Genomic DNA, 288,358 nt, shown 5'->3' on the forward strand with positions numbered 1-288,358 from the left:
ATCTTGATGAATTCATATATTCTTGGCTGTTTATCTTCTGAAACCTCAGTTTCTGCTTCTCTATAGCACTTAAAATCATGAGGGAAAGAACTTCACTACTCTCAGCGAACCTGCCAAATTTCTGAAAGCTAGGGAGTTTTGTGAAGGCAGAATTCATCTTAGCCACAGTACCTGAAACAATGAGGTGGTGCTTAGATCTGTGAGCAGCTTTAACTGGGGAGAAAGTGAACTGCCAAAACAGCAAACATAAGAGGTGGTCCAGATGACTGAACGGTTGTCCTTCCATCTTCTACCCTCACAAGGCATAAAAACTTGCATTGCTAATGGGACTACAATTTCTCTCTGTCTAATTAAGGGATCAGTGTATCAGGAGGACCTTATTTTGAATATTCCATGCGACATTTGGTCTTTTATCACAATCTTTGATAATAAATTTATTTCTATAAAAATTCATTATCATATTTAGACTTGTTGCTACTATTTTTTTTCTGGAAAATGTTATTCAAATGCAGTTTGAATACCTATGGAACATAAAGTTCATACAAACATCCCTAATAGAATCAGATGCAAATGTGTTTCTTTGCTTACAGAATAGTCCTTAACCATGGCCTTGTTTTTCCAGCAAATGGGAGGATTTGTTTCCTTTACTGCTTCATACACTTCTTGCATCCTTTTTAGTTGTTGAATCTTGCTGTTATCCCCCTCCAAGAAGTAATCATTTGCTCTCCCCAATGTTGTACAATAGCAAACAATATATTATTTGATATAACAAACCTCTTTTGCTTGAAGTCACTCATCTCTGACTGCACTCGTGAAAAAAAAGCCTTGATAAAATCACAATTGACTAACAGTTCTTTATTTTCAGTGTTTGTTAAGTACAAATCCTTAAACATTTTGGCCAATACTTTCTATCAAATTTTCTTATTTTTCCACAACAAAGTTTAGGGACTGCAGGTAAAAAGCAATTTGCTACTAGAGTAAGTACTGAGTTGTGATACATTTCATTCAGAACAATTTGTCATAATTTTATCAACAGCCTAAGAAGGGGCCACAAGCTCTGTGGAACAACATGTACTCTTGCTTAATCCTAGAATAAAAATGGCTATTGGAGTTACATTCAAAGATGTTAATTGTGGAAAATTTTAAAGCCCCTCTGAATTGCATGAGGCATGTACTGGACTTTATGCTTAGGACTTACCTGTCTCTAGGTTGTGATTTATGTCAGGTAGCACTGGAAACTATGGCCTGTTTTTTCAATAAAAATTTACTTCTGATTTTTGGCTGTATGTAGAAAAAAAAAGTTAATAAGTTATTCTAAATGTAAGAACAAGGTTTCTTCTTAAGTGTAGGAGAGCTCAGTAGATTCCTCTGGCTGTCTGACAGTTGTTTGAAAATGACTTAAAGTGGGTTGAACAGCTGAAATGACTCCAAATGTACAGCATTTATTTAATGCCAGCAAAGGAAGTGTACAGCTTTGTTAACTTGATCTCCATTCTTTCTGCTAAGGATCCATGAACATTGCCAATGGAAAAGAAAAAAATCTTGTAATGCCGGGCAGCACAACTGAACACTGAATTCTGGGCTGTCAATCAAATCCAGCATGCTGGGTGGCTAATTCTAAATAATGCAGAAATATATGAATGGAATAGTTAAAGAAAACCTTTAAAAGAAACATAGCAAAGCAATAGCAAATGCAGTTCACTGTGGTTAAATTGCTGTATTTACAACAAATGACCTCTAGTGATTACTTTAGGGCACTGGCAAGAAGTGAAAGAAACAACACACAGATGGTTTAAAATACTAGGAAAAGCAATTATGCCAGGTGCCCTGTGAGGCCTGTTTCCAGTGCAGGGTCAGCCCTGGGAATGGGACTTTAAAGTAAATTTTGAGCTAAAGAAGCAGATGAAAGGAAGTGTGCTCTTCAAATTAAAACACACAGTAGGTATCAAGGTACCCAAGCTGATTTTTACTGACAATAGAATAAACTACTGAGTTCCTGAAAAAGGTTTCCAATGGGAGTTACAAGGACAAATAATAAAACAGAGCTTATAAACTGATTTGATTAATTTATAGAAGGAAATACATGAGGTGGTTGTCAAATAAAGCCACAGACTGGCTATTCAGAGACCATACTACTCTGATGTTCCTCTTACACTTCTTCAAATATCCCATGTCAAAGCAGAAGCAGTTCTTATATGAAGAGATGTTGTGCCCAGCCTTCTCAGTGATACAGCCAGTGTAACTTGTCCCTTTCTGGAATTCGACAGCCATAAAAAAGAAATAAAATGAGGAAATAAAAATTTTTCTGCCTTGTGTTTGCAGTGTCCCACCCTATCAAACCTTTCCTGCCTGTACAGTCCTTGCCCCTTGCCCTACACAGCCACTCCCCAAGTTCCTTTAACTGGATTTTGGTTACACAGTGAGTCAACAGGCTTAGTAAATCAGCATAAAGCATTACACACTTTTATTAGTCACATGCATTTCTGGAATTGTTTCATGTTGAGTGCCTAAATTTATGCTTACTTACATTATCTTGGCACTATCAGACTAACTCCATCAATATTTGTAAAGTGCCATGCACTTGCTGTAGAATAAGAGCCGTACACATATAAAGTAGTAAATTACTACTGTTTATCGTTAAACAAAAATTTGCGTTTAAGTTTGAATTCCTGAGTAATTTTGTGCTCAATCTAGGGTTTTACTTCAGAGCACTGGAAAGAAGAGAAAAAAATAATACTAAGGACACCAGTTTTAGTAGTGTCAAAAGTTCATAATTAGATCATATGTTAAATTAAGAAATCTCAAGCTTATCGTTGGTGGGAAACGAGGTTGTAGTCACATAGCGAAAACATGTGCAGGATGAATCAGGATGATGTGGCCAACTCGGTTCCCCCCTGTTAGTTACCGTCTCAGCCATGCCTTGGGGAAGACAGACTGCTCCACACACTCAGGAGAGTGCCTGCCTTCCTGAGATGATGCAACAGCTAAACAAGTAAAGAAAATGTGTGTCCAGTTGTGCTGTGTTTAAAATCTTGCTTATGGGCAACCCTCCCCCCCCCCCCCCCCCCCCCCCCGCCATTCCTTATGAGGAAAGATGAGAATTTATTTTTGGTATAATCCAGTCCCTGAGCACACACCAGGAACTGATGCCCAGCTGGGTTATGAGTGAGTTCCTGCTCACGCCTCTGCTCAGAGCACCCGGGAAGCATCTCCATGCTCCTATATTCGCTCTGTGTTGTAAAGGCAGCCTGACTCGGGGGGCTCAGATTTCACTCCTACACCTGCTTCAGCTGCTGCCCCATTTCATCCTGCCCTTTTGCACTGTGGCTGCAGCAGAACCACAAGCTGCTGGGAGTTAAGCCAGCACATCCTTCACTCACCAGCCCCAAATCTCCTGCTCTTTGGACAAACTTTCCCGTTTTGCTGCTTTACTGAGGCAGTATTGTACAACCCTGTTTGGCCTACAGCCTCTCATTACTGGGGGCTGCTCCAGGCTGTCAGCCCAAGTCATGCACGTCCCCGACATGCAGTCATCAGTAGGAAGAGTACAGTAAATTCCTGGTCAGATCCCGGCAGCGGCACACTGATATATATATGACTTCAGCTGATATATTAAGCTCATTGCAGCAGTGCCATTTTGAGTGAGAGTGCACACAGCAATTTGAGGGGAGCATCAGGCATATGTCTCTAACCTCCTGAAAGGCAATGGGATCTGAACAGTGCCTGGACATGCCCTGACCTCCAGTCTTTGCTAATTAGAGCCCAATAAAGTGCTTGTACTGCCTTCAGTACTGAGCTTTCTGAAATCCCTTTTTTTTTTTTTTTTTTTTTTTTAAGAAGTCACTTCTTCAAAGGCCAAAAATGACAAGAGAGTAAAAAGGCATTCCACAAATGTTGCCATTTATCCTAACACCTTCTCTGGAACAACTTCCAACAACCTAACAGTTCCCTTAAATGCCAGAAGAATTACTGAGGGACCTGATGCACTGGGAGAAATCCTTCCATGCTCTGAGCGACATTGTCAAAATATTAAGCACGGACTTTGCTATAGTTTGAGGAACATCTCTGTAAACAGGGAGGAGATTTCTGGACAGATAGTTACAATCTACAGTTAGAAATGGTAGAAACCAAGTAAGAAGTTTTAGGCTGCTGCTTGCATGAATGACTGCCAATAGGAGGGGGGTTATATACAAAAACTGAGCAATTTTATCATTTTGAATTTGCATATTGTTCGGTATTTAAAATTATGTAATAAAGTATGTCTCAGCAATTGCCACAAAAGGTTAATATATTTAAAATGCACAATTATATGTGTAAATATTAAAATTGGGAGAAATCTGTTTTTGTCATGGTTGCAGCACTTGCAGGCAAGTAGTCAGCTCACATTGGAAGTAGTTTTCAGGAGCAGCTGAGAGCTTGTGCTGCATTACTTGGTCTGAATGCTGTCTCCAACCAGGTATGGGATAGTGATCTACAAAGGAAACCATCTCATACAGCTTTTTCCCCCTAAAAGAAACTGCCTTTTATACTTGGCCAATTTCTTCAGTGAGACGTCACTGATGGGCATGCTGTTTTGAAACCCATGGTAATGGTGCAGCACCTTCCCCAACACTATCTCAGTAAGGGCTCTAGAACTGTTAAGTTAACCATCTCCTTAAACCTCTTTCTCCAAGGTTAGTTTATACTAGCAATATTGGTTTTTGTAGAAGGTTGTCCTCTAAGTGAAGATGGTTTATGGTGTGTGGTAAATTCTGCAACCTGTATCACTAATCATTGTCATCATCACCTGTGTAAGGATAGTGCTTGTGGATTAGTCTAAGGAAAAGTTTAAGCAAAGTTAAGTTTTGATTAACTTTTAAATTGAGAGGCTGCTTTAGTAGGTGACATCTGTTAACATGAAAAGGTTAACATGAACACCAGAGGTCTGTTCTACTGGTCTGTTTTAGGTGGAAACTGTTCCAGGCAGTGCAGCAGGCAATGCTTTTTGGCAAGGGGGCCTTTGAACAGTCACAGAGAAAGACTTCTCTCATGGAAGGTCCTGGTGATGAACTACATACTAATCACTTCTTCCCCTTCTGCTGTGGCAGATAAGCCACAAAAAAAGTAATTGATTCCCACATTGAAAATCCAGGTCTTAATATCTGAAAAAGAATATTGAAGAGACTGTTTTTTCCCACTGCAAATACTGTGAAAACAGAAGAGCATGAGTACATGGTCACCACAGTGTGAGGCCAGGAGAAAATGCACGCCTTACCCACATTAAGAGGCAAAAAATCACAAAAATTATTGCAGGCATGGGGGAATTGCAAACCCTGTCAAGGTTCTTGAAAAAGAAATCCTTTTGTAGACAGAGACCAGAAACACTTTGAGCATTGGCTTAGTGATGAAGCCACTTTTGCTAAGCTCTGAGGAAAAAAGTCTCCTACAGACACAGGGACATATAATCCCCATCCCACAAGTTCCCGTCCAGTTTCAGAGGCAAGCATTCCAAACTCCTCTAAACTTTGGTCTTTGCTTTTTGGAGAATGAAAAAGGCTAAGATGAGCATTTTAGGAGATGCTTGTGTGACCTCACATAGTGGCCACAGTCCATGCCAAATGAGGAAGAGATATATGGGAAACAAAACCCCTCAAATGCAGAAGAAACTTCAACTCCCTGTTCCAGTCCAAGCATTTCACAGCTTGAATTTTGGCTTGTTTGCATACAATACCACAGTTTAAAAGTACATTTTCTTAACAATCTCATGGGCCTACTTCAATATTTTCTTGTACATTTTGTGAATTAATCTACGACAAAATACTCCAGGCAGAAGAACAATAATAAAAAGTAGAAGCTTAAACAAATATAGACCACACAGCATGAAAGAAATGAGGATCACATGTTGCAAGGCATTTTTCACCTTAACAGTGTACATGGTTGCAGGCAACTACTTATTAAAATCTGTAAAAGGCAGGGAATTAAACAAGTTCAGCATTCATTTCACTAATGCCTCTTGGCCTAGGTCAACATTGCTTAGGTGACTGTTTTACGACTGTGTAACTTTGTTACCTACAAACAACTAAGAACAAAATGTTCTGCACATCCCTTATTGTGTCAGGTTGCTTTCAGGCCACGTCAGAAGATGACAGACTCAGTTCTCCCTAAACTGTGACAGAGAAGGGTATGTGTGGCCACAGGTTTTTGTTGTCCAAGGAGGTGTGAGTTCACTTGTTTCAGAACATGTTGAAACAGTGGCTTCATCCAAATGGGTGCTTGTGAATGTTCACCAACAGTCTCCTAATCTTGCAGGAGAGAGGAACACTACTACTGGAGGTTAACTTGGCTCTTCAAATACTGCAATTAAAGGAATATTTGTATCCTGTACCTAGAACATTCTAAAAACTAAAAAATATTTCAGGTGTGTTCCTAATGACATGGCTTGACAATTGAGTCTAATAATTTACTTCCAATGCCAGCTCTGGATAGACAATCTCTACCATTTCTTGACTAAGACACTAGGTATTTTAGGCAGATTTTCCTGCTCTGAAAAGCCCACAAAGTATCAAGTCTTCAAAACCTGTACTGCTTCTTTCCTTCTTGCTTTATCTCCTCCTCAGTGCTGTATTGCCTCTGTGCAGTAAGTCTGCACACTGTTCCCCAGAAAGAAAACATGACTTGCAGACAAAAAGAAGATCCATGTTTTTATTGCCTTTTTGTTTTGTTTTTAATTTACATTAGTAAGCAGGAAAGTCAGAATCTAGTTCAGTGAAGTGCAGGGTTTGGAGGACTAAAATAGACTCTAGCACTCTAGCTTTGGACTAATAAAAAAGCACAGATTGCTTTCCCAAGGGGAGATGATTATTTTATTGGGTCCTGTAGGAAACCAGAAATGCTACTCCCAGTAAAATACAGACCAAAATTCCAAGCGGCATAGCATGCACACGGCTATTACAACTTTACAAAAGTTTCAGATAGCAGATAGGAATATTAAAAAAAAAAAAAAAAAAAAAAGCTTTGGATTTTCCAATTTGCAGGACAAACCCAAGTATCTACACGAGCAAGGGGGGAAATAATGCAATTAAACAGTGTAAAATTTTCAGTGCCTTCAACACATGCCTGTCAACAGGCTTTTTCATGTCAGGTAGAAAACACATACATAGTCTTCTGTAGTGCTCCAAAATTTAAAGACAAAATTCTGCCCTTTTTTAGGATCTACAGTGGAATTATATACATATCTACTTCAAATATTGAATTTATTAATATTTTTTATGGTACATGATGCAACTTACATACCTATATGAAGCATCAGTGATTATTTTCTTGGCATTTCTCTCTTTTTACTGTAAATGTTTTGAGCAGGAACCATGCCTTTTTATTTATTTACATAGAACCATCATGCTGGAGACCCTGTTACTCCTCTTCCATAACACAGGTTAAAGAAAGAGGCTGACAAGGAAGCAGATGGTTGAGAAATAGATGTCCAGTCTTTGTCTTCTTTCCCAAACACAGCAGCAGAAACACCCATCTGTTACTGAAAAACAAGCAGGGAAAGCCTTTGCAGTTGTTCTGGACAGACTAATTGTCTGTTGGCCAGAATGAGACTATTGGAGCCTATGATGAAAGGAAAAGGAAATTGTTGAATCTTTGATAAAGTCCACATACCTGAAAATGCAAATCCATGAGAAATGTCTGAATTTTGAAAAATGGCTGTAGAATCCCTTATCCAAGGGAGAACCTGAAGCTTAGGTGTGGTGTGTCTCCAGGTGTGTGACATGCTATTCCCCATGAGGACACGGGAGGAGAAATAAAGAACATAGGGAAAAAAAAAAAAAAAAGAAAGAAAGAAAAAAGGGAAGAGAACTTAATCCAGAGTAGGTTAAATCGCAGCTAAAAATAACCTGCAGGAAAAGGAATGATTTACCTGAGTGCCACACCTGGCACTATCTAAAACCTCCCACCAGCCCAGACAACTCCAAGATCCATAAAGTATATGAGAGCTACTAAACAAAGATTCAATAAAATGATGGAGAGAAGTATCTTTATGCTGCTTTCCTTTTATTTAGTGACATTGTTGCACATATACATAAAAGCCACAACTTGCAATTTCTTGGACTTGAAAGTTGAATTGAGTCTTTCAAAAACTCATTAAAAATACAAATCTTTCCATGGTTGAATAACAGGGTTTCCCAGCAGGCTTCTTGGATTAACAGATTTCAACAGAAATTGAGAAGAACCTTAGATTACTTAGAAGAACCTTAGATTTGAATGATTATTTTCATTCAAAGGTCCCTCTACAATTAAAAATCCCAATCTGCATGACATCCATTAGCAAATTAATACAGAATGCCAAAAGGAGTGGTTTAGGTCTGCTCTGCAAGCATTTGTGTTTATATATATTTCACTCCTGATATGCACAAATCCTGTATTCTTGAAAAGAAACTCCTAGCCAACAATTGATCTTTGCTTCTTATGCTCTTATGCTCCATTTGTAAATGGCAGAACCTACCTCAAATCTTTCTGACTTACCCTAATTTGATAGACTCACCCAAGTGTAATAGTTGAATCATGAAGGGTCCTCACCAGAATGTTGAGTTCAGGCCCTATGCTGCTCAAACTTTAGTCAAGTCTGCAGGTTGCACAGGACTTTATCCAGTTGGATTTCAAGGGTCTCCAAGGTTGAAGACTCCACAACTGCTTTGGGATACCTGTTTCAGTGTCTGACCACACTCAGCGTAAAGAAGTTTTTCATATATTTAAGTGGAATTTCCTGTCTTTCAATATGTGCCTATTACCAATTGCCCTTTCTGGGCAGCAGTGAAAAGATACAACTTCTGTGGTCTTTTACCACCTTAATCCCTTCTGGTATTTACACACATTGATAAGATCTACTGAGTCTTCTTTCCTCCGGGTTAACAATTCCAACTCTCTCAGCCTCTCCTTGTATGACACATCCTCCATTCCCCTAATTATCTTTGTGACTTTTCACTGAACTTTCTCCACTATGGGCCATGTATTTCTTGTGCTGAGGAGCCCAGAATTGGTCTCAAGGTGTGGTCTCACCAGTGCCTCACTAGAGAGGAAGAATTATTTCCTTTGACCTACTGGCAATGCCTGGCTGTTGTTGGCTGCCTTTTCTGCAACTGCACATTGCTGGTTTACAGTCAACATTTTGCCCAGCAGGAGCCCTGGATCCTTTTCTGTAAAGCTGTTTCCCAGGCTCCAATGTGTACTAGTGCATACGGTTAATCCTCAGCTGCTACAGGACTTGGCATTTCCCTTTGTTGAATTTTATGAGATTCAAGAACAAGAGTTGGCCCATTTCTCAAGCCTGTTGAAGTCCTCTGAATGTCAGCACATACATCTGGTCTCAACCACTCCTCTCAACCTTCTATTGTCTGGATACTTGCTGAGGGTGCACTCTGATAGTACCCCCATTATAAGCCCCGGTATCAATCCCCTGGTACTTTATTAGTTACTAACCTCCAGCTGGACTTTGTGCCCAGCACAGCCCTTTGAGCCCCAGCAGCTCATCCAGTTTTCTGTCCATGTCACTGTTCATTTATCTAGTCTGCACTTCATGAGTTTGTCTGTATGGACATTACAGGAGACAGCATCGAAAACCTTGCTAAAGCCAAGATAAACAACATGTGCCACTCTCATCTACAAAGCCAGCTCGTCCATCACAGAAGGTCATTAGATTGGTCAGGCAAAGTTTCCTCCATTTATATCCATGTTGACAACTCCTAATCACCCTGTCCATGACTGAAAAGAATTTTCTTGAGGATTTGCTGTATTACCCTCTCCCAGGGATTTAGGTGAGACTGACAGTCTTGTAGTTCCCTGCATCTTCTTCTTGTCCCTCTGGAACACAGCATGGACATTTGCTTTCTTACAGGCCCCAGGAACCTCCTCTGATTTCCATGACCTTCCAGATACAATTGAGAGCTGCCCTGCATGCATGGTTGAATCCTACCAAATCCTACTGACTTCTGTATGCTCTATTTGTTTAATGTTTCCTAACTCATGCATCCTCTACTGAGGTTAAGTCTTCAGAGCTCCAGACTTTTCCACCGATCTCCATGGCCTCAGATCCCTGAAAGCAAATCTGACAGTAAAAATCAAGGCAAGTAATTTAGTTATGTGGTATGGATAATTCAGATTAATTTAGCTGTAATATTTTTGTATCTGTATTAGAAGTAGCAGATGAATGTAGGCAATGACTGAGAGATGCTTCTTGAGCATCCTGCACCTGAACAATATCTATTTAAAACTACTGTTCTTAGTGCTGAACATGGACCTTGAAAGATGAAAAACTCTTATAAGTAACTGAGTGCATTTTCCTGCAGAAGCATATTGTGATATTGGCAAGATAAATCTCATCTAGGGAAAGAAAGAAAGAAAGAAAGAAAGAAAGAAAGAAGAATGATAAATCTCTCACAAAACCGGAACAATATTTTAATTATCATAAAAAAAGACAAATTCATCCTTGTGAAAAGAATATGAGATAAGCATTCTTTTTTCAAATAAAATCCATAACTTTTATACCTAAATACTGCAGAGAATGCAAGAATGAAAGCAATTGTAGTCATGCCTTCCAGAACTGAATTTTGAAGTTTCTGATCGAATTCCTGTTATTGTATTGTTAAGGAAGTGGCCTTGTTCACTGAGCTGAAGCAACATTGGAAGAGCTTCCTGTTTAAAGCAGCAGGGAGTGCAGTGCTGAGAACATCAATCACACAGTTCATGATATTAACTTGACTGAAGCATTGCAGGAACAGGGCTCCAGTCAGCTTCAAGGGTCCCCTGCAGTGTTATATATGGCAAGATCCTGCAGTTAGTATTTCTTCACTGTGACACAATAACTTGGTAACAGAAATGGGAAGAGAAGGAGCAACTTTACTGCACTAGGGAACTGATCAGTGGTTTAGTATCCTCCCTCTCCTGAGCATCTTTCAAAAAGGTGCAAAAATCTGAGAAGTCAATTACATAATAACCTACACATAAGTTTCTTTGACAGAACAGTAATTCCTTAGCTTAGTGACTAAAAGTCCAAGGCTTTAACATTTATATCCTTTGTGTTTTTAAATTATCTCTACTGTTGCTTATTTTTAAAAATACATTTAAGAAAGCTTTTATGTTCTGGTAGTGATTTCCAAAGAATAAATATATACTTTTAAATTTGTTCTACATGCTTTCACAAAACTTCTAGACAACGAGATGCAGTGGTCCTATGAAATATTTAAGAATAATTCCTTATTAAAAGTAAACATAATCATAATTGGTCAATAAAAATGCCAAAACTAGGAGCAGGGTCATCAAAAAAGCAGCAATGTCGGACAGATTTGCTGTTTAGAACAAAGATCTGTGGACAAAACATAATGAAATGGACTATTCCAACTAGCACAGCAGTTGGTGTTATTAAAAGATTTTGTTATATGCAAAAATAAATCCTGATTTTCAGAGAAGTGATGAAGGTGCTCCCAACTGGAAGATAGAGATGGAATACTGCCTTTTCATTCAGGCTGTTTAATCATGCATGACCTTAAATGCTCACACATTGATTAAAATACAGTTTAGAAACATTAAATTTACTTTCATCATAAACATCCATCTCAAAAAAACATGGAGGAGATAATAGACAAACCCTGTTTTTACACACAATGTAAAGGGTGAAAAGAATGAAGCACAGCAGGATAAGTATATCCAATGATTTGATTATGATTTAATTGAACTATCAAGGAAAAAGAAAATAACATATATATGTCAATGAGTATATTCAATTTAATAAGACGCTTCTTCAGTTTCCTAGATTGGTTTTCTGAAAAATAAATTTATATCCTAGAGTGCTTGAGGTACACATAGTGCAATTTTAGGAAGAGTGCTCCTTGACTGAATGGTTGAACTTTATGCAAATGACTTCACTTATGCAAGTAACACCACTTTTAGAAATGGAACATAAATATGAGCTTGTATATGACTTGAGATAACTCTCAGAAACCTGAACACTAGCATGCATCTTTGACTACTCTTCCCAGAACATTACTCACTAAAGTGTTGGGCATATTGTTAGGAGGACTATGGTATTATGACTTAGCTCACAAATTTGTATTTCGAGAATGCACACGCTCCATATGCCCTTATGCAGGCAAATGGACACTTACCAGACAGGACATCAAGCTGGGATACAATGAAAAAAAGTAAACCTCAGTGGAGTGGTTTTATGCCCAGTAAGTGATAGTGTGAGGCTCTTGTCTATTTTCTCTCAGGTCTGTAGACCTCTGAGCTGACCAGCCTGTCCTGCTGCAGGCTCAGCCACTGGGACAGATGGCAACAGTTTCTCCTGCATGTTGTACAAAGCAGGAGAAAGGCACTGGTGAAGCAGGTGAGTACCAGAGCAACTGTAGAAACATCCAGTGACAAGTTCAATTGCACTGGGCTGTTTGTGGCTGCAGCAGACAGGTCGAACATCCCAAGTACCCACTTTCCATTCATCACGTCACTCAACCTGGTTCTGGCATGCAGCACCAGCTCTGATCACTAAAAAACCCATTGTGACCTGGTGGCTGTCACAGAGGAGGCACCTCAAGCTGTGCTGACTGATGCTGCTGGAGTCAGAAGCAGCAAGGGAGAAATTTTAAGGGCAGGAGTCCCAATAGTATGTGGAAAAGAAAATAATAGGAATGATGGGATAAGTAGGAATGAAATGTTTTATGTCCAACCTTATCCTTTCTAGTGCATATATGTGCAATTGTAATAACGAATTTAAAATGAATGGCAGACAATGAAACTAACAAGGCACTTGAACACTGAAGATTTCTTATGACAAAAACTTAAAAAATGTTTCAAAAATAGGAGGATAATTTCAACTCAAATGAACACTTAAGACTAACACCAGAAACTCCTGAAGGAAAACTTCCTCCTTCTTACTGAACAGAAATATGACAAAATTGAACATGATAATGCATAAAAACAGGGAGAAACATTCCAAACTAAGTAGCAATGATCATATGGACTGAGAAAGCTATTTAGTGCAAGCCAGTCCTGGGATACAGAAAAAGAAAATGCCATCATTCTCCCTTTCTCTCCTTTAAGTTAACTGTGAACTTGAAGTAACTGAAAGGAAAACTTACTTGGTAAGCCTAATTTTAAATTGCATTTTTTGTTATTTACTTTGCATCCCCTCCTACAGCTCAACCTTTGCACTTAGATTAAACTAATTTTATTCTGAAAGCTTATTTTGGCATTAGAAGCAACTCTAAAGCAACTTTGGGATGAATAAGACATATTATTATTTGAAAAACAATCCAAATAAAAAAGAAGTCCTATCTTGTTGCACTCTCCTACGACAAGTGAGAGGAACCTCGGGCACTGAGCTCTCTAAGCAGCAAGGATCAGTTTGAGATCTTGTAAAATCTGATATCGAGGAAAGTCAGGTCTTGCCTTTCAGACAAGGAGACATGATACACAGGCAGCCCAGAAACCTGAGAAACTTGTAAAAGCTGTTATTTCCATGCCCTGCTGTTACAGTAGGACAGGAAATAAAACTAGCTTATATATTCACTGCACAGTTATTCATGTGCTTTTCACCTGAATATGGGGGTTTTTAATAGTTAAATCAATGAAAAAGGTAGACTTGCCAGTTCTTTACTACTGTTTTATAGTAGTAGGTTTCTTGCAAAGTTTCCACCAGCCTCTCCCATCCACTGTATCTCCTACAGTCTATAATAAATATTTAATTTAGCTCAAAACATCTGTTCTTAAAATCATAATCTAGCTTTGAAGTTCATTGCTTTATTTCAGTTCCTAAACTTTTCAATTATCAGAGTGACAACAAAACCCGCACTGCCTGTGGCGGTGGTTATTAAATTTTGAAATGCTGTACTCTGTCAGTTTGGACTGTTCCTCCATAAAGAATTTTTGAGTAGAATTTGCCTTTAAAAGGCAACCCATTTATCAGAGTAACTTCTAGTTGAAGTCAGTTGGCTTGACCTTGTCATGAAAGCAGGAAGTTCCTTTAGCAAAGAAATTACAACTTCTAAGATCTGTACATAAGAGTTGATCCTTACAGCTGAACAGTAAACTTTAGTCAGCTTTCACTCATCCTTCTTTAGAAGCTCTGCCTGATTTTGTCAATAGACTTTTTGCTATAATTAAAAACCAAGATGTTCGGAGCTGAACATGACACTATGTTTTCGAGAGCAACTGATGCATTTCCCCATAAGGGAATTCCCAAGATGTAAGCACTTAGAAGAAAAAAAGTTGATCTAAGTCAATTATATGATTGAAACTGAATTCTGCCTAAATAACAGAGAAGGTTGTTCACTCTCAGAGCAACTCTAAGACTAAAATAAGTAAAAAATCGGAACCCAAAGCATTCTGCTAAAATAGACAAAGGGAGACTTTATCTATCCTGCATCTAAACTGTGGAAAGGTATTTATATTTTTCCTCATAGGTAGAGAGAGAGACAGACAAACATTACCTGAACTAGCAATCCACAGTATCATCGTGAAGAATTACAATAAATATTAAGGAATCACACAGAGCACTAAATTACTAAAATAGCTGAAATGGCTAATTAAAGATTATATCATTTCAGAAAACAGCTGATGCATGTGAGCCTTACTGTGCTGTGCAGAATATTTAAAGATATAGCAAAAGACTGCTTTGCAGGAAGGGTGAGACAAAAATACAAATACCTAAATTTTAAGAGTAGATTTTTTTAATTAGAAGTATTTCTGTTTGACTGGCATAATATTTTGCAGAAACATTCTTCTCTTTGGAATGAAGTCTCAAATATTTCAGGCTAAGCAAGCCAGATAGGAAAGTCTAAAATAAGACTTTACTGTGCAAAAGTGGTCAATGCTGTAACACTGAAACTCATTTTCCTTTTCATTTATTTTGTTAGAAGGAGTTTCAGTAATTGTTCTGATTTTCTGAATGTGTTCCTAGAATGGCCTTATCAAACAAAGAGGAACAAGAACTGTACACAATGGTGTATCTAGAAACTTTATCCCTTCCTGTCCTCTGCCACAGTGCTTCTCCTTTTGTTATTTTATTGTAGAGTCCCATATGGGAAGACTAGTATTGTTAGCACCTGAATATCTTATATTGTCATTGAAATAAAGAAAGTTTACAGGAAGCCTCTAGCGTTTGTTACTTTATTCTGACAGATTGAGGAAACTCTCTAGGGCTGAGGTGCCTTTGTAATTATTTTTGTACCAAAGAACCATTTATGGGACCATAAAAACTTAATCAGAAGTAGAACATCAGAAGTTGTTCATCGTATGCCTGGCCACTCTCCTGGAATTACTTAAACTACCACACTCTCCTGCATTCTGTCTGACAGCCTTTGGTGGAAGGAATTTCCTTGTGGAAGTATCTCTTCTTGCTCTCTTACATGAAAATATTGTAAACAGTAGGAATGTAAGCCATGTTTATTGAAAACTGTCCAATTCACATGACATTTTACAGATTCACTACTCTCAGTACATCAGCTTCTGTGTATCACTCACCAGCCTTCTTTCTCACAGCATCATTTACCTTTGATGAGAACCTGTCACCAGGCAATGCTTCACCTTCCCACACTCAGTATTCTCACACAGGTAGGAAGTTCTCTGAAAACATCAGACTAAAACCTTCTTTCATAAGGAAAAAAAAAAAAAAAAAAAAAAAAAAAAAAAAAAAAAAAAAAAGGAAAAGCAGAAGACCTAGTTTTACTGCAGTGCCAGTGCCAGTCATTACCATACATTTACACAGCAGACATCAAAGACAAGCTACATTTTCTCTGTCAGAAATCCCTTATTTTCTGTCACTTTCTTCTCCAACATGTGTACACTTTTAATTGCAAACTTAGATTTTCTGTGGAGCTGCACACCTTTTGTTCTTCCATGCAACCAATCTCCTCCAGCAAGGGAGAGTTTCAACAAAGGGACTATTATTTTTTAACTGTTTTCAAGATGCATTTCTGTGATGTTGTGCTCCCCAACACATACCTTCCTAAATAAGAGCAATAGTAAATTTTCTCAAAACACCACATTTCTCCACTGAATACTTGTGAAAGACATAATTATATAACTTAATGCCATAGGTGCAAACTTTTTATGATAATACTGTGATACACAGTATAGAAGTATCTTTGACAGATTAACTCCTAGGAGTCATATAGGAAAGAATATTTTTGCTATTTTCTGAGCATTGCAAGAATACATACACTGACAAAAGAATATAACTTGCAGAAAAATAAAACATCGTGTTTTAAATCCAACCAGCATTTATGCTGTGACATCATGAGTTTGTTTTCAGGCATTCTGTTAATTGGAAATAAGGAGTTTGTTCAACAGATCAATTCTTTGCTGTCAGTATTTCATCAAAGTGTCAGTAATGGTGCCTCCATGAATTTATACAGATGCACCAGAATAACTTCGTGTGATTTGACTGATTCAGAAGTAGGTATCAGCCTTTTCTAAAGCAGCTCTTCCGTGGCTTCATTTGAGAATGTTAAGGTTAAGATTTCCAAAGATTTCTGTGTGTAGATATATCTTAACAAAAGAAAATCAGATAAAGTGAGCTGTGTCTTCATATACATATATACATATATACAGTGCATATATACAGTGCAGACTGCAGTGAGCCTAGTGACACTGCTCTCCTATGAATATATATATATATAATTTCATAATTTCCAGGTTTAGATTTAGGAGACTCATTTGGAGTCAATTGGGAAAAGTTTGGGGTTTTTTTTCCCCCTTTCTGAAAGCAGCTCTTTCTGCTTTACTACAAGAACCCTGTGCTATTGCTCCTGCAGCTGCAGATGCTACAATTGTAATTGCCTGTCATGCAGTGAAAAAATCTAATTAAAACCACTTATTTGCACCTATTAACCAGTCTCTTCAAATTCAGACAAAAGACCATACTACAAGCTAAAACATAGGTACAGAGTGCAGTCCGTAATTCAGTAAGAGAAACAACGTGTGTTTTCAGATAATTACACTTACCTCCATTTTCCTATTACCAATTAGCATTAACCATGAACTCAAATGGCTATGTAAATCACTACAACCTGGTCACCAACCCAGACACACTCAGACTGCTAGTAGGACATTGGATCATGCATTTCATCTTTTCCATGCTTTAAAATGGTGACATTTTTTGTGTCGAGGGCAAATTTCTGATTGTATCTTGGCTTAGAGGTGCAACATACAAAAAATTTTTAAAAATGTTTGTTTAACTGCAAGGAATAACTTGCAGTTTTATCTCAAGAGCCACAGGGTTCCTAAGCAGCTTTATAGATAAGACCAGAATATTCCTTTGGAATTTCCTTCACCACATCTTTTAGAACAATTAGTATTTCAGTTATTCCATAGGAAAAAAAAAATCTACAGAAAGCTCTAATGTAACTAGGCAGCCACGGCACTAAATCAGAATTGTTTAATAAGTAACCTACTGCACAAGTTCATCTGGTAGAGTTTTCTGCACTTCCCTAATGTGATGCCTTCACTGAAGTGCTTACTCTGTTTCCCACTGGACAGTCTTGATGGGACACATGGAAGAGTTGTGCTGCGCACCAATTCAGCGCTATCGCCATCACCACAGGGCTTCTTGCTTTCTTCAAGGAAACAGCTCTGTTAGACTGAATCCACTGAAGAAGTACCAGTGCTTCTAGCATTTCACATTTCTGTATTCAAGAAATAGGCCAATAATTAACTAAAAACCGTATCTTACAGCCATGATAGACAAACTTCCTTAAGTCTACGGCTGTAAGAACAGGGTTTCTTTACCCCTTTTTTGTGCCACTTCTTCCGGGCTCCAGGCCACCCTCATGCCCAGTGTGTATCCATCACTCATCCAGCTCTGTGTATGCCCCTGCTGAGCGCCCGTCTGGGCGAAGGGGCGAGGGCTCGGAGGGACGTGGGCTTAGCTCTTCATTACCTCAACAGGTATCTGCACCCTCAGGGACAGACACCTCCTCAGGGGCCACCCGGGCCGCTGGGCACCGAGCCCGCCAGCCCTGCGCGGCCTGTCCCGTGTCCCCGCCCGCACACCCCGCGCAGCGAAGCGCCACCTCCCATCAGGTGCCCGCATCCATCACCCACCCGCGCCCTCAGCGCTCAACCCCGCGCACCTGGGCGCAGGTCAGCGCTCAGAATCACAGGATCAAGTAGGAAGAGACTCCGAGATCATCGAGTCCCGCCTATGAGCGAACACCACTATGTCAACTAGACCAGGACTGACTGGTCTTTCCTTAAACATCTCCAGGGACGGCGGCTCCACCACGGCCCTGGGCAGCCCGTTCCAATATCTAATAGCTCTTCCTACGAAGAACGCCTGTTACCAATTTATGACCAAAAGCCAATTATGGTTTCCAATTGAAATTTTATTAATTACAGCAAGCAAAGCAAAAGCAGTTTCAGCGCTGGGCGACAGGTGGGCTCTTCGTCCCACAAACCCGCCGCGCCGATCCGGGGTCTCTGGTGTCCTCTTATACAGTTCTGTTCCTTGTCGACGTGACTGTCCTCGATGTACTCTGCGCATGTCCATCCTGTGTTGCTAGGGTCTTGATTAGCCTTTCCTCAGATGCAGTTAATCATCGCAATTAGCGTGTCCCTGAAAATGTTTATCTCAACAGGAAGGGGTCAGTAAAGTTATACAATTTATCTATCTCTTGATTTAGTGAGCAGACATTCTTTATCTATCTCCCTTCATCCTTGATTTAGTGAACGGACATACCTTACTTATCTCCCTTCACTCCTTCTAGTGAACAAATGTACTTTATTACAATCTATATCCCATCACCCTTCTAGTGAACAAATGTACTTTATTACATCTATATCCAATGTACTTTATTACATCTATATCCTATTACCCTTCTAGTGAATAAAACATCTATTTCCCTTCACCCTTCTAGTGAGCAAAGCATCTATATCCCTTCACCCAGATTTAGTGAACAAACACACTTTATCACAATCCCCCCTTTTTTCTTTCAGGCTATTTTGTTTTGTTCATTAAATCGCTTTAGCTCTTGTCTGCTCCATCAAATAAACTTAACATGATAGTCATCTTAATTGTCAGCCTTAAACTAGTGGTCTCTCCTTTGTAATAACAGGTACGATTTTGGATAGGAGGGTCATTCCCACTCTTGGGGCATTTCCTGGACCATAACCTCTTGATTCCACTGATATCGGGGCGACCTCCTCCACAGTCTTTGTCTCCTCTGCCTCGCCCGTCGACTCGGTTGCTTCGAGCCACGGGGTGTACCATCTTCTCGGCAGCAAGAGTATTCTTCAGGAGGGGAGTTTTGCCCCCTTCGGGTTGTCTTTTGAATGTAAGTGTTCCAATTATGGTCTTTGACCTCTGGAACGTTACAATTGATGCTCTTTGCCCTTTTGCGGCACAGTCCTGCTATAATGTGCGCCACGAAAGGCACTGGTTCGTTTGAATGATAACAGTAAAGGTCCGGATTAACCCCTTCTGCAAAAATATTCCACCATTCATTAGATCCTAATATTAAGTTTCCAGTGGCCACCCTCTGGGCCAATGTCCAATTAGTTATTTCTCGTTGGAGAGACCAACAGGAATAACAAACTCCTTTTGGTGGGTACCCGTTATTACAATGGGTCCACCACCTGTCTTTACACACTAAGCATTGATAGCATACAAATGGATAACAGGTTCCCCTACAATATAAATCCGTACACTTTATTTGCACATCTTGTGCATATACATTCCCCTTATCATCCCTTCTAGCCCCAGGTAAATATTTTATTCTAAAGGTTCTATGCTTATGTTCCCTATCCATTAACCACTTCTCTTTTATTCCATAAGGTTAAACAATATATATGTATCCTTTGTATGTTTCCCCAATGTCTGTATTTAAAAGATGTAGAAGTCAAGAGGACCAGAATCAGTCAGATTCAATCGGTGTCTTTCTCAAGTGGGGTTCCCCCCCCTTTACGAGCCAGTTTAAGTTTCAAGTCTCCGGCTGGGCTCTTGACCTCCCACTCGTCCTTGGGTATAGGCCCTTTTATGCGGCTGGCATGAGTCCACCCTCTCTCTGCAGTTCGCACCGCTGTATTGGTGGTCAATAATACCAAGTACGGGCCATCCCACCGAGGTTGCAGAGTGGTTTCTTTCCACGTTTTTATAAGGATCCAATCTCCGGGCTTTACCTGGTGTAAGGTAATATCAAGAGGGGGACGCTGGACTAATTGTCCTTTTTTCCATAATTCTTGTCTGTATCTCATCAATTCATTAATATATGTTTGAATGATTTTGTCTGTAATTCCAGGGTGATCCTGTGGTATTCCAGCATCATAGGGCATTCCATATAACATCTCAAAAGGAGATATTCCTATATCAGCTCGAGGTTGGGCCCTAAGATTTAATAAGGCAAGGGGAATACACTTTATCCAAGAGAGCTTGGTTTCTATCGTTAACTTGGCTAATTGCTTCTTCAATTCCCCATTCATTCTTTCTACTCTTCCAGAACTTTGAGGATGCCAAGGGGTGTGTTCATCCCACCTTATTCCCAAAGCCTCAGCAAGGTTTTGACTATCTTGGAGGTAAAGTGTGGTCCCTGATCAGAATCTATAACCTCAGTTACCCCGTACCTAGGTATTATTTGTTCCAACAAAATTTTAGACACCGTTTGCGCAGTTGCTCTAGTGGTAGGGAAAGCTTCAACATAATGGGTTAGGTGGTCTACTATAACTAGTACATATTTATATCTTCCTACTTTAGGGAATTCAGTAAAGTCTATTTGAATTTTAGAAAATGGTCTGGTAGCTAAAGGTCTCCCCCCCAATGGCAATTTTCTTTGTACTGATCTGTTAACTCTCAAGCAGGTGGGGCATCCCTGGGTAATGTGCTTAGCTAAGTCGTGCAGTCCGATACACATGTATTTGGTGGCAAAATGGTCTATCAAAGCCTGGCTTCCCCAGTGTGTTTGTTTATGTAACCTGGTTAGCACTCGAGTAGCTATTGATTTAGATAACACCTCTCGCCCATCTGCTAAGTGCCACTTCCCTTCTGCGTTCTTTGAAATACCCATCCGGGTCAATTTCTGTTCTTCTTGTGTCGTAAATAATAGGGCCGAGGAATCCTGTCTGGGCTCCTCTTGTTCTTTCTGAGTTACAATTAACTCTTTAAATGCTGCCTGTTTGGCCTCTTGATCAGCAGCGTTATTCCCTCTGGTTTTAAAATCCACTCCCCTTTGATGTCCTCTGAGATGTACCACTGCTACCCTTTTTGGCTTACGTAGAGCTACTAACACCTTCTTTATTAATTCTTGATGCACCAAATCTTTCCCCTGTGAGTTTACTAGCCCTCTTTCTTCCCAGATTTTTCCAAAAGTATGTATTATTCCATAGCTATATTTGGAGTCTGTGTATATTGTTCCTTCCTTCCCTTGTAATCTGTTTAGGGCCTGCAATACAGCATATAGTTCGCAGGCTTGGGCTGACCAGGTGCCACTCAGGGGTCCTGATTCTAACACTTTAAGGGTTTTCCCGTCTATCACAGCATATCCCGACTTCCTTTTGCCTTCCACTACTCTGGAGGACCCATCTACAAAAATCCTTTCTCCCTCTTCTAATTCTTCTTCCTCTAAGTCAGGCCTAATTTTTGTTTGTTCTTCTATAGTCTGGAGACAATTATGTACTAATTTTGTGTCATCTGGTTCCCCATACAAAAATTGTGCAGGATTTTGCAAGCTGGTAGTTTCTAAAGTCAGATTGGGGGCTTCTAGTAAGATACTTTCATACTTTAAGAGCCGAGTATCCGATATCCATTTCTCAGCCTTTTGTTGGAGTACATTCCTAACATTGTGGGGAGATAGTACTTTAAGATTGCTATTGAAAGTGATTTTTTTAGCTTCCCCTACCAGGAGGGCACATCCTACTATTGCCTGTAAGCAAGTGGGCCATCCCCGGCTCACAGGATCTAATAACTTTGACAAGTATCCCACCGGCTTCTTTTTCCCTGCCCAATCTTGGGTTAGGACCCCATAAGCTGTACCATTATCTATGTTGACAAACAGATAAAAGGGTCTTTTTAAGTCTGGTAGGCTTAGGACCGGAGCGTTAACGAGATCCTCCCGTAGCCTCTGTAGTTTTCCCTTATCTTCCTCACTCCATTTTAATAACCCGTCTGTGCTAAGTTTCTGGTACAGGAACTTTACCTTGCTACTATAGTTCTCAATCCATTGCCTACAGTACCCTACTAACCCCAGCAATTGTCTGATCTGCTTCTTATTCCCCGGAGTTGGTAAGGATAATATTCCTTTTATTCTTTCCGGATCTATCTTTTTTTCCCCTTACTGATATAATGGCCCAAATATCTCACTTCTTCTTCTACAAACTGTAATTTCGTTTTTGATACTTTAAGTCCTTTCAATCCCAAAAAATTTAACAATTTAATGCTTTCTTTTCTGACTTTTTCTTCCTCTTTTCCTGCAATCAATAAATCATCCACATATTGGATTAATGTTATTTCAGGGTGGGGTTGATATTCTTGCAGGAGTTGCTCCAGGGCCTGCCCAAATAGATTGGGTGACTCCGTGAAGCCCTGGGGAAGAACTCGCCACCTTAATTGTTGTTTTCTATTGGTATCAGGATCCTCCCATTCAAAGGCAAAGTAATCTCTACATGATTCGTCCAGGGGGCAGGCCCAAAAGGCATCTTTTAGGTCAATCACACTATACCATAAATTATCAGGTCCCAGTTTGCTCAGTAGGGTATATGGATTCGCTACCACCGGGAACCGGGAAACCGTTCGATCATGGACTAGTCTGTATGTCCCATCCGGTTTTTTTACTGGTAAGATGGGAGTGTTAAATGGGGACATGCAGGGTTCTAGCAATCCCCTGTTTATTAATCTTTCTACTTCAGGCTTTAATCCTCTCCTACCTTCCAAGGATATAGGGTACTGTTTTAATTTTATCGGGATCTCAGGGTTTTTAATTTTGACCATAAAGGGAGGTATCTTTAATTGTCCTGCACTTTCAGGTGTATACCAAACTTCAGGATTTATTTCTTGTTCATCTTCTACTCTAAGAGGACAGAGTCTTATTTTCAGTTCTTTTCCCTTAACTTCCAAATTTATTCCCAATTCAATTATCAAGTCTCGTCCCAATAGATTAAATTCAGCTTCGGGTACTATCAAAAAATCCCCCACCCCCAGTTTGGATTCTGCTTCTATTAAAATGTCTTTAGCCACCCCGGCTTTGAACGGAATCCCACTCGCTCCCACAACGAGGGCTGTTTCCCGTGATGAATTACACCCGGGAGGCAGACTCTGTAAGGTGGACCTTTCAGCCCCCGAATCCACCAGAAACTCTACCTCCTTAGCTTGGGGACCTAGTTTTAATTTTATCAAGGGCTCTGGATGTTTCGGGGTCCCCAATATGTAGAGCCCCTGACTCCCCTAATCTTCTTTAAACATTTTTTCATCCTGTATCCTGACTCTGCAGTCTCTTTTAAAGTGTCCCCGTTTACCACAATAGAAGCAAGTCTTTTCTTCTTTCTTCTCTACCGGTCCCCCTTGCTTTGGGGGTGGTCTCCGGGTTCTCTCCCCCCTTACCCTGCCTATCCGATTCTCTACTTTCCCTGACTGCAGCCACCATCATTCTAACTTGTCTCTTATGACCCTCTTCTTCCCTCCTAACATATACCCTCTGTGCTTCTCTTAATAGCTCATCCAAACCTCTATCTTGCCAATCTTCCAATTTTTCAAGTTTCTTCCGAATATCCTCCCATGATTTTGCTACAAAATGTGTTTTTAGTAATGCTTGTCCTAACGGTGTTTCAGGGTCTAGGCCCGAATACAACTGCAGATTTTTTCGTAATCTCTCCAGCCATTCCGTGGGGGTTTCATCTTTCTTTTGTCTTTCATTGAATGCTTTATTAATATTTTGGCCTCTTGGAACAGCCTCTCTAATACCCTGGATGATAATAGTCCTAAGGTCTTGCATGTGTCCTCTATGGTTTTGGTCTTGATGATTCCAGAGAGGATTCTGTAAGGGCCATTTGGTATCGGCTAAGGGCCCCTGGACATGCTGGGCGTCCCAAATGCGCATCCCAGCACGTCTGATCATATTCTTTTCCTCTGCGGTAAATAATATGTTCAGAATGGACTGCAACTCCTCCCATGTGTATATGTTAGGTCCTAGGAATTGATCCACTCTTTCTGCTACCCCTAAAGGGTCTTCCAGGATGTTTCCCATCTCTCTTTTAAAATCCCGTACGTCACCTGAGTTAAGAGGTACGGATATAAATCCCATCTGTGGTTGGGGACCCCCCATCGGCATTTCCCTTAAGGGAAATAGGTTATGTTGCCGGGTTTTGCTACGTGTTTGCGGTCCCTGCCCCAGTTCCTCCTGCTCACTTTGCTCGGGGTGAGGCGGAGGGGGAGCCAGTGGTGACGGGGGTATATAAGGTGGGGGTCCCATGGGAATTTCTTCCTCTTTTCGAGCCTTATGTTCCTTAGATCTTTTTTCCTCTGAAAGTTTGAAAATAGCGACCCCTGGTGTCGTCAGCCAAACTGCCGCATAGTCACTTTCCTCCTGACTGAAAGGGGTTTTGGAGTTCACCCAAAAGTTCAATAACTGCTGTACCCAATCATCAGCTGACCCATACATCGGCCAACACACATCTTTTGATATTTTCTGCCCTCCCCAAACCTTTACACAATAATGTATCATTTTAGACTTATCTTTCTCCCTTATCCCGGGATAATGTTCCCAATTCTCCAGCATGAATCCTAGCGGGGAGTTCCTAAGTACTGGAGGGGGCTTTATGGGTGGAGGGGGCTTGCTTTTCCCCTGTCCCATCTTCCGGAGTGCCTTCTTTTCACACGTATTCACTCGCTTCCCCTGGTTCGTGGCTCACGCCCTCGCGGGCAATGAGAAACGCACTACTGAGGGTCCGCTCTCACTTGGGAAATCCGGCTGCCGGTTTCCCTCTCACGCACACATCATACGTCACACTCCGGGATTCCCGACCCCGACCGAACGGATTCCCCTGCTCAACGGGCAGTACTCACGCGCTCCTGCGTCTTCGTCCGGACTCCTGTGCACAGAATTTATAGGGTCGACCGGTCTTTTCCCTGCCTTTGCTTTGAATTTCGGATCGTCGGTGGGAGTGGGGTGAAGACCGGGAGCCAAGGCCACCTATTATTGTAGGTGGGGCGCCTCCTCAAGCCCCTCACGAGTCCACCAGCATTCCCATCCGAGTCACGGCACCAAATTGTTACCAATTTATGACCAAAAGCCAATTATGGTTTCCAATTGAAATTTTATTAATTACAGCAAGCAAAGCAAAAGCAGTTTCAGCGCTGGGCGACAGGTGGGCTCTTCGTCCCACAAACCCGCCGCGCCGATCCGGGGTCTCTGGTGTCCTCTTATACAGTTCTGTTCCTTGTCGACGTGACTGTCCTCGATGTACTCTGCGCATGTCCATCCTGTGTTGCTAGGGTCTTGATTAGCCTTTCCTCAGATGCAGTTAATCATCGCAATTAGCGTGTCCCTGAAAATGTTTATCTCAACAGGAAGGGGTCAGTAAAGTTATACAATTTATCTATCTCTTGATTTAGTGAGCAGACATTCTTTATCTATCTCCCTTCATCCTTGATTTAGTGAACGGACATACCTTACTTATCTCCCTTCACTCCTTCTAGTGAACAAATGTACTTTATTACAATCTATATCCCATCACCCTTCTAGTGAACAAATGTACTTTATTACATCTATATCCAATGTACTTTATTACATCTATATCCTATTACCCTTCTAGTGAATAAAACATCTATTTCCCTTCACCCTTCTAGTGAGCAAAGCATCTATATCCCTTCACCCAGATTTAGTGAACAAACACACTTTATCACACGCCCAACCGGCACAGGCTGGTCCCTAGCGCAGGTCGGGATCGGGTGAAGCAGCGCCGGGCCCTCCGCGGTACCTGCGCGATGCGCGCAGCTCCCGCCCACCCTCAGCGCGTAGCGGCCGCCGCGGGGCCGCCTCGTCCCGCCCAGCCCGCCGGGGGGCGGGGATTGGGCGAGCCCGCCCGTCACTCCGCGGCGGCTCTTCGCGGCGATTGGCCGTCGGCGCCGTCAGTCATCGGCGGGACCGCGCCCGCCCCTTGTTGTCACGGCGCCGTGCGGGGCTGGGGCCGCTGGCGCCGCCGTTGTTGCCGCCGCCGCGGGAGCCCGGGCGGGGAGCGGCTGCCCGGCCTCGCCATGGCCACCAGCACCACGGGCTCCACGCTGCTGCAGCCCCTCAGCAACGCCGTGCGCCTGCCCGTCGACCAGGTGAGGATGGGGAGGTGCCCGCCCCGCCGCCGCTCCCGCGGGCTCGCCGGGGAGGGACCGCACCGCGCCCCCGCTCCGCGCCGTCGTGCCCCGGCCCGTCCCCCCGCGGCCCCTCCGTCCAGCCGCGGGGCCGGGCCGGGGCGGGCAGCGCCCGCAGCCGGGGGCGGCCGCGGCTCTCTCCGCACCCGCGGGCGGGGGGGCGCCGGGGCGGCGGCCGCGCTTGGCGGGCAGGTGCGCCCGCCTCGGCTGGTCCAGCATCCCGCCCGCATCCGAGCCCGTCCTGCCCGGCCCTGCCTCGCCCCAACTTGTTGGCATCGTCAGTCGGCCAGATGTGGAGCCGCAGCTGGGAGTGGGGCCGGTATCAGCTCGAGGGATGCGAAGGTTGGGTAATAATTGCAAATGCAAAGCAGGGCGCCGCGCCTGGATGCGCCTGCCGAGGGGGTTTACACGCGGTGTTAAATAATGTGCGCCGCACACAATGCTGCTGGGAATTCGTATGTGCCTTGTAGGCAGAGCGTTTCTGTGGTATCTATTGTCCAAGTGATATAAAAATTCCTGAAGGTTGTTAATCCTAGTGTCTTCACGAAGCATGAGAAGATTACAAAATAAGATTGGGAAACTGAGGTTTGCTGAGTTCAATCACTGTAGTTGGACCAGAATGTTTGTTAATGGGGAAATGGTCTAAACCTCCTAAATCTACAGAATATTTATGTATTTAGGAATACATAAGAAAAGACATCTGAAGTAACTCCTTATAGAAATTTTGTAGTACCAAGAAATTTCATGGAGTGTTTTTTTTGTTTTTGTTTTTTTTTTCAATACTTCATTCATGTACATATGAGTGAAACACATCAGAGAAAACAGCCTGTGCTTCAACAGAGGGAGACTTTGATGGCTTGGTTTTAGAAAATGGACCTAATAAGTGAGAGAAGTAACTGAAAATTAAATACAGAGGAAGAAGCATGCCTAGTGAAAATATTTTGGAAGTGACTGAGTTACTCTTTTTTTTTTTTTCTTCCCCCATTCCCCAGCCATTTGTCTGAATGGAACCATGGTTAAGGATATACATGAAAAAATACCTTTTAGAAAACTGGTAAAAGAGGCAAGTTGAAATTGAGCTTGCTGTGATGGAATAGATACTGGGCACCCCTTGCAATGATACCTGATCGATGGCACCTCATGGCTTGGTGCCTCGTACCTGCAGGCAGGAAGCTGCTCTTGCCAGATGCCACGTGTTTATTTCCATAAAATGAGCAGTTTCTATAGGGTACTGTAAAACACATCAGAGTTGACCAACTTTTTATGGCAGGATGCTGGTAGTGTGTAATTTTCTACTCATACTGGTAGTCATAAGTCTAATTGTTTTATGACATGGTGTGGCTGTTTTTATGACCAAAATTGTTTTAATATTGTGGGTATGGCATTTTGATGATCATGAAGTTATTTTTTATCAAAGCCTGGTAAACATCCCTGTACTGAATGTTTTGCAACAGATGCTCCTGTATAGCCAAGAAGTTTTTGTAAAAGTACACTTTGAGCAGTGTTGGAGCTTTTGGGAGTAATCACATTGGGGAGTGGCTAAACATCTGGTTTAGAAGGGTTGTTCTAAGTGGTTGGAAGTCAGACATAGATTGTTTTCAGACATCAGTGGACTGTACATAATATAGGTCCAGTTGTGTATGAAGAACACTGATTGTCACTGGAGTATGAACTGAAGAGCCTGAAAATGATGCTGCACTGAGGAGAACATATTTATAAAAAACCTGATTAAAAAAAGCACAGTGTTTTTGCAACCTCAGCTCAAGATTCTATCTTGATAGTAAATTTGTAGTACAGAAAGAATGTGAATTGTGTTCAGTGTAATCAAATCAAAGGGAGTGAAGGAGATAATGAGGGCAGGGAAGAAAAAGAAAGTGCTGATACTCTTTGGTGTGTTTGTCAGAGATTATGAGTGACATTTGGTGATACTATAAGCATATTCAGAATGAAAATGTAGCAATGCTTTGAAAAAATAATAGAAGAATGAAGGTTTTTTTGTTACATTGTTTCTACTACTTGCTCCAAATCTGTACTATGACTACAGTCATACCAATGTAGCAGCTGCTTGAAATAGGCACTCTGGTATAATATCAGCACTCAGAACTGCTGGAGATCAGTAGGGTTTTTTTCCTCCACTCAGTTTCAGTTTTGACCACACGCAGATACTAATCTTTATCCAAAATGTTGCTTAAATTGTGATTTAGGTTTAAGCCATTACTATCTAATTGTCATTCTAAGGCATATAATTCTTGGAAGACAGATTGAGGTAGCATGTGTCCATGTTACCTTACTCTCTGGCATTCAAACAAATGAATGGAGAACCTTCCCTATTTGGCAGTGGACGGATGTAGAAATTAAATTCAAGGTGAGGTTGCTATCTCTGAGATGAGTCAGTCAGATCCACATCTCTGTGTGGATCAAGTGTGAGAAATCGATTGGTTTTTTATTTAATGTTTGGTAGAAGGAGAGGCAGAGGTTTGAGAATGGTATTGGTTATGTGCTGATTGGAGGTCAGTGCAGAAGATGAAGGGTGAGCTCCATCAGAGCCAAATGACACAGCAGTCTCCTCTATGTGCCCAACTGTGTTGCAGAATAAAAGCTTTGTTACTTTAACAATTTGCTATTCCTAGACATTTTTTTCTTGGAACTAGAGTACTAGGTAGCTAAAGGAATGGAGAATAACTTGTTTTCTGCTTCTGTGTGTATTTCCTTTGGCTCTTGTTTTGTCTGGCACCAAGTTAACCTAAAGGGCTACTTGGAAAAGTTAATGCGTTCTTAATAGGCTTCTTGGGCCAATTTTTTGGTTGTTATTTTGTTACTTGATGAAAGCGAAGATGCTTGGTGTTAGCAAGAACCTAGATCAAACTTACCTTTCTTCTATATTTCGTAGTAAGGAAAAAAATTCGCTGCTTGGGATTGAAGCCCCATAAAAACTGTTTCTTTTCATATCATGGAGAATGTAAGTTGGCTGCTCAGGAAAGGAGGCATTCTGTCAGTAGCTGTGGCACATTAGGTCTTAATGAATGAGTGAATAAATATCAATGTACTGCATATTCCTTGTGTCTTCTCAGGGGAAAGAAGGAATAAAAGTAGCCATGTCCTTCCCACCTGGACAACTTCTCAAGATGAGTATGGGAAGGTTTACTATAAAGACCGGGCTGCTGGAGTATCACATGTTGCATAATGCATTGAGGTTGCAACTTGAATTATTTTATTGTAGTTACATCTGTCACCTAGCTTTATGTTTTTCCTGTCTGTTCTCGTGTCATATTTATGCCACTGCTTCTTTCTTCTTTCTCTAAGGTGAAGCCTGTCAAATAATGTGTTGGATTTGGATCTGTTTCCAATTCTATCGCTACCTTGCTGGTTTTCTATTGACAAATTACTTACCTTGGTGATGTGTCAGCTTACTTGTCATTAAATTGGAATGTCATTTAAATTTGCTTTGACAGTGATTCTGGAAGAGCAACGCTTTCTTTTTGGCTTTTTGGTCTCTGTGGGGTTAGGGGAGTTCAGAGAATAAACATTGCTTTTACTGCTTCCACCAGAGGGAGCAAAATTTTTTTACTGAAAATGGACAGAAATTGTAGGGGTTATTTCTGCCCTTGATTTGTTGTAGAAATAATTTGTAGTAGAGGAATAGTTGGGCAGGCTGACCATGACAATATGTGAACATCAACTTTTTATATGAGTTGCCTGCGAGATTGATCTTGAGATCATGAAATATGGTCTGAACTGATTATGAATCTGAACTTCAGTGATTTTTTCCTAGATAAGAAAAGGAAGAATGTGGCTCCAACTGCTAGCAGTATAGCCATGTGAAGATATGTGGACAAAATAAAGTGTCATGCTTATGATTATGCACTTGGCTTAAACTCCAGGATGTAAAAATAAGTGCTGTTTTTTCAGCAGATTGAAAAAAAATTCTGTGCCATTTCCACACTTTTCTTGGTTTTTGGCTTGGGTTTTTTTTTCCAATCTAGTTTTAGCTTTTATTTGTTAAAGTTTGCTATTTGTGTAGAATAAATACAGGTTTCTATGTGAGTGCCATCAATCTTCAAGGAATCTAAACTGACTTTTTTCATTAAGAATAGACATAAAAATCCAAGTCTTCCTAAACATGAATTGCATAAACCACAGAAACTTCCCTCATTTAGTGATCATAAGCCAGTTTGCTGTATCTTTACATGATTTTCTCCATATGCTTCCTTGTACAGAGAATTGCCCTGGTTGCTTTCACCATGCCCTTAACACACTTGATTCCACATAAAAGCACTGATGTATGTTGAGCCCATGTTTCACCTTTAAGCCCTCAAGGAGAGGGGGCAGGAATTTTTTTTCATTGTATATATCTGCGAAATACTGTTTTCTTCCATGCATATGATGTAAGAAAGCAATTTAGCAATTTTTTTTTCTCCTTTATTACGATGCCTTGGAGGTGAGCTCAGATGTAGTTTGGAGAAAAGATAAGCCTTGGAGGTGGGGTAGAGAATTTTGCTGAGAAGCATTATGTGCCTGATTTGACTGCAGGGTACATCTGAGTATGTCTCCTAGTTAGATCTCTGTTATTTCACAAAATTTGGAGCATTAGTGATGCCTTATCATCCCTTGTTTTCTGCCAAGGCAACATAATGTAGCCTCTGGAGGGCTGAAATGTTGTAGTCGGATAAAAAAACCTTTTTGTCTAACCATGGAATGGATATCAAAATGTTTGCCCTGTATAACTACCCAGAATTTAGATGGCCTGACATTTGACTGAGGCATTATCCAAGTAGAAAAAAGAATAAAGTGAAGAGTGTCCCAAGTTTCCTTTTTTCATCATTGATTCTTAGACCATTGTGTATGGTAGTGGAACCCAGAGCAGCTTGTTACTGATTTTTCAGATATGATCCAGGAAATTTATAAGTAATAGATGTGAGTAAAATTAGCATTCACGGGTGTGTAAAATGCAAACACTGAAGGCAAGGGAGTGGTAGAGTAAGCAAATTGTGCCCCTGCTTTGCCCTGTGCTTTTGTTATGTGTGCTGCTAGAAGCAGTCAGGAGAATGAAGGGTGGATGGCAAAACATGGTCTTCTATGATGATAGGTAGAGACTGTAGTTGGTGGATAAAAAAAGCTGAAAATAAAGTTCAGTTCTTCATTCTGTATGTGCTGTTCTCAGTGACTGGATGTTTTGAATTGTTTGAGTGTGCTTGCCAAGTTTTTAGTGGTTTCTTAATTTCCCTTTGGACTCTTGGAAGGGAGGGAATATATCATCAGAAGGGTCCTCTGCAGTGACATCTTTTCCGGGTTTTACTATCAGTGGTTAAGTGTTGACCTAGTCAACAAACAGTAGGTAAAGAGTTAACTCTGCAATGAAAAATACATAGAGCAGCATGAAATGGTTGGGATAAGAGGAAAAATTGACAAGAGAAAGTGACTATCTTGAAGGAAGAGGTGAAATCTGCCATGAACAGAGTTGGAAAAGAAAGCAAACACTGGTTTCAGTGCTAGAAAAGACTTATTAAGTGATAGACAGATTTAGTGTAAGAAGGAAATACATCTATGTTATTCAGGTTCATTAATACTGTTATGAGGATGTAAATTACAGAGCTGCTTTAATTCTTTAATATTTACAGAAGCAGCAGTGGATTTTGTTCTCACACGCTTTCATACTGGGTATATTTTCAGTTTTTTACAAAGCAGTGGAAAAACTGGAATGTTATTACACCTAAGGTTTCTGCAGTAAACATCTAAATGAAACACTCTTTATCTGAACAGTGTGTGTACACCTGCTTCATTTTGTCACATTGTTTTTCCATCCTTGTGCAAGTCATTGAGGTGGTGTAAGTGTGAACACTCACCTGCACTCATGACAATACAACCCATTTCTGAATCCAAAACGGGGTTCAGAAATTGCTATGAAAATACTGCAGTTCTGGGATGTTGGAAAGAAATAGTGGAGTGCTCAAAGAACAGTCAAATAAAGAAAAAAGAGTAAGGCATCAGGAAGATAACAGGAGTCACTTTTACGGATTGTGTGGTTTCTGTTTCTGGGGGTTTCTGCTGTAAATCTCTTCTATCATGGCTGTGTTCTTTTTCTCTCCGGGGGCTTTTCCTTGAGTACTGTGTTGACTTTAGGCAAGAGTTCTGAAAACCAATAAAACTGAAATAGATGAGTCATCTTTATCATTCAGTACTCCTAACATTTGTTGACTTTTAACTCATGTTTACCTGTTCTGTGTTGACCTAATGAAGGTACTGTGATACATCCTTTGCAGCCTTGATTACAGAATGCTTTCTTCATATTTATTATTTTGACTGATGTACATTTTTCTTGAGTAATTTGCCCACTTTTTTTTCCTTGTTTCCCTTGAACTAGGGAGTTTAGACTGGAGTTTAATTTTCTCCTGAAAAGTAAGGACAACTATGTGTAGCCAAGTGAAAACCTGTTTGCTTGATGTCTGCATCTTCACACTATTTGTGTTACAAAGAAAGTTGATGTAGCTCTTCAGTATGGATATTTCGTTTTCATTCTTTCCTTTGGGAAGTCTTTTAAATTCAACATCCATTGAATCAACTTTGCTAGTCTTTCAGCACTTGTTTAAGTGAACAGACCTGTTTGAGAATTTCAATTTGTCTGCAAAGTTAGATGAGTGTAAGTTACGTACACCTTCTTGTTTTAAGTGATAATTGTGGTAGCTAAGCCATCTTTGGCAAAGGAAAACTTCCATATCTCTACTTTTTATTCTGGAACAATATGTCCAAAGGTGAAGAAGCTATTTTGGTTTGGCTATAGCGTCGTGATTTTCTGTAGTTGGGATTTTGTGTTTTCTTCTATTTCCAGTTAAAGTGACTAGGCTGCAGAAGATGTACTTACTGTGAAATGTGGCATTTGAGCAGACTAGTTGTATTACTTCAGTGGTATATTCTATACTTCAATGCCACCTGTTCATCATAACCTTTCTGATGTGCCTTTTGGCTGAGTAATGCTCTTGATTCTACTGCTTCCTCTCAGTCTTATGTGTATGTATAAATACACACATATATAAACCCCAGTCATTCAATTGACTAAGCATGTCATTGAAAAAGTGGACTGAAGGCCCAGACTAAAAGGAATTGGGTTTTATTCTTCATGGTGAAAAGGCTAGAAAGAATTTGAGGTCCTCACACATCTGCAGGAATTTTAGAAGTTCAGTGGTAGCTGAGATTTGTAGAAGGTCTGCCCTTAGAATACATTAGCAAATCATTTGCTGTAATGGAATTGAATGTAAGATAATATATTGAAAGTCAGATAAAATATTTTAATATAGGAGTATAATTCTAAATGTTACTAAAATATTATTAAAATGGAATTAATTTGAAAAATATGTAACATCTCAAAGTAGTGTCCATTGCTTATATGGATTGCTGCATACTGCAGATGTTTAAACTGCTGCTGTTATGGTGCTTGGAGATGAGGCTTGGCTGATCTCATGGGGATGATTCCTGAGCTGGGAAAAGCAAGAAGAGAATAGACATGGAGGAATACAGACTGTGTTGGATAGTAGTTCATTCAAGGGAGAGTGTAGTGAAGCCCTCTGCTATTTTTTTTTTCCTTCCCATGGAGAGCACTGAGAAGCTGATCATTTTAAAGATGGGGAATATTTGTTCCACTTGCTAATTAAAATTACTGTTGTTGTTACCAGATTTGTGCTTGCTGTATGGACAAGAGACTTACTTTCAGTGTCTCTTGCTTATTTTAAGATGTATTTCAGTTTCTCACATAACAGGAGAATATAACTATAGTGAAGTAGATCTTGATTGAGAAAATGTCCGTTTCTGGTTGCATTTGAGAAAGATACCTCCACAGATGTTGGCTATTTTGCTTTATTTTTAAATTCCTAGGAAAGTGAGTAGCTTGTAAAGTTTTTGCAAAATTTCAGATGCTGTAGTTGTTCTCTGGGCTTTAAAATAAAAACTTTTCATTCAAATACACATTTGAATATCCTGTATTTATAGAAGACACAGTGAATAAAAATTTTTGGTTCCCCTGGAGCTGCTAGATGGAGCTTAAAGTTTAACTAGCAAAAAAGGATAAAAGAATGTAAAAGTATGCACACAGGATGATAAACATAGCTGAAACTATTGGATAAACAGATGATGAGGAATATAGTGGTTCTTTTGGCCAAGTTCCGTCTCAAGAAGTGACAACACGTGCCCAAAAACCAGTTCAGGGAAAGGTCACATGTAATACTGAAGCACTTATACAGTCTGACCATCAGAGACCCCTTTAGACAACCCTCTAGGACCATAAAGGGGCTTCCAGTAGGAGACAGATGCAGATTAGTCCTAGGAAAAATGATGTTTATGTGTTAGTTCGGAAGTACACTAAAATGAATGTGTGTGGTCATGATGGAATAAATACCCCATTGTAAAGTTTCACACACACATTTGATTAGAGAAGATATCCTCTGAAAGTGTCCAGCACTGTAATAAAGAATGTCTGCTTTCTAATACTTCCAAGTGTGGTTTTTTTTCCAGCTGATTTTGTTATTGGTGTACTGCTGATACATGTGACAAAGTGGAGATTTTGAGTTCATCTCATTGCGTGCACATGCACTGCAAGTGTGTGATAAAAGTCCATGGTTTTAAAAGCACAGTAACTGAGTTGATCTTTGTTTGGAACTGTGTTTTGCCAACATAATGCCAGGCTGTGGTGTTCTGATGTTGTAAACTCTTTTTCCGTGGTAGTCTGAGATCTGGAATCCTTAACTGGCCAAACCAGTTTTTGCTTAACAGAAGCAAGTGGTTTAGTCCTTACTGTTTCTGAAGAGAGAAAAAACCAAAACACATAAACAGGCAAAACAAAAAACCCCAGTGTTCTTAGTGTGATTTCACCTTTGAATCAAACTTGCATCCTAGATTTTAGGTATTCCCATGGATAAATAGCTTTTTTTGACAGCTCATGATCTATAATGGTGAATTCTTAAGAGCCCGTCAGAGAGAACACCCTTCAGCCAGTATCTTCCTGTCCTTAATGAATTAGTTTTGGTTATTTTCATTATAAAATGTACATTGATGTTTTGTTTTACATCTTTAGTCATACAGTTTATTGTAGAGTAATTCTTAGTAATGATGAGATAAGCTTTCTTTGAAAAAGCTTATTGGATTTGATGCTCATTTATTGCACAAACCAGATTACTATTGCCTACATCATGTTGTTCATTATGTGCTTCGCTTTCTGCAGCATACGTAAGAATTGCAAACGGGAAGCTGGAAGTTAATAGAGGAAATAGAAATACTACTTCTAACCTATGTCATAACTGGATTTCATAGTTTGGATTGAAATCAGCTTGGAAAGAAAACATTTAGGATCTTATGTGTAAGTCCTTTCAGCTGCCAATAAACAGGAAGATGAAGTGTATGTGTCCAATATTGAAAAGCATTTTCCTGTGATGTTGGTGTTGACTAACACAGACAGAAGCAGCACTTTAAGGAAGTGGCTGCTATTAGAGGGCTGTGCTTGGAGTTTTCATCTGAAAAAGTGTCCCTTCACACTGGATACTGTATAAACACTCAGTAATACAATCAGTGCTACAAAGAACCTTGTGCCTCAATACAAACATCTCCCATACTGGTGTGATTTCAGAATTGTCACTGCTGCTTATTCTCAATTTCTTAATGTTTCACCCATGAAGCAAGGTTGAGACTTCACAGCAGGAGTGTTAGTTATATTTTCGTCATGTAAGGTGCTTAGTATTAATTGCATAAAAACTGCATTTGAAAGCATTTTTGCAAGGTTTATGATCCTTTTGATTGAAAGAGGAATCTTGTCTCTTCATATCATTCAGAGAAGAAAGGTTCTCTGAACTACTCTTAAGTATCTGTCAACTTTATCAAATACCCTTGCCATTATCTCTGAACTCTTCTTCCTGACATTTCCCAATAAATTGAAGAAAATTACCAACTGGTTTGATTTTTGAGCCTTGTAATGGAATTGCTTTTTTCAGCTTTACTGTGGAAAATGTTGCTTCCTTTTTTTTTTTTTTCCCCCTTTAATATTAGTGCAGCAATTTTCAGGCAGTAGTTGGAAAATTGACATTGGTTTCAGATAATAGTCATTGTCACTCTTCAGTTCCTAGCTGTCTGGCATTAGGCAATTATTGGATAATTGTATTTATACTTGATGTTGGTTTTTACTTGAAGGTTAGAAATTGGATGGAAGAATATCCATCAGTACTGCTATCTGGTTGCTGTGGGGCAACATTAACTCCCCTGTATCTTATAACCAACTTCTACTGAACTCTTGTAGATGTTTTTCATTCCTCAACTCATTGTTTTGGTGGGAAAGGGAAATAGTTTTGACTTACCTTGGAGCAGGAACAAGAAAATAATGATGTTTAAGGAACAAGCCACAGCTGATGCCGTATTAATTGTGATAAGGTTTGACAATTTTTGACAAATATGTGTCAACAAACATGGTGCTTGAAGAGGTTTATGTTTAAAATGCTACTGCTAAAGTGGCCCTACAGATTTAGAAAAAACATTAAAGCCTGAGCTTTAAGGTCTTTTTAGAGTGCATATACATTATTCTGTCTTGACCTCCTAGCTCTTGCAAGAACTCATTTCAAAGTGGTTTTGTAGCTCATATTCTATTTTTTTTTCCTCTAAAAATTCTTTTTTTTCTCCTCTAATAGCTGTAGAGTTTGAAAAGAAGAGCTAAAGGTTGGAGAAGAGGAATGCTGCTTAGTGCACCTTGCTCACTGGCCCTGTCAGATAAATGAGGAAGTATAGGTCCTAACTTTTTTTCTGTGCCGGAGTGGAGGGCCAAAAATTGCTATAGACGGGGGACAAATAATGCTGGTATCGTGCATAGCAGAAAAACTAAATTCCAGGGGGGAAGCATTCCCTGTAAGAATGAGAGTACTCCTAAATCTCTATCTGCTGAACTGTCATATCCGCATGTTCTTGAGTGTTGTCTGTGAAGCATCTTCCAAACTAAACTTGTTGTTTTAGACTCTGCACATGATCAGGTAGGCTTTAGTGCTTCTGCTTCTATCTGGGTGATCTTTTTTTCAAAGCCTAGTTCATCAGCAATAAGAACAGAAGTGCTGCATTTTTTTTTTTTTCCAAGAATAACTTTTAAAAAACCCACAAAAGAACAAACAGACAAAAATCCACAGAGAAACACAAGCCCCCCCAAACAAAACTGCTGCGTCAGCTTTAATTCATCCAAAGTGTTTTATTGAGGGCACAGGCATTCATTGCATTTTAGAGGCTTGAATACTTATTTTTCTTCTTATTTGAGGAAAATTTGTTAAAAATGAGAAAACAGAGAAGCTCCAAGACAAGGTAACTTCCAAAGAGTTTGAGAGGGTCATTGGCAGAAAGAGTAAAATGCAATATTCCTGGGTCATCTTTGGTGCTTTACCTGCTAAACCACTGTTTCTCTTGTGGGGTACTTTGTTGGAAATGTTCTTCTTTGGGTGTCTCTCCATACCTTGCTGTAGCTGGTAAGCAAAACTTCGTGCCATTGTGTTGTTGCTTTTCAGTGGATTATTGGTAGGCTGTGTGGGCCTCAGTTTTACTTGTGCCGTTCAGTTAGGAATTATCTGTATCAGTAAAATTCCCTCTCTACTTTGGCTGCTTTTCTGAATGAGGCAAATGCCTTCTGTGCTGTGAAGTAGCAGGATTCTGGAGGCCTTGACTGCACCAACTGGCTTTTGATATTAAAATACAGCTTATATGAAGTGGAAGCTTAGCCTAAAATCTGAATTAGTAGATGAAATTTGCATATATTAAAATTAGTTTTTTTTAGGAAATAAACTTTTCTTCTGTATTTCTTTTTAATGTGGGCTTAAATTTCTTTAATGATTTATTAAAGATGCTGTCTGTGTTAGAGTTGGAAACTTCCAGCTGTTCAAATCCAATGTTATGCTAGAATTTCCTCTTGAGGATGAAAATCCTTGTGAGTGTCGGTGACCTTTTCCTCTTTTATCTTTATGTTACGAATTGGTTCCTTAAATACTTTTTCCTTAGCAATAACTTTGTTTTCACAAAAGCATGGCATAAATTACATTTAACTCTTTTAAAATACTAAAATAAATGTCTTTAAAAGTTATATACTTTCTACTGACTTTTGCAGAGGTCATGCAAATGGAGAATTTCTTATGTAGATAGCTTAATGCAGTTAATGATATAATGGATTTGTATTTTGTGTAGCTGATCCAAATATTAAAACTGTGAATATGTGTTCATGTTTTACTATTATATTTGGCATGAGTTGTGCCTAGAAATTGCAGTGCTTGTATGACTAGTTTTGAACCAAAATAGTGGATTTAATTTTGAAATTGCTAGGCTACACACAGCAGGATCTGTAATAGCTTAGTATGTCTAATACACACTCACATCATTCATTGCTGAATAACTGGTGGTGATAATTCACATTATAGTTGTATGTTTTTTATTCTTACATGCACATAGCTTTCCATTACACATTGTTCTCTCTGTAAGATTTTGAGCTGTTATTCTCATTGGCTGAGCTGTACCTCTCCTGTACCTGAGGAGGATAAAACATTTTGTTTGTTTTCTTACACCTATGCTAAATGATAACTGGCTCAGGGTGAGACTATGGCAAGACAATTCCTGCCCCACCCCACCCCGCCCAATGAAATCTCAGCTCTAAATAGATCTTGGTTGGTTTTGGTTTGGTTTGGTGTTTGTTGTTGTGTTTGTTTGGTTTTTGGTTTTGTTTTTTTAATTTCTTTTGTAAAATTATTGGAACGAGGTTTTATGACTTCATGGAGGCACTTTACGATTTGGTTTGAAGAATGCATCATGCAGATTAAGGGAACATGATGTCTTTGTTCTTTGTGGATGTTCTGCTCACATTTGACCAAGTCATATGGTATTTAGCAAGTTGTATTTTGCCCATACTCGCAATGTTATGAGAGCTTGACCTAAGTTTTCATAAGGTACACAAGTATACCATTCCCAATTGTTGAAGTTTGTATGTTTAACTTCTGTCAACAAAATCACTGCTTGCTTGAGTGCCTGGTTTTCATGGAAGCTTTCAAGATGACGTCCAGCTCTGTCCTTGTTCCTGCTGTTTGCTGTCTGTTCCTTTTGTCTCCTAGGCGGCCAGATAATTTTTGTCACCCTTTCAAGGCAAGCTGTGTATGTGAAAGCAAGTTCTTCATCTGTCTAGTGTGGATACAATGAAGCTGTCTGTCAGTTCCACATTGGTCAGCATGGTTAAAGATTGGAGATGGAGTTGGGAAAAGGCTGAATGTTAAATTTTGGCGTTGTTTACTAAACTGAGTAGTGCAGTACAGGAAAAATATTTCTGTGGGGTAAAGTGGTTGACACTGAAGATCCAATATAGATGCTATAGTAATTTTGGGCAATACTGCTTTTGCCTAGGTTAGTCCGTGGGCTAAATGTTTACTTGCCTTTGGAGCAGGTACTCTAGTTCAGTTTAATTTCAAAGAAATCAGATTTGTGTCTCCAGACACTATTGCACAGCCCTTGCCAAAGCACATGAAGTGCAGGTAACTGGGAGGCTTCAGGAGCCCCTTCTGATCTGAACTAAAACACTGTATAGATGCATGTATTATCTCTCTGCTGGAGTTTGACGTGCATGTGATGGAATTTGGGAGCCCACAGAATCTGTTTCTCATTCTGCTTCCTATAGTATTGGCAAGGGAGGAAACTTCTTTCCATGTGGAAATGGATACAAGTGGTAGAAATGAGTGCTGTGGGCTGAAAGCCACAGGTAATGGCAAACAGGTATGTTTTGATTTTCGTTGTAGAAATTCTGTGTTTTCTTTTAAAATGTAAGTACTCAAGTATTCAAGATCTTTACCAAGTGAATATGTAATCTGTGATAGCATGCTCAAAAGTCAGAGTAAGTGTCAAGTGAAGATTACCCCTGAGCCTCTAACACTGCCCAGCAGTGCTCACAAACTCTTCCATATGAGCTCCTTTATTTGAATGCAAATCACTAATAAACCAGAGATTTTTTGTGAGCTGGAGAAACAATAGGAAAATAGATTGTAGAAATTATTTTAAATTTTGCTTGCATTTTGAGGTACTTTGGGCCTCATTTATAGGCATGCTGGATAATCAGAAGAGCAACTGGGTTTATATTTTCAAAACACAGTTCCAGTTAAAGTTCTGTTAAAAGTACTGTCTGAAAAACTAGGCACTGAGTGCCTGAAATTGAGCAATCAAAGGTAGTGGACATTTATTTTACCCTTTGGGCTTTCATAATTTTTGTGCCAGCCATTCACCTTTAGAATAGGAATATTGATCTTATGAAATTATCGCCAAGTTTACATTTATTGTATGTTGTCTTACCATGTTATGGACAGAGCTGCATAAAATATAAGGCTTTTATATTCAGTGTAGAGTGCAGATGGTGAGCATTTAATGGGTCACAGGATGAGGGCAAAAACTGGGCGGTTGTCCATTTGCTGAATGAATCAGAAATACTACTGGGGAAAATAGAATGAAGCAGCAGAAAGAATATAGTCAGAAGTAGGTATGTACATATATATATATATATAACGGCTAAACTCAAGTTGCATGGCTTTCAAGCCTTAACTGTTGCATAGCTTGATTTTACAGATGCCTATTTAAAGCTTTGGGAGCTTTACAAATTCTGCAGAGCTCTTGGTGCTTTATAATCTGCAGTTTGCACTGAGACAAGGCTAAGGATGGGATTGGTAAGAGTGGAGAAGAAATGCAGGGTGGTGTCTGATCATTGTGGTGATGCCTTAGATTTCCAAGTATTGTATGTGTTTGTGTACTTTATTGGGTAAGAGCACTTAAAAAATACCCACTGGCTGTTTTGGACTCATTTGTGAGGAAGGTTTTTGGCAAAGGTTTCTGCTGCTTGGGTCACCTAATTTTGTGTTTGAAAAACTGACATAATATATTCACCTCCCTGGAAGTTGGCTTGTGGGGTTGATCTAAAGGTGTGTTATCCTGCATTTTATTGCTGTTCTCAAAATATTTTTCTTGGGGAAGGTGTTCTGGGTTGGTTGTTGGGTTTTTTTTTGGTGGGGGTTTGTTTGTTTTTTAATTAATGGGATACTGTTTTTCATATACAGATTGGAGTAAATAGTGAAAGTGCCTGAAAAAGGCGTACCCCGTTTTTGCTCCCTATCTGCTGAATCCTTTCTCAAGTTTGCTTTTTGTGTTGCGTGTGAGGGTTTTACACATTCCTAAACCTGCAGGCTCATCCTGAATTGTGACATTCAAGTTTTGTTAGTGTCTGCTCCTATAGCATTGATACAGGTGAGAAATGCCAAGCACTTCTCTACCCTTTTTGTGGTATTAGTAGGAGCCAGATGATGACTTTACTTTTCCCTGGGTCTTGCTAGCTTGCTTTTGATGATAGTCTGAAAGAGGAGGACACCATGTGATACCAGTTGGTAAATTATCTATATTGCAGTCAAAGCACTAATGGCTGGGCATTCAGTAAAACCAGCAATGCAAGTGTGTCCATTTCAGGACAGGTATTCATGCTTATTTCTTCCCTCTGCCTCTTTACCTCAGCTTTACTATGTATCTGTGAATGTGCAACCTTCTCTGTCTCCCTTCCCCTTCTAGTCTGTCTAGAATGTGAATTCTCTGGGTCAGAAACATGCTTTGTGGGTTACATAGCATAATTTTTGTAAAAAATATTCATACAAATGTTGATATTGAATTAATAATGCATTTTTTGTTTTAATTTTTCTTTCTTGCCCTCTTTTTTTAAACTAAGTTTGTTTCCCTTCCAGTGATTCTCTTGACTGTTTTGTATGAAACTTTTTCCACTAAATCCATAGAATCATCTTGAGTAATAAACCTCGCTCTATTTCATTTGCATCATTGCTTATAAAGGAGAGAAAACAGGTCAAGTTATGCCCTGAAAGAATATCTCCTCATTTATTTAGGATGTTTCAAATACTGTTAAAAGCATAACAGCAGTGTGGGAGTAAGAGAGTTCATGACCATATAGAGAACAGTTTAATTTAGGGAACTGCTCCTATTAAAAAGTGCAGCCCTGCCTTCTGAGTCTCCTTCCCTGCTAGCACTTAATGCATTAACTTGGTGTTACAGGTTTTGGAGTGGTTCAGTTGTTACAAGAATGAGAGTTCTGCAGTTGTTTTTTAAATTGCTACTTTAAAAGTGATCATGTTTGTGTACTCTGACCCTTACCTGTTATGGCCTGAAACTTGGTTGGAAAATGATAAAAGAATGGACAAAGCTGAGTTATGGTACTGCAAATGTGGACTCTGTTGCTGCACACACCAGTTTTAGGCTTGCTGTCAGGAACATAAAAATAGTATTGTCACTGTACCCTGTGGTGTTAAGATTATGTATTTCAGCTAAGTGCCATCAAACAGTCTAAACCGCTGTCGTGCAGAGGACCAGTCAAGCATGCAGGATGTGAAAGTTTCTTGTATTGAAGTGCTTATGACCTGAAGCAGTGGTTCCCAAGCTGTTGCTTGTGATGACTTGGGATGCTGCTGTTAGACATGGGAAATTGTTAGGCAGTTTCCTGTGCGAGTAAAAAAATAAAATCTATGAAGTGAGAAATGTTATTTCCTAAATAAAGTAATTTATCCAGCTTTTTGTAGCTTAAGCTGCTTTTGGTAGTGGTTGCTGTATTTGAGGCATTTTGCTTTATTGTGCCCTTACTGTTAAGTTTTTTTCAGGCCCCAATCAGAACAATTCCTTTTACTCACTTATACAGTTTTATTCAAGTCTGCTTTTGCTTTCAGTGCCCTAATGTCTTTAAATATTTAATATACAAGAAATTTTCTATCTTCTAGAATAAATGGCCTGAGGGGAGGAAGAATTTCTGAAACTATCCTACATGAATGTAGAAGAAGAAAATGCAGTGTGCAACCAAGCTGTTTATCTGATTACATAGCACTGAAATGCACTTGATTGAGCCCTGCTTCTGCACAGGCTACTGAAGTGATCTGTCAGTGATTTTTGGAGCTGATACACAGCTTCAAGTCCTGCTCACTTAAAAAGACAAAACGGCAGCTCTGATTTTCATGTTACTGGGAGAGCGGAAGTGATTTAATGGTTGATAGAGTGGTTTGGTATTTAGAAAATGTACAGCAAAATTCTTTTCTTGGTTTATGCACATATTGCCTCGTGTGTGATACATCTTTTCCTCTGAGCTGCTCCAGGGAGCTGGTTTGTGCTGTAGCCAGGAAGGGACTCAAGGGAGAAGCTCTTGGACATGCTGTGGTAAAAGCCATGGCAAAGCTACAGGTTCTGCAAATTGCTAGAAATGTGTGGATATTTCTGTTAATTTTAAATATACACTTGTTTGAGATCTTTCTTTTCTTTATTTTTTTTTTTTCTTTTTGCAGGTCAACTTTGTAGTGTGCCAACTGTTTGCCTTGCTTGCGGCTGTTTGGTTTCGAACATACCTTCATTCAAGCAAAACTAGCCCATTTATAAGACATGTTGTTGCAACACTCTTGGGCCTTTATCTTGCACTTTTTTGTTTTGGATGGTAAGTTGCACTTAAATTCATTTTTCAGGAACTTTAAAATTTTTGTCTCTGTGTTATGAAGGATCTTATTGCCTAATTCTATGTAGTTTTTTGCTGCTGCGAATGTACAGAAATCAGCTTAAATATTCTGATGAGGTGCACAAATTCTGAAAGATCATCTGTTTGCAAACTGGTAACCATATTGGCTGCCTTTGGTTTTGGGAAGATGAAGCAGGTGCAGTTTAACTGGTGCAGCTTTTTTTTCTGTAAACTTGCTGGAGAAGTATTTTCTTGAGGCACAGCACAGATGTGGAGACTAAGATTATTCCCCATAAATACTCATGGCATGAGATAACTCAGTGTCTTTTTCTGAATATTGAATATAATGTGATCTTTTTTTAGGAAGAGTTGTTGGAACGGTAAAATATATTAAATTATACCCTTAGTAGTGTAAAACACCTGAAAAGGACCTGGCTTTGACTTCAGACCATTTCATGGTTTCATTTTTTTCTTTAATGATTTGGAGAGAAGATGTGGATGTTTTTCAAACACATATTTTGTATGACTGCTGTTTGTGCTACATCTTTTCACAGTGTAGCAAGACAGAATGTTAGGAAAGTTAGAAAAGGGTATGCATTTAGTTTGGTATATTTTTTCCTTCAAAGAAAAGCATACTAAATGGCACACATCTTCCCAAGATGGTTTAAGTGGCAGTTTCATTTTATTGCATTGTAAACAAGGTGCTTACTTAGCTTTAAGTGTATGAAAGACTTATTTATGCTGACTGTTACAGAGTATTACTGAACTAGGGGGAATTAATGAAGCTGTTGTGCAGGTGGGGAGATGCCCACAGTGTGTGTGTGCATCTGTCTCTGCACATGCAGAGTGTGTTGGCCTCTGCATTGGCATGTTGCAGAGATCTCCCAACATTGATTGTTGTATATTGTTTTTAAATTTCAGGAAAATAAATCAGTAACCTTTATTCTTTAGATTTACATGCATGATTTACTTTTTTATGAAACTCTACTACTCCAGCCTATTTCTTAAACATGTTGCCATGGTATTTTGCTTTGAGAGGATCATCTGATCTCAAAGACTTCCAGTCTTAGCATCACAGATAGAGAGGATGATATGGGAGATAGGAGCTCCTATGTCAGAATTTATTTGAGAGTTGTGTAAGCTTAGAAGCACATTCTGTATCCGTTGCTTTAGAAGCAGAAATCGTTAATTGGAACTTGTAATTAGGAAGGGTTACTATATATTCATATATGAATTTTGAGTATGGGAGATTTTGGAAGGAAACAACCTCTACTCTCAAAAGTCATAAATAAAAATTTGTGGAAACTTCTCACTGGCAATATGCCCTGGGGAAAAAAAAAGATGTTTTCTGCCGTAGTACATTATTCTAATTTGCTTTGGATCATACTTATATCTATTATATTTGCAATTAATTTCTATTTTGCGGTTATGGAGCTAAGGACTATTTTAAAATTATGAAAACATAATTTGAGATGTTGAAAGTACATGTTCTTTAAGAAATCGATACTTCTGTTATATTTCTGTCAATGCATTTTCCTTTTGCTTAAGTACATATTATACAAGCAGTTTTTTTGAGAGTTTTGGTTTTTTTGGTTCCTGTCCTCAGAGAATCAAGTATACACAAGGTTGCAAGCCCCTGATACATCTTCAGTGACTCTTGGATTGTGCTATAACATGTCTTATAAACATATTTAACAAGAGGAAAACTGTTACTGTTTTGTTATATAGTGTTACTAGTAAATGTAGTAACTTGTAGACCAGATCATGCAAACTTAAATGTGAGAGGTAGTTTGAAATCTGCACCCTTTTAAGGGCATTTAGTAGTAGTTACATTGTCACCTTCAATTTCAAGTGTCTTGGTTTTCACTCACTTTTGTAATACTTGTGATGGTGGTAGACAAAAGGAAGAGAAGCAAAAATTCCTTTGGCATAATAGTAAATAGCATAAAAGGCCCAGAATATGTACCCTTTGTATGTAGTTAAAAATTATTATTCCATGTGGCATTTCAATATATCCCTTTGAATGTTTGAATCAGATCAATCATATTGCTATTGTTAACAGCTCTGAAAGAGAAGTGTTTTCAGTGATTATAATTCTGGTGTGGTACTCCATGTCAATCCACAGTCTTTTAGGCTTTGTTATCTTAGTATCCTTTATTTGTATAAGAAGCAAACCTCTTAAGTTCTTGTCGTTTCCTAATGCCTGTCTTTGCTACACAATATTGCTAATACTTGGCTGATAAAAAAGCAAGTAAATACTTTTTAAATTGACAATTACTGTATTAAAATGCCCATTTGAATTTTAGGTAGTTCTATCCTAAATGAGGCAAACTAAAAGTGAAGCATGGGAGCATGTGCAGATTGGATCTTCCATAAAAAGTCAAGATTTTTCAAGGTTAATTCATGTCCAAGTGACTTGTTTTGCCTCAGTTCATCATGTGTAGGATGAAGGATTTTAGTTGAATAGAACTGGCTTTCTTGTTGAAAATCTTTGAAATCATTTCCTTGTGAGTAGAGGAGGAGTGAAATTAGGAAATTGCTGGCAATAAGCTGAAAGAAAACAGCATTGCTGTAACAAAATAATAGCTGCTTTTTAGGTGCTTTTTATGGGGAAAAATTTCCCAAATTAGATGAGTCGTGTCACTTGAGCATATGTAAATGTGTTACTGAGGCACTTAAGATACCAGAATGAAAAAAATCAAGTTACGAAAGATCACCTCTTTTCCCCATTCACTGGCACTGCTTTGATACTGGTGCTCTACAGCTTACTGAAGTGTGACTCCTTCAAAACAAGCCCCCAAAGCAATGGTGTTGGCATAGCTGTGGTGGTAAGCTGTGGAAAACAAACAAGAAGAGCTCACACCACCTTTGTGAAATAAATCTGTGGCTTGTTGATGTGTAGGGCTATGTTTTTTGTGACCATCACCACCATCCCTTTTAAAAGGGAGGTTTACTGACAGCCTGGGACAAAGAGACTGGCTGGACACAGATGCAATTTCTGTTGGGGGTGAAATCTTGCAATATTGTGGGTACTAAGAAATTGTTTGCCTTATCTGAAATATCTATTGCTGTAAATGGGTAGAAAGATGAGTATGGAAATTAAACCACAAAACTTTCATGTTGTTTAAGTTGTTTACTCAGGAAATAATGCTAAATGGAAGTATTATAAGACATAGTCTTTGTATTTTAAGAATTAGTAGCATTTGCAATATCCTCAATTGAGCTGGAGCATTCTAGCTAGGTGTCATTACTGCTCTCTGTGCTATACTAAAAGGAGAAGTTCTCAGCAGAAGGAAGAGTAGCAAAAACCTTAAATTGAATAGAAGGGTGTTTCTCTTTAATTTACAATAAATGCATGCAATTGATTGTTACTAAAGAAAATGGTATGAGGGTTTACTTTTTTTTTTTTCTCCTAGGTATGCCTTACATTTTGTTATACAAAGTGGAATTTCCTACTATATCATGATCATAATAGGAGTGGAAAATATGCACAAGTAAGTTTCCATTCTAAAATTTATTTTCTTTTGCTTTTACAAGAATGCTACTGTTTAGGTGGTTTTTTTTGTGTTTTTTTTTTTTTTTTTTTTTTGTGTGTGTAATGGTGCATATATATGCCATAATTCTAGTTGTATCATAACATTTCAGTATTTGAATTCTTTAATTCAAATGGTTTTATTTTCAGGAGAGAAGATGGCTTATTTGAGAATTTTTGCCAGCTTTTTAAAATATCTAAAGCTCATTAAAATGATACCCCACTGAGACATCTCTTGTGTTCTACATATTCTTATTTTTTCATCATTGCTTAATCCTAAGTATTTCTGGGTGTTGACAAAAGACAACTGTAATTTGAAAACAGCCTATGCTAGTTGGTTGAAGATGATAGAAGGAAAATGTCTGAATGGAAGACAGTTTGTATGAGAAATTTCTCTATAAGTGTTTATAATTCCCTTTTATTTTGATATGAATGCTGTCTTAGATTGAGAATACATTTATAAAACACATTTTTTTAAGTTTGAATGCTAGATTATATTAGCGGTATCCTAATCCATATAGAATAACACTTGTTTTTCTTTTTCAGTTGTTCTTAAAAACAGGGAAGAGATTTGTTTTATTACTGTATGCATATGTTTTACTATTCCACTAGCCTAGAGATCAGAAGCAAATTAGGTTCCCACTGTGTTAATTCCTGCATAAATGCTTAGTAAAATAGCAAATTCTTGCTTGAATAGTTTCCTGAAGTATGTGAGGCTGTTAGAAGAAATGCTGGTAAAAGAAACAAAGAGGAAGATTGCTTTACACAAAGCACAAAGCCAGGGCGGCCTTAGTTTGTCATCCTCCTACCTGTTAGAATATTCTGCTGAATTGTACTGATAGTGAATGTAATTTTATCTTCTTTTAAAATATCCCATATTAGGCTCTTATATTCAGGATTTGCTTCAAAGCCTCATGTATTCAAACTTCTGTGATTGTGAGAAAACCTCATTTGGTTGGATAGCTGGTTTATAGACACATATTTCTTTGATTGCAGGTTGTTGTAAAGCAGCTTGTTCATGTAAATTTCTCTTTAGCTTCCACTGTTGAATAACTATAACTTATGTTACTAAATATTCTAAAAGAAATTATTAATGTGGGAGGTACCAGTCAGGAACACTTTGGTCTTTATCATAACAAGTCATATAGGTTTCTTGAAAATGGAAATCCAGGAGTGGTTTACATTCCTAATAGTGTGAGACAGGTAGGCAGATTTCCTGCACTGTGGCAAGGCAACACTAATTCCTGATCCTCCTAATTCATACCAGCTGGTTTAACTGCATGGCCAGATCTACTGAGATGTTTCCTGTGTTATACACAGCTGTTACTGTGCAGCTGGGAGGGGAAACCTAGATTTATTACAGAGCTTATGTTGCTTTGTCACCATATGAATTACTCTGCCATTGGATAAAACTAAAACCCACTTTTTTCAGTGGAAGAAAAAAAATGTAACAGTCATTTGTTACTTTAAATTGTGAACAATGTGTGGCTGCTGTATGGGAAGCTTGAGGAGCCTCTTCTAGTAGGTGATACAGGCAAGACTACACAAGGTTTACTCCCTCCACTGCTGGAGTATCCAGAAGCAATGATGCCTGTACCTTTAACTAAGGAATGCACCAGGTACACTTAATTTTCTGTCAGGAAAATGCTGCTTACGGCTTCCTGTTTGACAGTCTGTATAGAAATTAGTGTGAATTACTCCCCTTCCCACCTCAGAGTTTGTCTTCAGGCTATAAGTGTCTCATGGAGCCCAGGGGAGATTGAAGGTCAAGTGCTGTACAGTGGAGTGCAGCTGGTACCAGCTGGCCTCAGGACTGGGGGATGTCAGTGTTTTAGTGGGGATGTGTGTCTATGTACAAGTAATCATAGTGCTTGTATATACCTGCATAGCCCCAGGTTTGGGATTTACTTTCTGTATTGTAGAGGGACCCATTGGCTGGCATTCCTAGTTATAGGTTACCTGCATTGTTCCATGGGTATCTTAACCTTAGAGTCAAACTTCAAATACCTATATGTGATGTAAATATGGATTCAAGTGGATTTTGTATTGGAAAAGCACTTGTGTATTGTAGAAAATATTTTTCTTTATTATCTAAATTCACTCACTAACCTAATTTTCCTTCTTTTCCCTGCCCTGCTGGCTGTCCTGTAGATTTCATGAGTGTACAAATAGGAAAAACACTTTTCCTTTCCTTCCTATTATCCCTACCTGCTAATATAGCTCCTCACTCTCTCCAGCCTCTCTAAAAATTGCTTAAACAGCTTTTAAATTTTTAAAAATGCTGTCAGTTCAGTTGCTGTGCACTGGTTACACAGACTTCCTTACCGTCTGAAGCAAGAAGATGTTTTGGATAAACTTTTGCATCCTCCAAAGCACTTTTTCCTTTCATGGTAGCTGTTAGGTCTGCTATTCTGTGGTTCTGTTTTGTTTTGATGGATGTACAGTTCTTTGTAGTGTTCCTATGCCCGCGTATGTGAGCTTTTTGAGCATGATAATACAAAAAGATATTTGAGTAAACAAACTTCGGTTATAACTGGTGGAGATGCTTCTTGGTTGTACCTTTCCTTGGGATTTAGGAATATTATTCCTCAATAAGTTCCCTTATGCTCCAAGATAGAGTCAGGACTGAGGGGAAGGCTCCCCTTTGCCTTCCCTCCTTCCTGTGGGGTTGACAAACAGTGAGAGATGTGGAGGAGATTTGATGGTTTTATCTTAAAAATCTCAGATTAGAGCCAAATAAGTCTTGATCATCTGAGTAATCTAATTCCCTTGGCCTGTTAATTGTGGCACGTAATTTGTCAGCCAGGTGTTTAATAATGCTGAATATCATGATTTTTCTGATGCTTACCTAGAAATCAGACTTGTATTCTCAAGATTGTGAATGGAAGCACTGACTAGCACCAGACAGTGATTCTCTGTATGCTGGAGAGTTGATGATTACAAAAAAAACCTATGTAAATGGATATCTGTCTTCAATTACTTGAAAAGTAAGCACTTGTTGAAGTTAACAGCTGTGAAGGAATTTCCTAGTAATCCTTGTGAATTTCTTCTAAAAGTATTTGCTCTAAGTAGCTATTAGAAATTTATCTACTTTGATAACTTCCTGGAACACTCCTGGCTGAGCCTGGATAGAACTCAATGCATGACTTAAAACAATGAATATATAAGTTGAAAAATAACTTGATATATTATCCTTCCTAAAATTGGAATATTTGAGTGGAAAGGCCTTTAATGAGCATGTGTTTTGTAGTTGCAGGAAAGGAGTGGAAAGAGAACTGCAATTTTCTTACCTGTAGTGCCTATCACTTTTTGCTGTACTTTTAAATAAAGAATCAATACATTTATTTAATCTTGGGGAGGTAGTGGGGATGGTGTCCCTATAGGGATATAGGGAGAAAGAAGGATAAGAGTCATCTACTGTCTGCAGATTTGTAGAGGTTGATACTGAAGTAGGGAGGCTGAAAAAGATAATGCATGGGCTTTTTTTAAGTGTTGCAGCCTTCTCAGTTGGTTTGGTACAAAAAAAGACACATGCTGCCTTAATGCAAATAGAAAAAAATCTGATTCTATGTTTTGTATTTCCAGAGAGAAGAGTCTAAATCAGTCTTTCTTAAAAGCCCACCTCCCTTTTTAAATTTTACTTTATACTTGATTGCTGATGTTACTCAAAAGAACAGAGTTTTTAAATAATGCCATTAGCATATAAACCCTCTTTTATCACACTTGAAAACTTGAGTGAAAAAAATTTGGATTCCTTTTGTAGGAAGTAGCTGTACTTCATTGAGTATTCATGTTTACCTGAAGGAGGGTTCTCTTACTTCCTAAACTGTAGGAAGCATGCATGTAGAGGACAACCCTATCCTGGAAGAAAGCAGCAGTGTAAAATTGGCCTGGATGTGTTGGAAATCTGTTGGGAGGGAGTAGCTTTTTGGCTTGCATATAGATTTTTATTTTTTTTTTCTTTTTTTAAGCTTTGTGCTCAAAGTGAAGCTGAGCACAATCAGTCAGTCAAAAAGTTGATAAAGTCATATTTTGGGGCTCTGTATTTGTTTGGTAATCTCTGTAGCATCTGTACAGATACTTCTTCAAGGTACATTACTCTGCCTGTCATGCTGCCAAGCAACTTGACTGCTAGCAAATGAGCTCTGAGTCATGCTATCATTGCTGCATGGTTTATTACCTCAACAAACTATTGATGTCAAATAAATCAGCCTCCCTACAAAATGAAGTGGCAGAATAAATTGTACCTAGGAGAGTTCAGTGAAAGCTATGTTCTTCTTCAGCTCCGGGAAAGGACAGCCGCTAATAAGAGTTGATTAAAAATTCTGGTTGCATGGCATTGACTGAATCAAGCCAGTGGTGTTTGGGTTAGAGAGATTATGTGCAAGGGTACCACAGTAAATTTTCTTCTCTAAGAGCATAATTATCCATTATTTTTATTCTTTAGTGAAATTCCTTGCATTTGAGACGAGTTTCACTTTACTAATTATGACAAGCTCAGCAAACAATAATTACATTGTTTAGTGAAACTGCTGGCTGTAAGTTAGGCAAGTCAGTTTTGCCTGCAAGTGATGGTGTATGAACTATCTGGTTTGGAGCTAAAAGATCATGAGCCTTGATACCAATGCACTGCAAACTATAAAAATTCTGTTTTCCTGTAAGGGAGGATGGATGTAAGTAAAAAGCATTGTGATTTAAAAAATACAAACATCTTAATTTTAAAATCCAGTGTCTCAATTGAAGATGTTAAGTTTCTTACAGCTTTTAAAGCTGATCAGTTTTGCAGATCAAGTGTCTTTACTGAAAGTTAAAGACAAGATCACAGAATCTTGGAATAGCTGTGGAGGGAAGTATTTCCAATTCCCACTGTGCCTGTTCAAAGCAGGATCATCTAGAGCAGGTTGCTCTGTGAAACCCAAGTCTTCCTTAGCACTGTCATGATCCTGAATAGCTCCAGTTGTCATAAGCATGCTAGCCATTTCCTTTTGGTGTTTTACTTCAAGGTCTATTACAGCTTAAAATTGCTTTAAATTTTATTTGAGGTGACTTCATGTAGCCTAATTTTCTCATCTGATCTGATCTTGCACAAAAGCTTTTTATGCTTTAATTTTCCCTCACCCCATAATAGTCCAGATTTGCTGTTAACTTAAATTGATCAGGCTCATTGCAGTTTAAAGTTAAATAAACCAGCTGTACTTGAGACAGTTAATTTGATAGGAGGAGACCATTGTTAGGCAACAAGTAGTAGCATGTCTGTCTCTTCTTTTTTGGAAGAGGTAACATCAATAATAAAAAGAGGGGTGAAGGCAGAACATATGAAATGAAGACGATGCCAAGGCAAAGTACAGAAGTCTTGTGTCTTTAAGTCAGTAGAAACAAGGTGGAAGCCAGGCTGAGTATTGAAGAGATGTTGGAGGGAGTATTTGACACTGCATGTTAGTTTTACTTTGAATTAACTTTTCAGTTATGTTTGAAGACAAATGTTCGTCCAGTTTTCAACCAAGAAATCCCTTCTTTTCTTGACAAAGATAATGAAGGATCTTGAGGAGACGCTGTTTGAGGAGTGGCTGAGGTCACTTGGTGTGTTCAGCCTGGAGGAGACTGAAGGGAGACCTCACTGCAGTTGAGAACTCTTGTAAGAGGAGGAGTCACCAATCTCTTCTCTGTGATGACCAGTGACAGGACCCGAGAGAATGGCCTGAAGTTGTGTCAGGGAGGTTTAGGTGGGATATTAGAAAAAGGTTCTTCACCCAGAGGGTGTTAGGGCACTGAACAGGCTCCCCAGGGCAGTGGTCACAGCACCAGCCTGACAGAGCTCCAGAAGCATTCGGACAATGCTCTCAGGCACATGGTGTGACCCTTGGGGATGGTGCTGTGCAGGGTCTGGAGTTGGACTCTGTGATCCTTGTGGGTCCCTTTCAACTCGCTGTATTCTGTGATGCTATGAGAAGGTATGTGATTGATTTACTTTTACTCTCTTCATTATGGGCAATTGGATTTCTTGCACATAGCCCTCCTGAAAGCAATTTTCTTATGTATTGGTTGGCATTATTTTTAGTTGAGAAGCTTAGTGTTTTAGAACAGTAAATTTCAAACTTTCTTTAAAAGTTGCATTGAATTATGTTGGAAGAGAAGTAGGAGAATAAAAGATAGAAGTCACAGTATGGTTTAAATTTCCTGTACAGTTTACAGTACCTATCTTAAATCTAAACCTTTGGTGTTCTGTTTACTGGGAAGTTTTAGATGTGTGATACTTCAACAAGTTTGTTGCATCTTTACATCCGGTAAGAAGATGCAAGTACCTTAGAAAATGTAGCATGGAGTTTATCTTCAAAACCAGATTAATACTGAAATAAAAAATACTTAGTATAACCAAGTGCTAAGCAGTTCTTGCAGTCATTACTCATCGCAGGCACAACAGGAACTGTGAAGTCAGTAGGCTTGTAAAAGGAAGCTCTTGGTAATTTGGTGTATGATTACTTAAAGTGTGAATAATCTGTTTTATTAATAGATCAGACCACATGGAAATGCACAATGCATACAAGTAATGCACCATTTTAAACAAGAGTCACATGGGTAGCTTTCTTTTTCTTGGTATTCTGTTCTTTCTAGGAGTGTCTGTTTTAAATCCTGTATCCTGGAAGATCTTTAGTAAGTGTCAGGCTTTTCAGCTCATTAGGGTTTTCTCTTTTGCTTCCCTCCACCATAGTCTCCATTTGTGATACCATGTTTAATATATGCTGTCATCATCCATGTGCCTAAACACTGTCTTCTGGCTTTGGTACTGAGTGCTGTTTTTAGTGGTAGGCATTATTGTTTCTGTAAAAAGCTTTTTGTCTTCAAATAATATTAATTTCTTTAATGCTTTAGGGATATCTTGTGAGGTATAAATGAAGTGGTATGCATACAGTGAGATTAAATAGTAAGATTTTACCATTTCCCTACATAAGATCTACAGATGTCAGCTAAAACTTGGTAAATGTATATAACAAATGTTATAACAAAAGAAAAACCTATAAAACCATCTATTTTTTTTTTCCCTACAAGATAGGAGATCTCATTGATCAGCAGTATCCATTTGTCTCCAGTTGTAATGAGACAAGAGTCCAGGCTCCTCTGGATCTTTCTCTCCATGACCATGGTGCTCTGAAAAACTGTCTGGTACATTCTTCTACAGAGAGAGGATGTTCATGTAAAACTATAGTCTTGGTGGTGTTGGTTTTCAGTTGTCCTGACTGCAGTAGGTTTGCTAAAGGTTGTCTTCAGAAATCTATGTAACCAGTGTGATTGTGATTACTTATGAGTTGTCCCCTCAGTAAGTTCTTACCATTTTATGTGATAACAAAATTAAAATTTGGTCTGTGTGGCCATGATGTGCCTGTATTCTATTACTATTCCTGAGGTACCTTTCCATAAGTGTGATGACCTTACTGCCAAGCTTCTATCAGAGCTGCAGTCAGAAGCCAGTGGCTTTATCAGTCGCTGTTGCTGGAGAACAGAATAACAACTTTTGCTGTGTTTTATATAAATGTCTGAAGTGTCAACATCTGTGTCCAGATACGGTATCTTCACACTGAAAAAGCTAAGGCTTTCAGATATGAGAACAAAACTTGATTCATGAGTGGCTTCTGAAAAGTGTCTTAACATAAAGCTTTATTCTGATGCTGGTTTGATGTAAAGTATGTGGCCTTGGAGGCTGATTATTTTATCTGGTGTTTTTCCATACATCCTGTTTGAGCAATTAGTATATGTGACAAAATTTGTATAAACAGAAGAAGGATCTAAATGAACGATCGTAAGACATTCAGAAGCAGCTTGGTTTGTTGTGCCAGCTATGTTTGGCTACTCATATGACTACTCAGTGCATTTTTGAAAGATCCTGCAAAAGTATTCCCTTTGCAGTGCAGAAGAGCAGTTACCTCAGGAGTATGAAATTATTTCTGCTCTTAAACATCATCCTCTTATGCATGAGAGTTGAAATAGAAGGTTCAACATAAACTCAAACACACAAATATCAAATGTAGTCCCTGGTAGTATGGTAGAAGAGATCCTTTTGCTCGAAGTAGTAAATCCTATATATTTTATCAGTTAATCATAATGGAATTAGGTAAGTGATGCTTTCTGAAACTGGTAAAATGGGCAATGGTAATGGTAGGAGCAGTGCCAATGTTTGCTAGTACATCAGTTCCTTACAAGCATCAAGTGTTTATGAGCAGAATCAATGAAGAAATAGAATCATTCTTAATATTTTAAATCTTCTGCTGTAGGTGTTACCTGATGTAAGAATATCCATTATGCAGTATAATTCTTGTGAACTTTCTCCTCAGGTCAGCACTGAGAGGCATTTGTTTAAAATGTATTATCAGGATGGTAATAACCTGCTGTGTGCTTGTGTTCATTGTGAAATGAAGCAGTTATTTGTCCGTAGTGTATTTTGCCAGTGTTTCATAATCACATACTGGATTTTATTTCGTTACTCTTTCATAGTGTGAAAATATGTGATCAATGAGAAAATAGCTTCTGTTTCTTCATTGTGCTTTTTCTCTATCTTCTGCAAACACATAAGGACATGGTGACACTGACCAGTTTGTTTTGGATACACTGCCTCAATTTTCATGCCACAGGGCATGAACAGTGATGACATATGTTTGAAATGGCATTTGGTCAAGTCACTGAACAGGTACCTGAGCAATCTGTATTAGGTCACTTTCCTTTCCTCTCCTTGGCTGTGAAAATTCTTGCTCTGTTTCTGTTTGCCTGTTAAGAAGTGTAGTAAGTAGCGATTATCAGGTAACTCATGCAAATTGTGGTTCGTTATGCAGTTGGGAGAAGATGGAGTGGGAAAGAGGAGACCAAACAACCCAAACAGAATCACTGGTACTTGAATTACAGACTGTGTATTTATGGTTGTCCTGACCTGTTCTCTTATACTTAAGTAATCAGACATTATCATTGGGCAACTTCAGCAGACAATCCTTGAACTATCATTGTGCCAAATTAAGGATTCTCTGTTAAAGGGAATCTTTTGCAAATGGAAATATTGGTTCATTTTTCCAGAGAAGTTCAGAATACCCTACCTCTGAGAGCCTGAGGGATTCCAGAATAGGACTCATGCCAGATGGATACTGGTTGGTGGATGCTTTAGATGCCAAGAGATCTCAGGAGGCAGAGGGAGAAAATGGATGGTAGCCTCAGTTCAGCCAGACAGTTCTCGTTAAAGGCTCAGCAGTGAGCCTTCCCCTGCAGCAACTGATTGCTTAGTCTGCTCTGTCAGCATCTTATTTTCTAGTGGCAAAGTTCTGGGCTTTGGGTTCTGGGATTGACTCATAAAGGAGCAGATCCTGGTTTTCTGATGTGCATTTTCTGAAATAATCTCTTGTATTAATTGTAACAGCCTGAAAAGTCGTTGTAGAATTTGAGATTGATTGAAGTTGGAAGGAACATCCCAGAGATCACCTTCCTGTTCAAGCAGGGCAACCTAGACCCAGTTGTCCAAAATTATGTCTGGATGGTTTTTGAATATCTCTAAGGAGGGAGAGTTCATAGTGCCCCAGGAAACTTCTGCCAGTGTTTCCTGCTGTTTGGAGAGCACCTTGTGTATTTGTGCATATTGCCTCTGGGCTCACTCCTGTCACTGGGCACCATGGAAAAGAGCCTGGCTCCATCCTCTGAGTAGCCTCCCTCCAGGTTGGTGATCAGATCTCAGATCTCCCTGAGCCTTCTCCAGGCTGAACACTCACAGCTCTCTCAGCCTTTCTATATAAGAGGAATGTTCCAGTCCCTTATCTCAGTGGCCCTTTATTGGATTCTCTCCAGTATGTCCATGCCTCCCTTGTACTGGAAAACAGAGCACTGAACCCGACATTCCTGGTGGCCTCACCCAGTGCCCAATAGAGAAGATGAGTTGCCACCCTTGACCTGCTGGCAATGCTTTGCCTACTGCAGCCTGGAATGCCATTAGTCTTTGTGCTAAGAGCATGCAGCTGGCTGCTGTATGAGATAGGCTGTTTTCGAAGGGACATTTCTTCTGGAAATCAAACATGACCGTGTTTTTCTTTAAGAAAAGCTATTTAGCTACTTAAGTCTATCAGCTTCAAAAAACTGCAATTTGCTTTTACAAAAATGCTTCTAGCCATGTTATTTCTTTGCCTGTTTTCTGTATCTGAAGCTATAATGATTTCTTTTAGTTTGTTTGATTTTGCTCTTACAATTTTAATTATAAAGCAATACCTGAAGACATCTGCAGATTTCCAAAGATCAGGTCTCTGTTTTGGTATTAATGGGGTTCAAGACTTGTGGTCAGTGGCTCAATGTCCTAGTGGAGACCTGTGGTGTGTGGTGTTCCTCAGAGGTCTGTACTTGTCGGGGGGGGGGTTTCCTCACCCGAGCTTTAGGTGGTTTAAAGTCCTTGGCCCTCTAAAAAGCCCCGAGTCGCGTCCGTGTAAAAAAGCAGAGTCCTCAAGGTCTGTTTTCAGGTTTCTTGTGTTGTTTATTATTTGGTATCTCAAAATTTTCTCTGCTCCCAGCCGAGGTCTGGACAGCAGCTGGGACACGAGGCGACTGCTCCACAGATGGGATGTCCCCTAACATTTATACAGATAATTACGTACTAGTTATTTACTATTTTGTGCCAATGCCCAGTGCCCACACCAGAAGTGCCATTCTACTTTGCTCCAATCCACTCTAACTACTTTGTGCCATCACCACCCCAAAAAATGGAGGACGAGGAAGAAGGAGAAGTACATAAGGTACCACCCAAATTCCACCATCTTGTCCCCATTTACTTCTATTCTAAAAATTCTAAAACTATTAAATTCTACATCATCTACTGTGCCAAATTACAATTTTCACATCCTGGAGGTTTGTAATTACTTCTGCAATGTTGAAAGCTTTTCCCATGGATCAAAATCAAACCCGGTGTCCTCCTGGGCTCTGTGCCAAGGTCTCCGAGCCCCCTGGACCAGCTCCACACCCCCCTGTCCAGGGCTCAAACTCCTTTCCTCAGGTCCCAGGCCATCCAAGGGGATGTCCTGGACTCCAACATGTACTGAGACCACTGCTAAGAGATTGAGTGTGCTTTCAGCAAGTTTGGCAATGACATTGAACTGTGGTGTAACCAACACTGCTGCAGGGAAGGGGAGCTGTCCAGAGGGACCTGGACAGTCTTGAGAGGTGGGCCCCTGCAAACCTCATAAGGTTTAACAAGGACAAAGACAAGGACAAGCAATGCATGTGGGTCAGGGCAATCCCAAGCAAGTACAGGCTGGGTGGAGAGTGGATGGAGAGTGGCCTTGAGGAGGATTCAGGTGTTGTGTGATAAAATGCTCAGCATGAGCTGGCAATATGCACTTTCAGCCCAGAAAACTAATTAATTGTATCACAAGAAGTGTGGCCAGCAGGTCCAGGAGCTGATTCTGCTCCTGTGGGGCCCTACCTGGAGTGCTGTGTTCAGATCTGGGGCCCTCAACAGAAGGATATCAGACTGTTGGAGTGAGTCCAGAGGAGGACCATGAAGATGATCAGAAGGCTGGAGGATTTCTCCTATGAAGACAGGCCAAGAGATGAAGCTTTTTAGCCTGGAGAAGGGAAGGCTTCAGAAAGACTTTAGAGCACCTTCTAGTACCTAAAGGGAGCCAGCAAAAGAGCAGGAGAGGGATTATTCACAAGGGCATGTAATGATAGGACAAGAAGGAATGGCTTTAAACTGAAAGAGCAGAAGTTTAGATTAGATATAAGAAAGAAATACTTCCCTGTAAGGGTGATGAGGTCCTGGAACCAGAAAAGTTGTGGATGCCTCATCCCCAAAAGTGTTCAAGCCTAGGCTGGATGGAGCCCTGAGCAGCCTGGTCTAGTGAAAAGTACCCATGGGCAGGGGGCTTGGAACTAGATGATTATTATGCTGCCTTCTAGTCTGAGCCATTCTGTCATCCTATTAATTGTTCTTCCGCAGTTCAGTCCCTTTCTGGTTTCTTTTGATTCTTAAAAATGGAAGAGCATGATGGGTTGTATGTGATTCATTTAATCTTATTTTTTTCAATCCCGTAATGAATAGAAGCTAATGCTGTGCTTGTGCATTTGAAATTGGCTGACTGGTTCAATCAGCTTGAGCATAAATTTGGCTTTTAAGATAATTTTCTTTGCATGTCATGAAGATTGGAAGCTGAGTGAAGAGGGTACTATGATTCTAAATCTCTGATGTTTTCAAAGCCTTCACCCATGTCTTGTGGACTTGCTGTGTCCTGCAGACCAAACTTTGCCGTTCTTTTGTACACTCAGGATTCCCTTTTGGTAGCTGGACCTTGTATTTCCATTCTGAGTACCCACTGACGATTGCATTCTTGTGAACTGTTGCAACTCCTTGCTGTTTTCCTTCTATCTGCTTCTCTTGCCTCTGTGGAGAACCTGTGGAGAAACATGACCTTTTGTGTGTGAACTACCATACCTTTCTGTGCTTTTCAGTTTGAAGGGTGTGTTCATTTTTTTAAAAAATTTGAACTGGTGATATTTATCTGGCTGTTTTGTACTGCATGCTCTTGTGTTTTTCTGTATCTGCTCAAGTCTGGGCAGAGGATGGCCTTTCCAGCTTCAGATAGGAAAGAATTTTCTGTTTGTCTCTTCCAGGATTCTGTGTGGGATGATATTAATTAGAGAGTCTGCTACTTCCAAATTATTTTAATGATCCTGTTCTTTTCCAAGGAATTAACTACTCTCTCAAATACAGAATGCTGTCACAGCATCTATCAGAATCTCGTTTCCTCTAGGGATCTTTTAAAAAGATCGTTCTGAGATAATCTTTCTTGCTAGGATATCTTGATTGTGGAAAAAAAAACCCAGGCAAACAAACAACTAAAACCCAATGAAAACTGAAAAACTCGAGTCAAAAAGCCTCACCCTAGAACTAAGCCCCAAGCCTCCCCAAACAAACAACATCAAACTGGGCATTTATTGTTGTTTTATAGTCTGATATAGTTCAGGATTCCAAATTCTAAGGAGAGGAAAGGATAGCATGAACAACAAGTTAGGAACAGGCCCTCTGACTTAATAGGGTACCTTTGGTAGGTATTACTGTATTTTACCAATATAGTTGGAAGGGTTTTTTTTTCATCTTTGCATCATGCTTTCTGACTAAATCTTGAGGGAAGGGATGATTTAATTTCTCAAAGGGAACTAGTAGCTTTACCCTTTAGACAACATAGATTGTTTTGGAAATAATTTGGAGATTGTTTTGGAAATAATTTGGATGTAGTAATGAAAGATGCTGTATTATTCATGAAATGTCAATCTTCTTGCTGTTTGCTCTGGAAATGTGATTTCTAGATATTGCATAAATAGAGCTCCAAATCCATAGGAAACATTTCTAGATAGTAGGAGACCATTTCTGTTCCGCTGAAACATAAAGCTGTCCAAAATACAGGATATAGGAAGTCTACTGACCAACTGCTGATGTGTAAGTCACCATTTAAATGAAACAAGTATACACCTTCCTTTTAGACAAGCTTAGACTTTTAGAAAGAGATTATATTTTTAGATTGATTCTTCAAGATCTGTTGGTATGAAAATGTTAATTGAAAATTGAAGGCTTTTTTTCCAGAGACTATCAAAAGTGTTAAAAACGGGCCAGGAGACCTGCTCCTTTGAAAAGCCTTTATTAGTCAGCTCTTTAAAGGGGGAACTCGAGGGGTCGCCTGCGCCGCCGCTGCTCCTGTCGCCGCCCTTGCTCCTGTCGCCGCTGAGGATCAGGTGTCAGTCGGACCTTCTGCTCTCGCCGCAGCAGAGTCGGGGGTTCCGGTCTCGCGGGAATTCCCGGCAACCCAACTGGGCTCGTGTGGTTTAGGGGCGTCACTTCTTTCCAGTCTCTTTGTGGTCGTGGCGAGGCGGCAGAAGCAGAATTCAGTCTTTAGGTAGCTGAGGGTCTTCTCGGTGTTGTAGTGCCTCCCTTTTTACCTGGATTTGGTGCTGGGTCGCGGCTTTTGGGTCCGTTTGCCGGCAACTGTACTTCGGTTTTGGAGCGGTGCACCATGGAAGTCCTTGGATTTTCCTATTAGGCGGGGCTGGCAGTTCGAGGAGCCGGCAGGGAACGGCGACAGCCTAGCCCGACGGAAGGGGGGGGGGGGGGGGCCCCCGGGGTTTTAGAGGGGGTATACAACTTGGAATAAGATGTTTGAGGGTACAAACTTTGGTACAAACAGCTTAACAGACCGGTTTACAACTGGCATAATATTTGAAACAGTACAACTTTTTAACAAATGACAGACTGTGTAAGAAAATGGGAATCTCTTACATTTTATTCATATCAAAAAGTATCTTCAAATTAATATGGGAGGGATTATTTGTGGTTTTGGTTTTGTTTTCTTTTCTCCTTAAAAGCATAGAAGGTTTCTGTATTTAAGTATTTTACTGTGGTTTTGATTTTTATACCCTTTGGTAGACTAGATAGACTACGAAGAAACCAGCAGAAATAAGGAGCAGACTAGAAACAGTATTCTACTTCTTTCTACACTGTCTTCTCTGAGTTGTTGGAATGAGAAAACAATAAGACTTTTGTCAACAGATTAACACTTCAGGAAGTGCCTTTCTGAAGGAAGAAGCCTTTATCTATTTTCATGCTTGTCTGTCTTCCTGTTTCTTACTTGTGCTCATCAGGGCATGTCTTGTGAGAATCAATGTGTGGGTGCAGTTCTGCTGCAGAGTCCAAGATCTCTGCTTGAGGAGGAGGGACAAAGCTTCTCATGGAATGCAACTCAGGTTCTTAATCCACAACTTCTCTACACCTGTCCCCGAGGTATATATATGCACAACTGGGTGTTTTAAATTAATATTTTAGAAATAACTTGTCTTACAGTGGATTGCTGTCTGTAGCTTTTGGCCACAAGCTTTGTATCCCCATTTGGGATGGTGCTGAATCAAATTAGACTTCTACTAGGTTTGCATCTTGCTTGTTTTTTCCCCCTTATATGGAAGTAAAGAAATCCGTAATTCTAAGCATAGTCTATGGATTTCTGCGTTTCTTCAGAGATGCTGTCCGCTTTCTTGCACTCCCTGCTTTCCCAAAATGAATTAATAAGAAGTGCTACGTGTGGCTTTTCAAGGAGACAAGCATGTAGAGTAAAGGCAATGCATACAGAAGGGAAAAAGTGTGGGTGAGAACTTCAGCTCAATTCAATTTTTTACACTGCTTTGTTGTTTTTGGTTTTTTTTTTTTAACATTCAAAGATGCGTTCTTTGACTGCAAACAAGTTTAATACACAAAATATTTGAACTATCTGTGAATTAGAAGATAGAAAAAGTTGTTGTAGGTTACCTGTCTCTTAGCAAACAAAGGTTTCTGAATTTATAGGTGCTAAAGGCTCATCCTCACTTGAAAATATTTGTTTGCATTGATCAGGAGATAAGGGAGGTGTAGACTGTCCGCCCTCACAGCATAGCTGAATTCCCAATCAAGCAAGTTTAACATATGGAATGTGTTCAAAACCAAATACACGACTATAATGTGAAATCTTTTCAGCAAATGTAACCTTGCTTTGACAAGAGTAGAAGCATTTAAAAGAAATTTGAGTAGTGCTAGAATGGTATGACATGAAAACAGCTCCCGTGGGTGTGTCTTGTTCCTGTACTTGAGTTTGTCTTGCCAGATCATCAGTAACTTGACTGGCTCCCACAGCTGTTTTTCCTGCCTATTGCATCTGATCTCTTAACAGATTTTAAGTTACAAATACTTTAAATACAAATGTCTCTTCATCTATATACTGGAAAATTTTTAGGCAGAGTCCTTTTCTTTCCTTTTGAAAAACATTTCCTTGGTAAACAAAATCCAGTATAGAATTCTGAAAGGGATTCGAGAGTTTATCTGGACCTCTGATCCGAATAATTTTGAAATCTTTAAAAATAATTAAAAATTCCTTAAATTTTCTGGTCTTGTTTGGCAATCTGTACAGGTGCTTAACTATGTTTGCAGTTAGTTTGCCCTAGAAATTAGCCCAAGTTTAGCCTAAATCATCTGTAGTTTGTGCCCCTTTCATCTGTGTAGGGAAGTGTATTTTCCCTTGTATTTGCAGGAATCTTCTATTTATATTGTCTTCTTTCAGTCAAGTAAAGCCTGAACAAGTCTATTTAAATCTCTCCTTAGGTTGTGTTTTCAAGGCCCCTTTCCTTTTTTTTCTTTTTTTTTAATTCGTGTAGCTGCTTTTGGAATTCTGCCAGTTGCTCTATGTCATTTGGAGATGTGCTTCTCAAAACAGGTTGAGGTATTTGTAATGCTAAGCAGAGTAAAAGGCTTATTCTGTCTGTTTAGCAATGCTGTTACTTTCCACAGATCCTTTCCTGCTCTAATGCTGCCTAATAGTTGGTTTCTGTTACAGGTTTTTATAGCTGATTATTTGCAGCAAAAACTGTGCTTTGCATGTAACTTAATTCAGCTCCATTTGAGGCTTTTAAACCTTTCTCAATTTTTTCCAAGATTTTTTCTGATGAACTGAGTGTTTGCAATTTTTATAATGGAATGTCTACTTGAAGATATAATTAGTGTACTTACTGATACCAAAATATTTAAGTTTTTCCTGTTGTTTTCATAGGCTTGAGTTAGTGGAGTGATACCTGATACATCCTTATGGTATGATAATATTTCATCAGTATATTTTTTGTACGATTTGGATTTGGTTTGATGCTCTCCAGCAGCCCAAATGTTAGGATTTAGACAGGCTGGCTGGCTGTAGGCATAACTTTAACCATAGCCAGCAACTAAGTACCATGCAGTATTAATAAAAAGGGAGACAAAGAAAGAAAATTGGAGAGGATCGAGTGATGCATGGTACAATTGCACATCACCCTCTGACTGATGCTCAGCCTGTCCCATAGCAGAGATTGATCGCTAGAGGTAGTTTCCCCCAGTTTCTATCTTGAGCATGATGTTCTATGGTATGGAATATCCCTTTGACCAGTTTGTCACAGGCCCAGGTGATGTTCTCTCCTGACTTCTCATGCAGCTCCTCACTGGCAGAGCATGAGACATTGCAAAGCCCTTGACTTGGAGTAAGCACTGCTCAGCAGCAACTAAAACTTCAGTGTGTTGTCAACATTATTCTCATTAAATCCAAAGCACATCACTGTGCCAGCTACTAGGAGGAAAATTAACTTTGTCCCAGTGTTCCTCACACTGGCTATGCTAAGGATAGGTTTGATCATGGGTGGCAGTCATGCTCGTGTGGCAGGGCCACATCTGTTAGTTGCAGTCATACAATCAAGTTGTACTTGTTCTGGACAAGCTTTTGATTCAGTTCTGTTGCACTGTTTACCTTCTAGGTGTTTATAAATACATACTGTGTAAAAAGCTGACAAATCCTTTATAGTATTTGATTTCAAGTTCAAGGGTCTAAGATTTTTTGAATTCCCCCTTCTATGTTTAAAGACAATGTTCTTAAGAAATGTAACCCTTTTTTTTCCAATTTCAAGGAAATCTTACCCATGCTAAATTTTTTTTCAGTGTATAATTATTAAATTACTAAGCAGCCTTTAGCTTAATATCTTTAAAGAGTTTACTTGTATTTTGATTTGTCAACTCCTACTTCTCCAGATTGTTTCTGAACCTTATCTTCGATTTGCTTTCTGAAATTGTCCATACTGCCTTTATGATTTACAGGCTATTTGATTGGTGTGTTTTTGTGAGTATTAAAAAGAAAAGATGCCTCTAAAGTAGCTTTCTGTGAATTCTTCTTAGGTTTGATCATTTGTTAGAGAGAAAGGGCTGCTGTCAATTATGTCATCTTCAGTTAGGAAGCTAGTAGAAATAAGCTGTTTCTGGGTGAAAATGTAGTAACCACACAACTCAATTATGGTTATTAGTGATCTGAAAAAGACACTAATAACCACAGAGTCATAGAATGGTTGAGGTTAGAAGTAGCCTGTGGAAGCTGCCTGGTCCAATCCCACTGCTCAAGCCATGCCACCCAGAGCACGTTGCCCAGGTCCATGCCCAGATGGCTTTTGAGTATCTCAAGGAGGGAAGACTCCACAAGCTCTCTGGACAACCTGTGACTGGGCTGAGTCACTCTAACTAACAAAATGTTTTCTGTTGTTGACACAGTGCCTTCTGTGTTTCAGTTTGTGTCCATTGCCTCTGGTTCTGTCACTTTGAACAACTGTAGATGGCCTGGCTCCATCCGCTTTATACTCTCCCTTCAGGAATTTACATACATTGATGAAGAAGGCTCCCCCTGAGCCTTCTTGTTTCCAGGCTGGGCAGTCCCAGCTCTCTGAGCTTTTCTCCACAGGAGAGAAAGTCCTGTCCCTTCATTATCCTTGTGGCCTTTGGGACTTTCTCCCCTATGTCCATGTTTCCCTCTTGCTGAGAGGCCAGAACTGCACCTGCTGCTCCAGGTGTGGCCTCATTATGCAGTGCTGCATAGGGAGGATGTGTCACCTCCCTTGAATTACTGGGAACACTTGGCAAGGTTTGGCTGAATGAGTCAGGTAATAGTGTTTTGAAGAATTTCAGAACTAACAGGAAAGAATAAATGGAGAGAAAAAAAACAGGCTTGGTTCAACACTGAAAAAGCCAACAATACATACTTCAATGGAGGCTGTTCAATTTTGCATGCAACGTGGTGGCTTAAAATTAGGAATGGGATATGTAAGTCATGGATGACCTCCAAGAGAAGTTTTGTAAAGCAAACTACGGGAAATGGAGAATAACAGGAAGAACTTTGTGGTGTTATATGGCTAGGGAATGTGCTGTAATTCTGAGCCCAGTATCAAGGACTTTTTCACATGGAGTACTGCACATTTATTGTGGATTCGGAGAAGATAAATCAAGAAGAAAACAATAGGTGTGGAAAATTTAGATGAGGCATTGTAAATGTCTGAGTTGGCTATCTTGAAGAGAATGTTAATTGAAAGGGATGTAACATTGTAACGTGCCTAAAGCTGTTTATCTGCATAGGAGAAACTAGGTGCTTTTCTCTTGTACTGCAGTGGGGAGGAGACTGGGGAGGGATCTGGGATGGAAACCTGGATTTCATCTTCCTGTCTGCTGAGAAAAGCAGGAGTTACAATTGTCTTGTTCAACAGGACTACTCATTTCTAAAAATAAGTATTGCTGTTCATGGCAGTCTCTTGCCCTAAGCATGTACCTACTTTTAAGGATATACCTAGTTCTAGCTATGAATGGGGATGCACATGAATATCATAGAAAAGTCAGGTTATTAATTTTTCCCTCAGGAAGAATGTAAATCCAAATTGCCTTTAAAATTCTCCTTTCAAAAGGAGCAGGCATTTGCTTCTATTTCAGTTCATAGTGGCAATACAGGTTTTAATTTTCTGAGATGTTCCTGGGGCTAAGACTAGAAAAATGCTAAGAAGGGCTTAGTAAAGAGAAAGCATTCTGGAAGGTTTGTAAATGCCAGGTGTCAGCATCTGAAATGGTTTCCTACGGTAAGGAACAAAGATATAGTCTTCTGGAGATATACTTTTAAAGGGAGATTTATTAGTTCATCTTTGCTTCTGATGTAGCACAGACAAAATATTTCCATGGTTAAGCCAGTAAGTTGTTTAATTAAATATATTTCAAAGTCAATATTGGGTGCTTTTGTGGAAGAGTCAGAAAATGTTTTCCATTCAACTGGATTCTGGTAATCACATTTATTGATTCTAATCTGAGTGGTTTTGAGCTGTATTCTTGGTATTATTTCTTGTTATGCCTGCCTGGTTTTTGCCTTTTTACTAAGTGTCCTAATGGAACTCTCATTCTTTCACTATGAAAGTAACATTTATCTTCTAGCCAGGTATTTTCTAGTCTGAGCTACTATGCCATGTGGTTCTCACAACTGCTTCTGGTGCATCTGTTCTGACAAGGGTACTGTGTTAAGCAAGCCATGGGTTTGATCCTTTATGTAAAACCTAAAAATTGCCTAAGAAGTATGATAATCAGTAGCAGTGAAAGTGCTGGTTATGCATTATGCCTAGTTTCTTCTTTTGAAGAGAAGTATAAGTGGAGGTAAAAATTGTTTCTTCCCATGAGAGCTTGCTTAAAGGTTAAGGATTGAGTAGCTGCTGAAATGTGGCAAAAAGAGTTGCAGAGGAAGCTGCAGATGCCCAGGGCACATTGAGGGGCTGAAAGGCTGTGATGAGGAGCTGGAAACAGGCAGCCAGTTCTCAGAGGGAACAGGGAAAGCTTCTGAGGGACTAGGGTGGTTGAGCAGAGTCTGCCACTGTTCAGAATATACTAGGCTTGGCTGGAAGTATGGGTCTGTCTGCCAAGGACACAATGAACAAAGGGAGGGATGTGCTTTTTGTTCTGGCTGCCCTACTTGCTCTCAGATTTTTCTGTTAGGAATTTGAGCTTCTAGTTCTTGTTCTAGTAAAGTGTGTTGTTTTATTGTGTGTCATGTTCCCTCTTTTTGTGTCTGTTCTTCCCCCTACCCCCCCAAAAAATTTGAAAGGCTTTAAAGCAATTCTTAAAAACTGCATGAAGAGTTTTTAAGAATTAAGAGTGTGAGAATCCAGACACACAGTTTTAAAACTGTGGCTAACTCTGGGTGCTTTGCTTAAGTCCTGTCCTTCTTTGACTAAGCAGTTTGGGTCATTCACATGTGAAGGCTTTTTCCTGAAGTTTTCCCACAGCAAATCGTAGTGACTGTTGGAGCATATGGTTATTAAAGTAAATTACTTCTTTTATACCCTTCTTCTTAGATGCTCCCCTGTCATTTTCTAGTTATTTATGTCAAATTATCTTTACAAATGTTTGGTGTCTTTAATAAAAATGCTCATTTTTTCTACAGTCTCTGCCACCTGTATTAAAAGTGAAATGACATTTGCTCTTATAGTTACAGGCCTCTGCAACTTAAAAATGTGTATTTGGGAGTATGTAGTTTTGTAGCTAGAGTGGTAAGAGAAATCTGACTTATGTGATGCTTACAGTGCAACAGAATCTGCTATTTAAATTAACATTTTGGGAATTACAAGTTTGCGTAGGAGGTACATGTTCCTACTATTAAGTTAAAATATTGGGATTTTACAGTGAGAGTACAATTTCATAAATGCAGCAATATTTTATAACTTGCTGTATGGAGATATGTAGGTACTGCACAGATGTAACTATGTGCAAAAGTATAATTATTACATTTATCCCATGTGGCAACATCTCAGTTGTGCTCCAGTATTCATTGCTGTGATGTAATTTCTTTCAGTAGGGTTTGCCTCACTCTGCATTTGTGTCATTATTCTGTGCATCTCTCTCTTCTTGCAAGTTCTAGGAAGGACTTGGATTATTTGAGGAAAATCAACTTGTTTTGGGACAAACACTATTGTTTTATATTTGTAATGCACATATATTATGATGTGATGGCAAGCTTTAATAAAAGATTAAAATAAAAGCTTATTTTCTGTTTCATTTTATCTTAAAAATTAACACATCATAAATTGTTAACAAGTAAATGAATGGAATAAATTCATAGAATGAGGGACATCGAGGTCTCTGACTCAGCCTCCTGCTCAAAGCAGGGTCAGTGATGGGGACAGATGAGGTTACTCAGGACTTTGTCCTGTTTGGTCTGGATAACCATTTCCATCTGATGCTTTCTTCTTCAAGCTGATCATCAGCTAGGCGTAGATCTATATGAAGTTGAGGTGAACCTTGAGAACAAAAACCTACCCATTGTGTCATCATTCACATTGAATTAAAATTACCTGCATTACCACTTCATAAAACTTCTCTAAGGCTAACGAGACAAAGCTGTGAGCTGCTTAACAGCAGTTCTGGTTGTCTGAGGTTTCCATCTCTGCCTTGTAAACCTGGTCTCATGATTTTGCAGTGATCCAGTGTGATTGGGCCATGATGAATAACTATGCCTTTGGATTAAAATCTTTGTCCTTTTATTCTTGCAGTTGTAGATTTTACGGGAGATAGGTGTTTTCACGTTTTTATACATCATTGCATTCACAGGCTTTATTCGTTCACTGTTGAAATAATTTGAGAAACTAATGCAGTTGTTGCAGAAGTGCAGCATGTCTGCGTCTTGTTAAAATAATCAGTTTAGGCTAGAGGTGTGCTAATATGTTCAGTCTCCTAAAATACCTTCTCAGGCAAAGGCAAAAATAACTTAGGAGTCCACTGTTGATTTTTTTGGCTCTGTGACTGATCTTAATTTACTAACAGCTGAAGGCTAACCTATGTACTGTTTTCAATTATAATCAAAATATCTGATCTGTATGGCAGAGCTTCATATAGACTGAAAATGCTTCAATAAGCCATCAACTGAAAGGTTTAAGATTACTGTGTTTAGTTATTAATTATGTAATTTGCTATGAATTGTGACAGGACTGCATCTCCCTTTTGTTGGTGTCCTTTACACTTGATGCTGCTTCAAGTTGAATGTTTTTTCTCATGATTCTGTTGTTTCTTTTTTCCCCTCATTCTTTCTCAGTCAACACTTGTTATCTTTGCGTCTCCAGAGATGAAGTATGACAAGGTTCTGGCATTCAGCTGAAATCACTAAAACAAAATACGAATCTTACAATCTGTTTGCTTGTTTTTAATTCTGTTGTCTTCTCACAAGACTGCCACAACTCTTTTTCTTCCTGTTGCCTCTTTCTAATTCAGATGTATGTGCTGGCATAAGACTGTATGTGAAATGGTGTTACAGCAAACAGTGCTTGTCCTTAACACCCAGCATAAGTTTGAAAAGCATTCCATCTTTAAAATTTTACCAGCTTATGCCTTTGTCCAGCAGAGAGCTACTAAGTTGGTCTGGAGAATCTCTCTTACGAGGAAAGGCTGAGGGAGCTGGGCCTGTTCAACCTTGAGAAGAGGCCATTGAGAGAGGGGCTCATCAATGTATATAAATGTCTGCAGGCTGGTTGTGAAGAGGATGGAGGTTCTTGGTGGGGCCAACCAATAGAACAAGAAGCAATGCACAGAAACTGATGCACAGGAAGTTCCACCTGATCATGAGGAAGAACTTCTTTACTGTGTGAGTGACCATACACAGAAACAGGTTTCCCAGAGAGGTTGTGGAGTCTCCCTCACTGGAAATATTCAAGAGCCATCTGGACACAATCCCGTGCTATGTGTTCTAGGATGACCCTGCTTGGACAAGGAGATTGGACCGAATGACCCACTGTAGTCTCTTCTAACCTGACCCATTCTGTGATTGAAATTTTCCAAGTAACAGAAAGGCCTAACTAGAATATGCTTTCAGACAAGTAATGTCTTTACAGAATCTTTTCTCAACTCTTCCAACAGCTAAAAGTGGGAGGAGAGTGATTACTAGTATCAGAAGAGCATTATAAGTTATTTAAGAGGTAGCACTCCAATAGCAATTGAAATTTAGCCCTGGCTGGATGGATACCTGGCAGTCTTAATATCAACCAATGAGATTTATTCACATTGTGAAAACATAGATTAATTAAATAGCTAGTGACAAAACATAGGCGTATAAACTCACCATGTTTTGTTTCACATAAATAGAATACATATGATCCAAGACCCTCATGGAGGAGTTCTCATTACTCTGGTCTGAGACTTGGTGGGTACCTCTGGATTTCAGTCACCAAAACAGTATGAAATTTTTTACTTAAAAGATACTGTTGATTTCCTTTCATATTCTCAAGTCACTACTAAGTGTCATAATCCCCAAACATGTTAAATTGTATTTTTTTTAAGGCATGCAGACCAGGACATGCACGTTGAGCTGAAACATTTTTTCAAATTTGGTTCATAGTGAAAATACAGAAGGAAGCTGAACTGCAGTGATACTGCCAGGCCTCACAATACTGAATAATCAGAGTGTGTTCTATGTGCTTGTGTTACAGATTAGTTTGTCTTGACTGTTATAATATATGTGATTTTTCAAAGTCTTGACATTCCTGGCAAGTGCAGCGTAGGAGCTTCTGGATGCATTCTAAATTTCTGGCTGACTGGCAATCACACTATTTTTAGACTTGAAGGCTTACAGTGTAGAGTTTCACATGCTTAGAATAAAATTAAATGTTCTGTCTGAAAATTAGTGATTTTGATTAACTTGAACATAGTTTGTAAGTATGTTACTCCCTTTCTAACAAAAACTTGTTTTGGAGAGTAGACAAGTTTAGTGTTTAGGTGTTCTTGTAATAATGACCATAAAGCAGTTCAGCATAAGCTAAAATCAGGGAAAACTATAGAGCCCTGGGAGTCCAAATGAAAAGCACTGGTGTCTTTTTCTTCCATTTTGACAGTTAGGGGAAAAGATGCAGCTAGAAATACATGTATGATGTTAGTTAACTTCTGACTTTGTGGTTGATGCCATCATGAGGATTTGGGCTTCCTCACAATGGGATGTTCTTTAATGACTGTAGTCTATTATGGAGCGGCGGGATCCACCTGTCTGGAAGAGGTGAAGGAATCCTTGACAGCAGGCTAACCAACTTGGTGAGGCTGGTTTTAAAGTGAAGAACTTGAGGGGTTGGGTCCAAAGTGGCAATGCTCTCACATCATCACACTCATCTGGAGAACATGAGGAACTGGAGGTCCTTGTGCAGCCACAAAGTACTACATCATAGAAAAAACTGAAACGTGGTGGGGCAGCTCATGTGTCTTGAGAATTGTGATGGACAGCTATAGGCTGTTTTATAAAGATAGGCAGGGAAGGAGAGGAGGATGAGTTGTGCTCTATGTTAAGGAGAACCTTGAATGTATAATAGCCATCTGTGGTGATCATGGAAGCCCTTTTGAATGCTTCTGAGTCTAGCTCAGAGGAGTTGTCTCCAAGGGAGGTCTTACCACAGACATCTGCCAGTAACCTCCAAACCAAGGTGATAGGGACTGTGAAGCAGTATTTAGGTCACTTAAGCAAACTTCAGGTCAACAGAACCCGGTTCTTATGGGTGAATTCAACTACCCAGACATTTGTTGGAAGAACCATACAGCACTTGATGTGTCATCCATCAAGTTTCTGGAATGCACAGGGAACTGCTTCCTCATACAAATGTTAGATGTGCCAACCAGGAGTGAGGCACTGCTGGGCTTGCTGCTCAAAAGTGGACAAAAGCTGTTCTGTAATATCCCAATGATAGCCTTGGTGGCAGTGATCACAATATTGTGCTGTTTGGAATCTGGCTGAGTGTGCCAAAGGCAGTACTGTGACAAAAACTGGAGTTTAGAAGAGCACACTTTCAGCTCGCTCAGAGCTCGGTTGGGAGGGATCCATGGAGGATAAAGGAGCTAGTGAGTGCTAGGAGTTTTTCAAGAACATTTTCCTGGAAGCACAAAAGCAGTTTATCCCCTCACCCTTCAAAGGTGAGGGGAATAAGCAGAGCAAAAGATCTCCTTGGCTTAACTGAGAGCTTCCGAGTGTGTTCATAGCCAAAAGAGAACTGTAACAGAAATGGGAAGTGGATGAACACCTGTTGAAAACTAAAGGACAGTGCCAGAGTGTGCAGAGATGCAGTTAGGAAAGTAAAATATCTCTTTCTGTTTAATTTTCCTGTGGATTATCACAAGCCAGATGAAGCATCTGATTGGGAAAAGCCTGCATGGATTCCCCAAGAGCAATGGTGCTTGACAAACCTGATTGCCTTCTGTGACAGAACAGCCTGCTTGGTTGATGGGGAGTGAGGAGTGGATGTTGTCTACCTGGATTTCTCCAAGGCTTTCGATACCATTTCCTGTGGCCTTTTCCTGGAGAAACTGATGTGTGATGGCCAGATAAGCAATTTGTTCAGTGGGTGGGGAAGTGGCTGAGAAACTCCACTCTCAGCCATGTGGTGATACATGTCTCCTCTTCAAACTGGCAAATTGGGTCCCCCAGGGCTTGATATTGGGCCCAGTGCACTTCAATATCTTCAAATGTAATCTGGAAGATGGGATGAAACCTAGTAGAGAAGTGGATGCTTTGGAAGAGTGTCATCCTGCAGGAAGACCTGAATAGGCTGGAAGAGTGACTGACAAGAACCTTGTAAAATTCCACAAGGACAAGTGTAAGGTCCTGGGAAAGCAAAGTCCAGGAGTGCAGCACAGGCTGGGATCTACCTGTCTGGGGAGCAACTCTGAGAAAGGGACCTTGGGCCCCTGAGGGGCAGCAGCTCAGGGTGAGCATTGTGCTGCTGCAGAAAAGAAAACCAACAGGATGCTGGTCAACAGGGGCATCACCAGCAGAGAGAAAGAAGTAATTGTTTCACTCTATTCAGTGGCTGTCAGGCCACATCTGGAACACTGTGTCCAGTTTTGGTCCCTGCTCTGCAAAAAAGGCTGTGGACAGGCTGGAGAGGATCCAGAGAAAGGCACAAATAAAGATAAAAGGATCAGGCAGCCTGCCATATGAGGCTGAGAGAACTGTGTTCGTTCAATCTTGAGAAAAGAAGGTTCAGGGGAGACCTTACCACTGTATTCCACTGTATTCTGTATTTAAAGAGTAGACAGAGCAGACAAAATGGAGACTTCATATGATTCCTTGGAAAAAAGGGAAAAAATTCCATGTAATGAGTACAAGTTACTCCTGGAAAGATTCCAATTATGCATAAGAAGAAAAATTTTCACAGTGAGAACAATCAAGTGTTCTCTCTGTGAGAGAGAATAATCTCTCCAGTGTAGTGGTGGATTCCCCAATATTAGACACTTAAAAGATTCAACTGGACAGGGTGCTGTGCCATTTGTCTAGACTACTTTTTCTAAGCAAGGAAAAAGGTTGGTTCAGGTGATTCTCTTCCCTTGCAATTTGGTATGCTGTGATCCTGTAATTCAGTTCAGTGAATTGTAATCTATAATGCATTTGTTCACAGAATGCTCTTGTGCACTGCTGTTTCTGTGTGTGTTACATAGGTGGGGCAGTCAGAGGGATTGAAATAGCTCTGTAAATTTAGCAATATCAAGGTTCTGTGGACTTATACAATGGGAATTTGAATGCCTAGAAAACAGTTGTAAAAAGAGGAGCGCTGCATTTGTGGATCTAAGTTTAAACCACCTGTTTCTAATCATATGGTGAGTCTGTGATAGGTTTCCCAGGCTGCTAGGGTCCACTTCCTTGGTTCGTCCTGTCTGCTGGCTGTTCAGTGGTGTTACAGTGAATTGTCTAATGTGCAGTGGGACCTTTGCCACTGTAATCACAGTAAACTTCTGTATCTCTGTAATGTGTATTTCTTGCCGTGAACAAAAAGGTGTGAACTATTTCTTGTAAATTACTTTGTTAACTGTTGCTCTGAATTTAATGAACTTTGAATTGATAATATTTGGCTTTTTATAAATACTGAGTTTTCCACTGTATAATGGCTTGAATTCTGATGAAAAGGGATTTTTAGCATATTTTCTAATTCACAATAGTACCAGTCATGAAAAGTACAACTCAAGATGAACTTGCTTTTAGTCTCTTTTATGTAGTCAAGGTTTAAAATGAACACGTCTCTTTAAAATTCTCTTGTGTCTTCTGTGTTACCTGTAGATAGAAGAACTCAAGTAATAAAAATTTTCACAAAGGAAGCTTTGAGCTGGCAAAATGATTGCAGATGCTTTCTTTGCATGTAACTTGCTGTCTCTAGACAGTCCTGCTAGCAGCAGAAGATTTTGTTCATTGATAAATTGGTATTGCAAAAGATTTAGGAGTGAGAAGTTCATTTGTTTGGACACCCTGTTTGTGATGAGGAAACAAAAGGTCTTAACCTGCATAAAGAATGGCTCATGGTGTTTGGTTATATCCCTACTTGTACAAAACAGAAGAAACCAGTAGTATGAGGAAATTTCTAGGTAATGAATATGAAAAATGTTTGAATGCTGGGAGACAAACTGTTGAAATAAGGTTGATGATTGATTATTTTCTTCAGAGAATCTTAAATGGCTTTTCTATATTACCTGAATTCAATGAGTTAAAAGTTGAGATCTACAGTGAGTTCTTACATTAGAAAATGTAAGAGAGAATAACTCAGGAAGGTAATGGGACACCTTGATGAGGAGTGATTGACAAATGGCAGTAATATGGGTATATACATAGGTGAATAATTCATTATTTTAATCACATATCTCAAAGGATAGTTGATGAACAACCTGAAATTCCTTATTTCTCTTAGCATTTACATGAAGACGGCATTTTTACAGAAATGTAGCCTCTTCCATTAGCATATATTGTGATTAAATCTACATGAAGTATCTATTAGTTGACTTCATACAACTTACTGTGTGAGACAAGTCATATGATTAATTTGTCTGGAATAACCTAAGCCATTCTAATTTTTAAAATTTCTCTTATTTTTAATAAATTGTGAAATAATTTGATTGCACTGGACAATTAAAGGGAAATTTTTGAAGCATATTAGAAACTGACGAACATGAATGGTTTGTACATCTCCACTGAAGAACAGGGAGGTGACAAACCAGAGTGAAAGGAGTTCACTGGCTATGGTAATGCCATAACTGCCACTAGGTTCAAATATACATGAAATAGGCTCAAGATAGTATTCCAATAAATCAAAAATTTAAAAATCTATGGGTTATATAAACATGAATATGTGTAATATGTACATACATACTTGGGCAACATAGTTACTTTCTAATTTGAAGATCATATATACATCTTGGTGCAACATTGTTTGCCTGTGGTTGAAGTAGGTCACTTCCCTAAGTGATTGTGCCATGACTAGGACTGTCATTGAGTAGGTGTTTATTTTGCTGTGGGGTTTTTTTGTGTGTGGTATATGTTTGTTTGTTGGTGGTGGGGTTTGTTTGTTTGTTTTGGTGTTTTTGCTTTCCATTGCCAACTGGAAGCATGAAAAATGTTCCAAAAATAAATGCAAGGCTTTTTCACAATGTATAGGCTTTTTCAAAGGCTTTTTCACTTGTGTATAATTGTTTTTCGTGAGTGTCATGGGTTGAAACAGTATCTCTCTGCTACAACCTTGGAATTCTATAAAAAGGACAAGGACCTATGGGGGGGCTTGTCAGCTTTTGGATTTCACATGCAGTTCTGACCATTCAGAAAACAGAAGGTGATTTTTGGTAATACCCATATAAAAGCTGAAGCTGGGTTGAAGACTTCCTCTTTCTCCCCTGTTCAATGAGCAGGTAACACGTGGGCAGCTGAGGAGATCCCAGCTTAGGCCCCGGCTGCCATCAGGGTGGCTGGGGCTGGCCGGGACTCCAGAGCCGCTGGCCCAGAGGAGGCCGGGCTGCAGTCCAGCAGGGTGTCCAGGACTCCAGAGCCATAGCCCCAGAGGAGGCCGGGCTGCAGTCCGGCAGAGTGTCCAGGACTCCAGAGGCACTGCCCCAGAGGAGACAGGGCTGCAGTCCGGCAGGGTGTCCAGGACTCCAGAGGCACTGCCCCAGAGGAGACAGGGCTGCAGTCCAGCAGGGTGTCCAGGACTCCAGAGCCGCTGGCCCAGAGGAGGCCGGGCTGCAGTCCAGCAGGGTGTCCAGGACTCCAGAGCCATAGCCCCAGAGGAGGCCGGGCTGCAGTCCGGCAGAGTGTCCAGGACTCCAGAGGCACTGCCCCAGAGGAGACAGGGCTGCAGTCCGGCAGGGTGTCCAGGACTCCAGAGGCACTGCCCCAGAGGAGACAGGGCTGCAGTCCAGCAGGGTGTCCAGGACTCCAGAGCCGCTGGCCCAGAGGAGGCCGGGCTGCAGTCCAGCAGGGTGTCCAGGACTCCAGAGCCATAGCCCCAGAGGAGGCCGGGCTGCAGTCCAGCAGGGTGTCCAGGACTCCAGAGCCATAGCCCCAGAGGAGGCCGGGCTGCAGTCCAGCAGGGTGTCCAGGACTCCAGAGCCTTAGCCCCAGAGGAGGCCGGGCTGCAGTCCAGCAGGGTGTCCAGGACTCCAGAGCCATAGCCCCAGAGGAGGCCGGGCTGCAGTCCCGCAGGGTGTCCAGGACTCCAGAGCCATAGCCCCAGAGGAGGCCGGGCTGCAGTCCGGCAGGGTGTCCAGGACTCCAGAGCCATAGCCCCAGAGGAGGCCGGGCTGCGGTCCAGCAGCGTGTCCAGGACTCCAGATCCGCTGCCCCAGAGGAGGCCGGGCTGCAGTCCAGCAGGGTGTCCAGGACTCCAGAGGCACTGCCCCAGAGGAGACAGGGCTGCAGTCCAGCAGGGTGTCCAGGACTCCAGAGCCATAGCCCCAGAGGAGGCCGGGCTGCAGTCCGGCAGGGTGTCCAGGACTCCAGAGCCATAGCCCCAGAGGAGGCCGGGCTGCAGTCCGGCAGGGTGTCCAGGACTCCAGAGCCATAGCCCCAGAGGAGGCCGGGCTGCAGTCCAGCAGGGTGTCCAGGACTCCAGAGGCACTGCCCACAGAGGAGGCAGGGCTGCAGTCCGGCAGGGTGTCCAGGACTCCAGAGGCACTGCCCACAGAGGAGGCAGGGCTGTAGTTCAGCAGGGCCGGCCACGTGTCAGGGCCGCAGCAAGGACCGAGGCCGGTCATGGCAGGACCATGCCCCGGGCTCCCCTGGCTGCCAGCACCCCTGGCCTGAGGGGTGGAAGGGATCTCTCCCTCTCCCACTCTACTCTGGGCCTTACAGAGGGCAGCTACCAGCGGCTGGCGCCATCAGATCCAGGGATGGAAGACAAGGTATCCATCAGCCTCCTCCCCACCAGCATGGCTTTGGAGCATTTGTGGCTGCCTGCACAGAGACCACCTGACCACCAAAGGCCTGGGCAGGCTTTAACTATTTCCTGACACAGATTGAGACTTTAAACCCCTACCCTTCTCAGAGGTGAAAGAAAAGGCCGACTTGGAGACGTGTAGTAACAATATAGAAATCTCAAAGTCGGTAAAGGAAGAGTGTCTTTCTTTAAGTGATAGAGATTACAAATTGTCTTGGTTCTAAGCTGAAAAAATCTCCTCTGGATTTTGGTAACAGGATAATCCTTAAAATAGGACAATATAAATTGGGGAGATGATTTGTGGATTTAAGCAAAGGTATCTGTGATGAACTGAGCAAATATTTTTGTGCCCCATAAGAGGTTGAACAAAGAGATGAGAAGAAGCCCTTCTGCCAGTGAAGTGAGAAGACCATCTCTGTTCCTTGAGTTGAAAAAAAATACTTTGTTTTTTTGAAACAGCTCATTTTTAAAAAGTACCATCCCAATTTGGGAAATCTATGGCCCATAGGTAGTCATGAGAAAGGCTACATAATATGGATAAGTTCTACAAATGCAGATTCTCTGGGCTGGCTGCTTTTGTGTGGAAGTTACCAAACCACAGGAGTGACTTCTCTTTCTCGAAGACTGAATGAAAGAGTGTTTTATATGTGGTACTGACCTAGAGTTCTGAGTTTTGCCCCTTTGCATTGTTTGTAGAAAATGAACAGTTTATAGTGAGATGGGTGGTTTTAGAAATTAATTTTTGGGTTTTTTTTCTTTTTTTTTTTTTTTCTCCTCTTATTGTATGCTAATAAAATTTATCTGGTTTTGCTTCTAAGTTGAACCTGCTTTTGCCTTTTTCTCACAAAATCCTACCTCTCAGTTAGCAAACAAATTTGGCAAATATAAAACCGTCACATAAATGGTGCCATAACTCAGATGAGCAAATCTAAACCACAACAGTGGAGTATCTCAAATTCATACCCGGAAATAGTCATTAGTGTTTCTCACATGTGGGAGAAAAATCTACGTGAAAATAGAAGTTGCCATCCTCTATTCCTTTGTCAGGCTTCACATGGAGCAAAGAAAATGGAGCTACCTACAGGTTTTCTTCTGACTGAGAGCAGGAAACAGCTGCTTTAAGTCTCTGCGTGTGTTTCTGCAGGACCATATGACAAATACTGTGACAGTGGTGACGCTGATGCGTCATGTGAATGTTATATACATCAGCATGCATTGATTAAAGGATGCAGAAGATACGACATTTTAGCAGTGCTTTAAGTTAGCTGGGGGGTGGGGATTGGACAGAAATTAAACCAGTCATCTGAAGGGATAAGACTTTCCAGGTTAAAGGAATGTTAAGCATTGAAGAAAAGCAGACATTTCATTTATGCTATGTTTTAAGCAAATAGTATTTTTCAGAAGAGGTTTTATTTGTTTTAGAAGTGTTTTATTGCAGCCACTGTGTTGTTTGAAGTGTGTGTCTGATTGCAAGATGGTGTGAATAGCTCAGCAAGGTGTGGGGCTGCAGTGTTGGTGCAGGTCTGACCAGCTGTGGGGCTTGCAGTTGATTCAGTACCCTGCTGAAAACAAATGATTGTTTGAGTCCTTCCTGGAGGCAAAGCAAAAAATAGGGTGGGAAATATAAATACCATCATCCCCTCTGATAAAATATCTCTGTAGGGCATTTTGTTTTGAAAAATAGTTTAAAAGAAAATGCAGCTGTGTTAAGTTGTTAGAACAAACTCCTGGCCTTCCTTTAGTCTTGGAATCATTAAAATACTTGTTTTTTTGTAACTAAATCTGATTCCTGTGGCCTTTTGTTTTGCATGTTGCTTGCAGGGAGTTGGGTTGTTTATTAATCTGCTGGCTGCCCTGTGTACTGATTCTGGCTGCACAACCACCTTCTCAGAAAATCCTAGCCCGTATGTTCCGCAGCTGCTGCCATCCTTAGCACATGCAGAAAATGTCTCCTGGCTGGCTGAACACAAATTCCAGCTGGCATCACCTCATGACTGAGCAAACCTCGCTTTTCTCTCCTGGCCGTGCTGCAGCCACACTGGTTCTCTGCCTCAGGTGTTGTGTCTCAAGGCAGAGATGTGGGGCTGCAGCAGAGATTGGAGGGCTGAGGCAGCTGGGAATTGCTCCTTCCCCACAGAAGGTGGGGATATGCAAGGAGGGTGAAGGGGTGTGTAGCTGGAGCAGGGTGATGAGTGGGTGAATGGCAATAACAGCTCTGTCTTATCTTCATCCAAGATGATACTTGCCAAGTACTGAGTTAACAGCAGTGATGGGTTTAATGATTGACCTTGCTATTGTTTTGCCATTGATAAGTTGTTCTGTTAAACTGTGAATTCTTGTATAAAGCGTACTGGTCCACTGAAATAGAATTATTACAAAATATTTTGTTCTTAGCAGTTCTAGTTTACCATTTCTAAACCATTGTAACTATTAAGGCTATCCTTTAAAATAGCACTTGCAGCAGTTCCATTATTGTTAATGTTCTGTAATGACACTTTTGTTTCCTTAAAAGTACTCTCGGAAGTTGTGTTGCTACTAAGCTCCTAATAGGAGACTGTTTTCTGACTCTGTGGTCTATGGGTTTCTGCTGGTTTGCAAAATGAATGATACTTGGCACAGTTCTGCAGAAAAGTACCTTACGTATTGCATAGAAGAAAGAGTAAGCATAAAATCACTTGCATGCTGTGATGCTGAAACATCCTATAGCTGCACAAATATTATGTAGAAAAATAAGTGAACAGATGAAAATTCACAGCACCAGCTTGTCAGCTATTTGTTTTCTGAGTTATGAGTACTCATTTTTTCAGAAGATCTCAAGATTCTACCTCCTTCATGAGGGCTTTATAAGGCAGATTCCAGCATCATGGAGATCTGCCTTTACAGATTTTGTTGTGAAGCTGTTAGGCTTTCTTCTTTGTGTTTTTAAGTGCTCGATACTATTGTCAACTTTTTTAAATGCAAAGGTCAAATTTGGTGCTCTTTTCTGCGTTGATTACTGTTATACTTTCAAGTGATTGCAGAAATAGGGGTTGATATGACACAATGGGATTTTTCAAGTGAGAGAGAACTTAGAACCCTCATGTCTCATCTCAGTTTAGCATTAAATTTTGGACATAGTCAACTCTCAGTTTTGAGTTTTCTGGGGGATCAATTTTTTTTTATTCCTACCTTTCCTAGTTCTGTGTTCCTTTTGGAGTCTTACAGGAAGAATGAATCACACAATATGTTTCTTCCATTCCAGGGAAGACATAAAAGCACCCTCCTTCCTGCCTATCTTGTGTTTTAGATTATGTTTCTCTCATTTATGAGAGTCTGAAGCTGATCGCCTTGTCCTTGAGATGTTCCAGAACTGAAGGGAGCAGGGGGAGAGATTGGAAAGCAAGAGAATGTAATGTTTGGGAGCACGTGGAAGATCTGGAGTGTTTTTGTATGCCTTTTTTACAAGAATATCTGCGTTGCATTTGTCATGTATTAATGTTGCATTTGGAATATGGCCTGTAGCTATAACTGGAATGATAATTTAATTTAGCTTGGTAAAGATTTACTTTACCAGCCCATTACATCGCCATTATGTAGCAAAACATCAAAATACATTAGTCGAGTGATAATGTCAGCAGCTGATCTGCAGTAAACAAACAGTCAAGCTCACCACAAATGGTTCTGGGACAATTGAGCTAATAAATCCTCACGTAGCCAGCCTTGTGTGTCTGTTTGTCTGCAGGAGACCGAGGGGCCTGGGCAGAGTTTTCTCTACTGGCTGAGCATACCCAGCAGGGCCCTTGGGCTCCACTGCTGGGACAGCCAGGTCTGCTGGAGGCTCTGCAGCCACCTGCCATGGGTTGTGTCAGGCTGCTCTTGGAGCTAAATGCTGGAGAACTCTATCCACTTGGTAAATTTGCTTTAAAATGGTTGTCAGGCCCAAAAATCTTCAGCTGAGGGTTGAAAATGGGTGGAATGTGATAGTTAGATTGCTTATTACCATAGCATGATGGTGTGAATGTTTCCTTCTCTGGAAATGGGCTCATAGACAGTCTGATTTTGTCTTTTTTATTTGTTGTTTATTTCAGTGCATTTTGGATCTCCACTTGAAGTAATCAGAAGGGACAGACTAATGTGTGAATCAGAGGCTTCTGAGTGGCCAGAAGGATTAATATTGCTTGTATTTTAGAGGCACATGCACTCTGAGGCTGTTATTATTTGTATCATAAAATGGATCCACTTCCTAAGAAATACCAATTATATATGTCAATAATGCATACATAAACAAATTGTGTAAATAGGCAACTATTTTTGGTGTAAAAACAGCAGATTGGGACAGTGTAGTTTACCTTGAGGCTCTCAGATAAGTCAAAACTAAGCTAATTCTAATCAATATTTCTGTTGGCTTGTGCTTGATGATTGCAGAATTAGATGTTTAGCTTTGACACTTTGGACTTTATTTTGAGGTACATTTTTCCCTTTGAAGTTTTGTAAGCAAATATTGCACAGAGTTAAATTTCTCTGTGAACAATGCAAAGTTATTATGATCATTATAATTAAAAAAATTAAAATAGCTGTTTTTTAATAAGAATTCAGTTCTGACCCTAGAGGCAAGAATTTATTTTTTTTAAGTTTGTTTTTTTTTAATTTGCTGTAATCTGTAGAAAAACAAACAAGCAAACCCAGGCAGCAGCTTTCAGCACAGGACTTGGCAAAACTCAGAGGCTATTCTGTCACCTTTTCTAAAAATCAATGCAATATAATGTTACATGGTGCGTAGGTCTGCCTTTTGAAATGGAATAAATACACATTTAAAGAATAGAAAATTACTTTTTCCTAACACAGTGGAAGAAGTATATCTTGACTGGACATGAGGCCTTTCTTTCAAGGCTAAATCTGTAGTATGTGCAAACTAGCTGGTAAAAAAGCACCTTATGCTTATTGGTTTATTTAACTTTCTTCCAGCAAAACAGCATATTGTGCTGTTGTCCTTCTACTTCATGAGAAGAGCCTAAAATAACAGAAGCTGTTATGACAGCTCTCAAAGACTGCCTTTGTCAAGGTCACAGTTCTATTTTTGCTTCTTTTTGTGCAAACAGAGATAGGTATGGTAGGAATATGCATTTTGTAACTAAGATGCTGAGTCCTCTGGAAGTGTAAAATAAAAATGGAACTCCCACCCCTTGTTATCCAAAACATTGGCTGATTGTTAGCCTGGATCTGTGTGCTGCTCAGCTTGCTCATCAGCAGATACAGAGCTCTAGAATTTACCTGTGGATCTTCTTTCTTGACTAGCAACCCAAAATTTCTGAGGAACACAGGTAAAAAATGGGGGTTCTGCTTTTAAACCATATATATAATCTTTATATTCTTAAATATGTGGAAGCTAATATTAGTAGGTTCTGCTGGCTCATTTAATTCTATCAGATTTGTGTATAGTTATGCTGAATATGATGACATTAACAGCTTTTACTCAAGTATGTTTGGAGCAACAGAGGGTGGTAAAGATGAGGGTGTGCTTTGAAGCCAGAAGTTGATAGAGGTGTTGTATGCTGAGAGTTATTAAACACATGGATAATGTGTTTGAATCTGGGTCTATAAAGTGCTGATTGTTTGAGTGTGGGAGAACACTGGGAAGCAGTTTCTGTTCAGCAGAAGCAGCAGCTTGTTCTGCTGATCTGCATTCCTGGGCATCTGTGTTTGAGCTCCTGCTGTGGGGAGGACACAGTTCTGGATCCTGGGCTAAATGGAAATTTTGTCTAAGCTTTTATGTTGTCCTGTTGTATGTGATGTGCAGGATGGTTGCTGTATGTCCTGTTTTTGACTGGACAAGGTTTATTTTCTTCCTAGTAGCTGGTGCATTGATGTTCTTGGGATTTTGTATGAGAATAGTGTTGATAACACACTGATATTTTGGTTGTGGCTAGGTGATGCTTTTGTGTAAGTTTGCAGATGCATGTCAGTTTCCCATGCTGTGCCAGTGAGGAGGTGCACAAGAAGCTGTGAAGAAGCATGGCCAGGACAGCTGACCTGAGCTGGCCAAAGGGACATTACATCTCATAGAGTGTCACGGTCAGTGTATGAACTGGGGGGAGTTACCTGCAAGGGGATTGAAAGGCTCCTCAGTAAGCAGGTGGTGAGCAGTTGTACCATACATTACTTTTCTCTTGGATTCTATTACTTGTTCTTCCTCTCCTTGTGATTTCAATTAGTATTATTATCAGTAGTAGCATATTTATTATTATGATATGTAGTTGCACTTAATAAATTGTGCTTATCTCACCCCATGAGGTTCTCCTTTTCTTTCCCCTTCTCCCTTTCCCCGTGGGTGGTGGGTGTATGGTGGAAGCAGTGAGAGTGGCTGCCAGCTGGAGTTAAACTATGATGTTGTGTCATGTGGAGTGAATTTTTAAGGTGACATTGGGTAAAAATGCTTTGCCTGTAGGAAAAGAAAATCAACTGTTCAAACAAAATCCAACCACTTTGCACTGAAGTGAGCAATGCTGGTGTGACTGTGTTGGCTGTGCTAAACTTGTGAGCACAATAAAAAAGAGAGGTACAGGGATGAGATTGAAGTTTTCTGCATTAGCTGAAATGGTGTTTCAGGAGTTATTCTACATAATGCTAGCAGTAGAAAGTGTAATAGGAAATGCATATCAAATTCCATCAGGATTTTTGGAGACTAGAAGAAAGCTCATGTAATAAGAAGGAACCAAACTCTGTATATGTGTGTGTGTATATACATACACATATTGATAGAATGAAGCTTTTGGTTTTATGTGTATACATGAAGGTAAAAATTCCTGACATGTATGTTGCTTAATGTTATTTGTCAAAATATGACTAGACAAAAAATAGTGAATAGTACAATGTATTTTATTTGCTAATAGGAGATTGATTTGCCTTTTTTAAAAAAATAGAATTAAATGGATGTTCCCTTGATGAACACCTGCTGCTTACTTAGTATTTTCTATATATTGTAATATTTATGTGTATAGTTTAAGGTATATTCATTTATAATATGTTAGAATATTCTTTTTAAAAACATCAAATAGTTTACTTGATATATTTCTTCTTAAAGCAAAGATAAAATTTCATCGGTAGAACATATTACGTACTGTTTTTAGTGTTCTGGGAAGTTCAAAACTGTAAGGAATTGAAATATTATATGAAATACCTAACAAGAAAAGCCCTTCTAAATAATGGCTGTCCAATATTGTTTGCTGGTTTTTTAAAATTTATTTTTAATAAAAAACTTTTAATTGGAAATTAAAAGTATCACTGTGTTCTGCTTTCTGGTATGTACTTCAGTGTCTCCCAGATATGTTTAAATTTGTTGCATCTGTTGATGGATAAAGTAAAGTTGTATTGACAAAAGGTCCTGGGAATTAGTCTCAGACATATGTTAAGTGAATGTTTTTGTGTCTTTCTGTTACATAATACAGTGTTCATTGTAGGTGAGTTTGTCTGAAAAGTTACTTGCAATAATAATAGTATTGTGTCTTACTTGTAGCTGTTCATGTTCATTTTGTCTTTCTGCTCACAAGAACATTGTACAGTGAGAATCAAGTACAGAGTAACATTGACTTTTAAGACAAATTGCTTTTCTGCTGGTGAAGAAACTTTAGCCTTGGGTTAAACTAATGCATTTGTGTGCAGCCTGTAATTAGCTTTGTAGTTGGATAAGACTTGATGTGGTTGAGCTGTGCAAAACTTAATTCAGTCTTCTGATCTAAGGGGAGTTTTTGGTGAAGGAATCGTTGAAGAGAGTAAGAAACATGCAGTAAGAGTACTTTAGAAAGTTCTCAAAACATTTTCAGATCCTATTTCAATTTTTTAATTAAAGATAGATTTATATGAGAGTTAGGATGATCAGCAAGTTGCACTACAAACCTGCAGAAAAATAACAGGAATGATGCAAGGTGTCAAACCTTTAAGTTTCTTTAGGGGAGAACATACTGCTGCACTTTGCCTGATGAAATGACATTTCTCATGAACAAGGGATATGTGATGTGGCATGACTAATATGCAGAGATGCAGTTGGAAGTTGGAAGTTCCTCTGTTTTATTCATCAATTAAAAATTTGCAGTCTTCCAGTCTGTGTGGAACTTGGAGCTGTGGCTAATGTAGTTGGAAGATAGTTAAGATTCATAGTTGTGTTTGGTGAGTGTAACACAGCAGCAAATTTCACTGCTCTGTCGGAAGACAGCTTTTATTTTAGACTGAAATTTGGAATCTAATCAAGAAGTTCAAGGTGTTTTTCTTTCTTCCATTTCTGCACTTAAACTTCAGTGTGGGTATTAACTGAATGTTGTAAGAAACCCCTATACCATGTTGGTCATGAGGACTAATATTTATTTCATGGAATTGTGGATTACTTTGAATGGAATTTTAAAGGACATCTAGCCCACCCTGCAATGAGCAGGAACATCAACTAGATCAGATTGTTCAGAGCCCTGTTCAAGCTGACTTTGAATGTTTCCAGGGGTGGGGCATCTGTCACATCTCTGGGCAGCCTGTGCCAGCATATTCTTCTGACAAGCACTTTTGTAGCATTTAGTCACCCAGTATAATACTGGTTTTGGATTATCAATGTTCATAAAAGCAGGAAATAAACTATTTATTGCTAAAACATACCCTCTAAAGTTTTTTTCACCAAAACACATGTAATTTAATGGTATATAAAGCAATCTGTAATTTCAAAGTTGGATGTTTTAAAATATTAAATGGTTTATATACAGAAAATTTTTCAGTTAAAGGTAAAACTGCAGGTGTTCTACACAGCAAGTGTCAGACTGAAGAATAATTTTTAAGACCTTAGATTTTCTTACTTAACAAACTTTTGCAGAATATTTATCTGGAAAGAAGGTCATTCAATCCAGGCTCCAAGGTTGTCTTGCAGTGTCCATCATTAGTTCACCTAAATCCAGTCCTGGCTGTGATTTTCAGTTTGTTGTACAAATATTTTCATTCTAACTGGATTTTGGTTGTGTTATACAGTCTGCTGTAGGAATTTCACATCAGTCTTGTGAACATGAAACAAAGACTGTACAGTTCATACACTAAAGTACTAAAGGATTAGTTAAGTTCCTGCTGGCATTCACTGACCTTTTGGGCTTCAAAGAATATGTTGTGCGGTGTACTGGCAAATCAGTTCTTACTAGTGTGTTGTTGAGAAAACCGTATGTAAAACTAAATTTATCATACATATAACACTTTCCTAAGGTGGTTCATGTATGTGTTTTTTCCTACTATTGCTTAGGATCACCTTAGCAGGAGACAAAAGGTGTCTTGTTCATTTTTTACTTAGCTATGTTTAAAATGTGTGTTTGAAAATTACTTGCCTTCTCCAGTTCCTTTGAAAACAGCAGCACTGTGATGTGTGGTACTGAATTTTGAATGCATAGCTGTACATGCAATGGAAATTATTTGATGTCTTATTTTTAAAACTTCTACGTTCATGCAGACAAAAATTAACTCTGGACTACAAAAGCAACAACAAAAAACCCAACCAAAAAGAAAAAAAATGAACCAAACCCACCACTGACAAAACCTTAACAGATTAATTTTCTCTTTATAGGACTTCCAGTTTTTACAGTGGCACTTAAAATTATAAATTCTAGACTTTACTTATGTGAATAAATATTTTGGCTACTGACAATAGAATTTATATGGTTGTACTGCATACTTTAAAATAAAAAAGTATGTGCTTGCATAGAATAAACATTACTAAAAAAACCTCAGGCAGAATGAAAGTGTAATTACAGATTCCTATTATGTAATATTTTGTAGAAATAATTGGAGATTAAATTGTATTGAAAAGGTACTTTATTCAGTGGAGAAATGTTTATGATCTCTAATTAAGTGGGGTTTTTTTTTTCCATTTTCTTTCCAGGTATTGCTTTGTTTTCGCTTTAGGATACCTCACTGTGTGCCAAATTACTAGGGTCTATATCTTTGATTATGGACAATATTCTGCTGATTTTTCTGGGTAAGGAGAAAGATAATCTTTCTATTTTTTCGTCCTGAGTGATACTGTGTCTGTTGTTGTGGGATTTTGTATTGTTTGTTTCCCCCCAAAATAAACTCTTTCAACCTTTAAAACTTTGGGAGAAAGCTGAGCCTGTATGTACATATTGGCACACATGCAAATATACAAGCAACTATGCTTTAATCATACAAACTGAGAATTTTTCTGAACAATTGTTCTTGTTAGAACCACCAATGTTGCCTCTTGTTCCTGTCTGAATGGCATAAAGGATGTGGTGGCTGGGAGAATTTTTTCTATTTGATTTTTCCCTTAAAGTGTCTGCTGCCATCCTTGACACCATGATGAACGTTGAATTTTGTCTGGTGTACTTACTTGTCTGGCACAGTCTGATACCACCTTTTGAGGAAAATCTGAACGTTTTATGGAATTTAGCTTTTAGCTTCTTTTTCATTTTATGTTAGGTGTTCCAGAAGGAGAAAGCTAAGGAGACAGGCACCTGGATGTTGAGGTAGTCCCAGAGACCTTGGAAACAGAAAGTTTTGTCTCTGTGTACCCTCATTTCATATCATGAACTTATACCTATATTTGACTTGAATTGTATAGGAGCAAAACAGAATTAAATGGGCAAAATAAAAACGAACCATATTGGTAATTCTTTTTTCGGCTACAGACACAGTGAAATGAAGCTCAACATTTTTTAGAAAAAGTTTGTTACTGTGATAATGCTTTTGTTGACTTAAATGAGAGTGTATATTCTGGTGGGAAAAAAAAAAAAAAAAAAAAGAGATGGGGAGTATTTGCTAATCCGCTTAAAATAATGCATTAAATACTTTCCAGGGGTAGTGTGGGTGACAGTGGTCTTTGTAGTTCAGCATAACTTGTGATAGAATTGTACTTGTTAGCCTTGTTACTTCTCAGTCTTTATTGGTAACAGTCATATAGTCCAGATAATTAACTTGTAGGCTGAAGCCAAAAGCTCTTATGGTTGAGTTCATCTTTTCTGTTATCGTTATGTTCTTACCTTCTGAAACATCTTTCTACATTTGTCTTACATCCAAGTGTCTGCCTTCAAGCCAGATATCCCAGTTCCAATTGTAGTCAGCAGAGATGTGATCGATGTGGACAGCAGAGCCTGGAGGGCGTTTCAGCTGACCCAGCACTAAGCATCTACCTGAGCGTGAACTGGGTCACTTGTCAGATGTCCCTGACTCTATTGACTACATCTCCAATGGCTGTAATGAGAGCTTGCAACACAGTCATATGCATAAAGACACCAGATTTACTGATGTTGAATTTAATTTCACCATTACTAGTGAAACTCTAATCCAGATGCTGTCCCTTCCAGTTCACTGTAGGGCCAAAGTGTACAACCTTGGCAGTGATCAAAGTTCTGAGATGACTGTGGAAACAGTGTAATTGCACTTTGTTGTTCTCATTCTCAAAACAATTAGTAAAGCTTGAGCACACCATCACTCAAATGTGACTGTACTGCTTTCAGATGTGGCTCTGATGGTTTGGTGGTAGCTCAGAGATTTCTGCTAGGTCTAAACACATCCGAAGATTCCCACATCCCATCCCTGGAGATGTTCAAGGCCGGGTTGGAAGGAGCAACCTGATTTAATTAAAGGTGTCTCTGCCCAGGGCAGGGATAATGGAGGTAGATGATCTTCAAGGTCGCTTTCAACCCAAAGTATTTCATAATTTATGAGCTCTGTGCGCTGGACAGAACTGTTCTGAGTATAGATCCAACTCTCTCTTCATATGTTTGAGATGGCAGATTTAAACCACCCTTTCATGCACCAATTTTGGAGCTTGATGTATGCATATCACATTAAATCTCTGGCATACACTGCATGTGCTCCCTTGACACAAGACAGATATTACTTCCAAAACAGGCAGAGAAAGAAAACTTTCTCTGGTTCTGGGAAAAGAAAGTAAGCTCAAGAAAATAACTGAAGTTGCCTAACCAGCTGCTGAGCTCCAGCACGAGCAAGTTCTTCTAAAGATGTTGGCATGGATTCATAATAGTGGTTAGCCCCAAAAGACCTTTGGAAGTGTGTTTACTTGGGTATTTCTCCTAGCATACAGTGCCTGTCTGAGGTGCCCAAGCTGAGAAATCTGCTCAAAATTTGAAGGCCGGTCTCAGTGCACTGACAGTGGAGAAAGCTGGGGACACTTCATGCTGGAGATGCAATTGCTTGTGCAGAGCTGTGTGGTCCTGGCTGCAGTACTAACAGATCCCAGCTGCCTCCTTTGCCTTTCTGCCAGCACCTAAAAGGGATTGTTAAAATCCTGCTTCACAGCCTCACTGTGCCAGGAAGGACTCTTCCTCTTTTAGTCTCTAGATTTTTGCTCCTCAGCCAAATATTTGATGATACTGGAATAGCCACTTCAGGAGAAAAAAAAAATTTAGAATACCAGGGTCTGCTATGATAACAATGACAGATTTATCAGCTGGAATTAGTGTAAGGGCTGACTGAGTTCCTCCTGGACTCCATCCTTCCACCAGGCAGGACCCATGCTGTCACATGTCTGCTTCCAGAAAGAAAACACATTATGTTTAGAGTCAGTTGGGGATTTCTGCCAGCACCAGGCAGGCCTGCAGATTAAATGCTAGAAAAAGGTATGAGGGATTTACCAGACTATCTGTTCCTGTTTAGTCTTCTTCCTTTATGACCCTTGTGTGTCACTCTGGTCTTGATATCAGGATTTTGGGGCACTGGTAGTTGGATAGAATTTTTTTTTCCCCTGATTGCATTTTGAGGACTGGAAATAATTGTGTATGTTGAAACCATTTTAACAGTTATGTAAAAAAAAAAAAAATCAATTTGATGACTGAACCATATGGCAAAATACTGGTGTAGCCCTGTTAATGGAGGAGGACTTGATGGCTTTTGGATTTGTGTTTCTGTGCCAACTTAATGTGTTATAAAAATGCCAAGTGCACTCAAGACATAAAGAAAATTAAGTGTCCATAGTACAGAAGGATTATTTTATTGTGTTTTTTGGGGGGCGGGTTTTGTTGTTTGGTTGTTGTTAGTTTTTTTGGTGTTTTTTTTTTTTTTTTTTTTTTTTTTTTTTTTTTTTTTTTTGTTTTTTTTTGGTCTCCAGCTCAGATACATTGAGGTAAATTCAAGCCCTAGGGTGGGTTTTGAGACCTGAATTCAAAATTAAGTTTCTAAATTCTAGTAATTTACTTCATGCATTTCCCATTGTTTCCCTACCCCAGGGAGGAGGTTTATAATGTTGAGATTCACATCAGGCAAAAGCTCTTAGATACTATGAAAATGGTATAATTTCTCCGTACAAAACTGACTTGGCTAGCCAGGGCACAGAATATTTCTTGGACAGTTTAAAGTTCACTCAAGTGTACCAAATTCAGAACAAAGTGAACTCTGTTTGAGCCAGCATAATTATGCTGGGGTTTTGTTTTGCCAGATATGTTTACTTGAAGCAAATAATAATTCTCGATGGAGGAATCAAAGATAGGATCAGGTGTTAGTAGAAACCATGGAAGTGGTCTGCATAGCTAATTATTTTAATATTCAACTTTGCTATAGTTTTCTTGTCCTTTGCTTTCTGCTGCTGTAACTTAAAATGAATATAATTTCTCTGTCCTTTCTTCTTTACTCTTCACCCTAAAAAAAAAGTAAACTGTTAGTAGAAAATACGTGTGAAACACTTCATCTGTATTTGTAGAACCTAATGCAACAATAAAAGGAAGGTGATATCAAATACTACATTTAAGGCTTAAATTCTCCTAATTGCATTGAAAACTCTGCAATGGTTTGAACTAAAAAACAAGTCACTTTGTTCTTGTGTGGAAGATGTTCTAGCTTAGAGTAGTTAACATGGTCTCCTAATTTAAACTTCTGCTGGTATTTATAAGTGAAAAGAAACCCTGGATTTGTATCTAAATTGTTCTTTCTTCCTTTTTTTTGTGATAGTCCAATGATGATAATTACACAGAAGATCACTAGTTTGGCATTTGAGATTCATGATGGTAAGATTTCTTTACTGTGTTTAATTTTTCATCCAAAATAAATTTAAGCAAAGTTCATCGTGATTCAGTGAATTACTTTAGACCTGTTTTGTGTTTCAAGGCAAAATGAATTTCTGTGTCTCAATTGTTTCATGGATGCTTATTAATGAAAGTACTGAGAAATGTTGCTCAGACTCTACAGAAGCTAGAAAATGCTGACACTGTGCAGAAGATAAGGACTTACCAGAAGACCAGTGACACTTCTGGAGTCAGTGTCTAAAGAGCACTGATATTCTGTTGGGCTGGGGTATTGACTGTGAGAGTTAACTAAAGGAGTTCTTCATTCAGAGGCCTCTGTTGCTGATGGATAGATAGAAAAAGCGCATGTAATTTCAGTTGTTGAGCATCTTTTGTTTTAAAATGCTAATTCTTGAGCACTTCCCTCGTTTGTGCCATATATGCTGATTTTTATAAAACCTTTGTGTGTTTCATTTTGTTTAGTATCATAATTAAACTCACAGCTAACAGATTGCTGTGAACAGGAAGATTATCTAATTATGTTTAGTCTTTTCTCCTGTCAGATGTATCCATCAGGTAAGTGGGCCCTATGAATCCCAATGTTGGTTTTCATGGGTTGGAAAGTTAGGTTTTTAGTTACCTTGAAATTCAAAGGAGTAATACTAATTTTAAAGTTTGAAAATGTCATCTAATGAATCTGTCCAATTAGCTGGAATCACTTGGAGCTACAGATGTCAGTTGAAGATTTGAGAGTGTAGCTCCAGACACCTGGATCAAGACACCTGCTGTTCTGATATTGCTTATTAACATTGTGCATGAAGTTTAATGTGTTGTTGTCTCATATGCATCCTAGCTTTAGTGCTGTTAGTGTTTCTTTTATTTTCATTCTTATTAAGTGGTACTGTCTAGAGAAGCTTGTAGGCAAAAACATTCAGGATTATGAAAAGTTGGGAAAAGACCTTTTCAAAGTATTTTTACTGAATGAAAATAAATAGTACTTGACATATCTAGTTGGTCAAAAACATTGATGTTTAACTTCCAGAGAAAATATATTCAGAAGTAGTAATCTTACAAGCCATAATCAACTGAAGTACAGAGTACACAAGTTAGTGGAAACAGGTTATTATAAGGAAGTAATACTTCTGATATCAAGTATGAATGCTTCCTCTTACTATTATTTTACTAGGGGAAAGAGCTATTCTGAATTTGCTGACATCATGCACAAATAGTGGAGTGGTGGTATGGAACAAGCATGTGAATGTTCCTGGCAATCTTTAAACAAATGCTTCATTTAGTTGGCTCTATTGTTAACTTTCATCACCAACTAGACTAGAGTTTTTTCCTACTTAAATTAATTCAGATAATTTGTATTTCCTTCTAGATATTTTTATAGATACCACTAAATTGTAGTATAAGTCTTGAAATTTTGTTCTTCATTGACCTTTAAATCCTTCGTCAGCGCTTGAGTAGTAGCTAACAGCGTATTAGAAAAACTTCTCTCTGGTTATGTCTGCAGTTTAGCAGATCCCTTGAGCTGGATGGTGACAGTTGCAGTGTGAACATGACTTTCAAAATTGATGTGACCAATGTGAATTCAGGAGCAGCTGGTAGTCTGGTATCAGGAAATGCTAAGAAAAGATATACAGGGAGACTAAGATTGTATTGAAGCAAAGTTTTTTAACCTTAGACAACCTAAAAGGGAGCCTTCATGAAAAATTAATGAAAACAAGCCCTGCTGTCAGTGGGCTTTTGTTCACTCTACAAAGGTCCATGCTTCTACTGGAAATTGCTTAGAGATTACTGACAGGAGAAGAGATAATGTTGCAAATCATTCTACCAAGTGATTAATGGCTCTCTGAGCCTCTAGTCACATCAGCTTGGCTATATTAATCACCAATTACCTTATTTTCTTCCCTCATTTTTTATCCAAGGAGAGTAGTGGAAATAAACAGCTGGAAAAAAAAGTGTTGGTGTGTTGGAAGTTCCTGGTAAACTCCAGTGGTAGCTGGGTTGGTTTTTGGTAATGGTCAGTCTTCTGGACTTGATCTTTCCGTGGCAGCCGGTTTATGGTGTTCAGCTGGTTTCATTTGGAGGTCCTGAAGTGAACTGAATGTACCACACAGGCCACTCACTCATGCTGCATATTCAAGTGTGTATCTAGCTAAGTGGATATACTTGATACCAAGTTGAAAACTAGTATAGAATCCCATACACAAATAACAGCTACCCCTGTAACTGTTACACCCTTGTGCTCTTATTGTGAGGGATTTTTTTAAAGCAGGGAAATTAAATGCAAGTTGTGTAGGATTTGGACTTGATGATCTTTGTGGGTGCCTTCCAACTCAGCCTATTCTGTGATTCTGTACTTCAGGCTTGCTGTATAATACAGACTTTTCAGAAGTTTGCATGGATCACAAACTTATACCAGAAGAGATTTGGATTTGGATTGCCTTTCCTGTATTCTGATTTACATTTTGAACTTCAGTCTTTTATAGTTCTTACCTTGCAGTTCCTTATTACTCAAATGAGTAATGCCAAAAACGAGTAGTCAGTGTATTAACACTTGCTTGGTATTTTTTGCTGTTGCCTCCAGGCATCTCACATGTATATTCTAAAGGCAGAAATGTTTTTACATAATTTGGAAACTGCTGGTGTCCGTATTAATTCTTTATGGCAAGATTTAGATTTATTTATGCAACACTTCAGGTGAATAACAGATTTAAGGGAGAAAAAAAATTTATTTTTTATTAGAACAAAAAATTTGCAGCTATTTAACAAAAAACCATTGCTTTCTAATATTTCTGTTAATTATATTTGTGAAACTGTCGTGGTCTGATGCTGTTTTGGGGTTTTTTTGGTAACTTGTTGCTTTCTTATTATGCTTAGGAGTTCCTTTTAATGCTCTCTCTCCAACTACCTCTTATTTTTAAAATTTATTTATTTGTTTTATTTTTTATTGTGCTCTCTCTTATGATAGTGACCGCATGGTAATTACTGTGGTCAGTATCAGTTACCAAATAATTTTTTTATTAAATGTGTCCTTAATGGTTAAAGGAATTATATTGTATCTTTTCTCTCCTAAGTTTTCAAGTATAGTTTTGTGCCTGCATTTTGCTTGTATGGCTCTCTGAATATTAAGACTTGTAAATTTTCTTGCTTTTTTTGTAGTTTTTTTCAATTTTACTCAGTCAGCATTCATACTTACTTGCCTTTGTTGCTGCCAGAGTGGTAGTAACAACTGAAACTGTTATTGTCTGTCTTTGGATCTTAAAATGTTTTAATAACAACATGCATTTGGGCTCAGCTGGTGATTCATTTCAGAACCACAAAATTTACTGTAATTGCAACAGAGCAAGCAATAGGATCTATGTTTATTATTAATATACAATCCTATGTCTAAGCATTATAAATTCCTGATTAGACAGATTTCTTTGCAAAAAAAAGTGGGTAAGTTTAACCACAAAGCTGGGGTGATGCCATGATATGTTTGTAAACACTGTTGTGGTGAGAACTCCGAAGCAGTCATAATATCCCACAATCAAGTCTGTGTGGCAGGAAAATGGTGTGTGCCTAAGGGTGTTGGGTTTCTTACCAGTAGGATATGGGTCTCCAGAAGGAGTGTAAAGATTGAACTTCCTTGTGATTTAGACCACTTGGGAAAAAAATTTTTACTGGTGATTTACAAAATTGTTTTACCAAGGAAAGAACATAGCGGTATTTCCTGCTTTACAGATGAGAAAATGGAGTTAGAGTTGCTGAGTGACTAAATTGTTTCACCTCTCTGAGAGTTATTCGATAAATTCCATTTTCTCTGCTATGTGATTTGGTAGTAAGTAAGAGCTGCAGTCGGGGTAGTCTCCTGCTTTAGGATAGAAGAAAGCAATTCTTAAAATCGCCAAAGGAATGTTACAAAACCTCATGAGGTCCCTAGTAGCAGTGTGCTTCTGAAGTGGGGGTTCTTCATCTTTGGTATGTAGCAGGTAGAGGAACAGCTATGGTTTATGACGTTTCTGTTCCTGTGGGCCTGGGAAATAGTGAATGTATATATATTAATTCATCTCATATTGAATAAGCATCAATGTAAGAGCACCTCTTCCATGTTTATTTTCTATGATTTAAAAAATCTTAATGGTAGCTTCCTGAAAACTTTCAAGAGTATGACAGAGATGATCATGTTCTTGCATGCTGTGTTAAAATGATAAATGGACCTTCAAGGCACTGAGAAAGTATTTTTAAAAAACCCTACAAAACAGGGAAAACCACTAACCTGACCTCAAAGAATCTGCTGGCTGGAGGGAAATCTTAGTGAGATAGGGAAATGAAAAAATAATGGTGGCTTGCTTGGAGGCAGTATGTTTGAGACAGCAAGTGCATTGCTTACAAAGTTATTTGGGCCTTAAATAACTTCATATGTATGTACATAACTAAAACCTGTTTTAAATAGACCATTTCTTTCCTCCTACCTCTCCAAAACCACGGATCATATTTCAGTGGTTAGATTCTTCTGTTGCAGGTTTGAGAGGTTTTTTCCTCCTCTTTCATACCACATCAATGATGTGAAATACTTCACATCATAGTGACTAAATACCTTTTTTAAATGGCTAATCTGGCTTCATGCAAGTTCATTTGGACACACTGGGTGATTGCTTCCCCTTTCTGTCTTAAGGGTAAAATACTGATATGGAATATAATGGCAAAAGAAGCTTCTGCTCCAGTCAGTTTGCATTGTGTAGGCTGTGAGAGACCGAAGGCTCTGTATGGGGCACTTCACTAGCCATGCAGTGGGATCTACATCCATCTATAGGTGTCTTTGTGTTAAATTTCTGTTTGTATTAAATTCAGAGATTCACTACCGAAGAATTGTAATATTATGGCCTTAAAGGTTGTAGAATCTTTCAGAATTCTTCTTCCACATTTTTTATTCAGTGCCTTTATTAGCATAGAAGTCTTTGCTGCAGAACCAAGGAGAAGATGTGAAAATGTAATGATGAGGAAGAGAAGGTGCTGCATGAATTTAGGGGGTGATAATTTGTTCTTCAGTTTCTTGCCTTGAGTGAGTATGAGTGGGAATGACTTTTGACTGTGAAGGATCAGGATGAAGGAAGGCATTTCCCCAGATAATAGTGAAAGGAGATGGCAAGTTGGTAACCCCTCTGTATTCTCAGCTTTGTTGAAGCACAGAAGTGTGGTTTTGAAGTCATAAGTGTGTGTAGATCATGGCCACACTGGAGTCACACTAAGATAACAGAATTATCTTCTTTGTAGATAACAAGTGTTTCCATGAGTCATAGAATTAAATTAGCTTTTACTTCCCCATAGCTCCTCAATCTTTTTTTGTCATAAGGCTGACTGATTTTGATATCGAAAAAAAATTGGCTTGAAAATAAGTTGAAATTTAACTGGATTGAGTGTAAGGGCTCCCCTCTGTGGATTTACTGGCATCAAGGACTGGGGTTGAAGGCCAGCTTTCTGTGAGAGGAGGAATGTCTTCTATAGAGACACCTATTTTCATAAAGCACATTAGGATTTCATATTTATATTTCTCTGCTCTTCTGTCAAACTTGATTAGAAATTGGCTGTTGGGTTTAAGCACTGCTGAGGAAGCTAATTGAAGTGTGATCACATAAATTTGATTTCCTTTAGGAAGCTATGTGCATAAAGTTTTTAGTACTTGGCAAAGGCAAAGCAAAAATGCAAATATGAGCAGCAGGAAATGGCTGCATGTGGAAATGTCTGAGCCACTAGAGAAGGCTGCAGGAGGAGCTGAAATGGTCATTCTGGAACGCAGTGCTAGATGGTATTAGCCAGGGCTGTCTGAGGGAGGGAGCTCTACTTTTTTTGTTTCCCTGAATTAATGCATTTCATAATAAATGAAAATATTGAGAGTCTTTAGTCGCCAGCGTTTCAGAAATAGCCGCATATGGCAAGAAGGTAAATTCAGTCTTGCTGCTGAACTTAGACTTGGACTGCCCCCTTCTGCTAGCAGGGATTAGAGCTTCTTGTTAGGGCTCAGGGAATAGACTGTGTCACCTTTGCTGCCATGCCTGCTTCACTGGACCTTGGTCACAACTTTTACTTGCAGTGCAAAGCTGTTCTTGAGGTCTGCTATAAGTTTTGAATTGCTGAAATCTCTCTTGGACTGTGTTAATTTTATGCATCAAAACTGCAGTGACTAATGGCACTGTTTGGGGGCTGTCCTGTTTCCAGAATTGGAAATAAAGGGTTTTAAAACCTGCAGACTTTGAAGTCTCAACCAGTGTAGGAGAACTGTTTTTGTTAATACTTTTTTCAAGTTGTCTTAATGCTTTCCTGAAATCCACGTGATTTCATGTTTAGGCACTGCTGGATATAACTGAAGATATCAGAGTCTGTAATTTTGTCAAGTAAGAATTGTTTGATCCAACTCCAGCAAAAATGTTATGTGACATAATAACTCTGAAATTGCTTGAGGCATTAAGAAATTACATTGTAGCATGAGGCTTGTTCTGTTCAGTAAAGAAGCTTCTAACTGATGGGGGTGGTGTTTAGCTTTTCTTTATTTTTTCTTTTTCCTGTCCTCTTACCTAGGAATGTTTCGGAAAAATGAAGACTTGACTCCATCACAGAGGTGTTTGGCTGTAAGGTAGGTTTTCAGACATTCTGCTTTGGGGATGTTTTGTGTGCTTTATTAATGCTCTGTGCAGTTTCTACAGCTCACATTCAAGACAGAGTTTACAAGCTCATGTAAAACAGATCCATGTTTTTATGTATTTGTAGTTTAATTTGTATATCTGTTCTTCTGAAAAATATCATTAGAAGCAGGTTGTATAGTTATTTAGAAATACATCCTGAGTTCTGTGCAGTCTATGCAAATGAATGCCATATCAGATAGAGTACTAGTAAACAGTACACATATGAAGTAGCTGGTAAAGAAACATTGTTAAATTCTGTTTTTCAGTATTTAACTTGCCTTTTCTCATTTCTTTATTCAGGACACTTGAAAATAGTATGTTGCTTTGGGCAAGAGAGTGTTGAGACATTTGCTTTAATTGAAATTATTGCCAGTTAACACAAACCTTTGTTAATTGATTCAATTGCTGAGGGAAAAATAGAGAGCTTAAGACAGTTGAGCAAACACTTAGGAAAACAGCCTTCCCTTTCCTTCTTCAGGCTCAGCTTCAGTCAAACACTTCTACTGAGGAAGGAGAGACTCAGTAGAGTTCAGGAGGTCTTTCTGAAAATGCTCAGTATGGGTTGGAAAGAAATGCTATGTGTAGAATGTTTCGAGCTGTGATTACTAAAGACAGACAAACTGCTCTTGTCCTTGTGGTTTTTACTGCAGTCAGAGTGAGCAATGGCATGGAGTATGACCTTTCCTACTGTGGAAATCCTGAAGGACTACACAATCCATCTCACGAGTTGCTTGTCTTTGAATTACAGACGCATGCCAAGTCTACTGGAGTATTTAAGTTACAACTGTAATTTCATGGGTATCCTGGCAGGCCCGTTATGCTCTTACAAAGACTATATTACTTTCATTGAAGGCAGATCATACCAACTGCAACAGTCTGAAGCAAATGGGAAGGAAGATACAAAGTATGAACAAACGGATCCTTCCCCAAATGTAAGATGTATGACTCTTGCAGTGCTGATGCTTACGTAATCATTGCATGGAAAGCTTGGTTTGCACTCTTCACTTACAGGCATAACTGCTGAGCTGTATCTGGAGTTCATTCATCAACAGAATTGTTCCCTGTTGAAAAAGTTGTATGCTTATTTTTTAAAGGCAGGTTTTTTCCATGGTTTCCAGTCTGGATCTTGTGGATAAAAGCAGATGAATTTGGAGCTTCCTAACAAGCTTATATGGTAAAAAGCCATCTTTAAATTAAAACTGTTCATGCATGTTCACTTCAAAGTATATACTGTGCCTGAAAACCCAGTCATATGTATCAAATTGAAAAAGTTATAGAAATAGTTTTATTTTTCATGCTTGCAGTCATATGGAGAGGTATTAAAGACAGATTTTGATCTGATAATGTAGTAAAAGATGTAGTAGCTATAACTCTATGAATAGTACTCCAAGCCATGTAAGTCTTCTTTCTCTTCAGTCTGTTGTTGGAGAAGGGACCAAAGCCATAGAGAAGATAGTCCAGTGGATCATGCCTTATAGAAGAGATTGTATGACCTGAATTTAAATCAAAAACTCGCAAAACTTGGTACTTCTAAAATTTTGTTCCAATTAGGTTAATGCACAGAGTACAGAATATTATTTTTTCACTCTTTTCATATTGTCCTAAATAGTAATGTATCTGGCATTTAAAATTGCATGTGCCTAAGATAATTCTTACCTCATGTAAGAGGCCAAATTTTCGTTGGCTCAATTGGAACACTTCACATGGATGGCTTTTGCTAATTCCAGCACTAGTTGCCTGTCTGCTTATCTTGAGACCATTTGCTTTTGGAGCAGATGAAGGCATTCCCACATGAAGCTGCTTGTCTTGTTCCACCATCTAGAGGTTATGGCCCCACAGCTGGGCCAACAGAGAGAGCTTCCCAATTGGTTGAGGCATCTCCAACCACTTCCATCCTTGGAAAGTGGGTGAGGACTCTGCATGCTCCATTCTACCCATCTTGTGTGATTGTAGTAACTTGCACTACTGGAATCTAAACTCATGGCTGGAGGATGATAACACTTGAAGGTGCTCCACAAGTTGACAGAGCACGTGAGCTCACACAAGTGAGCTGTGAAACAAGTTGGGAAGGGTGAAAGACACTGGGAGAATTCCTTGTGTAGATTGGCATCACATGGCCCATGCTCTGCTTTGATGTGTTGTATTGACAAAGTTGCAGGCACTTTTGTTTCTAAACATAGTTCTGGCCCAGTAAAGTCTTGTGTACTAAAATCCTATTTCTGCAGAAAAGTGTTATGTAGTAAAATTACTGCAAATGAGTGGAGGTAAACCAAATCTGCCTGTATCAGTACTTCTGGACACACATCTGCTGATTGCCTGATAGGACTTCCTGGCTTTTTACCACATAATCTTGCTAGTAATAGAAGTAAATATAAACTTATGATGGCTTCTTCTTTCAGGTAAGTGGTTTTCCTTAAAATTAATTGCTCTTAAGATGCTTGAAACTTTTGCAATTTATGCTGCATTAGCTTTTTACATAAAAACAAAGAGAAACTGTTTATGCTCCTTTCATCTCCCAATTGGTGTTAGAGAAATCTGGCTGCATTTTATAACACCAGTGAGTATTGTGTGCTTTTGGAGGAAGATGAATGACACAATTTTACTGCATTTGCTGTATCAATTAAAATATTCATTGTCTTGTTCTAAAGAATGTTTGAGTACCATTAACTGTACAGTAACACTTTAAATTTGTTATTATTTCAAGAAGAATAAATTTTTAGGTAACTCAAATTTGAAGTGTAGTGGGGATCAGCAAATGTCAATGTCATAAATAGAAAAGAATCCTTGAGCTGAGTTACAGTAAGTTTCATTTCTTGTTAAATATAATTACATAACCAAAGTAGTTCATGCCAGCCTCCTCCTCTATACTGTGTGTTGACTGCATGATGTTAACTTGGATTAGTACTTTTGCTGTGTTCATTGCATGTTAAATGAATCAAGTCACTATATTAAAACTTACTTCTTATATCCTTCCTATTGTGCCTTTTTGCAAGCTATCAGTTGTTGGTGCTCAAAGTGGTGTCAACTCTCAGAAATTAATATCTGTCTTTGTAAGTTTCTTTTTATTATGGCTACCCTTAAAATACAAGATTCCTGTCAGCAGATATCTGCTTTCTTGCTTATTATGCAGAATCTTCCTACAGGTTATAATGTTCTTGCTCAATTATCTATAATTTTTATCTGAGGTACCAACCTCCCCAGAATAATGTGCTCTATCTAATACCGTTCAGTATTATGTATTATGTACTGATTCTTTATCAACCTAAGAACAAGGTCATTCAAATAAAATTTTTGAAGATTCCTCTCTGCATTTTAATCTATTTTAATATATTATACATGTTTATGTAGTAATTTATTTCTAAAATTTCTGAGCTCTGGGAGTATTTTACCTTTATTTCTTCAATTAGAAAGCTGCTCCTGAGCCCCTTTCTCCAATTAGGTATCTAGCTTTCAACCTAATTATATTCCCATCTAATTTATGCACATTTAGTTTTGTCCTGGAACTGTCTTCTAGCTTAAGTACCTCCTTCCCTTCCCAGTGTTTATCATATTGGAAATTTTTATACACGTATGCCCAGTTGTTCATCAAAACTAGACTAGGTCTTTTTACCTTTTTGTTGTAAAATAATTTTTATTCTGTGCTTCTTCTGACATCAAAGTTATCCTGCATCTTACTGTTTTTTAATTCCTCAACAGAACAGTGATGTTGCTATGTTGAAAACTTTAAAGAGTAAATGAAATTAATCTTCATGTTACTTCATTCTTGTAAAAACTGACCAACCTTCCTATGTGACAGGAATTTGATGAATGCAAACTTATGCCTTGGCAAAGAAAGTTTTATTAATAACCTGGTTAATTAAGTAATAGAAAGTGAATGAAGGTGTTAGCAAATGAATTTCAATTAATAATTGAACAATAATTCTGTTGGTGTCAGTGCACAGCATTTTAGTCTGATTCAGATAATTTGAAACTAACTCGTTGTGAAAAATCAAGCAAAAACCTACCAAACCCTACCAAACCTTCAAAGACACCTTCCCACCAAAAAAAGTTCAAGCAAACAAACACCACCCCCACCTCCTGGCCCTGCAAATGCCAAAAATCTACGTTTTCATCTGATTCGTTTCTCTAATCTGACTCAACCTAACAACCTAAGGAGGATGAGCCAAACCTGCACAAAGGAGTGGAGGCAGGGCAGGACTCTGCTTTTCACTGCAGCCTGTGTTTGGCTTGGCCTTCAGAAACTCTGCTTAAACCAGTCTGGAAACTGCAGCTCCCTGTCTTTGTAGAGGTGGGAGATTTATCTTCACCACAGTTTTCTAAGGACACTATTATCCCTGATCCTGATCCCTGTAATTGGTATCAGTGTGCTGAGATTTATAATTATTGAGTGAAGTAGTGCAATTAAAAAAAAAATTAAGGCAAAGTACTGTATGTGTTCATTATTTTTTTCTTAAAATAAATTTAGTTGAAATCCTGATGCTCTTTCTTAAAAGAGATGTTTTCGCCTCCACAATTGAGTTAAGCCCCTTCAGAGAAATACAAAGCATATTTGTATGGCAGGTGAATGACCTGTTTACTAATAGAAAAGTTGGTAAATAGAGGCTATGGCACAAAGAAGATCTTTCAACAGAGATAGTGTTATATGTGTCCAAAACATTTTTTGAGATTTTGTGGTCTTCTTCAGATGGAAAGAACCTATTTTTTATGTTTTAACTTGCATGTTACTGATACCAGCTTATAAGTATTACTTCTGCAGAATTGAACATTGACTTGTAATTATAGCTTAGGCCTTAAAGTTAAATCCTTGCAAATGTCTTCAGAACTTGGGGTAATGCGTTCTGATACTTACAAATACCAGACTTTTGCATTTGTCAGATACTGCATACCAGAATTAAAGATTCATTAGTTTTAGTAGTAACTAATTTTATGAACATTAATTTTTATTAAAGATCCTGAAGATGTTAAGCCAACTGAACTTTCTCCCTGCTGTAACAAAGAGAGAGATTATTAATAGTTCTAGAATAACAAAGGAATGTTTTTAGAAAATGAATGCTCTTCAGGTTGAACTCTTGTAACAGAATGAAGTATTAAAATTAAGTTTATTAGAAAGCAAGTAGAAACAAATAATTAAGCACTAGTTTAACCCTTAATAGGTAGTTGCCTTCTGAATTATCTGGCTGATGTTTTTTTAAGTAGCTAGTATTCCTGATCCTCTCTGAAATATCTCGAGATGAGCCAAGAGCAATATCCAAAAATACCCTCATTGTTTTACAGCTTTTCCAAGCCTGCTTTTTTAATCAGGTTGTATCACTTCTTACATCTGTGCAACTAGGTGAATCTTTGATACTGTGTCTTGCCAAAGTGTGTGCTTTCAGTTGGACATTTACTGCTCCATTCTGTATCATGGAAAATAATTGAAAAGAAATCCTTTATTTTGGAACTAAAACTGTGGAGTTGAACTCTCAGTGAATATGATGTTATCTTTAAAAGTTTGGGTGGGTGTACTGGAAACAGCATAGGCAGATAGATTCTGGTTATATTTTTGTTCTGATGCCTCAAACAAAAGTAAATTGCTTTCTTGTCGAGTTTAGGTTTTGCATAATTGTAATGTAAATTAAAACTGTGATGTTTAAATATCGATATTACATAAAATAAAAACTTGAAAATTACATTTAAATTAATTAGCTCTTAAACTTCTCTTTTGTTTGTGTTTGGTTTACTGTGTCACTGGCTTTCACAAAACATGGTGTCTGCCCTTGGGATGTGGATCAGACCAGTGACTTAGAGCAGTCAGTGTCAGGTGTATATTGCCATCTGTAGTTTTATAATAAAACCTTAAAAAAGTTCTACTTTTTACTTTTTAAGTTCTAACTCTTTACTGTGGTGGTTATAGCAAAGCTGAGTCTTGAGAAAATTTTACTAGGTCCTATCTGAACAGTACGCTTCAACATATCTGTGAGTGTATTATTTGTCCCATTGTAGCTTGATCACTCTAATTGGGAAAACAGGTCTATATAGAACTGATTGCCTGAAATTTGGGCTGAAATTCATAAATAGTTTCAGTATTTTAGTTGGTTTAGAATTTAGATGCTGTGATAATCTAACAGAGATGATTGATGTTTTGAGTTGGGCAGCAATTGAACACTTGCATTATACCAAAGGGTCCTGAAAAGAAACTGAGTTTTTGCCATTGTTTTGGAATCTCTGCAGTAATAATATTACTTTGTCCTAGATTACATGTTTTATGTTATGATGTCTTAACAATTTAATTGCTTCAGTAATTTGACAAGAAAATAAGAAAACAAAATTGAGTTGCAAAAGGTGCTCTGGCTATTAGAAGGACTTTTAGAGACTCACTGTAGTCAGACTGGATTTGTTGTGTTGGCCAGAAGTGATGCTCACAACTTGATCAATACAAAAATATTCCTTGAGTCTCTATAAAATAAAGTTTTTTTATAAATTATTTTAAAGTTGCCAGTGCATGTATTACTGAAAAATTAACATATGTATATATCTGTATAGGAAAGGAAGATTATAACTTTCCTTTGTTTCCAGAGGATAAAAAAATGAAACTTACAGAATGTCCCATCTTAAATTTTCAGATAGCTGTGGCACAGAAACTCTTGATCTGTGGACTGTCCTTACTCTTCCACATGACTATTACAAAAACGTTGCCTGTGGAATACAACATTGATGATAACTTCAGAGCTACAGCATCATGGCCTGTAAGGTTTTTCTACCTATATGTGTCTCTTATGGCTGCCAGACCCAAGTATTATTTTGCATGGACTTTAGGTAAGTTTAAATATGTTTAAAAATGTAATAATAACAGAAGGAGCACATATTTAGAGTAATCTGAGATGTGGACACTAAAGTGTGAATTAAAAAGTGGCAGTGCCCTCTTGAGGCCTTAGGAAAACCTGATTGAATTAAAGTCTTTCAAAGTATTAAGTACATTGAGCAGTGTCTCTCTTTTTGAGAAACAAAAGCTCCCAGAAGTGTAAGCACAGTGTTGGGAGAGTGTTGGAAATGAGATCTCCTTTACAAGTCTGAGTGAAATATAAGGAGTTTTGGAGAGTGATAATGTTTCAATGAACAATAAAGTTTAAAAAAAGAAAAAAAAAATAGTAAATCTAGTCTGATGTACAATCCTTCATTTCGATTGTTTGTTTGTTTGATTTATTTTTATATCTTTATTTTTGGCATCTCTTCAAAGTTTAAAATTAACCTCTTTCTGTGATTAGTTATAAGTAATTTGCTTGATGTTATTCCATCATGAAGGAAAATAAATACTTTGGAATTCAAATGCATGATACTGTTGTTAATAGTAGATGGTATTTTCAGAATTTGATGTGTGACACTTCAGTTTTAGTCTTTTTTTTTACTAAAAGTTTGAATGACTGGTGGGTTAACATCCTTAGTAACTTATTTAAGATCTTGAATACATTACACAGTTTAAAGAATATTTTGCATTTCCCTTCATGTTTCTTGTAAAAAAATGACACATACTACAGGAAGATGCTTTATTTAAGTAAGCTGACATCTTGAAAGTAGCTCACACAACAGATTTCATCAGCTTCCTCCTCCTCTCCAGTTTTGCATATTTGTCTCATGGTCTTTTGAGAGAGAATCTGTGGGAACAATGCAATAAAGCAAGCTTTAGGGTAGCAGAGCAGCATGACTCATTTACAGCTGCTGGTTTCATTCCTGGTCAATGAATGAAATGCTTTCAGCTTTTCTGGATATAGTAGTTCTGGGGCTTGTTGTGGAAAGAAATTCTTTTGAATATTGTGCTCTTATACACCCATATCATCATCTCTAAATAGCAGTAGTCATCTGAAAAGTGAATAATTTTAGTTGAGCTCTTTTTTGCCTTTGGTGGTTCAGTTGGATTCCTCCTTGTGCATTTGCTATACTTGCTAGCAGTATAGAGCTAGCATTCTTATGGTAAATACCAAAGAAAATAAACTGTGCCACCTCTGTACTTCTAGTTTGTTGGCCTTCTTCCTTCCACATTGTCTCATCTAAATTTACTATGGTAGGAGTAGAATGTGAGGGGCTTTAACAGTTTTACTGGATGTTACACCTTTGAGTTGTACATTAGTATTCTTTACACTTAAAAAGAATGTGTTAATGAAATCAATTACTTAAAATTAATACTAAAATGCTAGTTAATAAAATGAATACTTAATCCAGTTACAGTCTTTGCATTCTAGCTTGTGAAAGATTATGGCGTTTGTGTCTTCAACTGTTTCTAATTGAGTGTAAAACTATTGTCCAGTGTTTGAAGTTGGCGTAGCAACATCAAATGTAAGGCAGAAAATTTTGTTGTCAAAGATGTTCTTGAAAAAAATTTCACAAGGAAGTAAAAACATTATAAATTCAAAACCACCTTATTTCCTTGTATGTGCTCATCCTAATTTGAAAAATACAATTAAGGAAATATTAATGTCTGAGCTAACAAAGCTGAGGTGAAGGTGAATGACTGAAAGTGACAGGTAGTCACTTTCTGCTTCTGAAAATCCCTTGTATTTTCCTGCATAGTCCAGATGACAGTAGCAGCTTTTTCTCCTAGGAGAAAAATATTGTTTGCTTAGAACATCTGACCTTTGACATGCACTGTACACCCTTCACATTCAAAGGTGTTGTAACAGTGGCCTTGTGCCATTAGTGGAAGTTTGAAAAGCTCTGCATTCCTTAGAAAATTACTGTTTTCTTCTGTGAGGTTTGCACTGCTCTCAGTGAGGTGCTGTGAATGTGCACCTGCCTAGAGAGCATCACACAATCTTTATGCTTTAAGCATCAGTGCTGCTGCATAATGAAGACCAAAGACATGCATCTGAGCACTGAGCAGCTGTCTCAATTCTTTACAGCCAGCCACTGTTTTGTAGTCTTGATCCATCTCATTGAGTTTTTCTGTCTGATTGCTCAAGCAAGTCTAAGTAGGTGGTATGGGAGACAGGGAACATCTGTACTGTGAGGTAGCCAGTGCTACCTCTCATTCTTACGCTTTTGTGCAATTTTTGAATTGGAAGCCAGTGTTGCTTGGATTGTTTTCTTTTGTTCAAGTGATCCTCAGTATTTGAAATAAAAAAAATAAATGCAGTCTTTAAAATGTGGCAGATGTTTTGAACAAACTACATGTTTTGTAATGCACAATTTGTAATACAGTTTATAATTAATTTGTTTCTTCTTGTCTCATTGCAGCAGATGCAATTAATAATGCAGCAGGGTTTGGTTTTAGAGGCTACGATAAAAATGGAGGTACACGTTGGGATCTAATATCAAATCTGAGAATTCAGCAAATAGAGGTTTGTTTCTGGCTCTTTCAAAAAAACCTACATGCCCATGTAGGTAGTTGCTCTTAATTTCAGTAACTTTTCCTATGCAGTCATTCCTTTAGATAGTGAATATGTTTTAAGTCAGAAATGATGTGTTCACCTCTTTAGAAAAGAGTGGAAAATAGCCTGTTTTGAACATGTTCTACTTGTCAATTGACTTCCAAAATATTTTGTGGCTGTAAGTAGTTGAGTAAATACCTTATTCAACTCATCACAAAATTGTATGAGAGGATGTATAATTTATACACAGGAATTTTGAAACACATTGTGACACTCTGCAATTACGGAAGTAATTAGTTTGTTTTACTTTACAGTTTTCCACAAGTTTCAAGATGTTTCTTGATAACTGGAATATCCAAACAGCTCTTTGGCTCAAAAGGTATTTATTTCTTAAAGGAAATGTTTCTCTACTGAAGTTTCTTAGATAAATATTTCTTTGAAGATGGTATAACATTTGAATCTAACTCTCACAAAATATCTCTTGTTTAGTGACTCTGCAGGAGATTCTTCTTGTAATACTTGAATTAAAACCTCTGAGTTTAGGACTTCTCTCTTAATGTAAACTATCAGGTTATGATAGAAACCGTTTTTCTTCACAGGCCATAGGGAACCTAAAACTATTAAGCTGTGGAGGTGTCTTTTTTCCCCTCTCTTAGCATTCAGCCAGTGCATGTTGCTGAGAGCAGCAGACAAAGTGTACATCTCAGCCTGTGAATGCTCGCATTATTTTTAGCCACAGAGCGATACAGGAGCTTCCATACGTTCTGTGAGAGAACTTTCTGTGCTCCTTCTATTAAGACTGCATGGCAGACATCAAACCCTACAACGTGCTGTCAGCAAAAATCCCAAATGAATCTCTCTTAGCTGCACTCTTTTTCCTTGCCTAGGGAACAGGTACAGTGCCTTGTGAACTACATCATTTTGCTTCTTTGTGGTAAGGAGAAAGTAGAAGTGTTTTTGAGCAGCACGTGCTTGTTGTTTCCCTTCTTCCAGTCAGACTGCTGAGTTGATCTCCTATCCACAGGTGCAAGTTTAACTGACACCCCTATCTTGGGATCTATTAGAGGACTTTGCCCCTTATTCTAGGATAGCTGGCAACAGGATGTCTCTTCCATCAGATTTCTTCATAGTATGTTCTCTTTTTTCCCCATAATTTCATCCCTAAATATTTTGCTAAATAAATATCACCCAATTTAAAAAAGAAATTGAATTTTATATGATTATTCTGGTTGTCTCAATAGTCAATGGAATCTCTTGCTGGGACAGTCAGCAAAAAATTGTATGTTTCCAAGTATTGAAATGTAGCATTTCAAAAACCAAATACGTAATTCAGCATTTTGATTTAGTTAGGGAACAGAAGTTAAAGAATATTAAAACATAATAGGAAAGTTTGTATTTCAACAAACTTTCAAATCTCCTTAGTGGAATGATTCTAAACAGCAATTATTAGTGAAGAAGCAAATATTTATAATATTTATATTTATAATATTTCTGTTTAAAATTGAAAGAAAAGAAATGCAAATCAGTTGCTTGGGTGGATAATGAAACAGGATGTGAAGAAAAATTAAAACATCTCATTTAATAAGTATTTTTAAAACAATAATAGAAGAATCCTTGGAGATAGTCTAAATTGATTCTGTCAGAGTGAAAGGGTTTGGAAAGGTGGATGTCCTATGAAAGATTTGTTGCAAGTAAAAAATTGTTTCAATTGATTATATATGAGGTCTATAAATAGTGGTAGAGAATATATATTTTGTTAGTAATCATTTGGTTTGTTGCAATGCTCCAACCATTTGTGTAGAGGACAAGCTCATGGATTACCTTAAATATCCACTTTTAAAATCTCACTTTTTTACCACTTATAGAAGTACCTAAAACCTAAACCATTTATCTCCCATGAAATACGACATTAGCATTTGTTCTGTTCTTTTCTGATAACTGCTAGAAACTGAACCATCAGTTGAACCCTGATTGTATGTAAAAACAAACTTGTAAAAAAGACAGTTAATGGAGCTACAGATCACAAAGAGGTTTAGTAAATATTTTATGTGGATCATAGTACACAGCAATTTAAAGCAATCATTGTTACAGGCAGGTAAGTTAAAACAGATATTTACATAGTAGCATATATCAACAATAAATCATTATAATGTTTCCTGGCTGGGAAAGCTGTTATGTTCCCCCTCAGCACATTCTTTCTCTTTTCCAAAGAAACCATCTCATCCCATTTGTCTCTGGTCATGTTTCCAAAACCTCTGTGGTTCTTGTTGCTCAATTCTGATGTCTCTCCAAACCTCTTGTCTTCTTAGATTAGATGTAGTACTTCTGCTAAGGCCTTCAAGGTTTTCCCCTGGCTTTTTAGAGGCAGAGTTGATTATACTGTTGATCCATATTCATACTCAGCTACACTTTTTCAGTAATGTTACAGGAATGGTACTGGTTTTTGTCTTCCACTTTTCTTATTAGATGTTTTATGCTTTGGACTTCATCTTATTGATTTCAGAACATCCTTCAAGTCTGCCAAGATCATTTTGGATTCTAGTGCTCTCTACTAAGAAAACAATCTCGTCCATCCCACCTTCCACCTCAAAAAAGGAAGGGAAGACAAGGTGGAAAAAATACTTCTCAGTCTACCACCTAAGTTAGTAAAGAAATTATAGAACCAGACTGAAAACAGTACCTTGTTGAACAGTTGATGCATCTTCCCACTTTTAGAGCATTATGGATAACCTGAACCACCTATATTTGAATAGATTTTCTCAATCTGTTGTGAAATGGGTTGACATCGTATAACTGTATGATGATCCATTTGATGATCCTAAAAACAAAACAAGGAACTATGACCATATTTTCTTGGTTTGTTTTTAAGACCATCAAATGAAGCATTTGAACATGATTTATTATTGCAAAATCCATGGAAGCATTTAAGTTTGCTTTTGATTCTTCAAAATGGAAGTCCAATGATTTTTTTTGTACTATTTTACCTCACTTGCATTGATACAGCTGAAATTTGCGTAGTTAATTTAGTGAGTTTTGTTCTCTCCTGAATGCTTTCCAGGGACAATTTCAGTACTTTAAACCAAATAAAGATTGAAGACATGGTATCACTTTATTAATAAGACATAATTAGGCACCAGTTATATACATTTTGAATTAATAACAGTATTAAAACACATAACATTTTGCATGTGTTTAGTGCTTTGGTGTAATAAACATTTTTAAATGGTCTTCTGTAACTAATCCCAAGCCAATTAAAACCCACATGTTTGTACACAATTACATGCAAACTGCACCTCATCTCCTGAGGATGTGTGGGATACAAAACCCTGCTTGCATGCACTGCCTGTGGGAGATGTGGGTGCTCCAGGTTGGTGTGAATCTACTGATTTCACATGCCCCTGAGGAAAGCCTGGCACAAATACATGTGCCTGCAGCTGACAGGAATAAGACACTGCTCCCTGGCATGGTGCACTGCACTGACAGGCCCCTATTTGGATGCAGCATCCCATATAGGGATGCTCTGTCTTGGCCAAGACAGAGGTCATGGTGTTTGTGGGGTGACTTCTGGCAGTGTCAAATGAGGTTTTGATGAAAAATATTTTGCTCTGAGATGTCTCTCTGACTCAGTGCAAATCTTCCTAATGCTTTGGTGCTTCTGAGGCTGACAGATTCTTTGTCAAAAATGTCTCTGTTTACTATTCAGCCTGGCCAGTGTTGCTATCCTCTTTAAGGTGATCTGTTTTGGGCAAATGTCTTCAGGTAGTTTTGAGTATTATGTCAGCCCCATGTTCTCATCTTAATTGCCACTATGAGTGAAGCAAGAGGAGGGTGTCGTGCACATATCCCACTGAGGACATCATAACATAAAACTTACCCCATCTATTTGACTGGAATAAACTAAATTAGCAAATTGCTTTTAATCTTCCCCTGTTCAGATCCTGTCTTTTTTACCTTCTGTTCTGCAGCATTGACTACATCAGTAGGTTTCAGTAATCTTTTCTTTATGTGGAAGTTGCGGTAAAGTAGTTAGGTTACTGGTGGATGTTGTGGCTTTCGGTATCATTAGCTTGTAATCTTTGAATAACAGATGTGTGTTCTCTTCTCTTTCTCTGTTACTTGCTGTGTGGTTATAAAATCTTTTTACATATTGGTTTCTATAGCCTTTTTAGTTAAAACTCATTTTTATATGTTTGCTGTAGATTTGTGCTCATGCATGCTTGTGGTGTTTATTTTTGCTTTTTTAGTTTGTATCTGTTTCCATATTTCCTAATGCTTTTTGGTTTTCAGATAATTAAAGGCATTAAAGAACTCTTGAGGAAGCCTTATCAGGACATTACCATGTTTCCTATCATTCTTCCACATCATGATGGTTTGTTGTTGTGTCATATAATGTTGTCTTCTAGAAACCACCTTTCTTGGATTCCTTTTCCCCTTGTTCCTTCTAGAATTCCTTATTATAGGACCTTGCCTAGTAATTCAGTCTCAACTTTAAAATAACACAGAGTTCAGCATTCTCCTTATTTGATACTGTCTCAGCACTAGAGTATTTATTACAATTTCATCATCACACTCACCGAATTGTGTCACACAGATTTTCAACTGTAGCTTCTTCATTATTCAAAGTTGAAGGTAGTTGTTAGTTTTCCCCTGCTCCTATAAGCTGCTCTTACTTTATGGAAAACATATACCTGACTTATCCCAAGAATCTGGGGGTGGTTTGTGTCTTCCAGTGCAGCTTTTCAGACACATTCTCTGATGGCTCAAGATCACTTCTTAATGCCAAAACTCATCTTTGGATGGTTGTATATCACTTCATTAGGAATAAAGAAGGACCACGTGTGATGGTACTGAGCACAATTTTAGCACTGAGGGAGCTGTGAATTGGGAGCTGTGAATAGTTTTAAGGGTTTTCTGTAATATAGTGACAACATTATTAAATAATACAAAACTGCAATTGAATTGAAACTTCTGTGTTGGAGATGAAACTGGTACCAATGATAGCTGGGAAGACTGTGGGTGATTTGTTTCATGTTACTTATCTTGAATTGTTTCTGACTTGCTAGAGTGTGCTATGAGCGAGCCACCTTCAGCCCAACGATCCAAACCTTCATTCTTTCTGCCATCTGGCATGGGGTTTATCCAGGATATTATTTAACATTTTTAACAGGAGTACTAATGACACTAGCAGCACGAGCTGTAAGTACCAACCAAGTATTTTCTTAAATAATAAGTTTTGTAAAAGCCAATTGATCATGTTTTTTTGCTCCAAAGATGCCCTTTATTGTTGATGCACAATGTCTGATAGTGGTGTTTACTTTTTCAGTTATGAGAACAATGGTAATGATTAATTAAAAGGAGGGCTTGATTTGTAGAAACAAGACAGAGCCTGTAACATCTTTGTAGTATATAATTTGTGGAAGCTCTTCTTCTCTATTAACTGATGGTGTGTTACTATAGCATGCTGAACAGGTTGATGTTATCTAAAATAATTTTGAAAAAATCAGTGATGATGAGTACCTTAAAATTCGAGTGTCAATGCTATGTATTTCTACAGTCTGCCTCATGCCTAATTTCTCTCCAGTACTATTGTAAGGATGATAATTAAAGAATGTTCCCCCACAAGCAGCACATAAAAATCTCTAGTGCAGTTACTATTTCAAGCTGGCCAGGCAGTATGCAGTCACATTTACAAGCTTTTGCAGTTGCTATTCAGAACCATATGGAAACAACAAATCTGCCAAGAAATCTCTCACAATTCTGCCTGAGAAAGCTGTGTAAGACAGGCTTATCAGTCACTTGGTGGAAAAGGGAACAAATTACACATCAGATCAGAGCAGTACAACGGAGCACTTTTTTGTTGAAAGAACCAGGAGAGTGAGAAATGAAGCAGACTGCTCTGTGGTTGCTATAATAGGTAGGGAAAAGTGGTTCTTCAGATTTAGGTTGTTACTACATCAGTAAAACAAATGCTTCTTTTTCTTCACAAGATATGGGTATAGTCCTTGTTTGACAGAACTGACTCCTTTCTTTATAATAGGTACAGCCTTCTTCTTCTTCCAGATCTATCACAGGGGACTTTTGACATTTATCAGCAGGGGGCTGGTGCAAAAGCCAAGGTTCTGGGACAGTTCACAGATAAAAGTTGTTTACCTAGTGAGATGAGTCCAGTTAATTGGAGTGCTCGCTGCCATTCCTGGGCTTCTCTAGTAGACTACATTGTATTCATGTTTCCTATGTATCAATCAATAGGCTAGGAAAAAAAATATTTTGAGTTTCTGTATCAACAGGTACTTAATATTAAATAAGATATTATTTAGAGCATATTTGTTATTTAACTCTACTAGCCTTCAACTGCAAAGTTTGGCAGCACTGATCCATGCTTCATTCTATTATGCTTAAGGATGTGTTCAAATTATTTTACTGCCTTTAATCATTACACATTTCATAACTGGGTGTTTGCTAGTGGCAGTCATAGATTTGTGTCAAAATTTGTTCTTCAAATCCTAAAGTACAAGATTACAAGAAATTTTGTGAAGCTTCGTCTGAGTTCTACAGAGCTTAGGAACAATTCTTTGCATGTGACTGTAGGAATAACTAGAGGGAGATGGCAGCATGAAGGGTATGTAGCTAGAATGACTTGTTTGACTTAGCTTAACTAAGCAAAGACTGAATGGGAATGTGGCATTTACAGGGCAGTTAAAATAAGAAGAACAAGAAGGATCAAAAAGAGTTGTTAATGTAAAGAATTAAATCAGCAGGAGCTGGCCTTGGATATGTTCTTTGGAACAAGGAGTTCTAAAGAAGCTGAGGGTTAAGGATACTGAAGTGTAGTCTGGTGTGCAGCTTTTCAGAGAGCACTGCTTCAGTGCAGGTAACTGGGAGGTGGCAACTGTGGTATCCAGTTGTGGTCAAAGGCTGAATTGAGCTTATCGTGGTTTTTCAGCACAGAAGAGTGTGAGCAAGGATAACAGTTGTCAAAGGAAGATTTAGTGATGTCTTTATAGTTATAGACTTAAATAAAACTGAACCCAATCCTCTGTGGGATTTGGATTTGAGTTTTTTAAATACTTCTGGTATTCAATTTTTGAGCAGAATTTTAGAGCAAAAGAGAATTCAGCATAGAAATTTGAGTCCTTTTAAAATAATTCCACTTGATAGAAGTTAAGATTCCTTAAACATGTAATTAGAAATGATATTTTGTATATTCTGAGATATACTCTGCTTGCCTTAAAATGTATTTTATTAACAAATGTATGAAAATGGCTTATATATAGAAGATTTTGTCAGAAACATTCTGCCCTTCACTTACTCCAACCCTCTATATTTACACAATGGCTTGATGGAATACAATGGCTGCCTCACTCAGACAAGCAGTGCAAGTTTGCATTGGATCTAGGGTAGGATTAATTTATTTAAATTCCATTTAGATTGTTAAATGCTTAATTTCCCATGCTGAATGAAGTGCAGAGAATCTGAGTCAATTCCTGTTGACATTGATGGGCATTTTGAATAGTTAAAAGATACCTGACCAAAGTGTAGCATTTAAATTCATCCTATGACTTTTGTGTCAATGCAACAAACTGAGTTCTCAAGGTTTATTCCTCAGCTAATTAGTATTACCTGCTTTTTCAGATAAGAAACAATATCAGACATTATTTTGTTGAATCTCCTGCTGTTAAACTATGTTATGATATTGTAACATGGATGGCAACTCAAGCAGCAATAAGTTACACAGTTGTGCCATTTGTACTGCTCTCTGTAAAACCCTCTTTCACCTTTTACAGGTAAGCACATTCTACCTGTTTCCTTTCCTTTAACTTGGAATAGAAGTATTTTCAGTGGCAGAAGATTTCTGAAGCTGTTTTAGTGAGATAATTCTAAGATCAATTTGTAGCTGAGTGAACTGTATTTCTACTGCTTGAACATAGTGTGTCTTGTATTGCTCACATTTTCCTGTCATAACAGACTTATTTTTCAGGGGGCAGGGAAAAAAAAAGAACAACTAAAAACAAAACCAGAGGATATCTCTGAAATTACTGTGTGCCCTTGAATTATTTTATAGCAAGACTAGATATTGACTTCCCAGAAGTAACTTGTGAAAAAAGTTGAATGCAGACTTTTGTTCACTTTATACCTTGTTACAGTCCTAAATAAGCAAGGGAAGACTTAATTTCTTATTTTCCCCTTATTTTACTTTCTTAAAGGAAATATTAATGTTTTCATATCTTACGTGCAAAGTATATCTGTAAGAGTGGTCAGAGTTTCATTGATTTACTATTTCTGTTTGTTTTTTAGCTCCTGCTATTTCTGTCTTCATATTGCCAGCATCCTGGTGTTGTTGGTATTTCCACTGAAAAGAACTCAAAAAGGAAGTAAAAAGCATGAAAGTGTCCAGCCAGTGTGGTCCAGAAAACTAGAAGAAGAAAGTCTTTTGCAAAAGAACAATTATTCTACAACAAATAATAGCTTCAGTCAGAAACAAGAAATAACCTGCAGATATCAAGCATTAAAACAGTGATTGAGGAAATACTATGATGAATATATTTTGTATGTTTTCAGAAACCCATTTTTAGCACCTTTTAAAGGGGTTTGTATTTGTTTGCAAAGATATTTAGTAAGAAAAGAATGCATTACCTAGGAAAATCACATACAATAGCAAGACTGGAAACAAAACAAATTAACCCCTCCCATGCCATGTCCCTGTGGGTCACGCCTTATATGAAGATATTACCATTATTTCAATGGGCACTCAGGACTTGCAACGTATGTCCATAGGGTCATATGTGTGCCCTTTGCTGAATGTACGTTGTGTATCCCAAGGCACTGATGGGGTGGAATAAAATTGTGTCAATCTAGGATTAGCAAATGGAAATTAATTTTTCCAACTGAATGACTTGCCTTAAACCCTCTATTTACTGAAATATTGTTTCTAAGTGGGCATTTCAAGTTTGATTTTATGTGGAAAGTATTTCAAATATCTAACACTATGTGCTATAAAGAAGATAAAAATAGGAGATGCAAAGTAACTAGAAGACTTTGGAATCTTTCGAAGGGAATTGCAATAAGCATCTCAGTATTTGGAGGGTTTTCTTAAAGTATTTCAAACTATTAGAGTACATCACAGAACTGTAAACATTGATGCCAAATTATAGTTAAGTTTCTTTGATAAAGAGTATAATTACTTTGAATTATTAAAATGGCCCTTCTGAATGGATTAAAAACACCTCAAGATTTACCTTTTCCAGAGATTGATAGCTCTAATGTAGATTTCTTTTACTTTAAAGTATCTAAACCCAATAAAACACTGCCAAGTGGGCTTTGCAGCCAGAGGGGGAAAGGCAGCCATGAGGCACAGCAGACAATGTGCAAGCACTGGGGTTTCAATGAAAGTGCAGTTTTGCCCTTAAATACCATAAATACTTGTTCTAGAATAGAACTGTTTTACAAAAAGTAATTTTTAATACTTAAAGTTATTTTGAATTTTCAGGCATCAGTTAGTTGATGATGCTTTCAGTATAAAATAGCAAAATTACCTTGAAGCTCCAGCACATAGGTAGTCAAACATGAAATGACTATCACAACAAATTCCTGTATGCTTCATAACTGATGAACCTTTATCCAAAGAAGTGTGTGAATTTGAGGAAAACCTTTTTCTTTGAATTAGAATTTTAGATGCAAATTTCATGTCATATTTCTGGGTAACAATGAAAGGAAAAAATCCTTCAGAGTATCTGACTGTCTGAATTATGGAAGTGTGTCAAGGAAACACTGCAGTGGTTATATCTATTCCCGACCATTTATTGTGATTATGGTCAGTGCTAGAGTACTACTGTTAAAGGGCTACATTTTAATTGCATATATTCTGTATTTTCATATATTTTTTTTAAGTAAATACAAACTGTTTATCCATGTGGGGTTTATTTTTAATTTTAAACCAGATACAAAATAATGCCAGAAAAAATAATGCAGCTGGTTGATTATTAACTAACAAATGATTGAGAAAGTTTTGTCATATTATTTTGAAACCTAAAGTTCTCATCAAATATCTAGTTCCAGTATTGGATGAGTATTCTTACTACCAGAAATGCAGCAATGGTCCTCAGCTTTGGGGATATTGCCAGGCAAACATCATGACAGTACTCCCTGAAGAAGCAAACCTTGAGTTGGTCAGAGTTATTTCCTTGCTGTCATAACTCTGTATCTGGCCCTTGGCTCCTTGCCTAAAACTCCAGGAGGAGGGGAACATAACTTCCCATATATGTGGGTTAGCATTAATTAATCTACTCAGAAAGGGGGAACTGAATATGAAATGAGAGTGGATGAGTCTGTTTAGATGAGCAGGGATGTTAATTGTTTCAGTGACAGCTGTATGACCTTGAGAATAAAATAATCTGACTTCTAAATCCTTACTTTGCCCAGGTAGACTTTCCCTTATATGGGGTTATGGTTGTCATATGCTTCTTTGACACCACATTATGGTTTTCTTGTTGTTAATAAGTAAGGGCATGCTAGTTTGTTTGATCATTATTGTTAGATACAGAATCAGGAAAGACATTTTTTTGCTTTCTGTACTTGGAGGGACATTTACATAAAAAAACAAATTAGATTTGCACATTTCTGGGTGGGTAAGTAGAAATAAGGTTGATTCTTTCAGCATTTGTTACTCTTGAACTTAAATTCATCTTATTGGTGTAGTCTTCAAATCTGTTCAAACAAATATTTTTGGATGCCAGTACAATGTGCTGTTTTCCTATTTATGTTCTCGTACCCGTTTTATTCTTTTGGCATGCCTGCCCATGTGTGCTATGGAGGCTTACTAACCCTTCTTAATGAAATATGGAAACAGTTATAAAGGCTCCTAGAAAATAAGCAGGTTTAGGGTAGTGCAGTCTGGTACTTCAATGTGAGTGAATTCACAGTTTTGTTTAGAACTTTTGTATAGAGGGAAGTTGAAACAACTAGGAAAATACATTCATGCTTTCATTGAGCACAGGTGGCAAAATACAAATTTCAAAATTGGACATGAGATTTTTAATTCATGATTTGAACTCATTAAGTAATTGCAACATAAGAAAATATGACAATTAATTGATTCTGGACAGATTTTAAGTAGAGTGTATTAGAATTTACCCTTTAAATGCCATTGTTAAATATAAAAGTACTTTGAACAAAAATCTGCTCTTCACAAGAATGAATTCTCTTGGGGACTATGGAAAGAACTGTTTTATTTTAATGGCAGCACTCTGATTTTAGTCAGACTGGGGTTTTGATGTTTCTTTCCCTCTGCTTTACTTGTTCTCTGCCTTGCTATCGCACTGGATCCTTTTTATCCATTCAATCAGAAAGTCAAGAGCAACCAGCTCCAATGCTTTAGATAGTTTTTAGGTTTTACACACATGATTTGAGAATACTGAATTTGAAAAGATGGCAGTGATTACTATTGCCCTTCCTGACAAAAATTGTAGAAAGTATATTTCCTTATAAATATTTTGGACATGAAAGAAACATGGTTTTAAGTATTCTTTCACTTATTAAATAATGTATATCCAAAAGGCAAAAGTGTTTCCTGTATTGCAGATCAGCACACTATGAAAAATTAATGCAACATATCATTCATAATTTTATGGTGCTTTGCAGATCTTTGCCTATTGTGAACAGCTCATTCAGGCACTTAATGAGTTAGTGTTAGTAAATGTAGTCACCCTGATAGTAACTATTTGCTTGCTTAACGTTTTTTAACTTTTATGATTCTGTGTTAATGAGAGAGATATATATTACATATTTAATAATACTTTCAGTGGTGCCCACTACTGTTGTAATCAAAAAGGCTTTGTTAGCTTTGCAGTTACAGATACACATTTCTTATTCAGGAAACTTGTTCTTCCCTGGCCATTCCTTAAGTTGACATGTAGACCAGATTTCAGTAATTGGTGACAGTTGAAAATGTATTACATGTAAAACTATTTGTATGCACTTCAATATGCTCTTGATAACAAATTACACTTTAGTGAGAAGACCATGAAGAGACCTTGGTATATTCCCTCCTCTAAATTGATATATGGTTTAAGTTTTACCAATATAGTAAATTATTTATTAGAGAAATTTTACACTTGAAGAACTTGTTCTGTTTCCCCCAGGGGAATAGGAAATATTAATATAAATGCTAGGCTTGTATGACAGGATGCACACTAGGTAGTTTTGCCTCTTTTGATGGCATTGATTTGGATAGTGGTAAAATGTCCTCTGATGCAGAGGAGATGTTTGAGATCATCACTTCCTGTCTAATTCATATCAAAGTAATTTTAACAAAATCTAGATTTTTTTTCTCAGAAGTTTTGCAAACAAATTGTTTACAATTTGTTTAAATACATGGTCAAATGTGTCTTCACATTTGCATACAGATGTGTAACTTGCTTATATGTAAACTTTCACATGTTCAACTTTGTAAGTTGGCCTTGAAAGATAAAGAAATTTAAAAGCACAAGTTACTATAATTTAGGCTTTCATTTTCCTTATCTTTAATTCTTTCACTTTGTAAATCTCATCAAATTCTGAAATCAGGCTTGAGAATTTAATTTTCATTGAAAATTTTGAAATACTACCATCTATGTAGAAATGATCAGTGTTAGAAAAACAGATGGAAATAAATCTAAGGATTTAATTATGATGCAGACTATGTATTAAAAAATACACATTAGTTCTGTGCTGATTCATCACAGCATTTCACTATGTGATTGACCTTTATGTATTTATTTGGGTCCAATAATACTCTGAACTGCACTTGGTGTACTTTTAAATTTTCTTGTTTAAAAATCAATTGACAATAAGTACTTCAATAAGTATTTAAATGCTACTCTGAATAAGTAAGCAGACACTCTAGTGAATTGAGCCTACTCTCATTAAGATTACCAGATCTGTCTGCATCTCAGCTGGTTTGTGCTGTAGGTCTTCATCTTCTCAGTCTTGGTGGAAAAGGATGGAAAAGTGGAGAAGTCTCTAGTTAGAATGTGTCCCAGCTGTGCCACAATTCCTGCAGGGGGCCAACCCTACATGCACAGCCTGGCAGAGGTTCTACTTGCTTGTAACCCAGGCTGCAGCTGCTCTATGCTACATCTGGCTGGATTTTTGACATGTTTGCATGTCAAAAATCTAGACATTTTGCAACACCATGAAATCCAGACATCAAAGTCACCCTCCAAAATTACAACTACAAATACTGCAACACTTGTTTATTATGGTCAAAGCTAAAAGAAAAAAAGGATTTCTTAAAATCTTGTTTCAGAATGTTTTGTAGGTTTTTTACAAAATTTAACCATCAAATGTATCAATTTTCATCACATTAAATATTTAAACCACAATTTTGCTCAGTTTAGGTATACAAATGTGCAAAAGTAAATGTTGCCACTTTATCATAATTTGTGCATTAGCTGTGAGTCCAGTGACTTAGACCTGGTCTTGGTTGTAGACGGTTTTAGATTTTCTGAACCCATGCGCATATCCATATAAACATGGTGTAAATTTTGAATTAAAAAACTGTGTGACTTCAGACTGAGATCTGAGGTAGAGCTACTTCTGGAGGAAAGTTTTTGTATTGCTAGTGACTTAGTCCAGCACCTTATTTCAAACAAACCTCTTGGCAAAAGAGACCTCTGCACAATCTTCTTCCCTTCTTTTGTTCTCTAAGGGGGAGGTACCCCAGGCTGGATTTTCATTTAGGTTTCACTACAATATGTCATAAGAATAGATAGCTGTGGCCCGTGCTCTAGCCAGATTAGACTTGAAAACTGGGAGAGTGTAATCTGAAACAAACAAACAAACAAATAATAGAGAAAATGGGGTGCCCAGAGACTGGTAATCAGAAAAGTGCAACACTGCTTATTAAAGGTGCAACAATTACTACAATAAGGTAAGGAGTATTTGCCTATGCATCTTTTGCCTTTCTATGTGTTTTTCAGTTCTCTTTACATCTTTTCTTTGTACCTTCTTTTGTCCAGTGGTGTTGACTATTTCTATGAAGAATCTGCTGATGTGTCTTACTGTGACAAAGGTGTCAAAATGCTACAATAGTAATTAGGTAGTTACTCTTAAATCCCAGACCTCAGATGTGTTCTAGATCAGTTAGAAGAGAACATTCAAAATGTATTGGATGAAAAATAGTGTAAGATGGGTAATATAGCATTATTCAAAGATGTTGTGATAAGTTATTCAATTTAAGAATTTAAAATATGGAACTTTATTCTTTCCTGCCTTGGTTACACATTCAAAGGAATAGTTTTACCTCAATGCAGAAGTAGTTATGCCTCCAACCACCCGTATGTTAAGGTGAGAGAACACCCCTAAAAGTGGATAGCTACAGTATTCCTAAATTTGCCTTTCCTGGTTCAGACTATAATACATTGTCAGTGAATTTCATTTTTATTATTCCAAAATATATATTTTTTAAAAAGTGTTATTTTTCAACAGATCCATAAACTAAGTGTTGGTGTATGGTAAAATTAAAATACCACTGTTAGTTACACTGTGATTGTGATATTTTAATAATTACTTATTTCTAATTTGTCTCAGCAGTGCTGCAGAAGCAGCATGCTGTTATGTTTTAAAGGTGTTTTTAACTTGCCTATAAATGTTCTTTTCTAATTTGTGTCTTTAAATCTGATTAAACTGTAGTTTAAAAAAAGTGAACTTGTTTTTCTAAATTCTTTGCTTTAATGAGTGGTGAAGTACAAAATTATTTTAATGCAGTTTCCTCTTTTTAGGTTGCTAAATATACATTGCATTTATTTACACTGTTATTTGGAATGTTCTAGTATTTACATTGTTATTTAGAATGCTCTAGTTCAAAATTGCTTTTATTTACTTTGTTTTCTAGAGCCTATATACAAGTATACGTATATTATTATTTTTCAGTAGAGCTAGTAAACAGAATTTTGAGTCTAGCCTCGTGTTATGGGAAAGGTGCTTAAGCAATTTAAACCCTCTATCTCAGGGCATATTGCTACTCGATGAGCACAACTTCTGGATATGACACCTGGGGAGTTTTTAGCTTGAGAAATGGAAACCTCATAACTGAGAAATCAAATTCAGTGCTTTGAAGAAGCTGTTGCTTCTTTGCTGGTTCCAAAGAAGCAGGGCTAAACGTCTCCCATACATGCACTTTTTTTTTTTTCTTTTTTTTTTTTTTAATTTTTGAAACTCAGCTACCAGAACTCTGATCAGGCAGTTTCTGTTAGCTGGTGACAGTATGTCAAAGCTGGCTGAGACTCCTGGACCTGCAGGTTTTTACTGTGTGAGCTTAGATTGCTGGAGAAGAGATATGTGTCACTACTAAAGATGGGCTGTTTCCATCACTTCCTGTCTCACACTGAATCATTTTCTGTCTTCTTTTTATCTGGTATTAAGTCCACTTCAGTACAAATTTTGTAAAGATGGTGTAACTTTTTAAAGACATCTTTATCCAGATCTCTTTCTGCCAGGCGTCCCACCATAGAGGAATGTGGAATGTGTGATCTTCACTTGAAAGGCCCTACTGGAGCAGTGGTATTTTTTAGCCTTGTGTTTTTGGAATTCTCTTTTAGCAAGCTCTATCACAGGAGATGAAAATACTTGCCATTCCAACACAAAGGACTACAGGTGCAATTTGAGAAAATCCGGCAAATGTCATTTTAACCAGAAGTTAGACTGCAATGAAAACTGCCTTCTCAAACACACATTCACAACATAGACAGGAGTATGAAGTGTCCTCATGAACTAAACTTTGCTGCATTTAGTGAAAAAACTCATTTGAAGAGATTAAAATAAAACAGAGCTTTACAACACTTAAGTGTTGTAAATTGTTAAGTTGCTGCACAGAAACAGTCACGATTAAGAGCATCCTGGGGCCAGCAGATATTTTCCTGTGCCTATATTTAACTTAGTTCCATCTGAGTAACTTCCTGATAACATTCAGGATGTTTCAGTATAGAAAACAGTAGTTCTAGTGGGAGATGTTTTCAGCCTATTTACTAGATGAGAGTTGGTGATCTGTCCAGAATTTGGCAGTACATCTTACAGCTCTTCCTAAGGTAGTCATACATAGTAGCAAAGGAGTTATTTCTCCATGGCGGCTGCACATGATCTTTCCAAACTGAATAAACCACAACTGTACCATGTTTCAATGTGAATTAGTCAGTGGTGGGGAAGTGTTGCTCCTAATCTAAGCATAGGGTAAAATTAGAAGAGCACAAGGATGTCAGGAGCTGGACTCACTTGCAGCAAAAGTGGGTGATAGTGAAGGACCCATACAGAAAAGTGCCTTTTCTGCCTCCATAATCACGGTGTTTTAAGTTCCTTTTTATGCAGGAGGGACTACCATTTCTGTCTAAAATTTGTAACTACATGCTGAAAACACAGCTAACACCTGACAGGTGGGAACACTGTGATACGGGATTAAGGATTTGGGTGATGGGAGATTATGAAGTGAGATACTAATATACATTTTTGTATAAAGTGTGAAAAAGTAATACCTTGGAAGTGTTTCAAAAGCTATAAACCTAAAGAGGCTAACATAGGCAGTCTTGTTAGACTGTGGTTTCTCTTAGGTACACAAGATTATATGAGTGCCCAAAGCCTCAGGACCACTCGTCCTTGAGTAGTGGCCCTTATGCATATGTTCAGGTGGTGCAGAGAACCGTTTTCAGCCCCACGTTAACTGCAGGGACTCATCCTCCATTTGTTCACATTTCATTTCTGCAAATAAGTGTAAAGGAGGAGAATGTGCTTTATGTACTTAATTTTCCCCAGTTTTTCAGCTGAACCAATGTTTTGGTGTAGGATTAAGTGGATTTAGCTTTTGAATTTCACAGTTTGTGCCTTTGCTTTGTATTAACTTTAGAGCATTGTAGGGAAGCTGTATATTTTATCAGGGTGTGAAGACTTTAAGGTCATTGGAGAATTCATGCTTTAAAAAGTGAGCAAAGCCCTTGCTGCATGGTTTCTGGTTTGCAAGTATTTGGGGTATAGAGGAAGCCCTGTTAAATGTTTCTTTAAGAAGGAAACAGTCATGGCTCTTTACTGAGATTGAAGATCTCTGTGTTGTAAAGAATTATATCAATGCTTTGACCCTTGAAACTCAGTAGCCTTAGAAATAAGCAGTACTGTGGGGACTATGCTCCCTTCCCTTGCTGGTTTGTTGCCATCTTTGGTTTAGGCAAGGTTCCTGGGGAGATGTTACTGCTGTAGTCATCAGAGATCATCTCTCATCTAGTTGTCCAGATGAATTAAACACATCCATCATCATGGATTTGGACTGTGCTGAAGATGTAAATGACATTTTACAGTCACTGGGTGTTTTTTATCATCACTGAAAGCACTGATGAAAGAACTGAAGAAAATGTTGGGAATGGCATCAGGCAGCCGCAGCCATGCACACCCTGGCATAGGCTGAGGGGAAGTTTTAAAATATCCATGAAGCTGCTAGGACATCTGGGCTGTGGGGGAGTCTGAGAGAAGCTGGTGGTCTCAAGGTATGTGGTGGGATTGCAAATTGTGCATTATGTGAAATTATCTTAGATCAGGATGTATTTGATGTTTGGTCTTTATATACTTCCAAGTCTAATCAGCAAGAAAGGAGACTTAAGTAGGATAGCAGCTAGCATCCCTTAGGATATCCTGGAGCTAACAAGCTCTAAGGATGGAGTAAATCAAGATGCTGATGTATGTCTACATTTATGTTGCCAACGTGGCAAAAGACTCAAGGTCCATGTATCCTAGATTTGGTCTATCTTCATTACTATACTAAAAATCACTTCCACAGGTCAAAAAGACCCTGCCCAGGTGAAGGCCCTTCCTGTGACCATTCATAGAAATCAGCTGAGGTTATGTAACTTCTATGGAAATTACAACCCAGCCATCAAGGAGGAGCTGCACTTGTTACTGATACAGCTTCTCTGTATAAACCACAGAAACATACAAAATTCTGAGTTGGAAGGGACCCAATAGAATCATAAAGTCTGCCTCCAACTCCTGGCCATACACAAGACAACCCCAAGGGTCACACCATGGGCCTGCCAGCATTGTCCGAATGCTTCTTGAGCTCTGACAGCTCTTGGTGCTGACAACTCCCCTGGAAAGTCCATTCCAGCGCCAACCACCCCCTGGATGAAGAACCTTTTCCTAACACTCAACCTCCGCCTCCCGCCTCAGCTTCATGCTGTTCCCTCAGGTCCTGTCCCTGGCCACCACAGAGAAGAAAGAGATCGGTGCCTGCCCCTCCTCTTTCCCACACCAGAAGTTGTAACTGCAATGAGGCCTCTACTCACTCTCTTCTCCAGATGAACAAGACAAGTGACCTTAGCCACGCCTCGTATTCCCTCGGCTCAAGGCCCTTCACGTCGTTCGTTGCCCTCCTTTGGACGCTCTCTAACAGCTTAATGTCTTTCTTATGCTGCTGTGCCCAAAACTGCCCCCAGGGCTCGAGGTGAGGTCCCTCTCCGCGGCGCTGCTTTCCAGCCTCTCGTTCCCCTTCAACCAGGCAGCAATTGTTCACTACCCTTTCCCCCCTTCTTTTCTATCAGAAAGCAGCCGGGGGGTGACTGCTGGTGGCTCTCCAGGGTGGCGCCCAGCGCTGCGCTCCGGCTCAGCCAGGCCCCCTGTGCGCCGCTCCGCTCCGTCCGCGCCGGGCCGGCGGTGCCGCGGCAGTCCCGGGCAGGGCTGCTCCCGGCCACGGCTGCTCCCCGGCCACGGCTGCTCCCGGCCCGTTGTTGCCGCCGCCCGCGGCGATGGGCGCGGCCGGAGCCGGGCGGAGCCGCCCCCGCGCGTCACGGCCCGGGCGGGCGGAGTGCAGCGGCGGAAGATGGCGGGCGCCGCTGGGCCGAGCTGAGCCGCGCTCGGGGCCGCCGCCTCTCTGTGTGTCAGGCTCCGGCTGGGCCCGGGCGGCCGTCGCAGGGGCCGAGTGCGCCGGGCCGTGGGGTGAGTAGCGGCGGAAGGCGGCGGCGCGGGCCGGCCGCGGAAGGGCAGGGGAAGGGCACGGGGCTGTGGGGGAGGCGGCGCTCCCGCTGCCAAACAAAGGGCGCCGCGGGGCCGCTCCCGGCGGGGCCCCCGGGGAGCGCTGGGCTCGGGCGATTCGTGGCCGCCGTGGCTCGGGGGCCGGGTCCCGTCACGCCCCGGCGCTCTCAGTGCAGGGCTGCGGGTCGGGAGCGGCGGCGCGCCCGCCCCGCTGTGCCTGGGCATCCCGGCGGTGCCGTGTGCGGGGCGGAGCGGGCTCGGCGTGCCGGTGTCCGGGGCAGCGCACCGTGGGTGAAGCGTCCCGCGGGCACGGCCGGGCGTCCCTGTCACCCCTGTCCCGGGGCGGGGGAGCCTCTCGTACCCTGTGTCTCTCTTGTTGACTCGGAAAGGTAGATAAGGGTTCGACCCGTCAGGGGAGTTTTTGGCATCTAATTTCCAAGGTAAAGAATAACAGAACGGTTGAGGGCGGGAGGGACCTCCGCAGGTCGTAGGGTCCAACCGCTCTCCAGTAGGGACAGCAAGAGTGGATCTCCTGGACTGTGCCCAGAGGACTTTGGTGAGTCTCCAGGAACGGAGACTGCAATTTCTCAGGGCGACCTGTGCCGCTGCTGGGTCACCCTCACAGTAAGAGTGTTTCCTCATGCTCAGAGACTCCCCTGAATGCAGAGGAGGCGGCGGAGCTGGTGGAGGCTCTGGAGCACAACTCCTGGCCGAGGGAGTGCTGGCGTGTTTAGCCTGCAAGAGAAGGAGGCTCGGGGGTGACCTTATCACTCTACAACTGCCTGAAAGAAGGTTGTAGCCAAGTGGGGATCAGCCTTTTCTCCCAGGCAACAAGCAATAGCACAAGAGAATGTAGCCTCAAGCTGTGCCGAGGGCCGTTTAGGTTGGATATTAGGAAGAATTTCTTCTCAGAAGGAGTGGTTAGACATTGCAATGGACTGCCCAGGGAGGTGCTGGAGTCACTGACCCTGGAGGTGTTTAAGGAAAGACCACTTGGTGCCTTGGTCTAGTTGACAGTGATGTTCAGTCGCAGGTTAGATTCAATGATCTCTCAAAGGTCTTTTTCAGCTTAATTGACTCTGTGTTTCAGTTTCTGCCCAGGTCCTGCCACAGGACATCACTGAAAGAGTAGCAATATGTCTTAAAGGTAGTGGGGCTTTGCCCCTTCCCGTATATGCTTAAAAATTGATTGGAAAAGTGATTTCCTCCCTATAATTTTGGATTATGGATTAATGGCAGAATAATACGGTAATATGTCTTTTGCTGGAAAAGTGTTTGAATTGTTGCCTGATTAATTACCTGACACTGCTTCCCCTGATCAAATAGTAAAGAAATGGACAGAAAAACAGAAGATCTTTTTCTGAGAAAGAAAGCCCATCTTTTTGTGTACTGGATAGGCATCTGTTCTTTGTTCTGCCACAGCATTTATTTAAAATAAATTAGTTACTAAGAAATTAGAATCTGCTTGAAATTCTGTGTGATCACAGCTTATGAAATGGTGCCATATTTTTTTACGTTCTACACCACACTATATACTCTTTTTAAGTGGAAACATTAAAAAAGTTAGATTTTTGTCATATAACTTGTGTCTGTGACTAACAAACCCTTGATATTATGATACAGAGAAATGTGTTGGTCATATGAGACTGTAAGATGACATTGCAGACTTTCTTGAGCCTTTGTGTATTTTGTACAGGTTTTGACAATTGATTTGTGTTGGTTGGTATAGTTAAAAGAAACCCCTTAATATTAATAACTGTTTTGGTTGCTTTCTTTTATCTGAGTTATTTAAAACTCAGATTTAAAAATTAGTGATTTGTAGGACTGAGCACCTTGTATTTTGTTTAGGAATTGAATTTTGTCTTAGAATTCAGATTTCTTAGCAGTATGTTTCTGTTCATTGACCATATTTAAATTTTGTCTCGAAGGTGGGCAGATTTCTCTGATAAAGTACAAATCCTGTTATCAAATACTTCACACTTTATTTTAACTCATTTCTTTAACTGATTTTTTTAACCAGAGTGGAACACAGGCGTATCTGGTAGTTGCTATCATCTGACAACTAGCTCTCCATTTTAAATATAGATTTACGTCTTTCCAGTCTTTTATATGTAACCCCAGCTTCTTTTGTTTTATTAAAACTAACAAAAAATCCATCGCTACAATATTTGGAAATGGCTGTTGCCTTGAGTGCATAGGGTAGAAAAGAAGGACTTCGGTATTTCCAATTTCCCCTTCATACTGTGTGAGTTATGATGGTTACAGTAGAGAAGTCCTTTTGTGCAAAATTTTTTCAGTTATATTGGTTTCAGGTTTCAAAAGAAGTATGTCTCTGTGTCTAGCTGTAGTTCACTTTTTGTGTCTTTTGGTATTTTAGAGTTATGCAAGTTTGTTCTTTGTGATAAAGTAACAAAAAGTAAGGTAATTAAAAAAATCTTCTCACCTGGATAACAGCAATGTGGTTAAGAGAAGTTGAATGACTGTTCCCGGCTAAATAGGGAAAAGCAGAAATGCAGCATAAGGTCATTAGTCACACTGGAATTTCAGACACTGGAGAAGAGGTGTGGGTGTAGACTACTTATGGAAACTAAGATTTGTTATTTCTCTGAATACCAGAAATTAATGTTTTTAGAGACTCATTTCAGCTGAAAATTTGTTCTTTAAACAGAATCTTGGTTGACTCAGTCCCAATAGAAAGAATATTTTAAAATATTTGCCACTTCATGTGTTGCCTGACTTGTGATCTCTTCATGTTTAGGAAGTAGATCCATTTAGGAAAAGATTACAATAAGGTGTCGAAGGCTGAGCAATGCTTGTGTTAGTGAGATTCTGTGTGGTATAAGTAAAGGCGATGTTTCAGCATGTTTTTTGTTTCTTTATGCCATCATAAAGCATAAAAATGTGTGAGAACATGAAACTGACTTTTGTTAGTTTTCTGTAATAAATTTCATGTGTGCAATTCCTGTTTCACATTTTTCAATTCTAATTTGAAAAGATGGCGTTTCCAGTTCTTAAGGGTGAAATGCTGTTCATTTACACATTTGAGTTGTATGTGCTCAGATTTCAGCGGCACAGTAATTATTTCCTTTTATAGTTAGCTGACAGATCTGCCACAGTGTTGCATCTTGGGAAGGTGGCTTTTGTGTCTGGAAAAGGAAGGAGGCATTAAAAAGTAGTCAACAGTCTTCACTGTATGATGAAAAGTATGAATTTAATGTCATTACGATCTTGACTTTCTTTTCTTTTTTTGTATTTAGTAGGTATTCTCAATAATGCTGCAGTTTTGATACTTATTCATAAAAGATCACTGTTTGCACAATCAAAAAAGCATGCGGAAGATCTATGTAAAAATTATGATAGTTGGAAAATTTAGGGGGTAAATAATATTTTTTATATAGTTAGGAACTGGTAAGAGGTTTTGAGAATACATAAAAAAACCTACAGATTTGAGCTCTGCTGTCAATACTGGTGCTGTTGAGAGAAACTTTTTTTTTTTTAATTGACCAATTTTTGCAGTCTTTCCAAAATAGGGACAATGTTTGTCTGCTTCAGGTCAGGGTGTGAGAACTTTACAAAAACAGGTTAATCCCTGTGCAAACATTGCCTTCACCTGAGCATTAGTGCCCTTTATATGTTTTCGTAGTTCTTGGTGTGTTGCTAATTTTGTAAAATACCAGGATTTGCTACCCAAGGGCATTGTGAGATTTCCAAGCTTGAAAGTTTGGATTGTGAATGAAGAGCAAGTTTTTGCACTGGAAATTAGCTCGCTCAGGTGGGAGAGAAAAATAACGGCTTTCATTCTTAATGGAAAGGGAATTGGTTTCCAAATAGAATCCTGGTTTTAATTGAATTTTTTTGTTATAGGTTGTGAAAGTACTTCTGCTGTGTCAAAGAAAATAAATGTGTTAATTGAGCAGTTAAGGACCATTTATGTATAGGATGTTTTTGAATGATACTGATTTTGCACTGTATTTATGAAATTTGGCAGGGATTAAGTTCTCATCCTTTAATTTGGGTAAGGATATGCCTTAGAGTTTTCTTTTTATTCTAGGGTTGTTTGAAAACTGTCTGAATATATATTTCAGGAGCTTTTTTCGTTAGAGGGACCAGAGTAGAATTACTTCTCTAACCAGGGACTGTTCCTCAGAGTCTTGCTTCATTTTTAATGATTATTTTTAAAAAAATCTGAAGCATTGGAAGAAACCACACTTTCATGACCAGCACCCATATGGACTTTGAGTACAGTGCCTAATTTTCATAACATAATAACATACATTTTGTTTAATAAAAAGGTGGACTATGGCTGTATTTAGCTGACGTTGAGTTGCTGGCATGACTGAAAGTATCATGAACAGACCCATTCAGGCTTATTTCAGGCATGTTCTTTGTTGGGAAGAAATAAAGCAAAGTTTCAAAAAATCTTAATACCACCATATTTATTTTTTCTTTGTTTCTGGAGTGCTGGGGAGATTTTTGTTTATTTGGTGGTTGTTGTTGTCCCTAAACTGTGCTTTCCTAAAGCCCTCCAGAGATGTTAATCTTTTGGATGCTCTAAGAAGCTTCCCTGAAAAAGGGCAAATAAAAGCATGAGAATAAAAACTGCATAATTATAGTATTTTGATTTTGTGATTCTTGTTTTTATAAAATAGGCTGTTATTAGTTCTAAGAAGGGGATATCATGTGACAGTGAAGCATAGGGGACAAAAATATTAATATTCTTGGAGATGTTTTAGCGGTACAAATCTTTTATCATTTTATAAAAGTAATTTTTGCATGGAGTTTATAAACACACCTCTGGATGTGTTCATTGGCATCAGGTGTTTTACTGTTAGTCAGAGGTTTGAGCTGTCCCTAAGGATTCAGCTCTGCGTGAAAGCAGAAGCTGTGCCGTTGCCAACTGGGATTTCTGAAGCAGGATGCTTATCTCCAGTGCAGCAGGACTGCCTCTGCCTTTTGGAAATCTGCCCATAGGGAACATCAAGGGAAAAATCTCACTTTGAGGAAAAATGCAATGCTGAATACTTTCTTTCTTTTCACACTAGCTAAGAATTAATTGGGGAAATTTTGATAGCAACTGCAGAGTATAAATCATTTGGTGAGACATATTTAGTCATGTTTTGGGGATGTTCTTAATACAGTTTTCAATTTAGTATTTGGTATGGAAAGTGGCATGGGGATTGAAGGTACAGCTACAGGAGAGAAGCTGGGAGATGGCACAGGAAAAGCAGAAAATGCCTGTGATGGCAGTGGAGCTAGCAGCAAATCACGCTTCATGGATTCCTGTTATCATATGTAAAAAATAATGAGAGGAATACGGGTATATGTGAATATCTAATGTCATTTTAAGTGCCTGAAAATATCTGAGATTCCTGCATAGGGTTGTAAGATGCTGCTGTAGGCTGTAAGGGAGGTGAGCTGTTCTGGAATGGCAACTGGATGCCAGGCAAGATGGTACTTTCCTAGTATTTTTTGTGTCTGAAATGGCAGTAGAAGCCAGTAAAATTGCCATTTCTTTTCAAACATTTTGTATTTTTTGTGGTTTAGTGGATTTTTTGTTTTTAAGTTTGCAACCTCTCAATTGGCTCATACTCCTACTGAAAAAAAAAATGGAGACAAATATATACCACCACTGTTGTGCTGCTCACCCCTTTGATGGTAATTTAACTGTACAATAAACGTGACAGGCGTTTTGTGTTCTTAGTTTATTTATAGCTTCTTGTGGGGCAGACTGGCTGCTTGGGCAGTGCCTAGGAAAACTGCTACTGGGTTTTATGTGTCAAGTCTAGACTTCTATTTTTGTTTACTGTTTTTAGGTGTGGTTTTTAACAAAATGTCTCTAGTTTCTTTTGCCACTAGCCGTTCACCTGAATTTCATTTGCGTGTACTCAGAGCTGCTGTCATCTTAACTGAGGTGTTAACAGACCTTGTTTTGAATGAGGCATTTCTGTATGTGGGTCATCTGATGGCTGCATTGCTGTAGGTGAGCTCAGGTAGTGTCTAACATATCTTGACAACAGTGTGTATGAGTAAATGTACTTGGTAAAGGGAAAAGGGTGGTCTTACAGACTATGTAAGCAATTTAAAGTGGAGCTGGATTATTTAATTTAAATCTCCAAATCCAAGCTAATTTGTCTGTGCTAAGCACAATGAAGTTCTTGCTGGCTTCCTCTCGTCTCTTTTGTTCCACTTCAGTTGGAAGCACAGAAAAATTCATTATCTGCTTTGATTTGAGAGTAAAAGTAAGAATATTTGCATGGGAAAGCTGCTTGTCTGGCTTCTCCCTGGGGGACAATAGCCTAAGCAGTAGGGTTTAGCTAACACTAAACTGGAGGTTTTCCTCTGCTGTTAGACGAAAAAGCCAGAGCATGATCATGTCAGCCACTGGTGAGGAGAAAGGTGTGAAGGGCTGCTGGAGTCTTGTGTTTAGCCCCATGACCTGTTCTGCATCCAGTGAAACCTAATTTAGGTGCAGTAAGTGACTCAGCTTCTGTCGCTGTGTGTATATAAATTTAACAGAGTTGTACTACTGGTGCTCTGAACTTTTTACTGGGCACAGCTTTTCAGGAAGTCTGAAATGGTTCTTAGTGATCTGCCTTAAAAAAAGAAAAACCTTTGCTATCTTGCATATTAGAGGTTAAAAACATCATCAGTTAACAGAAGCTATGTTATGTTTGACTAGCAAGTTAACAACATGCCATCACATGCAGGCATTCTGCATAAAGTTGGTGATAACTGATTTAGTAAATCATGTTTCTGAGGGTTCCATATGGCTGCAGTTTTGCTAGAATCACTGTAGTTTGTAATGCTAATTAGTCTCAATGCTCTGCTTATACACATAAAGGATAAGGGTTATACTGTAAATATAACTAGTGTATATATAAAGTATGTAACATGTGCAGATATTCCTGGAGTGCTGCATATACATATATGCATTCCATTCAAAATATTCATTTAGAAAACACCTAACAGTTAGAATTATTTCTGTAATTTTCTAAGAACTAGAGAGAGTTAAGACTTCCATGGAAGTCTTCCAAGGAAGACTGCCTTTTAATGCACATCTCCAGAGTGTTTTGATGAGGAGAATGGCAGGTGTTTGTACCCAGCCAACAACTTATTAGCATATACAATTCATGCTTTCTAATGTCAAATGTCATAGCTGTTACTTATGCTTTGCTGTTTTGTTTTGTTTTTTTTTTTCTTTCCTGAAATGCAGGTGAGCTTTGTTATTGTGCAGCATTTTAAATAGTGTGTGAAGATGGCGAGTCTCATGAGTCAGAGTCTGTTGACCTACGTAGAAGAAGGAAATGTTCCTGCTCTGAAAGCGCTTCTTGAGAAGTGCAGGGATGTTGATGAGAGAAATGAGGTAAGATGGTTTTTGAAAAGGTCAGTTTCACATTGCAGCTTATTAGTTACAGAATGAATAATTAGTGAGATCACACTAGTTATTTAATATACAAATTTCAGTTTTGTTTTTATGTTATTGCTTACCTTTGCATAATATGAACACTGTGTGTTCAGTGTCTGACAGCACCTCAAGCATCTTTAATAGTATTTGCTTTCTAGAATGTTATTCTGAGCTGGAAAATGCAACTCTGTCTTTACTCTGTGAATGGAGTTTACACGTGTATTTCTGTGGCTAAGAATTGTTTCTTAGTTCACAGATCCAAGTGGGTGTGTTCATTTTGTGGTGAAACCCTTGCCTCACATCCTGGTTTTCAGTCAAGAGATACTTTGTTATACAATCCAAATAAGCATGTATTGCAACTGATGTGAGCATATGCTCATCTAGATGAAAAAATATCTATCCAAGAGGTATGTCAAGAGCTTACCAGGAGTACACAAAAGTCTTGATACACAGTAGGGAATTTATGTGAGAATTATTTAGAATCTGTTATGTTGATAAATTTTTTCAAATCTGCATAAGATGGAAAGAATATTTTCTTGGAAAGAAGTCCAATGGCAGGTGTTAGTCAAACCCAAAAAGCATCATGCAAATGTGGAAACAATGTACAGAATTTAGCCTTACTGTAGTTATTAGATCTGGTTTCAATTAAGACAGTTTTCTTTCATTGTTGGCACATACATTCCATGCTGTGTATGCACATATGCTGAAGTATTTCAGATGAGAGAATTTTTAAGTTTCAGAGCATACACATGAACCTCACCACCTGGCATGTAGCATATCTTAGAAGGGGAATGTTTGTTCCCTCTACTGGCAATTCCTTTTAACAACATGGCTGAAATCAGACAGATCGTGTTGATTTTATCAAATGTCACTGCCTTCACCTTCTTTTCTAATTTTTTCTTCACTTATTGGTGGGACTAAATGTAGTCCTGGGTTACATTAACTGCCTTTTTGGAGAGATCATTTCCCTGATACCTATGGTTTTCTGTCTTTTTATCTATTGCATTGGAGAAGGTAATTTCTGCACACAGATGTGTGTTTTTTGCATCAGTTATAAACCCCTTGTGGGGATGGTCTGTATGTATGATAGGAGTTTAGTTTAAATGATAGCTCTTCCTTGGAATTCAGTGGCTTTAAGCGCAGTTCAGTTTCCAGTTTGGGACCTGCCAAGACAACTTTTCCTCTTGGGTAAAAGAAAATACCAGAAGGAGAGTGCCTTTGGAGATCTAAAAAGATTGCTGGCAAGCTAAGGTTTGCTAATGCCAGGACCTCCCAGGCTGCAGTGACTTGTCCACTGGTAGGATCACCCACATCATTACCAGCCCTTTTATCTTGGCTGTGGTCAGTTGGCAGAAAAGCTGGGATGTCCCAGTCAGTTTGTGTATGGGTGGTTTTATTACATTAACTCTGTCAGTTTCAGTTAAGTGGGGCAGTCTCAGCCTCTCTGCCTTTTTTCTGCACATCCTTCCACTTGTATGATTTTTTTCTCTCTCATACCAGACACGTTTGAATTAACAGCTGATGATAGATGCTTGCTTTGTGTGATACACTTTGATCCTAACAGCCTCCACTTTCTCTTGATGTGCCTTTCTTCCTGCTCTTGGTACTGAAAGAGCTTCTGTATGTTCAATTCTGAATCTTCTGTTCTCTCATGGACTGCAAGAGCACTAACCTGTTAGGTGGCAGCACAAATTGATTTCCCTAAAATGATACAGGTGTGCTCCTTTATAATTCCGTTATTCCAACACTTAGATTGAGCTGTGGTGTATTTGATGTGTGTGTGAGAAATATGGGCATTTAGTTGTTGTGGAGTGTCTAGACTCTTGGACAACTTTGGAGAATGAGCCTGGAGGTCACAGATGTAGTAATTATCTTTTGTTTCTGTGTTGGTGAAATCCTTTTGATGGTTGCTAAAACACTGTAACATTATACTTACGTTTAAGAGTCTTCTAACAAAAAGGGAAGGATGTTTTCAGTACCCCTATAGAAAATTCTACACCGTTTCAGAAAACCAAAGCCAGTCTGTAGCTGTATGACACTTCTTATAGGAGGGAGTGATTTTACTATCCACAGTCTCTTCTTGCCCAGACATGCTTTTGTTTGGAATGTATTATCCTTTTGTGTTATCTGCTTGTGGAAGATAATCAGAGTGATAACAATAGTAACTGTTCAGAAGGAAGAATGAGAAGAATGGTAAGGCTGAAATAGGGGATTTTATGTGTTTTGCTAAAGCACTGCTTGGAAGGGATCCCTGGAGATTATCTAGTCCTGTATCCTGAGCCGGGTGGGTTGGAGCCAGCTGGAATTGCCTGTGTCTGACACAGGGCAGTCCCAGCCTCTCTTCACAAAGATTCAATGCAGTTCCCTCTGGACATCCCAACCAGACACTTGGACTCAGTACAGTGAGGTTCCTGTTGGCCCAGCCTGTCAGTGCCCTCTGGATGGCAGCACAAGCATCTGATGCATCAGCCACTCTTCCCAACTTTGTCCAGTGCACTCTGTGCCATTGCCCCAGTCCTTAATGAAAGGATTAAATGGGATCCTAATATTGATTCCCTGCACCAGTGACTGGCTCCAGCTGGACTTTGTACTGCTGATCCCAGTGCTCTGAGCCCAGCACTGCAGCCAGTTTCAGTCCACCTCAGTGCCTGTACTTCATTAGTGTCCCTGGTGGCTGTGGGAGACAGTGTTGAAGTCCTTGCTTGATATGGCATAAACAGTGTCTCAGCTCTGCATCCACTGACCAGTGGTGCCATCACAGAAGGCAGAGTGGTCAGTCAGGATTTCTGAAATCCCTTGGTGTGTATATTCCCAACTTAATAACTTGCATATCTTAAAGAGCAAAAGTTATGACTGTTTTCTCCTCCAAAGAGAGCTGTTTTTTTCTATAAAGTAGCATTTTATTTTCTTGTGATTTTTTGAGCATTTTAATTATTTTTTTTAATGACCCTACCTAAAACTACTTCTTGTTGATACAAAATAATTACCTTATGGATGTAATTACATAAGGAACAGCTGATGGGCCAGAAAGTGTTTTTGAAAGAATCCATGCATTTCTGTGATTCTGTGTGTGTAAAGAGCAGAAAGAGTCATTAAGTATCTTTATTAATTGTATCATTAATAGTTTCAGTTATGAAGATCAGTGATATTTCTGTATTGTGATTCTGCATTGATTTTAATTCTTTCCAGGGAAATTGCTGGTATACAGCTCCTAACTTGTAGCTTTTGTGTTATTTAGAGACTAGATAATTTGAATTTTCTCTATGGTGGAGAGAAAAAACAGAAGCAAGGTCAAGAAAAATTCTACTAATTTCTTATACTTTTAATTAATAAATTTACTGTAAAATTTAGCAAGTCTTACTTTTCAGCATGCAGAGCAGTTGTATCTCAGAAATTTGCTGACACAAAAGTAGGCTGATGGAAGGGTGACAGATTCTGACTTTTAAAATACTTCTGAAGGCAAGTAAATCAGGTTTTGTATCTTTCATCTTCTCTGAGATGAGACTGCTAAGAACCCACACTGCAGAGGATGAAGTGATATCTGCATTTCCTGTGCTGTGAGATAGAAGTGGGGTATATAACCTGACTATTTTTTCCAAGGCTTTAGCAAATATTCCTTTGAATCAGTGTGCATTGTGATTCCTAAGGTAGATATATTTCTTTATTAATGTTTTTATAATGTGACTGAGTTGCTCCAAGTTGTAAAGATGTAACACGTATTGGAGATGTCTGAGAGAGCAAATAATTCAGAAAGGTAGGTATTTAATAATGTAACATTTTTCTTTTAGTAGCCCTTTATAATGTCTGAAATGTTTTGGGGGTTTTGTGTTTTTTAATCTCCTATGGTACAGGGTTTAATACCATACTCTCCATTTTTATTGCAAGTATACTGTGTGGTTTCAACACCAGTCCTTCTTACTGCTTCTCAGTGGCAATTAAAAATAGAAACAATGTTACTCTGTAGTTTCTGTGTTTTTATTTTGTAGTTTCTGTGTGGGTATGTGTGTCATTTTCATCACTTCCCAATGCATCTATTTTACTGTCACTTCTATTTCAGAATGGCCAGACTCCACTTATGTTGGCTGCTGAGCAAGGCAATTTAGAAATTGTCCAGGAGCTTCTCAAGAAGGGAGCTAATTGCAACTTGGAAGATGCAGTAAGTATTAATGCTTTATGTGATGGCACCTAACAGTGGAGGAACAAGAAATTTCAAGGGGCAGGGAAAGAAAGGGAATTTAGGTTAGTGTTGAGCTCAGGGGGGAAGAAAACAGGTGGCAAATGATGACATGTAAGAGAGATTTTATACAAAATTGCTTAGCTTTTGTGTTTCTCCAAGCCCTCATGAAGAGTAGGGATATCCTCAGATGTTCAAAACATCTTGATCTCTGCTGAATTTGCTGGTGTTTCTTCTGGGAAATCAGAATAGAGAAATACAGCATCAAAGATGAGGTCCAAGGGATTTTGCTCGACTCAGTGTTGTTGAGGTATGTCAGTGGGTTGAATTTCCGTTTATTTGTTTGGGCTGAATTTTTATTTGGTTTTGGTGTTTTTCCAGTAAATATCTAGAGAGAATTTAGGTTAAAGGATTGTTTCAGATGAAAGCCTTGGCAGGGAGGAGTTTCAAATTTATGAATTATCTTCGTGCCTCAGCAGGAGATTGACTCCAGATGAAAGATACCCAAAAGGGGTGAATAAAACAGAGATATTGTTAGAAAGTTTTGAAAGGTCTGTATATTCCAGTGAAGACTGATAAACAGGAAAAGGATATCACTTGGTTTTTTTACCTCTACACTTAGTTTAAATGTAGCAGTATGGACATCTAGTCCATTCTGTGGAGGCTGTCACTCAAAAAATCCAGAACAACAAAGCCAACCAACCAAGTCTCTATTGTTTTGAGCCATTTATTACAATTGCTATAAATGCCACAATTTCTATACTTCTAGGAAGAACAGCTACCTTATAAACGGTTGCTATATTTTGTAAGTGTGTAGCATATCAAAAATCAGTCCACACCTGGATGAGCTTTGAGCAGTGGGGGGGAAATAAGCATTATGCAAGGGGAAATATATCTTCCAGAAGTGATCAGAAATGTGAAAAGCTGTGGGCCAGGTTACCTTGTATATCAGTCCCTTGAGTACTGTCACACATTGTGTGTGGAGACCCAGTGCCACTGTTTTCTGTGGTCCTGGTTAGCATCTCATTCCCTCTCAGCAGTTTTTAATGTCTTGACTTCATTTTCTAGTCCTTTGTAGGTGCTGCTTCCTCCATATATTTATTAAGATAACCTACAGTGAACTGAGGAGTGGAAAGGGCTAGATATTGGGTAGGAGAGCACATAATTAGAGGGGAGATTTGGAGTAGTTGCTCTATATTTCCATGTGTATAACTGGCATGCTGTGAATTTATTAGTACTTTTATTTTTTTTTTAAAGGACAGCTATTTTAAGGGCTTCTGTATTACCTGTTGTGGATTAAACACTTGAAACACAAGGTTACTTGTATTAAAATATTCAATATTGCTTTATAACATTTTTTCCATTTTTTCCTAGGACAACTGGACCGCTCTTATTTCAGCAGCCAAAGAAGGGCATGCAGCTATTGTAGCAGAGCTACTCAATTATAATGTTAGTTTGGAGCATCGGGATTTGGTATGTATTGTCTTAGTGTAAAAATAAAATAGAAAAACAGTTTTGTGAATTGGAGATTTTCAATTCCATAAAACTAAGGAAATCTTTCATTTTTTTTACATTATGTACCCAGGGCTGCTGAAACAAAAAAGAATATATAGTTAAATATTTCTTTTTACACCTGTAAAATGATTACTTTAGTGTTAATAATGACGGCTGGTTTATTAGGGCTGCTTTTTTCCCCTTAATTTGCTTTAGAAAAAAGCTAAATTGATGAACAGTTTGATTTTTGTGTGTGTTTTGTGTGGGTGAGTTTTTTGCAGGAGAAGGGTTGGTTTGTGGGTTTTTTTGTTGGAGTTTTTTTTGGGTGGTAGTGGTGCTTTTTTTAAGTATTCTGGTAAAATAAACATTGTCTTTCCCAGAAGATACCTGTCTGTATTTACTTTTACTCTGGGCCGCCGTGATTGTTCACATAGCAGTCCCTGTTTTCAGTCTCCCAACATTTGCTTTCATTCATCTTGCCAAATTTTGATATGGGAAAGTGGGCACTACAGTCCAGCCCACCAAAATAGTTACAAAGGCTGCTGACAGGAGTCTAAGGTTAGATGGCCCTGAAGAGCCATAAACTGTCATTTGACATTGACAGAAGATGGAATTAGGTACCTGCAAGGACTAATTTTGTTCTGCTTAAGTTAAAATATGGAAAGCTACTAGGGGTGAGTTGCTTCCTTTAATTGAAGTGCCACTCTGTCTGAAAGCTGAGGCATCTTCACTTATCAAGATTTTTTGTTTAACATTAAGCACATTCACATGGTCAAGTGCTTGGTTTCTCCAAAAGTGTATTATAAAGAAATAAATAAAAATTCTGCTTACAGTTATTGGAGGCATACTGTTATTTTGAAATGAAATTTGTTTACCGGACCTGTCAAATGCCTTAGGCAGTGAAGCCTCATTGTCTCCTAACTTACAAACTTAAATGAACACACCAGTGTAGTTTGAAATTAATTGCTCTTACTACTCCCTGCTACAGAAATCAAAAATAAACTTTCCACAATGTTAATTGATTTGGAGTCTAGATTTTGTTTTAAGATAGTGGTGTGTTTCTTAGTTTTTTTGAAATCCAGTGGTTGAATTTGTATGCATTTGAAATCTGAATTCAGTGTTCAGCAACATTAAGGACATGATTTTTTCCTGAGTTTTACATTTAACAGGAATTTAGTACTTGCATACAAGAACTTATTATTTATTCTAAATAAATAGCACTACAACACTGTGTGGTCACTCCTTACTATATTTTGAATTTGCAGAATAGTCTCAGGACAAATCCAAAATTAAATAAAAGTCATTAGTTATATTTCTAAGTATTTTTCAGTTTTTACATTTCTTTGAGTTGTCTTTGCCAGGGAGGATGGACTGCCCTGATGTGGGCATCATACAAAGGCCGTACTGAAGTGGCTAAACTGCTGCTTGAGAAAGGAGCAAATCCAAACATCACAGGCATGGTAAGTTTTAGTTTTAAACATCTCCTCCTCCCGAGTGTTTGAAGTCCTGAATTGTACACTCATCTTATTATTTTGGATAAACATTTTGCATTTTTTGCAGTATGACATTAATCACTGTACTTTATAAAGGGCTTGCTTTAATAATCTGTGTGATTGCCACTGGCTTTTTTAATAATTTTGAAATTTTTTTAATTGAAGCAAATCGTTGTATAGCTCATACTAAGATTCAAATTATCAGCAGAGGAAATAATAAAAAAGATAAGTAGTGTATCTAATGTTGCTTGTATAGTAACTGTCATTTTTCTACATCTGTAGAAGTTAACGGAGTAACTAATGTGTGCAATTTAGGAATCATAACTTGCTTTAATTGTTTCATACTAGTTTAGGTTATGTGAACATATATCATTCATGTTGGAGAATAAAAATCCCCAAGATTGTGAGATATAGTTCATTTGTAAGCATTTTCTGCAAAAGTGTAGGCACTGAACAATTTGTTTATACTGTCAGGTCTCTGCTGTGTGAGGCCATGAACAATGAAGGGAGAACCCCAGTGGCCAAAACAACCTTTGTGATGGTTGATTTTCTCTGGTTTGCATGTGCAGTGTCTGTGTGTGTGGCACAACTCCTCTGCAGTCCTGATTACTTAGGGATATTACTTAGCTGTCTGTTGCTTCCTTTTTACCTTACAAATGTTCCTATTAAGATAAGAATGTGAATTTACAGAACTTGTTTAAAGAGTTATAAATCAAAACTGATTCAAAATAGTGGACATCTTCCTAGATATCATCTAGGTAATGTACTAGATAATATTTATTGATAATGTAGTTGGATTTATGTATGTTCATTCTTCTGTGGATTTAACTTCTCTTGAGACTTGTTTTGTTGATGTAAAATAATTAAAATACTTAAGACTATAATTATTTATTTGTTTTTTAATTCTAAGCAATACAGTGTTTATCCAATTATTTGGGCAGCAGGACGTGGCCACTCGGATATAGTCCACCTCTTACTGCAGCATGGAGCTAAAGTGAACTGCTCTGACAAAGTAAGTTATACCTGTGTAACATTTAATTTCTGTAATGTGTGATAAACTTCTTGTAAAAGGAAGTCTGTGAGTTCTTGGTTAGAAAAACACTTGTTTATATTTTGCCCATGAGATTAGAATTAGTGTGCTAGTGTAAGTTGTTATGCTTGAAAGAGGTTTTTCCATAGTGTGCTCAAGACGTGAACGTATTTCTGTTTTCTGAGCTATTGTAAACCTTGCTATCCTAGGCTGTATAGAAAAATAATTATTACAGCTATATACAAAAGAAAAGTTGAAAGGGCTTTTCAGATCCTTGTGTTAATTCACAAGACCAAATTATGTTTTTGTAAAAACTCGAGTGATGAAGTATAGGATAAATACTAGATTGTATGGGATACTAAATACAGAAAGCAATATGATAAAATGTTGTGGCTGTTTTTTCAGTATGGAACCACCCCACTGGTTTGGGCAGCAAGGAAGGGTCATTTGGAGTGTGTGAAATACCTGCTGCAGATGGGAGCTGATGTTGATCAAGAAGGAGCTGTAAGCAACTGCTTTTTTCAGTGATAAGTACATCTCTGTGTCCTATTTGGGTTTTTTAATAAAACAAATACCAAGAAATACATGAAACAAGATGAAATGTTGGTGTTGGAGTCTCTTGCTTTCCAGCTATTTGCTGACTGCATGTGATAGCTACTGAAATTTCTTTGTGCCTTTTAATAAAACTATGAGGTAACTAGAGAGTTGTGATGACAGTGGACGCACTAGTATCTTAAGTGTAAATTTTAATGACCATAAATTAATTTAGGTAATTGTTATCTGAAGGTTCTTGCTATCAAAATTCATTCAGTATCCAAGCCTGATACATCAAATCTCTTTTTCCTCAGTGCCTTTTGAAAAGTAAATCAAACACAAATTATCTTTTAGAAATAATAATGGTGACTGCAGCTTCTCAGAAATTGAATTTTTTTCTGAAGTTTCAGCTGCATATTGTTTTTAAATACAACAGATTACATTTGAATTGCTTGTCAAAACAAAAAAAAAATCTATTAAAAGTTAAGTGGAAGATTAGGAAATCTTTTGGGATTTATCTGATTATTTCTAAAGTTCTTCAAAAATCCTCTTTGCGAACAGTATTGGTAGACCTGGGTTCTCTGATAATACTATATTCCCATATGACAAGAAATTATTTTATCATATGAGTGGCATTCTAGAGATTGAATAAACTGGTCTGAACTTCACTTCTTTCATTTGAAGAGTTCTGTACTGTTGCTCTCAGTTTATTTCTTCGATTTTAAAAAGCCCGGATTTTGGTGCACTTTAAAACACAAAACTGAAGTAGTGTTTGGATGATAGAGAGAGTCATGTCAGTGAGTGTTCTCTTCTTATTTGAGCTGATGATATAATGGTGATTGCTACATCCACTGTACATTAAAATCTTTTGGTTTTATTTGAAGAATTCTATGACTGCACTTATTGTAGCAGTGAAGGGTGGCTATACTGACTCAGTAAAAGAAATACTGAAAAGGAACCCAAATGTAAACCTAACAGATAAAGATGGAAATACAGCTTTGATGATTGCGTCAAAGGAGGGACATACTGAAATTGTGCAGGATCTTCTTGATGCTGGCACTTATGTGAACATTCCTGACAGGGTGAGTCAATTCTCATGATAATTGTTTTGTACATATATATATATTTAAAGTTTATGCTTAAATGCCTGTGTATGCAGATTTGTAAATATGTGATTTTTCTGGCTTTCTGATTTTTCTGCCATCTAGGGGTATTTTCGTGTATTGCTCTTTTACTAGTATGTGAAGAGGTAATTGTTGCTATGGGAAGGTAAAGGATAAGCTGCTGGAACTACTCTTTTTCTTTGAGATGCTTGAATTGAGAACTTAGGGCATATGACATATCTGTAACATAAGAATAATACTGAATTAATCTGTAGATTTGGGTGGGGTAGTGCTGCTAAAACTGTAAACCTGGATTCTGTAAAAAAGAATGTATTTAATTCAGCATGTACCTCTGTCTTTTACAATGAAACTTTTTACTAGAAAACTTGCATATATAAGAGGGAGACTTCAGCTCTGGGTCAAGAGGTGTAAATGTAATGCTGTGTGCCTGACCTATATATATACATTGCTCACTAGAGATGTGACTTGAACAGTGCCCAGAGTGTGAATCTGCTCGCTGGCAGCTCAGGATTTTATTTGGGTACTTTGGACTGTCTGCAGTGCCCTCTTGGTAGTCAGGTGCTTCTGAAGTGTCAGAGACAGGTCAAAAACTTGAGGCTGTAGTTGGTTAGATACCTAAACTTAGATGGCTCTATCAAGGTCAGTGACTTAGTTCAGAGCAGTAATACATTTTTGAGGCTGCATTCCCAATCCCTAAGTTGAATTGCTTGGGATTGCAGAGAATAGAGGAAAGCTTCCTAATATTTGCCTCATAGATTTATAAAGAATTTTGGATGCATTTTTCTGTATTTCAAGTGTCAGTGCATTGCTCAGATGGCAATGTACAGTGTTGCATATCACAACAAATTTGACCTTAGGCATATATCAAAGCAAACTTTAAAAATATTTAAGAAAATAGGTTGCAATCCTTCTTAGCACCTCTTCTGCCACAATGTTCTACAACAGTCTGCATTTCTGTGCTTTCAGGAAAGAGAAATTACAGCTTTCCGCACAGCTCATTGCATTCCAAGAATACACCTAACAATGCGTACTCTCTTAGTTTCAGATGCTAGAGTAGGTTTTGATATAGAAAATTTCTTGGTTTGCCAAGTATGTAATGACTGACTGATGGGGCATTTCCTACTGCTCAGCTGAGTTCTACACCTGTGATTTTGCCGTACTTTTATTTGGTTTTCCTGTTTCATAAAAGGAGTACAAGGCATTTTCTGGAATATAAGGGAGTTTCTGAAATTCTGGCATGTCCTTAAGTGTGTTAAAATCAGAAGCCTTAAGCACAATTGTAACTTTGTTTTATGTACATAAAACTCCATTTACCACACCAAAATATTTTTTATTTTGATTTCAGAATAAATCAGCCTTTTGCTTTTTTCTTTATAATAGCATAGTATATATAAACAAGATAGCAGTCAAATCTGCACCAAAAAAAAGCATAAATTTATTCACAATTCTTGAGGAGCTTTTGTCAGCTGTGAAACATCTCAAGGAGACAGACAATATTCTTGTCTGATTTAGTTATTACTGTGAGTGTTTGGTCTTCCTACGAACAGAAAACAACTGGCTTTTTTTGTATTTATTATTAATTTATGCTGGGTTTTTTTGGATAGTGGTTTAAGCTAGACCTATTTTTGGAATGTTTGTTTTCCTGAGCAATTGAAAAAAAAAATCAGAATTTTTTCTATTATATACCCATTTTTTCAGAGATCGTTCTATTTTTTGTATCTTCTTTCTTTTTATAAGAGTGGAGATTTCTTGATCTAAATAGGCATAGTGTGTACTTGAAAGCTATAATTCATTCTCTGTTACACTGCTTATTGGTAAATAATGTTAATTCATGTTCAATATTCTTTCACAATTTTTTAGAGTGGAGATACAGTGTTGATTGGGGCTGTCAGAGGTGGTCACGTTGAAATTGTGAGGGCCCTGCTCCATAAATACGCTGATATAGATATCAGAGGTCAGGTAAGTACAACAGTGTCAATGTCAGAGTACTTCTTAAATAGGATGTGAATTTGTATACCAAACAATTACACTGTGTTCCTGAAAACAGGGCTTTAAAGTATGCTCTGTCTACTCTGTAAGAAGCTCAAATTCCATCAAACAGTAAAATACATCACATTGCTCTTCAGGTTTTAGGATATAAGATACGTATAATTGTAATGGCTTGTTAAGCACAGTTTTTTTCAGTTAATTGTATAATGGTTGAAAAGCGAAAGATTGAACTCGACTTACTTCATTTGCACTACTGAACAGATATAAAATAATAACATACTTTAAAATACACTTAATATAATGATTTTGATCATATTTTAAATAGAATGTCAATGAAATGTGATGCACCCAAGATTATATCTGTTGTCAGAGTGGTTCTCTCACTGTGCTTGGTTGGTTCTTGTCTCCACGAGCTTTCTGTGTTGCTTTCTCTTAAACACTGTTGTCAGTGATTTCTGTGTTTTCTACTTCTTTCCTATTTGTCCTTTGATTAAGGTGTTAGTTTTACTCTTCTACTGGAAGCTTTCTCACTCAGCATGGTACTTGTTTTTGTTACATTCAACTTGCATTCTTTTGCTTGGAGCTATTCCAGTCACTCTGCTTTGTCGGCACATGTGTTCTGCCAAGTTTGAACACAAAACTAAGTAGTCACTCAGAGCTGCAAAGGTACAGTGCCTGCTGCTGCTGCTGCAGAGCCTCTGAGAAGCTAACAGGTTTTTATTTTCAAGAGAAAGTAGCATTTGGATCTCTTCCTCTAACCTGCCACTGGCAACCTGTGTATCTCAGCTTCTGGCTGTGACATGGATTTGAAAATCTGAAGCTTTTCACATCTTGCTATGACTGAAGTGATACAGAAACAGCAAGAGGACGCAACATCTTTGGTAGCAGGGAAACTTGTGACCTCTAGCAGTGTGAGGTTGCTTGAGTGGCCATTTGCAGTGGTTGATCTAGAGAATGCTTTTGTAGCCTTACAGCAGGCAAAGCAGGAGTCAGTACCACCAGAGCAATGTTCTGGCTTTGCACTTCAGGTCATAGTTTAGGACTAGCAGTATCAAAATTGGAGATGAGTGTTACTTCCTTATTGGGAGGAAATTCCCTGCTGTTCTGCATTGCAGCACCTGCCTGCTAGCCAGACCTGTTCTGGGGAAATGTGTTGGCTGCCCAAATTTGTGACATTTTGGAAATATTGCTGAGTCTTGTCCAGCCTTCCAGCAATGACGTTCCTTGCTGATCATTCATTCATATGGTCACTAGCTGGCCAATACCTTCAGCAGATAAAACATAACTAAAAGGCCCTTGAGAGTCAGTGTTGGGGCAGGTGAGGGCACAGATGGTGCTTTCCTCAGCCCTTCTGGGAGGGGGAAGGACCCAGCTGGGAGCACCTGGCAGACCTTTGCCTGGCTGTGTAGCTGATGTACAGCTCAGGCTGATGTCTTGGAAGCCAGCTCGCTGAAGGTCAGAGAAGATGAAACCCAAGTGGTTAGAGAGGAAAGAAGTCTTGGTGACTGGACTTGTTAAACTGCTGGGAAAGGCTTTAAACTCAGTTTGCTCTGAAGCCCATGAGCGGAAGAGAAAGAGCTGCAAATGAAGGAAGCAAGCAAGGTGGAAGGCTGCAAGGGGCACTTGGACATTCCTGCTTAGAAGCAGGTGTGTATTCAGAGGCTTTTCTTAAATGTCTATAAAAATATGCATCAAACACAAAGAGTCATGGTGTAGTCACTAGGCTACAGAAGGATTGCATGTGTGAAGACGTTCTGGGGTAGCACACATCCACACATCACTGGGGGGGAAAAGGTGACAGAAGCAGATTTGCAGCTATGAGCCTTCCCCAGGTTTACTGATAAAATGTCTGTCTGATCTACATTTTGGTACTTAGTGTTGACTTTCTTGTCCAGATACTTTCACAGCTTTGTAGCTAGCATGGCCTCTGAAAAAAAGTTGATTTATTTCATTAGGTAATTTCTGTATTTGAGGTAGAACTGAATGCTTACATAGTTTCAGAAATGTTTTCAAGACAGGCTGAGTCGACTTGGATTGTTAAAGCTCTTAATATATTTCATAAAGGTTTTCAAAATAGATTTATATTTCCTAGCCAAATTTGCATCCTCCCCTCTAAATTCTGCTGTTGTACCAGTTAGGTTTGTTGACCTTTCCCTTTGCCTTGAGCTGTGCATATAATTGCATTATATGCAATTTTCAATATATAGTGGTTGTACTTTACTGTTTTTGAAATTATCCAACTAAATGAAAATACTGTTAGTGTTTAATACTTTTTTTTTTTTTTTTAGGATAATAAAACTGCTTTATATTGGGCAGTTGAGAAAGGAAATGCTACAATGGTGAGGGATATCTTGCAATGCAACCCTGATACTGAGACATGTACCAAGGTAACAATTAGAATTTTAATTGCTTTTTTGAACATCTCTTCTTTTCTCAGCTCTTATGTAATGTGAAGACCATACCAAATTCAGTTTTTGTGAAGTATTGAATGCTGTTAATTTTTTTTCTGAAATAAGACTTCTCAGCAATAGTAATGTTCCCTCTGTTGATAAATATGATTTGCTGTTAAATCCTTGGTAGCAGGGAACATGTGGATTCTTTAGCTCAGCATCACTGTCATGACCAGCATTAAGGAGTAAGGACCAGGTGCTATTGGAAACTGAGGAAAGAGGTTTCTGATATTACTAGGCATGAGTTCAGGCATGTGCAGCAGTAAGGCAAAGAGCAAGATAAGTAGTTGGCACAGCACTGAAATCTTTTCAATTATCTTGTATTATGTCTGAATTTTGTCTTTTTCTATTTGACACTGTTATTGACAGAAATGTATTTTAGTCTTTGATTCTAATCAATCTAGAAAACTGGATCTGGGATACTTTTTCACAGATATAGTGCTAAAGTGTTGCTTACACAGTAGCATATTTAATTTTAAGTATCTTAAAAATAATTGTTTTAATTTGTTACCCAATCACTGTTTTTTTCTTGGTTTTGAGTATACAGAGATCTTTATATTAGTCCTACTTTTCCATTTTAGGATGGTGAAACACCGCTTATAAAGGCAACCAAGATGAGAAATATTGAAATAGTAGAGCTTCTTCTGGATAAAGGAGCTAAGGTCTCTGCTGTAGACAAGGTAAAGAATTTTTTTTTTGTTTACTTTGGTGTATTTAATAATTTTAGTTTTGCAGCAGGATTTTGGAGAGAGCTGTCGAGGCTAATACAGAAAGAGAGCTTAGCTTCTCATATACTTAATAATTAAACAGACTATAAGACTTAAATGCTTAGTCTCCCTTATGTTTAATAATTAAATAGATCAGACACTTAAGTGTAATTTTGTTTCTACCATGAGTATGTTGTTGGGTTTTGGTTTGTTTTGCACTACGGTGCTTTTAACGTGGAAAAAAAAATCCAGACAAGGAGTAGAACTTCCACAGCTAAAAGCACTAATTCTTAGTACACTTGAAGAACAGCATAGGGAGAATAGTGACAAATAACAACCAATGTTAGGTTTTGATTAATAGACATGAAACTAAAGGATGCCAAGGACAAATACAACTGGTTACTGCTGTTTTCTTATGCATTACCTACTTTGACGGCAAATCTTTTAAATATTTGGTGCTTTTTTAAAAAAATTTGGTGCTTTTTTTTAAAAAAATTTGGTGCTTTTTTAATCTCTTACTATTATATTTAGGTTGAAGAAGTAATAATACTGATTTGATGCAGTAAGAAAGCTTTTACTGGGAAGTTTTTGGGAAGTCTAAGCAGACATTGAAACAATTCTAACAAGCACTGTCTCTTGTTTGGAACAAGTCTCTGAGTTTGCCTGTAGAGAGATTACAGCTTCCATGAACTTTAGGGTGTTAATATAAGTATTTAAGAAAGAAGGCAGTGTCTGAGGTTTAGCACTCTAAGAACTGCTTTTTCGTATCTTCTCTGAAACATTCATAATGCTTTTTCAAGGGGAAAATACTTTCTGTAAGGCATTGATGCTTTTGAAAGTGCCCTAAGATTTATTTCAAGGAAATAGTGGTACTGAAACAGTGTCGAACATATGGTCTGTTCAAAATCTTAGGAATTCATGTTAGATGTTACTGGCTTTTCACTTAATTGCAGAAAGGAGATACTCCACTTCACATTGCTATTCGTGGAAGAAGCCGAAAACTTGCTGAATTACTCTTAAGAAATCCAAAAGATGGTCGATTGCTTTATAGACCCAACAAGACAGGAGAAACCCCTTACAATATTGACTGTAGCCACCAGAAGAGTATTTTAACACAGATATTTGGTGCCAGTAAGTATAAGTATTTATTTTTTTTTAATCACTTGTGTATTGACAATCCAGTTTATTCAGTTATGTATTGAAAAGTGGCTATGGATTTTTTGATGTTTTAATGTTGCACCTAATGGGAAGCCTTAAAATAATCAGTTGGCATAAAACACCATCACTCTAAAAGCCTGGAAAAGGTCAATTATACCATTTTTTTGGCTTCACATGTTGGATACTCCATGACTTCTGTTGATCACTTTGTTTTTATTTGGATCTTGCTTGTGTAGGAATTACTTTCTTTGACTTCCTGTGGTTTGGGGTCTTGAGTCCTGCAGTAGGCTTTAGTACTTGTGATAATTATGTATCATTTATGTGAATGATTCAAAATTTCTTTGAACAGGAATGTACAAATAATAACAGCTGTTATAGGCAGGAGTATATATACAAATATGGGTGAATGTGTCCTGATATTATGTATGAAAATTGTCATATTGAAGAGCTTTCTTAGAGCAGAGTTGTGTAGCACAGTGTTTGTGTTGCAGGACACTTGTCCCCCACGGAGTCTGATGGTGACATGCTGGGCTATGATCTGTACAGCAGCGCTTTGGCTGATATTCTCAGTGAACCAACCATGCAGCCACCCATCTGTGTAGGCTTGTATGCACAGTGGGGAAGTGGAAAATCTTTCCTGCTTAAGAAACTGGAAGGTAAAAACTTGATTTAGTCTTTTCAGTACTTCCAATCTATCTATGAAAAGCATCACATTGGAGTGACTAGTTTTTGTAAGGGTTGTTGGTCCATGTAATGTTGTATCTGGTCTCTGTTTCTGTTTTGAAAGGATTTAAATGTTACTGTGGTCAGTCCATCCATAGATTGTTTTGTTCATTTATACAATGTCAAGACAGCCTTTAAGTGGTTCTGTCTATTTTCCTGTGAGTTTCCTGCAGCAGTGAATCTACCCTTTAGGTACTGCAGAAAGTCTGGCTGCCAAAATATGCCTTGCTGGGCCTGTTGGTGTGTCAGATCAGGTTCAGACCTCTTTTGCTGCAGTATTTATTTATAGTACATCCAATGTGTCTTTTTAATGCTTAGGAAAAATTATCAGGCTATTAATATTTTATTCTCTGTAATGTCTATTCTTTGCATATGATTTTCTTCCCCTTTCCTGTTTCTTACTTTGAGTTTTTTGAACTTTCTGAAATTACAGGAATGCAAATGCAGTATATGAAATGAATCAATATTTTTCCTGGTCGAAATAGGCCTTGTATTTAGTGTTAGCATTTTCTTATAAAGGGTGTTTTTCTGAGATGTTTCAATATAATTCAAAATAGTTCTCCCAGTCTTGGTGTTTCTTACTTTCTGTGATTCCTCTGTTAGCCAAAATGCAATCTCTTCTTTCGTTTCTTTCACCTCCTGATCCATGTCATAAACAAAACGTGTACATATTTTTACAGTGATATTTGTTGCTGATGAGTTCTTACGTTTCTAAAACACTTTCTCAGTATTTTCTTTATGTTCCTCATTCCTGTTTTTATTCTGGATTGTGTATCTATTATTTCTTACTCAGTAGAACCTAAGTAAGTTCCTGCTGGAATTCTTGTTTTAGTAAATAAGAATCCACAAACAGAAATAATACCGCTGCCTTCAGATTCTACTCTTATATCTCACTATTTGAGGAACACAGTCCATGCTTCAATGATTGAGATTTTGAGGGTTAGGTGGGATTTTTTGGCAGGTATGGTGGCTTTATTCTTCTTAGTGTCATAAAATATGTTTTACACTTTTGAAGGAGGATAGGAAATGACATGACTTTTAATATGCTTTCAAAAGTAGAAAATCTGCAGCAAAGAATGTGAGTATTGTGTATTTAAATATTTTCATTCATTGCATGGATGAAAACTTAGGGTTTTGTGCTAATGTTTGAAGAAGAATTCAAGCATCATTGTCTTTTTTTGGATCAATAATCAGGATAAGTTATACGGTTTGCTGAAAAAGTTCTTTTCAAAAATTATCTGTTCTTGAGTGACTTCATCCGTTAACTGGTCTTTGTCTTTTTGTTTTAGATGAAATGAAGACTTTTGCAGGACAGCAGATTGAACCTCTGTTTCAGTTCTCCTGGCTTATTGTATTCCTCACACTTTTGCTGTGTGGAGGTTTGGGTTTGTTGCTTGCTTTCACAGTGGACGCAAAGCTTGGAATAGCAGTGTCACTCAGCTTATTAGCTGTTCTCTACATTTTCTTTAGTAAGTCTTATGTGGAATTCATTAAGGTTTTTACCTGTTTTTGGAATTAAATACTGCTTTGTAGATATGCTTTGCCATTCAGAAAAAATACTAAAGGGTTCTGTAGACAATAAGGACCCTTTGTTTTGTGTGTAATTTGTGAGAGGGCATTCTTGAGAACAAAGAAGGATTTTGTTAATTTATTTCATTGGGTTACTCTTACCATTCTCATGTTTAGCCTGACCGCTAAAAGTTCATAACTTTTTTACAGAACTCCATGCTTTATGTGTTCAAACATCATGATTCTTTCAACTGTCAATGTTGACTGAATTAAAACCATAACATCTTCTTTATATTTTAGCTGTAATTTACTTTGGTGGCCGGAGAGAAGGGGAGAGATGGAACTGGGCCTGGGTGTTAAGTACAAGGTTGGCAAGACATGTTGGATATTTAGAGCTGCTTCTCAAACTCATGTTTGTGAACCCACCAGAACTACCAGAGCAAACCACGAAAGCTTTACCTGTCAGGTTAGTTATTTCATTTATTTACTCTTGAATAAGTAATTCAGGCTCACTCTGATACTTCTCAAACTGTGCATGTTAATGTGTATGTTTAGCTTCATATGAAAAGTTTTTTTAAATTCCTATTTGAAAAACGTAGCCCTAGATGATCATAAACTTTTCAGTGTGAAGATAGTTTTTCTTGAAAACACTACTATCTGCCAGAGTTGGTGAAAGTTAGTGCATTTTAGAGGTGAGGGTTTTGGCTATTGTACTAATGAAGACTCGTACCAGATAAAATAAGAATTTTCTGATATAGCTTGTTGTGTATTATGTGTGTTTAGTGCTTGTTCCACTGATTACTTCTGTTAAGGTTTGGTTTTTTTTTCCTCCCTGTAAGTAGAGCATCAGACTGTTCAAAGCTTCTGAGAACAAGAAAACTTACGCTGTGTGTTTGAAAATTTCATTTACTGATACTGTTTAAAGACTTCTATTTTAGCCTCATGCTGCTTTTATATGATCTTATATTTCTTTAATTTTTTAATCCTCTATAAATATTTTAAAATTGACAAATGTTTTCAAAACTGCATTCTGATCTATGTTATGTTTTGGCATCAAGATATTTTCATGTTTTTATTGTCATCTGAGGTACTATTAGTCATGTGAGAATTTTTATCTTTTTAAAAAATCAAGTTTTAGAATAGGTAGTAGGGCAAAGAAGAGGTTGATAAATGGAGAAGTAGTTAAATTCCATGTAGATTTTTTTAAAAATCAATGTTTTTCACTTTGTACCACTTAAAAAACTTCTAACTACAGAGATGTAGCAAGACTTCTGTTTTAGTTGCCAGAAAATATTTTAAGTTTTCTGAAGTATATAAAATACATCTTTTTTTTTTTTTTCTCTTTCAGATTTTTGTTTACAGACTACAATAGACTGTCCAGTGTAGGTGGAGAGACTTCACTGGCTGAGATGATTGCTACCCTTTCTGATGCATGTGAAAGGGAATTTGGTTTCCTAGCAACAAGGCTATTTCGAGTTTTCAAGACAGAAGATACACAAGGTTGGTTTTTTTTTTTTTTTTTTTTTTTTTTTTTTTTTTTTTTTAACCTGAATGACATTTCCAATTATTCCTTTTCAGTGCACTGTTACCAGGGCTTCTGTTTTTTGCATTATAAGCTCTTTTAGAAATTGTTGTAGCATTGCAGAAATACATAGAGAAGGTGAAACTCTTTGTTTGGAAGAGAAAAAAATGCCCTGTTTTATTTACTAACCTTGATTTTGTAAATATGATAATATTGTGAAGTATAGTTTTCAGAAATGTCAATGGAAGTGTATATTTACATTACATCTTTATAGATGCAGCATATTTCCATAGCAAGTAAATCATTGTGTCTGAGTAAGATAAAGGGAAATGTATGTTTCTGTGTCTTGCTAAGAGAGATCTGTTTAGTTTATTAGATTTTAATTTAGAGCTTATATGAGTGACCCTACTTATTCTTGGAAATAATAAATATGTAGAACATGTTGGTCCAATCCTATAAATTGCTGTGATTAGTACTAGTAAGGTGGGATGAAATGTACCTACTTGATCCAAATAGAACAAGGTTTTTTGTTCTGTTTCATCCTTAGATTTCTAGAAAAGAAATATGCAGAATAGAGTATATCGTGAAGGAGTTCTTGATCTTAACTTTCAATTAATTGAGTACTTATACTTTAAGTTTAGTATGTATCAGTTACTTCGCATTTCTCTTTGTCCACAAATTGAGGAATCTGTCACCTCTCACAAAGTGAAATGTTTAGACTCTTCTGTCCTGCAGAGGCTGGAAAAAACATGCTGTGTTTGCTATGTTCAGCTGTGTGCTGAACACAACTTACTCCTGGTTCTTTTTCAAATTCACTAAGCGTTCTCTATGAAAGGGATGTGTGGATTTTTTCACACTTTTTTCCATGTTAGGTTCTGCAGTTCCTTTCCTTAATCTCAGTGAAACAGCTTTCATGATGCTGTAATTTCTCCTGAAGCTGTCTTGGGAATAGCAGTGTAATGCTGGCTTCTTGTGATTGTTTGCAGTTATCATCTTTTCTCTTTCATTTGTAATCTTACACTGACTTGTATTCTTTGCTCTGTTGCCTTCCTATGCTCTGCCTAATTATCTAATTGATTTTTAAATTTTATTTGATCTATTTGATGATTTTGCACCTTCTCTCCTTTTCTCCTGTTGTTTATAGGTCCAGGATCATAGGCTTATTACCTCTAGATGTTCACAGAAATTCCATAGAGGTTTATTTTTAGCCTTTGGTATATTGATTTCTTTAATGTCTGTCAACTTGCAGACACACCTCTTTCAACTGTCATTTCATTATTCATGATATTTAAATGTCTCTCTAATCCCCTTCTGTCTCTTTTTAGTAAGGGGATGCTTAAATTTCTGCTTATGTCTTGAACTGAATCTAATTATATCTCAGTTGTTCCCCTTTGTTTCTTGCCCCTGACTTCTGTCATTATGCATTTCTGTTGCTTTGTCTTGAAGCACAGTCATATGAGTCAGTTATGTCAGCAATGTGAAAAACCTTTGCAGCTCATACTTTGGTGCAGAGAATACTATGGGTCACATATAAACCTTGGGTATTCTTTCTACTTAGCATGTTAGAAATTTGATTTTTCCCCCTGCAGTGCAAATACTGATTTTTAGCTGTCATAATTTTGCTTCAGTTCATTGCTGTTCTGTTAACAACAAATGCATCCAAAAGATAGCAATCTTCTAGATGTACCACTAGATCTGTACAGGTCCCAAAGACAGAGACCACTGCTTAGGAAAATGCTGTTTCTTTGGTCACTGATATAGCTGTGCTAAGATCCAACTGCAGTATTTGCTTCTTTATTATCCGTCCACTTGAAGTCAGGAGCTCTGTACTCTCCTCTGGTGTTCTTGTGAACTGTCCAAACCATATTTGCTGCCGTTTTCCTGTTCCTGTGTGTTTCAGCATGCAGGAAAGGATGGCCTCAGGTTGCAGCTTGCAATTTTGTTTTAGTTCTTCAATGGTACCATTACTATTAGATTACGTAAGTACCAGATTCCAGTTTAAAACTTGAGTAGTTCCTGTACAGTTGTCCTACAGTTTATTTACATAAATACACTTTGCAAAGAGATGTCACAAAAGGGGTGATAGCACTGATACAAAATTGTAATTTCCATTCTGGTGTGGATTTCTTGAAATGATGGAAATAAATTGAAGATTAAAGGAATATCTCTGCTTCATAATTTCCAAGAATTTTGGCAAATAGTAGATTTTTTTTTTACACTGGTTTGTGACTGGGTGGTAACACTGCAGTAAATTTTTGTACCAGTTACTGTTTTATGAGAAGTATGCAAGTTAATAGATTTTGCACTCACCTGTCATTACATTGTACATTAATACTAACAGCAATACTTGTTTCCTAGGTAAAAAGAAATGGAAGAAAACTTGCTGCCTCCCATCCTTTGTGATTTTCCTGTTCATCTTGTCTTGCGTTGTTTCTGCGATCGCCTTGTTGGCAATTTTTAACGTGGAGTCAACCAACATGACAGTGAATGTCATTCTCATAACTGTGACCTGTATTGTTGGTTTGGCCTTTTTCTTGAATTGCCGCACATGGTGGCAGGTGATGGATTCAGTTTTGAATTCTCAGAGAAAACGCCTTCACAGTGCTGCCTCCAAGCTTCACAAGTTGAAAAGCGAGGGGTTCATGAAGGTGAGCGTTTATATGAATTGGCCCTTAAAATGAATGAAACAAACCCCCAGACATGGAGCATTATTAAGTTAGGGCACTGTTAATTTAATCAGGCCAAGTCTCACAACAGAAGAATGAGACTTGGTGAGTTTTTACTGAATGGAACACTTCTGTGCCAGTGGTAATTGTGTTTAGCATATGAGATTTATCTGCTTAATCATGAAGGCTAAATTTGGGGATTCAGTTTTCTGATTTTATTTTTGCTGGGAAGAAAGTACTTGGAAAACAATTCCCAATTACCATTATTTAGTAAAAGCTTATTTTAGACCATAAGATTAGAAAGAATGACTTTGAGAATCTTCTGAGTGTGTAAAAACAAGTCTAACTTTGTGTGCAAGATGTCTTTGCTAAGAAAGGAATTGTAGCACTGAAAGAACATTCCAAAATGCTCCACATATTTAATGAAAAATGGTAAAAAATACTATTGTTTTGCTGGCCTGTATCTATAAACTGATAAATATACTCTCAGGCTGTCATAAGATATGCTGTATGCTCTTAATTGAAAGTAAAATGTGGCATCGTGATTGTTCCCTTTGTAGATGACAGCCATTGTATTGTATAAAAGTCTGTTCTACAAATATTTTTCATGCAGTCATAGAGTAGTTTGAGTTGAGAGGGAGCTTTTAAAGGTCAGCTAGTCCAATCTCCCTGCAAAAGTTTTTAAAACCATTCCACCTTGTCCTTTCATAGGACCCTGCTAAAAATTTGTCCTCATGTTACTTACAGGCCTCTTTAGGTACTAGAAAGCTACAATAAACTAGAAAGCTACAATAAAGAATCTTCTTCAGGCTGAATAATCCCAGTTCTCTCAGCCTTTCATCACAGCAGATGTACTCCATCCCTCTAATCATTTTTGTGGCCTCTTCTGGACTTGCTCCAATGCATTGGTGTCATTTCTCAGCTGACAAGTGCAGACCTGAATGCAGTCCTGCAGGTGGGGTCTCACCTGAGTGGAGCAGAGGGGCAGAATCCCCTCCCTCACCTGCTGCCCATAGAGCTTTGGACACGTTTGGCTTTCTGTGCTGTACGGGCACATGGCTGGGTCATGTCCAGTCTCTCACCCACAGCACCCCAAGTCCTTCTTGGCAGGGCTGCTCTGCATCTGTTCATCCCCCAGCCTGGATCGATACCAGGGATTCAGTACACGGTGCAGGGCCTTGCATTTGGCCTTGTTGAACCTCATGAACCCAAGTCTTGAGCTTGTTCAGGTCCCTCTTGGTGGTATCCTGTCCCTCAGGTGTGTCAACTGTACCCCTTATCTTGGTGTCGTCTGCAAACTTGCTGGGGATGGACTCGATCCCGTCATTGATATTATTAATGTAAATATTAAATAACACTGGCTCCAGTGTGGACCTCTGAGGGACAGCACTTGCCACTGGTGTCCATTGGGACACTGAGCCATTGACCCTTTTTTATTTTTTGCATTTCTTGACAAGTTCAGCTCCAACTGTGCCTTGGCCTTCCTCACCACATCTCCTCACAACAGACTATCTCCCTATATTCTTCCTAGCACACCTGTGCTTGCTTCCACTGCCTGTGCATTTACTTCTTGGTCTTTGGTTTGAGCAGCAGGTCTCTACTCAGGACAGTCAGCTTTTAGTCTTCCTTGCCAGTTTTCTTGTACCTGGGGATTATCGGCTTTTGTGTTCCATGGGAAACATCCTTAAAAGATCTGCCAGCTGTGTTGTCCCTTTGTGCAGTTTTCCAGGTGTCTGTTGGCCTAAAAGTTCACTTTCCTAAAACGTGGTGTGCTGACTTTACACCTTACCTGACCCATATCCCTCAGGACTGCAAACTCCACTAGTGTGTGATCACTGCAGGCTAGATTGCCTCCGAGCTTGACATCCTCAATCAGCTCACTTACACTAGTGACCACCAGGTCCAGTGTTGTTCCCTTTCTGATAGGGCTTGTCTATTACCTAGCTGAAGAAGTTACCCTCCATGTATTCCAGCAATGTCGTGGATTACTGACAGCTATGATGAGACTGTATTTCCAGATGTTAGGGTCATCTAAGTTCCCCAGGAGGGTGCAAGCCCATGAGCATGATGCCTTCTGTAGCTGGGACATGAAGACTTCATCAGTAGGCTCTCCTTGATCAGGCCAGTTAAAAACATAAACCCCAAGGTGTCATTTATTGGTCTGGTCCTTGCAAATTTTTATGCACTGACTCCACCAGTTTGTGGCAGCTTCTCAGAGGCATCTCTTTGTGATCTATTCATCTCTTGATGTAGAGGGCAACTTCTCTTCCCATCCTTCCTCTCCTGTCCCTTTTCAACAGCCTGCAGCCATTAACAGTTGCATTCCTGTCATGGGATTCCTCCACCAAGTTTCTGGAATGGCAGCCAGGTCATAGCTTTCTGGCAGCACGATGGCTTCCAGCTCCTCCTGCTAGTTGCCCACTCTGTGTACACTGGGTAGAGGCACCTCAGTGGGCTGTCAGCTGTGTCACCTTCTTAGAGGAACACCTTTTAATTCCTTTGAAGTATTTCAGTGGTGTTTTCCTGTTGGCTTCTGTTACCTCAGGAGCCTCTGTCTCATATTCATAAGACTTCCAAGCATGCTCCAGTGTAGCCAGCACACCTCGGATGAGAATCCTCATGGCACTGCATCCCTCTAACCTTGGTGTGTCCTGCCATGGTTTGTTATAGGCAAGCCTGGTATTACCCCCTCCCCTGTCATGTCTTATTGAAAGCTCTGTCACTTAAACCTGCTGGCTCCTGGTCAAAGGGTCTGTTTGCCCTTTGAGAAAGGTGAATCCCTTCTGATGCCACTATGCTTGGTGCCATGTTTTTGCAGCACAGAAGACCTCATTAGGTCTTGGTACTGTTTCTTGACAATTGTTTGTTGAGTGGTATTTATCTGACATAACTTCAGCCTTATAGGAGTTAGGTTCACCCTTTTGCCATCAAAGGAGAGAAATAGGTATTTCAGGAGAGTTGTTTATTATTATGTTTTTTTATTATTATGGTTTATGTCATCTAATTGTGCACATTCTAATGAATCTGCTGGTTAAGAGATGAGATTTTAATATCTGTTAGCTGCTGAAGTTAGGACAGGCAAATTCCACCTTTGTTTCTCTGTTACAGAGTGGTTGTTACATGTGTAACAATGTTGAAAAATGTAACAAATCTTCAGACTGTATCTTGAATAGCAATGACTGAGGATCAGAGTAATAGCATAATGTGCTTGGCTGAAAGGCAGATAAAATGTAGAGCAAAATTTTCTATGCAAGGCAATTTTTGAAGACTAGCTGAAGCTGCAAATGCTCTTTTATTTGCTTCTGAAATAATGTTTTACTGTGCATAAATACTATTTTCTTAAATAACATTGTAATGGATTTTAAATAAGGATGGTTTGTTATATCAAAGTGGGATATATGTTTCTGCTGTATATTTTTGTTCAAATGGGAAATTAATATATTGGAGGTGACATTTTAGGACTTTTCACTTTGAGTATTTGTAAATTTATCCTTGTAATCTTACTGAAGTATTTTTGGGACAAATAGCAATCTGCAAAAGGAAAGATATGTATTTTTATCAGTTTTAAGTATATAAGAGGTAATACTTTTTTCCTTCTTTATTTTTTGTTTTTATAGGTTTTGAAATGTGAAGTGGAACTGATGGCCAAAATGGCAAAAACCATTGACAGCTTCACTCAGAATCAGACAAGGCTTGTTGTAATTATTGATGGATTGGATGCTTGTGAACAGGACAAGGTTTTACAGATGCTTGATACTGTGAGTTGGATAATTTTGTAAAGATAACCTCTGGATTATGTGCATGATCTCTTCCACAGATACATACAGTTATCATGTGTTTTCTGTAAAAACACATGTTTCTGTGTTGTAGTAATTAATATTTGTGTACAGTGGCATAATGATAATGCTAAGAGTGATGCGTTTTAAAAGTTGAAAATTAAATTGCATCTTAGTACTTCTGAAAAGGTTTGAAATAATCAAATATAAACTATGGAAAATAATTATTCTGGTGAAACAAACTTAAAATGTTCGGAGAGTTTTTCATATTTACCCTTGAAGTAGTTTTGAGGAAAAATACCTGAATTCTGAATATTTGTGGAGGGCTGGAACATTACTGCATCATACATTTTTGCTGACGACTTCCTCTGTAAATTCTGCTGTTAAATTGTCAAGTGTGCTTATTTCAATCTCTGGATAAGTTCCTAATGTTAGATGTCTCATAATAGAAGAAGCTGACATCTCTGTACATCTCTTGGCCTGCTAGGTTTATTCCTTGAACAGAATGAATATAAAATGTTGAGCCAAATGATCTGCAGCTACATTTAGTTGTTACTAACAGGGTGTACTGTTTTTTTCCAGGTACGAGTCTTGTTTTCAAAAGGCCCATTCATTGCAATTTTTGCAAGTGACCCACACATTATTATAAAGGCAATTAACCAGAATCTCAACAGTGTTCTACGTGATTCAAACATCAATGGCCATGATTACATGCGAAATATTGTCCATTTGCCTGTTTTTCTGAACAGCCGAGGGCTTAGTAATGCAAAAAAACTGATGGTAGCTTCAACAACCAATGGGGATATTCCATATGCAGATAATGCAGGTAAGGTTATGCAGGAGGGTGATAAGAGCATTACAAAACAGGTGATCCAAAATCTGGGTTTTGGAAGAAACTGTTTAAATAATTGGCAGATTATTAATGTTATTTTTATAGGTCAGGCAAATATATATGACTGGAGAAAATGCCTGTCTTTCTTTTCCTTTCCATAGGATTGCATGAAGAGGTTGACAGGAGAGTTTCTCAGAACAGTCTTGGAGACATGACCAAACTTGGTAGCAAAACTGCTCTCAACAGGCGGGTGAGAAGGATTTTTAGTCTAAATAGAGATACTGGTAAAATCTTTTTTGCTTTGTTCTTTTTTTTTTTTCTTTGACATTTTCAATAATAGAGCAACTTGGAAGACTTATCAAACCATTCTTATGAAATTCTTATAAATGATCTATGTAGGAAAATTCCATTTTTAAATCAGTATACTGATGCTCCATCAGAGAGGAAGGAGTTTGCTTGCTCACTGAAGTATTCCTTTCCATAAAAATTAAATAGAACTCTCTATGACTGGTAGGAGCTATGGTGTGTATATATGGGGGGGCGGGGTTTGCATTTTTTTGTGTAAGCATGGTGCCAGGTTGTTGCAGGATGTTGCAGCAAGGGGCAGTAATTGAGTAAATCAAAGAATTTCAAATAATAAGTACTAGACTTGTACTGCAATGTCTACCACATTTTTTTCCTGCTTTCTCTTCTTTCATCTTTACATAACATCATAAATTGGTTGAATGGAAGGTATCTAGAAAATTGTGAAAAGCGGCACAGTCTGAGGATTCTGAGGTTTTTGAGCTGCCATTGATAGAGAATTTGGGAGTTTTGTAGCAGAGGAACCTGATGGTCACTTTAATTTTTACAAGTAGTTGGATGGTATTTTACAAGTAAATGGATGGTATCAACCCTTTGATAGAGACAGTAGGAAGCAGTGATGGAAATGCTGAAAGTAGTAATCTTTTTACAAAATACTTTGTTATATCACTCTATTTTGCCCTGTCAGAATTTTTGTGGAAAGAAAATATGTCACTTTTACCACTTCTTAGCTTCTATGGAAATAATGTTCAGCTTTTACACAACTAAATCAGAATTAAATTCTTGTATGTTTGATGTCACCTGTCAGCCTCACAGACTTACAAAGGCTCTAAGCTAATTATCAAGTAAACCTGAAAACACATAAAAGCTTTTGATACTCATCAGTATTCGCTGGGTTTTTGTTTCATTTTCAGGACACTTACCGAAGACGCCAGATGCAGAGGACCATTACCCGCCAAATGTCTTTTGATTTGACCAAGCTGTTGGTTACAGAGGATTGGTTCAGTGATATCAGCCCTCAGACCATGAGGAGGTTGCTCAATATTGTTTCAGTGACAGGTAAGAGTGTCGTGCTTGTGTGCAGTAAACAGGATTGTGTTTTGGCTGCTTGTAGTTACACTCAGACTTTTTAGTCTGACTAAATCAAGCTAGTCAGTCTGTGTGTTGCTTTTGAAAATCCTTCTGAAGCAAACTCTCCCAGAATGTAAGAAAAATTTATAGGCCATTCTACATAGGTAGAATTTGAAAGATACATAATATTTGTTGTTTCATTGACTTTAGTTGGAGGCAAATTATTCTAGTCTACATTTCTAGGAAGTTTTGTATGTTTTGATTTTGAAACAGGATAAGAAAATTCATTTTCTTGTAGCGTGAACAAAGATTACAATGGTGATATCAAAAAAGGTAAGCTGTGAGGGGAAAACCAGGTATATATTCTGTTCATTTTTGCTATGAGTATTTGGAGTCCTTTTTCCCAAAATGATTGTGTGAGGCTGATAAACGTATTTTCTCAGTTGTTTTTCTTCAGCAAAACACAGTAAAGATGTTGGTATCTCTGAAGTTTAAAAACTGGAAATAACTGGAAAAGGGCTTATGGAGGTTTAATAAAACCATGTTTCATGTAGTAAGTGATTATTTCATGTAGAGAGTGATTATTTACTGACTTTCCTATTACAGACGCTAGAAGGCACTAGGTAGCCCTACAGCTACTCAGAACAAAGAAATTGAGGTACTTTTCACACTGAGTATAGTTAAGAGCATAAATCTGCAACAGACCTCAAGTTCTGGGCTAGTGTTTTAAATAAGTGTGCTGTCTCTAAGGTTGTCACTGCAATTTGTAGCATGTAGCCATCTTGTTTTGGCAAATTATAGTACGGTTTTGAAAGTATAACAAAATCATAAAATGTTGGTTGTAAAATGAAACTAAAAAAAGGACCTTGCAAGAACACTTTTAGTGTAGTATAATCTGTGGTTAGACACGATTTCATGAACAGCTTTATGAACAGAGCCTTCAGGCTGTATGTTACATGTCATTACAGATATTAATAAAAGAATTACAGAAAATTTGCTGAAACTTCAAATGCATAAATTGTAGCATTAACTTTTTCTGGTTTTTAAAGTAACTTTATTTTTAATTTGTACCTTGCTTTACTAACTTAAAACAGTCCTTTTATAGCTTGAATTTTACTATATTGTCTATTGAAGTTGGCAGTTGTATGCTCAACTTGTTTTGACTGCATTTCTTATGCCAATGTATAGGAAATCTATCAAAGTATTAGCATGAAAGTCTGTCTTTAGATGGAGAAATTAATGCTGTGTGAATTTTTTGTTTAAGTAAGTTAAGATTTACCAGTAGCAGAATGATAGTAATTAGTGTTCAACCTGTGGCTGAAGTTGACAGTTTTGGAGAGTTTCATATTTTGACCAGGATTTGCGAATTTTTAGATAGATTTTATAGATTGTAAGACGAATATATTTTTATTAGATGGTAAAATGATGCTTTCAGATGCAACTTGTGATGATTTTGAATTTACTGAGCTAAAAATATATTAGCAGGAAGTTCACAGATCACATAATAACAAAGTAACATAGCTATTACTTTGAGGGGAAAAAGGTATCTTTCAGAAGGGAGAAAAAAAATCCTCTGTGTTTTCTTTTCTCTTTCCTTATTCCCTTAGGTCGTTTATTGCGAGCTAATCAGATCTCATTCAATTGGGACAGACTGGCAAGTTGGATCAATCTCACAGAGCAGTGGCCATATAGAACATCATGGCTTATCCTGCATCTTGAAGAGACTGAGGGTGTTCCAGATCACCTGACTTTAAAAACCATCTATGAGAGGTAGTCATTATTCTGGTAATAGTGTGTACTTTCAGTGGTTAAAATAATGATCATTATTAATGACCAGTAGAATAACACGGCTTTCAAACATTTATCAGATTGTAATCTAAAATTCCCACCGCCTTACCCTCTTCTGCTAACTTTTGAAAACTTCTAAGTGAGTTTCATTGCTATTTGATGCACCACATATGAATGAATGCTTTGTATTTAAACCAAAGAGAACTGTACAGGAATTCTTTCACAGGCAGCTAGCTGTACTTTTATCTCTTGATATCCTTTTCATCTTTATCTTGGCCAAGCTACAAGTTGGGTATTTTTCCACTTCTTTGTTAATTCGAAATAAGCCCAGCACAAGTTTGCCTTATTGATAAAAATCTCTGAAGGTTTTGTGCTTAGCAGGTGTGCTATGGTAATGCCATGTGCTGCAGTTAAGTGATGTGAAAAAGAGGCATGACTTTATCCATTTCTGCTACAAGTTGCTGTCCAGTGGAGCTGTCTGGGTATTGCTACTGAGAGCCAATTGCCCCGTGTTGCCAGTAAATGTCTCTCTCCAGAACCCTCTGCTTGAAAGAAGGGATTTGTGGGTTCTACCTGATGACAATGGGAGGAGTGGAAGAGAGAGAATGGGACCTATAGAAGAGAAGCAGAATCTGAGAATCAGTCAGAGAAGAAAGAAAGGTTTGACTTGGATAAAATATAGTTTTGATCAGATGAAAAGAACAGCTGAGGTAAAGAGAGAAGATAGTGACTGACTGAACAAGTTATCAGAAAATCTAGAGATTTTACAGGGTCCAGGGGAGTGAACTTGGAGAGAAAACAGTGGAAGTGTGCCGTGCACTGAAAGTCAAGGAATAGGAGAACTGTGCAAGGGTCTGGGGTGGTCTGAGAATGGAATTAGGGTTGTTTGGGAAAAATTGACTAAGTTTTATTAGGAAAGAAAAGTTGAAGTGCAGTTAAGACCTGAACATAGAAATGCCAGAAGGTAAAGGGACAAGGGTAGATTTGGCATGATGAAGCTGAGAATTGAAGACAGATGAAGAAGACACATTGTAGACTAAAGTGGCTTTGAGCTGGAAAATGGTTTGGGAAATTCTAGACTTCACAGGTAAATTAAGTGCATGATTAGAAAACACTCTCCTCTAGAGTACGGACCCAGTTTTTGGGTTTTGCATTTCCTCTGTGAAATCAAAGGTAAAGCACTGGGAACCCATCTTTCCATTGTGCAATCACACAACTAAGTGTCACGAATGTTTATGTGATCAGCTAAGTGTAGTAATTGAGACTCATCACAGGAATTCCCTTTCCTGTCATGCTTTTCATTCAAATATTTAGATTTTTGTGTGGCATGTTTCACAACTTTATATTTTCAGTATTTGTCCAACAAACTCATTACAGTTTTCTGATTATTGGTATCCACAGGAATAAATCACTTTGGGCTGATTTATTACTGTAGATGCCAATAATCCAAAGCTGTCTTTGAGACAAAACGATGTTTGTCTTTTGATAAACTAGAGGAGGTATTGGAGACCTGATTTATTCTCATAAATGGGTGCTAGCAATTCCAATATCAGCGGATGTTATATCATAGTAAACCAGCATGAATAAAAGAAAAGTACATTCACAATTGAATGTGAATAACTTATTTGGGTTCTGGGTTGTTTGTTGTTAGCACAAACACTTGAGCTGTTGATGCTGAGTGCCAGCTGGAGCCATGTCATGGTTTATTAGTTAAGGTGTGGAGGAGATTGATGACTGTTGCTATGTTCTACCTCTTGCTATGCAGGTTGTTTGGAAGTAATACAGCCACTTGAGTAAACTGTTGGTTCATAACTGAGAATTACAAATGTATAGGTAATTTTTTTGTGTTTAAAACCAGAGTACATAAGGGAAGAAACAGTGAAGAACCTTGTACAAAGTATTGGAAAAGGGAAGGCCATCATAATCTTTTAAGGAAAGCTGTTTGTATTCTACCTGCAATACCAGAAAAACAAGGAAAAGGAAAACAAGACCAATATTCAGGATTTTCTCTTTAGCAAAAATTATGAACAGGGTTATTCGATATGAAAATGATAAAGCTAAAAGACCTTAACAATTAAAAAGGTTTTCTAACAATAATGTTGCTGCATGCTCAGGAAGAGAAATGATGTGTCTCAGCCCCTTCTGTTGAACCTATGTAAGGAATTAAATATATAACTCTTGTGAAGTATTGACAAAGCTGAGGTCTCATCTGTCTGGCGATTTGGGTGATAATTACCATATGCTGAATTTGAAAAGGTCTGTGAACTCTTCTCTGAGATTAGCTTGAGCTCTAAAGATTCTGTTTTATCCAAAGTAGTCCTTTCTGTGTCATTGCTATTCTTTTCATCTGCAACTGTTTATCAGTTTAAAGTAACTTGGCTCAAATAACTGTTTCTGTATCATTTCAAAGTTTGTTCCTCTTTTAAAACTTTTAGTTTTGTAAGTTTCATTAGTTTATAGAGCAGGTTTCCCATTTGGAGTCTCATCAATAGATACCATATTTTGATAGTTGTGTAGCTTGTTCCTGTACTGAGTTTGTTACTTGTTCTCTGCTTTTTATTCTTCAAGTTTTTTTTGTTTTTGTTTTTTTTTTAATATCTTGATATTTTAGATAAGAATCAAGAATATAGTTTTCCTGGTATTGAACACTTTGTGTCAAACTACTTTTTATTGTGACACTGCAGTCTTTGGGTTGCCGCAAGAGCTTCAAACTTGATTGCATTCTCTGTGCAAGGAGAATGCTTTGATATTACAGTTACTTTTCCAAATTTTAAAATATCATGTGTTAAAAAGCTTTTGTATCGCCAAGATTCGCTTGCGGTGAGAACTCTCCATTGCCTTCCCCTCCGCTGCAGACTGTGGGGAGCAGAGGATGCCCCCCTGAACTGACCATTGCAGCTCCCTTCAGCGGGGGAGTTGTGGGAAGTGGTCGGTGTGTGCGCTGAGGGTGTGACCGGAGCAGTTAAATCGACCCCGTGTTGCGCTACAGCCGTGTCCCCGAGGCAGGCTGTCCCCGAGGTGGCTGTCCCCGGCCGTGTCCCCGAGGCGGGCTGTCCCCGGCCGTGTCCCCGAGGTGGCTGTCCCCGGCCGTGTCCCCGAGGTGGCTGTCTCCGAGGCGGGCTGTTCCCGAGGTGGCTGTCCCGGCCGTGTCCCCTCCGGCAGCGCGGGTGGCGCAGGGATTGTGCAGCGCGGCGCGCTGCCGGCAGGTGGCGCTCCCTGCTCGGCCCAGCCGGGACTTTGCTTTTCGGTGTTTGCAGGAGAAAGCGACACTTTCACAACATACAAAAAAATACATGAAAATGAACAGAATCGGGTAGTCAAGCACTAAGAGGCAAAAGAATAAATACAGTCTTTAGTTAATTCCCCTCTCTGCAGGCACAATCATATATGATTTCCCTGATTATATGCTATTTTGTCTCCATGAGATTCCCATCTTGTAATGTCCAGAATTTAATTTTGCAAACTGTAATAAAGAAAAGGGCCATTTTCTGTCACATTGCAGTGCTATCTGTTGGAGTTGAAAAGACTGCAATAACTACAGTAGGACAACTAAAAGCTGTTCCACAACTATTAGTCAGAGTTTGTGTGATGGACTAGTCACCTCTGTAATACCTTTCACTTGGATAGTACTCATGCCCCTTTGGGGAGGTGATGTGCAGCTTATGGTTCTGTAGGCTGATATTGCTAAGTACTCAGTGTTCAGAGCTATATCTGGAGCTACTGGGAGCTCTGCTTTTGGTTGGTGGAGTATTCTGAAAAAAATGGATACCTCAATTTGGTAACTAAATAAGTATATTTATATCTCTGTGCTTCAATTTGTCATTAAAAATAAAGCTAACTAATATATTCTTATAGGCTTGTTGGGGAAAGTAAATCTGTCTTTTTCTATAGATATTGTGAAGAATATCAAAGGTTATATTGATGAGTATGGAACGAGGTCTGTCAGAAGAAATGTATCTTTCCTGTATCATTCTGTGCAGAGTTGAAAAACCTGCTGAATATTATACTGGGAACTTTTGTTCAGGATCTATAACAAAAAAAACCCACCCTCACAAAAAAATCCACCAAAACCAAAAGAACACAAACTCTGCCCCCAAATCAACAGCCAACACCAATGACAAACCAACAAAACCAAAAAAGCCTCCAAACGACAAAACCAATTTGAAAAACACAGAAAACCCAACCCAAAACAAAACACTGCCCCACCCCCCCCCACCCCTCTAAACTAAATTAGGTTTCAATTTGCAACACAGGTACACCTTTGTGAAGAATCTTTATGATCTGGAGTCAGTTAACATCTCTTATAACAGGTAGAGGCTCTACGCTCTCAATCTTTTTTTATAGAGGGGAACAAGCCCATGCTTTGTCACTGTGCCAGGTTTTGAAAAGAAAATACTGAATTTTTTTTGTTGGCTTTCAGTTTATATTCTTGAGAAAAATATCTGTACTCTTTTTACTTCCTTAAACCGACCTGCTGTATCATCTCACTTCTGTTGTCTGATTTCAGCCTCTCTCTTTCTGCTGGTCTCGTTGGTGTTTCTTTCCACCTGGTATATTTATTAGTAGTGGTATATACTCCTTCAGGTTATGTGTTGCCTTTTCTCATTATCAGGATTTTCATGTAGTTTCTCTCCTTATGAGGTTAAACTCTTAATTCTGATTTTGTCTCTCCTTCCCATTTTCTGTTTAGGTTATTCGGTGGTCAGGCTCACTGCTGTCATTACCCATCTCTCCATCCTGGTCTAATTTAATTATCTTTACCATTTTATTTATAGCTATGATGTAGGGTTAATATTCCTCTACATTTACGTTGTGCTGCATTCTCTTCCATGTCAATTTTGTGTAATGCCAAAGTGGTTTGCGAAAGTTGCAAAAGGCAAATTTTTAAAGCTCTGAAGTGGAATAATATATCTGGACTTTCTGCAAATAAATTTCTAAGAGAATTAAGTTGTCAGATTAAAGCAAGTTTCTGTTGAATGTTTGCAACTGAGACTTCTCAGACTTGTAAATTAGCCAGCTATGGGAATGTGTTCTCTTGTGAAGGCAAGTAAAGCATCCATGACACCAGAATAAATGACAATGCCAGATCTAAATAAATGATATCTTGGGAAAAGTCACTGTGGCTTTTGTAGAAAGATACGTTTCAAGAAACTGAATTTTCAACAGAGTCAATAAACCTAGGAAGAAGACAAGGAAGTATTTTGAAATTTAAGGCATTTTAAGCAAGATCTTAATCTAGAAATATCTAAATATATTAAAATCTGAGATAATAACAGGCATGATTGCCCCAGGAAAACAGAAGAAGGAAGCAAAAGATAGGAGTGTGTGTCTCGTGAGAAACTTGCAGGTGAGGTTTCCAAAGATAATTCTTGTGCTGTTTGACATACCTTTGAATGGCCTGACAGAGGGAGAAGATGTGGGCATATAACCAGGATAACTGTTTCACAGAGGCTTGTGGAAGTAGCTATGAGTAAGTTGCAGATCAAAGTCATTGTGAATATAGGTGTCATACCGTACTGGGGAAAATAATCTCATCTATAATCCTGCTAATGCAGTAGTGGGCAGTAAATCTGCATTAAAGGAAAGGAATTTATAAGTTGTTGCTGGTTTCTCTGAAAAATGTTCTTTGCCCCACTTCAGTCAGAAAATGAAACAGTGTCTTTAGGAGTTCCTAACAAATCAATGAAGGGCAGAGTGTATTGTATTGTACAAATCTGTGATTTTTCTGAGTTCTAAAGACTGAGTTTCTGATAATCACGTTTCAAAATGGTTGTACCAAAGTAGATATATTTAAGAGGCTGAAGAAAGCTGTAGTCTCACATCAAGCAGTGACGACTCCCGGTTTTGCTGGAGTACTTACTCCTCTCTTCTCCAGCTCTCCTAATTCTTAAGATATTTGATTAATTTATTTCTTTTCCCCAAAAGTCCTAATTTTTCATTTCAGTTTGAGGCTCTAAGTCTTGGTCGTCTTTGTTTCTTGATATTTTTTGTGTCTTAAGGCTAAAGATGTCAGGGGTTGATGTTACCACCTTGTTGAACAAAAGTCATGCTATTAAAGCTGATTGTATGAGAAGAAAATGTCTTCCCAGTCCCTTTCCTCATCAATTTGCATCACTAGATAAGATTATCCTTTGAACACATTTTATCTCTTGTATCCTTCTTATCATGGCAGAAATTGAACTCTTCAGTACTTTGTCAATTGAAGAATGTTCCTAGAAATCACTAAAGTAATTTTGTAACTCTCTTGTCTGTTCTTCTGGAGGCTTTTGTCCTTCCGGACGCATTAGGGAGAATTTCTGTATCTATAAGCTAAACAGTTCTATAGATGGCAAATTTACCAGACTGCCACTTCTTAGAGCTGTTAGTAGCTGGACTGTAAGATCTTACAATTGAAAGTGAAACTTAAGGCATGGCATGTGCCTCTTGAATTCAAGGATGTCTTGTGTTGCATTTCACAAAATAACTATAAATTTCTAGACACTTGAGAAACTAGGGATGGTCTGAATTTTTACCCCTGACGTTCCTGTGAAGTCAACGTTTCTGCTGTTGTGAATGCACAGAACTGCTAAAGCAAGGCCTACCTTGCACCTTAAACCTATTCAGTCAGTAACCAAAGCCCCTAAAAAGCCAAGTGAAGGACGACAAAAATGGGGTTTGAGCATGTTTGCAGCAGGAGGAAAAATGAGGTTCAGCACAAAGCACAACAGCAAAGGCTACTTAAGGATAAATGTGTCTAAATTAGTTTTACTGAGTGCTAGGATAGGCTGTGTGACAAGCTGCAAGAACCTTCTGGTGCTGGTGAGCAAGATTTGTTGTCCAGGCAGGCAAGGCCACTGTAGAAAAGTTCCGGTTGGCCTTTGGAAAGAAAGTGGCAGGGAATGCACTGCAGGCTGCCAGAGCAATTTAGTGATCTATCTGTTACAGAGGGCCCTTTGGAAAGAAAAAAGTCAGTATGAAGTTGATGATAATCCATGAGAATTTCCTCATGGTCATGCTCAGATACCAGACATAGGTAGAACATTCATCCAGGCATTAGGTAGATGTGTGGTAAATATTATCCTCTCTCTTATGGGATTAGGATCTAAGTTCTGTATCTTTCTGAATATAATTCTAGCCATTACCTGCTGAAACTGTGAGAAATGCAAGGCTGTGTATCTGAGGAGATAGTCCTAAGAGAGACCATGACATCAGTGCTTAAAGATGCTGGGAAGGAGAGAATGCTTGTCCCTTATGACTGAATATACAATTTATTGGTACAGACTTCAGGTATTCACACAACTTTCTGTTCAAGTGCTTCCTCCTGGCTGCTTTTGATGTTGAACTGCTTGTTGGGCTTGATGTCACGAGGGACAGTTCTACTTGTCATTCTTTGCCCAGACTTTGACTAAACTGGGGTGTTAAGACAGGGACTTAGACCAAACCGGAATATTAAGACAGAACTTTCTGATTTTTTATGAGACTATTTGCAAATAGCTGATGGTCCCTAAATTTCTGTGACTATTTTTATATATTTATTAAAAATATTAGAACAGAAGAGCTTGGCTCAGGATAGAAGAAACTCTCATGAGCCATCTGTTCAGATTACGATCTCCACCCTTCCTTAATCTCCTTGAAAATATGCTTTTTGGGAAGCTGAAGGAAACTATGGAAATCAAGAACTCTTTGATTTTGTAAAAGAGATTTTTCGGGACAAGAAAATGGTTATACTTTATATAATGGTTGTAGGTAACCATTATTTAAAACTTAGCAACGTGTAATTCATCCATCACTTGGGCTTAATTTAACCTCTGTGATAAAGTCTTTGTGCACATATGTGTGCATGCCTACCTATGATGGATGGCAAATTGGATGGCAATACAACGTGCCGAGGCAGAATGCACCAAATTTAGAAGAATAGCATAACTGCTGAATTAAAGAAAGAGCTGTCTTTTTTTTTTTTTTTTTTTTTTCCTTTGTTGGGTAAAGTGGGGGGTTTGCAGGGGGTGAAGGGAACCAAAGGATCTAAGGGAGCCATAGCTCATGTGTTAACTTTCATTTTAATGCTTTTTCAACTCCTACACCATTCCAAGGGACGAATGGTGGAATATACATGCTTTGTCTCATTTATCAGTAATAGAAAGAATTGTTGTTTCCTTATTTCTTCAGTTCTAGTACAGTTTCAGCACTGGTATATAATTTTGCTTGGTATTTTTTTCTGAAAGTCTTTACTGAAGTTACCCTTTCTTGAAATCAAACATAGAACTCTTTTGCCTTATTTTTTTCTTTTCCTTGAAATTAAACTGGTAAAAAATTAGTTTAGTTGTAAGCGAATCAGCAGTTCATTACTATAGATTTGGAGTTCTATAACGTGACTTCATTGGTGCCACATTTTCCTGATAGATTCAGATCTCTTGTGTTATACACCCGTGGTAATCAAATTACAAAATCACTTAGGTTAAAACATTTTTCTGTTTCATGTATATGGTGGAATATTTTTCCTTTGTTGTTTAATACTTCAATTTAAGAAAGTATATTTATAGCATACTGAAAATACCGCCAAGATATGAATGATATGAAATTATTTCATTAAAGAATTTGATTTCATAAAAAAATAGTATTCCATAGCACTAGTAGTAAAATTTATTTTTTCTCCATATAAAGGCTCATTTATTTTTATAGCAATTTGATGACACATCTGCTTGCTTTATTCAGCTGAAAAGAAAATGTTGGTTCTTGGTGTTTTGTAAAATTGCTTTGTTAAATTATTTTCAAAATCGTTCAACTTTTAACAAATGACATTTGATACTAACATTGGAAAGCAATTTCAGCTAATTAAGTAGATCCTTCTATAAACCATTGGAACATTAAGATGACAAACTGTTCATTCAGGATTATTTTAATTGGTACAATTATTGTAATTTTGTTGCAATTATGTGTTGAGCTAAAAGCTTTTGTTTAAATCATTTGAGGGTTTTTTGTTAATATACATAAGTAAGAAGAAAAGAAGTAAAATAAAAACGGAAGATAAGCATTATCTGTTTACTTTTTCATTACAGTGCTTTAGACAAGTATCTATTGAAATATTCTTTTAGAAAAGAGTGTTACATGCTTTCAGCAAATCTGTAGATATTTTGAATGTTAAAATTGAGCAAGATCATTGAAATGTAACTTTTCTGGAAGGTTATTATGTTAATTCCAGTTTTGACACTGTTTAAATACGTTTTGAGAAAAAGGGTGAAATGAACTTTTGAGGGATTTGTGAGTTGCTTAATGCCTATTGATGTATTAATTTAAGAAGTGTAGCTATTTAGTGATTATAGAAATTAAAAATGAAAAAGCCGTTGAAGGTGCCACATTCATCACTCTGATTATAATGTTCTCTGCAATCATCTTTGCCCAGGCCAGGTTTAAATAAATCACTTCCTTTAAGTAGACAATTTAGTTTTCTTGTAGACCTCACAGTGAGGCATTACTTGTAAAATATTTAACCTGCTTTTTGTTTTTCCGTTTCCTTTTATTGCCTCTTACTTAAAATGCAGGGCACATAAAGTTATTATGTTTCTTACTGTGCTAATAGTGCGGTCTCAGTGTTAAAAGGCAATGTACCAGTTGAGTAGTGGGTGGTTGATGCCCACCTTTTTTTAAATTCTTTTGCCTTTTGTAATTCAAATAACACTGCAAAGCTGTGAATGAATCCGGGCATTTGTAACTGCTTTAGCACTTTATTTTAATCATAAAATATGCCAGAGAGTTGTTTAAAGAACAGAACTTTTTTTAATATGGCTCAGTGACAGTGTGTGATACTGGGTGTGGGAGATTAGTTTAATAAATATCAATCTTTTAAGCATCAGAATGTTTTTTGCTTTCTGAAATGATCAGCAGCAGGAGCACTGAGGAGAGGTGGTTTATCTGCTGGTACTTGAATAGAGTCAGTTTTGCAAAGCAAGCTTTCCTGAATACCTATGGTAATAGGAGTTTTTAAATAGCTATTGCATCTGTTCAGTGAAGTCTCTTCTGCTTAATATGCGCTGAGGGGACTTGAATTTTTGTCTACATAGATATATCAAACTATAGCTTTCTCTTTTTTTGGTCTTTATAAAGATAAAATATTTATTCCCTTATGTTATATTATTGGGTGTGTGATGACTTTTTATTCCTGTCTTTATATGAATGAGCGTATAAGCAAATGTTCTTTTTCAGTGTCCAAATGACCTGTTGCAATTCTCAGTTTGAGAGAGAATATTTGCAGTTGCTGATATGTTGAAAGTACTAAAAAGATCTTGGAGCGATTTGTGTGAGAGCTTTTAATGCTGTCACTATATTGACCAGACATGAGAAGAGCAGGATAAGTAACTTCAGTGCAAAGCACAGTATTAGTAGAATTTGATTATTAGATGTTAGAGATCAGGCATCTAATTCACAGACTGTTAAGCATCAAAATTTCATGCTGCATTCCATAATGGCCAAGATTTTATAATTTTGTGTTTCTCAATATCAAACCTCTAGAATTTTTTTCCTCATTTTTAATGACAAATTATTTCATTATTTTAAGCAACATTTTTGACTTGTACTATATTGAGAGGGAAAAATTAAAAAGCACATGATAGATAAAACATGACATGCTTTCATGCTCGTGCCTTCTGTTGCTCCATTATTTAATAGCAATTAATTAAGTAATTTGCTTTTTATGAAGTGAAAAAGTTAAATGACTCTTGTCCTTGCAGTTGCTTGCTCCTATAAAACACGTGAGGAAAAAGAATTAGGTGTGCGAGATTAATTTGAAGCATTTATTTGTTTTCACCTTCAGGGAGAGAGGTTTGGAAAGAGGGAGAATAGCCCTTCGGGGTATGAGGGCTTGTAAAGAAGTCAACCTTCCACCAGTGTGGGAACAACAGGGTAGGCTGCTCCATGAGAGAGGGTGAGCTGGGAGCTGAGGAGGGCAGCAAGGCAGGCCTGGCATTGTGAGCAGGGAGAGCTCAGAAGCCAAACGGGGAAAGCGGAGCAGGTTCAGTGATGGTAAGCAGGGACAGCGAACAGCCCTGTGGTGAGTAGCCACAAGGCAGAGATCAAGGCAGGAAGTTAAGCCAGTGGTCAAGGTCAAGGCCAAAGGTGCATAGATGTAGCTCGGAGGAGGACTAAGGGCAAAGGTCTGAGTTTAAAAGCTGTTCTTAACTCGGGCAGGAGAGCCCTGCAGTGATCACAGCTTTTGTCCTCACAGCCTGGTTACTCAGCTACACAGTGTCAGAGCCAGCCTTGAGCACCTGCCCCAAACCCCAGGCTGGGGGAAGAGGTGGGTAAATTGGCATATTCCAGGGCTGACATAACTGATGGCATATGCAATATGGGCACCTCCAGTGCAGATGAAGGTGGTTGATTTTGGCTGTTGCCATTTTGCCACCACCTAGCAGGGTAGTGGAGGTGGTCAGTAGGTGCAACAGCTTATCACCTTTCTCTGAGCTATGCTGGGAGCATTCAGTGCTGGACACACTGTCAGACCATGGTCGTTATTTTTCTAAATCTGGCAGGGATGTACAAGGTGAGCATAATCAGAACAAATTTGAATCTAATTTACAGCCTCTTGAATGAAGGATAAGATGATGTACCTCTGTGTACTTGCACTAAGTTATCTGTATTTGAGGAGAAAGCCGGAAATAATTCATCATTGTTGCAATATAACTTACTCCACAATGAAAGCAGTTTTTAATTTCAGTTGCTCATGGGAAAGGGATATGAAGAGCAGTGGAATGAATTTTTAAGGTTCACTTCAATCAATGAAATGTTCTGTTTTAGCTTCATTCCTTCTAAATTCAAGTAGTTTCTACTGGAAACAGTTTGTAATACTGACACTTTTTGATGTTTCTGCCTTAAAAAATAATTATTTTGCCTTAGGAATCTAGCTCCAAAATAAGAATAGTGTGTTCACAGTGCTTTATTTTTAGATCTGCATGCTTATATTTTAGAAAAAGTAACTCCCAAAGTGCTTTAAATGCTAACCTTTTATTTTTTTATCTGAGAAGTGCAGGCACGTATGGTTTTTGTGGCTCTTTGCCAAAAGATTATCATTTACATAAATATTTCTTTCAAAGGCATAGTTTAAGACATTGAGCTCAGGAGGTTAGAATAGAGACTTCAATCTGCACACCAGCAGTGGGCTATTGGCTTCTGAACAGTAGCTTTGTTCATCGTATTCAGAACACTGTTCGCATTCAGACTTAAGTAGAGCTGGCATTAAAAATCAGCTAATTTGTTTCATGTGATTCATCAGCTGTGTGTTTTATTTAAATCTATGTCACATTCCCTTTTGGCTTTTTATTTTGTAGATTGAAGTGTTGAAGTAGGCCACTCTTTAACTCTTCAGTTCCTGACTTCAAAAGTGACTTAATTTTTACTTTTCCAGTGTTAAACTCCTGTCTAAAATACTCACAGTAAATATATATAACGAATGTATGTAAGTAAAGTGTGCATTAAGGATCTTGGGGTTTTTTTACCATCTGAAGTTTGATTTAAAGCATACATGTTTACAGTCAGTTTAGTTGTAGTTTTATATAAGGCTAAACAGAACAACCTAAGGTAGTAGCTAAATATTAGTGTAAAATATTAATTTCTCAGAATCTGTGGAGTATACAAGTTTTACTTTCATGCTGCAAATATTCTTACTTTTTCTTTTGGCCCTTCACTCCTTGAGGTTAGGACTACTTTCAGCTTCTATTAGATTTCTTTAAACTGCTGGAGAACGAATTGTTCCCATTATTTGAAATTGCAACCTTTGAGTGTCAAGTCTGTCTTCTCACAGAAGCACCACCTTTTATTCTCTTAAGGCTGGAGTCTCTGAAGTCTTACATACACTGAGCTTCCGTAAAGTGGATAATCCAGCTGCCATCTGGAGATGTCTCATAACCACTCTCAGAATCAGAACTTTTGTTAGAATAGGCTACATTGATTTTATGTTTTATATTTGTTACATTTTTCCTGTGCTGTAAAGTAACCTCTCACTGTGAATGAAGTTATTCACAGACCCTGTTTATGACAGCAGGTATGGCAGTATTCTTCATCTGTTAGGTACATGGTCCATTGTTTTCTGGTAAAATTTGTAAGCATTTGTTAATTCTGCTCTTAGTGTATGGTGAGAATGTCATAAAAGATCAGATTGAAAGATTAACAGAGCTGAAATACATTTTTAATGTGATGGAGTAGCACTTACTTCAAGCATGTAGCATTGGTTCTCAATTCTTTTATTTTTCTTAACATTAAATGCTAAGCATTCTGTGTAAATCTGCCACTTTTGTCTCTGGAATAATCCCATGGTACATAAAATTCTACTCTCTGTGGAAGACCTAAAAATAAAGATTAAAAAAGATTGTTGCTTTTGAGAAGCAGACAAATTGTGAAATAGGATACAATTGTTCAGCTAATGGTAAATTTTGTTCATTAGCTCTATTAAAAATACAATTCAATTACAACCACTTGGAGATTTCTTTTAAGTGTTTGGTTTTTTCTCCTCAAAGACACAATGTGAGTTTGAATTTATTTAATGGAAGAGATTTCTGGTGTACTGATGATTTACTGAGTGTGCATGAGTCTTCTTTCTCCCTTCCCATACATGCATCAATGCACTCATTTCCCCCATGACAGTATTGGTAGTTACCTTAGCTCTTTTAATTGTCCAGTAGTTGGAAAGTCACTTGCACTTTCTTTGTTCTATTCTACCTTCTTTTAAGCAAGTTACAGCAGCTTACAGAGCAACCAACATATCTATGCTGTTCCTCTTTATCATGGAGTTGTAGTCTTAACATGTCTCTGAAAAGGGCCATTTAAAAACCATAATTAATTTTTTATTTTTATAAAGGTGTTTGTTTTTAGGTTTTTATCCTCTTTTTTATCTATTTTTATTTTAGGTACAGTGTGATCACTTCACCAGTATCCATATAGAGTGGTGTCACAGTCACTTTATAGCCATGACTGTAACTATGTTCACCATTCTCAGTGCATTCTTTCACTGTTTACATTTTTATTATGCTGGGTGTGAGAAATGCTTTTTCATTTTAGTAATCTTTAATTTAGATTATCATTCCTCATTTGATATGAGATACCAGTACTGTGAGATGAAACATCAAATAAGATAGGTCCATCAGAACCACAGTGTCAGCCTCCACCATTTGCTTGGTAGGAGCTTTTCATAAACTTCCACAAGACTAACATTTAGTCCTTCTACTTGTTCCTTCCCGAAACTCCCCTTTATACTAGTGCTTACAAAACCCCCACTGTTGCTTGACAATAGTCATAATACATGAACAGTCCCTTACATTGAACATGTCTCATGGTTTTGTTGTTTTCATTTGTTTGTGGCTTTTTCTTAGAAGGTGAATTGCTTGAAAGCAGGTGATTGTTTTCCTACTTTTTACAATGGATCCACAGTTAGATTTTGATCAACTTCTAAGATGCCCATTCCTGTTACAAAATGTTAATTTAAAAATGAGTTTGTTTTTCCCATGGAATTTCTGAATTGAGTATAGGAATTTGAATAGATATTTGGGGTAAAAGTTCACAAATGTTAACTTCCCCTTACTTTGGATTTGACGTTACTGATGTATGGCTTCTTTGACATTTCTCTGAAACATACCATTAGATCAGATTGTTCAGCAGTTTAAAGTTTTTTGCATGTTAGAAAATGTTACATTGATCTTTCTGAAAAAAGTGCAGCTCTTTATGGGTTGTCTCATTTTTCAGAGAACAGGGAGAATGGGTGCAAGTGTACTAGTATTTCACCCTAGAATAATACTTTATAAACTGAAGTCATACTCTAGTAAATATGATTTATGATGTATCTAATTTCACTCCCCAGAATTTCAAAGAATATTCCTACAACTAAAGATGTTGAACCTCTACTTGAAATTGATGCAGATATACGGAACTTTGAAGTATTTTTATCCTCACGAACACCTGTCCTTGTTGCACGTGATGTAAGAACCTTTTTGCCCTGTACAGTGAACTTGGATCCCAAGCTACGAGAAATCATTGCAGGCAAGTATGCTTTCAAATAAATGGAAAATGACAAATCTATTCTTTATTTTAAGTAGAGTTTCTTGGTTTGGGAAGACAGGTATCTGCCAGGGAAAGCTGGAGTTTCCCTTGGAATGGAGAATGTAAACCACCCCCCACACCTTTTTCCAATTACAAATTTGCAGTTAGAGGCTTTTAGGTAAAAGATTTGGGAATAGAAATAGCAGTTCTTTACTAGTATGTATAACAAAGCAAACAAAAACAACAGCTACAGCATTAATAACAAAAACAATACTAAGAACCTCAAGGGCTTTACTTCACAAAAACCCAGGGAAGTTTGGTCTCAGTGCCCTTGTATCCTCAGGATCCTCAGAGCACCAAGCTGGAAACACTGGAAAAGTCCTGGGCTGGTAGCTGGGATGGCAGGATGTCCTGGCAGGGTCACACTGTAGCAAGAGGAGCAGTGCCGAAGAAACCACAACGGTGGGGCAGGGCTGGCCCAGCTCCAGCAGGGCGGCAGAGAAGCTCAGAATTCCAGGGTGAGCAGGTGATGGTAGATTTCCCAGGACTGGACTCCTCCAGCAACAGTGGACTCCTCCACAGCAAACAGGAATCCAGCCGTTCTCTCTCCCCGAATGCCAAAAAAAACCCAGAGTGCCAAGCTGCCTCAAGCTCCATCCTTCACCTGCCCCAAAACTTGTGGTATCTCTCCCTCTGAGCTTTGGCCACCCCTTTGTTTTGGTTAAGTGCACTTAAGTATTCAACATTTAATTTCCTTGGTAACTTATGGGGAAAAATGTCTTTAGAGTAAAAAAGGAACAAACCTAACCCCAAACATTATCCACCCTGAACATACCAACATATTACATTGAGTTTAAACCTTTAAAATATATACATATCTATACATGCAGGTATAGATACACAGTGTCATGGGTAGTTCACCCCAAAACAAGGTCCCCCTTGAAGTATGCATCAGATCTCTCCATCCTTTTGCATCACCCACCAGGTGCAACCTGGTCCCTGAGTGAAGACAACACCATGGATGGGATTGTCTTGGCTGGAAGCAGAATTAATCCAAACGATTTTTCCCAGCATACCTCTCATGTGTGCCACTGAAACCTTATCTCCATCTGTTGTTCACAAGGGCTCAGATCGGGCAGGACCTGCTCGATTGGTGGAACCTCGTGTGTTCACCAACCCTGTGGCCTTTGCTAAATTCATCTCCCAGTTCTTGAAAGTCCCCCCACCCAGTGCCTTCAAGGTGATTTTAAGCAGGCCATTGCGCCATTCAAATTTCCCAGCTGCTGGTGTGTGATAAGGAATATGGTACACCCACTCAATGCCATGTTCTCTAGCCCAGGTGTTTATAAAGCTATTCTTGAAATTGGTCCCATTATCTGACTCAATTCTCTCAGGGGTACCATGCCTCCACAGGACTTGCTTTTCCAAGCCCAGGATGGTGTTCTGGGCTGTAGCATGGGGCACAGGGTACGTCTTCAGCCACCCAGTGGTGGCTTCCACCATGGTCAGCACATAGCGCTTGCCCTGGCGGGTTTGGGGAAGGGTGATGTCGTCAATCTGCCAGGCCTCCCCATACTTATATTTGGACCACTGCTCACCATACCATGGGGGCTTCACCTGCTTGGCCTGTTTGATGGCAGCACGTCTCACAGTCATGGATAACAAGAGAAATACTATCCATGGTTAAATCCACCCCTCAGTCTCATGCTGACTTGTAGGTGGCATCTCTGCCCTGATGACCTGAAGCGTCATGAGCCCATCGAGCTAGGAACAACTTCCCCTTGTGTTCCCAATCTAAATCAGTCTTTGACCTCTATCTTTGCAGCTTGATCTACTTGCTTGTTGTTTTGATGCTCCTCATTCGCCTGACTCTTGGGGACATGGGCATCTACATGGTGGACTTTTACAGGTATCTTCTGTACCTGAGTGGCAATGTCTTTCCAATCATCCGCAACCCAGATTGGTTTCCCCCTATGCTGCCAGTTGACCTTTTTCCAACTTTCCAGCCAGCCCCACAGAGCATTGGCTACCATCCATGAATCAGTGTAGAGGTAGAGCTTTGGCCACTTCTTTCTTTCAGCAATGTCCAGGGCCAATTGAACAGCTTTAAGTTCAGTGAGTTGACTTGATCCACCTTCTCCTTCAGCGGCTTGTGCAACCTGTCGTGTGTGGCTCCACATGGCTGCTTTCCACTTGCGGTTCATCTCTACGATGTGACAGGAACCATCAGTGAAAAGAGCATAGCATGTTTCTTCTGCTGGCAGTTGGTTGTACAGTGGAACTTCTTCAGTATGTGTCGCTTGATCCTGCTCCTCTTCATCCATGAGAAAGTTTTCACTTTCTGGCCAGTTTGTAATTATTTCTAAAATCCCAGGGCGATTTGGGTTTCCAATGCAGGCGTGCTGTGTGATGAGGGCAGTCCATTTGCTCCATGTAGCATCAGTGGCGTGGTGGGTAGAGGGAGCCTTTCCTTTAAACATCCAACCCAGCACCAGTAGTCAGGTGCCAGGAGGACCTGTGTTTCTCTGCCAATCACCTCTGAGGCAGCTTGAACTCCTTCATAGATGGCCAAGATCTCCTTCTCTGTGGGGGTGTACTTGGCTTCAGACCCTCTGTAGCTGCGACTCCATAATCCCAATGGTCGGCCTCGAGTTTCCCCAGGCACCTTCTGCCAAAGGCTCCAGGACAGACCATGGCTCCCAGCTGCAGAGTGTAGAGCACATTCTTCATATCTGGTCCCATCCTGACTTGGCCAAGGGCTACCGCGTGAGCGATCTCCTGTTTGATCTGGGTAAAGGCGTGTTCTGTTCAGGGCCCCAGTGGAAATAATTTTTGAGGGTAACGAGGTGGAGAGTGCTCACAATCTGGCTGTACTCTGGAATGTGCATTCTCCAAAAGCCTATAGCACTTAGGAAAGCTGGTGTTTCCTTCTTGCTGGTCGGTGGAGACATTGCTGTGATCTTATTGATGACCTCGGTGGGAATCTGACGCCGTCCGTCTTGCCACTTTACTCCCAGGAGCTGGATCTCTTGGGCAGATCCCTTGACCTTGCTCTGCTTGATGGTGAAACCAGCTTCCAGGAGAATCTGAATGATCATCTTTCCTTTCTCAAACACTTCATTTGCAGTCTTCCCCCTCACAGTGATGTCATTGATGTACTGTAAATATTTTGGAGCCTCACCCTTCTCCAGTGCAGCTTGGATCAGCCCATGGCAGATGGTGGGGCTGTGTTTTCACCCCAGGGCAGTCGGTTCCAGGTGTACTGCACGCCCCTCCAGGTGAAAGCAAACTGAGGCCTGCATTCTGCAGCCAGAGGAATGGCGAAAAATGCATTAGCAATGTCAATAGTGGCATACCACCTTGCTGCCTTGGACTCCAGCTCGTACTGGAGTTCCAGCATGTCCGGCACGGCAGCACTCAATGGTGATGTCACTTCATTCAAGCCACAGTAGTCCACAGCCAGTCTCCATTCTCCATCAGACTTGCACACAGGCCAGATGGGGCTGTTGAAGGGTGAGTGGGTTTTGCTGACCACCCCTTGGCTCTCCAGCTCATGGATCATTTTGTGGATGGGGATCATGGCATCTCGATTTGTCCAATACTGTCGGCAGTTCACTGTCAAGGTGGCAACAGGTACTTGTTGCTCTTCTACCTTCAGGAGTCCTACTGCAGATGGGTTCTCTGAAAGTCCAGGCAAGGTGTTCAATTGCTTAATGCCCTCTACTTCCACAGCAGCTATCCCAAATGCCCATCTGAGTCCCTTAGGGTCTTTATAGTAGCCATTCCTGAGGAAGTCTATGCCCAGAATACACGGGGCCTCTGGGCTGGTCACAATCGGATGTTTCTGCCACTCCTTTCCAGTCAGGCTCACCTCAGCTTCCAACAGAGTCAGTTCCTGTGATCCCTTCCTGTCACCCTGGCAATGGAAATCGGTTCTGCCCCAACATGTCCCGATGGCATTAGGGTACACTGAGACCCAGTATCAACCAAAGCTTCATATTTTTGTGGCTCTGATGTGCCAGGCCATTGGATCCACACAGTCCAAAAGACAAAGTTTTCCCGTGCCTCTTCCTGGCTAGAGGCAGGGCCCCTCTAGCCCTAGTTATTATTCCCTTCCTGGGCATACATGGTAGAGGTTCCTTCAAGGGGATCTGACATATCATCCTCACTTCTCTAATACCTGGTGACTCGGTCATTGGAGGCTGAAGCTACATTCATTTTAGTGGAACTGTCTCGGTGAGTGTTCTTCTCCTTGAGCTCACGCACCCATGCTGCCAGGACAGAAGTGGGTTTCCCATCCTACCTTCTCATGTCTTCCTCATGGTCACGCAGGAAGGACCACAGTTCAGCTCGTGGGGTGTAATCTCCCTCTCTAGCTGGGGGACGTTGGGCTCTAACTCTGGGGCCTGTGACTTGCACCAGTGCCACCTGGGAATTGTTCCTTCTCATCTCCTCCCTCATCTCCTCTTTGAGTTCCTTTACCACGGCAGAGACCTGAGCCTGCATTGGTCATACTTTCATAATTCCTGAGCTTGCTGGCTACAGAACCCACTGTCTCTAGGTTGTTATCAGGATTAATTGTGGCAATGAATACAATGTAATCATGTGTTCTCTGAGTTGCCAGTGTCCACATGTGCTCTGTGCATCTAACCTTGTTGGGGTCATTATCATGCTGTCCAATCCTCCCAAAGAGTACCTCCAATACTACCACTTCTCTCAGCCTTTGAATCCCTTCCTCAAGGGTCTTTCAGTTCGTTGTATGATGGTGCTGCTGCATTTTTTCTCTGTTGACAAACCTCTCCCTTATACTCATTAAAAGCTGCTCCCAGAGGGAGAGGGGGCCTGGCTCTCTTACAAATACCTGATTTATACCTGAGTCCTGGGTCGAGGGTCCCAAATTCCTTGCCTCACTACCATCCAGCTGTACACCTGTACCTATAAGGTCCCAGACCTGAAGTAGCCACGTTGTATAAGGCTCATGTCTCCATCGTGCAGTATCTTTTTGCAGGTTATGGAGACTTTGAAACAACAGGGACTCGTGATGATCTCAACCTCTGTTTCCCCTGCGGGTTCTGAGGGCCCTCCTTTCTTATCCTTATTACCTAACTGCTCTGATTTTATCTTGTACTTCCTTGATTCCAAAGGGGCGACTGCTGCTGGCTGTGGCTGCCCCTGTGATTCAGCTGGAACCTGGACGGTTGTAACATCTGTGGGCTCCACTGCTGCATCATCAGACTCTCCTTTTACAGGGCAGAGGGAGGGATTCCCATCAACAGGGGCTAAGGAGGCTAATGAGGCCACCACTGGGGAAATGTGCTCCTTCATCATCTGGCCCATCTCCTTCACCAGAACCCCCACCCAATCTGCATGGTTCATTCCTGAGGTGGGCTGTGGGGCAGGGTCAGGCAGTGGGACAGCATCCCTATTCTGTGGGGCAATGTCAGGCCCTATGGCAGTATCCCCAGTCTCTGGGGTAGGTGTCTGTGCAGAGATCTAAGTTGGCCTCACCTTATCTCTGAAAACTAATAAATAGACTATTACTATTAGCAACACTTGGATAGTATCTAGAGTGAATTTAAACCCTTCAAAAGCTGGTAGGGTAGGCACAAAGAACTGGTTGAAAGGCTGGGACAAAACTTCCGCTGCTGTCATTTCCTCACAGAATGTACCATTCTTAAAGTAACCCCAAGAACATATTGTGTGATAGCCATGTGTCCATGTGCCTGCCTTCCAGAGGAAGTTAAAAATCTGTGAATGCCTCACCTTATCCACCCATAAAACAAACTGGATGACAGACACAGTAGACTTAGTTATAGGGCCCATGTTTAGATAAGGGCCTGCAAATGGGAGGAATACAGCCACAACCACGTGCCATCTGAACCAGGGTAAGTTAGACCACATGATGCTGCCTGATGAGATTTCTATATCCAACACACACAAAAGAAAATACTAGGTTACTTAAGAACCGCTATTTCTTTTCCCCTTTCTTTTCTCAGTGCTCTCAAGCCCCACACTTGGGCACCAAAATCTGTCTTGGTTTGGGAAGACAGTTATCTGTCAGGGAGAGCTGGAGTTTCCCTTGGAATAGAGAATGTAAACCACCCTCCACACCTTTATCCAATTATAAATTTGCAGTTAGAGGCTTTTAGGTAAAAGATTTGGGAATAGAAATAGCAGTTCTTTACTAGTATGTATAACAAAGCAAACAAAAACAACAGCTACAGCATTAATAACAAAAACAATACTAAGAACCTCAAGGGCTTTACTTCACAAAAACCCAGGGAAGTTTGGTCTCAGTGCCCTTGTATCCTCAGGATCCTCAGAGCACCAAGCTGGAACACTGGAAAAGTCCTGGGCTGGTAGCTGGGATGGCAGGATGTCCTGGCAGGGTCACACTGTAGCAAGAGGAGCAGTGCCGAAGAAACCACAACGGTGGGGCAGGGCTGGCCCAGCTCCAGCAGGGCGGCAGAGAAGCTCAGAATTCCAGGGTGAGCAGGTGATGGTAGATTTCCCAGGACTGGACTCCTCCAGCAACAGTGGACTCCTCCACAGCAAACAGGAATCCAGCCGTTCTCTCTCCCCGAATGCCAAAAAAAACCCAGAGTGCCAAGCTGCCTCAAGCTCCATCCTTCACCTGCCCCAAAACTTGTGGTATCTCTCCCTCTGAGCTTTGGCCACCCCTTTGTTTTGGTTAAGTGCACTTAAGTATTCAACATTTAATTTCCTTGGTAACTTATGGGGAAAAATATCTTTAGAGTAAAAAAGGAACAAACCTAACCCCCAGTATAGAGCTACTTGGCATGTCACACAGAACGTCATTTGTTCATCAGATCATACCTTCAGATTGTCTGATTTGACTTCATTAAGAGGCTGTTCAGATTCATTTAATGGTTTTGCTGTAACAGCCAGACCATCCTAGACTAAAGCTTCTCTTTTGTAGAAGACCACTGTTTTTGCCTTGCAAAATGCTTTAGGAGATGGAGGAAACCAATACACACAACGATATTTTAGTAGAAGAGATGCAAGTTGACTTCAGGTCTTTGTTAACAATTTTGAAAATATATCTAAAATCCTGTAGAAATTTAGTCAGTGAAACCAAGTCTTCTCCAGGCTGAAGAACCCCAACTCTGTCAGCCTTTCCTCCTAGGAGAGCTGTTCCTTAGAATCATGTAATGGCTTAGGTTGGAAGGGACCTTAAAGATGGTCTAGTTCCAGCCTCCCTGCCATGTGCAGGGACACCTTTCACTAGACCTGGTTACTCAGAACCCCATTCAACCTGGTCTTGAACACTTCCAGTGTTGGTGCATCCATAAGTTCTCTGGTCAAGCTGCTCCAGTACCTCACCACGTTCATGGTAAAGAATTTCTTCCTAACATCTAACGTAAACTTACCCTCAATTTGAAGCCATTCCCCCTTGTCTTGTCACTGTATGTCCCTGTCAACAGTCTTTTCTCCACCTGTCTTGTAGACTTCCTGCAGATGCTGGAAGGCTGCAATTAGGTCACCCCAAAGACTTCTCTCTGAAAAATCCCAATTCTCTCAGCCTTTCCTCATAGGAGATAGGTTCCATCCCTCATCATTCATCTTTGTGGTCTCCTCTGGACTTGCTCAAATACATTGATGTCTTTTCTGTGCTGGGGATCTCGGAGCTGGATGCAGCCCTGCAAGTGGGGTCTCAGCAGGGCAGAGCATAGGGGCAGAATCTCCTCCCTCACCTGCTCCCCCATGGAGCTTTGGATGCAGCCCAGGACACATTTGGCTTTCTGAGCTACAAGGGCACATGGCTAGATCATGTCCATCCTCTCATCTACCAGTACTCGCAAGTCCTTCTCAGCAGGGCTGCTCTGCATCTGTTCATCCTCCAGCATGTAGTGTTACTGAGGGTTGACCTAATGCAGATGATCTTATTAGACCTCATAAGATTCCTATAGGTCCACTTCTTGAGCTTGTCCAGGTCCCTCTGGATGGCATCCTATCCCTCAAGTGTGTCAACTGCACCACTCAGCTTGGTGTCATCTGCACGCAGAATGGCTGAGGATGCACTCATGCTTCATTCATGTCATTAATGCAGATATTAAATAACACTGGTCCCAGTACAGACCTGAGGGACACCACTGTTCACTGATGTCTGTCGGGACTCTGAGTCATTGACCACTACCCTCTGGATGCAATTGTCCACACCCAATTTCTTATCAGTGTAACAGTCTAGCTATCAAATGCGTCTCCAATATAGAAGGAGAGATATTGTGGGGGACTACATGAAAAGCTTTGTAGAAGTCCAGATAAATGATATCTGTAGCCCTTCCCTCGTCCACTGATGCAGTCACTCCATCACAGAAGGCCACAGGGTTGATCATGCAGGACTTTGCTGTGGTGAAGCTGTTGCTGGCTGTCATGAATCACCTCTGTTCTCCATGTACCTTAGCAAAACTTCTCAGAGAATCTGGTCCATGATCTTCAGAGGCACAGAGGTGAGGCTGACAGGCTGCTAGTTCCTGGGGTCCTCCTTGCTACTGTTTTCAAGAATTTGCAATCTATTCATCTCTTGATGTAGAGGGCAACCTCTCCTCCCCTCCTTCCTCTCCTGTCCCTTTTCAGCAGCCTGCAGCCATCAACAGTTGCACTCCAGTGGTAGGATTCCTCCACCAAGTTTCTGGAATGGCAGCCAGGTCATAGCTTTCTGGCAGCACGATGGCTTCCAGCTCCTCCTGCTAGTTGCCCACTCTGTGTGCACTGGATAGAGGCACCTCAGCTGGGCTGTCAGCTGTGTCACTTTCTTAAGAGGAACACCCTTTAATTCCTTTGAAGTATTTCAGTGGTGTTTTCCTGTTGGCTTCTGTTACCTCAGGAGTTCCTGGCTGATCTGCATACAGCTTTCAGTGGAGAAATGGTTGCTGATGTCCAATAAGAATGTACCCTGGCACAGGTGCCTTTTGCCTGTTGTGGGGAGAATGCAGGGTTCCCTGGATCTTGGCTTTTTTTCTGGTGGCTGTTCTGTCTCAGGAAGGCTGGAGCATGATTCCAGCAGTCTTTGTCCTCTGACTCTCTCATGCTTCCTAATCTTTCTGCTTACTTACTTAACTCTGCCACCAGACTGGACCAGGGTTGTCTGCCTGGTCATGGCTCACACAGGTCTTGTCTTTACTGCCATCCAGCACTGGTGACAGGCTCTGGCCCCTCCCCACAGCCTGAGACCTGGATGGGAGCTCTATCTGTGTTGTCACATTCCTGGTGAGTGCAGACGACTAGGTTTGTGCATTGTGGATGTCATACCTGAGCTCCTTCTGAGATGATGACCACCAAGGGAGCTCACCTCTTGGGTAGGATGACTACTCCATTCCTGCACCCCTGAACACACAAATTCCCTGGGCTGAAGTTTGTTGGGGACCTTCGTTTATTTGGCAACTCCAGGTCTCTGTAGCACCTGCTGTGAGAGCACTGACAGCCCCTAGTGGATCAGAAGAGCCCCCTCTGGGCTGGGATTTGTCACTCTGCTGTAGTACAGACCAGCCTTGGAGCAGCTTCTCCTGGGGAGTGATTGTTAGGTTCCTTTATGCCACATTTAAAAAGAACATCTAAATGTTTAGAGAAATTTAATGTGCTATGTAAGTTTATGTAATGAACCTAACTTTCCTAAAGACTCCTGTGTAGATATGATCATCAAGAGAAATCAACCAAATCCAGCTGAAATTTGACCTCCTTGATGTTCTACTTGATGAGTTCTGATTGGAGTTAAATATACAAAAATGTACTGTAGTGAATTGGCAAACAAAAAAATTCCAAATGCTTCAAGTAAAATCTTATTCTTGTTACCAATTTATTTTTCAGATGTTCGTGCTGCAAGGGATCAGATGAATATTGGAGGACTTCCTTATCCCACCTTGCCTTTACATGAGGCACCTGCTAGAGCAACATCTCTGTTCAGTCAGCCTTCCTCAGCTTGCTCTTCTACAACCTCTTTCAATGGGCCTTTCAACAGTGGAGTTTTGTCCCCACAGCCTCACAGCAGTTACTATAGTGGTATGACAGGACCTCAGCATCCATTTTACAATCGGGTAAATAATCGAGATCCAATTAACATTCTTCTGATTTAGTCTGGTAATACTGCAGATGTTATCTATTAAATATTAAAATACCCATGCAAGTTTTATTTAGGAGTGAAGAAAAAAAAAGTCCAGAAAAAGTCCAAAAGCTGACAAATTTTGCAGTAATGTTCAGTCACTGTTGTCTGGGGAAGAAACATGGTAAACAGCATCAGAAAAACAAGTTACAAAGGGGAAAAAAGCAATTTTGAGACACTGCTCAGTTTTAGGGTATTGCAGGGGGTTTTTTGTTTGGTTTTCTTTTTTCTTTTGGGTGGGGTAGATAAACTGCTCAGTTGTTCACATGCTCAGAGACATTGAAAAGGAACCCATACTTTTTTGGTGACTTTTGTTAAAACATACAGAAACTCAAGTGGGGAGATAGATTATAATGTCTGTATGTCTGTCTTCCCTTTTGTCTCTTTTTAAAGTTATTCCATGATCTTTTCCCTAACCTGGTGTTGTACTAATTTAAAGGAAATAACATGAATTGCATAAAACATACTTTTTTTGAGCTATTTGTGGGCCTCAGAAAAATAGCCCTGACAATGGCTCACGTGAAAATTGAATGAAGTGCTTTACTGTATAGTAAAGAGAGTCTAAACTTTCTGGTTTTGTGGGATGTGTTCAGTATTTTTAAACTTTATTTTTTACTTTTCTTTTTCTGCAGTACTATAATGAAAAAAACCCCAGAGAGCTGATATAAGTCATAGCTTACTTCTGTATACAGGAAATAGCTTCAAGTAAATTTGACTGTAGATAAACATGTAACCTAGTAGGGTGAAAAGTAAATTGAGTTATTCCTACGTCAGCGTTTGTTAAGCAAGGCAAAAGAAATGTATATGTAGGCCAGAACTTTTTAAGTTATCTGTTCTAAAATTATTCTTACATACCTTCAAGACAGTGACAGTATGCTGTTTTGTTGAAAATAACGTAAAATAACATGTATCTTGAAGTAGTCCAACACTGATAAATGCTTGGCACATGAATATTTATGCTAATACTAACTCATATTAGTCCAAGCAGCTGTTTCATTGGAAGCTTTCATTCATGGAAGCCCTTTTTTTGTCTCTTGTTTTACCCTGTTTTGTGTTACTGTACATGACAAGGTTTAAAGTCAGGGGTGATAAACTGTTGAAACCTGAATGGGGGTTTTTGGCTCCAATAAACATTAGGCAAACAATTATTGGTGAGTCATAAGCTGTTCTTACAAAGAGTTTATTTGTTCATTTGTGTTAAGGCTTAGAGGTGTGCTTACTTTTTGCCTGCTGAAGGCTAAAATACTTCAATTATGACCTTTCTCGCTGGAATTTTATACTGCCCTTCTAAAGTATAGTTGTTTTTAGTGCGTCACTTAATAAATATTGTCAGAGAACTGTATTCATTACTTTGAACTCATAAAGGTACTGTCATGAACACCACATACTGAGATAAGTGATGAGAAGCTTTTAAAAGTAGAAAATTCATCCTGAAAAACTGTTTCCTTCAGCATTTTCAATCATATTTAATTTCTCAGGGTTTTGTAAAAACTGTGTTTTAAAAAAAGAATAGCAACTGAAGAATAGATTCTCCCCAGTAGAAGTTTCCAAGAGTGGTCTTGGATACCGGTGTGACACAATACAGTGGATTCAAACACTTCTGTGGAAATGGCTGGATTTTATTCAAAAACACCCTCAGTTCTGGGGATATGTGCCATATTCTGACCAGTAAATGGTTCCTGTCCTGTTGTCTTCAAGCATTCATTTATGCTTAAGAAAACCCCCCTTGAGCTGTTGAGGAAAACAGCTCAATATATTTTTTGGAAAATACAAATTTTTTATTATGCATGTTTCTTCTTTTTTCTTCAGATTCCCCTATGTTGTGGACCTGGAACTTCTAGTGACATAATCTATTACTTTTTGGTTTCAAATCCAGTTCTCCCCCTGCTTAGCTGTAAAGGGAAGATTATAGTCCCATTTAGAAGCTCTTCAATTTAGCACTCTGGCTCTCAGAATAGGGCTAAACTGGACATGTGCCATTTATCACTGTCTAATGGCCTGGCTGAAAGCTGAATTCAAGTTCAGCTACTCAAAATTGCTGCTCTCATGGATCATTGTGGAGATGATGTTTCTTACAGGGAAGGTCAGAGCAGTAGGCAAGTCTAATTGGGATTTCCTGGGTAGAAATAAGAAATTATGGTAGGTGAGTACTTTTTTTTTTTTTAATAAAAGAGGAGAAAATTCTTTGATATCTTGAAAAAATGATGTTTTGCTGCATCTATTAAGCTTTGTTCGCTATCTGCAGACTTGAAGAGCAAGTCTGCACTGGTTGATGCCCAATATATATTTATATTGACCTCATGTTTTCATAATACCTGTATTGTACTTCAGATGAAGTAGTGCTTGGCCTGTAATGGAGAACTAATCCCACAGCTGGGAAAGAGTGGAGTAGCTGAGATGGGCTCAGTGGTTGATTAGAAGTTATGAGAGGGTTGTGAAATAATTGCCTTAGTGGGCAGGTCTTTTTCCACTGCTTTGTAGCTTGATATCATGCAACCAGCAATCTCAGTGTGTGTTTCAGAGAAGAGGCTCTGCAGTGAGAGCCGGGCACTTGAATGCAGTTTGATCATTAAGCATTTCATGCTTGGGGGTTTTCCACATGGTTTAAGCTGTTAGTGGAAAACTGAAGCATTAAATTATCCTGTGGTATTTTCTAGAAAGCAATCTATCTTTTAAAAAAAGGTTTGTATTATTTGTAGAACATGCCTTATGACAGTGGAATTGTTTTAATTCAGTGAACTTTCCTGCATCATTCTAGAACAGCCAAATAATATAAGGCAAAGGCTAGATAACCAAACTTCCCCATTTAGACTAATGGTTACGATGAATATTGTGTAACTTCGTATGTTGGAAGAGCATATGAAATTTTTGTGGTAATTGTGTGAAGGTGCTCAGAATCTACCTCTAGCAGCTAAGAATATGGAACCATTTTTATTTTCCATAAAGAACTTGAAGTTGTAGCATATGCTGTCTACATAAATGATATATTCAAAAAATTAAACTTGAATTTCTCAGTTCATTTAGAGCTGCTTCAGAATGCAGAAGTTTTTAAGTCCTTATTGGCAGATCTGAAGTGGAATATTTCAACAAATTTTACTCTTTCCTCATAGATTCCCCCTTGAGTCATAGAATTATTTACTCTGTACTGAATTTGGTGCTGTAGAATAATCACAATCTTGTCATGTGCAGAAACACAAATCAAATAATATGTTCTCTTCTAAAGTACCTGGATAACACAATTTTGAAAATGCTGTACATTTAAACATTAGAAATCAGTAATACAGCCATTGTTTGGAGATTTCTTTTAGGTTTTTATGGTGTTTTGTTTTTTTTTTTTTTACTTGTTCTTGTTTGGTTTATTTTATTTTATTTTATTTTGGGAGTTTTATTAAGAACTGGGCAATGAGTTGAAAGCAATGAGTGCTGTAATTCTGCTTTTCTTAAAGTCTAAATTAACACTATCCCTTAAAATGGTATTTGTATTGAACAATATGCATTAATGTATTTCTAGCAAAACAAAGCTCCAACACTGTCTGCTATAAGCACATTTATAAAATCTAGTGTTTGTGGAAGCCCCCAGGTTGGATGCCATAAATATGGGAAGTTCTAGTGATGCTATTATGTATCACACTTTTTGTTTATTTGGTAAAATTGTCTTGGCTATTATGAATGACTCAAAGTTCTACTGAGCATCTGATTTTTAGTTTAGAAGGTCAGAGCGTGAAATTGTCAGAATTATTGCTAAATTATCCTTTTCCCATAATGAAAACAGATGTTAGAGTGTAGCTACCAAAACCATTCTGACTCTTTTCCTCCAGAAAACTATAGCAGAGCGCCCATTGGCTAGTAGGAAAAAAAGGGGGTCATTTGCTGAGGGATTTTGATGAACTCACTCCAGAGCTTTTGATTGAATTCTGTTCAATGGTTCAATGCAAAAAGTAAAGAAAGCTATTAGTAATTGCTCTTTTTTACTTTATGAAACTCAACTAGAGGATGTGTTTTGTTGTAATGATTTTTATTTTGTTATTACATTTTGATTTGTGTAATTGTTTGTCCCTTTTTTGTTACACCTTTTTTTTTTCCATAGCCATTCTTTGCCCCATATCTTTACATGCCAAGGTATTACCCTGGCAGTTCTCATCTCATCTCACGTCCACCACTAAAAACGAGTTTGTCCAGAGATCAGAACAATGGCCTAGTAAGTATTTTGAAGGGTAATTCAAATACTAACCTAGACAATAAATATAGTGAGTAATGAAAATAAAGGTTATTGATGATTCTCTGTTAGACAAGTATAAACTTTCTATTATAAATATTTTAAGCAAAGGTGTTATTAACATGTAATGTAAATGTATTTTGTTTTAACTTTAGAAATTCCTTACTGAGGAAAACCAATTCTAGCATTAAGTACTGACAGTACTTAAACTGTCAGTTTAAGTACTGAGGAAAACCAATTCTAGCATCCATGTATAAAGATTAAAGGAGAATGACCTGTGATACTGGCAGAAAATGTATTAATGAAAATGCCAACTATACCGTAGTAGCAAAATAGATATACTCATATAAGAAAATGAATACTACTTGTAAATTTATGTTCAATTTTTTTAGTAATACAAATTCTTTGTATCTGGAGAGGATAAAAGTGCATCCTTTAGTGTTGTAAAGAATGCTAGAAACTGGAAGATCTGAAAGAATGTTAAAATAAATATTTTTAATATTTAAGGAAAACAAAATACATTTATTTAAAGTGTTTTTGCTAGTATATATAATTCAACTTTACCCATTAGAAGGGCAAAACTAGCAGACTTTTCTAGCTTCCTATAGAATAATAAATTTCCTATTTAACAGTATTTATTTTACTGACAGATGGCTGTTCAAATGGAATTATGAACTAAAGAAAGATAAAAAAGTAAAAGCCTCATTTCTCGGTCACTTTAATTCTAGGGTATTGATACAATGAGCAAGGCTGTTAAAAGGTGGTAAAAGCTTTAATCACTTACAGAAAACAAATGTGTTTCTATTGAATTATGTAGTGTTATGAGATCATTCTCACTCACTGTTTACTTCATAATTTTTGTTGAGCCCTTGATCATTTTTACCCAAACCATAATATTTTGTTGTTGTTAGGATGTTATCAAGGAGGATGCTGATGAGGGGCTTCCTTCACCCACAGACCCCTCAATGGTAAATGAGTAGTCATGTGGTGTGGAAATTTTAGCATCTCATTGCTTTTTCAGCAGTAATGAGTCTGCATTAATCATAACTGCAGTTCACTAACACTGCATCAGTGGCTTTGGTGGGCAAATAGAGTAGTTGAAAACTAATGTAGTTTGTGAATGAATTTAAAAGCTAATATTTCACTTGTAAGATGTACTCTATTTCCCCCTGTAGTTTTCCCCTTGCCTTTCTCAGTAGCTGTGGTGAGCTTTCAGTAAAGTGTCGTGGTAGCTAAACAGAGTGTAGAATGACAGCTGGTCATTCAGTGCTTAAGTTTTAGAAGTAATTGTGTTTTTCTGCTTCAGTCAACTGTCTTGCCCGAACCCTGCTTCTTTAGTTGGTGACATAAAGCTATTGCAGGTAAACCAGTATAAGGCAGCTCTGATAGAAATGGAAAAATAAAACGTTGCTGGTCATAAGTTTATTCTCGAGTCAGAATGTTAGTAATCTTTTGTATGTCTTGTTTTGTTTTATCGTAAGTATTCATACTTAGGGTGTGATTCTTATGGTATGTGTTTTAACTCTTAATTATGGTAATCGTGATTTATACCAAAACAAAGAGTTTAATGTGACTGTCACGATTCTCTTAATATTTGCTGCCAATAGTTGTTGGCAACAGTTATAGTTTGATTGCATTTACTTTTTCTTTCAGTATATCATTGCAAAAATGTCTTTCTACTATTGTGCAATGAAAAAAATCAAACGCCACACAAATTCCAAACTGTACGTAACTTTCACTGAGAAACCATGTATGTGCTGTCCAATGGAAAAGGTGCACTAAATTTCTCTCTCCCAAGTAATTTGGTACCTTGTATGCATGGATGACTTTGGAGTAATTTTGGAAATGCCATCCTTGTGTTTGATTCCTTATCCCAGTCTTTTCCGAGACCTCTGAGACTTGTTGGTGCAAGGAGAATTAAGGACTTCCTCAAAAGTATTAGCATGATGGCTGAAGAGGTACTTTCTCAAAGTGTGTCCCTGTGAGTGTGAGAAGGGACACAAGCCTGGAAAAGTGGGATTTAGTCTTGGGGCAAAGTAGTAAATGAGTTCCAGCAGCAGAACTGGAACTGAGGGCTCTTCTGCTTGCTGCTAAGTGTGTACCTTAATGCACATTTAGATGCAGCTTCAAACAGCAGTTTAAAAGACTTCTATAAGTAAAGCAGCCTATTGCCTCTAAGCTAGAAAATACAGGAATTAAAACATTAAAAAGAAACTTCGTTTGAGATAATGATTATGGAAGATTTTGTTAGATCTGTTTTAAGTTTAATTTGTACTATTGTGAGTCTGTAATGCAGCGTATCAGATCATATAATTTTCTAAGACTTAGCAATGTTTAAGCTATGGTATAAATCTAAAACTTTGAATTTTTTTTAAAGTCTCTTGGGAGGTTGACAGAGTTGTTAGTCAGGGTATGATATGCGATGTCTTATCAGGGTTTCATCTACTCTAAATCCACTTCTTTTGTCAACTTTATTGAATTTTCTGTGAAAGGAAACAATATTATATTTGTGTTATGTGCTACAATTATCTGTAGATGATGGGTACAATAATTTCATCCAGCTATTTAGGTAGCTCTTAATTGATGGGTTGTTGCTACTGTGTAAGTGATCCAATTTATTAAATTGTTTGGTGCATGCAAAGTAATTAAATAAACTAAAAAAAATCTGCACAAAGTAGTTAATGAACACCAAGATGTGTAATTGGTTTGGTGATTGAAAACAAGAGGGGCATGTAGAATCAAAATTGTCTTTCATGCTAAACTGGCAAGGAGCCAGGAATGTTTCAACTCCTGTGTAAAACAGAGAATAATCATTGTTTTGAATGTTTGAGTCGTAACAGGGTGAAAAACCAGGATTACTCAGGAGTATATATTTTTTTCATACAGATCATAATTCCTGTTTATTTCATGAGTTGACAGAGCTGTGTGGAGGCTGTTACGTGATCTAGTTATGGGTCTGCTGGTCTTGTCAGTCTGATGTTGGAGTGACCGAATTCTGAAATTTGAGACCATCATCATTACTCTCATAACATCTGTATAAGTCTAGGTTAGCTTAATAGAAATCAGGAATATTTTGAATATCGTCATCCTGAATCAAGAATTTTGCTTTGGCCGCCTTAGATTCTATTGCTGATGATAAAGCTTGTCTATCTCAGACCATAGTTTACTGTTCTTTGCTGAATGGATCAAAACATAGATGTCAAACTGGTAAGTTCACCAAATACCATTTATTTAGTTGTATCAGCATGAAGGCACATTGCAAATTTTAGGTTATCAGCTTGAATCACTAATGAAAATGGTCTTAAGATGCCAGCCTTTGACATCTGTGATGTCATGCATTTCTGCTTGGTTTTACTGTATAAATGCTTACTTCTGAATAACTTCAAAAATTTCTAGAGTGCCCTTTTCAAGAGTCTGTAGGTGGATTACAGTGTTACTAGTCATGGAATGGTAACATGGAATGGTTCACAGAATCCCTTTTTTATATTAGGAATCAAGCTAGCATTCGTAAACTTGGTTTTGTGCTTTCGTTTGCATTGTTAATTTTGACTTCTTAGTAAGTAGCTTGTTCCAATGTAATTACTTTGTTTAAATACGTTTTTTTCATACTGCACTGAATATATAATCCCTTAAGATGTAGTATGTGTGCTTTGAATGAGGACTAACGTGGCTCAGTGCATGTAGTATAGATAAACATGGAGTACTTCTTAAGAAAGTATTTTTCAAAAGTTTGAGCATGAATGAAAATGTATGGCCTGGGAGTTTTCTTATGGATTTTCCAGTGCTTTTGTGTACCATTTTAGTGCTTTGAATATATTTGCTTAGAATAAATAACTTTTCTATTTTGTGGGTGGTGCTGGTTTGTTTCTGGGGCTTTTTCAGGGGGGTGAGGGCGAGAGGAGTAGGCAGATTTGGTTAGATAGAAGTTTGAAAAGTTATTTCAGACACATTGGTAGTATAATGTGATCTTGAAATGGCAGGAGAATATTTTTCATTAAAAAGAGGATTTTCTGTTAGAAACATAATCTAAAATCTTTATGTAAAACAGAATATAGCAAGTGGTTTTTTTTACAAATGCAAACCAGATAGTCTGCTCATAAAGATAGTATTTGTATAGCATATCCTAAGCGTATATTTTAAAAGTTTCATCACATAATGAAAATATCATGTATCTATTCTAACCCTGATTTCCTCTGTTTACTTCAAAGCATGTTCTCTGTATGTTCAACCTTTGTGATATCACTTTAAGCTGTTGTTTCTTTTAATTCTGTTTTGTCCTTTTCTCAAAGCTGTATAAGTGTGAGTTAAACAAAAACAGACAGGTACAGCCTCTTTCTGTGAATTCGCATTCACTTGTTTCAGAGTCATTCCAGAAGCTATCATACTGGTGCTTCATGCTGGGCTGTCTGTAAACTAATGCTCATTACTAGCCTTGAGGTTTGTTTTGACAAGCTGCTTTTAGCTTTTGCATGGCAAATACTTTTCAGACTAATGTTCTCTAAGCATCTCTAACAAAACCACTAAGGCTGAAAAATGTGTCAGTTTAAGTACAGTTTTAATTCACTTACATGATGACAATATCCCTAAAGCTATTACATTACTTATTCTTCAGAGAGTGCTTTTCATAAAGAATGATTTGGATTAATGTGCATGTATTTCAAACAGTTCACACTTTAACAAAAATAGTCTAAATATTTCAGCTTTTACGTATCTTTTTTATACACTCAAAGCAAAGTTTCTAAACTAGGTGTTAATGCATGCAGAAAGAATTACTTGTCCTTGATTGTTAGAAAAATATTTTGATCTGAATGAGAATCTGTCAAATTAGAAGTGTGTGAAACTTTTCTTCATTTATTTCTGGGTATATCATAGATAATGTATTTAATAGATTCTGAGAACAAAGGCAATTGCTAACACATGTTGCTTAAGATAATTTATTTTAGTGGTGCCACAATGTAATTTTGGCTGTAACAGTTTCTTTTAATTGATAAGCCTTCTTTCAAAAAATAATTAAGATTTGAATTAACTTAGTATGTTGTCATTGTTGATGTATTATCTAACTCATGCCAATAGTAAATAGTGTGTTTATGAGGAAATAATGGATAAAGCTGGTATTCTGAAGAAAGACACACAGTGATTTCTTAAAGATGAAAATTAAAGATGTACATAAAAGAAGTATATGATAACTAGATTATGGGTGAAGCTTCATTCGGTCATTTTCATCATTTTGATGATTGCTTATATCCTTGACATGATACAGATTTTAGATATGCTGAAAATCAGACTAAATTAAGACCTAAAATTTGTCCTTTATGTGCCGATATGATAACTAATTAGGTATTGTGGGCACCTAATTAAGGAGACATTGCAAAATCTGAAAAGTAGCTGGCATGTCCTCTAAAGGAATACCAAGCCCTAGCTGAGTGCCTAGACTGGAGTGGAATTAAAATGTTTAATTTTTCTGCAGTAATTTAGGTAGATTGCCTTCCCAGATAATGAGATATATCTTTGGTTTGTTTATTGTCCAGTTGACACGACATTTAAAAATTAGGAATGGTTAAAGAAACAAAGATTGGTGCCCTAGCTATTTCAAGGCATGTGAACTGCCAGTTTCTAATTCCCCACAACTCCCAGTAGTGTTCCCAAATGAAGCTGATAGTTACATAGTTTGAAGTCCATTTCAAGGACATCTGGTGGAGAACTTAGGGGCAATTGCATGTAATATAATCTAAACTTTGAAACTCAAAGTAACTTGGGTGGGGAGTGTGCCTAGCTCCCCAGATCAGGATACCTGTGATAACAATAAGTCAGAAATAACTCTGAGGTAGTACATAATGGGGTTTTGGATTGCTGCCTCGGAATTACTAGTTGAATAAATTCTTTGTAAATATCCTAGTTTAGCTAATTCAGCTAAGGTTGGTGACACTCTTTGTGATAACTCTGGTTTTGATAAGCAATATATTGGAATCTAGTAATTTTTATTAATTCTGAAAGATTCAGCACCTTCAAAGTAATTAATTAAAAATGGGAGACAATATTACAGCTCCAAAACCAGTCTTCATTGGTGATTTGAGGAATATAATAAAACTTGATTAACTGAATAGTCAAAATGCACTTTTACATCCCAGGGTTTGTGCATATGAGGATCATCCTGACCTCTGAAGCTTAGAAGTTCTTTTGCATCGTCCCAAAATGAGCTGTTTGGTGCACAGTCTACAATGCTGAACCCAAAACTTCATGTACAGAAAAAGAGAAGGGTGCAACCTCCCTCACAAGTAGAGAGCATACAAATATTTTCAAACTGATAGAACTGATTCTGATTTTGCTTTTAGGAATTTGGATTCACTAGTGTAACTGTGCATAGGTTCCCATCCAGGGGTAATGTGGGTTTTTTTTAAAGGACATACTGCCCTAAAATTCTGTCTACCTGCAGATGCATTTGTTTTCCACCCTTTCTTTGAAATTCTCAGAAGCTAGCAGAATTAACAGGGCAACTCTTGTGTTACAGAGCTGAATTATAAATAATTTCTACCTAAATCTTGCCAAAGTCTGAGTTACATGAAGCATCCTCATAGTATCTTGTAGGGCATTTGCAGTGCTGCTGCTTCAGTACTGTGGTACACAGCCTCTTGGCTGATTTTGCATAAATAGAGCTGGAGGAACCTTTGGAAAATGAACAGATATTGTTAAAATTACCCAATTAATGCAAGTAGTTGAAGAGTTATCTTTGTTTTGAGTGTCTTTGAGTTTTAGGTCATCTTTGTCTGATAATAAACCAAGAGTTTTTAAGACAGAAAATTCTGATGTATCTGCATTAATTGAGCAAAAACCCCAAACATCCCAAAAACAAACTAACCTCTAAAGTTAGGCAGAAACTTGTGAGTAAAACTGCCTTGTAAATTGATTAACCTGTACTTAATATTTCTGATTTTTATGTTTCTTTTCTTAAAATTATGTAAGAGGGTTATTTTATCACAAAGGCAGGACTCAAGATGCTGGGGGTTTTTTCTCCTATAAATACACATAATGAATGTTTCCCAATATATGGATATTTTGATAGTAATTAAAAATGCCTGTGCATTCTTATTCTCATCTCTTAATTTTAAAATGTCGTTGAACACAGCTCGATTTGTTTTAGTGTGTATTGTCAGTTTCTGGGTTTACTGAGTACTGGAACAAGTCTTATGTGTACATTTTCTCACTTACAGGGAGCAGGAGCAGGCACAGGGTCAGCCACAGGAGTATCACATGTGTCTCTGAGCACAATGAGTGTGGAAGCTGTGTGTGAGAAGCTAAAGCAGATAGATGGGCTGGACCAGAGCATGCTACCTCAGTACTCTGCAACTATAAAAAAGGTATTACCTGAATTTCATTAACGTGTTTAGTTCCTAAACATGGTGATACACAAGGAAAGGAAAATATTTAGTTGCCTCTTTTCTTGAAAATGTTTATTTAAACATATCAGATGTTAAAATAACATCCTAAGTTCTGTGCATGACAAGTTTGGAGGACATTTTAATACAAGCATTCATTTTTCAGAGAAAATGCTCACTGTTGAAAAGGACAAACAGTCAGAAATACAAATGCTGATGAGACCGGTTATTCTGAGAAAAGAAGCAAGAAAAATGTTTTCAAAATTGTCATGTGTAATACAAAAATAAAAAGGGTTGCAAATGTGTTCTACATCTAGGTAGCAATATCCCTTTCTTTCTTCTCTGTGAAAAATTGGCACATCTCTCCTGTTGTAAATGAGTAAGTGGTGAAGATGGTTCTGTTTCTTTATCACAGTCCACATCTATTTGCTTCAGAAAAAGATCACTGTGTTTTTCTGTCTCTCCTCTTTTCTGTGACAGTTACATAAACACAGAATTTTTTTGGTCACCGTTCTGCGTGCTCTTTTTTTACAAAGAAAGAAGGAAAAATATGAAGGTTGTCATTTGTCAGTGTTTCTGCTGAGCTCGCGTTGTCCTGGAACCTATCATATCTAACTAATAGGGGAAGGATGTTGGTTCAAAGATTATTGTGAAAGGTTTATCATAGGAAGCTTCAGCAATGTTACTTGCTTCCATTGCTCCAGAGTGCAAAAAGAATGTGTTTATCAGTTATCTCTAATGAGATTCCTCTTATTTATATTCTTGCATTTCTTACAAGGGATATCATGTAAAAAAGAAGGATGAAAATGCCTCAGCCTGGTATTTTTCCTGGTTTGACTAAGACCATATGCTGTGATATGGGAACAAAACCATTGAGATCCCTCAGTATAAGCAGCGCTGTCATCTTGGTCTTCCATTTTCTGACTGCTCTCTTAAGACATGATTCCTCTTTTACATTCTGTCCATACACTGATACATGATATAAAGTGAAACACCTCTTGTTGTTATGTAATGAAAATGGTTCTGTGCTGAATTTGGGGCTTTTGGAAGTTAAGCATTGTAAGTATGTAACTATAACTATATAAACATACCGAATGTAAGGAATCACCTTTCTAGAATATAGATGTTGTTTAAGCACTTCTGTGTTGACCTCTGATTGATGATGAGCATTAGAAAGAAGTCGAATCTTCTATCCCTGGGTATTCCTGATGATGGGAGGAATGTAAGCCTGGTTTATGTAGAGAGGGAACTTAATGGAGGTAGAACTTGATCTTAGATGCCTCAAGCCAGGGGTCAGGTGCTACCTGGGACTTCATTATCTTCAAATGCTTGGGTGTCTGCAGTCCATTTGTGTTCTGAGTTGGAGAAATTGAAGCAGATTAATGTGGCTTATTGTCTCTGAAATTTTCCACCACTTAGGTGTTGTTTCCCTATGTCTGTATATAGGACACAATCATACTGCTTTTCAAACAGACTTTTTAAATGGGTTTAGTAGTTCCATGTTTTTTCTATGTAGGTGTTTTCTTGTACATCAGCAATCATCACTAAATATACTTCTATAAAAACGCATGGTTATTATATAGTATTGGGACTTAATAGTAATTTCGGGAAATTTCACTAGTAGTCTGCATCCAGCTTTACCTCTACCTTTTTAGTCTGTTACTGCCATGCCATAAGTCTTGTATCCACAATTTACATTATTTAGTTTTATTGTTTTAGGCAAATTTAAATGGCCGTGTCTTGGCTCAGTGCAACATCGATGAACTGAAAAAAGAAATGAATATGAATTTTGGTGACTGGCACCTGTTCAGGAGCATGGTAAGACCTAATGTTCAGTGTTCAGGTCATCATAAATTAGTCTTTTTCGATTTGAATCTTTTTTTCTTTCTGGTTGCTTTCTTCAAGTTTGTAGTATTGTCTTAAAGCATGAATGCATCTGCTATTTTGTTTCTTTGTCTTTTTGTCTTAAGCACTAATGAATAACTGTGCCTATGGATTTCCATGTTGATGGTGAACTCTGAAGTTTGGCCTCCTTTTTGGGGGGGAATCTGTTTTTTTCCTGTATAGATTCCCTTTCCAAATTTGCCTGTTTTAACGAAATGGTTAGAACTTTTTCAAATCTCTGTCCTACTGTTGAAGTTAATCCGCGAGTTCAAAATATGCGTAGTAATAAGTGCAAGAAATTAGGCAGCCTAAGCCTTTACAGTGAGGCTTACACATTGCAGAGAACTGAGTTTTCTCTAAAGAGTTTTTAGACTATTGCCAGTTTTCTTTCTTGAAATAACAGTATGTCTCTCAACTGTAAGTCAGTCTTGGAAACACTGAGAAGTACATGATGAAATTTATTGTTAGATACAAAGTGTTTAGTTTTGCTTTAAAATGTGTAATTTATCACTTGCTAGTTTTACAAGAATTTAAGTATTTTTGTGGCACATCAATATTGAGAACTTCTTCTATTTATGTAATTACATTTATACTGTCTCTCTTTGTGTGTTAAGATACTTGAAATGAGAAATTCAGAGAATCAGGCTGCTCAGGAAGATGCTCGAGGAGCAGTGGAGCATGGAACAGCTGCGATTCCTCACAGTGACCTTACCCGCCGTCCTGGCCATAACACTGAGCTGCCCCACACGGAGCTGACAGGTCTTGCTGGGCAAGCTCCCTACACACTGAACTTCAGCTTTGAAGAACTCAACACAATTGGTCTTGATGAAGCTCCTCCACGCCATAGTAACTTAAGTTGGCAGGTATTTAATAGAGAAATGTATTTCTGCTTGCTTACCTGTGTAGAAAAGGGGTTTTTTCCAGTCTTGGATTTAGACAATTCAAAAAGTAAGTCTCTAGAACAGTTCAGGTGCTTTCAGTTCTCAGTCTTGGTAGAGACTAATTCTGCAGAGATGTAAACCCTGACCATACTCTGAGTTAAAGTCTTTAGTCTTTGCCATCTGAAAACCATTCATCTGTTCCAGTAATCACTCTTCATGACAAAACAACTAAAGCTATCATGTTTTTTTCATCTAGCTTAGGGTGGTGTCTTCCAAGGCTTCTGTATTTTTGTATTATTCAGGCTTTGTGTTTGAAATATTTTAGCTGTGTGCTGACCAGAGGTTAGCCCATTCAACAAGTATGTTGAATGTTATAAGAAACCTATTTGTTAGGTTTTTGAAAATAGACAGCTACAGTGCTTCATGACATCAGAACTTTGTCCTTAAAATGCGTAACCTGTTCATAGATTCCAGAACATTCTTCTCCAACTGTGGTTTCTGCTATAGGTTATCGTCAGTTTTCTTCTGCTTCTTATAAGACACCCTGAAGTGTTGGGTTTTCATTTGTCTGTCTTTCTTAAGAAATAAGACAAATCTGTTTGTGTCTAAGTAGTGGTTAGAATTAAAAGAAAAAGAAACACCAAGCTCAGTGGAGTGAACCCTTTTAATTTCTAAAAGTAAATTATAAAATCTTGAAGGTGCAACAAAATAAAAAGACACCCCAAATTCCTAACTATAAGTGTTAGTTCTAACCATCAACATTGTGAAAATGAGTTTGGAATGTATATCTCAGAGATGGATTTCTATCCCAGATACTTCTGAGTGTGTGCATGCATTCTCGTGTATGTTTGCAGCATACTCATTATCCTTATTGCCCATTTCCATGGAGTATCAGTGTGTGTTTTTTCTAGACCAAAGTGGCATTACACACATTTGATGTATTTGAATAAACAGTGTTTCTGACGCCTGTATAGTTATCTGAAGTTGAATCAAAGGAATGAGAAAGGTAGTTTGTCCCCAAGAAAGCATTAGAATTTACCTGTTAGAATTTTTTAAGTCAATACTGGTTAGTATTGCAGCTTCTCTGTTGTGGTGAGTTGACCCTGGCTAGATGCCAGGTGCCCATGAAGCTTCTTTATCACTGCCCTCCTCAGCTGGGCAGGGGAGAGGAAATAAAATGGACAATTAGGAAATATGTGGGACAAGATAAGGCAAGGGAGAAATCACTCACCAGGGACTATCATTGGCAAAACAGACTGCACTTGGGGAAATTAGTTTAATTTGTTACCAATCAAATCAGAGTAGAGTAGTGAGAAATAAAACCAAATTCTAAAAGCAGACGTGGGGGCAAATAGGGTTGTGTTTGTCAGAAAACTAATTTTTCTGAAATCAGATATATGCAATGGAATTTTGCCAGGATATATTGAAGTATGTATGGCAGGGGTCTTTTAAAAATTTTTGAGAGATGTTCAACATCTAGATGAATTTCTGCTGATTTCTAATATAAAATGTAAATTTTGTAAATGTATGAAATGTATTAGAAAAGCCCATCTTGACATACAAATCCAGTTTTTATAATTATATACTTAAAATAGTTCATCTCAAATGCACTGGATGAAATGCTTGTTTTGTGGAAATTTTCCATTACGGTAACCAACAATAAGAATATTTTCTAAGTTTAGTTTGTGTGTGTGATTCCATATATATATTTATAGTAAACATATTTTAATTATAGTGCTTACAGTTTCACTTGCATAATCTTATTTGCAGCAACAAAAAGAATTATTTAAGTACGTATTTAATACTCTGAGTTATTTTATTTAAGAAGATTGATAAAAATAAATAGTTCATTTAACTGTTATCTTTCTCTCTTTTTCAGTCACAAACTCGTAGAACTCCAAGTCTTTCAAGTCTTAACTCTCAAGATTCTAGTATTGAAATATCAAAGCTTACAGACAAGGTGCAGGCAGAGTACAGAGATGCATATAGAGAGTATATTGCTCAAATGTCACAGTTAGAAGGAGGTGCCAGTTCTACCACAGTAAGTGGGAGGTCCTCCCCTCATAGCTCAAGTGCTTTCTATATGGGCCAGAGCACCTCGGGGGGCTCCCTGCACTCCAGTGCAGAACAGGAAAAAGGAAAAGATGGTGAACAGAAACAAGATGATGGAAGAAAGTCCTTTTTGCTGAAGAGGAATGATGTTGATTACAGTACTTCAGGTGTTTCTACTAATGATGCATCTCCTTTGGATCCTATTACTGAAGAAGATGAAAAATCTGATCAGTCTGGTTCCAAGCTTCTCCCAGGAAAGAAGTCTTTGGAAAGAACAAGTATTTTCCAGGCTGCAGATTTAAAGCTTAAGGGAGTTACACTCCGGTATCAGAAACTTCCCAGTGATGAAGATGAGTCAGGAACTGAAGAATCAGATAATACTCCACTTCTTAAAGAAGGTAAAGATAAGAAAACAGATATCAAAATAGAGAAGCAGCCCAAATCTCCAGAACATGGTTCTGAACCTATTAGAACCTTCATCAAAGCAAAGGAGTATTTGACAGATGCCCTTTTGGATAAGAAAGATTCGTCTGACTCTGGTGTAAGATCCAATGAAAGTTCTCCAAATCATTCCCTCCATAATGAAGGAGCAGATGATTCACAGCTTGAAAAGGCAAATCTTATTGAGCTTGAGGATGACAGTCACAGTGCAAAGAGAGGAATTCCCCACAGCCTTAGTGGCCTTCAAGATCCAGCTGTGGTTCGCATGTCTATTTGCTCAGAAGATAAGAAGAGCCCATCTGAAAGCAGCCTGATAGCAAGTAGCCCTGAAGAGAGCTGGCCAGCCTGCCAGAAAGTCTATAATTTAAACAGAACCCCTAGTACAGTCACCTTAAATAACAACAGTGCTCCAAGCAATCGAGCTAATCAAAATTTTGAAGAAATACAGGGTATCAGAGATCCATCTCAAATTACCCTGCACCCTGGCTCGGGTTCCAATCCAACTGCAGTTCAGAATGAGAACCTGAAGACAGTTGCTCACAAGCGAGGTCAGCGTTCAAGTTATACCAGGCTTTCAAAAGATTCATCAGAGCTCCACACTGTTGCAGCCTCAGAGGGGGCTGGTTTTGGAGAAGAGAGAGAGAGTATCCTGTGAAAAGCAGCCAGGTTAAACAGAGTATGTTCATGAATTGTAGCTTGGAATTCTTTGTCAGTCTGTGGTTACATTAATCTCTGTAGTTCAAGCTTTCAATATTGTAAAAGAAGGCCTAGATTATTTTCAGTCATTTTCTCTGAAAGGAGGAGTAATTTTTACAAGAAGCAAACTACTTCAGACCTTCCCCACATATAAAAGCAGTGGTTGTCAGCATGGAAAATCAGTTCTTTGTTAAAAGACTGTGCAAAGATTTGGTTGGGAAAGATTTTACAGAAGTATGGTTTAATTATGAAAAGTACAATGTGATTCTGCTTTTCTCTTGGGATATGTATTACTTATCCCATCTAAGCATTCCGTTAATTCTCCATATTTGCAAGCAGAGTTAATACTTTCCTTGTCCATCCTTGTCATTTGATGTACAAGATGCCCGAACATTGAATATTACAACCTGTGACACCCTTACCAAACTTTGCATTAATTTATGAATTAATGTGTGCAACATAAATTACATACGTGGAAATTTGAGTGTTAAGGTACTTGTTTGGCTATATGTATGCTTTTGCTCTGTGTATGTTCAGTAGTTACTTTGGGTAGAGTGGTGATGAGGTTTGTAAGGAACGTTGTCTTGATGTGTCACTGGAATTGGCAGGTGATACCTTGTCATTGACTCAGTGGATCCATTATTTATTGTAGGTACGCAATTTTGCAGTCACTGAATAGATGGTCAATCAAATACGCCAAAAATAAGGTATTTATTCAATACCTTGAATAAATACCTTATTTATAGGGTAATACCTTGTCATTGACTCAGTGGATCCATTATTTATTGTAGGTACGCAATTTTGCAGTCACTGAATAGATGGTCTCAGTAGATGCAACCACCACGTTAAAATATTATAAGGATAAAGTATGAATATGATGTTTGAATTTATGAAGCATTTGTGGCTGTGCATGGTTTTTCCTTGGTACAGTGTTTATGATTTGATTCTGGAAAGAAAAATAAGCTGTGTTTGCCATTTTAAAACTAATGCATACCTTTTGGAATCTTGTCAAAGCTGTACTCCAGCTTCTTTATTTCTGAAGTACAGTGTTTGAAGATATTTTTTATCATCTAAGTAATGTACCTGAATGGTGTTATAGCAAATACTTGTACTGTCCAGTGAAATCTGCATGGTTTTGAGGAAGAATTGTTCAAACTAGAGTCTGCTAGTGGAAAGAAAATAAAAAATAATTTGGCATGTTGAGCTTGTGTCCAAATTTCTTTTTATTTGCAGTATTTTGTTTCTTCACTTGATAAAAATGTTCAGTCTATGTTGTTGTGGTTAAAGTACTTCACAGATTCAATTTTTTTAAATCCATTAAAATAATATAATTTTTAATATAATACTAAATAAATAAAAAAATACATTTGATAAATGCAGTTGCCAAAGCAGACATTTCTAAATGAGGTGCTGTGAGCTGCAGAGAAGTGGACACCTCTCACTTGTCCAGAGCAGTATCCCTCCTGTTTTAGCAGTCACATGTGCTGGTAACTCTGCACAGCTTTGCTTGTGTCCCAGTGCATCTCCAACCAGATGCTTCCCGAGGGACCTTGTGGTCTTAGCCTTTGTTTTCCAAATCTAGAGGATACATTTTTATGCCAGAGTCAACACAAGTGTTTCTGCCTTTATCTAGGCTCTCTGTTTTTCATTCCATGGATGACTTATACTTGCAGGACTGGAGATGTGATCTGTATATTTCTGGATTTGGTTGGTGTGTTATTTGCTTGAATTAAAAGTTACTCATCGGAGTGTTACAGAAGTACTGGAAACTTGTTTGCACCATTAGAGTAATAGTTCAGCCAAAAAGCCTCCCAAAACAAAACAAGAAGCCCCCAGTGCCTGTGTAGCTTTGTAATACTTTGCCAAGGCTTTGGGAATAATTCTGTGGGTTGGGTTCTTCATCTTAAAAATAAGAGTATGTTACTCTGATTTCAGACTTTTTTCAGATGTAAAAACTTTTGACAGAAATGTAATTGTTTTGTAAGAGAAGACAAATGTAGCCTTCTTCATATAGACATATATTGACAGAAGATACCAATTATTTTCAATCATTTTATCTTAAGTCCTCCAAATAGATGAATGCCAAATTGTCATATGGTTTTGAGGTATTTTTCTTCCTGAAAGTTTTATCCCTCAAGTCTTCATAAAATACCAACTTTGGGATGAAAGAGGTGGTTGAGTAGAAAACTTTTCAGTGTTTCTGTCTTGTGTTCAGTAATACCAGTGGAATTGCTTACCATGACTAGGAAGCAATAGTTTATAAGAAAGTTTCTGTGTAAGACAGCACAGGACTTAATGCAATTCGCCCTTTGGGTATGTTGATCCATTCCACACATGGAATGTGGGTACCTGAAGTCATTTCAGTTCCAAACACTGGTTCCATCCAGTTTCATGGACTGCTTCAACTGCATTATATAGTAATGCAGGCTCTAGTTTATATCATCAAATGTGTTCATGGACTTTTTATTTAATGCTTTCCTAGCAAAGTTCCTAGAATTGGGAAATAGGAATGCATCATAGACAGTTTAGGAACAGCATGCCATAAAAGCTGGCTTTTAACAGGACAATAAATATAACTGACTCTCAGAATCTACTTGCAAAAAAATAACTAGACAATGAATTTTTCTTTTAAGTTTTTTTGTACAAATGTTCATAAGCTAACAGAAGAAACTGTGGTAGTATGATAAAGGAAGAGAGGAGAAAACAAAGAAGGAAATGGCATACTTAATTCAACAGAGTAGAAAGTGTCCTTTAGTACATAACAGAAATATATGTTAGTTATTGTAAATGTTTAATGGTTTTTTCACATGTAGAATATAATGGAATAACATTTGCAAGAATTAAAAATACACTGCAGTTTCCTAGCTGAAAATTGGGTTTTTTTCTCAACCACAGTTTCTATGGCTACTTGCTTGCATAGTTGCACAATTTTTCGAGTTAAGAAACCATAAACATTTTCCAGTGTTGAAATATTTAATGTTAGCTCTGTGACTTGTGGGAATCATAGAACCCAAGAGTTCCATGGAAAATCGAAATGAATGAAAAGTATAAAACAGTAAGACAACTGCAAACTTATTTCTGGTACTCACCACTTTCCAGAACTCTTGTAATGATAGTTTATGTATCCACTCTAATTTTGGACGGCTAAACATACAGGAACTTGAAACCATGACTACTTTGTCGAACTGAATCTTAAGAGCACAGTTTGGTTTGTCCTCATGTTGTGATGCCTGGATAAGATTGCATGGTAGGGTGAAAATAAACCACTTTTGGAAGGAAAATTTGGATGCAAATAACATTCCAGGTTTTATATGAGACTTTTGTGGCTATTTGCCAGCCTTTTCCAGGGTTGCAGTTTCTGAGGAAGTGAGAGAGGGAAATTCTTACATTTCACTTGTAAAACTTGCAACAAAATGGTGATCTGGTAAAATTCTTGGAGATCTGGAAAAAAACTTTCTAGTTTGTGCCTGTCTTGGTCACTCTGGGATATCTGATCACTCTGTGTGACTTTTCCCACACAGCAGAGTAGGTATGGGATGTTGGTAAGTTTTCAGACCTTAACTTTATTTTCTTTTCAAATACTGTTAACTCATTTGGTTTCTTCCCCTTTTTTTATTTATGTAATCTGTGAAATTTTCCTGAGACACACTTAGCATGGGTCTATACAGAATGCTGAAAGTAGGTGGTTTCACCTGTGGTCTGGGGCTGAAGTGTTCACTTCTGTCAACAGAATCCACAAAGCCTCTTTTTTACATGTGCAGCTCTCATGAGAAGCTTTCTGGACCTTGCCGTAAGAATATGGGGACTTCTTTGCTACAAGGTAACGCAAGCAGAGGAGCCACAGTTCAGCCTTTGATAATTTTGATCAGCTTTATCAGCTGTTACAGGTTTATTTAAGTTTCTAAACACATTACTTAGAAATTGCCAAAGAAAAATAATACCTGAATATTTGAGGTCTCATAAATGAAAACTACAATAGTGGTAAAATAGAAATCTTTCTACCAGTTAGTGAATTTTCACACGCACAAAAGAAAAACTGTAGTAATTGATGTGAGATAAAGACTGCTTTTGGGATTTTGCTCTTTTCTGTGCTGTTTAGGAGCTGTAGTGAGGAGAACTTAGAGCAAAATTCTAGTTCCAGTTAGCAGAGAAGACTGGAAAGACTGTGCTAAACTTACACACTGATTTCTGGCAGCCTTGTGCATTGTATTTTCTAGGTTTCAATTATCTTCCTTAAGGCGCATTTCATTAGATTAAGGGCAGGGTAGGCAAAAATTTTACTTAGAATCTTTCTCTTTGGGAATACAGAACAGTTTCATAAGATTGACATATTCTCACAGGTTTCTGAATTTAAGAAACAGAAGAACAAAAAAGGGAAAATGGATGCTCAAAAAAATTCATAGTATAAACAATATCACACTATGTTTCCAATATTTGAGTCTAACATTAATATTTTCATGTGTGGGTCTGACTCCTGTGATATGCTTAATATTTTGGTGAAGTTTTGGTTTAGAAATTTATGCTGTCTTCCATGAAGTAAGACTCAGAGCTACAGGGTTCTTAGTAATGTTTTTTCAATCACAAGTGATTGTAGTTCTTTAAGAAGACTGATACTGACAACACCAAATGTTTGGGCCTTAAAAAGCATTAACAGGTGGTGTTCTTTCCCCCAAATTGTTGTGATGGTGACAGTGGATAAACTTCTAAAAGAAATTCTGTTGGCCAATTTCCTTCTCTTAGTTTATCTTTATCTTTGGATCACCTTCTTCTAAGGAGAAGGGAAAAAAAAAAATCTCTGGGATATTTGAGGCGAACAGTCTTTTGGAGGAAACAAAAGACAGGTGAGAGATTGTGTGACATTTTATGTAGCACAAGGTTATAACTGAGAGTGTTACAACCCACCCCCAGAAAGTCCAGGGTAACGCAGATTCTTGTTTATGGATGCCTTGGGGCGGCTAAGAATGAAAGACACTGAATGGCTGGTGTTTCTGAATACATGTAGGGTTTATTTCAGGACAGTTTGGTTGCAATTGAAAGCAGGTATGTAGCCCTTTTGGTTATTATTATCTATATTAATATGGCAATATATGCTTTAAAAATATATAAGGAAACGGACAAGTGTAGAAAATTTTCACCACCAAAAGGCATCCGTACAACAGTTGCATTTAAAATGTCTGTTGGTCGAAGTGGTGGCTGCAGACCATCAGGTGGTGGGAGAAGTCACACAGAACGCCCTAGAACACCGCATCTATTGAGGTTTTATCTGCGCAGGTTCAGGTGAGAATGGCAACGACCAGGTACCTCTCCCGGAGTGGGGAGTTTCGCAGTGGATGATTGTGGATTAATGCGTTGGTTCACGAGACACTTTGGAAGCCTTTGAAACCTTCTAGGACCTTAAAGCTGTCTGTTAGCTCTCTGTGTCAGCCCAGTACAGTCCATTATGGCCCATCAGCAGAGATGAAAAACTTCAGGCTGAGCGCGAATGTCCCAGTACTTCCCAGGCAAGGGAACCACCACAGTTGAATTCACTTCAGTCAGGACAAGACAATTTCCCGAGCTTCAGGGTTTGCCTCTTCCCTTGTTCAGCACCAGCTGTAGCTTGTAGAGGCGTGCTCGCCCTCTGCACCTGGGCGGGTACTTTGCACATCGCCAGCTTGCCCCTGAATGTTTGAGCTATCAGCATTCCAGTCTCTCTCCAGGATCACTTCTGGATAAATTCTTCTCCTAGACCTGGGATGATTGGACAATAGCACCTCTTTATCTTAGCTCCAGTGCCTGGCACTTTACAAGCTCCTGTCAGTAAGCATAATCGGACTGGGCTGAGCTGGGCTAAGTTGCAATGGTCGCAGATGAACAGCTTCTTTGCAGTTTGCTAAAGTGGGCAGAAGGCCTTTGATGATTTTTACAGTGTTTAAGCCATTAACCATTTCAGTCTCTCACAGAGAGTTGGTGTATATTTCTTCTAAGATGAGATTCCAGCAACGCAGCATACTTTTTGTTATGTAAAATTCTTAGAGCTGTCATTTCACAGCAAAGTGTTCGGGGTTCTTTCATGTTTCAGGTTTGAGTACTGAAATTGCATATCCTGGTTGCTTCTTACAGAAGAAACCTGGATTGCAGAATTATCTCCGTGAGTAAACCAGAGTATCTGTGTATCATTACTGGAGTACAATAAGTTTATTGTTTATGAAAGAGAGGGAGAGGAAAAGAATGCCAGTGGTCCATTATAAGATTTTTCTTTGTCTCTAGGATTTCTCATGTAGAAAACAAAAGGAAAAGTTTGAATAGTTTGTATATGTCCATGGAACCTAGAAATAAAAACAAAGGCATAAAATATTGACTGTGGGGAACAGTTAAACTAAAATGGAAATTTTGTGATGCCTTACTGCCTTGCCTCCCTAATTAAACCACAGGGAAGCAATCAGCAGAGATTTAACTTTTTTGGTTTTGAGTATTTCTTCTGAAATAATGTGATGGTTTGTGCTTGGCTAAAAGCAATCCATAATCTTGGATATGTTTACATATTGCGGTACCATCAAATCATCCTCATTCATTGTAGCACTTTTGAGAGGCAGCAAAACTTCCCTAGGTTCTTTTTAGACACCAAAAATACTTTCCTACCTCAGCAGTGGTAGAATACAGAATTATATGTATTTTTAGGAGAGTCCTGAGCTTTCATCTGCCAGTCAAAATGGACTTTTGTTGAAAGATCACCTTTATTTTATGTTCATTGACACAATAAGAAGTCCTGAAACCTAAACTGAAGATTCCTATTAAGTTGACTTTTTCTCATTTCCCAGCATTTTTTTCCCATCCGCCTTATGTTCCCTGTTTGACTATAAACCTTGCACAGCCTGTTTATGATTCTCTCCTTTTGGCAAAACCCAAGATTCTAGCTTTGAATGATTCTAGCTTTAGGCATGAATATCGTCATTTGGGACTGAGCATACATTTGCTTTCCCTTATTGCTGGACATGCTCCTGTCCTGTCTTGCCCCCATTCCATGTGTTTGGTGCACAAGAACATTGTGTACTTGGACCTGTTTCAGTTCTGCCTCAACACCTGACTGGTGTTGAGTTGGGGCTTTGTTTGCTGACAGTGTGACTTGCCTTCCCAAACTTTTTCGTGATAACCTGAGAACTGCTGTACTGTGCAATTTTTTCCACTTCACCAGTGGCAGAAAATGCTGTTGGACTGCAGTGTGGTGGTGTTTTTTGCTTGGATGAGGATATTTAATTGGTGGAGTTTTTTTACCCAAGGAAGGTTAACAGCCGAAGTAGACTCTAAGTTCTACAATAATTTTTTTCTCACTTCTCTCCATCCTCTTCCTCGGGTCCTGGAAAATTCACAGGTTATTCATATCCACAGTCCACAAAGCTGGTTTTAAAATACATTTTATCTGATATCTTTATTGTGGATGGTATTGTGGCACATCTAAAAAAAGTGCACTAATTTATATCTGCCAATGGAAAAAACCTTCGAACTTTATTTAGTGGGGGGAAAATCTGCTTCTTTGTTTCCTTGCATCTGTTCCTGGTAAATAATCAGGCAATGATTGCTCATAGGATAAGGACAGTTGTCAGCTCATCTGCATTCTAAGTAGTCTGTTAAAATTCTAGAAGAACTTTAGCACTCAGGAGGGGTTAATTTTCCTCATGGTTCTCTAAGTTATGCTTGATGATGCAGGTCTGAGTGGCACTGCAAATAGTGTTTTGTACAGGACATTTTAGCACTTGCTTTCAAGTAATCTGAAGAATCTGAAAGGTTCTACATTTGTTTTAGGACTCAAGAGTCAACCTTTGGTGTTCAGATATTTTTACTCTGAAAGATAAAAAGAAATCTTGTTTTTTTCATTTTCTATAAAAGACAAATCATCAAACCATAAGCCTATTTAACCTCAGGACATATTTACACCTTTGGAATATAAAGGAGGGTTTAGAGGTTTTGTTGTTTCAGGATGCCTTCTGGTCTTAATTTTCAACATCATCTTTTCAGTAGCTTCTTTCAAGGTGTGACGAGGAACCATGAATAATTTCCTCTGTTTTCACCATCTGTGCTACCTTCTGCCTCTCTTCCATCTGATGACAGACTAGCTCAGCTTCATCAGATCTTTTTATATGCTAATATGAACCAGAGTCTTTAATTTTGTTGTCCAGGGCTATGGTGTTCAGTAGTTTTTGTCTTCACATCAAATTTCAGGTCTCTTTGTACAGTAATTTCTTTAAGCACCTGGTGATACTTCACAAAATTGAGACCCATAGAACTAATTTATCTGCATAGACCCTTTTACTCTCAAGCAAAAAATACAATGGTGATTCATCCTAGATTTGCAAGAGAAGGTATTTATGTGTAAAATTCAAATTCAGGAAAGTAGTCCCACTTCTCTAATTTTCCAGAATAGGAGGGGGACAGATATTTCATTGTCATCCTTGAAATTATTTGAACTTTCAGAAAAAATGCTGCAGATTACTTTTGTTGGGACTAGTTGTCTTTAAGGAGAGACCTGCCACTGCTCAGCTGAGGTGGACCATGACTCTTTTGCTTGGCTTCTAAGGTGAGTTTGCTTCTAAAATGTAAATGTTGGCTCGGGTTCTGTCAACTACTTTATGGTTCTTCAAATTGTTTTGTTTTGTTTCAGGGACAGTAGATGAAAAGAAAAAAATCACCTATATTTAAATAGCCCCTGGAGTTCAGGGGAGGGCGGAAACCCATTAAGAGTTTTTTTCTCTTCAGGAGTGTTTTCTGGCTGTGGAAAATTGGACAGAGTACTTAGACAGTCATCCTCCTACTGTGATCAGCTCCTTTCTAGTCTTTCTGGAAAAATAGCCTTCAGTTCATTTTATTATTTTTTTTTAAATATCTATCTGCCAGTAACAAATCTCAAAATAATATCTCTATCTGATCTGTGGTCTGATGAAGAATTCTTTATCTATTCTAGTCCACTCACCGTTCCTATTCCAGTATAAATACTGGGTGTCTGTCAGGGTTAGGGTACTGATTTTCCCTTGCTATGAGAGAGATGCTTATCAAGAGCATGAAGGGCTCTATGAGAGAATGCTCTAAAAAGCCTTCTGTTTCTTCTCTCTTGGCTGAGTATCCAGACTCTGGACTTTCTGTTGGAGCTAAAGAAGCTCAACCATCCCATTGTTTGCTCCACATTCACTTGGCAACGTTACCTTGGTGCACCAGCCACACATGTTCAATTCAGTGTTCTCAAAGGTTCCCTAGGTTGAATTAAATTGTTTTCAATTTGTGTGGAAGACCAACAGAAACAAAGCAGGTAATGATCAGGGCTAGGACTGCAGGACAGAACCTCAGTAGAGTTTACAGCATTGCTATTCATGATAATGTCTCTTCAGATTGTAATATCGTTTGGAGAGCAGGTGAAATCCACACTTAGGACAGTCACTGCCACTGTCACTTTTCTGGATAAAGTGAAGTCCTATAGCTTTCCCTCTTTCCAAGCACTTCTGTTTTAACTAGGGAATGCAGTTTTATGTAGCCTCCATTCCTAGACCATTCTTTCATGACCAAGATGATAAGAGGGGTTCATTTTGTCTTCACAGGATCAAGTCAGGATCGTGTTAGCAAAGCAACACTATCTGTAAAGGCTGCTAAACAGGATAGTGATTTATGACATGTCTATAGTGGAACTTGCCAGAGTGGTGCAATTCATCAGAACTCTGACAACCCTTGAGAGTCTCCACTGCAGATAGTTGCGAAGCTCTTCTCTACTGAGAGCAGAGCCAACAGGCTTTGAGCTGATATTCAGCGAGAGTTATGGCATCACACAGGAATCTGTGGGTTGCTGCTGAGCTTCTGAGATTGATCTGTCAGTCTTAAAATGAGGACTGTGACACCTCTTTCCAGGTCACTGAGAGTAATGCACGGAGATGTTTAAATATACATTAAAAAATGGCGAAAAAAATATTCATAGGTTGCACCGAAGGGCAAATCTTTCTGAGAACTCTGAGTTCTGTAGCAGAGCCAGGACTGAGATGACACAGCACCTGTATCTGAAGTATGTGTGAGGATGTGGTGTGAACACACGCCGTGGGTAGTGCAAAGGTTGAAAATTCTTAACTGCCTGGGAACATGTACAATTACAATATAACTATGTAAATGAACAACACTTCTAAGAAAGTAAATCACTGCTGAAGAAGAGAAATTTCAGGAAAAAAATTGCTGAGGATAGTCTTTAAAATCTTTCACATAGATGCTATGTATTCAATTCAGATATCTTAGAATTATCTGGATTTGAAAATTCTTAAGAAAATACCAAAATTCATTCATGTTTATCTGTTGGAAGGCCTTCTTTTTAATGCTTTCTAAAGAGAAAGAAGCAGAAACAGAAAAAAATCCAAGATAAATAGACTCCACATAACTGTTTGGCTTGTATATTTTTCTTGTCTCCAATTATCTTATGATGCTAAATTATTATGGGGATTTCTGCAATACTAAGAAATCAATAATTATTAAAAACAAACAAACAAACTTTTAAGATCAGAAATGGGAGGTTCTGAACACTTAGACCTATCTAGCATACCGGGAGTTTTTTGTCCAGATAGTAACTTAAGTATATTTATTTTTCTTTCAGTGACTGCGTCGAGTCAGTATGGCCAAGCTGTGCTTTCTGTTGAAATTATGGATGTAGTCAAAACAATCTGTAAACCATGATCAATTTTCTTGGAGAAATGGAGAGACAGCTGTATCATGGAGATATACCTACTACAAAATAGGAGAGGAGTATCTGGAATCATATTCAAGCAAAAAGGGAGGGTCTGGGGAATTATCTTTACTTTGACATCTGGAAAAACTTTATTTATCAAGCTTTTATTATTCATCAGATGTTTAAACTGCAAGTTAGAAAGTTAATATTAAGTTTTCAGGAATGACCCTTATCAAATTGCTCCAATTTCCTCCTGTGTCTGAGTAACCAACCTGCAGAAGATGGATACAGCAGATGTCACATGTTTGGCTGCAGTTAGGACTTTTATCATTGAAGCTTAAGCAAATCATGCAATGGAGTGAAAGCAGACTGCTGGAAAAGGTAAACCTGGAGTGATCATCAGTTATCTCATGTCCCTGTAGGGTCACATGGGTGTCTGTCTGTCCATTCTTGTTCAGTACCTCAATTAGCAACCTTACTGGTGGAATCTCAGTTTGCCCTTGTCTGGACCTGCCTTATCTCAAAGGGCAGAATTATAGATATATACAAGACTGTAAATTAACATGATGCCATTCAGTAAAGACAAGTATAAAGTATTGCACTTATGAAAGTGAAATCAAATCCACAAATATAAAATTTATTATAAGCCACTGAAATACTGCAGAGGACAAGAGGGTTTTAGTGTGACTACTAAAGCAGTAGTAAGTTAAGAAGATAAATGATACTGTGGAAGTGAGAGGTAAGAAGGGAATGGTCTGCTGGGTGAATTAATTGAAGTATTATCCAGTCCAGGAGAGGTACGTCCTGCTGCTGAAGGTGTACTGTCTATGGACCTGAGCAACTTTAATAAGCAATGGAGGAAAATGGCAAAAACAGAAAATATGACTTTACAGGTATGTAATATTGGAAGAGTTGGATTTAGAGGAAGGTTGAATGGGCATGATTTCTTCAGATGTAAAATACTGCTACAAAAAGATTACAAGCCGCATCAGTGAAGCACAAAGTAATCAGCCTCTAATTTGTGGTGGAAACCCCTCCCCAGTATTCTGAAAACAAGAGGTTTCTACTAAAGCCATATCAGTGATGCTAAGTTGTGAAATTTCATTCACTGGGAGTGTTTGGGAGTAGTATAAATCAACAGATCATTGCCACTCTTTTGCACTTTTTGGTTTTACATTGCAAAGTGCACAGAAAATTGTCTCAAACATCAGCTGTCACTCCGTTCAGCACCAATGGGACTCTCAAAGGAAAAACAGCATGTGCCAAACTATATATGTTCCATGGAAATTCACTGATGAAATAGCCTCAATGTAAATACCCATGAAAGAGAAAAAGTTGCCAAATTCCCCCTTGGAGCAGGTCTGTGAACAGAAGTTCAAATGCAAAAGGTCCTGCCTTGAAACACAAAGAGCCAGGCAACACAAAGGTGGTTGGAGGCAAAGATAACAATAACCCAGACCATTCCAGTTCTACAGGATACAGTGGCTGTCAGTTCAAATGGAGGAGCAAACCAGTATATTTTGCATATCAGGTTAATAGCTCCTTGTTCATGTGCCTGATGGTCAGACTTCCAGTCACAAGTATGACTTATATTTTACACAGTGACCTCACACCCAGCCTATTGTCATGTTGGGTGTTCGCATTCCTGTTACAATGTTATTAACCTTGATCATTAAATGTAAGGCTCTTGGAAAAATTCAAGTACTTGACATAAAATCATGTTACCTGATTTGCATTCAGGCCAGAGAAACTACTTTTACGTTACCCAGAGATCTGTGGCTGCCCAGTGCTTATGCTTTCTCCCTGTCTCTTTTTTCTTAGTGAGATAAACAAACCCGGGGCTCAAACCTACATTAATGCTTCCAACAGGATAAGTGATGCCTTGAGAGGCTACCTAGAACAGAGGCCAGACAGTGTTAAAGGAATAAAGTAGGTATTTATTAAAAGGCCTTCAAAGGATACACCTTGGGCAGTACAAGAGCCTGGCCATGGCTACACCATGGACAACATGGTCACGAGTTTTCATACTTTTATAAGTTTTGGTCCATTTACAAATTGGGGTTAATTGTCCAATTAAAACTTCAGGTTATGAAGTTCCCTCCTCCCAGATTGCTCAGCTCAATTTGCTGTTGTTTACACTTTTTGGGCCAGAAGCTGCAATGGTGTCCTTGGTTCTCAGGCTGGGAAAGGATTGTTTTGTCTAACTAAGCTGTGAGGAGATCTTGCTAACACTTTATATGAAGTTCAAAGTTATATACTAGTACAGTACAGAATCTGGAAAGTATGAGAACTAAAACTTAAGGCATCATTAGGACCATTCTTTGGCCTATTGCAGTGGAATCTCTCCTGTTGATATTGATACTGATACTCTGTAAAACATAATGCTACTCTAGGAGGACTTCTGGGGCATGTAATTCCCAAGCTGTGACTGGCAATTGTTTGAGTGTGTGGCAGGTACAATTTCACATGATAAATGACCAATTTTAATGCCCAAGATGCTCCCATTGATAGTATTACAAAGGTAGCCCAGCATGAGACATGCTAGTTCATAAGAATTCCTGAGAGGGAGAATGATATTTCCCATTTTTACAGATGGGTAGAAACATGAAGGAGTGAAATGACTTGCAGAGGTCACATACAAAGTCTGTGGGAAATCTGGGCTAAGAGCTATGTCTTATAGCTCCCAGTTCAAGGTCTTAACCACAAGATCGTATTTCCCCTCACATGAGTGAAGCCCTGTTTCATCACCTTCAACAGCTGATAAATTACTGGTTTGAGCTGCTGAAATGCCAGAACTTTGAAAGGAAAGGTAAGAAGCTTTTGTGGCTTATAAGTGTTTTCATGGGCACCTTAAATCATTCACCAACTCTATATGAATCTAATGAAATTAACTTTCTTTCCTATTTGTAATTAAGTGCTTAAGAAAGCTGTGGAAACCATCAGTTGATCAAAAAAATAAAAGTACATTTCAGGAATAGTTCAGAGACTAAGATAGTAAACTAATACTTTTTAAATACTTGAAATTTATTACATTTATAAAGAGCTTCTTTTTTTCCCTCTCCAGAAAACAGAAGAACGTCTATAAATATCTCTTCAGCAAAACATTCAGTTACTTATAGGCATCTCTCTCTGAAGATCTGTTTGGAAGTGTCCTTCTTTTGAGACCTTTTCCTGTGATGATGACATCAAATACAGTTACCTTACATTTACATTATATTTACATTTATATTCCCATGTGACACTGTCTCAAATATAAGGACAGATATCCAGTAATTGATTATTCTGTGTAGTAATTCCAAGTATACCTCCATTGAAGTCCTTAAGCATTTGGTTTTGGGTATGGCTATGTTTCAGTTTGATGCCTTTAGGTCAGTTCAGGCAGATGATGAGGATGACTGAAAAAGCTGTTTGAAGCATCAGGAGCAGTCAGGTTGCAAAGACTTAGGTGTCAGTAGAGCCTTGTGTATCTTCCATGGCTGTCTTCAACACTAAAGTCTGTACTGGACAATCTTCTTTGGTGTCGGCACCCAACCTCAGAGAATGAAAGTTTGCTTTAGTCTTGCTCACACACTGCAGTCATGATTCCCATTTGTACTACAGAGGTATCATTTCTCAGGATTGGAAAAATGCTGGATCACACCAGGACAACATCCACTCCCTCTCTTTGAGTTACTACATGAATTAATGCCCTCAAAAATAGCACTTACAGAGCTGTTTTTACTTTGTAAGCCTGAAACTTGTATATCAAAAGAACCTGCTGTTATTGTTTCTTAGTGAATGACTTTCATTGGAAAACCTGATCAATGGAGAAATTCAGACCACAGAACTCTTGGTTTTAGTGTCAGTCCTTCTTTCCTCTGTCATTTGCTAAACTTTGTTCACCATGTCTATTATTTTTGACATAATCATAGTCCTTTTTATGCTCTGCTGCATATAGTTCTGAAGGAGAAACCCCCACTTTTTATTCCTTGTGTAAGCAATATAAAAAATGCTCCTCATTATTTATTTACATATTTATTGTTAAACCCCTGAAATCATATGTGAGGTCATAAATGTTACAAATACACAGGATTCAATAAGAAATAACACTATCTAATAAACCCTAACATGAAATCTTAAAAAAAAAAAAAGCTCTCAAAGCTGACCTACTTTTTTGTTCTCCCTGCTTTTAGTGAATTACATACTTCCTGTGATAATGTTTTGTTGTTACTGTATGCTTGGCAGGAATTGTGTTACTAAAGGTGATTCATTCATAATTTTCCTAGCAATTGAACCTGCAAAAGGAAATTTTAAAGGAATACTTTTACAGCTAATTACCTTATTTTTCCCTAGAAAATGTTAAATTTAGTCTGTTATGGGAGATATAGTTATCAAGGACTAAAATCCTTTATTTTCCATAGGTTATGCAGTGTGAATAATATCCCCCTCAAAAAAAAAAAAAAGTAATTTATATTCTGATTGAGGCACAAGGCTGGCTGGAACTAGCATTTTATATTTGTAAATACTTTGGAATTAAAAGAGGGATTTTTATCTGTTTCTTAAAACTCTTCATAGAGGCTAAAGAATAAATCTGTCCATGCCCTTCTTGAGTTCATGGGACAAGAAAGTTTTATGAACTTTTGTTCTAATAGCTCTGCTTTTTTTCTTGTAGAATTTGTGACTGCATTCACTTCCTTCATTGCAAATATACTTTTTTCTGTTCTGCCTCTTTCTTACATGAACACTACTTTTTTACCTCATTGATTGTGTTTCCCATGTTTTCGTCTCCTGCCATTCTTTGCGTAAAACCTACTTTTCTTCCCTTCTCCTAGGAGAATAATTTTCTTCAGAATTTTCTTGTGTATGTGTGTGTACATGATATCACTTATCCTTATTGTTCTGCATATTCCTCCTGTCTGATTCTTCCACCTGTAGTGACGTTTCCATTGTTTTGTGGCAGGGTGTTGTCACATCATATTTTTCAGTGGAAGACAAATCCTAAAGTATTTGCTTTGTTGTCTCACTTTGATGCCTGACTTCTTAGTTTCTTTTTCTATTTGAAAAATTTGGGTTATTTTTAGGCTCATAACCAACAAATCTGCTTCCTTCCAGGACTGCCATAGTCCAGGAAGCTTCTGGATATCTCTCCAGAAGTGCTCCCTTTCCCTTTACAAGTACTGTTCTATGTCAGCTGGTGGATGGGGTCCGCCGCTTGGGACCCAGAGAGCCACAGCCACCCCAAAGGATGTCTCGCTAGAAACAGCTCCTTGGGGGGTCAGGGCGCTCCTCAGCTGGCAGAGGGGCTTCTCAGCATCGGGCAGAGCAGTGATTTTTCAGCTCAGTGATTTCACCTCTCAGCGATTTCAGCTCAGTGCTCTTAGCTCATGCCCTTGTGAGTTAGCCCCTCTTTTAGCCGGCCGTGGTGAGAGAGAGAGAGGTCTCGTATGGAATTTCCGCAGGTGGTACTTCATTGAGAGGGTACCAGCGAAAGGGATCCAGGGACGAGGAACCTCTCCCGACCAGAGGAAACTCAGGGGTTTTTATGGGACACCAGGGTGGGAGGAAAAGGGTACAGAACCAATTAATTGTAACAGATTTACATAAAATCCCGAAGGGGCTTGTGGGTCTCCAGACAGGTCGCCGTAGGAGGTTTGTCTTTTTGTCCTAGGGGCTCAGGGTGAAGTTGCGAAATTCTTCCTTGACTCCTCATCTTGGCTCCCTCCAGGGCAGAGCAGCCGGGGCTCCGCCCACCTCCACACTGTTCAGTCACCTTTCTTTTACCCTTTTTGAAAATATTGCTTACCTCAAAGCCCTGTAAAATAGAAATAAAAATACTAGTAAATATTTAAAGCTGCCAAAAACCAATATACCATTAAATATTAGTGACACTCTGTGTCAGATATTCAGATTAGGAAAATTATTTTCATGCCGTTAATAAACTGCTAATTGCATTTTGGATATGGTGTGTACATAACACAAAGTTTTTATGGATATGTTTATGACAAGGGTCCAAACTTCTACCCTTTTTAAGTCTAAGCATAGATTTTTCTTTATTTAAACTTATAGACTTAGATAGGTGCATGAATTAAAGTAATTCAGTCAAAAAATTAAATCTCCAGGGAACTCTTAAAATTTGGATGACTGAGGAATCGTATTTTCAGTGGAATTTATAATTTCATTTTATAGGTATTGTAATGTCTTGATACTTACAGGATGAGGTTCAACCAACACTTCCTAATTTTTCTGAAAAGGTGGTAAGTGCAAGAGTGTGATAATGAGAGCAAAGTAGGAATTAGTAAAGATTAGTAAAAATGTGTCCACATGTGTAGCACCTTCATATCTGCTGGGTGCAAACATCTATGGGCTGTAGACCAGCTTTCTAAGAAGAGCTAAACTGAGTTTATAGATTTGGCATGTTATTTACTCAGCTTTTAACTGTTACATCTTTTGAAAAGTACTAATGGGAGATTTACTTAATGCATTTTACTATGCATTTTTTAACTCAAAGAAGCAAATCCCTAGCAGTGGCACTGTGTTCTCATATACTTATGGAGAGAAGTACAAAAGCACTAGGAAGATACTTTTCCAAGAGGTTGTGAAATGTAGCTGTGTAGCTTGACCAGTCTCCCTGAAAAAGCCTGCCCATCACTTCATTGCTGTATGTTAACTCAGGTAGACACTGAATCTGACCTTAAAAAAATACATGTTAATATTCTTGGTCTGTTTTTATTTTTGGGTTGGGGTATTTTTTTTTGGGGGGGGGGGGGGGGGGCGGGGAGGAGGTGTCTTTTTTGTTTGTTTCTGTTTTGTTAGGGGTTTTGGTTTGGTTTATGTGGGTTTTGTTTTGTTTACTCTTGTTCTTGAAGCAAACATCTTCCATCCTTAATAAATGGAAAATAAGAATCTCTAGTAGTTAACCTCCTGCATAACGATGTCCATGAGAAACATTTCTTTCCTGTTCCACAGAGGTAAGTCTGTGTGTCTTTCTGATGCTGTGTGGGACTGTCTTTTCTAGAGGCATTTATATGTTACAGCTGGGTGTGAAGCTACTGTACTGAACAAGGCAGAAATCTCAGCAGCAGCAGCATCTGTTGTTGAGCACCAGTGCTTCTCTGTTCTCTGCTCTCTACATTGTTTTACAATAGATTGTTTTCACATTCCTCCTCTTCAAGTACTGCACAGATTCTAAAAGGTCACAAAGGGCTTGTGGATGGGCAATGAGGTTGACAGAAAATACGGCTGAAGGACACTGTTAGAGGTTTTCTAAGACACTGAATTTCTCTGTGGTGCTGGCATCCAATGCAGCCAACCCAGCTCAGTTCTGTGGGGTGCCTGAAGTGAGAGGGTCTGTCTGGGATGAAGGTTGGGCTCTACTCCAGGTGAAAGAAACTTGCACAAAACTGAAAACACAACTGAAACTTCAACCTTATTGCTTTTTAAAGGCCAGATATGCTCTTTTGACTTTTACAGTCTAGTATGCAGGAGATACTTAGTCTTATGTAACTTCTGTCCTCCCTTTTCCTTCCTGCCTCTCTCTCCCCCTTCAGGCCAAGACATCTCTTCTCAGGACAAGAGAAAAAAGAGGCGACGGGTGTAACTCCAATAGGATATACAAGTTCTATATTGAGAAACAGTGCGTCAAAGTGAATATCCATGCCAAAAACAGGAGGAAAGCTGTTCTAGGAGCATGTGAGATGATGAGAGTACACGGAGGAAGTACCACCCAAAGCTGATCTTGCAGTCTTCCTTTAGCATCAGATACTGCAGATGTTAGCAAGAGTTGGGCTTAAGTGAGACAATATTGCTGGTCCTGCGTCTGCTCAGATGCAAGATGGTAAGTATCCAAATAATTTGTTCTCATCCAAATGAAAGAGAAATTCATCAGGTTTACAGTCCAGTTCTGAAAAAGACAAGAAAAGGAAAGAAAAAAACCCACAAACAACTGTGTGTGAGCTTTTGAAGTTCTGCCATCAGTAGTAAAACTTAAGAGCTGTTTCAGGCTGTTAGTTTTAAGGAGAAATACCTGATGTATTCATAAAACTGTTAGTCACAGGGTGTAATTTGTGGCAATACTTACTAGAAATTATAAAAACGTACTCTTTTTGGCAAGTAATGTAGTTAGTTTAATTGTTTCAAATCTGGATAGGCCTTGTTGCTTCACACAATGTCATTTTATCTATCCATTCATCGTGTTCTTGTGAAATAGCAAGTAAAGTGCTGTCTTCCAGAGCAGTTAACAGCAGTAAGTCCACGGCAGTGCTTCCTGTGCAATTAATTTTTTTCAGCTTGGCCCTATTTATAGTTCTTGCCCAATGCAGTGAAAGCCCTTTTAAAATATTTTTTTCAAGACAAGCAATCAACTGAAATATAAATTCCTCTCAGTTACCATGAGTGACTCCAAAAGTAATTGCATTTGTTTGTTTCGTCCTTTGTTTTCTCCTACAATATACCTTAGCTAGTGGCTCACAAAATCAGTGGCTGTGGCAAAATCAGCTTGTTTTATTGAAATACTGTTTGCATTTGGCTCATACACTTTAGAGTTATGATAACTTAATAGCTGTTCTAGAGAGGAATATGGTAATATGAGTAAAACAAAATTGATTTCAATGATCCAACATTTTAATTTATCTATAGAATTGGAAAATACTGGTCCTTTTGCTAAACAGTTTTACAGAGTACATTTGTGAAAATCTTCTGAACAAAATTTAATGCTAGTGTTTTCTTTTGCCACGCAACAGTTGCATTATTCTCTCCCTCTTCTTTATAGCTTCCAGTAAAAACTGTAAATCATTTCTTGTAAGTAAGCAAGGGCAGTGGTAAACACAGGAAGAAATTCTTACTCACAGCTAATTCTCATTGGTAAATCATAATTTTATCTCTTTCCCATATTGCATTAATTGATCCAGACTGCAAAGTGTTCTAGACAAGAATCCTTAGCACACACTAGACTGTTCAGAGAACGTGTTTTACTTTCCAGAGTCGAATACACATTAGTTCTATCAAACGGTGCTTTTCTCCTTGCGTTAGGAGCAGAGCATTGGGAGTTTCAGGGCAAGTTTCGCGGTCGCTTTGCGCAGACCGCGTTCCCCGGGGTGCGGTGCCGTGCGGTGCCGTGCGGTGCGGTGCGGTGCTGTGCGGTGCTGTGCCGTGCTGTGCGATGCGGTGCGGTGCCGTGCCGTGCTGTGCCGTGCTGTGCTGTGCCGTGCGGTGCGGTGCTGTGCGGTGCCGTGCGGTGCGGTGCCGTGCGGTGCCGTGCGGTGCTGTGCGGTGCGGTGCGGTGCTGTGCGGTGCTGTGCTGTGCGGTGCCGTGCTGTGCGGTGCGGTGCTGTGCCGTGCGGTGCGGTGCCGTGCCGTGCGGTGCTGTGCGGTGCTGTGCGGTGCTGTGCCGTGCGGTGCCGTGCCGTGCTGTGCGGTGCCGTGCGGTGCTGTGCGGTGCCGTGCGGTGCTGTGCCGTGCTGTGCGGTGCTGTGCCGTGCTGTGCGGTGCTGTGCGGTGCTGTGCGGTGCTGTGCCGTGCTGTGCGGTGCTGTGCCGTGCGGTGCTGTGCCGTGCTGTGCTGTGCCGTGCGGTGCGGTGCTGTGCGGTGCGGTGCGGTGCTGTGCGGTGCTGTGCCGTGCTGTGCGGTGCTGTGCCGTGCGGTGCTGTGCCGTGCTGTGCTGTGCCGTGCGGTGCGGTGCTGTGCGGTGCGGTGCGGTGCGGTGCGGTGCTGTGCGGTGCGGTGCTGTGCGGTGCTGTGCCGTGCTGTGCGGTGCGGTGCGGTGCTGTGCGGTGCTGTGCTGTGCGGTGCTGTGCGGTGCTGTGCCGTGCCGTGCGGTGCGGTGCTGTGCGGTGCTGTGCGGTGCGGTGCGGTGCGGTGCGGTGCTGTGCGCGGCCGGCCCGGAGGGGGGCGCTGCCTCTCCACGCACCGCCCGCCCGGCCCCGAGGTGCGCCCTGCCCGCGCTCCCGGGCAGCGCCCTCGGTCATGTTTTTGTCAAAATATTGGCACGGGCTCTGCAAGTGGCTCCCGAATGGTTTCGGTGCCATAGACACACAGTGCTGTTGGCCCGGGGGTGAGTAAACAAACCCCAGCCTGCTCTCTCTGCGTTTTCCTTACCTGTAGATGGGCTGGTGGGACTCCTACGGCCCGTGGCTGTGAGCCGGTCGATTTCTGACCGGGATCAGATTTGGAGCTGGGCCATGTGTTATTAAGGGCGATACACGAGAAAATCCAGGTTTGGAAACTTCTCTTCTAGATGAGAGAATCACCTCGTATCTCTGTTCCCCCCCCCCCCCGCCCCCGCCGCCGTGTGGAATTGTCTGTAGGTGCATTTGCAACCTTCATGCAGAGCCTACTCAAAAACAAACTGCAGAGTTTAAATAAGATTGTCACCAAAACTATTTTGCTGTCACATACTTGACTGCAGGTCCTCTTGATCTGTTGTGTTCAGCTTCTCAGTTAACAGGACTGTGGACAACAGGACTGTGTGCAGAGACAGTAAATGGGCCTGGGAAAGTGGTGAAAACGTCACAGATTTTTCTGATGTGTTCTGGAGGGACAATGACAATGATATAGAATAAAGAAATCCCACACCTTCGAGGAAACCTAAAAAATTACTATTGAAAGTCTTTGGGCACTCAGCGTTGACCTTCTGTTTATCTTTGAATGACAAAATCTTAAGAACAAAACCAGAGAGTGAATCTCTAAGGGAAGACCTACTTTAAGCCCCCAGTTCTGATTGTAAGATTGCATTGTCAAGTCGAGGAATTAGTTAATTCTGAAAGAGGAAAAATGTGTTCCTTTCTTAATTTACATTTTTAAAAACATGTTTGTTTGTTTTCCTGCTCAGCTCCCCACGCCTTGTAAATTGTGAATTTCTCTTTTGGCTATGCATGATAAGAAAATCGGTTACATTCTACAAGTGTGTTAATCAGCCCGGGCTTAAAAATTCCAAAGTGTAAACGCCGTAGTTTCTAAAGGGGTTGATGTTAAATAATTACAGTGATCTGACCGTTGCATATCTTTAATTTTATAAAATGAACTATGGGTTTAAAGTGACTTACTGTTGTTTCACAGCAAGGAAACGCGCAGCAGGGTGAAAAATTAGTTTTGACGGTGAAATTTGGCGGCGATTGCATTGGATTGTTGCTTGTTTGGAAGATCTCAATACTCTGATTATAACCCCGAAAGTGCTGCTGCTAAGAGTTGGGTAAAACATACAGGAAAAAGAGTATTTTAGGGACTGAAGCGTGCTGATTTGCGGCAATGAAGTATTTCAGTACCGGGCTGTCAGGGTTAAACGCTGATGGCACGAAGCTGGAGGAAGCCCTGCGCTCCGGGCGCTGAGACAGTAGCGAGGTTCGGCCACAGGAGGCACAGCCGGTGTGCGCTGCACGGAGCTTTCCCTAATCCCTGCGGGGCTGGGCATGGGGAGATGCAGATCAGCTCCGGGCCGTGTCCTTCTCTCCCCACCCCCCGGGCCGGCCCAGTTTTTGCTAACCCTTCTTGTCTTCTGATTGCATTGATCCTCTGAGAGGGCGCGCTTCTGCTTGGGCAGGGCAGCGTCAGTATTAAGAGATCAGCGCTGGCTTTCTCCCAGCCTACGTGAATGGATTTGGTGTCAAGGGCAAGGAAAGGCAGCTGCTGCTGCCCCAGAGCACCACCCACCCACCTGTTCGCTAGGGAAAGTGTTGCCGGCCCCAGGTGAGGCCCCGGCCTTTCACACTAAGAGTCCCCGCAGCACAAACCCTAAACACGCTCCCTCAGGCCCAAAGCGCAGCCCCTGCCAGAGCTGCACTTACCCTAAGCACCAGGCAAGTTGCTTTCTTGCAGGTTACAAGTGACTCTCTTAAAATTCCCAAGTAGGACCCACAATTTAACTTCTCATTTCGGGGAAGTTTATGCGTGCGCTTAAATTAGAATGTCATCTGATAAGGCGCAGTTCCCACATCCACTGCTTTATGACAACTACACATATTTAATGTACAGTGGTTCCATAGGGTACAGTAAGTGTCCCTGGAATAATAAGGGACACTGCATCACTTCTGAGGGCAGAAGAGAAAGAAGAAACAAACCGTTTCTGGCTTTCGGGAATTTAGACTCCTATTTCAAATTTAATTTAATTCTTATGGAGAAAGTCCCTGTAGGAGCAGCCAAAGTTTAATCAGTAACACAACAGCGATTTAACTCAATTCTCAGTATCTTAGTCATATGGAGAAGCTGCTGCAACTGATTAGAAAGCCCATTTCATTGAAATATTGCATGGAAGCATGAAAATTCCAGTGAGGAAAGGCAACAGTCACTTCATCATTCTAGATCCCATGTTAACGCATCACCAACTCTCACACTCAAAGCCTTTTTAGAGAAATTTAATAGTTGGGGCACTAATAACCACCCACAACCCTTAATTCTGAGTGATTATTCTAAGCACAAATTAACAGATCTGGGCCATTACTACCCCGAACTGAATCATTCAGAGGGGTAGGAGGGAAGAGAAAAGGCGACACTCCATGGGAATGCCTCAGGATTAACTGCTTTTGTACATTTCCAAGCACTTTTGTCAATAGCATCCCTTGTGTAATAAATTCCTTTTCTAGTTCCTTTCACACTGTTTACAGGCAGATGACTTAGAAGACTGCAATATACACTCAAATAAGATTTTCCAAGTTACAAGAATCATTCACTTCAGGTAATTTTATTCTTTATAGTCTCTACATATTTGAATTTTTACTTGATAAATTCATAACAATGTATAAGTATTAAAAAAAAAACCCAACAACAAAAACAACACAAATCAAAGCCAGCAAACAGTTGGTCCCCAAAGAATAAAGCAAGCAATCAGTTCAAGAAACACACTTGATTTATTTTGTATAAAAAGGGTTAAGTTTACAACTAAACTTTTATAAAAAGTTTAGCATGATTAAGTACATCATTACACTTTTTGCAGAAATATATATTTCTGCCACTATACAAGAAAACTCTAATTAAAGAGTTCACAAGGTTTCACTCATATATATATATTTATATATAAATATATACACAGCATTCAGTCCTAGGTTTGTGTCAAAAAGGTAATTTCTGACCACAGACTTTCCTAAAAAACTGAACACTGGATCCTTCTGGTACTCACGCTCCACCTTTGGAAAAAAGGCAAAGTCTGCTTTAAAATGGGCAACTCCTTGTGAGATTTTTGTTTCGCTCCCCACGTTGGGAATAGTATATAAAGGAAGCCTTCCAACTAGGGAAAGGGTATTTAAGAGTCTCTTCATAAATAACTAGGTTCAGTCCAAGTTGAAAAATGGGGTGGGGATAAAGATCAATCTTGATTTTTTTTCTTCTTAATTAATTTTAAAAGGTCCTTTTTATTGAACGTGGATTTCCCCCTCCAGATACAGCTGAAAAATAAATTCAGCACCTCAAAAAAAAAAAAAAATCCTGTAGACATTTTCTTGTGCAAAAGAAAAAAAAAAATCTCATCAGTGGAACACCTGCAAGAGATTGAAAAGAGGCATATTTAGGAGAATGCTAACAGGGCAGAGATCCGGACAGACTGGCGCCAGAGAGGAAGCCACAGTTTGAACATTTAACCAAACACTCAGAGATTGGGCAAACCCTGGCGTCCAGATGCAACACATAGACGCTCACACACTCGCTCTCAAGAGCACAAATTGAACATAAAAATAACATACACTCCAGGGAAAGGCTAGAAAGAGGATTCTCAGTCCAATCTTTATTTAGATCTCTGTAAACGCAATGTTCAGAGGCGCCAGTCTGCCTCTTAGAGCAATTATTTGATTAAAAGCAGTCGCTTATTTAACTGATAGCGCAGACAATCCCACATCACAGAATTCAAGGAATTGTGCCAAGATTCCCAACTTAATCAGTCACTTTGGCCCAGGAAGTTAAGGCTCCAAGAACAGATAAGAATTTGCATTAAGCAGAGAGCAGGATCAGAGGAGTCTGTGCTGCTGGGAGAACCTTAGCGACACAACACACACACACACACTTAGGACCTCAAGACTCAGTTATTAGTCTCATTTCTTACTGATTACAAAGGCATCTCCTAATCAACTTTTAGGACCTATTTTTAGCCCTCGCCATCACGCCTCCCATTCCCCGGGGAGGCAGTTTTTAACCCGAAGTTTAGGGAAAAGGCGCAGTGCACTCACCGTTTGATTCAGCCACAAAGTGCTTTGCTGTCGCTTGACATGAGCTCTGAGGGGAACTCGGACGCCTGCGAGAGAACAAGGGCAGGGTAAGGGCGAGGTGGCCGAGCAGTCCCCGGGAGGCGAGAGCGGATTGTCCCGGCTCCCGCAGCGCTTCCCCCGCGGCTTGTCCGGCGGCAGCCCGCCGCGGGAGAGGGAGCGCACCGCGGGCGCTGTCACCCGCCACCCGCCATGGGGACACCAGAACGCCGCCCGAGAGCCCGGCCCAGGCTCGGCGGCGCGCCGGGGCGCGGGGGATGCTCTTACCTGTAGCGAGAGGATGCTGATGTCTGTGTTGAGGGTGGTCAGAGGAGTTCTGGAGGAAGGGTTCTGCCCGGGTCTCTGGTGGTGCAGGCTGACGATGCTAGGGTGCGAGTCCAAGGCGATCTGCAGGTCGAGGATGTAGTCGATGACGTGCTGCAAGATTTCCATCTTGCTCACTTTCTTATTCTGCGGGATGCTGGGCACCAGCTCCTTCAGCTTGGAGTAGCAGTCGTTCATGTTGTACAGCAGGCTCATGGGATCATCCACGGGGGTCTTGCTCCGGGAGATGCCCAGGTTGTGCTCCGAGAGGCCGGTTTTCCTGACGGACCGCACCGGGCTGAAGGCTTTCATGCTGGCAGGCGGACGGAGAGCGCGATTCGGGCTGGCGGGCTGGAGCCTGGGGAGCGCAGCGATACTGCTCTGACGCTGCCGGAGCTCGCACTGAGGGTCGGGGCTCCGCGGCCGCTCTTATACGGCGGCCGCGGCCGGGCCCGGCCCGCGCTCACCGCCATTGGTGGCCGCCGGCACGTCCATCACCGCGGGGCGCCCTCACTGGTGGGGCCTTCCGCCCGGACAGCCAATGGCAGCGGGGGGCGTGGCCGCGCGCACAGCTGAGGGAGTAAATAGTGCTCGGGGCTGTGCGGGCCCGCGCGGGTCTGGGGCGGTATCTCGGTGTACCCCCGGCCCTCAGGCGTCCCCCCGAGCCCCCTCTTCCCTCCCGGCCCTCAGGCGTCCCCCCGAGCCCCCTCTTCCCTCCCGGCCCTCCGCCGCACCCCGCTCTCTGCGCGGGCTCCCAGCGGTGTGCGGGGCTGGCGGCGCCGCGCCAGGAGCGCGGTGCGGAACGCGCAGTTCCCGCTGCAGCGACTGGTGGCGAGGGCTGAGCCTTCCCCGGGTCACCGTGAATTGGAGCATCCCGGCGGTGTTTGCATGTCCCCACTTAGCGCACGGCAGCGAAAGTCAATGGCCGGGTTTGCAGCCAGCGCTGTAGGCTGCGGCTGTAAGTAGGAATGAAATAAATCAAGATTAAAGATAAAATACACCTAATAAACCCCACTGCAACTTTCCGTCCTGGTGAGAACGGGACATTGAGCACCCCACCAGCCAGGCAGGCGTCACTCCTAGCGCCCTGCTTCCTGAGAACAGGGCTACTTCAGATGATGCTATTAATTGGAGATCATTAAGCAAATCTGCATACTGGAAGTGCATTTACATGTATTACCCTTGAAAGGCTGCTCATCTGCGCCCTATCAGTGCTCCTGACACAGTACTACCATTAATTATGCATAGATTGTTTCTGGTGACAAATGCAAATGCTTACTACACGCTGTACTTTTAGCAGCTTTTGGTTGCAGCCAATGAAACATCTTCCAGAAACATTCCAGAGGAAGAAGTTTTCGGGTTTTTTCTGTTTTGTTTTGTTGAGCTGGAGAAGTGACTTTGATTATTTTTTTAAGTTTAGTTCCATTGTATTATCCTATATTTTGCTTATGCTACCGGCTACCGTTTAACAAACGGACATAGCTTCCACCTTCCCTTCCACACCTAAGCAAAGTTCAACTTACGAAAGCGTGAACATATATACACAACTAATATAAATGAAATTCTCCACAAATCGCAGCAATTTTCTAATGTAAAACCATAGAGATGCTCAAAGCACGTTAGTGTTCATTGCAAACAAAACCCGTAGTAAACGCATACATCCATAAAATCAGTGAGGATTGTGCTGCCAATCATAAATATAAAAAGCAGACAAATACTGGATTTATCTGCGCCTTTGTTGCATAGCTACACGAAGGGGGTCGGGGCTGTGAGAGAAGAACATTACGGACACTTGGAGACAAAGCTGCGAAGAGCCACATCAGGTTTTTTTCCAATTAACGTGGCATTCCTGGCCTGGTGGTTGGCTATTCTTTTAACAGGGCACTTTGGTGATTGTCACATCAGGGTGTTTGTCCCGGGGCTGTTCTCCGGGGTGGACTGGAGGCGGTGCCGAGGCTGACAGGAACACAGTTCAACGCGTTTTGAAACGCGAAGGGTGAAAGTGAATCTCGACATTCAATCTGATAGGAAGACAAGTACACTGTTCAGTGCAGTTACAGAGAGTAAATAATAATAAAAAAAACACCCTGCCAATTAACGACTTACTTAAAATTACGACTTAGGGCGACTTCAACCCTTACACCTCTGAGATACCAATTGGTGGTGGTACTTGACGTGCAGGTCAAACTCACAGGTCAAACCTAAAGGTCAAACCTACAGGTTTTGGTCCTGCAACATGCTTGCGTTTCTGTCTAACGAAGGCACCAGTGGAAGAAATGTTGAGCGATTTTGGTGTAATAATAGCCAACGTAAATATGTTCATGCTTTTCCCATCACTGTTGGTCGTTCTTGGACAGCGCAGCAGCACCGGCCGGCCGGGCGCTGCAGAGGAGCCCGTATTACTGCTTTCGGTTTTCCGCACCAAGGGCTTAGCAGGCTTTTTCGAACACCGGGAAGTTGTGTGGAGAGGCTAACCTGGCTATTTGCTCTGTCATCAAATGACTGTCATGTGCGCCTTCTGCACGCGAAGTAGAGCCGGCGAGCAGCCAGGCTCCGCTTCCCCCAGGAGAGCGGCTGAAGTGGCTTTCCGTAACATTTAATTCCCTCAATTCTGCTGTTTTACCACTGAAAGCTTTGGCAGCGGCTCGCTATAGATTAGGGAGTTCCTGCGCTCTGACACGAGCGGTGTCGCAGCCGCGGCGGTCCCGCTGCCCGGCGAGGGCAGGGGGAGAGCCCGAAACCAGCGGGGTGGGGGGCTGCGAGCTACTCCTCGGGGGCTTTTCCAGGACCCGTCCCAGGCAGCTCCGAGTGCCTCGGGAGCACCGCGTCCGCCTCTTAGTTTTCAGCCGGGACTTTTACAGCCGGTTCCCGGCCCCGAAACGCCGCCGCCGCCGCCAACATCTGTGAGGAATCGCCGCCACAAAGCGCCGCTTTCTCCTCCGCGCCCCCGGGATCACAAACCCGGGGCCGCGCTCCGCGGGCGCGCTGGTTTCCCCCCGCCCGGCGCCAGCCCGCGGCGGCGCTGGGTGCGCGGAGCGGCGACGGGAGCGCGGCCGCCCCGGGGGCGCCGTCCCCCCCCGCGCCCCGCCCCGCGCCCGGGGCCGGCCCGGACTGCGCGGCGCCAGCCCCGTGACATCAGCCCCTCGCCGCCGCCCCCCCCGCCCGCGCCGCCCGGGCCCGGCGGCGCCGCTCAGGCGGCTGCCATGGCGACCGGGGCTGCGCCCGCGGCGGCGGCCCGGCCCCGCTTCCCCCTCCCGGGCGCACCTGCAGCGGGGGCCGCCGCCGGACGCCCCGCCAGGCCGCGGGGGGAGGACGAGGGAATGTGGGAAGGCGGGAGGGGGGGGCGCCCGCGGAAAGGAGAGAGGAAAAGTGTAAAAGGGGCAAAATCGCGGAGGGACGAGGGGGGAAAAGGTGGCGGCGCCCCTCAGCCGGGCTGCCCAGCCCTGCGGGGCCGGGTTGCCCCGACCCGGGCGGGCAGGAGTGGGCCGCGCTGGCCAGGCTCCCATGTGGGGTAAAGGGTGGGGGTTCGGTCCTGCCGCACCCCTTCGCCCCCCCCCCCCAAAAAAAAAAAAACAAAAAAAAAAAAACCCACCAAGTTTTCACTTTTTTTTTTTTTTTTTTTTTTTTTTTTTTTTTTTAAGGCTGCCTCTTCTTTCGGCTCTGAAGTTCTCCTCAGCCCAGCCCCAGGGTCACACAGTCCCTGTCACCCCCCGGCCAGGTTCCCCCCGGTGCGTGTGCGAGGCAGGACCCTTGGGGATCGGCGCGTTCCTCCGCGGGCCTGTCCCCTGCCTCTAATGAAATCTATCTAAAACATCCAGTAATAATGTAAATAGCTTTAATTACCGCGTATTTAAGCCATCAAACAAGACTAAAAAAAAAAATCTGTTAAAATTGGCCCGGTTCCAAGTCATTGACACCATCCAGCCTGTCCAAGCGGGGTGTCCAAATATGTTTTGATACAGGAGTTTTCAGTGTACCAGGTAAAATTTCTCGCTAAACCCGGCCGCTTTTAACTACCCGCTCCCTTTTGTTTGCCTCACGTTTCCAATTCATTCAAAGTTGTAGAAGTTTGAAGGTTGGCTTTTTTTTTTTTTTCCCCTTTCTTTCTCTCTTTCTTTTGAGCGGGAGGGAGAGTAATGCATGCAAAATATTTAGTTACAACTTCTGCGAAAGGCACCGATCTGTAACAGCATTTTCTACTTTCACAAAGGATTTTCCTGTTACTTTTGTTCCGGTCACAAAATTAAAAGAAAAAAAAAAGGCGAAAGAAGAAGAAGAAGAAAAAAAAAAAAAACTTGGGGGAGAGATAAGGTCTGGAAAACAATCTGGAATTGCCAGGCTGTTGGTGGGAGCTCTGCGGGGCTGGCGTCAGGAAGTCTGCGCCGCCTTCTATTACTGTTGATCCAGCTTTGTGCAGCTGCACTCAGTACAATTAGCTTGTAGAAACAATCCTGCTGTAGGCAGCCTCTTCCCTTCAAAGTGCTTTTCTATACTGATCCCCTCACATCATGATGCTGGAAATCAAGTCACAAGCCGACCACTGTTTGGCCAACATCATCTGTGGGAATTCATTAACCTCCATCCCAGAGATGCAACAAGAGATTGTTTGTCCAGAACTAAACTTACAGCTTAATATGATGTGGCCCATACAGGAAAAAACCTGTGTCCCCATTTTTTTCCTTTTTTTTTTTTTTTTTTTTTTTTTTTTTTTTTTGTCAGTAACAAGAAACACATTGTGAAGCTTTTTCTTCATTTTTTTTTTTCTTCAGGGGGTGGGGAATGTAGCTGAAACCAGGCATGAGCCGGCTCCTGCTAAAACTTTGCCATCAAACTGTTTTTTGGTTCATCGGGCTGCAGTTTCCATAGAAGCAACTTATCCCCACGATCATCTTGTCGGGTGCACTTCGCAAGCTCATTTCCCGTCTGAGCTTGCTCCGCTGCTCTCGGATGCTGCAGCTGACACATTTCCTCCCCGTGCACTTTGCACCCACCTCATCCTTGCCCAGATGCTCGGGGCTGATTGTGCCTAAAAGGGGGTTTCAGCGCACTCCACAGCTGCCTTGGGGGAAAGGGACTTTTTTTTTTCGTTTTTTTTTTGTTTTTTTTTTTTTTTTTTTTTTTTTTTTCCCCTTCTACTTTTCCCTGCTCCCCACTTGTTGCCGTGCCGGCAGCAGCCCCTCTCCGTGCCCCCGACCCTAGCGCTGCAGACCCGGCTGGCAGGGGCGCGGCTGCGGCCACTGTCCCACGCCTCGCGCGTGTCGTGCGTGTGCCACCGCAGTCGGTGTCACCCGTGCCCGGCCCCGCGGAGCGCGGCTGCCGTGCGTGGGACAGCGCTGCTGTGCCCCTCGCCCGGGGAGCGGGGCCCCGGCGCACTCCGTCTGCGTGGGCAGCCCCGGAGCCGCAGCGGCAGGGTGACATCTCCGCGCTCCCGCGGCGCTCCGCGAACAGCTGCGCTGTTGGGAGCAGGAGTCCTGCTTCCCGGCACCTCCGTGCTGCCCCTGGCAGGGCTCCTAGCGTCCCGCCCTGCCGGCAGCGCCTTTGGGGCAGCGGGGCTGGCACCACGGCTCCCTCGCCTCCGGGTCCTTTCCTGGGCACGAGAATGCCCTGCCCACCGTTTCCACCCACCCCGCTCCGAGCCCCTCCGGCCGCTGCTTCAAGGAACATATGCACACACCTTCTCCGAGACCCGTTTCCCAGCCCCATTGTTTTCTGGTATTTGCAAATGCCGCAGATCTGCCAACTTTTAAGATCTCTTTTCCTCTTTCCTCATTGTGCTTTTGAAGAAAGTTGCTTTTGCACAGTATCATTCCCTTCATCCTCGCTTTTAAGCATCTCTCATTTGCTGCTGTTAATCCCAAGCCGTGTGTTTTTGGGATGCTTTGGAAGTATTTTGGCAAAACATAAATGTTTTTTCATTTTTTTGAGACATCTCTATTTTGGCTAGAAGTGTTGGGCTATAGGAAGGCCAGGCCTTTGTTTGGATTCTGTTTTGACATGTGTATCATTTTATGATCATATTCCTAAACTGCTGCTGTGCAGTAAAATGACTTTTACTCAAACTGTGTTTTCCGGCACCACCCTGCAAAGAGGGGTGTTTCCATGTGAATTGCATGGTTTTGCTGCAGCATTTATATCAAATCCAAATGCAGATGCTTTAGTTCTAATGTTTATTTCTGTTTTGTAGGATTTATCTTTTTTGTAAGTAGGACCAGTGCCCTGAAGGCTTTGCTACATAAACTTCTGTCTGCAAAGGGCTATTGCTTACCTGATTCTACTTGAAGAAAATTGCTGTGAAATCTTTCTGAGAGCAGCATCTCTCTGACATAGTAAGTTCTGCTGGTATAAGGTGTATTAGATCCATCTATTATCTCTTATGTTTTTACTCAAAGCAAAATACATTTCTTTTTTAAAATCTTTTACTATTTTATTAATGCAACATCCATGTTTTAATTAAGTTATATATAATCCTCTATCAGTGCTTATAGTGAACCATTTAGGTGGCTCTCTAACTTAGCATGCTAAAATCTGGGATCAAGCAAGTTCACTTATTAGTGCATGGCTTATGTAGCAGATGGTTTTCATCTAGTGTAGCTTTTCTAGTGATACCTTTAAATTAATGTAGGTCTAAAATGTTTCAGATTTTGCACTCCCCACCAATTCTCTGGAAAATCTATTCAGGATAGAAAAGGGAGAAGGGGCCAGGCAGCAGATTACTGACAGGACATCACATGCAATAAGGAATAAACCAAGGAGTAAAAAATGAGCTTATTCTTTCGTTAATTTTGTCTGTCTGGCTGGTCCAGCTCCCCTCAGTCTCCCACTTTGGCCCAATTTTGATCTTTAGGTACTGGCCTGTGGGAATAAGATCACAAAACGCTTGGCTTAATTTCACTGAAAAAAAAAGGGAGGATTGGGAATTGGCTTGATGGGAGAAGATTTTGCAGATCTTCAGAGTATGGTTTTAAGCACACACACCCCACTTCACTCCCAAATTGTAAAATTATGATAATTTCAAGTATAAGTGTGTTTATGTAGTATGCTCTGTTTATTTTGTTTTTCCTCAATAATAACAATGTTTAATGAACATGGAGGAGAAATTGAGTCTGTTCTGCAACTGGCATCTAATTGTTGGTTAATCTGGCCTTGCTGTTGTCTTCAGGAAGAATACCTCAGTTCCATGGTGGGAAAGCTTTGTAATATTAAGCAGGCAGTACTAATTTAACTTTTCCAAAGCTATTGTTATAGGTTATGTCAACACGGGACCCACAGCATTCTCAGTCCTTTTTACCTAATGTAGGGAAAAAATTATGGTCAGGAAAGCCTAATTCCACTCAGGGTTTGAATATTGGAAGTGCAGTTTAACAAAATGTGTGGACAGCATCCCAAATGCATCTGCACCCTCACGAGTCCTGTTGAACCACGAGACTTCTAGTGAAGTTTCCTGGGCTGTTAAAACTTCGCTTCTTTATTGGCCCAGAATGAACATTATCTAGGTTAAGCTGACTTTCTTAGTGACTGTTGCCTCCATAAACCCACCTGGGACACACAAAATAGGTATGTGTCTAAATCTCTGGAGAGGCCTGGTCCAGGAGGTGTGCACGAGTCATGGTTAAATGCACACTGACAGCATGGAGCTTAGCACAAGGAGCAGCAGCTGGAGCTGCCGGAAAGTTCAGGGGCAAAGAAGGAAAAGAACTGCTGCTTTCTCATAAGCAATTTTTCTCATGAGAGCACTTGTCCTGGAAGTGAGTGATGCAGATTCAATGTTCTCCTCATCAGAGGTGATATAAACTCCCTCCTGCTTGCAAAGCAACCCTAACGACCAGAGATAAGGCTAAGGTGGAGGACACCCACCCATCCTGTTCAAGCTTGCCACAGTAAAGAAACAGATGCAAATTTCAGAGGGCCAGAGGCATTATAAACAAGAGGGAGCCTAACACTGTAGCTCAGGGGTAAAGGCATCTCCTGGATGGCAAGAAGCCTGAAGTCTGGGCCTGCTGGCCTGGCAGACTCACCGATTCTTGAGGGTGAGGTTCATCTTACCTTATCTTAGCTATTTAGAGGTTTTATGTCTCATCTCTCTACAGTCGGTGGGAAGAGAGAACAAGAGACACCTGCAGAGTGATTCATTCTGTGCCCATCTGACACCTCTCTCAGGATCGAGTGAATCTCCTCGCTGGGGGCCGTTGCTCGCCATCAGTTCTCAGCAGGAGCCAGATAACCAATTTCAGCCAGAAGCCTGACTTGGAGGTGCCAAGCGAGGTATATTCCACTGTGGATGACTAATTTTTCTGATTCATCATACCCGAATTTAGTCTTTAAAATCTGGGTATGTAGTCAAAGTTAGTTGAGTTCTGTCTCTGTATCATGGTCATTCCTTCCATTGGAAAGCTGAGCATGGATAGGTGGGGTGAAATGTCTTGGGATGAAGACATTTCATACAGAAATGTATGAAACATACAGGCTGAGCCTGTAGAGCCTTAAGGCCATGTGTGTCCCTAGTCTGCGCTTGTGGATCCTGGTGCCAGGTGTCTGAAATATAAGTGTGGAACTATTACATGTCATTTTGCACACTTCTTTTGTGGTGTAGGATTGGTCTAATTGACTTGAGGCACTATGTACTGCTTCTAAAGGAGGAGCCAGATGTGTAAAATATGCATAAAATTGTTTGAAGATAGTACGAGGCTACAGTTGTGATTTTCAGAAAGTTGAAAGACTCCATATTTAAATCAAAGAACGTGATGGAAAATGGAAAATGGACTAATTGCATAGTGCATTTGATGAACTTGAATACCGAGAAAAATCTGTCTCTAACTTCTAAAACTGGAGGTTGGATGCTTTTAAAAATATCACCTTTAATACTAGCTCTGTATTAAGTAATGAGTCTATAATTTTCAGTTTCAAAAACCTATGTTTTTTTTCATTTTTGATAATGTGGAATAGTGCTGTGGTGTACTGCAGCATAAATCCCAACTATGTACTTAATTGTTTTATCAGAGATCAGCGGAAAGTCACCCAGCTTTCTTATCTGATTACTGGAGTGCAAATGTTGTCTGTGCTGATCTGAGTTTGGTGCACATATATTCTTTGCAAATGGATGATTCCAGGGAAAGACAAATTTAGTTAAAGGTCACCAAAAGCTTATTGTCCAGTCATCTTGCAAATTTTAGATTGTAGAAACAATTGTGGAAAATAAGTGTCCAGTTTGGGAAAATTACAGTAATATGTTCTCCTGATGGGTTTTTAGCTATGAATACATTTGGAGGTGATTCCACCACATTGTTCATGTCAATCACTCCATAAAGCTGAATGCCTTCAACTATTCCAAAACACATGGTTGAGAAACTCTTCTTTTATCAAAACAGGAGGATATATGTCTAAATTTGGCAACATAAAAATAATTTGGAATGGACTGAATTGAAATTATTTAAGGCCTCGAGCTATTGTTTACAGCAGAGATGAGATCTGAAAATATTAAAAGGATGCACAAACTTTTTGAAATACTTTGGGTCAGAAAAAACATCTCATTTATACCTAGCTGAGCATCTCAGCTGTACTGTATTGAACAATCAGAATTTGGACTTTTAGCAGTTTCTTCTCTTTCCTGCCTGATCACTCTGCTTGTTTTCACTTCATTAATGATAGTGTTGTGTTCCTTATTCCTTTTCACAGGTCTCTTGGTTCTGGGAATGAGATTCACCTCGCCTGATTTATGGCATGTGTCTGGTTGATATCTGCATCTAAGCCTGTCTTTAAAGACTCAGTTTACAGACAATTGAGAAAATCATTGCATCCGTGGTGACTTATTTCTATCCAATACAGAAGCCTAAAAGCCTAACTGGATCCTTGATACTCTCTTGATTTCTGAGTCCAGCTGTCCTTAGCCCAGACAGCATGTGGTTTAACTAGACACCCTGGACTTGATGTGCATTTCCCATGTCGGGGTTGGTTCTTAGACTTTCTTGACAATTCTCCACTTCTTTTTGTGTGTGTATGACTTGACACGTTTTACAGCATTTAGAGGAATGAGCAGTGGCTAACAGACCAAGAAGCTTTTCTGACTGTGGTTTGGTGGAGTGCTGGGCTTTACAGTCCACAGTGTGTAACCTCCAGGCTAGATGCACATAGTTGTAAGTTTTGTGCATTTCTGCCTGTTGTTAGCTGTGCAATCTACAGCAGCAGGGCTGCATATTCCTTTGTGTCATAGATGAGACTTACATGGTGAGGGAGGTTGCTTTCTGTGGAAGCCTTACCTCAGTTGTAGAAGGCACAAAAAAGGAAGATGCTCTTTAAAACAGCTGAATTATGTTCTGGAGGACTTAATCCATGTCTCTGCCACAAAGTTTTTTTTATATGAGATGATGGACAAGTCACTTAGAGCAGGTCTGTGTCAGGAGACTGTTTATCACATGGGAAGTCATTAATCCAATGGGAATTGTCCTTAAAGATCTAAATTATGATGAAAACACCACTTGCACCACTTGAAGTAACAGGTCCCATCGATCACAAGTTTGGCAGCCAGAACTAGAGTTAGTAGCCAGTACATTTTCTGACCAGCTGCTTCACATATTACCATTGGTTTAAAGATAAGAGCTTCTTTTTTTTTTTTTTTTTTTTTTCTTTTTTTTTTTTCTTTTTTCTTTTCCCTTCTTGTTCTTGAAAAGGGAATATCCCTTTTGAGGGTAGTACAGAATATGTTCTAATAAATGTGGGAAAAGATTCTGGGGTGGCAGAAGTAATAATTTTAATAAGAACCATTCTGATGTCCTTTCCAGCTTTTCAGGACCTCAAGAGAGATTCCACCTCCTGCTCTCCAGCTGGGATATCACACAGTGGTGCAGTGACAGTAGGGTGACTGCCAGAGACTAGAGAAAGTACCAGTCACAGCTGGATGAGGACTTGGAGCAAGGAAGTCTAAGGATTAAAGGGGAACAGGAGAGGGAGAATTCAAGTTTCAGATTTCTTCATCAATTTATATTTTTTCTTCATCAATTTAGATTTCTTTAATTTGAAATGTCAGGCTAAAATAAGCAACATTATCCAGAAAGTGAATGCTTCTGAAGAAGTTTCTTGTATTTCTGTCTCCTGTTAGGACAACTTGTGAGGTAATCTGTGGTGATTTTAGCCCTAGTTGAATCAGATTCCTAGGTTATGGGAGATATAGGTTCTGGGTTGATCCAGTGAGGTTCTTACAGTCCTCAGATAAGAAACACTCCAGAAGTTGTCATTTGGGAGATTCATCTGCTGCAATGGAAATTCTGAATTGCAGTCTGAACTGGGAAGAATGGGACATGAAGCATTGGGTTTTTGACAGGCCTTGTAAGCATCAGACCACTTTGAGAATTTCCTGAGAAAATGTTCAGGAGAATAATCTCGGTTTTCTTCTGAAGCATGATTGTATTTCTCTTTATGTGAGTTTCTGCTTTGTTTTCCTAAGTGCTTTTATAGATTCTATTAAGGAAAAAATGTCATGGGAAAGTTATTTGGTAATTTTTTTATCGAATGAGTGTTTTTTTGCTGTAATGCAGATGTTCCTTTTTTAAACCTGATAAAGGCATAGCTATTTGGGGACAAGATACTCTCTGTACTGAGAGCAGCAACACACCTTGCAGAATTGTTTTAAGGAGCAGTCTGGAGTATGCCAATTTATCTCTTTTCTGCTATTTTGGTAGTGTTTTGTGGAGTGAAGCACATGTATATAAGCTGCAAATGTACATTCCTGTATAGAATAAGCAGGCTGTCTGTGTGAATCAGCTGTTATGGGGGTGGCTGTGGGTAAGACATGAAACAGGCAGTGGAAACTCCTTTGATGGGCACTCAGTAGTCTTCATGCTTTACACCTGTGGGGCCTGATGCAAATCCAGTGAGAGCCAGGAAAACTCTCCCTGTCAGGTCACAGCTTTGGATTCAGCTTCGGGTGTGTTTGTGAATGTGTATGTGGGATGTGGCTGGTTTTTGGCTAGTGTAACAGGTGCCTGTGAGAGCCGAGAGGGAATTTGTTTTACTGCATTGGGTTGGCAAGTGAATTTTATCTAAAGCTTGTCACTTGCACATAGCCAGCCTGCTCACGTTCTAAATAGATTCTGCCCTCAGATTGTAAAGAACAAGATAATAACATTATGTTATGTACTTGAGAGCTAAATTATTTTAAAAGTCTGAAATTAGCAGATGAGGAGGAATTTATTTGCCAAATACATTTCAGAAGCAGCTTGGGAAACCTGTCAGAGCCCATCTTTAAGTGCTTAACTAGTGGCTGTTCAACTTAATAGCTCTGAAGAGTGCTTGCAGTATGAGGGAGACCAAAACAACATCCCAGAATGCGTGAAATTTTCTTCCAAACAACAAAAACTGCCATCAATTCACAAACCAGATGGTTAAAGAGGAAAACCTGCATCTACACCACTAACTTCACCTAACATCCTCTGTGCTCCAGGCAAAAAAAACCCCTCCTTGCTCTTTTTTGGGACACTTTATCTGTTCTTTCCAGCACTAATAACTTATTGCATAGCTGAACATGACTTTTGCTGTAGTAGTGATGCTGGCCTGTACCACACGTTTGTTCTTTTATCACACAGGTATCTTCAAGTTTTCCTGTGTCCTGTCCTTCTTGTGTGGGTCTGTAAAATTCTTTCCAGTCACTCACCTTCAAATCACTCCTTAAGATGCACTCCACCCCTCATGTCTGTGGGGCTTTGCTGACAGTAGCTGGGCAGAGTGGAAGTTAAATTATTTTCTAGGCAGCCTGTGTGGAAACATGCTCATGTTCTTCCTACTGTGGATCAGCTGTCAACCCCTTTCCTGCTGGGGACAAGGCCATGATGCCATTTCAGTAACCATCAGCTGCCATTGGAAGCTGACATAGGCAGGAGCAGCTCTTGGCTCTGCTGATTGTTACCTTCCCTCTCCTTCACTCTCTACTGTCCCAGTCTGCTTTTAGCCACTGTGCTGCTTCCATCCTTCCTTGCTATTGCACATCTGCAAATTCAGCTCCTGTGCCTGGCTGAGGGACTAAGGCAGAGTCCACCCTTTCAGGCTTTGTTAGCACATCTTGGCTGTAAGCACCAAAGATCTCTTTTGAGGATGTGACTTTCTTGCATATGAAGCCGCAGATCTTAATCCTTCAGAGTGGCAGAGAGGCTTCCCTCCTAGCTGATATCACTTATCCAACTCCGTATGGAAGGGGAAGGCATTCTAGATAATCAGAGCTCCAGCCAGGCAATTCTTCAAATTGTTTAAAGTTTTTAAATTCATATTGTAAGCTCCAGCATCACATGGCAGAGAGCCAGTATCAGTCATTTGACAATAACCTTCACTATCTATCAATAATGAGGGAATTCCTCTTGTAAGCTCCAGAAGCTTCTGTAATGGGTGAGATTGCTGTTTGCAAAGCATCCTGCCACATTCAGCCTTGCAGGTCTGCTGATTTTTAAATTATATAAACAAAACCCTGTAAAATCCGCACAGCCCAAAGACAGTGACTTCTGTTTATACTGTCCAGATCACAGATGCTGAGCATGAATGCATGAGCAGTCCTTTTATATGGTGTTTGACACTTTCTGTGGCTGTCTGCACTGTTTTTTAATATACAGAATCCCTGATTCTCCACTGCCTTGCACCCTGTCTATTCATTCTCACCCCTGTGAAGTGAGGGTAAAACACTATCAAAACAAAATGGTACCATTTTGCATGTTTTCCACTCAGTTTGTTCAGGTGTAAATAGCGACAGAAAGAACGGGGCAGAGCAGAACCTGACCCGCAGTCTGTCTCTCAGTGCGTCAGGGGTCTTGAAGTGGGGGGATGACAGAACAAACACAAGCTGTTACCTTGCCATTTTTGCTAATGTTTTAAAACCAGGCAGCTTGTGAGGATGACAGATGCAAAAGTCAGGCAGTATTTCGTTCCTGTAGTCCTCACGTGATGTGTTCCCCTAGAGCAATAGAAGCGTTACCTGTGGTGTGGATGGGTGCTATGGGAGCAGGGTTGTCAGTGACAGTCATCTTTTTGGGTTGTTCAGCTGCTCCACTTAGTACTGGAGAAAGAAAAATCCTTTGTACTCTCTGCTCTTTGCTGCATTACCTTGGCTTTTATAAACGTTTGTAAATGGAGAGCAAGATCTTCAAGCTGTGGTAAGCCTGCTGCTTTGTCTCCTGGGCCCTGGACATGAACAGCACTCACATACTTTTAACTTTTTAATTTTTTTTGTCATTGTAGTGACAGAAAACCATACTCATTCTAAGTGACTTTCCATCGTCCTCTAATACTGCCTTTACTACCTTTACACAGTTCTGCAAGTAAACACTCATGCCTTCTTCCAAAAAAGGTTATCTCTTTTCCCTTCCCATCTTTCTCTTTGCACAAATCCCCACGCTGACACCTTCCTTGCTTTCCTAAACAACATATTAGACCATCCTAGACCATTATGTTTTTACCACGGCACAGAATTTAAGTATATTTATAATTTTTTTCAGAAGATTTCACTACAATCTCTTGTCATATGATGTACTTCACCATTTATGCAGGAAAAGTAATGTGGTCCTGCACAAAAAAAATCCACTATCCCTTAAAAAATACCCAAATAATAAAAAAATGTATATAGATAAATACTGGCAAGATCTGAATTGAATGCATGGGCTGTTGTAGTAGGTAGGAATAATGAGCAGAAGTTAGAGTCTCTTTGAAACCAGAACAGTAAATATTTTTGCTTATCATCAATTGAAATCTCAGCCTTACCATTGCATTAGCATTTCCACTCATTTTTAGAAACAGAGTGAATTTTCATGACTCATTTGAGTGCTCTTTAACTATTTGTATGCAAATGTGACTCAAACTTTCTCACAGTCACATGCTTCACCCTCCTTTTGGAGTTCATGCACAAATGGGAGTGGTGGTGTTCCTTTTCCTTACAAACCTTACCTTTCCTAGACAGTCTTGTGCCTTTCTTGCATTTGTGATAGCATTTAAAGAAACATTTGTTCCTATAAATTCAGAGTTGCTTTAAGGTTGAAAAACTCATAAAGAGATATAAACCACTCTGTATCAAAAGCATTTTATTAAAATGTCGTGTTCTCACATTTAAATATGAGAGGTTAGGAAAGGAGCACATGTTTACTTTTAACTTTCAGAAAAAAATATGCAAGTTATGGCTTGAGAAAAAGCATGAGAAAGTTCAGCTGAAAGGTAATGTATCCATTGATGTATGTGGAGACTTAGAATGAAGTTGCCGTCTCAACCATAGCTAGAATGAACACAGCTGATGAATAAATGTATATTGACTAAAATAAATACAAAGTATAATGCCAGATGTGGACAATGCAGAATGCAGAAAAGCAGTAAACTGGGTAAACATCAGATTAGCCTTAATAGTGAGGAGTCAATTCCAGTGAGAAAGAGCTGGGGAGCTTTTTTGCCCAAAACCAGTTGAGATATGTTTCTAAGTAGAAGAGAAGCTCCCTGATCTGTCACTGCTTTTGCGTTTGAGGCTCATCTGCAACAGCCTGCTGCATGTAACATACAGTTCAAAGGCTGCCTCTATTTATGCATATCTGTGACAACTCTGTAAAATTTTGCTGTAAAATTTGTCCAGCAAGTTTGGTTTGCAGTTTCTGTCTGCTTTTTCAGAATCCACATTTCTGTTCTCCATAAACATCCATAAGACCTTCTGTAGCAGCATCCCTTGCACTGCAATCACACGAGGTGTCTGTTGTCAGTGGTAGGAAGTATGTTTTTGTACTTCTGTCTCTCACAAAGTCCAAGTGACTGAAATGGAGTCTTGCGGATTTGCTCTTTTAGGAGCAGGATGTTTGGAATTCAGATGAGACATGCCACAGAATCACAGAATGGGTCAGTTGGGAGAGACCACAGTGGGTCATCTGTTCCAACCTCCCTGCTCCTGCAGGGTCATCCTAGAGCACATTGGACAGATTTGTGTCCAGATAGTTCTTGAATTTCTCTGGTGAGGGAGATTGCACAGCCTCTCTGGGCAACCTGTTCTGGTCACTTGCACAGCAAGGTTGTTCTTCCTCATGTTCAGGTGGAGCTTCCTTGTACATCTTCCTGTACATTTGTGCCTGTTGCCTACTTGTTGGCACCACTGAGGAGAGCCTGCTTTCATCTTCTTGGCACCTCAAATGACACCAATTGTAGTCAGTGAACATCTAATCACTAAGCTCAGTCTCTAGGGAGCTTTGAACCAGAGTCACAAGCTATGTCTGCCTCTGAGTCAGTTCCATGGCTCAGCAGTCACTGACCATTAACTGAAAAACTGACATCGACAGATAAACACTGAAACTGTTTCTCTTATTCCAGCAGCTGATTTCCACCCTATATAATTGTGATTTTTTTGCTTTACTGTGCCTTTCTGGAGTGGGCTGTGCACCCAGCACAGGGATGGAGGCCAATGCATACCAAACTGTGCCCCTGCTCCAGTGCTGTGTAACACCCTGCAGATGCTTTCCTTATTGAAATATTTTGCCTGTTTTTCTGTTTCTGATGTTTCTGCCATTTCTGCCATTAGTAAGCAGCTCTCCACAGGTACCTGGGCTCTGCTATGGCTGCAGTTAATGTGGCTAAATAAGCTAAATAAGCTAAATGCAAATTAACTCAAATGTCTTGTTGACACACCTCTGACTGAACTCAATGATCAGTTGTTGATCACGTAAAGTTTCTAAATGAAATTAAGCAAGTTGCAAAAGCTGGAAACAAACTGTAAAGAAAAGAAAGTAGGAGCTTGGTACTTCGTCCGGCTGCAAGTTCCAGACTGATGCATAACCTGCCAATGTGAAGTTCACTGCAGGATCAGGTCTTATGAAGGATACACTCCCTCTTTTCTTAATGCCAGCATCATTAGTTGTGCAGGTATATAGATCTCTTAAATTAATAGTGCAGCAGATTGTTCCTGCTGCACTTAACAAGCAGTTCAATATAACAGCCCTGAGCTAAAATATTTGCAAGTTTGTGAACTTCAAAGCAAACTTTGCTTCTTTTTAAAGAGTCTTACAAACAACTAAGCGCATTTTCTCCCACCTCATCTTAAAAGAAATTACAGAAGAATATATACAGCAGGTCTGAAATTCCTGCCAGTCCTTCATCTTGATTTTCTTGGCATATTGGCAAGGAATCTGGATGCTGAAATTTACTCTTAATGAGTACCTTATTTTATGGATGTGTTCTTTTTCTGTGCCCTAACGCTTATCTGAACAGTTCATCCTCTTATGGAGGGCCAAAAAAGGCATCTAGATGATAAATGCAGAAGTAGCAAGTGAAATATTTTACTACTTTGGTATTTAATTTTTAGTTTGGGAAGTATGGGTGGCCTTTAGTTGAACTAAATTTCTTTATTGATTTATATATCTGTGGATTATAATCCTACAAATTATCTGCAATCTTAATTTCAAGGGTCTTCTGTGGTTTGTGATGGATTAAATGTAGAGGCAGCAATTATTAGGGAGCTGTTGGTCAACGCAAACAAAAATGGTAGGTAGTGGCTTGATTTGAAACAGTGTGGATGAGATATATACCAAAACACAAACATCAACTGGGAAGCAAAAATGTAAAGAAGTGGCAAGGACAGCAGCCATTCCAGAATGGAACAAACGAGGGGGAAGCTGAAAATACTTGACCAGAAACAAAAAAAAGCCCCAAGCCCCACCATCAGTAGGCAGGAAGGACTGAAAATAGTGAGATAAAATTTAGAAATGTTGTACACTTACTGTTGATTACCAAGAATCCTAAGTGACTGTTGTTGGAAGTTGAACTAAAACCAAGGGATGTGAAAAGTAAAAGGCCTCTTTGAGAGGGGAGTAAAAGAACATGTTTGCCCTTTGAAAGAAAAAGGCAAAGATATCTGCTGGTTTTATCAGAACAGAGTTAAACATATATGTGAGCTATGGAGAAAAAAAGTCAGTGTTTTCATCATGTTGTGGTCCTAAACTTACACATGTGATTAATGTGATGTTTTACATTCTGTAAATTGGGTGTTTATACTTAGGAAAATTTTGAGGACTGAAGACTCTGAAATGTCTTTCTTCATTCCTCCACTGGAAACAGCAGTATAATCTCCTTCATATTCTGGGCTTTTGTACCTCAAAACCCAGCTATTTCTAGATGGGAAAATCTGTGGTCAGGTGACCTGTCCCTGCATCCACTGGCTGTGCATTTCTTTCTTACTCCTCAGTTTGAGATGCAGATCCTTGCTCAGCTCTGCTAGTTTCTGTCCTGCCTTGCTTCGTTTCCTACACACTGGGATTGAAAGCTTTTGTATTATGAGAAAAATGGCCTTAAAAATCTGCCAGTTCTTTTTAGCCCCTGTGGCCAGTTGCCCACAGATCCCTAGAGGATCTCATTCACCAACCCCTTAAACAGCTAGAAGTTCACTCTTGCAAACTTCAGGGTCTTGACTTTGGTCCTCACCAGGCTAGAGTGTGGTCACCACAGCTCAGGCTGCCTCAATCTTAATTCCTTTTGTGAGGTCATCCACACTTGTGAGCACCAGGTCCAGTAATGCCTCACCTCTGGTTGCCTTGTCTAACCCCTAGGCCAGGAAGTTGTTCTCTACACACTCCAGGAGTCTCCTGCACTGCTTGCAGCCAGCAGTATTGCTTCCCAGCAGATGTCTGAGTGATTGAAATTACCCATGAGGATGAGAACTTGCAAGTGTGATGGTTCCTGTATGTGAAGTAAAAAGCCTTGTCAACAGGCTCCCCCTGATCAGGTGGCCTAGACTAGACCCCCATCAAAGGGGGGTCCTTTGTGGGACCTGTCCCAGATTTTTAGGTCCAAGCTCTCAACCTGTTCATGTCTGCTAGTCAGTGTCAGCTCTTCACAGTCTATCCCCTCCTTAACACAGGGTGCAAACCCCCTGGTCCCCCTACCCAGCCTGTCTCTTCTGAAACGCTTGTGGGCCTCTGTTGCCATGCTTCAGTCAAACAGGACAACTCATCCCACCATGTTTCTGTGACAGCAGTTAGCTTGTAGTTTTCCAATTGCACCATGGTTTCCCGCTCATACTGCTTGTTACCCATGCTGCATTCATTGGTGTAACTGGGCTTTTGATCTCTTCATCTTTTGGGAGGAGCCCTCTTCAGTTCCTTTGAGATAATTTGGAGATGTCTCCCTTCTTTAGGGCTGTTGTTTCCTGGTTCCTTACTGACACCTGGTAGAGCATCCCCTTCCCCACTAGTTTAAAGCCCTGGCTAATAAGTCCCAAAATACTTGTACCCCACTTGGGTAGATGTGCCCCATGTCCTGTTGACATGCCCAGTCTCTTGAAGGCACATCCCAGATCACAGAACCCAAACCTGGAGCATGGCACCAATCTTATGGCCAGGCCATCACCCTATACACTTATTTCACTCTGCCTGGGTCCCAGTGCCCGACTGGGAGGATAAAAGAGAACACTAGTTTCTGCATCAGATAATTTCAATATCTTTCAGAGGGACATGAAATCCCTAATGATATTTTAGAATCTGTTGCAGTTTCAGTTGATACTACATGAATCCTCGGCTTTTGCCAGGCTTGGAGGCCTCTTTGTCACATCCCAAATGCAGACCCCTGGGTTGGTAGCAAACCTCTGTGTTAAGGCAGCCTCTCTTCTGAGTGGCTAGCAAAGCTGTTCTTCATGTTGGAGACTTTTTTCCCAGCTCATTAGTGTAACTGGAATTAACTGATTATCTTGCTGTGTCAAATCCCTGAGTAGATGTGAAGTAGATGCTGTTTCATCCAGGGTGAAATGCACTGAACAAGGCTGCAAAGGGTGGTTCTTATTCCAACAAAATTATGTTTTCATTTGCTTTAATTTATTACAAATCTAATAAATGTAATTGAGGAGCAAAGGGATTTTTTCCTGTCTCGTGTTGTGTCACTGATTCAAACAGCCTGTACCCATACAGAAGCTGCAGTGGAAGGCACTGTTGCAGGCATGCAAGAAGGAACTAGACTACAGGTTTGCAAGTCTTGGCTGAGAAGACAGATTTACCTCTTTAGTTCCTCCTTATCTTCTGGCAGTTAGAGTAATCGAGAGCAGGGCTGAGCAGCTCTGACCAAGGAATGACCACCATTCTGACTAGGTGCAAGTGCCCCATTTCAAACCAGGAGTCTCTTCCCTCCATCACCATTACCTTTGGCATACGTCTCCAGGTTTATAGGTAAGTGGCAGACAAGGAGATACTACATCAAAATCTGAGAATATTGGGTGTAGTCATTTTGTAAATACATTGTGTGAGCTGTTCAGAGAGATGATTGTTTGTATACTGGGTTAAAAGGCTTTTAAGCACGATTGCATTGTTCTTCATACTAGCCTCTAGGAAGAAGCAAGTGGGGGAGATGCATAATACCTAATAGATAAACAATCCCTTTGCAAATATTGTGGAGGCAATTGCAACACAATGCCATACATCCATGCCCCAGGCTACTTGGAAACAGCTATTTGTGAGTAAGGAGGTCTAAAGTGCACTGAATAGTTAAAACGCTCTTTCCAAGAAAGGATGAGATCAGTTGTCAGTAGGTGTCCAAACACAGAGAATGGCCAGCTTCTTTAGCATTTGTCCTCAGAAACAGAGCAAGTGCATCTTCCTTACCAGCGCTGGGGATTTGTGTCCCCTCCCCCTTCTCTCCACTTCTCTCCAAGGGGCCAGTCAACACCTCAGCTCTCTGCTATGCAGGACAGCTTGGCTTTAACCAGCTTGGAAACTCTGCTGCCTGGACAGGAGGAGACATACTGTGCTTGTGGAGACAGTGTGTGTGACTTCTTGAGGATAGTAATAACATTTCCTCTTCATAACTGCCTGGTGCCAAAAGGAAGCAGAAAACCTTGGTAGAAACCATCCTTTTGGTGTATGAGGCTGCCACAGCAGGATTTACTAACCAGGACTTGAAACTCGCCTGGGCGTTGCTCTCAGTTCCACATTTTTCCTGCAGCAGTTGCTGCATCAAGGCCCAGTATCACTTCACAGATGGAGTTTTGTCTGAATTCAGAGGGACCAGAGAGGTCTGTAGGTAGAGTGATATTTGTCTTTGCTCTGTATGCCCTGCATCAGCAGTTAGCATTGTCTTAGGTGCTAGAAACTTTAGTTAACTTGAAAGCCAAGGCATGAACAAATGGAGTGGGCTGACTCTGACTCAGCAGCTGGTTTTCATGGATAGGTAAAACAAATTTATTGTGTAAAGGGTATTCTTTTGCATAATCTACTATAGGAGTTCCATATGTTTTTCTTGTGCAGTGTTTCTTTGCAGATGTTATTTATTCTTCATTTCTTTCTATTTTTATACAAGCAACAAGATTTTTTTTCCCCAATTGCCAGAAGTATTTAAGGATGTTGTTCATGTTCATCAAGCTTCTTTACTCTTTTTGGGGCTGTTAGCATTTATCCCAGGTCAGGCTTGGATGCACCCTAGGGAGTGTTTCTGAGTAATTGTGCTGGTGGAGCTGTCACTGTATTTACAGCTCTCTAGCCCTCTGGAATTACAAGTATAGAAGGAATATCTTTAAACTTGGACCTTTGTATTGTTAAACATCACAGACTTAAAGATGTCAGAATTAAGTACATATTTGTTTGGCTAATCCCACTAATAATGAGTTAATTTACCCATAAGGAGCATATGTGTTCTACCAGTATTTTTTGTTGCTCCTTTTCTGACTTACATACATACATCTCAGGAATCATGATGGTGCATCTCACTGCAGCAAGTGCAGACAAAGATACTTTTTCCCCAGGAATTAATCCAGCACAGATGCTGTCAGTGACTGTATGTGGTTTCTGATATCCAGTTAGAGGCCCCCCCCACCCCCACCTAAAACACCATTAATTGTCACTTGCTGATAAAGTGTGTCTTCTCATACTGGAGACACTATGAAATTTTTGTGTCAGATGAAAAAAACATATCTCATATTTTCTGCTCCAAAGCAGTTCCTTGTTCTCTATGACTTGGTCTTATGCTCCATCTACCTTTAGATGGCTTTACTTTGAATAGCAGATCTCTGGTTGATGCCAGTTTTGGCAGAGTGTGGCAGTCATTGTTTCAGTAGAATGAACACTAAGCTCTGAGTTGTGGCTGAATCACATTCACAAGGTGTAAAAGAGAACTTTGCAATCACACTAGTTGGGTCAGACCAGTGTCCAGCTGCCCAGGTGTTGTGTCTCTGAAAGCAGAAACAGGAAATGTTATTTAGGGAGACCATACTAGCCGGTCAATTTCTGCAATTCATTCTTCTTCACTTTCCTCCACACCTGGAGCAATTGTGTTAGGGATGTTAGACTGTAGCCCTGCTTAGCCCTTTCAGCATTTGCTTATGGACTCAGTCCATCAGGTTATCTCATTTTTAATGATCCTACACCTGCAGTTTCCCTCCTTACCCTTCTGCATCAGCAGGCTCCAGAAGTTCAGTAGATGCTTTGTAAATAAGTGCTTTTACCTCATTTAAATCAAACTTATTTCATCAAGTGATCCCTAATTATAGAATTTCAAAAGTTGCTGAAGACTTCTGCTTTGTGATTCTAGAAACTTCACTTATATTCCCTCTCCCAGCTAGCTCCCCATCAAATTTGAGCTCTAATCTTTTTTAGTCATTTCTTCTTAGAGTAACTGTTCTATCGCTTTGATTGTTTTAGTTGTCCTTGTCTGCACATGCAGTAACTCTGCCATATCTGCCTTGAGGTGCTGAGACCAGCACTGTGAAGAGTACTCAGGAGGGATACCACAGTTTCTCTAAGGAGAGCCTTTAGTCACTTGTCCCATGCACCCACTGGCTGTTTGTAAGCCGCACTTCCATGCTTCCCTCTGGCTGAGACACTTGGATGGATGTTATGCTGGGGTGCAGAAGGGGAATTTTGTGTGCTTTATCTTTCTGCATCTTTCTGCTTTCCAATCCAAAATGCCAGAATTTACCAGGACACAGTATTAACTTCTAAAAAAAAAAAAAAAAAAAAAAGAGAGAGAGAGAGAAACAAAGCCAGCATACATGCAGACCAGAAGTGAAACATATTGACAGACCATCTCAAAAACCTACACTCACTGTAAGTAACAGACTAATCTCTTCAGTCAGGACATGGCTAACCTCGGACACATACACATCTGTAATGATACCCATTTTATAGATCCTATTTGTTCAAGTACATTACTGCTACAAGAAAGGCATAGTTGTCCAATAAAGCAACCTTGTGTTTTCATATCAAGGCAGTATCTACATATTTATTCCAGATGAAGTATTGCAGAAATAAGCTTTCTCATATTTTTTCCTTAAAACATCTTGAACTGTTGCTATTAAAGCAAAGCTCATACATATGATGAACTGAAGGAAACTTTTAGAACACAGTTGCCATTAATGCAAACTATCTTTAGCAATTTTTTGTATTGATGGATTTACCTTTTTGTGATTAAACAATTTTTCATTCTGGAATATTTCTGAAGCCACTTTCTGATAGAAATAAAAAAAAATAAAGTTCATCTTGTATATCAATAATTTTGACAGCTCTATCTGCAGAAAAAATAAATATAGTAGATATAAATTAATAGGGGACAAAATAATCCAAGCTGGGAAGAGTGCAAGTTTATTTCCTTGGTTGTGTAGGAGTCTTGTTAACCAGTATGTAATGCATAGTCATGTAATAAAACATGCTAGACATTAAAAGGCAAAAACCCAGTTCACAGATGTTGTAATGTTATGAGATAATTTTAGGGAGTGAATGGGGTGAAAAGGCTGGATTTGTTAGAGAGGAAAATACCTATGGAGGCCTTTTCTGTGAGCAATACCATGACTTCATTACCATGTCAATTCTGGGAAAAGGCTCTGATTTAACACAGCAGTTGGCTGGATCCATATGGAGCTGATGAACCTCTGAATGAATAGTGAATGGAAAAACTGCTGGAATCTGCCTTCAGCTTTGTTCCCAGGATGACCAATGTAAAAGGCCTAAGAGCAGTACTGCACAGATGGTGCAAAGAGGTAAGAAATCTGCAGGGTTTAGTTTACGTTTTCTTATTCTACACTGTTTGGGGTTTTATTTTTTTAGCCATGTTTCAGTAACTCCAACTTTATTTGCTTAAATGTCTTCACTCACAAAAATGTAAGAGAAAGAAAAGCTTTTGGGAAATGAAATTAATTAAAAAAACATATGTAGCAGTAAACATTTACATAAAAATACAATTTAAAATGTTGAATTTTGTATGGTATAGAAGTAATTGAAAGTATAATTATGAAATCTTGGAAAAAAAAAAAAAGACAGTTAAAAGTTTAACAAAGAACTTTGAAATTACTTGTTCAATTCATCCTATGTTGTGGGAATATGCAGATGTTCACATTTACACAGTCATGTATGTCCACTAGGGTTACATGCTTTTATAGTCTGAAGCATCATCACAAGTGCCAATACAGTAAATCAAAAGACTCTCTGGCATTATCTAGTTTCCTTTCTGGCTTTAAAAGTTAGAACAGATGTCACAAGAGAGGACAAAATGGATTTTACCCACCGAGAGAAGCTTTTCTTGCCATCATTAATAGGAGGCTCCTTGAAATGCTAATGTACACAGTTTGTGTTGCCGGGTTTGCATAGAGATGGTGGGAAACAGCTCTGATCCCAACAAAACCTTTTGTTATTAATCAAGAAAATCTGCTCTTCTGAAACAGCAAAGCACTAAAATGGTGTGGCTACTTGCAATGCAGAGATCTCTATAGCAATCTCCAATGAACAAAAATGTAATAAAAACTGTTCAGCAGTTCTACGAGATACAGCACATGTAGTAATTTATTTGCAGTGATTTTGCATACACCTTCTAATTTCCTTTGTCAGTTCAGCATGGGTATTTACAGTGGAAAGATTACATAGTTTCTGTATTTTTTCCAAATCTCCACTTTTTAAAAATCTTGTTTCATTTCGTAGTAAATCTAAAAAAGCAAGCTTCAGGCAGGAAGAACTTTGAAAAGCAAGCTTTTATTCTTGGAAATAATCTATCATAGAGCATGAGTTTCTGTTCAATTTGATGTTAATACTATGTAAGATATTTTTACTTCGTTGGAATATAGGATAATGACATCTTGTGAACATGTTTTGAGTGCAAACACTCTGCAACGTTAGGACTAGTATGCTCTTCCTGTTGCAAATGGGATTTAATAATTTTTAGTAATCTTTAAGAGGAGAGGTTCGGACCCTGACATTGCTTTGTGGCATATGACCTGTTACTTTTAAGAAAAACCAGTGCAGTTGAATCACAAAGTACTGACTGCTGTCAAGCACTCAGTACCTTGTACAGGATGCCTCATCAGAAGCCTTCTTCCCCAAAAGTATTTTGGCTATGAATAAAAGCAAAAAATCATCAGCCTGAATTAAAATATAAATTATTTAGTGGGCATTACTCATCACTGAAATCTCTGATCAGAGTTACATTAATTTCCCCATCAATTTCTTGCACACCAGTTCCACAACATACTCATGTGTATTTTCACAGATCCATTGTGCTGAGTGTTCCATATATGGGTACAAGAGAATGAATTAGGGATGAAGCATTAGATAGAGTTTAAGTCTCTTTTAATTTCTTTGCCTCTGTGTATCTAAAGTGGATACTTATATTTTGCATTGCCATAGATTATTTCTACACTTTTATTTCTATTTTTTAATGGCAATAAGAATATAGTAAAAGTAAATTAAAATTCCATGTTATAATTCATGCAAAATATTTGAGATTATTGTTGCGTAGGTATGGGATAAAACAGTTCACATAGTAAATTTTAAAATGGGAATGTCTATTTTTTCATAGCTTTGTCTAATACAAATTTGGAATATCCAACATGAAAAAAGGGAGTGGGGTAAGAGGAGATAACTCATGTGAAAAAAACCTGCGTGAAACATCACCAATTCCATCACTGAGGAGCTGTTTCAGCAGTAGGAAATACTGTAATGGGCAAGCAGGGAAAAAAGCTGTAAGAACAACTTGGATGTCACAGGTGCCTTTGGCATTGTAAGAGGTCTAAATGAAATGACCAAGGCTATCTGTGGGTACTTCCTACAAAAGGATTATCTGTTCTCTAAGTTTTGATGTATACAGTTTTTCCCCGTCTCCATTTTCCTTTCAACTTTACAGTTAAACTCCTGATTTCATGAAAGCTGCATTTCAATGGTGCCCCAAGTGCAGGGTGCAGTCCCTGTCAAAGGGTGTCCACCACCTGTGCTGCTGTGAACACAAGACCTCTCTGCTCCTGTGAATGTGCCCAGGCTGAGTCAGATGAGGCTGCACTGAAGATCCCAATTTTCAAGAAGGGGGTACTTTTCATCCAAAATAACAATCAACAACAAATCTTACCGAGCATGATTAGTGGGACTTGCTTTTGTCAGGGAGTAGTAACTTTGACCTCACTGTCCCATCCCTCAGTGTAGAGCTAAGGATAAAGACTGTTTTTCTGAAAAATTTTGATTAGGAGGGCTGAGCTATCTTGTGTCAACAAAATACCTCTTGTCTTAAGAGTCCTGACAAAGTAAAGTCATTTGAGCAGAAAAATACTGAAGGGATATTGTCCTTGGTAAGACTTTTATCTACCTGTAAAGTTTCAGTGATTCAGAAAAGGAGATGTTTTTTTTTTTTGTTTTTTTTTTTTTTTCAGAAGTGTTATACTTTAAACGGCATCAAAACTTAGCAGAATTTCAAATGCATAGATTTCAACCAGGCTGGAAATGTACAGTCTAGATTCTGTTGCTAAATTATGAGCTAAGATGCTACATGGTTGCTGAAATATCTCCATGAAAGGGTTTTCAGATAAACTGGTTTTTAAACCAGTGTAAATTCTTTTATGGACACTCAACCATGAAGATTTTAATCAAGGATTAAATGTTAACTGACTACTTCCCTGTACAGTCCTTACCAAATTTTGTTCTCACTTCCTCTGGTCCTGGGTATCTTCACTGCATTTGAAGTGGTTATTCTAAATTTGTCCCAGTGTAACAGGCCAAAATTTAGCTTTAAGAGCCTCTTGGAGGAGCATTGCCTTCTGTTGGTTTGTTTATAGATTTTTGGCAGAGAATCTGGAAGAGGTGAGCAGTCCAATTCAGGTGTGAATGCTTTCTCTGCACTGCCTTGTAGTGAAATCTCCTTTTCTTGGATTTTATGTATTTGGTGCAAATGGATATAAAATCAGGTCTCTTCAGTTGTGCCTTTGGTAACATTTTATGGCCAGCTTAAATAGACAAAGTGCAAGAAATCAAGTGTCACTTTCCACATGGGAATTGCTGTTCCTGGCAGTAAACATTTTTAAGATCAAATTCCTTTTTGAGGGCTAAAAATAATACTTTAAAAAGTCTATATATGTAAATTACTTAGGGATAGATCTTCAGTGAGGTTTTTAAAACTAAGCAATTATTTACAATATGAAGGCCTTCAGGCTTTAGAGTACTGTATAAGGGCCAACAGCAAAAAAAGATCAATCTTTTTGTATATTTAAATTGGTCCCAAAGTTACTTTGAGTCATATAATTTCTGCTTTCTCTGTATCTTTTTCTTTAAACTTCCATAGTCAGGTAGCACCCTGCAAACTGTGTTGATTCCAACACCTAAGATAGCCTTATAAACCCTGCGGACATTAAACTACTGGAAAACAGATTGGATTGGTAAAAATAAGTGTGTATGTTCTCACAGAACCTGAGAAAATCACACCTTTACTTTGTTAAAAAAATCTGTTTGTGCCACTCCAGTAATCACTTCATAACTGGTGGGAGAGCAGAACATATGTCTCAGAAGTGGTGGTATATAAAAGCCTCTACCTCTAATCCTATTTTCTTTAACAGAAAAAAAAAAAAAAAAAAAAAAAAAGCAACAAAAAACCCCAACCTTTTCAGTATGTCATCTGTAAAATCGATGCCAAGGGTTTTCTGCTTTAAAATGCTAAGACATTTTGTGGCGATTTCTGTGAAACTCCTTGGTTAATCCTTTTGCAGTTTTATTAGCAAGCAAGAGTCCTGAAGAAGTAAAGCAGTGTCAAGAAGGGTGTTGTGAATGGCTTTTGTAGCCCTGCTACAGCTAAGGAATCCTACGTGCCTGCTGTTCCCGGAGCATTTCTTGGTTAGTTGTTTATAAGGGCTGAATTCACCTCTTTTCAAGTTTACCTTTGGGACTCTCTGCCAATGCAGTAAATATTAGGTAACAGGATATTTACAGAGGTGTCATTTCCATAGAGAATGGATGGGACCTGAACATTGATCTGCTGGACAGGGGAGGGAAAAAGAAAGAGGCTTGTTTTCTTTCAGAGTGTTGGTTGTTAAATGGTCAGTGGCATGAATGCTGTAATGTGTAGCAAGGCTGCTGCTTGAAATAAATGTCGAGAAGCAATCTCAGTCTAGTGCTACAAGCATAAAGAGATGATGGTAGTTTAATATGTAGTCTACAGGACAAATGTATCCCACTTTAACACTGTTGAAACCAGCATGGTGACAGGTTATGCCTGGGAGGCTTTGGTCCAGCAGTGTCCAAATTAAATGTGAAAATGCAAATTAGCTGCTGACATTAGACACAGGGGTCTCAGGAAGGTTGTTTTTGTCAGGATTCAATTGCTCTTTCATCTTTCTTACAAACTCCTTCCCTCTCCTCCCTTCTCCCATCTTGCTAATCAGCGAGGTCAGAGGATTGGAGATCCTGCCAAGCCTGTGCTAAGCCCCAGGGCTGTTCACTGATCAACAGGTTCCCCAAATTGCTTCTTTTGTTCCCAGCCATGACCTCATCCTTCTGCTGGTTTCATGTAGGCTAACACCGGGCTGTACATCTCCTCTGAAAGGCAGCACTTGCAGTAGTGTCTTGTCCTTGGCACTGTGTGGCTTCAGGTGACACTGGGATGGATAAATGAAGGAGTGACTTGCACCGTAAACCTCATCACATACTTTTTATCTTCCTTTCAGCTCCAGACCTGGGTTCTTTGGAATAGGCCAACAAACAGTCCAAGGATTTAAAACTTACCTTTCAAATTATGCTCTGTTAAATAAATCTCTTTGAGTTGATAAAGGGCACATAACTCTAATGCACAGTAGGAGTTAATGGATGTATGTTATGTAGAAATGAAAGCATGCACATTGCTGTGCGTATTCATCATTTCTAGGCAGTTATTTATTCAGGTAAGTAAGACTTCACTAAGCAGCACTCAGCTATGCTTAACCTTTATTAATTAAAGCAATACTTGGTGTGGTACAATTTCTTAGAGTCAAGCCAAAATAGCATCAAAAAGAGTAGGTAGAATAGATGTCAGGAGGATTATAGCATTTACATTCTGGTGATGATTATATATTCTAGTTGCCAAATCTGATTGCATTATAAAATTCTAAATTAAGAAAATATTGTACCTTGTTCTATGAGCCATTATTTTAAAGCAGATCTGGTTGAAAAATAGTGGCTGTTTTGCTTTGGAATAGCTATTATACAGCCTTGCACTCTGATCTTTTCTGCTTCTCTCACTTTGCCTTTGTTCTTACGCAGAACACAAGAAATAAGTCACCAATTTCTACACACACTGGGTACAAAGAGTACTTATTCATATTTGTCAGAGCATCATACAGCCCTTCTATCTCTCTCTCCATTTCAGGTAAATTCTTCTTAGTAGTTATTCCTGTTTTCTCTTCGTGATTGGCAGTGCCTTGGAAATTCTCATTAAATGCTAGCAAATAACATTTTAAAAAAAGAGTAAAGCAGAGCTGTTTGTCTTGCTGTGTCTTTAAATCTGACCTCTATTGTTTAAGTTGCATTTGAAAAAATAAAGTGTCAAGTTGTTGAAAGATGAGTGCACTTCATTATACTGTGCTCAAAGCACTGGGAAAATCCCATTGAGGTAGTAACATCAACCAGTATTTAGAATGCTACATTTTAAATGCATATTGGAAAAACAATGATAACAACGTGAATTTCCTGCATCTAAGTTTTCTATAGTTAGGAAAGCATAATTACATGAAATGCCAGGATTTCTTTTCAAGAGCAACCTTCTCCAGTGGCAACTTCTCCAGTGGCTGCAATGAATCATGTTGTGCTTGAGAAGGGAAATCCTTTCTGGCTGTGCACTGGTGCTCCTGGATCACTCCAGGCACATGTGTCCAAGCATGGACATGGCTGAAAGAGAGGCTTTGAAGGAATGCAGCTACCAGCTCTTGTCTCACCTCTTCTGTGTTTCCTCTGACTCATGCCCTTGTTTTGAGGTGGATTTCTTCTCTGCTCCCCACATAGCAGATATATTCAGAAATGCAAACATATAGAAATAGATATAGATACTTGCTCATTTTTCTTTACTCCAGGCTTCTTGATGAGAGGAAAGATCACTTCATAAGAGTTGGATACTGGGCTTGCAGTATCTATTGCATTCAGACCTGCGATAGAGGTGGTGGTACTGGAAAAAGATGTTATTTTCCTGGGGGAGAGGGAAAATTAGAAACAAGAGGATCTCAAATGATGAGAGCAAGCTTAGTGTGCAGGAAAACTTGGAACTTTTCTAAAAGGCAAAATGAGTCAACTGGAAACCAAGTTACTATAGTCTAGAGCTTATTTGAATGACATTTGTGAATATTTTTTTTCCATTAATTGTTGAATAAATGACTCAGAAATATATTTGCCCCTCTTTGACGAGCTTCATGTATGGTTGAATACTCTTTTCCAAATAAATTATTCATAAATTTTGAGCAATCATTGAGTAATTTATTCAAAATATTTTTTTCATTATACACTCCTCTATCCCATGGACTGTGAGTGAAACTCTGGCTGTTAAAGTTAGTGAAAACATTCTAAATTATTTGACCAATGCCAGGACTTCACCCAATTCAATTCACCCAATTATTTTGAGAACTAAGAGTTACATTTACTTACGGAACCTTGGTTTAAATATTAGTGGTAAACTTACCTGCGACTTTTTCAGTGTGTAGAAAAAAAAATGAGCAGGAATTACTTCAGTTTTTATTAATCTAATTAATTTAAATTAAAATCTGACTCTGGATATGTGAATGCATAGTCAGTCTGGGGGGTTTTTTGGATTTCCACAACATGGTATTTCCTGTCATCCGAAGTCCCAGTTTATGATGAGTGGAATCACTACAACAATTGCTGAAGAGGTGTCTTGGCTAGTTTCCAGTTTTTAATAAAGTCAGGAGTACACCAGTTTTTGGATGGTGTTTTGCCTTTTTTTTTTTTTTAATTGCAGGAATCTTTGAAAATGTTCAGAGTTTGGGTTGGGTTTAACTGCTCTCATCATTGACAGATAAAAATTGTTAGGATGTTTCCACAATTCTGGAAATAAGTGTAATTTATTTTATTGTGAATTTGTTTGCATTTTACTACTAGTTTTGATAATTATAATACTCCAGCCTTAATTCTCCCTGGAAATATGACGTGAGTCTTCACTTCCTCTCTTAAATTTGTATTGTGTAACTTCTTGCAATTAAGGCATGGCTGGCATTATGCCATTGTTCGTGGGTGAAATTATTCCTATGTAAATACTTCATTTTGTACTGTTAATTGGCAAATGGTATAGAGTGCTTTGGGATCCATCTGGAGAAAAGTTACTGCATATGCTTATGATCATTATTACTGTGTTATCTTGTTCCTTTAAGATACACAACTGCTTTATTATTTGCTGAGCTCCAGGAGAGTACTTGGTACTGTACAGATATACAGGGGAAAAATGTTACTGCCCATGGAGTCTACAACGGACTTGGCTGAGTGAGACAATAGGTATTGAGCTGTGTGAAATACATGGGCTCAATATCCACATTTCTTATTAATGGAGATTTAAAAATCTCTCTGTAGTATTATGATTAAGATACTTTGTTGGGGAAATGCACTGCAAGTGAATGACAAAAGAGGAGAAAAGTAACTTGATGAATAACAAAAGAGATAGCAAAGCTTAAAAGAGAGGGGCAGAAAGATGAGAACAGGAGTAGGATTCACATGGGGCAATTCAGAGATAGCTTGGAAGGAGGAAAGAGTGGTTGGGAAACTTGTGCTGTTTGACAGATATGATAGAGGGAGGGAAGGGAGCAGTAGAGGGAGATAAGCTGGTATAGAACAAAGCAGAGCAGTGATTTTAGTGCTGTGATTTGTATTGGGGAATGTGGGTTGCATAATGGGAAAATGAGGGCTGCTGATGTCTGGGGATGGAGAAAAGGAGAGGCGAAGATGAGTTGGTGAAGAACAAAACTCAGTTAGTTGTAGTTTTGGGAGTCAGTGTAACAAAGAAGACTGGATAACTTTTTTGAGAAAAGATATCTGAGATAAAGAGAATTCAGAGGTTGATAGTGTGATATTGTAGGAACAGATTTCACTGAAATTTCAGCTGAAAGAGGAAGAATTGAGATAAAAGGCTGAGTTTAGATATGGGTAATTTAAAATGTGGTAACCATTTCAGAAGCTGCCAATTTATTAACTAACTAATTTATTAAATGGCTCTAAACTCACTCAGACCTTTCTCTAAAGCTAGAAGATTCAGCTAGGCCTTTTACTCAGAGGTAAGGTAGGAGAAATCTACTGAAATTTTGTTGTTTAAATATTTTGATGGAAAACAATTTTGTTTTCCTCAGTTGTTTAAAGATGTAGCTATAATTGAAGGCTCTGACCAATAAAGCATTGAGAAATCTGTGGCTTCGGAAGCATGTATGGTAAGAATGCATCATACAAGGTACCAAACCAGAACCTGACAGAACTGAGAACCATTTCTACCTTTCCTTAGGTGTTTGCTAGGGTTTTGGACAAGTCAGCATTTCTGTGTCATTTCTTTGTACTTAATGAATGTAACAGTTTATTTCTGTTCATCATTCTGCTCATTCATCTGTTTATTGTGTTGAAGTGTCTTTTTATCCTTATTGGCAAGACATAGATCAAAGAGAGACTGTATTCCAACTGGATACCTCACAGAGATGCCTATATTGTATAGGGCTAGTTCATATTTTAATATATCTCTGCAATGCAAAGCATAAACAGAAATACAGAATATTGTATTCCACAACTCTGATTTAACTTCTCTTCATTGACTGCCTACAGTAGGGTCTGAAAACTCTGGATTATGTGTGATCTGAAGGAATGCTGTTGTCTTGAACTTTGAGGCTGCACTCATTGTGATCCCTCAGTTAGCCACATACAAGTTGAATATGATCCCACATCAAAACAAAAATGATGCTGATATAGTATAGTATTCTGAAGATTCAAAATTATAAAGACAGTCCATTGAAATTGTTATCAGATGTTGTATCTGAAATACCTCCACTTTTCTCTGGGGGAAAAAAGGGTTGGCAGTGCAGTTGCACGGTGTTAGTTGTCAAACAGCCTTTTAGGAGAAACTGCTGTACAAAGTCTTTTTCTGATGAGAAGGCCCACACGTGAGACATTTTTGTAAATACAGGAGAAAACATTAATCTTAGCAATAAACTGTATCTTGTGTAAGTAGGTTGTGTAGATTGATGTGGAAGGCTCAAACAATGAGAAAAACTGTTTAAAATTTGCAGTTAAGTTCACTTAGTGTTACCTTGATTAATGGTGTTTTTTTCATGTATCAGATCATTTTGTGCTAATTCAGTACAACAGTGTCTGCCTAATAACAATCAATATCAGTTGAAAATCAGTGATTTCCTGCTTCCAACTGCACTTAGTGTTGCACCTCAATATTGCACATGGTGCTGCTCAACACAAGTGACTTGTTTGTTATGCACTTAGCATGGATAGATAGGAAGGTAGATACTTAGATATTTAAGTCTGGTTTCATCAGGATAGACTCCGAGAAGTTATTGAATTGTACATGTTTTGATTCAGTGCAACAGTCTCAGTCCAAATGATGTCATTCTGCTAGACTGAGCATCCCCAGAACCTGGCTCATCACTCACTGGATCAATTATTAGAACAATCCTGAATGGTTGTTTTACTCCTAAGTAAATGAATTAAATATATGAAACTCAAATCTAATGATTTCATTCTGTGCTTGAGGAATATCAAGTTTCTTAGTGGAAACCTGACTGTCAAAAATGGTACAAAAAGATGCTGGTGAAAGGAAGGCTTGGAAGTATTTTTCATGACTATTTTTTCTTGTGATACTTTGCTATATTACTTCCAGTCCATTTCTTTTTGTGGAAGATGAACCAAAATGGCTGACAAAATCATCGGCACAAGGCACACATGAGGTGGCATTCTGGGCTGGAAAACCATCTTGCAGTGCTGCAGAGTACATCATCCCTCTTTCCATATGTCTTTGCTTACTAGTGAGGCTGAGTAGGTGTTGCAGTAGGAGGCACTACCTGAATCATCTGAGGGAGTAATAAATTGCTTGGGGAGGCAGTCACCCATCATCCTGTCTGCAGGTAGACAGGTACCCTGCCTTGGAAGTGCTCAGGTAGCCGTGTATTGAGAAATGTATTTCTTTTGTCTGGCTTTGTTTTCAGTTTCCAAACTCCCCCTCCTAGATGATTATACTGCCTTTAGGAGATGTCTTTGTTAGTCTCAAGTGAGACAGATGCTCTGGCTTGAGCTGGTAATGGTGCTGTTTGGGGGCTGACAAGCTGGGTGAATTTGCAGTATAGTTGTATACATCCTCTTCAGTCACCAGTGCTGTGTGTTTAACTTCTCAATATGTTCCATCTGTGGTAGCTAACAGGGGTATGGAATTTATGACTGCAAAGACTATAACATACCACAATATAGGAGTGCCTCTTGAGCTGAAATGATGTTTTTAATCAGTATATTAAATGTTGCAGTTGATTGACAGATGGCTCTTTCTATTTTCTGGAATGAATGTACTTTAACTTAATTATAACAAGGGTATAACATGTTTTATTGAACACCTTTTACACAAACAGGTAGAGAATTTTAAAGTCCACATGCAAAGAACATTTCATGCACCATGGAAATGCAACCACCTTAGGTGAAATATGGGGAATTTAGGTAGAGAGAATGTAATTACTCTTGCTGGAATTTGGCCAGCACCCTGAGATTAAACTCCTAATCTTACAAAGAGTACCATGGGATCTCTAATGACCACAAATGGTCAGATTGCAATTTTGTGTCTCCGGCTATAATGCCTTACTACAACAAGGATATTTTCAACTGTAAATCGCATTACGATTTTGCAGCTAATTTTATTCTCATTGTAATTTCTAATAATAAAGTTACAATACTGCCACTAAAATGTACGAACAAAATTGTATGACACAGTCTTGTGTTACATATATTTTGAGGGCATATTCTGCTCTCACTTAGAGTGGTATCTTTCTCTGAAGCCAATGGAATTCCTCCAGGTTTGTGCTGGAATTACTGACAACAGAAGTTGTGTTTCCAAGAGAGCATTTCTTATGCACATATATTGTAGATATGTTTGAAAAGTTAAATATTTATATTCTGTCCAAATGTGGGAGAGTCTTTCTTCTTTTATTTTTAAAACCATAAAATTGTTAACAGACCCATGAAAAGAGAATATTATGGCCCTATGTCTGTTGGTTAACCTTCACCACAAAAATTGATCTGTGGGAATTTCTCACAGTGTAACATACTGTATCCAATTCCATAGTTATTACTGTAAACCTATTAGTGCCACCTGGGTTTGCATATCCGCAATGCTGTCCAAGTGAAGACAGATTAGCTCTATCACATGTTTTGCCAGAGGGACAGCCTCACGAGGAGCCTGCCCTCAGGGAGAAAAAAAAAGGGCTCAGACCTTTAATGAGAATGCAGTGCTTTATAATAGCATTTGGTGGCCTAGAGATTTTCTGTCAAGTCATTTCAAATTAAATTGGCAGCCTTGCAATGTTCAGCCCATATGAGTTTTTGTGTGCCGTGTAGCGTTAGTGTTAAACAATTCGCTCAGAAGATCACCACAACATTCAGAGGCACTGTTTGCATCGGTCCCTCTGTTAAAGGCTGGGCCCTTATAGGCTGCTGAAAAATGCTTTTTCCAGAGCAAACCCTAACTTTGGCCTGATTTATTCATGTGTAAATTCAGGCAGTTTATTTGTGAAATTATTTGTAAATAATTATACATTTTTATATAGTGTAATAATGAAATTAGTACCAGTCTAGGAGTGAACTAAATGACTTTGTTACCAATTAGTGTGATTCTACTCCCACTTCCTCAGGCTGACTCCCACGGAAAGGGTGCAGAATTTGCCACTGAGAACTCCATTTATTTCTGTTACTTCCAGGACTTTCCTTTTTTAAAATGTAACATTTATGTGATATTTTAGTCCTTCTAGTGTCTGAAAATTTAAAAAGCAGATGATACTTAAAGCTGAACTGCTATCATTACGCAGGAAGTTTCTTCCTTAAGTCTTTCTCACATTTTCATTCAGGGCTCAGCCTGAAAAGCTCACATTGGTATCCTCTTTCTGTGATGCGTTGATGGATTATTTCCCCAGTAGGAAACTGGGGTTTGCACCCTCAGAAGAAGGTAAATACCTCGTGCAATGGAATTCAAGAACTGGGCAGCTCAATAGATATGAGGATCCCAGTTTGCATCTCCAGTTATGCAAAGTCCTAAGAAAACCTGCAGGATTCTGAAAATCCAAAAGCTATGTTACATTTAATGATAAAGAAAGTAGTTTTACAATTTCTAAGCATAGAGCATTAGATGTAACTAGTGCACATAATATTAGATGAAACTTTGCTTTCTAGCTGCTTTGGTAGAAAGGGAAGTCTAACTCACTGAATTAAGTGAAAAAAGGAGCCATTTGTGTGATTGAAGCTACAGGTTATCTTAGTTCATTATTGTACCAATATTAGGTGAATAAGATTAGTCATATAACAATAAAACCAGGCTTTTCTTTTGCTAGGGAGTATGCATTTTCCACATTTTTCCAGAAAAGCTTCTAAGATCTTCCATTCCATATTTGGGATGTGCACATTTGTAAATCAGACATAAGTATTAGTTTTGTTAGAATTATCTAAGTAAAACTGAAGCACCACAGTCATTAAACAAGTTTGAATTCCCCTTTTTATTTAATATAATCCTTGTTTTGGGATTCAGTCCAATAATGTGATTTCATAACATCCCCTACCCTCTGTATTCTGTTTTGTAATTGAAGGAAAAGTGATGACAGAAAATCTTCCTAATGCGATCACATTCTTACATGTAACTGTAAAAAAAAAAAATCCAAATCTCTCTTCTTCAAATTAGAGGAGTAAGTCCACTGCATTTGGTAAGAGATTTACACTGCCAGAGCAAGCAGGACCTGCATGTGGTGTAAGCTCGTTTTTTTCCTGTCTGCTAAATGTGTAGTCTTACTTTAGTGCATGTTCCTTGTGCAGAATTTAGCTCAAATTTCTTAACTTGCAGTGCTGAACCAAATTCAGCTGTGCTGCAATTCCATTGACCTCTTCGGAGTAACTAAATAATTGGATTTGACCTAATACACTCTTCACTGAGTGCCATCTTGCTTTCAGGGAGCTTAACACAATAAAAATTTCTATTTCTGCACTCAAACATGAGCATGAGCTTTTTTTTTTTTTTTTTTTTTTTTTTTTAAATTCCTGCTGGAGGGAGTAGACAAACTGCTGCTGTAAATAGTGCTAAATAACTAAAGGATATCCACAATTGCCATGAAACCTCACTTTGTTAGTTGAAATTGATAGTAAAATTCCTAGTGACATTAAGATGGCAGGAATTTTCCACTGTTGCGCCTGGTTATTTTATAGTCAGCTGTTCTTCCATAAAAGTGGGGTTCAGATCACAACAGGGAGATACCATGAAGGGACCAATTTCTTTCCATTGACAGTAGCCTTAGGTGATTAACTCCAAAATAGCTACAAATAAAGAAAAATAAAAGCCCAAACATTTAAGTTCTTTGCCCCTATCTTTAGTGGTGCCTTTGAAATTCAAAAGCTTGGGAGTCCAGATCTTCAGTGTGCCTTGAACAAGCAGCGTCTGATATGGGAAGGTGGATGAAGCTGGGCTGTGTGAACTGCTGTAGGCTGAGTATTTTGGTCTGAGCTCATCTGTCACCATTTCACATGGTGAATCTTGGGAACAGAACACAAGGATGTACAACTCTTTCTCTGTGAAGTTCTTGGTCTTGGTTATGTCTTGATATGGTAACAATAATGTATGTGACAAGGTTTACTATGTGTAGGCAACGCTGGGGTTACATAAAATACTCACATACAAAGTTGTTGTTTGAGTGTATTTTCAGGCTTTAAGCAAAAATTCACACTAGCAGTGTTAGTAAACTTGAGTCTGTGTTTTCTGAGAAGTAATTGGCCTAGGAGGACATTATATTGAATAGGATTTTAAGGGTCTAATTTGAAATTTATTTCTATATGCCAAAATCAAATATGTATTTAATATATCATATGAGTTATACTTGATTGATCTGATCAGTTATTATTAAGATTTGTGATACTGGGCCTAATTCTGTACTTTCCTGAAGTTTGTGTCTGATTTAAACCATATAAGATGCATGTAAGGTATAATTTCCATTTTATAAGCATCAGTGTTCATACCTGGAGAAGAACCTGGAAATTAAGGCCCTAAGAGTAATGTGCCTTCCATCTGACACAAAACAGACTGTGCTCACATTAGCCAGCAGTGCAGATGGAGAGCAGCACACGGGCAGGAAGGAGCTGCCGGTCCTCTGGACCTGGTACCCATGCTGAGTACATTTCAGGAGATTGCTTCAGGCTGAGTAAATATGGGCTCTCAGGAACATTTCTTTCTTTTTTAGCTCTGAGGCCATTCTGCAGTGTGAGACTCAGTGCAGTAAATGGAGATGATCTGTAGATTTGACTCAAAAGAGTCCCTGTGATCCCAGCCAATGCATTAGTACAGATGCACACACATAGATGGATTTCTGGCCCTCTTTGTTAAGTGACTGCTTTTAAATTTGCTTTTCTTGAGACTTTGTATTTAATTTTTGTGCCATCATTAACCTGTTCGGGAAGAGAGAATGCAGGTGTGTGGCTCCTGAAAGCATCAATCAAAGATTTCTACCTCTCTGGCCTTGTTGTAGAAATGTATCAGCACAAGCAGATTAACAGTGATGATATGAAATGCAGCTGTGTGATCTGAATGTCCTTATTGAGTAGGCTTTGATTAGCCAGTCAGCAAAGTAGTGTATTTTAAATCATTTTTTTCTCCTTGTGATGTGTATTGGTATGCCTTGGTTCACTGAACACATCCCCCGAACACATCACCCTTGAATATCACAAATACACATACTCTGCTCAGGTTGCACTGAGGTTTGTGGTACTATATAGATGCAAACCAGGAAGAACCACAAGGTGGAAAATAAATTTGAAACTGTCTCACTGAGGAGTGGTACTACAGCTAAAAAAAAATTCAGTACAGAAACTAGATCCAAACACATTGCTGATTATTCCTCTGCAATTCGCCTTTAAAACTTCTGATGGGTCTTTAAACTGTTGTACTAATGTTTCAAAAGAAATGTAATTTTACAGAGTGACTTGTCTGGGAATAGAATGAGATGGAACATCTGTCCTTCTGAACTGTTGGAATTGCTTGGCTGAAGCAAATGCAAGATGAAAAAAACAGATGAAAAGACAGTTGAAAAAAAAATAGGTCTTGTTAATCTTTTCTCTAAAACACATACTAAACTTTTCAAGTTAAATTTACTCATACTATTTCCTGCTATTTTATACTACTACATCTTCCCACATAACAACTGAGTTAAAAAAGGAAAAAGCAAAATTGGTTTCATTACTGAGATAACAGCATATGCTAGGACAATTGAAAAAGTTTGATGCATTTTCTGATCACAGAACTACAGTTTTGTTTTTTAAAATTATGTAGATGAAAACATTTGGTGATCTTGACTCTTGGTTCATATTGTCAGCATCTCAGCTAATTATTATGATCATCCTTCTTTTGTTCTAAGCTGACATTCTAGAAAACATACTGGAGTAAACAACCATTAAGTCTGCCATACCAGAAAGCACTTAAGGCTAGTAAAAAAAGGTAACTGTCTTTTAAAAATGTTTTCAGCAGTCAGTAATCTATTTTCATGGTGTTCTGTAAACCCTATTATCAAGGCTGCAGATTCCTACACATGACCAGTCTTCAGTAGTGAACAAAAATGGCATCTAAATCCCAAGTGACACTCTTAAGTACTTGGCAGCAGAAGGGCTCTTCTGAGGAAGATTAACTTAATGGAAGCATTTGGGTAACATCTGCATGACTCTTCGTCCTGGTATGGCCAACTCACACTGCTGCAACACGTGACAGAGGATTTCTTCGATTATCACTTAAGAACAAAACTGGCTGAGGTTCCTTTCCAGGCATCCGTCAGGCTGTGATGTACATCTTGGACTATACGTGTGGGGTAAACAGGCACAGTTAGAAAGAGTGGCCTGCATGGCCTTTGAAGAGGACTTAATAAAAGTCAGATTACTCATTTAATGAAAAGTAAAAGAAATTGGGGGAAGCTTTGTTGTTGTAGCTGCTGTTTATTTGTCTTATTTACAGGAAGATGTACTGTCTTTTCCAACTGAGGGCTGCTGCAGGCGGACAGAGCCTTGTTAATACAAGCGATTAATGCACTTGCCCTTCACCTCAGTTGACCCGGGTTTAAATCTGTTATTTTGTTACAAGTTAGAGGAGTTATTGGCCTTTCTTTAGCCCCTAGCTGGTGCCTTTCCACCTCGTAAAACCACTTCACAACTTGGCATGAGTGCTATATTCTGGTGTGAAAAGACCCAGGTTTGCAGCAGCAGGGAATAGGCAAGTCTTGGCTGAGGGACATCTGGGAAGGGCATGGGGGACTTGGTCCAGAGACTGGCTGTGTTGGACTGGTCTCTCTTGATTTTTCAGACTCTGGTTTGAAATCAGGGAGATCCTTTTTGTCTGCATAAAGCAGCATTGGTCTCCATGCCTAGACTTGGTTTGAAATCAGGGAGATCCTTTTTGTCTGCATAAAGCAGCATTGGTCTCCATGCCTAGGCTGATCAGAAGTTACTGGGTTTCATTTTCCATAGGACTTATATTAACAAAAAGATGCGGGAACATTGAAGTAGTCAGTTATATTAGTGCTAAGTGGTACTACTTTTATTTGTTTTGAGAGTTTTCTGACAATAAGGACAGAGTGGAATAGAAATCTTAATTCTTTGCAAAGGTTTTTATTTCCTGCTGGGTATTCCCACTCTTTCAAGACTCCTTTCCTCCTTTCCTTTCCTTGCCATTATGAAGAGATAATTTTCATCAACAGCTACAGGGGAACCTACAGACCGATGAGAGCTGCATAGAAGTTCCTCCTCCACTCTACTTCAAGATCTGGCTAATTGGAAAATCATCTTGAATTATATTCCAAGATTTGGATGAAAAAGGTGGCAAATCACTGCAAGTTTGAAATGAGATCCATCCTGAGAAAAGACAAGAAGCTCAACATTTTTTTCCATAGAAAATGAGTGTTTTAGAGGAAATTGGCATTTTCCATAAGAAAGCCTTGGAAACTGAGTTTGAAATTTGTGTATATCACCATAACACTCAGCATTTTGGGCAGTTATACAGAAAATAAAATCTGAAGAGCATAAACCAGACTGAAATTAAAAAAAAGATAAAAACACTTTCAGAGTTTCACAGGAAAGAAATAAATAATCAAGGAAAAAAGTTGCTGTGGCCAAAATTTGCTATCATGTTAACATCCAGGTCTGAGCACTAGAGAAGGGAAATTGAGATCTATCTGCTGAAATTACTGTCTTTTTCCTTAGCTTCAAATTCTAACATTACCATAAGGGAAGTCAACTAGTTGTTAATAATTTCCAGAATGTATTCTTTCTCCAAGGTACGCGTTCCTAGAATTTCCCCAGATTTTGTTTAGGTAAAGGAGTAGTTTTTCACTGCAATTACCTTTTTCTTTAATCTCTTTCAAAGGAAAGGGACTGGCATGCAAAGATTGGTTTTGCCTGCAGATTTCATCTGATGTTTTGTGTTTTAGGATGTGGTAGACATCCACTGTAGATCAGTACACTGGTTTCAGATGTGCTTTCCTTTTTGTTGCTGTTTACCGACTCTTTTTTTTTTTTTTTTTTTTTGTAATGCCTTTGCCCTAAAAGCCATGTGGAAAGAGACAGTGAGAATCTGCTGCAGGGTAATGTCAGCCAGATTAAAGTAAAGAGCTTTTCTTGTGTTAAATTAACCTGCTAGCATTTCTAATAGGAATGAAGAGGAGCTCCGTGGTGTGAGCAGCTACTGGCAGAGGGGTGGTAGCAACCAGCTGAAGGGGTACCCTCCAAAAGCAGTTTCTTCAACAAGCAATTGACCACTACTTGTAAATATTTTCAGTGTTTATACCTAGAAGTTGCTGACTGTTTAATGTGTCATCAAATTGAAGTGCTTCCTTGGGTGGTAGGGCTCAGGATACATCGCATGGCCCTGGGTTTTCCAATTAAAAGTGCAGTGGATAAAGGAGTTTCCATTTCTTAAGAATAAACAGATAAGTTGGTGAGTCTTCTTATTAACCAGTCTAGCAAAAAAACCAAACCCAAACCACCTAGACTGTATTAGTTGCAGATTTATTTTGTAAACTTCACTAAACTTCTGATCGTTTTGACCTACCCACTTTAGTGATTGGACAGAAAGACATGAATACTCTGCCATTAAACCAGAGCCTGCTCATCACATCCCCAGCAGTCTCAACATGGAGGCAAAGCATCTTATCTGGGAAAGTGTGGTGAGGATGGAGGTATGAGAATTCGTGGGATGTGTTGTGAAGCTGGGCTCTCTCTCCGTTGCAGCCACAGTCTCAGTCTCTGCTCATAACCTGCTCTTCTGAAGGGTGAAGTTCGAAATCTCAGATGAGATTCTAGGCCTTTAGTTTGGTGACTGAAATGTAATAATATTTAAGCCCCAAACATCAGTGCCTGGCAGTACTGTCTGTTGGCATTGGCCTGAAACCTTGCAGATGAGCTTAAGATCGTTGTTGGAATATAAAAATGCTGAAAAATGCTAAAGACTTCTCATGAACTAAAGGATGTTAATTTAAGAAACAACACCAACCTCATTAATCTGTCAAAAGCACATTAAAACTGGTGCTTTTCAGTTTCTGATGGAATATGTTCCTTGGGCCAGATCCTCTGGTGCGGAAGTCAAGCAAGCAATGGTAGTTTGCATCAGCTGAAACTTTGGGTGCCTGCGGGTGTGTATGTGGGTTGTATGTGGCCTGGATATTTACTGTGGGGCTGGATTGCATGCAGGGGATCTGATGGTAATGTGCCAAATGGAGAAAGAAAATTCTTACCATGGATTGCTGTCAAAATCCTGCTTTTGTACTTTGAATCATCAGGGCTCTAGCTTTCAGGCTTGCAATTGTTTAAAGACGTCATAAATATTTCTGATACTCTGTTAAATGCAGTCTGCTTTAATTACCAAACTTAGCTGGAGTATTGCACTCTGGGGGGTAATGATAATATTGATTTACCTATGTATAGGGTATAGTATATCAGTGTGATCAGGCATGACTTTATTTTAGTAGAAACTTTGCAATACAAATCTAATCTGATAGTTTTATATATCTCTGGCTCTGGATGTTGGAAATAGGTTGCAGCTTGTGTTGTAATGGTTTTGTTTAACAGAGCACATGGCTTTTCAAAAGCATTTGAGGGATAACCTTTGCTCAGGATTTTGTTCTTACCCACAAATGGCTACTTTATTGACGACTCACAAGAAACTGTTTGAAATGTTTCAGAAACCTGTTGCCCTAACTTTGATATTCTTATTTGAAGGTCAGTCTTTTAGAGGCAGTGAACTGTGTCACAATGTCTGAAGGATTCTGGAGAGAAACTTGCTTCTGAACAGGATTCAGAGTGGCTTAGGAGAAGAAAATAACTTCTCTTAGCTGCTGCCTGTTGAGAAGTGACCCTGCTGTAAGTCATTTCTTGCTGCTCCTAATATACCCTCCAGGGAGACAAAGCCTTTGCTACAAGCCTGTCAGCAGAAAGTAGATCCACAGGGAACTCAGTTACACGGTACAGTCTGGGGCCCAGTTTAACTTCGTTTCATCTTTCTAGCAATCCCAGAACTCTTCAAAAATGTGGGTGGAGATCTATTACACATGCTTACTATGGTTACTCGCCATGAAAAACAGCATGAACGGCCAACACAGGCTCCAGGTGGTGGATCAGCATTAGTCATAATAGACTCAGGGGCAGAGGACTGGCAAGATACCATGGGAAGTGGTTGTGCATCCATACCCTTGAATTCCATTTCCTCCCACAGGGGATAGAGAGGTGAGTGCCAGTGCCTCCATCTTCTGTTCCCACCCATCATAAACCGAGATCTGCTGTATGTCCATGTCCTTTTGCCTGCAGGAAACGGGTGCCTGACATTACCATCAGGTGCAGCAGAAGTCGAAATCTGGGGGTTTTGACAGCTTTCATAAAAATAATAAAGATTGAAGTCTGTCCTTCAAATTCAGTTGGGTTAATAGGAACAGCTTTAGCAGTATTGCATGTTTGTCAGTACACTTGGCTAAAATGCTACCAGAGTGATGAGCCAGAAAGTTCCATCTTTTCTCCTCTTTCATCTCCTCCTCTCTCTCATCTATTGCATATATATTTCTGCTCACCTCAGTAGGGAAAGGAAATGGTATGGATATGGAAGAGAAGCAGGAATGTTCAATGTGTTCTCAGCATGCTCAGAACAGGCCTGTTATTTGCAAGTGGTGAACCAAGTAGCAGGAGAAGAAGTTTGGGGCTTGTGGTTGGCCTTGCGGCCGAGCTCTTTAGCTGGAGGAGCAGCTGCAGAGGCAGTCGAGGCTGAGCTGGCTGTGAGGAGATGGGGAAGTAGACAGGCTCTGGTCAGTGCCCATCCCTCCCCCTTCCCTCACTGCAGAGTTCTGTAGGGAGCTCTTTTGCTCAGAGGATGTTAGGACACAAGTGATGCCTCCCCTGAACCACAGAGAGGAACAGCTACCAGAGTTGCTGAAATAGAGACTGTTAGATGCTGTGAGAGCTTGCTGCACTTCTGAAGCATTTTCTGCACCCCATCCTCTTTTGCTGAAGCTCTGTCTCTTTTCTTCATGTTACCACTCCCTGCAGACCTTTCACTTCATTTTTGCTCCTTGTCTGTTCTGGTTTATCTTCATCTCTCTTGACCTATTTCTCTTTAAATCTTTCCTCATCAGTCACTTGTTTCTTTTAGTTCCACACACCCCGCTTTATCTGAAGCCTGCACAATTTGCTGGCTGTGGTACTGCCCGTCCTCCAGCCTTTCCTTCATTTTTTGTTTTGGCTGTGAGACCTCCAGGCAGGGTCTGCCTTCAGCCCTGTGTGCGCAGAGCCTGGTGAGAGTGAAGGCACTACACTTGCAGTAGTTCTTAGGCACTGATGTGGTAAGAATAATTAATAGTAATTTGAGTGGATGCAACTGCCAGTGTGAGCACAGATTTACAATGCAACTGTGGGAAAGCTAAGTCTCCTGGTGTCTGATCACTATCTGTAAAATAATACTTTTCTTCTAGTCTTTAAATAGAAGAATATATGGTTAAAAGGAAATAGTATTTTTAAATCTCTTTAATCATGAATAATCTGCATGATTAGCAAGAAAAATAAGGTATGCAGTTTTTGAATAGTAAATTTTAGGCTTACCTATCTGCTTCTCAGACACTACATGATTCTGCTGTGTGATGCGCTGATTTGACACTCATGCATCCACATGAGTACACAAACACATTCCCTTTTCACTTCTGTTGCTGCTTCTCCTTTGGAGAATCCCACTGCAAAATTCCAAGAAAGGCATTTGAGAAAAAAAACTGTTTCAAGTATAATATCCTCCCACCAACTTGTATCTTTTGTACCTGCACAGGGAAGGAAAGAATAGCAATGGCAACACATGGATATGCACATGTTCACATAACTAGCACACTGCTAAACCAGAAACAAGGCCATGGTCAGAGCTTGTTGCTATTATATGAGCCCACTCATACAATAGTACAGTGTTACAATTGTGGAGAAGTGAAATGAGACTACTGCAGTGTATGATACAATCGTATTTGCATAGCTCAAGGAAATACGTCTTGTTAATTGTGGATCACAAATATATTTTGAGATCCTCTGATTAGAAACAGTATTGAAATATAATGCATTTCAAGAGAACTGTGCTAATTTGTATGGTTGACTGGAAGACCTTTGTGGCCAAATGAATTTTGCAATTTATTAAGTTAACAAACCTCAGCACAGCAAATCTCATGCGTCATAAATCCCAATTCTTCAGTATATTTTTACAACAATATTTTCTATTTTAGTTATTTACAATGCTTGATGACTTCCTAGTTATACCCAGTATCATCTGTATTAAAAAAACCCAGAAAAATCTTATTTATAGAGGCTGAAAGGGGTCAAGCACGTGAGAATGTTGGGCAGAGATGAAGTTAGGGGTCCCTTTCTTCTATCACCTGCACATTGGCTGCTTGCCACTGCTGTCTAACTCAGCCTATTGTCTCTTCTCAAAAGTACTGGAAAAGCCCCTGAAACCAGCACTGTGACTTAATTAGGGACTATTTAAAAGGGAGAGATTCTTGTTTTATTGCATGGTGTGCAGAGGAGTGTGACTTGTTCTATGCCCTTGTTGTTAAATGCTTGATAGTGGCCAAATAACAGATGAAAAGATGTTTTCTCTGTAAAGCAGGGTTTACAAATTTGGAAATAAAGGTCATCTTAAAGTAAAAGCAAAAATCTTTAGTCTATGACATATGATAAATTTACTCAAATGAACTAGATAAGGTTACAGATGACACAGCTTTCAGATATCAAATTGTCAAGCAGATGTTAGCATAGAACATGCTTGCTGCTATGAGAAAAAAATACCTTACAAACAAGCAACTTGGTGAACAAGAAAGTCTCCCCAGCACTGGGATATGACTGTCTCATAGTCTAGTGAACAAGTCCTATGAGGATCAGCTCTGGGAACTCTTGTTGTTTACTCTGGAGAAAAGGAGGCTCAGGGGAGACCTTATCACATGCTACAAATATCTGAAAGGAGGTTATATTGAGGTGGGAGTTGGTCTCTTCTCCCAAGTAACAAGTGATAGTAAAAGAGGAAATAGCCTCAGGTGGCACCAGGGGATTTTTAAATTGGCTGTTACAAAAAATTTATTCACTAAATAGATTGTTAAGCATTGGAACAGGCCACCCAGGGAAGTGGCTGAGTCACCATCCCTGGTGGTACTTAAAAGATGTTGTACATGTGGCGCTTAGGGGCATGGTTTAGTGGTGGACTTGGTAGTGTTAGGTTTATGGTTGGATTTGGTGATAAAGGTCTTTCCAACTTAAGTGATTCTGTGTAGTTCCCATTTCTTGGCCTGATGGAGCTGAAATGCTCCACCTCAAGATTATCAGGAGACCATCTGGATTTCCTCTGAGATCAGCACGTGGGATCATATATTTTTTTTCTGCCCAGCAGTGCAGCATCTCGCCCTTCCCTGTCACCAACAATCCTGGCAGTCCTGGATTTTGCATCTCTTGCTATTCCAGTCAGCCCAGGCATATACACTTTGCATGTGTGTTAAAGCCAATAGTTTTTGCTATTTCCAGCATGTTGGTGGTTGACTTAATTTTCTCCCTGCTTAACACTTCACTGGTGCTTGCCACTGAGGGCTTGCTGTACAGAGTGTATGTCCTAGTACAGAGCAGGTAGCATGGGCTGTTTAACCTGTCCTTCCTCATTCTGGACAGACATCTCTTTTCTGGACAGGAATTCTCACCCTCTTCTGCTTTAACCAAGGCACTGTGCTGATATATTACTCCTCCTTGTACCCAAGGGAAGTTGGTGCTTCCCTTGCCATTGGGCTCAGCTTGGTGTTTGGTTGCCTTGTGGCTATTGCTTGCCCTGAAGTACAGTTACCTTGACAAAACCCAAATGCATGTATAAAATAGAAAACAGAGCATGCCTGCCCACATTAATAATTTCAAACATAAGGCTTAGATAGGTCCTAAACCAAGTTAGGTCCAATCCTAGTCAAATTGTTAGGAGACCATACACAATCTATTCATGTTGCTGCCTGTATGGGTGCACCTCTTTCTCCAATAAGAGACCATCCAATTGGCTCTCTCAGATAGTCTGTGGCCTCTGAGCCTCTTTTGTAAAGATCAGAATCACAAAGTGGGTTGGATTGGATCACAGTGGGTCATCTGGTCCAACCTTCCTGCTAAAGCTTGTGCCACCCTAGGCACATTGCACAAAATTGCATCCAGACAGTTCTTGAATACCTCCAGTGAGGGAGACTCCATAACCTCCCTGGACGACCTGTTCCAGTGCTCAGTCACCTGCACACTAAAGAAGTTCTTCCTCATATTGAGGGGAAATTTCCTGTATATCAGTTTCTGCCTGTTGCCTCATGTCCTGTTGCTGAGGAGCCTGGTCCATCCTCTTGGCACCTGCATCCCAGCAGGCCAGACCCAGCCTGTCTTATTCCTTCCCAGGTGCAAGACGCTGCATTTGCCTTCATTAAATTTGAAACTGTTCCTCTCTGCCCCTCTCTCTAACCCATTGAGGTCCTTTTGAAGGGTTGCTCAGCCCCCTGGGGTGTCGGCTGCTCCTCACAGCTTTGTGTCATCAGGGAACTCACTGAGGAGGCTCCTGCCCCTTCATCTAAGTCACTGATGAATAAGTCAAACAATACTGGGCACAGTATTGAACTTTGTCAGGTACCACTAGTCTCAGAAGACTTGAGAGAGATCTGTAAGACTAGGAACAGTTCTAAACAAGGTATATGAGTGTGCTTGTGATAGAGCTTAGCATGCTATGCAGTCTGAACCTCAGCCTGTTTTGGAGGGCACTGCAGAGAAACTGGGATTTCCAAATTAAACCCAAGCCCAGCATAGCCCTACTTTTCCATCCCAGATTAACCTGCTGCAGCTCTCACCTTCTTTCTTGTTAGTACAACTGTTTATATTTTGGGGTGTATGAAGGGGAACAGCCAATATCTTATTTTACTGTAGTGTGAGGAAATCTATTTAAGTGTCTGAGGAAGGAACTGCTGGTTGCAGTGTTCATGAGAGATGTGTTCCTCTTCACCCTGCACCCCTGGAGGGGAATTCAGCAAAAAGGACCTGCATGTGGAGCACAGTCCCTGACTTCCCCAAAGCTAAACACAGCACAGATGCTTGTGGGTCCTGGTATGCTGGGGGTCTGTCCCCTGGGTAGAAAAGAAAAGAGGCTTAGATTATGTGCTTATATATGTTAACCTGAGAAATTTTCACCCTTTTCTTCAAACATAGTTTGTGCTGGATGTTTGTGGTTCACATCTCGGGATTCTTTCAATTTCTGACTTTTTACTGAAATTTTCAAGACAATGAGCAGCAAATAATAATAGGTGAATAATGAATGAATAAAAGTAGTAGGTAGTAGTCCAGCATGATTATCACTTACAGGCTGTAATTTGTCCACTTTGACTCTGACCTGTTAAAACCCTTGGACACATTTGGAAGTGCATGAATAATTCACTAAAATACTTTCTGTTGCTTTCTTGAAATTAGACATGTCAGTAGTTCCCTGTGCAGATGATGTGTTTACTCTCATGCTTATGAGCAATGCATCAGGCATCACTCTTTCACATACTCACAGAAATGCTTTATCGCTGGTGAAATATGTCACCTTCTTCCTTGAGCTGAATGTTTCATTCCTCTTGCTCACAGATCTAATACCACAGTGAATTAAATGTATTGATGAATCAGGACTGAAATCTACAGTGAATATGATTGCTTAAAAATAATTCCACCAGACGTACTTTGGAGATGTCATTTTCTGTGGGCACGTATGCTCAATGTATATAAAGCACACGTATATAAAGCAGTGTGTGGGAATGCGATGCTATTTAACTCGTAAATGGAGAGCAGAATTTTATTGGTCACAGCAAATATTTGTTCAAGGGAAAGGAGTGTAGGTGAGAACAATCCATATGAAAAGAAAGCAGGTTAATACTCAGAACACTGAAAATATTGTTCAAGGACAGTTTATCCTTGTGGAAAATATGACCCCCTGTAAAGCTGCTGAGTCTGTTTGCAGATCTTTTCAAAATAGAGTCCTTGCATTTGCCATTTTAGTTTGTTTTGGCTGTTGGAGTCCAAACTACATTCCTAGCAAATTGCATGAAGTGCTTATTCCATTATTTCTATTGTTATGTTTCTCAATAGAATGTGGTTATCTTTAGCTAGTGTCATGCTTTAGTACATTAGCACTAAAATGCACTGATGATATTGCAAAGAGAGTGTGAGGCAGCTGACATTGAACTGGTACCTTGTACCTTGTCTCTGAAGATTCCTAAACCAGAGGTTGCTTTCAGCTTAAAATGAAGAGAGAATATTTGCATTTCTTCATAACCTGGTCTCCTCTTGTGAAACTGTGACCTGTGCCAGTTCATATATGTTCTGCTCAAACTCTGTCCAGGTGCTGGGATGTGCTTGACTGGTTCTAACTGGTTTTTGGATGAGAGGTGCTCTAATCTGCTCTGCATTTTTATTTTGCATGGCTTCAGTTTTCACATAATGAGCCAGTTTTATCTGTCATGTGCACAGTTCTGCTTTCTTCACATCCCAGTTCATAATTTTGTTACATGCCTTTTGTCCATAGAAAATAAAGGAATCACGGAACTGAAATTGAATTAGACTCAAAACGTGCTCGAGTTTCCTGTTTTTCTTGTATTAAAATACTTTTTCTATTGAGACCCATCATGCGGCAGTTTCCTAACCACAACCACAGGGACTGCGAGAACACACTGAGTTCTGCCACACAGCACAGGGAAAGGGGCAGATCTGGAAGTGGGCTGGGGATGTGCTGGGCAGAGCAGTGCGGGGGGGACGCTGTCCTGCTGCACTGGCAGCTGCCCTGCTGCTGCTGGACAAATGAGTTATTTTTGTCCTGGACACTGGCAATGACTAGGTTTGTGGTTCACCCCTTGTCCAAGTCAGATGTCATCCTTCTCTTTCATCCTCCTTCCTGCTGTTTTTTTCTGCTGCCCATTCTTTTCTCTCATCTCATCTTTTTTTCTATACTACTGCACTCCTCCTTTCACTCTGTCCTCATATTTTCTCCTTTGTTAGCCAAACAGACCTACTGAAATATAAAGCCTGGCCTCTCCTAAAGGGGGAGGATGTCCTTTTTCTTTTAAATTATCCACCTGCCTGGATGTTTTCATCATGTAATTGCTATAGTCACTACTGGGAACACAGATAGCCCCTTTAAGACAACCACTAAAAGCCTTTTGATTTAAAATGATGTTTTCAGTTTATGGCCTTTCTGTGCTTCTGGTAGTATCTTTCTGCAAAGCTTAAGTGGAGAGACAAAAGAAAGCAATGCAAGACCTGCCTCCAGCAATATTTCCACAGCCCTATTACTGGGGAGGGCTGCTCACACTGAGGTCACTGCTAGTAGAGCTCATCACTGAGTGCAAAATATATTCAAAAGTTACTTTATTATAAGATTAACAGCTCTATCATGAAAACCAGCAACATTCCTGGGCTTGTGGGGAATCAATTCTACTGCATTCCAACCCAGGATGTCCTTCTGACACATTTTTTTTCTGTAGAAACACTCATAAATTTGATCATGTACTTGGAGATGAGTTAGACCCTTTGATTACAGCCCTCTTGAATCCACCCTCTCTCCTTCCTTTGTTCCAAGAAGGAGGTACTCTGTCTCTTGAGTCTTACAACCCTGAGTAAACTAAAGGATATTTTAGATATCTTGCTGTTTGTTTGGATTAAGTGGTGCTGTTTAGGGAGTAATGTTCTTTTTGGTGTGAATGGGAGGAGTGGAATTGTAGTTCCCGTCTCAAGAAAACAGATATTTTCACAATAGATAAAGAATTTTTTTTAATATGTAGGAGAGAGAGGCATGGTATACAATCAGAATTTTGGAAACCTCCCAGTTTAAGGGAGCTGTGATTTGGGCAATTATAAATAATCCCTATTCTTAATGATAATAAGAGGGAAAAATCCCAAAAAAACTCCCCCAGAAATGTGATTATGTTAAATTTGCAATGATTTTACTTGTATTGACAAATTGTTTAATATAGATTAATCATATCCTTAAATTAGACACTAATTTGATGATCCACCCAACAATGAAAGAAAGGCTGTGGACTATCCACTTTTCATACAGAAGACAAACACAGTGTTATTGAAGTGATTTATAGATGTTCTGAAGTCAAATATTAATACACATATGCCTTTCGTAAGTTTCAGCACATCACTAAAGCTCTATGGTCTATTTACACTAACATTTGGGGTATTTTACCATGCATAGTAAAATAAAACTATGTTACACAATTAGGCAAAGCACTCTTGTTATGTTGAATAGCCATTTTCTGAAGGTCCTGAATTCAACCTTTAATTGGTTCTTAATTAGTATTTAATCTATGTCTAGGTGTTGTACCTTGAATAAGCCCTAATAATATCACCATCTTCCAGTTTTCTTAGAGATGTAGTTTTGAGTTTATTTGCTTGTTTGCGGCCATGTCTAAAATTAACTATTTCAGTTAATGGCACTCAGAAGTGAGGCCTGCACTGGATATTTTAATGTGCTCTCTCTCCTTATTATATTTGTACCACGTCTTCCTTGTTTACTTTTAATATACGTTATTAGTTTCCTCCTTAAAAGCCTCAGTCTGAAGGCTGTGAGCGTCAATTGTACCTGTTGCTATGGGGCCTTTTCTGCCAGCACTTTTTCCTGCTGCCATCAGATCTCCCCCCACCTATTCATTCCTCCTGCTTAAGGCCTGTTTGACACTGTTGTAATGATTCCCCCTAGGAGATGTACAATTAGATTTCTAAGTTTCCACATGGCTCCTGCTTTTTAATGTTTGCTCCTGAGTCAGCACTGTATGCATGACTGACTGGAATAGTGAAAATTTGAATAAATATCTGTTCTCTTCTCTGGATTATACTGCTGTTTTGATTGCACAGAAGAAATGTGCCTCTGAAATGCTTCAGGAATCTCATATTCTCACATACAATTAAGTTATAGTATTTTTGGATGCCTAGTCTTTCTATTTCCTAATCTAACTAGTACCTAAAGATTTTTTTAGAAGTAGCCTGATTTTCACCAAAGCTTTATAGTTAAATACAATGGATGATATGTATATTTTTTTTTAAATCACACAGCAGCACCCTGGATAGACAGTACAGGCTCTGCTCCAAGTTGCATTTTGTCATAAAATATGTGACTAAATTTGTATGCTGGTAGAAGAATGATCTTGTAACTAAACACTGGGGTGAATTAGCTTTGGTCAAATTAAACATTTTAGACAGAGCAGGGACAAAATGCTGTCCCCTGTCTCCTAAGAATTTTGGGGGAATATCTGGATTCCACAAATGCTCGTGGAGTTCAGGATGAATTATTGCTTTCCTATGAAAAATCTGGGGGTTGATGTTTTTTCTGCTTCAGTCAGCCACCCATGATGGGTCCAGCTCTGCTGTATGCACAGGCTGTATCCTTACATTATGTGTTGATAATTCTCATTCTGTCATATTCATTGGCAGAGAGTGATGCAATCTATCAGAACCTCTGAACAGTTGTCTTCTTTTGGGCTGCATATCCTTAGTTGTTCAGGTAGCAACTACCCAATCTGAATATTTGGCAAATAATTTGTAATTCCTGTGGAGAAAGCATATGCAACCCTGACTCTGACCTGATTAACTTTCTTAGTTTCCTGACTTTTACATGCAGTACTGAACACCTAAGGGGAGCTAGCATGTTCCCAGGTACTTGTGTCCTGAACAACATCAGTGAATGCTAATCAGCCCTTCTGGATTTGGTGCTCCCTTTCATCTTGGGTTGGCTACGTCCCAGGTGGGTGCAGCTTCTGGCAGCATGCCCTACAATGTGGGCGTTGCTCTCAGAACAGAAGTAGAGGACTGCCAGATGTCCAGTGTCACCTGCCCAAAGGAAATTTTCCTTCCAAATCTCTGTGTGGATTGTTTCACCAGGTGACTGCGCATTGTTGTTGTGGTCTGCTGATGTGACCATGTGACAAAATGCACTGCTGGCTTCCGTGTTCAAGGGAAGTGGAATTTACTTGCTCAGTTGTATTTTGCAGCTGCGAGAAAGGAAAAAAATAGAAGTAAGAGTACTGTACAGGATGGACCGGCATATGTCTTATTTCCTGCATTTTGGCAGCACTCTTAGGAGGAGGGACACTGCACCCTGGCAGTGACTATGGGTCAGATCCTTAGTTCAAGAACTGCAGCCAGGGGTGTAAAGAAAGCTCAAGTATTAGGATCATTTTAATCCCCAGGTGACTAAGGACCTTGCCTACAGAAGGCTGTTTGGTTCACAGCAAAGCACGTTCAGTTCATGGTGTTTCCTTTCCAGCTCTTCAGGGGTAGTTGTAGGTGGTCTTACAGTTTTCTAACATTTCTCAGCTTTTTGGATAAGCTTATCCTGTGCTTGCTTGCATGCTGTCAGACTTAAGTGAGATAGAAAACATTGCTTGAGGACTAATTTCCTGCAAACATCACCTTCTCATTCAAAGCTCAAAGTTCACACACCAAAATATATTCAACGTCAGTGATATGAAAGGGCCTGGATGGCTCAGTATGTTCCTTTCCTCAGCCAACCACATCTGTCTGATGTGTTCAGTAGAGGTTTTTCTTGCCTCATCAAAAGGCAAGGGTTTTTTGAGCTGGGTTGTCAAATATGGCCCTTGACAGGACTTGAACTCATTCTCCTTGAGCTCAGTGGGGTGGTTTAACTGCTCATCTCCAGACAATAAATTTGGTAGTCAGAGGCACAGCAAGGAGGTACAAGGAAGTCTTTAATCTCATGAAACTTCATGGTGAGGTCAAGTTCTTACCCTGTGATTCACCAGCAAATTTCATCAGGTTTAAGAGGTGAACATCGGCTCCCTCATGCTTCTTTGTCAGTTCCCACATATCAGCATTCCTCCCTATCATGGCATAAGGGAAATGGATGTGACTCACACTTGACAGGTTTCAGGTAAGGCAGAAATCAGAACATAAGAGATGTTGAAGGTGGTGACAGTGTCACAAGTGATGGGTCACTTGTCTCCTTAGGGAATCTTCTTAATTCCCTTAGACTTTTCCAGAAAAAGAGCAAAAAGACCAAAAAAAGAAGGATATTGAGGAAAGGAAAAGGGGCTGATTTTTTTTTTTTTTTTTTGTCATTACTACACAAAGCTGACCTGCCAGGTTAGTTAAGATCTGCAGGGAGATTGTGGTTAGTACTGGTGGTTGACTGGGTGCCACTGCATTCCTTGCAGTGGGACTCAGGCCAACACCATTACACCATCACCTCTGAGGGATCACCAGTAGCACACATTGCCAAAGGACAGGAAAACACAACAGAGTTTTTGATACCTAGAAAAGGTGAGCTGTAGTGACAGTCTACTTGTTCTTCCCATCACCATGACCATCCTGGAAATATTAAAGTGTCAGCATGCCCATTTGCAGTGTTTTTGGTCTGTAATAGAATGGTTGCTGTCACAAGTAGTAAAAAGTAAATATTGTGTGGTTTATAGTTTGGCTTTTTTTTTCCTTTTTTTTTTTTTTTTTTAAACTATAAATTCCCTCACTTCCTTTCTTCCTTCTCTTTAGCAACAGGCTGCAGGTCATTAGTATCAATATCTCAGATCTCTCTCATGCCACACCTAAAATAAATGTCAATAGGAGGGTGTTGTAGAAGATTCACACATCATTCCAGCAACTGTAGTATCTGTTGGGAAATGCAAAAACACCAGGTGCATAGCTGCTGGATAGAGTTTCCATTACTTTACCTGGGGCTTTCTGTAACATACAGTAATGTACGTCACATGCAGGAAAAAAGTAGGTGGAAGGTTCTTTCCAAACCACATTGACTGAAGAATGTAAGGTAAGCTGTATGCTGACATGCTCATGTGTTCTGCAGAGGAAAGGGTTACCTTGTCAAGGAAGTCTTCCTGGTGCAGGTGTGCATCCTAGCAGATTCATTCAGAGACTGAGAGACGAGAATGAGCCCTCCCTCAACTGACATGTACAAACAGCCTTTTACCCCATTTGTCTCCTACGACATTTGCTAGCTGTCTCGTTAATCTTTTACTCGAAGTCAGACATATG

At 39.3% G+C, this 288,358-nt stretch overlaps 3 protein-coding genes across 7 annotated transcripts; 2 read left to right on the plus strand and 1 right to left on the minus strand.

The window, feature by feature from the left end:
- Positions 1-26,156: 26,156 nt before the first annotated feature.
- MBOAT2 (membrane bound O-acyltransferase domain containing 2) lies at positions 26,157-121,688 on the plus strand. 3 transcript variants are annotated; one of them, XM_066314831.1, is made up of 13 exons: positions 26,157-26,278; positions 43,657-43,802; positions 47,237-47,314; positions 87,764-87,859; positions 91,807-91,862; positions 98,427-98,481; positions 99,279-99,462; positions 105,133-105,325; positions 107,738-107,841; positions 108,186-108,250; positions 112,935-113,067; positions 115,504-115,655; positions 116,167-121,688. In XM_066314831.1, the coding sequence occupies exons 1-13, from the start codon at positions 26,207-26,209 to the stop codon at positions 116,387-116,389; spliced, it is 1,557 nt and encodes a 518-aa protein (XP_066170928.1). In that variant the 5' UTR covers positions 26,157-26,206; the 3' UTR covers positions 116,390-121,688. The 3 variants fall into 3 exon arrangements, with proteins under 3 accessions (XP_066170928.1, XP_066170929.1, XP_066170930.1); XM_066314832.1 differs by lacking the exon at positions 47,237-47,314; XM_066314833.1 differs by lacking the exons at positions 26,157-26,278; positions 43,657-43,802; positions 47,237-47,314 and adding an exon at positions 83,103-83,189.
- A 5,012-nt stretch (positions 121,689-126,700) lies between these two features.
- Positions 126,701-208,466, plus strand: KIDINS220 (kinase D interacting substrate 220). 3 transcript variants are annotated; one of them, XM_066314823.1, is made up of 30 exons: positions 126,701-126,816; positions 134,066-134,215; positions 138,315-138,413; positions 139,806-139,904; positions 141,287-141,385; positions 142,329-142,430; positions 142,854-142,952; positions 143,867-144,064; positions 145,967-146,065; positions 148,384-148,482; positions 149,127-149,225; positions 150,206-150,383; positions 150,902-151,066; positions 152,423-152,602; positions 152,943-153,108; positions 153,991-154,142; positions 156,523-156,812; positions 160,448-160,588; positions 161,189-161,432; positions 161,600-161,688; positions 162,656-162,800; positions 164,420-164,582; positions 179,422-179,600; positions 189,429-189,655; positions 193,808-193,918; positions 194,848-194,904; positions 201,145-201,291; positions 203,029-203,127; positions 203,808-204,056; positions 205,954-208,466. In XM_066314823.1, the coding sequence occupies exons 2-30, from the start codon at positions 134,108-134,110 to the stop codon at positions 207,220-207,222; spliced, it is 5,352 nt and encodes a 1,783-aa protein (XP_066170920.1). In that variant the 5' UTR covers positions 126,701-126,816; positions 134,066-134,107; the 3' UTR covers positions 207,223-208,466. The 3 variants fall into 3 exon arrangements, with proteins under 3 accessions (XP_066170920.1, XP_066170923.1, XP_066170922.1); XM_066314825.1 differs by having other exon boundaries at positions 126,707-126,820; positions 134,071-134,215; XM_066314826.1 differs by lacking the exon at positions 194,848-194,904.
- A 22,262-nt stretch (positions 208,467-230,728) lies between these two features.
- Positions 230,729-232,806, minus strand: ID2 (inhibitor of DNA binding 2). The gene is made up of 3 exons (XM_066314827.1): positions 232,359-232,806; positions 232,056-232,120; positions 230,729-231,374 (listed from the first exon to the last, which is right to left on the minus strand). Exons 1-2 carry the CDS (start codon positions 232,704-232,706, stop codon positions 232,064-232,066), a joined length of 405 nt encoding a protein of 134 aa, XP_066170924.1. The 5' UTR covers positions 232,707-232,806; the 3' UTR covers positions 230,729-231,374; positions 232,056-232,063.
- Between the last annotated feature and the right edge of the window lie 55,552 nt (positions 232,807-288,358).

This window comes from Sylvia atricapilla, chromosome 3 (genome assembly GCF_009819655.1).
Source record: "Sylvia atricapilla isolate bSylAtr1 chromosome 3, bSylAtr1.pri, whole genome shotgun sequence".
Lineage (NCBI taxonomy): Eukaryota > Metazoa > Chordata > Aves > Passeriformes > Sylviidae > Sylvia > Sylvia atricapilla.

What these genes read in the sequence shown, in the direction of transcription:
- MBOAT2 (XM_066314831.1), top strand. Translation starts at nt 26,207, where the DNA reads ATGGCCACCAGCACCACGGGCTCCACGCTGCTGCAGCCCCTCAGCAAC. An exon ending in AAACGGATCCTTCCCCAAAT is followed by an intron (nt 99,463 to 105,132) that starts GTAAGATGTATG and finishes TTAAATTTTCAG; the next exon opens with ATAGCTGTGGCACAGAAACT. An exon ending in TGAGAATTCAGCAAATAGAG is followed by an intron (nt 107,842 to 108,185) that starts GTTTGTTTCTGG and finishes TTTACTTTACAG; the next exon opens with TTTTCCACAAGTTTCAAGAT.
- KIDINS220 (XM_066314823.1), top strand. Translation starts at nt 134,108, where the DNA reads ATGGCGAGTCTCATGAGTCAGAGTCTGTTGACCTACGTAGAAGAAGGA. An exon ending in GTTTGGAGCATCGGGATTTG is followed by an intron (nt 139,905 to 141,286) that starts GTATGTATTGTC and finishes TGTCTTTGCCAG; the next exon opens with GGAGGATGGACTGCCCTGAT. An exon ending in CAAGACAGAAGATACACAAG is followed by an intron (nt 154,143 to 156,522) that starts GTTGGTTTTTTT and finishes CTTGTTTCCTAG; the next exon opens with GTAAAAAGAAATGGAAGAAA.
- ID2 (XM_066314827.1), bottom strand. Translation starts at nt 232,706, where the DNA reads ATGAAAGCCTTCAGCCCGGTGCGGTCCGTCAGGAAAACCGGCCTCTCG. An exon ending in TCAGCATCCTCTCGCTACAG is followed by an intron (nt 232,121 to 232,358) that starts GTAAGAGCATCC and finishes GTTCTCTCGCAG; the next exon opens with GCGTCCGAGTTCCCCTCAGA.